The 243180-nt window shown below is 35.3% G+C and overlaps 1 protein-coding gene across 2 annotated transcripts; it reads left to right on the top strand.

Moving 5' to 3' along the window:
• Window positions 1-49191: 49191 nt before the first annotated feature.
• On the top strand, window positions 49192-236651 carry NIPBL (NIPBL cohesin loading factor). Of its 2 annotated transcripts, none has more exons than XM_029218162.1 (47): window positions 49192-49608; window positions 119817-119959; window positions 121923-122088; window positions 123872-123999; window positions 129643-129742; window positions 130259-130410; window positions 135248-135408; window positions 136313-136409; window positions 139127-139753; window positions 145659-147284; window positions 164256-164438; window positions 168800-168994; window positions 169231-169302; window positions 169399-169488; window positions 171055-171158; window positions 174500-174586; window positions 176856-177087; window positions 177894-178045; window positions 178610-178690; window positions 179152-179252; window positions 180690-180828; window positions 182394-182476; window positions 183070-183202; window positions 184328-184471; window positions 186618-186707; window positions 187804-188018; window positions 188130-188232; window positions 188851-188949; window positions 189051-189197; window positions 191456-191590; window positions 192346-192444; window positions 193261-193314; window positions 206483-206591; window positions 208079-208215; window positions 212613-212753; window positions 212876-212969; window positions 213406-213560; window positions 214022-214112; window positions 216075-216248; window positions 216629-216819; window positions 218767-218874; window positions 219359-219559; window positions 222607-222753; window positions 224926-225200; window positions 227284-227458; window positions 235058-235246; window positions 235808-236651. In XM_029218162.1, the coding sequence occupies exons 2-47, from the start codon at window positions 119896-119898 to the stop codon at window positions 236171-236173; spliced, it is 8412 nt and encodes a 2803-aa protein (XP_029073995.1). In that variant the 5' UTR covers window positions 49192-49608; window positions 119817-119895; the 3' UTR covers window positions 236174-236651. The 2 variants fall into 2 exon arrangements, with proteins under 2 accessions (XP_029073995.1, XP_029073996.1); XM_029218163.1 differs by having other exon boundaries at window positions 49304-49608; window positions 235058-235287.
• Window positions 236652-243180: the final 6529 nt, after the last annotated feature.

Here is a 243180-nt window from a genome sequence, read left to right on the forward strand (position 1 = left end):
TGTGGGGTTGCAGGCACTCAGCAGCAATGGCTAGATTAATCAGGGTTGTGGTTTTGCTATGGCAGTGATGAGGTAAGAGAGAAGGGCAAGGGATTTTAGGATGAATGAAAGTAAGTGATTATAGTGCTTATATAGTGATTTACATAGTGATTATATAGGATCAATGGACTGAGGTTCTGGTTAGATCCAAAGCTTGTTAAAGTTACTGTACAGAGAGATGAGTTACAAAAGAGGTTGTCAGGGCTTCCCTGGTGGCGCAGTGGTTGGGAGTCCGCCTGCCGATGCAGGGGACGCGGGTTCGTGCCCCGGTCTGGGAGGATCCCACATGCCGCGGAGCGGCTGGGCCCGTGGGCCATGGCCGCTGGGCCCGCGCGTCCGGAGCCTGTGCTCCGCAACGGGAGAGGCCACAGCAGTGAGAGGCCCGCGTACCGAAAAAAAAAAAAAAAGAAAAGAGGTTGTCAGAGAATAGCATGCAGCAAATTGAGATTATGAAGCCATTGCAATTATTGGTAATGAAAAAGTCTAGGCTATAATTATGGGATGAGGAGCTAAGGGAGGGTCAAGATTATTAGAAGAGAGATGTGAAGGAACTAAGTGACCAGAGTGTTGGAAGGATCACCCACATGTTTATTGGCATTACCAAGAATTAAGATAGGAGTAGTGTACAGTGGGTCAGGAGATAAAACTAAGAAATGATGAGCTGTGACCCAGGGGGCCAGAAGACGGAAGTAATAAGGGAGGTAGTAGGGATAGTCTGATGACATGAGACTCATCTCTGAGTATTTTTTAGGGAAGAGGGAGAGTGAGAATGTTCTAAAAGTGGTGATAAAGAATAGACCACATACTCCCCCCACCTTAACCCCAATCCTATGGAAGAAAAACATCTTATCACTTGATAGTGTAGAAGTAGACTCAGGAGGGAGTCAGGTTTCGATTAGAGCAAGGAAGTAAGGGGAACCTTCAGAGAAGGTTGAGGATATAGAACAATTTGTTGATGATGGATCCATAAGTTCCAAAGGACATAGTGTTAAAGGTTTCAGAAGTCAGGGAGAAGTGGGAGAAAGGAATTAAATAGAGGGTGTGAACAGTGTATGAATTCAAGTAGGAAATGATTAGGAAGGGGAGTCTGGGGCTACTTGCAGTTTTAATATGAAATTAATTTTTGTGGGTTCACAGCAGATATTGGTGGCAAAGCTGTGATTAGGGAGTAATGTTTTTAGGGCTTCCTCTTTTCCGTACAGATGAAAGCAAAGACATCTAGGAAGGGATAGTCTTACGGCAAACACTAAGAGTGCCCTCTTGGCCTCTGACAACAGAGATTAGATTCCTTGGAATTGCATTATATCTATCTATACAGTGGCTTGGAGAAAATACTAGGTGCTCAATAAATGCTCACTGAAGGAATGAATGAAACATGAATGAATGAAAACTTCCTTTTCGATCTCTCAGAGGTGTTAGCATGTTTACACCTGCAGATATTTCAGTGCATTTCCCAAAGCTACTCCTCAGTCCTTAACACCCATGGGATCTCTTTCTCTTTCCTTCTTGGAATTGGAAATTTGAGAGTAGCTGAACGATGCTTAATTTTATCAAACAAATTTCTCCTTTAAGTAAACACAACCCTAGGTGAGGAGGAGGGGAAGTTTTGTGACTTCCCAGTTCCTTTTCTTGAGAAAGTTAGATATTAAGTAACTTCCTGAACCATTCAGTCTCCCGTCACTGCCCCACCCTCCTTCCTCTCCACCACCTCCCATCCCCTTGATCCACCTCCGCTAACCCTAGCCCAATCTTGTAAGATGGATAATAATTCATATATCCATTTTTGTGATCCCTATGTCACTATTGTTGCCTAAAGATCAGGTAGCATAGTACAATTATGACTATCATCACATATATATCAGATGAACTTTGAAATAAGATTAACGTGATTATAATACTTTTAGTATTACTAGCCTTTGCAATACACATGATTCAACCATGCCAAACATTATTAGATAGAAGAATAAAAACTACTACTTCTGACATTCTGGGAAAATCCCTCTTCAACAATTATATAATATCTCTTTCTGTTTCCCAAGTGTTCCTCTTCATTTCCTTAAAGTATGGCATTGTCAAATAACTGTAATAAAGTGGCTGCCCTGTGGTAATAGTGATATTACTATCATTAATAATGTTTAAGGAGTTTATTCATAAATAAGAAGAACTGAATCTGCATATAGCTCTGCTGCCCAAATTAACCCATCATATTCATTCATTTCCAGTAAGTATTTATTGAGCGCCTACTATGTATCAGTCACATGATATTTTTACCCTAGGTGTATTTACCTAAGAACCATGTTAGATAGTGAATTTTCCAACCCCTTTTTATCCTTTTCCAAAATATAACTTCTTATAAAATAGTTATATTTCAATAGCATTACTAAGTGAAATGATAAATATCATGCACAGTAAATTTTGAAGAAAAAAGTATATAGACACTTTAGTGCATTTCTCATTAACATTTAACTCTCAAGAGTCAGTGCTTAATCTAACCATTTGCCCAGACTTGGTTAGAATGCTCTTTTTTTAACTCAACCTCCATAGGTTAACTTTTTATGCTACTTGATTTATGTGCTTTGGTTTTGTCAGTCATTAGCCTAAATAATTTTAAAAGCTCTTGAATAAGTGAGAATTAATCAAATAGTTATTTCAATTAATTCACTTTTCAGTTCTTCAAAATCATATTTCAAATGATTATGAAAAGTTTCTCAGATCTCTCTCTCTCTCTCTCTCTCACACACACACACACACACACACACACACACATACACACAGACTCATATACATACACACATTAAAACACTGTAATTTAGATTTAACTTGTTTTTCATTCTAAAGTCCAGTATTAAGAATTTGATAGTCTAACCATTTCAAAATGCTTAACGTTAAAATTTTAAAACCATTAACACAGATGGCATGTTTTTCATTCCTGAGGGAAGGGAGATTAAAATTTTTACCGCTGTTTAATTGAAAAAATTTCAAGAGAATCCCTATTATTGGGCCATTTTCCCGGATTTATTTTCCAAAGGCAAGGTTTTAGCTTAAAATGACTATATTACACACTGTTGTCTGTTTCTTTCATATTTCAAGAATATTGTTTCAATATATTTCAAGATATTGTTAAAACAGTTATTAAAGTTAAAGCGTATTGCATTGCACCACGTTGATGCAACAGTAATTTCCAGTTTACTTAAGTGAAATTTAACTTCCTCATAAAATGTTAAAATATATCTATTAAGATATTACAATGTCAGATAAACCAATACCTATTTTTTCAATATTGTTCATATCAATAGAGACTTTAAGTATTTTAAATGTCAACAGTTATTAAATATACTATTTCTGAAATAGAAATTAAATTTTTATAAAGTAAAAATTCCAATAACCATTAAGTGTATTGACACGAATATTAATGTTCATGTTTATTATTCTAAAATTGTTACAAAAGAAATAAAGTCCTTTGTTTAAAACAACTCTAATGAGAACAAAGTTGAAAGCAGACTTCCCAATTACAATTTACATTTTAATTTTGAAATAATGTCCTTGAAAGTCTAACATTAGTTAGACTAAATTCATTTTTTAAAGATTAAATGCATTTTTTATCATTTTACATTATATATAATTTAAAAATAGTAACCTTCTCCTACTTTGGTGATAGGCTGACATTTCTACTTATTATTATCCGTATTAGGTGCATTCTTTTAAGCCGCTTCAAGTATTTTCGGAACAAGGCAAAGCATAAAATAAACAAATGCATTACATATATGGCTGACATTTTTTCTCCAACATGTCTAAATGCCTCGTGAGATCTCAAGAGCTGAAGATAAAAGCAAACACTACACAGTTCTATTTACCACAGTCTTTCATGGGAGTTGTAAGAAGCTGAAACAATACTTTGTCTTATATCCAAGTAGAAGGTGGTAAGATACTAAATTATTGCAATAAGCAATCTTACAGATAGGGTTTGAACATAACCAAAGATTATTAGCTTACAGAAGAGTTACAAGTTTGCTGTCACTTTTATTTTATCATTCTTTATGACAATACAAGCTTTACAAACACTTCTAGTTCTTACCAAGGCATCCTCAACCAAGGCATGACTGATCAAAATATCAAAAAAGAAAGCCAACTGTTTCTCCCACTCCCATCCCACTCCACCCTCTCACCATCCTCAGAAGCAATTCTGACCACAATCTCTCCCTCCCACTCTACCAACCCATTCTCAATGCATTCCTAGGATTCTGCAAGCACTAAAATCCTAAGGCTAATTAAAAATCAAGGCAGGTATGATTAGTTGCCTATCTATTGTTATTTCACCAATTCTTTACAGTTTATATATCAATATAAGAGACCTTGAGTTTTTTCTAGCAGCAGCATTTTCATAGAAGGTGGACTCTCCTTCCGGGCCAGGACATGGACCATAATTGGCATAAGCCAAGAATGTAAACTCATTCTCCTCTGTTAATGTTTGGTATGAGTCAGTTCTGGCTAGTTCTGAACAATGAGATGAGGGGAAATCTGTTGGGTGCACTTTGGGGAAGAATTTTGCTCAAAGAAAGATGAACTATTTTTCTTCCTTGAAAGTTTGAAGATGAAGCCATCTTGCGACCATGAGGTGATAAGTCTGGAATAATAGGCCAACATTCTGAGGATGACAGAGAGGAGTGAGCCTGGATCATTGAGCTCCACATCTGGAACACCCTATTGGCAGGTTCCTTGTTTTCTGAGATAATTGAATGTCTTTATGGATTATGGATTATAGATTTAATGGCTGGGTAATCTGTTACTTGCAGCAGAAATCTTCTTAACTGATTTTTTGAAAATTAAAAGATGACACCTTGCCTGTTCCTCCTAACTTCAAGCATTATCTAAAGCCTTTTAATGACACCCCCTTTGAGGAGAAATGTTTTCACCTCCCATTCTTTTTCCTCTCTTATGCTGTGCACCTATTCTTGTTTCTAGCAAGATTTTGTTACTTGAAAGGAAGCTTTATGAAATTGTAAAGAATTAAGTACATGCAAAGTCCCCATTGTAAGTACCCTTCCCCTACCATTGTGATACGCCAAGTTTTAAAGTATTCAGTCTCCTCCCAAACCCCACCACCAACATTAGAATGTGTTTTCAGAAAGGAATATTAGATAGTTATAACCTTAGTATGATCTTAAAATCAAGATGCTGGATTCCCTTATGCAGTGATTTTTCAACGTGTATACACAGATCATCTGCATCAGCATCACCTGCAGGGCTCGTTGAAACAGAGTACTCAGTCCCATCCTAGAACTGGTGAAACTGAAGTCTCTAAAGGTGGGACCCAGGAATATGCATTTTAACAAGCTCCCCCATTAAAGATTGAGAACCACAGGCTTAAGGTGACTTATTTTGAATAGAGTTAGGTTAGAGGTAAAGGAGACTTTGAGATGGGATGCCTGAGACCCTTAAATAATCCTGAAGTGGGCCAGCTGGGGGTTTTCTTGGCCATTTGCCAAGTTCCTTGCCAGTGAACATACGAACTTCTAAACTTTCATCAGGAAAGTACAGCACAGTAAGTCTTCCCCCTTCTAATGAAGTTATTTATATAAATGATAGCAAGGAAATAACATAGTTCATGGAACACTAATTTTTCTTTTAACTTACATTGGGTCACCTCTGATAGAAACTGCCTTTCAGTGCTCCATATGAGAAAGTAAAACTATCAATCAACGATTGTTAGGAAGGAAGCAACAACCAGTTTGTGGATATGGCTTTGTACCTAGACAAATCTCTTTTCTTTATGCCTCCCCTAAGATAAGTGGTTGGGGTGGGATAGAGGGCAGGGGATCTCTAATTTCTGGCGTTTTAAACTAGTTCAACCCTTAAGAAAAGAGACTTCATCACCAGAGGGTTGAGTAACTAGTATGAGTAATATTGCATATTCATTAATATTACATTGAGCAGACAATAAAGAGACTTTGCTTAAAAATAATTATGACTGACATCTGAAACTTTCACTCACTAGCTTACAAAATGACCAATTATTTCCAGGGATCTAGCAAGGAAAAGGAATTTCCCCAGATCATTGGCCAAAAAGTCCCCTAAAACACATGGCAATCAAGGAATTTGGTTGAGTTGCACCTGAGACTTAGATACCCGAATAACTTCATCAGTTTATCTCCATTGTTCTGAACCCTCTGGATCTTCAGAAGACTCAGGAGCTAAAAAGGCGGCCTCTCAAAAACGGAAGACGGGGACTTCCCTGGTGGCGTAGTGGTTAAGAATCCACCTGCCAGGCTTCAAGGAAGATGGCGGAAGAGTAAGACGCGGAGATCACCTTCCTCCCCACAGATACACCAGAAATACATCTACACATGGAACAACTCCTACAGAACACCTACTGAACGCTGGCAGAAGACCTCAGACCTCCCAAAAGGCAAGAAACCCCCCCACGTACCTGGGTAGGGCAAAAGAATAAACAGAGACCAAAGTATAGGGACGGGACCTGCACCAGTGGGAGGGAGCTGTGAAGGAGGAAAGGTTTCTACACAGGAGGAAGGCCCTTCTCGGGCGGAGACTGCGGGTGGCGGAGGGGGAAAGCTTTGGAGCCGCGGAGGAGAGCGCAGACACAGGGGTGCGGAGGGCAAAGCGCAGAGATTCCCGCACAGAGGATCAGGGCCGACCGGCACTCACCAGCCCGAGAGGCTTGTCTGCTCACCCGCCGGGGCGGGCAGGGCTGGGAGTTGAGGCTCGGCTTCGGTCGGAGCGCTGGGAGAGGACTGGGGTTGGTGGCGTGAACACAGCCTGCCGGTGGTTAGTGCGCCACGGCTAGCCGGGAGGGAGTCCGGGGAAAAGTCTGGACCTGCCGAAGAGGCAAGAGACTTTTTCTTACCTCTTTGTTTCCTGGTGCGCGAGGAGAGGGGATTAAGAGTGCTGCTTAAAAGAAGCTCCAGAGACGGGCGCGAGCCGCGGCTAAAAGCGTAGACCCCAGAGACGGGCATGAGACGCTAAGGCTGCTGTTGCCGCCACCAAGAAGCCTGTGTGCGAGCACAGGTCACTGTCCACACCCCCCTTCCGGGGAGCCTGTGCAGCCTGCCACTGCCAAGGTCCCGGGATCCAGGGACAACTTCCCACGGGAGAACGCACGGCGCGCCTCAGGCTGGTGCAACGTCTCGCCGGCCTCTGCCGCAGCAGGCTCGCCCCGCACTCCGTACCCCACCCTCCCCTCCGGCCTGCGTGAGCCAGAGACCCCGAATCAGCTGCTCCTTTAACCCCGTGCGAAGGACAGACGCCCTCCGGCGACCTACACGCAGAGGCGGGGCCAAATCCAAAGCTGAGCCCCTGGGAGCTGTGAGAACAAAGAAGAGAAAGGGAAATCTCTCCCAGCAGCCTCAGAAGCAGCAGATTAAAGCTCCACAATCAACTTGATGTACTTGCATCTGTGGAATACATGAACAGACAACCAATCATCCCAAATTAAGGAGGTGGACTTTGAGAGCAAGATTTATTATTTTTTCCCCTTTTCCTCTTTTTGTGAGTGTGTATGTGTATGCTTCTGTGTGAGATTTTGTCTGTATAGCTTTGCTTCCACCATTTGTCCTAGGGTTCTGTCCATTTTTTAAAAAATTTTTTTCTTAATAATTATTTTTTATTTTAATAACTTTATTTTACTTTATCTTCTTTCTTTCTTTCCTTCCTTCCCTCCTTTAGACAACGAATCATCCCAAATTGAGGAGGTGGACTTTGAGAGCAAGATTTATGATTTTTTTCCCCTTTTCCTCTTTTTGTGAGTGTGTATGTGTATGCTTCTGTGTGAGATTTTGTCTGTATAGCTTTGCTTCCACCATTTGTCCTAGGGTTTTATCCGTCCATTTTATTTTTGCTTTTTTAATTTTTTTCTCTTAATAATTATTTTTTTATTTTAATAACTTTATTATATTTTATCTTACTTTATTTTACTTTATCTCCTTTCTTTTTTTCCTTCCTTCCCTCCTTCCTTTCTTCCTCCCTCCCTCCCTCCTTTCTTTCTTTCTTTCTTTCTCTCTCTCTTTCTACTTCTACTAATTCTTTCTTTCTACTTTTTCTCCCTTTTATTCTGAGCCGTATGGATGAAAGGCTCTTGGTGCAGCAGCCAGGAGTCAGTGCTGTGCCTCTGAGGAGGGAGAGCCAACTTCAGGACACTGGTCCACAAGAGACCTCCCAGCTCCACATAATATCAAACGGTGAAAATCTCACAGACATCTCCATCTCAACACCAGCACCCAGCTTCACTCAACGACCAGCAAGCTACAGTGCTAGACAACCTATGCCAAACAACTAGCAAAACAGGAACACAACCCCACCCATTAGCAGAGAGGCTGCCTAAAATCATAATAAGTCCACAGACACCCCAAAACACACCACCAGACGTGGACCTGCCCACCAGAAAGACAAGATCCAGCCTCATCCACCAGAACACAGACACTAGTGCCCTCCACCAGGAAGCTTACACAACACACTGAACCAACCTTAGCCACTGGGGACAGACACCAAAAACAACAGGAACTACGAACCTGCAGCCTGCAAAAAGGAGACCCCAAACACAGTAAGATAAGCAAAATGGGAAGACAGAAAAACACACAGCAGATGAAGGAGCAAGATAAAAATCCACCAGACATAACAAATGAAGAGGAAATAGGCAGTCTACCTGAAAAAGAATTCAGAATAATGATAGTAAAGATGATCCAAAATCTTGGAAATAGAATAGACAAAATGCAAGAAACATTTAACAAGGACCTAGAAGAACTAAAGATGAAACAAACAATGATGAACAACACAATAAATGAAATTAAAAATACTCTAGATGGGATCAATAGCAGAATAACTGAGGCAGAAGAACGGATAAGTGACCTGGAAGATAAAATAGTGGAAATAACTACTGCAGAGCAGAATAAAGAAAAAAGAATGAAAAGAACTGAGGACAGTCTCAGAGACCTCTGGGACAACATCAAATGCACCAACATTCGAATTATAGGGGTTCCAGAAGAAGAGAAAAATAAAGGGACTGAGAAAATATTTGAAGAGATTATAGTTGAAAACTTCCCTAATATGGGAAAAGAAATAGTTAATCAAGTCCAGGAACCACAGAGAGTCCCATACAGGATAAATCCAAGGAGAAATATGCCAAGACACATATTAATCAAACTGTCAAAAATTAAATACAAAGAAAACATATTAAAAGCAGCAAGGGAAAAACACACAAGGGAATCCCTATAAGGTTAACAGCTGATCTTTCAGCAGAAGCTCTGCAAGCCAGAAGGGACTGGCAGGACATATTTAAAGTGATGAAGGAGAAAAACCTGCAACCAAGATTACTCTACCCAGTAAGGATCTCATTCAGATTTGATGGAAAAATTAAAACCTTTACAGACAAGCAAAAGCTGAGAGAGTTCAGCACCACCAAACCAGCTTTACAACAAATGCTAAAGGAACTTCTCTAGGCAAGAAACACAAGAGAAGGAAAAGGCCTACAATAACAAACCCAAAACAATTAAGAAAATGGGAATAGGAGCATACATATCGATAATTACCTTAAATGTAAATGGACTAAATGCTCCCACCAAAAGACACAGATTGGCTGAATGGATACAAAAACAAGACTCATATATTTGCTGTCTACAAGAGACCCACTTCAGACCTAGAGACACATACAGACTGAAAGTGAGGTGATGGAATAAGATATTTCATGCAAATGGAAACTAAAAGAAAGCTGGAGTAGCAATTCTCATATCAGACAAAATAGACTTCAGTGCAATCCCTATCAAACTACCAATGGCATTTTTCACAGAACTAGAACAAAAACTTTCACAATTTGTATGGAAACACAAAAGACCCCAAATAGCCACAGCAATCTTGAGAACGAAAAATGGAGCTGGAGGAATCAGGCTCCCTGACTTCAGACTATAGTACAAAGCTACAGTAATCAAGACAGTATGGTACTGGCACAAAAACAGAAAGCTCAGTGGAACAGGATAGAAAGCCCAGAGATAAACCCACGCACATATGGTCACCTTAACTTTGATAAAGGAGGCAGGAATGTACAGTGTAGAAAGGACAGCCTCTTCAATAAGTGGTGCTGGGAAAACTGGACAGGTACATGTAAATGTATGAGATTAGATCACTCTGTAACGCCGTACACAAAAATAAGCTCAAAATGGATTAAACACCTAAATGTAAGGCCAGAAACTATCAAACTCTTAGAGGAAAACATAGGCAGAACACTCTATGACATAAATCACAGCAAGATCCTTTTTGACCCACCTCCTAGAGAAATGGAAATAAAAAGAAATATAAACAAATGGGACGTAATGAAACTTCAAAACTTTTGCACAGCAAAGGAAACCATAAACAAGACCAAAAGACAACCCTCAGAATGGGAGAAAATATTTGCAAATGAAGCAACTGACAAAGGATTAATTTCTAAAATTTATAAGCAGCTCATGCAGCTCAATAACAAAAAACCAAACAACCCAATCCAAAAATGGGCAGAAGACCTAAATAGACATTTCTCCAAAGAAGACATACAGACTGCCAACAAACACATGAAAGAATGCTCAACATCATTAATCATTAGAGAAATGCGAATCAAAACTACAATGAGATATCATCTCACACCAGTCAGAATGGCCATCATCAAAATATCTACAAACAATAAATGCTGGAGAGGGTGTGGAGAAAAGGGAACCCTCTTGCACTGCTGGTGGGAATGTAAATTGATACAGCCACTGTGGAGAACAGTATGGAGGTTCCTTAAAAAACTACAAATAGAACTACCATATGACCCAGCAATCCCGCTACTGGGCGTATACCCTGAGAAAACCATAATTCAAAAAGAGTCATGTACCAAAATATTCATTGCAGCTCTTTTTACAATAGCCCGGAGATGGAAACAACCTAAGTGTCCATCATCAGATGAATGGATAAAGAAGATGTGGCACATATATACAATGGAATATTACTCAGCCATAAAAAGAAACGAAATTAAGCTATTTGTAATGAGGTGGATAGACCTAGAGTCTGTCATACAGAGTGAAGTAAGTCAGAAGAGAAAGACAAATACCGTATGCTAACACATGTATATGGAATTTAAGGGAAAAAAATGTAATGAAGAACCTAGGGGTAAGACAGGAATAAAGACACAGACCTACTAGAGAATGGACTTGAGGATATGGGGAGGGGGAAGGGTAAGCTGTGACAAAGCGAGAGAGAGGCATGGACATATATACACTACCAAACGTAAGGTAGATAGCTAGTGGGAAGCAGCCGCATAGCACAGGGAGATCAACTCGGTGCTTTGTGACCGCCTGGAGGGGTGGGATAGGGAGGGTGGGAGGGAGGGAGATGCAAGAGGGAAGAGATATGGGAACATATGTATACGTATAACTGATTCACTTTGTTATAAAGCAGAAACTAACACACCATTGTAGAGCAATTATACTCCAATAAAGATGTAAAAAAAAAAAAAAGAATCCACCTGCCAATGCAGGGGACATGGGTTCGATCCCTGGTCTGGGAAGATCTCACATGCTGTGGAGCAACCAAGCCCGTGTGCCACAACTACTGAGCCTGCGCTCTAGAGCCTGCGAGCCAAAACTACTGAGCCCGTGTGCCACAACTACTGAAGCCCGTGCGCCACAACTACTGAAGTCCGTGCGCCTAGCGCCTGAGCTCCACAACAAGAGAAGCCCCCATAATGAGAAGCCCGAGCACTGCAACGAAGAGTAGCCTCAGCTTGCTGCAACTAGAGAAAGCCTGCACACAGCAACGAAGACCCAGCGCAGCCATAAATTAATTAATTAATTAATTAACTTTTTTTTTAAAAAGCAGAAGACAGCCTGGACCCTAGAGAATAGTGGAAGACAAAGGGCAGACAGGTGTGATGAGTTATGGAGGTTGCCAACTCAAGGGCTCAGATGAGGACAAATCTATCTATTATATAGAAGAAATGAGCCAGAGGTAATTGACCATATCAAAATAGAAAGAGCATAGAGCCTCTCAAATCTAGCCCAGCCAAAAGGCACCATGCGAGAAGATGGCTCAATGTGGATGAGTCTTCAAAATTTTTAAGGGAAGCTAGAAAACTGAATGTTTATGTGAAAGCTCCTCATTTCTAAACAGTGGCTCAAAAGAATTTTAAACACTGTGTGTGCCAACAAAACACATTTTCAGGGTTGAATTTCATTTATGAACATACAGTTGCAACCACAGGGTTTGCCTTCAAAGGTAAAATAGCAGAGTAAAAGACTATTGAGATTTCCAACTTAACCGGGAAGGGTCGAGTTAGGTATATTTTGGAAATTATTGTGTTATTTTTGTTTTTGTTTTTTTCTGCCTTTCTGAGCACATGACATTGGCCCTAATTTACCTGAAAGTTTGAATCATCCATTGGCCTGGGGTAAAGATTAGTAATTTTCACAGAAAAAATTCAAAGATAAAGACCAAGGTAATATTCAGCTTCTGATATTCAAAAATGGTTTTCCTCTGTCTACAATGCCAGCAAGCAGTAAGCAGCCACAGGTGGATGTGATAACCAGATGATAGTTTTATGTTCTAAGTAGTTAATCTCCCCACAGATTAATTTAAGTGAGCCACAGAGAATTCAGCATGATTTTCCATTCAATGATACTTCTATAAAATAGAACTCTCTTCTAATGCAGAAAAGTCTAGGTAATTACTTATGTTGCATCTAGTAGGCAGCAGCAGGGCAATGTTAGTCCCAGGGAGCAGGTAGTAAGAGAGTCAGGCAAAGGAGCCATTTCTGGTATCAGCAATTCAGGGGTTCAAGGTGAACAGAAATCTAGAAACAGGAAGTCACGTCAGAGCCAAGACAAGAGGCCCAGTCACCACAGGACAAAGTAGATTGGAATCACCAAGCCTCAAAAGTCAATGGAAGTAAGATCTAGAACTACCCTATCCAACATAGTAGCCTCTAGCCACATGTGGCTAGTGAGAATTTAAATGTGTCTGGTCTGAATTGAAATGGGCTATAAACCTAAAACATACACTGGAGTTAGAAGGTGTTATGAAAGAGAATGTAAAATGTCTCCTTAATAATTTTTTTATTTTAATTACTTGTTGAAATGATAGTATTGAATATTTTAGGTATATTGGGTTAAATAAAATATAGTTAAAACTCATTGCACCTGTTTTGGGGTTTTGGGTTTTTTGTTTTAGTTTTTTTACTTTTTTAGTGTGTCTACTAGAAAAATTTAAAGTAACATATGTATCTCATATTGTATTTCTGTTAGTCCAAAAGTCAGAACCCCAGAGTCACCCTGCTGGCAAGCATGCAGTCCACACTCTTCTACACTTCCTGATGAAGTATGGAAGGAGGCTTTGCCCTGTGGCAAAGCTGGAGGGCCACTTTAGGTCTTCACACACAGAAAGGGAAGTTAGAGAAATAGAGAACGCTAGTGAAAACTATACCTGATTATGGTTACTAGAATGATAGAAGAGCTGAGATAATAAGAAAGGTTTATAAAATTTAAAAAAGAAAATTTAAAGCAAAATTAAAAGAAATATAAACACTGAAGTATAAGATATATTTATTAGTATTTGATAGGCTTTATTTTTTAGAGCAGTTTTAGATTCACAGCAATATGGAACAGAAGGTACAGAAATTTCCCATATACACCCTGCCTGCACACATGCATAGCCTCCCTCATTATCAACATCCCACACCAGAGGGTACATTTGTTACAAATGATGTGCCTACATTGACACATCATAATCCTCCAACTTCCATAGTTTATATTAGGGTTCACTCTTGATGTTGTACATTCTGTGGATTGGACAAATTTATAATGGCATGCATCCACCACTATAGTATCATTCAGAGTAGTTTCGCTGCCCCCCAGATACTCTGTGCTCTGCCTATTCATTCCTTCCTTCCCCACCAACTTTTGCCAGCCACTGATCTTTTTACTGTCTATAGTTTTACCTTTCCCAGAATGTCATATAGTTGGAATCATACAGTGTATAGCCTTTTCAGGCTGACTTCTTTCACTTAGCAATATGTATTTAAGTTTCCTCTATGTCTTGTCAGGGTTTGAGAGCTCCTTTGTTTTTCGTGCTGAGTAATATTCTATTGTACCACAGTTAACTTATCCATTTATCTACTGAAGGACATCTTGGTTGCTTCCAGGTGTTGGCCATTATGAATAAATCTTTCCTAAACTCCATGTGCGAGTTTTTGTGTGGACATAAATTTTCAACTCCTTTGGGTAAATACCAAGGAGCATGATTGCTGGATCATGTAAGTGTATGTTTAGTTTTGTAAGCAACCACCAAACTGTCTTGCAAAGTGGCTGTACCATTTATCATTCCCATTGAATGAACTCTCATTTGTTGAATAAATGAAGAAGGTGTGGTATATTTGTTTACAATGGAATAATATTCAGCCATGAGAAAGAATGAAAGTTTGCCATTTACAACAACACAGGTGGACCTAGAAAGTATTATGCTAAGTGAAATAAGTCAGACAGAGAAAGACAAATACTGTACAGCTTCACTTATATGTGGAATCAAAAGACAAAAGAAATGAACAAACATAACAATATAGAAACAGAGTCATAGATCCAGAGCAATGAATGAGAGTTCCTATTGCTCCACATCTTGCCAGGACTTGACTTTATTAATGTTCTGAATGTTGACTATTCTAATGGGTGTGTAGTATTATCTCTTTGTTGTATAGATACCTTTGTCACCAATCTTTTAGACTACTATATCACTAGTCAATGTAACCAAACCTGAGGCTTTCATGGGGTGACCTGGGAATAGCAGTTGGTCCATAGCTTGTTCTTGGTTCTAAGATCTCTAGCCAGGCTGGCTCAATGCCAAAAATCAAAACAAAACAAAACAAACAAGCAAAACCCCCAAAACTATTATATCCATCCTTCTGCTAGAATTTTTGTTCACCAAAATCTTCACCCCAACATGGAGCACCTGACTCTTTCTTATCATATATTATTAAAGATTTAATATTTCTTTTAAAATAAAATCTAGACCTCTTACCATAGTTACATAATTTAGTCCCTGCCGACTGCTACAGCCTTGCTGTCCACCCCTCATTCACTATGTCACTGACATAGTGGAATAAATGGCAAAATCATTCCCATCCAGAAACTTTGCCCTTCCTTTTTCCTCTACCTGGAATAGTCACCTCTCAAATCTTTGTATGGTTGACTCCTTGTCATTCAGGTTTCGACTCAAATGTTACCTCTTTAAAAAGGCTTTTCTTGTGATATTGCTCTCATCACTCTCTATCTCATTACCCTATTTTACTTTCTTCAAAACAATTATCACTGTCTGAAATGCCCTTACTTTTGACATATTTATTGTTAGTTTCCCCACTCTTCCCTCAACTGTAAACTCCACAAAAGCAGGAACCTGTTCACTGCTGTATCTTTATTGCAGGGTTATCACAAACAGTTGTATAGATCGTGTACTGCACAATCAGGTAATAGTCTATATGTGTACATACATGGCACCTTGCTCTCTAGGTGCCTGGCACATAGTAGGTGTTCAATAAACATCCAATAAAGTGAATGAAAAGTTGACTTTATCCTTCAAGATCCCCTACAATTCCTTCAGCTCCCTCTGTTTATTTGTGACCCAGGAGGATAAAATTGAAATATTAATATAGAAAAAAATGATTTCTAGCCTAGAAAATTCTTTCCAAGTCTTTTTCAAATCAACGGATTCCCTGGCATCTAAATTCTAAGTCTGAACCTGTTTATTCTAGTTTGGAAAAGCCTTCAGACATTACCCCCAACCTGACACAGGACGTATGTTATTCTCATTTTATTATCAGAAACTTCATCTTTTCATAATTGCTCTTGTTAGCTGAAAGATCCTGGCAAGTTTGAACTCATAGTACTCACTATTGATATCACTCATTTGGGAATTTTTTCGTGAGTTGCCATGTGAAATTTCTCCTACTTTTGTGTATATTACCATCTAGCCCTTTGGTTTTTCATCTAACTTTTCATAGTGTGCTCCAGTCTGCCTTTCTACATTTTGTTGAGGTAACACACTGATTATTTCACTTTAAATTCTGTAGACTATTAGTCAAATGTCTCACACACAGTAGGTCCTCCATATCAAATGCTAACTTGAGTTGATTTAACTTTTTTATGGCTGAATTTCTGATTCAGAATAAAATCTTTAAAAGAGACCAGGCTCCCTTTCTTGAGATATATCAATAAAAACACTTAAATATATGCCTCCAACTGTTAATAATGTTTATTTAGAGGTCACTGGATTATGGTGGGTATTTTCTTTCTGAAATTTTCCAACTTTTCTCATTGAGTTTAGAAAAATTTTCAGTTGGAAAAATAATGGAAGTACATTATGTTTTTTAAAGGCAATACCATAATTAAACATGTCAGAACTAGGTTTTAAAGACTTAAGTCCCGCTCAGGAGTCAGGAGGTTCTATTCCTGAGTCCAGGCCTTCCCCCTTGTTGCCTATGAATGTGGTTGCAGAGTTTGCCGGAGGGGAAAAAAAGTTGGGAGATGGAGCAATCACTGCAGGTCAGACTGAACTTAAGCAGAGAGAGGCTGGAGAAACAGTTCGAGGCTGGAAATAAGAAGGCCATTTTATTTCATTTAATTCATCTTACTGAGCACTTACTACATGCCAGCCATTTTCAAATTTATGATCTTACTTTAACCCTTATACTACTCTATATAAGGTATTTATACACCCATTTTCAGATGGGGCAAGTAACTTTCTCAGAAATACAAATGATTTGCACTAGGTCACACAGCAAGTAAGTAACAGAGACGAGTCTCAACTTCACAATGGTTCCTCACAAGATTCAAGCAAGAGAAGCTTTTGGTTCAGTACTAAGGTGACAATTGTTAAGTTTCCAGAGTGATGCTGCTTGGAAAAATCTTGGTGCACTTTGCTTAGCTAAGTTCAGGCATTTTAAAGGAGCCCATCAAACCAGATTAAATAGTTACCTATATTATGTTCAAGCACTAGCAAGCAAGTAGGAGATATAAGGATTCCTGGGATTCAGACTCCACAGGCCTTGCTCAGTCATCACATTTATTCATATTTGCCCAAATCACAGGGTGGGGCTGGGAGGATGGGGAGCTCATAGATTTGCAAGCTTCTACTCTGCCAGTCTATGTAAATGTAAAGAACTGGCCAAGAGCCCAGTCTTTGGAGTAAGGCAATCTCAATTAAATTCTCTGTTCTGTTTCTTCCTAGCTGGTTGACCCTTAGTCCAGGTACTTAATCTCTCTGAGGCTTAATTTCCTTCTCTGTGTAAAGGAGAAAACAGTAGTAATTATCTCATAGCTTTTAAGGAGTAAATGAGATAATATATGTATAGCATTTAGTTCAGTACATGACATATTGTAAGTATTAGATTCATGTTAGTCATTATGATCATCTCATTAATTCCTCATTGTGTTCAGCCCTGACTAGTTTCTCTTTCTGGTGATGACAGCCAATTTTAGTGCTCTGCCATCTCCTGAGTCAAGGCCATTGCCCCTCCAGTGCTGGTTCCAGCTCAGATGTGTGAGGTGAAGAAAATTTTACCCTTGTGGTTGGCCTGAGTGCCTCAGTTGCTGCTTCTTTTCTGTTTAGTTATGTCATAGGAGGAGGCAAAGTCCAGGGAAAGTATAGTTCTTTAAGATCTCAGGATTCACAGCCAGATTGCTTGGTTCTGCCACTTACTTAACCTCTGTTCTTCAGTTTCCTCATCTGTAAAATGGTGATAATAAGAGTACCTACCATCTTACTACTAGTTTTAGTTTGGGAGGGTTAAATGATTAATTCAGAAAACATGCTTAGGACAGTGCTGAGTGCATAGAATGCTCAATAAATGATAGGTTCTGCTATTACTTACAATTTGCATATGAACAAATTGAGATTCAGAATTATATATCTGGTAAGTGTCAGAGCTGTGATTTGAATCCAAGTCAGTACAGTGCTAAAGTCTAAGCCCCTGTTACTAATCATAACCACTTTTTCAGGGAAACAAAATATGTACTTATTATTTTAAATTGTGTAATGTTTGTTCAAATAAAATGTTTATAAATAAATACATGTATGAATAGATATTGTATATACATATATTGGGTTGGCAAAAACATTCATTCAGTTTTTTACGTAAGATGGCTCTACAGTGCTTAGGTGTCTTTAACTTCATTCGAAACAATTTTGTTAGATTGTATTGTGACAGCTGTTATATCAGCGTGCATTTAAAAAAAAAAACTTATCAGAATTGGTGAATTTTTGTGTAGCCGTTTGAATATTGAAGATGGAAGGAGAAAAGCAACATTTTCAGCATATTATGCTTTATTATTTCAAGAAAGGTAAAAACGCAACTGAAATGCAAAAAAAGATTTGTGCAGTGTATGGGGAAGGTGCTATGACTGATCGAACGTGTCACAAATGGTTTGCGAAGTTTTGTGCTGGAGATTTCTCACTGGACAATGCTCCACAGTCCGGTAGAACAGTTGAAGTTGATAGCAATCAAATTGAGATAATAATTGAGAACAATCAATGTTAGACCATGCTGGAGATAGCCTCATACTCAAAATATCCAAATCAAGTGTTGAAAATCATTTGCACCACCTTAGTTATGTTAATCGCTTTGATGTGAGGGTTTCACATATGTTAAGTGAAAAAAACCTTCTTGACCATATTTCAGCAAGCGATTCTCTACTTAAACATAAGGAAAACGTTCCATTTTTAAAACAAATTGTGACGGGCAATGAAAAGTGGATACTGTACAAAAATGTGGAACAGAAGAGATCGTGGGGCAAGTGAAATCAACCACCACCAACCACACCAAAGCCCAGTCTTCATCCAAAGAAGGTGATATTGTGTATATGGTGGGATTGGAAGGGAGTCCTCTATTATGAGCTCCTTCCATTAAACCAAACAATTAATTCCAAGAAGTACTGCTCCCAATTAGACCAACTAAAAGCAGCACTTGACGAAAAGTGTCCAGAATCAGTCAAGAGAAAACGCATGATCTTCCATCAGGATAACGCAAGACCACATATTTCTTTGATGACCAGGCAAAAACTGTTACAGCTTGGCTGGGAAGTTCTGATTCATCCGCTGTATCCACCAGACATTGCACCTTCGGATTTCCATTTATTTCAGTCTTTACAAAATACTCTTAAATGGAAACAATTTCAATTCCCTGGAAGACTGTAAATGGGACCTGGAACAGTTCTTTGCTCAAAAAGATAAAAAGTTTTGGGAAGATGGAATTATGAAGTTGCCTGAAAATGGCAGAAGGTAGTGGAACAAAATGGTGAATACATTGTTTAATAAAGTTCTTGGTGAAAATGAAAAATGTGTCTTTTATTTTTACCTAAAAACCGAAGGAACCTTCTGGCCAACCCAATATATATATTTATATTGTGTTAATTTTAAACAGTAGGTTTTTTCCCCCAGAATAAATCTCACGTTGAATTCCAATAACATTATGAAGCAGATAAGATGTGGTTGAAGGGACAAGTAGAGGCAAGCAGAAAATGGGAAGATCATGGGTGGGTCTGTGGCCTTCCCCAGGCCTTTCATCATGATCAGAAGTCCCTTCTCCAAGCTGGGTTTGAGAAACAGCATTAGTTTTCTATTGCTGCCACAACAAATCACCACAAATTTAGTGACTTAAAGCAACACAAACTTATCATCTTAAAGTTCTGTAGGTCAGAAGTCTGGCACGGGTCAAAATCAAGATGTCAGAAGAACTGCATTCCTTTTTGGAGGCTCTAGGGGAGAATCTGTTTCCTTTCTTCTTCCAAATTCTAGTGGCTGTCTGCATTCCTTGGTTCATGGCTCACTTCTTCCATTGCCAAAGCCAGCAACAGGGGGTGGAGTTCTTCTCACATCACGTCTCTCTGACCCTTCTCCTGTTGTGAACTTTCTCTCCAATTTTAAGGATTCACATGATTACATTGGGCCTACCGGGATAACCCAGGATCATCTTCTCATCTTAAAGTTTATAGATTTGATCACATCTGCAAAGTGTGGGATTAGGGCATGAACATCTTTGGTAGGCTAGGGGCAGTATTCTGCCTACCACAGCTCCACAGAACACAGCATTTTGAAAGCCACAGTATTAAGGTAAACATTACTAACTTTTTTTCTAGTTACTGAAAGTTGATGACGTTTTAGTGGATTACAGAAAAGTGAATCATACACAAACTGATTTTTTCACATTAATATATATTTTTAAAAGATGTCACATAGTAAAAGGGGGGGGGAAGGAAGGCAGTACAGTCCAGGTTTTAAGCTAAGTACAGAAATATTTATTTTGGGCTTCCCTGGTGGCGCAGTGGTTGAGAATCTGCCTGCCAATGCAGGGGACACGGGTTCAAGCCCTGATCTGGGAAGATCCCACATGCCGCGGAGCAACTGGGCCCGTGAGCCACAACTACTGAGCCTGCGCGCCTGGAGCCTGTGCTCCCAACAAGAGAGGCCACGACAGTAAGAGGCCCGCACACCACGATGAAAAGTGGCCCCCGCACAACGATGAAGAGTGGCCCCCACTTGCCACAACTAGAGAAAGCCCTCGCACAGAAACGAAGACCCAACACAGCCAAAAATAAATAAATAAATAAATAAATTAAAAAAAATTATTTTGGCTGGCTAATTACAAAAGTTATGAAGCTAGTTACAAAGGATACAAATTATATTTAGCATGATTTTATTTATTTGTATTTATTTATACCCTGTCTTATTCTACAAATATTATTTAAGGCAGATAGGCTTTAAAAGTTTGCCATTTACGCACACTGCATTTAGCCAATAGGAGAGAAAATTGTTTTATTTATGGTTAGTAGTTCTACAAAAAAGGAAGACATTTACAGGTGCTTTCTTTCACCAAAAATGCATGGCATATATAATTATTTGTGAAATATTAAACTGTGTATTACTTGATATTTCTCATCAACTGAACAACAACAGAAAAAAGCATGGCTCTCATTCATATTAGCTTGAAAGAAATTTACTACATCTTACAGATATACAATATGTGCCTTTAGAAAGGTTATGCCTCTACTGCATGATATCACTTACATGTGGAATCTAAAAAAATAATACAAATGAATGTATATGCAAAACAGAAACAGACTTGCAGATACAGAAAACAAAATATATATATAGTTTACAAACTACACAATGATAACCAAAGGGGAGAAGGAAGGGGGGAGGGGAAAATTAGGGGAATGGGATTAAGAACTACTATGTATAAAATAGATAAGCAGCAAGGATATACTGTATAGCACACGGAATCATAGCCATTATCTTGTAATAACTTTCAATGGAGCATTATCTGTAGAAAAACTGAATCTCTATGCTGTACACCTGAAACCAATATAATATTGTTAATCAACTATACTTCAATTTTAAAAAAAACAAAGAAAGGTTATGCCTACATGGCAATTCTTCTCTCCTGCGAACAGTCCATGAAGGAAATATCGTATGCTTTCAAGAGCTCCAGGGAAGGTGACCTGCAGAGTTGACTAATCTCTGTTCACTCATTAAGGGCTCTCTGTTGCCACCCATGCCCACAGCTTCTTCTCATCATTTCTGCCCTTTCTAACCTCTGCCACTTCTGCAGTTACTACCTTTACTCTCCCATCTTCTTTCTTCTCTAACTCCCTCCACTAATCCCCTGCTTCATGGATTTAACAAGCAAAAGTTAGCAAAATTGCTTTTATGGGCAGGATTAATCAATCAGAGTACTCTGGTGGTTTTTTGTTTTGTTTGTTTGCTGGTTGGTGTGGTCAATCCAACCATCATGATGCAGAAGGCATAAACATAAGCTCTGATTTGACACTTTCTCTGCAATGTTTACTTTAATTATGGGCTAAGAGTTGTACCTGAAGATTCAGAGTTGTTGAAGGATGGATGTTGGATAGGCAAGGATTTACAGTAACTATATCAGAATAACAAACCAGTTCCAGATAAATTATTATGCTAAAAAAAGAACAGCACAAGTGCTAAAGAAAAACTTAATGATTTGAACACTTTCCCAATATTAATTGGCCCTAAAATATGTATAAAAACAATGCACAAAGTATCAATTAGAAGCATGACAGGCATACATTATAAGCCTAAACCCATCTTTTTCTCTCTAAATCATTCATCAAAAAACAATTCTTCATTGATTAGTACAGACAGACAACAAAAATAAAGGGCCGATTAATTTTTTAAAGAAATCTATCTATTAAAAATATATGCTACCTTATCTTTGTAATTTGGCAAAATAAGCTAAAATTGGACTTAAGTTTACCATAACAATTAGTTAAGTGGCACTAACAGAAGCATTCACTGAGATAGCATACCATTGTTAGAAAAAGAGAGCCTGCAATGATACTATAGACACTATTTTTTTTAAAAAGGTGAGGAAATATTTCTTTAAAAATACTGTGGTGTTAAAGAGATGTGGTTCTAAAAGGTAGCGCGATATTCACAGGATGAATTAAGAATGTTACCAAAATAACTAGATAGCAATTTTGGCTAGGTATGAAAAGTTATATAGTAATGGATTACTTTCACATAGGATTCCTATCTGGTCACTGTAGAAGAAACCTAAATCAGGCATAATTAACTTGAATCAAATGTACACAAAAACTTCTTTGTCATGTGGTTCATTATTACCTTATATGGATTTTAAAAAATAAATTTATTTATTTTTTGGCTGCATTGGGCCTTCATTGCTGCACGCGGGCTTTCTCTAGTTGTGGTGCGTGGGCTCTAGGCGCGTGGGCTTCAGTAGTTGTGGCACGAGGGCTCAGTAGTTGTGGCTTGTGGGCTCTAGAGCACAGGCTCAGTAGTTGTGGCGCACGGGCTTAGTTGCTCTGCGGCATGTGGGATCTTCCCAGACCAGGGCTCAAACCTGTGTCTCCTGCATTTGCAGGCAATCTGCTGTGCCACCAGCGAAGTCCCCTTACATGGATTTTAAATCAAACTCTCTTACCAAGGAAATTAAAGCAATTTACAAATAAAGGCCAGAATAACTAAGTCAGCCTATGAGGTAGTCCTATTTCTCATCAGCATTATAATAGGAAACATTTTTATTTTTTAAAAGTATACTGTGGTGTTATATAATACTATGTCAGAGACACTAGCATGGATATTAATGTCAGAGTATTTACCTAAAAAAATAGTAATTCTGAAGATTAAATATGAATCCAGATTGGTACCTTATGGATCATGTGTCCTTAGTTCTCGGTACAGCGTCAACCAAGCTCAACAAGTATTTGGTGAATTTGTCACCAAGTGGTTTAACTTTCAGTGTTACTCCTATGGACAGATGCTAAATAAAAGCCAAAGCCAGAGAATTGTTTTTCACATTTTAATCAAAGCTTCACATTTAGAGGAACTTAGATGAATGGATTCGTCAAATCTATACTTGTGTTATTAACAACATCTTTGAATAATTAAAATGTAACCATTTCAAACTGAATTACATTTATAAATACATAATTCTACCTGGATTTTTTCAAGCGACTTCCAACTGGTACTTATTTTCTTACACTCCACAGCTAATCCATTCTTCAATCCTGTCAGCTCTATCTTCAAAATATATCCAGACTCTGACGCCTTTCCTCCACCTCCAATAATCCAATCACCTTTGCCTCCCATCTAGAGTACCCAAGTGACTTCCTGACTGGTCTCCCTGCTTCCACCCTTATCCCCTAAACACAGCAGACAGCGTGATCCTTTTAAAATATGTCATATCATGTTACTCCTCTGCTTATTTTTTGGCTGCATTGGGCCTTCGTTGCTGCTTATAACTATTCACTGGCACCCCATCTCACTGAGAATGAACCCAACGACCTACAAGCACCAAACAATTCTGACCCTGGCTACGAATCCAACCTCATCTCCTACCATTTCATTCCTTGCAAACTCTCCTTCACACTCCTTGCTTTTCTCTAAGCATCTCAGGGCCTTTGCACTCACTGGTCTCCTGCCTGTTTCACTCTTCCCTAGATATCTGCGTGGTTCGCTTCCCCTCTTCATTGAAGCTTCTGTTATCTCCTCTAAGGAGCCTTCTCTCCCCACCCTATCTAAGACAGCACTCATTTTCTTCTCCTCCTCCTTCACCTGATCTGCTCTTTCTTTCATAGCACTTATCACCACCTAACATATACTTATGTGATGGTTTGTTCATTTTATTTGTCTTTCTTCCCCTGGTATGGTGTAAGTTCCAGGAGAACAGCGATTTGTCATTTGGTTCACTCTTTCAGAAACACCACTCTTTCAGAAACAAAATGGCTTTTTTACTGTTGCTGAAACATGCCAAGTTCTTACTCATCTTTCCTCTTGTTTCTTCTTGTGGCTGACTTGTGCACAGTACAGACAGGTCAACATCTCCTAAAGACGAGAGTGGTCCATAAACTAAACGAACAAATGATAATTAGCTTTGTTTGTCAACATAGGTAAAATCTGTCGATTTATTGAGATTAAATGTTCGTTATTGTGTTGTCCATATAAAAAGAAAAATATTAAGAAAAGTGATAACTGCTTTAAACTGAATAATTTAAATTTCATTTTGTACCCAGATATGCTATCTTTTTGATCCCAATGACCCTGTAATAAAGGTAAAGCAGGTATTAATACCCAGAGGTGGATTTACTGTGACGATTAAATTTCAGGACCCTTTATTTGCATGAGGCTTCTTGGGAGAGGTGCAAGGTTTATGTTTCTGTATTATTTTTCTTAATGTGATCTCCATGTTTTTTAGAGATCCTTCCTTGACCATCTTCACCAAACTAAACAATATTCCAAGAGCCCTCTGAAGAATGAGGATCTGTTTGGTGAAAAGGATGTGGGAAAAGCTTTCAAGCAGAAGGAATAGTCTATGGGGTACTAACAACAAGAGATTTCCTGAACTAACATAACAGAAGGCAAGGATTGACAGTGAAACTGGAAGAACAGACAGAGGTCAGATCATGGTGAGGCTAAACAGCAATGCTTAGGATTTAAGACTTTTATTTAATGGTCTTAAGCTAATATTTCTAAAAGATCATTCTAGCTGCACTGTGGAAATTTGTGGAAAATTTTAGACCCAATTCTAAATTTGATTACACATGTAAAATGCCTGCAAAGATTAATGGAAAAAGAATCCAGGGATTGAGACTAGAATGTATTGTTTTGTATTTTTATTATTTTTCTGCTCAAAAAGGTACATTTTCTTTATTTGTTAAAATGGGATTATTCCAGTTTTTTCCTGCCTAGTTTAAATCTCTAGAGATGCCAAGCAAATTTTATCATGATTTTAAAAAACTCATATAAAATATACACAGAAGAAAATAGAAAGCTAAGGCATGTGGGAAAATCAAAGTAATATGAATGTAAAACTATAATCACTTCTTTTACACTTAGTAAACTAACTAAAATAATTATTAATAATACTCAAAACTATTAAAGTTGAAATGAAATCACAAACAATTTTAGTAGTATTGTCCATTTGGGGAAAAATATAGTACTAGATAACAAGAGCTAAAAAAATGTTTATATCCTTGGATCCAACAATCCCACCTTTGTGATTTTTTCCAAAGACAACTTAAAAGAAGGAAAAAGTTTTTCATAAAACAATGTTCAGGTGGCAGTTGATAGTGACTATTAATGTCCTAAGGCAATGAGACACAGACCTGGTGATGTTTTTCAGGATATAAAAGGTTGAGAGGTTCTACAGCTTGGTATGCTTTTCTGGGGCTGGAGGCTTCAGGGTAGGATGCTTTCCTTGGCCAGACTAGAGTCCTTGTGAAGGTACTGAGTATCTGGTAAAGATGAAATAATGTGAAAATGAATTGTCTCTTATTGTATGTAAGCCATCCCTCAGATTAGGGTTACTTTATGGTTATATTATTGTTAGGTTGTACATTGTAATGAAATTTTAATGGGAAGACTTTTGTAAAAATACTTTTAGGAGGGCAAAGGATAAATCAATCAAACGAATCACCATGACATACCTCAGAAAATGGTGGTGCTGACAACCCAAGGAAAGGTATCTACTTCATAATCCATGTATTCTCGTTCTTTAAAATACAACTCTATAATCAAGTAGTAAGGGTAGTAAAAATATACAGATTTGATCACTTTAAATAAATATATGTCAAAAGTACATCATAGGCAAAAGTATAATGTAAATAACTTAGAAAAGCATGTTTATATTTGTTAATATAAACAAAAGGTTAAAGTTCATAATATACAAAGAGTTCTTATAAATAATTGAGATAGATGGCTGCTATAATAGAAAAATATGTAAATGACATGAAAAATGTCAGAAGATGAAATGCAAATGGACAATAAATATAAGAAAAGATATTCAGCTTAAGTAATAATAAAAGAAATGGAAGGAAAGAAAGACAGACAGACTTGATGGATTGTTAAAGTTTAAGAGGATTTATAATATTCAGCGACATTGAGAGTGTTGAGAAATGGATATTCTCTTGTGCTTGGTGGGATTGTAAACTGATATATTTCTGGAGGAATGATTGAAAATATGTACCAAATTTTTTTTTTTTTTTTAAAGAAGATGTTGGGGGTAGGAGTTTATTAATTAATTTATTTATTTTTGCTGTGTTGAGTCTTCATTTTTGTGTGAGGGCTTTCTCTAGTTGTGGCAAACGGGGGCCACTCTTCATCACGGTGCGCGGGCCTCTCACTATCGCAGCCTCTCTTGTTGCAGAGCACAGGCTCCAGACACGCAGGCTCAGTAGTTGTGGCTCACGGGCCTAGTTGCTCCGCGGCAAGTGGGATCCTCCCAGACCAGGGCTCGAACCCGTGTCCCCTGCATTAGCAGGCAGATTCTCAACCACAGCGCCACCAGGGAAGCCCCCCAAATTTTTAAATGGATATAATTTTTTGCTCCCAGCAATTTCACTTCTAGAAATTTATCCTAAGGAGATAACCCAACAAGTACTCAAAGATTATACATAAGGATATTCTCTACAGTATTATCTACTATAAAAAAATTGGGAACAATCTAATTATCCTTTAACAAGGTTGATTAAACAACTTATTGTTCAACCATACTACCCAGTTATGAAAAATAATGGTGTAAGAAGATATACACAACATACTATTTCATTAGAAAGCTGTGTACAAAGCAGTATGCATATAGAATGTCCAGTTATGTAAAATTATATGTGTTTGTGTGTGTGTGTGTGTGTGTGTGTATTATAAGATGACTAGAAAATTGTTTAACAAAGTTTTAGCAGTGCTTATCACTGGGTGGTGAGATTTCAGGTGATTTTACTTTCTTCTCTTATGCTTTTGTGTTTTGATTTTTTTAAACTATGATCATGTATTATAATTATAGTCAGAAAAATATAAAGCCATTCTCATTTGAAAAAATATACTTCACGTTTTATTTTTCACAAACTTTAAACTCTATATGCTTCATAGTATGAAATGTATGCTTTATGTTTATATTTAGAAATGCTTTATATTTAGAAAACTATTCATGAAAATCCACTTAATTCATATTATTGTCAATTATGTAAAAAAGTAAAAATTAAACTAGGTCATTGTAGTTTGAGTAGCGTAATGCCGGTATGATTTCTTTTTAAATATTTTCCTCCTTTTTTTTCATTATTTACGTTTTTAAAAAATCTCTATTAGAATGAGCTACCTCTTTAAATAAGAAAACTGTCTTTGCTTTAGCATAATTTACAGCCTCTTGCCCTCCTGCTCCCCAGTTCACACACAGAGCCACCCGCCCCACCTCACACGTAGCCAAATACAGGCCAATTTACAGCCGGCGAGCCACACGTGGGACTACTCGCCCAGCGCAGCGTGGACCTGCAAGCACAGCTCGTGGACGCTTCCATTTTCCCCGAGCGGTGGGGGGAGATTTTCTTAGAAATATAACTTATTTATCCCCATATTTCATAAAATAACTTCACTAGCAACAACGAAATCAATAGAATAAATTGCACCAAACCAAGCTGTGCAATAAAATAAGTAAATCTGAGGTAAAAAATTGAAGTTGGTGTTCTCTTTCTCTAATACAGGAACTCGCTAGGAAGAATGGTTTAATCCGAAGCGTCCCGCTCAGGTAAGCGACTTCACAGTTTTTTCCTCCTTATTACTAATTAGATAATTCTCTAATAACACCAAGGTCCTGCTAGTGTGTCTGCTTCCAGAAATACAAGCACTTCTGTGACCCTCTTCATGAATTTGCCCCAAACAATCAACAGCTAACAGAAATGCTGAGTTCTGGACCTCGTCCCTCAGGTGTGCAGGTCAGGGCTGGGAGGGCACGTGGGATGTGCTCCCATACTGTAAATAGAACCTGAATTTAAACTTTACACTTGAAATGTTTTAGACTCCTGACGAGGTGGCTGTGTACTATGGGAGGGGGAAAACCATACGTCTTGGATTTATCAGGATAGACCTGGTTTCACGTAAATGTATTATTTTCAACGAAGGTTACCTGTTAAATGTGTAAATAAATGTAATGTAATTTGATTTTTATGTCTTTAAATGTCGAAAATAAATAGAAAAGTATCCACGTGCCCAGACTTTTGGTTATTAGCTGAAGCCAGACCCCGCACCACCCCCAAATTTGCGGTTTCTACAAGGAAAGACAGAAATGTAGGTTTGACAGGGAGATATTAAGTTTTATTCAAGTAGCTACCTGGGCACCTACCTGGGACGTTACATGCTTTATCTCATTTACTGTTCACTGAAAAATTTCATTTGGGGAAGTTAATTTGCTGGAAGATACAGAACTAGTAGAAATTATAGCATAAGGATGGGAGCCCAGATCGGACTCCTAAATCCATGCTTTTTCCACAATATCTGCTGCCTCTAAGTAAAGGACTGCAGCAGTCACTTAGGTTATCTACCTGGCTTTAAGTTGAAACAATTTAACCAGAAAGACCAATTTTAAATGGTCGGATTACTAGTTGATCGTAGAACCAAAATGAAATATAGACGTTGAGATTCAGGATGCTTTCCCATCACAGCATATACTAATTACACCATTTTGTCATTTGCTTTTAACCAAAGCAGAATTGAAGACGTGAAAAGCATTTTAAAATCCTTTCCTTTGAACCAATTAAGTCAAGAACATTAGTAATCTTTTTTTTTCTCTAGACCATATAATAAGCAATAACCAAGAATGCTGTAGTACATATACTATTTCTATGAGAACTTGGATATAAGTAGCTGTATATAGCCTGGGCTTTTATTTCATGTGATGATGAGTTGAGTATCAGGACTTGCACAGCTTCTTTTTGCCTTTTCCTTAAATTCTCTGTGACTTGGGCCGATCATTTTCAAACAGTTTATTCATCAGTGAAATTGGTACGATCTTATGTAGTTTAGTCACAGCATATTCTTTTTTTTTTTTTTTTTTGCATTTTCATTTCTTAGTAAAGCCAAGGATGTTTCTTGGTTTATAATTTCAGGAACGTGGAATGATTCAGAAAAATCTGTGCAAAGTTAATTCCTAATCTTTATTTTTGGAGGAGGGGAGAAATCAAAGAGGGAAAGCAGTTTTTAAATTCTCAAGTGGTATCTAATAATTTTTTAAATATTGTTTTTTCATTGCAAAATATTTACATCAGTCCTATGAGCTAGATAGTATTTTAAAAATATAAACACTGAGGGGACTTCCCTGGCAGTCCAGTGGTTAAGACTAAACCTTCCAATGCAGGGGGTGCAGGTTCCATCCCTGGTTAGGGAGTAAGATCCCACATGCCTCGCAGCCAAAAAAACAAAACATAAAAAAAAAAGAAGCAATATTGTAACAAATCAATAAAGACTTTAAAAAATGGTCCACATCAAAACAAATATGAACACTGGTTTATTTTGGGTAATTTGCCTAATATCAGAGTTAGAATTAAAACTTGAGATAGTCCAATAATCACATTTATTTAGAATTATGTGCCAGGCATTGTGCTAAAACTTTACAAGTATTATGTCCTTTAATTTGTACCCTTAGCCGTATGAGTTAGCCACAACTATAATTTCTAATTTATAGATGAGGAAACAAAGGTTTAGAGTTAAATGACTTATCGATAAGAGTTAAGTGATTATCCCAAGTCCTATCAATTACTTATTTAAATCTAAATTTTTACGGTGTGTGCTTGATGAAATTCTCTATTAGAAATGAAATTTCAATAATAAAGATTAGACTAAAATATAACATTTGCTTCTATTTTATTAAAATAGGCTAAAAATTGACCCATTCTTGCAATATTGTATTTCTCCTTCCATATAAATCCTGCCACCTCAGAGTTTTAAAAATATCTTATTGATTTTACCTGAATAAATTACTTACATTTGCACAACTTACTTTTTTAAAATTAATTAATTAATTTATTATTTTTGGCTGCATTGGGTCTTTGTTGCTGCACGCGGGCTTTCTCTAGTTGCAGCGAGAGGGGGCCGCTCTTTGTTGCAGTGCACAGGCTTCTCATTGCAGTGGCTTCTCTTGTTGTGGATCATGGGCTCTAGGCACGCAGGCTTCAGTAGTTGTGGCACACGGGCTCAGTAGTTGTGGCGCAAGGGCTTAGTTGCTCTGCGGCATGTGGAATCTTCCCAGACCAGGTCTCGAATCTGTGTCACCTGCATTGGCAGGTGGACACTTAACCACTGCTCCACAAAGGAAGTCCACAACTTACTTTTAAAACTGAAGGTTTAATTTGTTAAAAGTATTGAAAAAATAACAGTAAATGTTAATATGTGTTGACTTTAAATAACAGCTTATTTATATAGCAAAACTCCATATGCTCTAACAATATGTAGTTGACAATTCTGTTTTAACAATGTGGGCCTATTTGGTTTATTTAAAAAAACACATTTTGAACAATGTTTATTCACTCCATGTGGTTTTCCACAGAAAAGTACTTTAATGTTAAAGATATTAAGAGCAGTTATATGACAAAAACTTTTCATGACCAAAAATGTTGTGTCAAACAAAATTTAACAACAGGCTTCTTTACCGAGGAACTTTTCAGAACATTCAATATGTTGATATGCATGATAAATCTTCAAGATGGAAATATGGCTAAAAAGTCTGTTTTTGGGGGGGGGGCCTGCCGCATGTGGGATCTTAGCTCCCTGACTAAGGTTTGAACCCACACGCCCTGCATCGGAAGCATGGCATCTTAACCACTGGACCACCAGGGAAGTCCTAAGAATCCTTTATTTCTGGATCATTTTGCAGGACTAATGTTCTGTGAATTAATTTGGGAAATAGTGGTATAGTGACTCAGTGTAGTTAATTCATGTTAAAATTGATTAGGCACAGGCAATATCATATTTGTCAACCTGTCCACAAAAAAAGTTAGTGATTTGCCAAAATGTGTAATTTAGTAAGCCTTATCCCAATTTACAGTCCTTGATTTTTCTCCCTAGTTTTTATGCCAAGCTATGGAATATTTTTTGCCCTGATAGTATATGAGAAGGGAGAAAAAACCAGAAACTCTTAATTTTTTATTGAAATGTGGTTATTTGGGGGTCATTCATTCAAAACACATTTATTGAGTGCCTAGCCAAGCACTGTGTTGCTACTGAAACTACAAGAGTAGCTGGGGGAAAAGATATATTTTTTTTAAAAGAGTAGGTATATTAAGAACATATTGATATGTATGTATTAAGTCCTGCACAAACTACCAAGGAACAAATGAAGAAAGTCTCTGATTTATCACTTACTGTAAAAGTCTGCTTAGCTTATACCACAAGGACAAATTTTCTACTTAGAATTTAGATTATATTTGATCATTAATCCCAAAAATGTTGGATTCTTTCACCTATGATTATGAATATTATAATTTAATTTATCCATATTTTCTCTTTTAAAAATATTTCATACTTTTTTTTTAGTTTTGAAATCCTTCCTCATTAAAATATTTGGAATAAAACCTTTATATTTTCTTCAAGATTCGTACTGCTTGTTTTTTTTTTTTTTTTTATTGAAGTATGCTTGATTTACAATGTTGTGTTAGTTTCTGGTGTACAGCAAAGTGATTCAGTTATACGTAAATATATATATTCTTTTTCATATTCTTTTCCCTTATGGTTTATTATGGGACATTGAATATAGTTCTTGGTGCTATACAGTAAGACCTTGTTGTTCATCTGTTTATATATAGTAGTTTGTATTTGCTAATTCAAACTCCTAATTTTCCCCTCTCCCACCCCCTTTCCATTTTGGTAACCATAAGTTTGTTTTCTATGTTTGTTAGTCTTTTTCTGTTTTGTAAATAAGTTCATTTGTATCATATTTTAGATTCCACATAAATGATATCATATGATATTTGTCTTTGTCTGATTTACTTCAACTAGTAGGATAATCTCTAGGTCTATCCATGTTCCTGCAAATGGCATTATTTCATTCTTTTTTATGGCTGAGTAGTATTCCATTGTGTATATGTACCACATCTTCTTTATCCATTCATCTGTCAATGGACATTTAGGTTTCCATGTCTTGGTTATTGTAAATAGTGCTGCTGTGAACATAGGGGTGCATGTATCTTTTTGAATAATAGTTTTGTCAGGTATATGCCCAGGAGTGGGATTGCTGGATTATATGGTAGTTCTATTTTTGGTTTTTTGAGGAACCTCCATACTGTTTTCCATAGTGGCTGCACCAATTTACATTCCCACCAACAGTGTAAGAGGGTTCCATTTTCTCCACACCTTCTCCAGCATATGTTATTTGTAGACTTTTTAATGATGGCCATTCTGACTGGTGTGAAGTGGTATCTCATTGTAGTTTTGATCTGCATTTCTATAATGATTAGCAATGATGAACATCTTTTCATGTGCCTGTTGGCCATCTGTAAGTCTTCTTTGGAGAAATGTCTAGTTGGATCTTCTGCCCATTTTTCAATTGGGTTGTTTGTTTTTTTTTGTTATTGATTTGTATGAAATGTTTGTATATTTTGGAAGTTAAGCCCTCATCAGTCACATCATTTGCAAGTATTTTCTCCCAGTCCGTAGGTTGTCTTTTTGTTTTGTTTATGGTTTCCTTTGCTGTGCAAAAGCTTATAAGCTTGATTACGTCCCATTTGTTTATTTTTGCTTTTGTTTATATTGCTGTGGGAGACTGATCTAAGAAAACATCTGTACGATTTATGTCAGAGAATGTTTTACCTATGTTCTCTTCTAGGAGTTTTATGGTGTCCTTATATTTAAGTCTGTAAGCCATTTGGAGTTTATTTTTGTGTATGGTATGAGGGAGTGTTCTAACTTCATTGATGTGGCTGTCCAGCTTTACCAATACCACTTGCTGAAGATACTTTCTTTTCTTTTCTCTATTGGATATTCTTGCGTCCTTTGTCAAAGATTAATTGACTGTAGGTGTGTGGACTGTATTTCTGGGTTCTCTCTTCTGTTCCATTAATCCATATTGTACTGCTTGATTTTCAACTCTACCTGTTTGAAATAGGTAGAATTTGGTATGTGGAAATGAGTGAGACACTGAATAGATTTTTTCAGATGTCCAGTCAGTTTTCATAGCACCATTTATTGAATAATTTCTCATCCCTGCTGTCTTGCTTTCAAAGTGATTGTACATGTGATGGATGATGAATACTGATTTGGGCATGTTGAGATGATCCTGTATATTTTCTGATTTAATTGCTTGATATGATGTATTATATTTTATATTAATAAGTTCACATCTTTGCAATTCTGTTATGAGCATAATTATTATGGTGAATTCTTTAAATAACTATTGAATTGAGATTTTTAGTATTTAATTGAGGATTTTCTTTAGTCTCCATTTAAAAAAATTTTGGTCATATTTTAGTCTCAGAATTCTATTAGTCTAAGAAAAGTAAACAGGGTAATTTAAATCACTTTTAAGTTCTGAATTAATTATAAACATAGAAATCCTTCATTCCATAGAAGTTAAGATGATCTGTCAAGACTCAGTAATATTTCAGTATAATTTTTAAATAACATTAGAAGTATGTATCTTTGGTTGGTTGTTCTTGGTCAATGATAAAAAGTTTGTATTTAAAAAAAAGTATGGGAAAGAAAATTACTTTTAAGCCTACCTCTCAGAGAGAACATTTGGTGTATTTCTCTTAACCAATTTTTAACTTATAAAGTTGGAATTATAATATTTATGCGTATATATATGTATACTCTGATTTTTATACTCTATTATGTGCTTATTCTCTTAGAATCTAATTTTTTAAAAAAATATATATACTTTTTATAACATTCAATTGATAGACATTTAAGTTTTTACATCTTTGATATTATAAGCAGTGCTTTGTTTTTTCATGATTTCTTCCAAAATACTTGTTTATATATATATATATATATATTTTTTTTTTTGTACGCGGGCCTCTCACTGTTGTGGCCTCTCCCGTTGCGGAGCACAGGCTCCGGACGCGCAGGCTCAGCGGCCATGGCTCACGGGTCCAGCCGTTCCACGGCATGTGGGATCTTCCCGGACCGGGGCACGAACCCGTGTCCCCTGCATCGGCAGGCGGACTCTCAACCACTGCTCCACCAGGGAAGCCCCAAAATACTTGCTTAAAAAGTCTGTTCACATCCTGAGTTCTGTTAATTTACCCAAGTAATCTATAATTTTTAAGTGGATCTATTTTGTTTTTACATTTAAAATTTAGAATTTTATCTGTAACTTATTTTAGTGAATATGATCATCTAGTTTTTTTTCATTCATTTATTTTTCAGTTATTCATTCAGTGAATGTTTATCAAGTATATATTCTGTTAGGTGCTGGTAAACCAGCCATGGTCCCTGCTGTAGTGGAATTCACAGTTTAGGTGGTAAAGGCAGACATAAATCAAATAATCATACCAGTAAATGTATAAATGCAAACTGATATTAGTGCCCTAAAGGAAAGGAATTGTGGGGTCCTTGGCAGCAGGGAGCACGGTATCGTTCAAAGCACTGGGAAGAGAGCCAGGGTGCCTAAAGCACAGATTGCAAGGTAGAGATTAATGTGAGATGAGGCTGGAAAGGTAGGCAAGGGCACACTATGCAGAGCCTTGCTCCACATTAAGAATTTTAATCTTTATCTTAAGAGTAATGAGAACCATTTAAAGATTTTTAAGCAGGAGGCTTACATGATCAAATTTATGTTTTCAAAAGATTGCTGTGGCGGCAGGAGAAAGAGTTGGAGCGGGGTCATTGTGGATGCCAGAAGCCCAGAAAGTAAGCTGTTGCAGTAACAGGTGAGAAAAGATGGCAATCACTTCTGGCTACCAATGATAACTAGTGACTAAGACTGGAGACAGAGAAGTGACAGCTTCAGCAGGTACTTTGAAGACAAAGTGAAGATTTGGTGGTTGACTGAATTGGTGGGGTGCCTGGGAGATGAAAGGGAGGGGTGTTATGGGCACTAATCTCATAATAGGGGCTGTATCCTCACGCCCTCATCTAATCCTAATTACCTCTCAAAAGCCCTATCTCCTAATACCATCATATTGAGAGTCAGGGCTACAACATATGAATTTTGGTGAAGGACACAAACATTCAGTGCATAATAGAGCCCAAATAGCTAACATGATTATATTTTGTTTGGTATTGCAAGCAGGGTAACTGAATATACTGAACTTGAGACTGCAGAGAAAAAAATAAAAGAACTGATGAGTTGGTGAAAGAACTATACTTATTAATATTCAAACCAGAACATGGGGAGTGGGTAGATGTTACTTGGAGTGTGCATTCATGTCCCATATCAGAACTGCCTTGTGCTAAATGGAATCACAAAATTTGTAGAACTGCTGAGCTATTTAGTAGAAATAAAATCAAGATTTCTAAAGAAATTCACAAATTTTCATTAGCATGAATTATGCGTTGTTTCTGCAGCTGACTTTAGAGTGACGTATTTGAATTTTTTAAGCCTCTGCCTTGTAACATCGCTGTACTTAAAGAAGTACTGATTATGCTGAAAGCAAACTATGTCCACGAAGAACCCTTAGAATCTCTAGGATATTGAGGATGAATATATACATCATAAGTAACTCTTATGAAATTTCTGGCTCTGTGGCCAAATTCTTGGAATATACAAGTCTTGCACCTCTGTTAATGTGTATTATATTCCCTTTCCTGAAACCATGGAAATCAAATCTGAGGGCCCCTTTCAGTAATATAAACCTGGAGTGAAAATTGAGATGTGTCCTCTCTGTATAGAGTCCTTGTTTTGTTTTTTATAATTTTTAGCATCTTTATTGAGATAGAATTCATATGCCATACAATTCATGCACTTGAAGTGTTCAATTAAATGGTTTTTAGTATATTCACAGATATGTTCAATCATTTCCACAGTTAATTTTAGAATATTTTCTTCTCCACAAAAAAGAAACCCTATGCCCTTTAACTATCACCCTTCCCATTCACTCATTCCTGACACCCACATCTCTTAAGCAACTACTAATTTACTTTATGCCCCTTTATAGATTTCCCTATAATACACCATTGTATGGATATAGTACATCTTTTTTACACATTTGCCAGTTGGTGGACATTTAGGTTGTTTCCACCATTTGGTGATTCTGAATAATGCTACTATAAACATTTGTGTGCAAATTTCTGGGCGGACATATGTTTTCATTTCTCCTGGGTATACCTAAGAGTAGAATTGCTAGGTTATATGGTAACTAGAGGCCTAATCATTTGAGGAATTGCCAGACTGTTTCCCAAAGCAGCGGCACTTTTTTACATTCCCACCAGCAGTGTATAAGCGTTCCAATATTTCCACATCTTTGCCAATGCTTGTTATCTGACTTTTTTTTTAAAGATTTTTTTTTTGATGTGGACCATTTTTAAAGTCTTTATTGAATTTGTTACAATATTGCTTCTGTTTTATGTTTTGGTTTTTTTGGCCATAAGGCAAGTGGGATTTTAGCTCCCCGACCAGGGATCGAACCTGCAACCCCTGCATTGGAAGGAAGGTGTAGTCTTAACCACTGGACCACCAGGGAAGTCCGATTATCTGACTTTTTTATTCTAGCAATTCTAGTGGGTTTGAAGTAGTATCTCATTGTGGTTTTGATTTGCATTTCTCTGGTGACTAATGATGTTGAGCATCTTTTTATGTGCTAAGTGGCCATTTGTTTTTCTTCTTTGGAGAAATATCTACTCAGATCTTTTACCCACTTTAAAAGCAAGTTATTCGTTATTTTATTATTGAGTTGTAAGGGTTCTTTATATATTCTAGATACAGATCCATTATCAGATATATGATTTGCAAGTACTTTTTCCCATTCTATGGGTTTTTTCCCCCATCTTCTTTCTTGATTGTGTCTTTTGAAGCACAAGAGTTTTTAATTTTGAAATCCAAGTTATCTTTTTTTGGGGGGAGGGGTTGCTTGTGCTTTTTTCTCATATCTAAGAATCTTTTGCCAAATCCAAGGTCATAAAGATTGCCCTCTGTGTTTTCTCTTAAGAGTTTTATACGTTTTGCTCTTACATTTAGGTCATTGATGCATTTTGGGTTAATTTTTGCATACGGTATGAAGTAAGGGTCCAACTCCATTCTTTTGCATGTGGCTATCTCAGTGTCCCAGTACCATTTCTTGAACAGCCCTTTGTTCTTGAGAGCACAGTTTGATCTGATGTATAATAATATTCTCATTGACTTTTTAAAATTGATTGAAGACTAGTAAATGGCCCATAATTGGACTATTATATGAAGAAAGCTGAGTAAACTATTTGGACACTATAAAGCTAAATACTTTTGAAAAGTTAATAGATTATAATTCCATTATTGTTATGATTTAAAATGTATGTGGCCCAGAGATATATGGATTTCTTCTTTTTTAAGATTAAAAAAAAATTTTATTTATCATTATTTATTTTTGGCTACGTTGGGTCTTCGTTGCTGTGCGCGGGTTTTCTCTAGTTGCAGCAAGCGGGGGCTACTCTTCGTTGTGGTGCACTTGCTTCTCATTGCGGTGGCTTCTCTTATTGCAGAGCACAGGCTCTTGGCGCACGGGCTTCAGTAGTTGTGGAGCCGGGCTCAGTAGTTGTGGCTCATGGGCTCTAGAGCGCAGGCTCAGTAGTTGTGGCACACGAGCTTAGGTGCTCCACAGCATGTGGGATCTTCCCAGACTGGGCCTCGAACCTGTGTCCCCTGCATTGGTAGGCGGATTCTTAACAACTGTGCCACCAGGGAAGCCCTATGGATTTCTGATTGTTGTGTTTCACTACTGAAAAAATGGATATCTCTAGACTATGCTATGTTTGCATAATCTTCATTTCAACCCTGTTATGCTAGTTTTCTGTCTTACTAAATTAGGTGGCAGGAACAACGAAGACTGTGATATTACCCTTGACTAAAAGAATCAAAATGTATGGAGACAGTGGAAACCGATGATGACTAGATAGATATTATGAGAGGGTTAGTCGTAAGAGAAACAGGGGTTAAGAAGGAATGATCTAAGTGAAAACAGCAAGAATAGTCAGGTAGATAGGTTTGCAGATTGGACTGGAGTGGCACCTTGGGGCTAGTATAGCAGAAACTCCTTGGAAAGTTTGGACGCTGTTACTAAACTTTCTAGATCTGAGTTGTAAATATTATATAATGTTAAGAAGAATTTGCTTCTTAGAAATAAAATGTCATTAACCTTTTCTATTATTCTCTTTTAAGAAAGCAACCTCTGTTCTCTTACTCTCCCATTTCCAAGTAAAATGTAAGAGAAAGAGACAGTAATTGAATACTTCCAAGATTAGGTAATATTTTATAGGTTATTGATTTTAAAGCCAAGCATCTGTTATAATATTTAACTAAGTGTGTTATAAATAAAAAGGGTTCTTTTCAAATATTTTAGGGGAAAGTGGTGGATTATTAAACCATAGCAGACTTTGGTAGCTTGCTTTTTCCTTCATAGTCCTTATAATTCTTTGGCTCTTATTTTATAAACTCTCCCTGGGTTCAACTCTGTGGCTTCAACTATCATCTATATGAAGATGACTCTCACGTCTTTATCCCTAGCTCCCAAATATCCACACATATTTTCAGCTGCCTATTGGATATTTCTTACTGGGAGTCTAATAGGCAACTCAGATTTAATTTAACCCAAATTTATTCTTACTCCTCTCTGCTCTCAGCCTGCACTTTCTCTTGTATGTATTATCTCATTTATTGACACCAGAGCCCTTTTAAAGAACTAAATCTGAATTGTCAGTAATCCTTGAGACCTCCCTTCCCCACTTTATCTTACTTTACACATTCATTGGTTCAAGGAGTCCTCAATTCTAGTTTATCTTTCAAATCTACCTCCGTCTAGCCATGCTCCCATAACCCAGCCTTCATTGTCTCACTTGAACAATTACATTAGCTTTCTTATTCACGTTTCTCCAGCCTCCCTCACATAGCATCTTTCCTTCATTCAGTTTCCTAAGTTTCTTTCTGCTTTAATTGAAATTTAAAAAGCCACATCAAGAGTCCAAGTGAGAAAGCTCTGTGTCAAAGAGTATGAGTACAAAGAGTATGAATACTCAGAATATATTTCTAAATAGTATGAAACTTGCAGGTTCATACTTTTATTTTTTTTCTAATGCAACAGGTACTTTTTAATGTTAATTTGCAGAGTGATTCTGAAATGCAAATTTTATCATATTATCTTGGGTGTAATTTTTTAATGTTTACCTGTTGAGTGTGGGATAAAATCCAAACACTTTATACTGGAGTAAGCAGATCCCAGACTCCTTACCTAACCTGCATTCTAACCAAACCAATTTTCAGATTATGAAATACAAGGAACTTTCTTATGCATCTATACCTTTTTATTTTTAAAAAAATTTTTATTGGAGTATAGTTAATTTACAATGTTGCGTTACTTTCTGCTGTACAGCAAAGTGAATCAGTTATGCATATACATATATCAACTCTTTTTAAGATTCTTTTCCCATATAGGTCATTACAGAGTATTGAGTAGAGTTCCCTGTGCTATACAGTAGGTCCTTATTAGTTATCTATTTTATATATAGTAGTGTGTATGTGTCAATCCCAATCTCCCAATTTTATACCTTTTTATATGTTCGTCTCCCTCTTTAGAATGGTTGATTTCCTTTCTTCCTGTCTTTCTTTGCCTGGAAAATTACTTCTCCTCCACTAATGTTCAAATTTTACCTCTCCTGTGAAGCTTTTCTCAAAACCTCCAGGTATCTTTAGTACTTTCATAGCACTTTTGATACAACTCATAGTCATTTATTTCACTGTTTTAAGGGTATTTGATCTAGTCTTCCTTTTGGCTGTGAGCTGTATGAAGAAACAGACAAGGTTATTCATTTGGATTTACTGTTTCCAGTAGATAGGTGCTGGGTACATGCTTGTCAAATGAAGGCTCTACAGTAAAAATGTTGTAAATGTAAGTAAAAAACACTTATCTCTTAACTTTGGATATACAAATTCAAAATTTCTTTAAGAAGCACCTTGTCTTCTGATACTCAGAATTAAAAACACATTTATTCAGAGGTCACACTTAACTCTTGCCATACTGAATATAATAGTTACATTGTAATCAGAATAATTTCAAACCAGTTTTCCGATGAGCATTTCTTAAACCGAGATTTCACAACCATGATGTTTTTACAGGAATATTATAGGGAGAATTAAAGCCCAAAATATTTAATGTAAACACAAGATTAAACATTAAATCATTATTAATTCTAAACTAAAACAAAAGACATTAAAATTTTTTACATAACGCCTACAAGATGTGCAGTAAGTTCTTCAAATTAAAAATACTTTTGCATATATAAAGTATTGTCAAGTACTACTATAGCTCTTCTAAATTCATAATAAGCTATTTCTCCTTACATAAAGCAAAAGTAACATAGTTTGTCTGGATATGATCATGAGAAATCAGCTGAATATATTGGAGAAAGCTAATGAATGTTGATGACTGAATTAGGAAGAAGGCAATAGCGAGAAGGCTACACCAGAGAGGTGCTTTAGAAGAGATGCAGAATTCAACAGTGTAAGACCAAAAGAAGATGATAAACTATAAACATGACTACTAAAGCAATTTGGATTTTGGTGTTGTTTTTTCAAAGAGAAAAAAAAATATTTCAAATGTCTCAAGTGCAGCGTTAAAAACAGTATTCATGTGTGGGTATAAATTCCTGACTAAAATGTTGTATTTAATTTTTTTTAGGGAAAGCAAAATTCTTTACTCAGACCTCATTTTGTTCACTGGAAGTCACTGTTTGGGTGCTTTTCTTAATCTGTCACCATTCCCTACTCTGGAATAAGATAAGGTATGAGCTATTTTCTTTCCTTCCTTTGGTTTTATCTTTACAGAGCTTTAGATATTAAATAAAAACTAGATAAAGCAGAAAAACATACTACGTATTATAGACTCTGAAATGTTGACTTTGGTGACAAAGTTAATAGTTTTTATTGAATTTTGATGAATTAACCCATTATTATGCTTATCAATAAAAAATGGTTCATGGCAAAGCTACTGCCACTTTATTAATGAAATTTTTAAAAGATCAGTATAGCATTTCCCATGGGTGAAAACACTAACAAAATTTAAAATATAATTAAAAGGTCAGGCTGTTTATGCATTTTTTAAAAATTAATTTATTTATTTTTGGTTGTGTTGGGTCTTCATTGCTGCGCGCAGGCTTTCTCTAGTTGTGGCGAGTGGGGGCTACTCTTCATTGCAGTGCGCGGGCTTCTCATTGCAGTGGCTTCTCTTGTTGCGGAGCACGGGCTTCACTAGATGTGGCTCACGGGCTTAGTTGCTCTGCAGCATGTGTGATCTTCCCAGACCAGGGATAGAACCCGTATCCCCTGCATTGGCAGTTGGATTCTTAACCACTGCTCCACCACGGAAGTCAGTTTATGCAATTCTAATAGCCCAAATTTATAGCAACTTATGTGTAAAAGAAGCACATAATTCGCAGTAATACTGGTTGAATTCTTTTTTGGCACTAAAATGTCTCTACAGCTGCTATTAGATGAATTTTACTTATTGGATATTATTGCTGTGATTAACTGATTTGACACCAGATGACAATATATAATGTCAGTATAATGTAGTATTATAAAAGAACTTACGGAGGTTTACAGTCTACCTTCTAGTACTCAATATTAAATGATTTTCTTCTAAGTGCCATCTCCTTGGATTCAATGGGCTGCATATTGAATTTCTATGACTATTCACATAATATTAATGAAATTAAATCTTTCAACAAGATGTAAGAATGAATACATGCTCCATGTCCTGTGGAGATAGTACGTGTTCAAGAAGTATATTTTTAGAATGAACAAACACATAAGTAAATATACCTATAGCTAAAATCTCCCTGAATCCATTGTCCTTCTATGCTTTGGACAGTATGTTTCCACAAACCTTACAATGAGTAAGCAGTTAGACTACCATTATTTAGTTTATTAAACTAAAATTGTTTGGACCTTTAAATTTTTAAATTTTAATACAGTTAGCTAACACCCAGCTCTTACAAATTTATTTCGAATAATCATTCTATCGGAGATTTTGAGGTACTTAGAATATATTAAATAAGCTGACAGTACAACTGTCATTTAGCTACTATATTCCTCCAAACATGTCACAAATCAAGGTATTACTTTTTGTTTTGTTTATAAAGGGTAATGGAAACAATTCTATTTTTTATTTTTAAAGTGAAAAATCACCTCATATTAATTCACTGTAATCATTCTTTATTAAAATTTATCCTTTGTTTTTTAGATTATCAAAGTACATACAATTTTAATGTAAGATCAATCTATTTCTGCCAACTTGATCATTTTATAATGTGCCTATTAGAGACTAATTTCAGCTTTCAATAAAAATGGAATTATTAAGAAATGGTTTACTGTTATATCTAGTGAGTAATTCATCATGGCCCTAGGTACTATTTTCTTTGGTTTTCCATCTTAGGTTATAATACCGAGACATTTCCACTTTTATATTTCTACTTGAATTGCTTCTGCTTAATGGTTAATAAGCTTTGCTTTGTTCTGATCCACCTAAGTTTCACTACCTATAGTAGAAAGAAAACCAATGTTAGTTTGCGTATTTTACTCATTTAGTTTTTAACATGTTTTTAAAGAATTCTCTTTTATGCTACACATTCTTCGCAAGGCTGCCCTTAACTTAAGCATAAGTGTTTCCTTTCAGTTTGCTTCCTGCAACGTAATTTTGACAGAATTGTCACCCTATCCACATCTGATACATTGGTAGCCTTCTTAGCCTTCTACTTGGCTTTTTGGTAGACTAAACTGAACAGCTGCCACAACAAACTCACAACAGGAAGTCATGTGGTCTTTCTTTACACTCCTATCTTTCAGGACTGACTTGGCTCCCTCTGCTGGTTAGTAATATAATTCCTTTCTTAGTTCAATAGGGTACATATTTGTATTGGTGAAATATTTGGGGTGAATAAGCTTTGGTTCAATAATTGAGTTTGAGATTCTCATGTCAGTTCTCTAGAAAATTTTGTGTTTGGCTAAGGTTTTAATCAAACTAGGCCTTAAACATCTATAATCAAAAGGGAGCTGGTATCATATGTCTGGAAAAAAACCTTTCATTAACGCTCACCAACATTACAATACTGAAATCTATACTGAAATAAGGTGAAATGGTAATGAAAGGTTTAAATTTTTCAAAATGCCTAAATTTTATTAAAACATTTCAGTATAACATAATTCTCATTTTGTTTGGTAGGTAGTTTTCATCCCACTGATCACAGTATATTGCCTCCCTTTTAATTCTATACACAATTCTCTCATTTTAAAATTTCCCTTTTAAATTCTGTACACAGTTTTAAGTACATTTATTTAAATACATAGATGAGCTAGATGGCAAATGAAAGTTAACTATTTACTTAAAGTTAAGAAATTATTATTTACTTTGGCCAGAGAGAAAAACCTTATTGAAAGTTTGTTATTTTTCAGGAGTTTCATTTTCAGGGAATAACTTGTTCGTATGATAATCACTTTGTGAAGGTAGCAGTTTGCTTTGCACTCCTATGACTAGTTAATATCTGTTTTGAGATTGAAGGTTAGGTGGGAAGAAACAGAAAAACATTTTTTGCCTTTTATTTATTATTCTGCTGTATTGGGCATCTGAGATTAGAAAATGCGCTACAACAAATCAGTAAGAAAATAGTTGTGGACCTAAACACACCAAATTTAGCTCCACTAGGAAAATAATTCCTTCTCACAACTTCAACCAAATTTGATGTTTCCATTGATAGTTTTATTACCTACCTCTTACCTTAAGATCACCTTTCTGTAACCAATATCAAACTTCTCTAAAATACCCTAGTGCCTCCTCTAAAATTCCTCACTATTTCATAGGCAATCAGAACTTTCTAGCATTTTTCTTTTTCATTTTCTAGGGGGGGGAAGTAAAGGAAAATCTGAACGGTAGATAAATCGCTACTTTTTCTGGCCTATACCCAGAATAAAAAATATATTTTACAAGGTAACCCAGCACATGCACACACATAAATGGAATGAATGTTTATAAATACAGACTTTACCATGTGTGATGTACTCTTAGATTTTCTATTCTTTCCTCTATTTCAAATAAAAAACGCTAGTCTCAACCCATTGAATTTATTTCATGACCCATAATGGTACATGACCCAGTTTTAAAACACTGGTCTAGAGGAGGTGCTTTGAAATGTGCATCATAAGCACTTCCTTCATACCTATTTTAGACGTTAAGTTTTTAATGGATTTTGTATTTTTCCTTCATTGATAAAATCTTTTTTAAACAGTGTTGTTCCAGATTAGTTTAGTATTAAAATGCGTGTAGAGTTTAATTCTCTGGTTCACATTCAGCATATGCATAGGTTCCATTAAGAAGAGGCTTTCATGATGATTTAATGACCCTAAATAATTTTATATTGAATTTATATTTCAGAAGTGCACTTTTTGAGGGCCCTACAGTAATGCAATGCACAGTGAAACTTGCAATGTAGTATAACACAGAACTAGTCACTTTGATCCAGGAACATAAGGCATAGCTACACAAAAATATAAACAACAATATAGGAAAGTCACAGGATTATAAATGGATAGCATGAATAATAAAATCTATGAATTTAGAGAAAATCCTTAATTAGAGGTGAGAAGGATTCATGAAAAGACAAAGCCTGTTCTCCAAGGCCAACATGAACTAAGTCATTCAGGGGAAAAACAATTCATTTCTATCATCTTAACAAAAATCGATAAGATATGCTGAATAACCTTCATAAACACTATCACAAATTTGATAAAGGTATTTACTTTGAGAACTTGAAATAGAAACATTTACAGACTATTTGATATTTTTGTAGCTCACCCTCAAATGAACATCTATAATTAATACTTTGTCAAAGTTTAAGATAAAAACATTCCTAAAAGTAACTTTAATTATCCGATATGTGAAATAATTTTGGTAGTTTGAAATAATCTATGAAACGTATATACACTATATGTCTATTTTTTCAAAATCTGTTCCTGTAAGTTAATTTTATCACAAATGATAAAAATGGTAGAAAAAATGAGAAGAAAATTATTTTCTAAAATTTTTTATTCCTATCATTTTATGGCAAATTGTATTTATCTTAAAGAAAAATATTTTCAATAAAAATAATTCATAATTTGCCAATTGTACCAATTCCTGTTGATGACAAATAAAATCCATTTTAAAATATTTTATTAAATCTTTTGCCATTTATTGATCAAGAATACATACGGGAATATCCAGGAATCTCCTTGGCAAATAAAATGAGTAGTGCAACCCAGTACTTAAAGCAAGGAGGCAATATTAGGTCAGATTAAAGGTTTACTGGGTTACCCTACAAACTAAGAATTGATACATCAATGATCTAACAATGAAACATAAGACCACCATAAATCAACTGATTTTGGACATAAAGGTTTTAACATGTAAGAGCAAAATAAATAGATGGTGGTGAGGAAGATAATTATTAAGCAAAAAGACCCCCAAAAAACAAACACCAAGAAACAATGAAATAGAGAAAACACTAAGATTATATTAATAGTCTACACAAGATCTCAACTTGGATACTTAAATTTAGGCAAGCAGAACACTTGATTTAATGGATAAATATCCTGATATGCATTGAAACAATTTCATTAATTCTATGATTTGGAAAAAAATTGGTATAAACTATATACAAGTTAAAACACTTAAAGGCAGGGACCCTGTCTATTTTTAATTCACTAATGTTTAGGAGGTGCCTACTGTAAAGCTAATTATAGCACCTAGTTAAGTCCTTAATAAATAAGTGAGAGAAGAAACTAAAAAATATCTAAAATTTTAAATTAAATGCTACAATAATGCCAAGAATTTCGTTACCTGGACATGCAAAATTATCAGCTTACCAGTAACATTTAAGGAAGTATATAAGAAGATAATGGTGCTTCTCTAAGCAAACTGAAATATTAGTATTTTGAAAATGAACAAAAAACATATTCTAAACCATCTATATATTAAAGCTATTCTTTAAGATTAAAAGGTACACTTATAATGAACAAGCGGATTTACTAAACAGTGTCTAATTAATTGTATTAATGGTTATAAAATACCTTTTCTTGTCCAAAAATTCCATACATGAAATATGATTATTTGTAATATCACTGCCAAAGGCTTATAGCATAGTTGTTAGTTTCCTGGCATCTGTATTTTAATTTAAAAGCCCTGTTTATCCAACCACTAGAAAATAAAAATTCTCAATTTGTTTCAGTTTTCAAAAATCATTTATCAATTAATTTATTGGTATACCTGGTGCTTATCATAAAGTAAGTAAATGTAAATGAACAGCAAACTAAGAGGTGGATTAAAATATCCACACTAAGCCTGACCTCAGCATTCACTGAACCTTTTCTTCAGAAGGAAACTGTAAAAATAAATCTCACTAGCGTTGGCTTTGCTTGACAGCATAATTGAGTAGTAACCAAAGTAGCCATATGTGGTCCTTTAAGCCTCAGAAACACAGCACCTTTTGAATCTTTGTGCCGGGCACACATTTTGTGCCCGATAGATACTTGCTGAATGAACTTTTACAGTAGTGCTGGGTTTGGGCTAAACCAACCAAATTTTCAGACTTTAATTTAGTGATTAAATGATTAAACGATTTTGCAAGAAAGAGGACAGACTGGATGAAGAACGCAGGTTGTCATTCAGGAAGAGAGCAAAGCTAACTGCCCCAGTATGCATACGATCATATAATCCAATAATGCACTGTCCTCTAGCAAGCCCATTTACAGAAACCCCAAAACAAATAATTATCACAGTTTGTGGGCTTCTGGTGTTGTTGTGGACGGCTTTCAATGTCTACAAGTAGTACCGTTTCCTAGAACTTTGTAATAAACTTGCATTTTTTTCCCTAGGGTTTTTTTTTTTTTCCCACAAATCTTTCATAAAGTTCTCTGTAGTGTGTAAGTATATACATATGTAAGGGACAGAGTTCAGAAACTGGTGTATTGTGTGGGTGGGGTCAGGGCCCTTACAATCGTCATTCATTCATTAACCAAATATTAAGCATCTACTGTGTGTCAGGAATTATTTTCTCCACAAAACAACAGTGGAGGAAAGAAAAAAAAAACCTCGCCTCCTAGAGCTTACGTTATTCTATTGGTTAAAACAGATAACGAGATAAACATGTAAGATATGTAGAACGCCTGAAGGATAAAAATGGGGAAAAGGTACCGGGAACTTGCAGTTTAAAGAGTGGCCACGGAGCCCCGAGGACACAGTTGCGCAAAATCCTGAAGGTGAGGCAGCAAACTCTGTGGTCCTTGGGGAAAGACCCTGGCCGAAGGAAAAGCCAGGACAGACGTCCTGCGTGCAAGGCGGCCGAGGAAGCCTGCCCCGGCCCCACCGAGCGCACCGCCTTTAGGCCGCGGTCAAGGCTTTGGCTTTTACTCCCAGCTAAACAATGGCAGGGTCTAGAGTCAAGGAGTGACAAGATCTGATTTAGTCCTTCGAGTGATGTGAGGCAAAAGGAATAACCTGTGGGGAAAATTTTCCTATTTAAGCGTACCGGTACATATGCATATATAATTAACATACCATTTAAATAAACTCATGAAAATATAACACAAATTTCGTCCCGTTTGAGTAAAATTAGCTTACCTATGCACTTTTTACCTGAAGAATAGCCCCCTTTTAATGTACAGAAGTAAACTTAATAGTGACCTGTACGGTAAAGTTATTTCACGTGTTTCAGTCAGAGACTACAGGAGGCTTGGAACTGTACACACAAGCACATTTGTACTCCAGCCTTGGCCAGTTACCTCACTGTTTCGAACGTAAAGGAAAACGAAGTCTGAAATCGTCTGGCCCCAGGCCCCCCCGCGGCCCGCACTCCGCCGGCTCTCCCCGCGTGCTCGGCTCCACCCACACCTAGAGGGGGGCACGGACTGGCTCCTCGCTCGAACAGCGTCGCCTATAGGCCCTTCTCCCGACTGCTAGGCAAGAGCCAAAACCACACGCAACAAAATGCAAGACCAGAAAAGACCACATATTTCCAGAAATATATGCATCACAAACATGGTTCCATTTCAATCCAGCTGAGAATCTTCGTCTCCTCCACGCGTTGCGTTCTCACTCCTCAGAAATAATGCAGAGACTGGCGTAAAGTCTGGCCTCTCAAAAGGAGAGAAAGGTGTACAATACGATACATCCATCCACCCGGCTGCAAGGACACCATTTAAAAAATTTTCGGTCGCCGTCGGATCGCGGGCGTCCTCTACGTGGCCGCCCCGAGCTCGGCTCCCGAGAGCTAAAGACGAACAGCTGGGGCGGCGTGCGCGGGCTGCGAGACGGTCCGGGCCTGAGCGCCCCCCACGCACGCTACCACCACCGAACTCGGGCCCCGCTCCGGTCGGCCTCCAGGAAAATAAAGAGCGGGAAGACCCGGCCCGCCCGTGCCGCAGCGAAAACGCCGCTCCGCAGGATCGACACTAAAAGGCAACATCCACAGCCGCCCTGAGGAGAAAGGCGCAGAGGAGAGCCGCCGCCGCCTTGCTGCTGGCCGCCGCCCGGCCCCGGGTGCGGTGCGGAGCGGAGCGGGCCGTGCGGTGCAGCGCAGCCGAAGACGCGAACCGAAGTGGCGGCGGCGGCGCGGCGGTGGCGGAAGTGGAGTGGGGAAGAGGGGGTGGTTGTTAGTGTTTGGCGCCGGCGGAGGGAGTCATTCCTGCAGCTGCACTTCCGGTCGGCATTTTGTTCTGAGAGGGAGAGACGAAACGAGAGAGACACACACACAGGGCTCCTTCCCCCCCCGCCCTCCCCCCCCCTCCCTCCGTCGGTACCGACTCACCCGACACCACCAAGCCGCAGGGAGGGACGCCCCCGCCGACTGGAGGATTGGTTCCCGGGCCGGCGGCGATGCCCCCCCGGTAGCTCGGGCCCCCGGTCGGGTGTTTGTGAGTGTTTCTATGTGGGAGAAGGAGGAGGAGGAGGAAGAAGAAGCAGCGATTTGTCTTCTCGGCTGGTCTCCCCCCGGCTCTACATGTTCCCCGCACTGAGGAGACGGAAGAGGAGCCGTAGCCACCCCCCCTCCCGGCCCGGATTATAGTCTCTCGCCACAGCGGCCTCGGCCTCCCTTGGATTCAGACGCCGATTCGCCCAGGTAAATTCCTGCTCTTTATTTCGGCGGCGGCGGCGGCGCCAGGTCCTCAGCGTCTCTCCTCCTCGCTCCCCTCCCCGCCGTTTCCTTAGCGGCCCCAGGTCTCCTCCACGGGCGAGTCTAGAGTTCGCTCCTCTCTGGTGGCAGCCGCCCTGGGTGGCGGTGGTTTGGTACCCTCTCCCGGCCGGCTCCGGTGGCGGGGACTGGGCTCCTGCCGGGCGGCCGGGGAGGCGTAGGCCCGGCGGAGAGTGCAGGCCGCGGGCCAGCGGAATCTACTTGAGCTCGGGGATTAGGAGAGCTTCGGGCTGAGCGGAGCTACTGCTGGTCGGTGACAGGCCTTGCCCGGGAGAAGAGCCGTAGCTAGTGAGGAGGCGGAAACAATACAACTAACAGCAAATGTGCCTTGACCGTCCCCATATTTACAACTTTCCTGGTCCGGGAGTGGGGAACGTCCCAGTGAAACAAACAACCCCCCTTCTTCCCCCTGTGACCCCATGAAGGGAGGAAGTAGTTTCAGTTAGTGAGACAAATGTAAATACTCAGACACGGATCCAGTGGTAATTCTTTTCCTGTGTAAAACTTGTTTGGACGTTGGAAAGTTAATAAAGACTCATTTTCTTTTTAAAAAGAATTAAGTCGTCCACATGAATATTTCATATAGGAACCCGTAATGTGGTAGACAACTGCATATGACCCCCACCCACGCAAAGAGCTTTTATGTTGCTGTTTGACAGTGTGTTGCACATGGACTTTTTATTCAAAGACAAGTATAAAGTACTTGACAGGTTTACCCTGCCACTTTATATTTGTGTGCGTTGTATAAGGACAGTTTTAAACGACTATACATAACACACTTAGGTACTTCCTGATCTAAACGTGTAGAAGCTTAAAAAAGATTTTTTAAATGTTCTGAGAATTGTGCTGAGATACAGGTACAACCAATTTTCTTTAGAAGGATGGAAATTAAGTTATGCTTAAAATCCCTGGGAGGTTAAAAAAAAATGTAGAAGGTGCCATCCTTTCATGTCAGGGCAGATCTTCTTGAGGTCCCAGGATTGTCATTGGCTGTTTGTGCCCATGATGTTTGACTGTGTAATGAGAGAGGTGTCATTTTAATAGGTCAAATGTATCTGTAAATGCTGGAGAAAAAGATCAGTTCTATCTTAAATTCTAGTTCACAAATAAGTTAAGTGTTTAGGTCTTGCTTATGGAGGCGTTGGTAATGTAGGTTGGCATAAAGGAAAAACCAGTTTAAAAGTCCTCAGCCATACAAGTTGCACAGAAAAATAAATGTACCTGGGTTAGACTGTTTTGATACTTTGTCTCATAGTCACTGAAGGAAACCTTTCATTGCTTAAAATGAAGCAACACTGATCAAAAAAGTCCCTTGTTTTATTAGTGGGTGTTAACATTGGTTCGAATTTTTTGTGTCTCATTGAATTATTATTGTCATTGTAGAAGTAACTTTTCTGAAGGTTGTTCTTGAGTTTGGCCCTCTGCTTAAAATAAATTGTTCCACATTTCCTGCAAACGTATGGATAAATGTTAAAAAGAGTGAAGTTAATATAGCTGTCACGTACGAGGCATGTTTTTAATGCTATAAATCCGTGTAGTAGTCAGTAGCGTGTCCGTGATTTGTATTGGTCAGGGAGCAGTTTGAATTTTAAAAAGCCTGAAGCTCCTGCTGAGCCCCAATCCCGGCCTCCCTCCCTCCCACTAATCTCCCATTCCTGTCTTTGTGCTGCCTGCTCCTGTTAGACACTGTTTGCTACAGGGCCTCAGGCCTACACTGGGTGGGGGGCACGCTAATGGGGGCTGGGGAAGGGGGGGGGAGAATACAGAAGGTAGGAACAGTTCACTTCTTAAGCGGAGGATTTGGGGGTGGGAGGCGGGGTTAGGGCTTCAATGTAAATGTTTAAAAGGCCCTTATATGAACCTGCGATTGTCTTTACAACTTAAAATACTGAGACCTATGTCAAGGGATGAACATACTTCTACTAAAGGTAATGGAAAGAGGAGTTCTGCTTGCTTAGTTTTCATTAGCAGGAACAACTTATCTTTAGCATTTTATATAGTTAAAGGGAGTTTTCTTACACAGATGTTTAAATCAGTATATTAGATATCTATTTATGTGGCTGATTTTTTATTGTGACTTTGGAATTAAAGTGAATTAGTTCTTATCAGACCCTATTTTCCTAATTCTACATATTTAGTAATCTGTAAGTAATATAGGTTGTGTGATAGTTTTCGTTCAGATACCATAAATATTTCTTTAAATTACATTGAAAATATTTTTTGTTTAGTCCAAACCGATTAAGTAGATTATTTTTAAAGGAGACATTGTGAAACTTGAGTAAAACCTAAACTTGAACTTTACATTTTTGATAACTTAGTTGGAAGGAATAATTTGTGTTTCCCTAGAGATTAGGAATAGTCTGCTCTACCTCCCCTGTATTGGTCGGGATAGTCACCAGTGGCTAATCTTGTATTTCCATTTTTTTTTTTTTAATTCAGCGAAAGGAAACAACTATAAGTGTTCCAGAAATCTTATAATGCTGGTTATATTATAGGATAAATATTTCATAATATACTTAGAAGAAATTTCAACAGTATGGTTTATTGTTTCTTTTGAGTCTGCAGAGTTACCAGTAACTTATAATAATTACTTGAAAAGAAAGTAGTTTTAAAGTATATCGTGAAAGTCTAGTAAATCAAATTAAAGTTGAATAGTAAATAATTACTTCTAGTGTTTTGAGATGAGTATATTGGATGCTTCCTTTTGAAAGCCATTCAACAAATTTGTTTACTAAAGTTATTCGAAAGCCTTTTGAACCTGTGCTATGGATCATTATTAATACCGTCTACCTTTAAGAAGAAAAGAGTTATCTTCGAAGAAAGACTATTTCAGATTCTCTTTGGGGATGAAAAGTGAAAGTTTTCAGTATGGTAGTAAGCCTAGTTTTGGTTTTCTGCATAATGATCATTATTAAATTTCAAAAATATTATGAGCAAAGCTGTACCAATTCAAACATGAAGTTTTCTTTATTTGGAGCCAGGCTACCCAACTCAAACATGTATTTTCTAAGGCTTCCTAAACTAATTTCATATTTAATTTTTTGGTACCAATTCATCATCAGACTGCTATAGAAACATTTGAACCCATCTGTGTTATATTTTGACATACTCTACTATGGTATTTTTCCTCTCCCAAAATAAGGTGTAAAAATTAATAATAAAGAGTAAATAAAAACTAAAGAGTTTGTGTTTTACACAGTTTCATTTAACTTTCCGCACTCTGTTGCTTATTAGGAAAAGCATAATTTGTAAGTAATTGTGAAATTTTTTAAATAATGTAAGATTTCAGTTTTATATAAAGTGACTGGGAAGACTGAGGTAAATAAAAATTCTTTTCATAGAAATGTAACTTCAATTCCGTTTATCACATTTATTTGCCATAAAACGAATAGGAAATTACTGACTAGGAACTTTATAGAAGCCTGGTAATTGTTTAGTTGACATCTTTAATATCCTGAGCATACTAAGTTGGCTTTGGTGGTAATGTATGGTCTTACGTAGCTTTTAAAAATCATTTAAAAATATACTTTTTGAACAAAGTTTTTTTCTGTTTTTAGCAGATGTCAATAATTATTCTCTGTATTTTTAAGTCAGTCCTTTTTCAGGGTGACCTGAGTTCATTCATAAACATTCTCATTTCCCTGCAAGGTAAATGACCAGCGTGATTTCCATTTTTTGATGAAAAACTCAGAGGCCACATGATTTGTAGAGATTCATGTAGTGACTCAGTGGGAGATTAGGTATTCTCTGACTCTTAGTAGTTTCTTATTAGATTATGTTGCTGTAAGAAACCTGTGAGCTTTGGTCATGAAGCTAGGTATTGCTCAGTGCTGACACTGATACCATTTGTGATTTTTTTCAATTATCTGAGTCCAAGGTGCTTTTCTCATCTCCATAGAGAGATATGATACTTGTCTTTTGGTTGTATTTTCCTGGTATGAAAATAGTACTTATACATTAGAAATCTTGACCTTGTGTGTATATATTTGGGGTTCAGGTGATTAAGTTTATTTACATATGTCCCTCTTCAGGAGTGTAAGTGAATTAACTGTATGTGTAGTAAATAATGACTCCTTAAAGTTTTATTCTTATTCTGTTTTTTAACTACTAAGAGTGGCATTTTAGTGTTTCTAATTGATTTAAATGCGATTTTAAACACCAAGTCTGCAGTCAGTTTTAATGAATTGAGTTTTGTCAGATTGCATTATGTTATAAGGCAGGTTTCTTTCTATTCCCAAAGTGATATTACTAGGAGAGATCATTTCTTGATACAGCATTGCCAGCTAGGTAAGATTTTGAGGGGTTATTATTTGCCAGGAATTGTGTTAACGTGTGTATGCCCCCCCAATATTATCTCATTTAATTCTTCTAACAGGCTCCTGAAAGAGAAACAATTATCATCCACAATTTACAGATGAAGAAACTGAGGCTGAAAATGTCAGAAAACTGTCTATTGTCTTATTAGTATGATCAGTCTGATTTGTATTTGTTCTTAAGGACTTAGGATTCCACATTTCTAGTTTTAGTAAATTCTTAATTATTATCCTTTAGTTGCTCAGTTGAATCAATACTTAAAAGTCATGTAGTCAAGGAAATTATGTACTTTAGGCAAAGAACTAAAATAGAATCTAGACTATATATGCTATATATATTAATAATAATTTCAGTAATTTTGAAGTCAGCACATCTTTACTGTCTTACATTTTAATTTTGAGTTTGTTAATCTGAATTTTTTACTTCTTTTAAGTTTTTTATATTGAGTTGAAACTGTCAAAGCATCTTTTTAGAAAGGGAAAATTGAGCTTTATAGTGATTTTATTCATAGAAATGTATATGACCAATTTGTATTGTAGTAGATGAATCTATAAATTAGTATGACTGGTACTTTTTAAAAATTCCAGTATTTATATAGCCAAAGAATGTGGATTGTTTTGAAGTTCTCAGCTTGGGAAGTTGTGCACTTATTCCAGAGCTGTTGCCATTACATACACTCTTATGGGGACTCTTTTAGTGAATACCTTTATAGACCTTGAGCTAGTATTTTTTTCTCATTCTTAATGGCATACGTTTATCTTCAGGGGTGAATTTGAATTTAGAGACAGTAAAAAAGTAATTTAGAACTTAGTTTAGGAAAGCTAAGATTTAAGATCTTTTTTGTGTCAGGCATTGTGTTGAGTGCCTTACATTTGTAATATGTAATATTATTGAGTGATTCCCATGTGCCAAAAACTGTGCCAGGAGCTTTATATGGATTTTCTCAATTCTTCAAGGTATAGTATGAGTTTGAGTTTGGTTATATTTATTACTGTAAGATATTTGAGAAAACTGAGATATAGAATGATTAAGTGACTAAGGTCACACAGCTAACAAGTGGAAGAAAGTGGAGAAAGGACTCTGGAGTTGATGCTTCACCCACCAACCTTAACCACTACACTGTTTATCGTGATTACCTCCCAACTATCCAATGAGGTTAGTGATAATGTTCTCGTTTTACAGACAAGGAAGTTGAAGCTCATCATGTTTAATAACCTGTGCAAGGTGGCAATTCTAGCAAGTGTTAGAGATAGGATCCCAACTCAAATATGTCTAATTCTAAAACTTCTATTCTTTCCATTCTGCCACTCTGTCTCTTCAAGATTTATAATACTTTTGTTTGTTTGTTTGTTTTGATAAAAAGAGTAGGCTTGATTATAAAGTAGTGAGACTTGTTTTTCTTGTGTGGGTTATAAAGCTATCCTATGGCTTAAAAAGAGGAATTCTAAAGTTTTTTGGTCAGTTATAGCTGATACATTATCTGATTACAGTCTTTTAAAACATACCTTGTTAACTTTACACTATACAAAATATACAAAATGTTCCTATGTACAGATGTGCATTTAAATAGAATGTTGATGTTAAATATAATGCATGCTGTATTTTTTGAAAGTGTGGAAAAGCCACTTTATTTTCATAATATTGTGATTGAATTATTTTTTATAAAAACATTAAGCATTAAAAATATTCTCAAGAATACACTAAATTTTTAACATAATTAATGTAGGTAAATTTTTTTGCCATCTTACGTTTGTGTAACATTTAACATGATATAGCAAACTCTTAAAAATTTTCTTTTGTATGTATTTGCCTTTTGGCAGAAAGGAAAAACTTTAACAGGATGGAAAAACATGGAATTAGCAACATTGATTAATTTATTTATTTAAATAATTTTGTATACTTTTACCTCTCCTGAGAAATTCAGAAGCTGTGACATAATTTTGAAATACTGGATTCCTTTTCGTTAGAATGAACACGTTTGGGTCACTTATACTCTCAATTCTTTAGTCTTGTGCCAATAAAATGCATGTGTACTTCATAAGTACTGTTTTTTAAAAATAGTCATTGATTCTAGATACCTTAAAAAGTAACAGTGCTTGAAACACTAATGAATTATTAAAATTCAAACTATAGATTACTGTAAAAATATTAATATTTATGGTGGTATATTTAATTTCTTTATTTACAAACAAACAAGTCCTTGAAATTAGTCCTAGTAAGGAAATAGGAGTTTTTTCAACACTCAGTTTTCTCAACACTGCTACATGGCAACCCGTTTGGGATTTTATTTTATTTGTTGTTTTGCTTGGTTTTTTCCTATATTTGCTATGTTTTATTTTATTTGGTTTTTTTTTTAATTGAAGTATAGTTGATTTACAATATTATATTAGTTTTAGGTGTACACTATATTGATTCAGTATTTTTGCAGATTATATTCCATTATAGGTTATTATAAGATAATGGGTATAATTCCCTGTGCTATCCTGTATATCCTTGTTGCTTATCTATTTTAACCCTTTCAGGATTTTAAAATCTGCTTTTAGCTTTCTTTGTCTGATAGGATTGCCAGTTTCTACGTAAAGAAATTGATGATCTGAGTATAGGCTATACATAATTTAGTTTTTCTTTGGTAATGACCAAATTGAAAATTTACATGGGTATATATTGGCCCTAACTCCCATTAAAAAAAAGTACTGTTCTTAAAAAATTGTTGCACATAACATAATCTTTTTCCCAGAGTTCTGCCTATGTCTCAGAAAACTCTTAAGGTTGAAAGTTGAAATGTAATGGCCTAAAAGCTACTGCTATCATTTTTTTCCCTTTGAGAAAAGAATTAAGAATCCAGTATTCATGCTGTAACCTACTCCAGGTTATCTTGAAAGACATATATGGAATATGCTTTTTATTTAACTCTACTAATATTCTGTTTCCCTTTTCTTATGTATCTCTTTCTCTGTCAGTGTCCAATCTTTACCTCCCCCCCAAGCAAATTTTTACACAGCTTGGTGAATATAGGTGGTATTTTTAATGTTAATGAAACCTAGAGCAGTTTAAAAGGCCTCAGATTCTGAGATCTTCATAAGTTCAAAATATTGCTGGTGAAAAAGCATTGACACTAACTGTGAAAATGTATACTAGGGTAGCATTCTTACTTTGTTCTGGAGGTGTGTTACCTTCTCAAAACGTCAGCTCAAGGACCAGAAATTTTTTTTTAAGGAGAAAGAAAGCATGGCCTTTTTTGTTTAAGTTTCCCTGGCCATTTAATTTCATAGCATTTGTCAGTTTATTGCTTATACCTCTTGATAAAATAATTTGTTCCTATGTTTTTCAGACATACTAAACCACCAGCTCTATGAGAGCAAGGAGACATTTTCATGTTTATGTCTGTAACACCATCGCAGTGCTTGTCCTGTGCTATAGGTATTCATTACATTTTTGTTGAACTGATTAATTAGAATTAAACTATATGATAGTATTTACATATATCCCAATCAATACATATATCACATAACTTATGTATTAAAAGAATCAAAGAAAAACTTAAAACAGTTATTTTTTAGCTGTTAAGATTGTAAAGCATAGGAAGGAGCTTTTGTTTTGCTCACTTGGGCAGTAGAATTGAGAGTAAGATACTGGGATTTATTGTAAGAGGGAAAGTATCTAAATACTTTGTTCTAAGCTTAAGATTGATTTATTGTAGTTTTTGTTTTCTTTGCTAATTTAAGTATTATATATAATAACAATTTAGATAATCAGAAATACATTACAGCACATTAAAAATGCTGTTTAAATATAATAGTGATATGGTGACTGAATTTTTTTTAAGTAAGGCTTATTGAGGTATAATTTACACTGTAAAATTCACTATTGCCATTGTACAGTTTGATGAGTTTTGACAAACATTATCTTGCAACTGCTGCCTTAATCAAGACATATAATATTTCCATCACCCCCCAAAGTTCCCTTATATCCTTTTGTAATCAGTTTCCTACCCCTAGTCTAGCCCCTGGCAGCCAGATCTAATTTCTGTCCCTGTAGTTGTGTATTTTCTAGAATGTCACATAAATGGAATCATACTTATATAGGCTTCTGGGTCTGGTTTCTTTCACTTAGCATAAGGCTTTTGAGATCCATCCATGTTGTTGCCTGTATTAGTAGTTTGTTGGTATCTGAATTTTGAAATTGAATTTGATATACTCTTTAACTTTGGTACTACCCTGTCAAAAAATACTTTGAATAGTTTTAGATATTTGTCTCAGATTTTGCAGCTGCTTTATTATTGGACATAATTTTACTTGCCCATGTTTACCCCTCAACTCCAAAAATCTTGTAATTTACATTACTGTTGAGTGGCATGCATTTATACTAGTCAATTCTGTTAGGTTAGATGCTCTACCAAGTAGGTAAAATAGACATTGCCCTCTTTTTCATCATAATTAAAATAGGTAGCATCGTGTATTTTGAACATACAGCACATAGAAACTGGAACAATGGTGCAGTGATAACTTATCCAGAAATTGAGTTTACACTTTAGTATAAAACTGCTGTTTATACTAAAAATAGAGCATAGGTTATAGTGAAGAACAGTCATCGCTTCTCCTCTAATCCTTAAAGTTAGAGAAGTAGTGCTATTTCCTGAAAGTTGGGGCAGATAATGATGAAAGTTATTTTGTTTGACCACCTATTTTGTTCCCCCTCCCTCCTCCCTTTTTGAAACCGCTTTCTCTCTTGGGTGCAAGGATATCAGTCTCATTTGTAGACTCTTTTTGCTAGCTCTTCCATCTCTGCGCACTCCTTAAATATTGGTATTCCCAAGGTGGTTCTTCAACCTTCATTCTGTTCTCTCTTCCTATTGATTTAATCTATTCATTTGACTTATTTTACATGCTGATGACTCACATATCTATCTCCAGAATATAATTTTCTTCTGAGACAGATCCAGCTGTCTTACCAGGCACCTCCTGATGTCCCATAAATACTATAAATTCAAAAGTAGTGTAGAAGTCTGAACTCATGTGTCAGTTCTTCCCTAACCTTATCCCCTCCCACTCAAAAAGAAAAAGTATTCTTAGAACTATGTGAAGTAGGTTAATGTTCCCATCATTAACTCGAGTTGCCTAAACTAGAAACTTGGTGATAATGCTTGACCCTTCTTTAGTGTATCTCCAAACAAGTTGTTTACCCAGTTGTTTACCCATTCATAGCACCTCCCTGAATATCACTTGAATCCATCCCTCCTTTACAGTTTGATTCTGAGAGTGGGCGTGTACGTACAGCTTGTTGGATGGAATAACTTATAGCATTTTAGGAAAGATTTAGAGGTAATTGTGAAAGATGTATTTAGTGTTAGGATACTTTTTGCTCATATGCTTGGGCTCTGATATTTAAAATTAAGGTGTAACTTTCAGTACCTTTCATGTTTTATAGCTTAAATGTCAATGTTTTCTGTACCCATTTCCATATCTAAAATCCAGAACTTCTTACTTTAGAACCCAGTGTATCAAGTAGAACAGTTTGAACTCAGTCTTCTTTCCATACCTTACTTTTAGAGCACTACATTTCATGGATGTGTACGTTCATTTAAATGCTGCATGTTTATGTGTTAAGGGTTAGAGTCTGAATTGAGAAGAAAATGAGAATGTAGGAGCAAAGGAAGGCTTTTTAATTGACTTTCCTGTACTGTGGAAGCAAGTTTACTTGAATAACATTTTCATTTTTATTACAGGTAACAAAACTAAAGAAGCAAATGCAGTGGGGATATGATACTGTTCAGTTGCTAGGCATGCAAACATTTTTAATGGCAAGAGTCACATATACTGTAGCTGTATTACATGTTTGTGAGTTTGGAGGTTGTTGCTCATGGTTTTGTATAACCTTGCAATGTTTCTTCCTTAGAATAAGAAGTTAGCTCCTTATTCCCCAGTTTGAACAGAAGGGTATGCTTAGAGTCACTGATTTAAATAACCCTAAGTATCTCTTGTGAAGGGCATCTTAAAATGTGATGCTACCTTGAAAAATGAAGTAAACATTTTCTTCACTGTATCTAGAATTTATAATTAAAGAAATAATAGGTGCTGTATTTTGTTCTAGTGCTAATTGCCATGTTTTTGAGAAAATGGGATCAATCCAAAGGCTGTTCACAAAGACTGACCAAGAACCTTGCCTAGTTATTGAGTTGTGGTGGCTTGCACATAGTAAGCATTCAACGAACAATTGTTGAATACATGAATTTGAATTATATTTTAGTTTTGAGATATAGGACTGATTGGAGTGACAGCAGATAGGTGGGGCTTGCTAAATATTAAGCAAATTTGATAGAGGAAAGAGAACACTGAGCCCGTAAAAGGTAGGACAGCCTTTAAAGCAAAGAATTGTGTAATTTAACTACTTGTATTTGGATAATTAGTTTTGTTTAGCTGTATAAGAGGAAGATCTATGTACAGAAGTGTTTTTGAATGCTTTCTAGTTTTTTATTCCTACTCCAGTTTTGCTTCTGATTTCAAGTATTAGCTCTGGACTTCCATCTTCAGTGGTAAGGGACGATGTAATAGGCTCAGGGATAAAATGACCTGCATAATCCAGATATGCATATTAGGACATGGGAGGTGTTGGTGGGAAAGGGAGAGAGATATTATAGTTCTTCAGTCGTTTCCAATTATTCATGGTTTTTAGCTTATGTCAAAGTGCCATTGTCCTCAGTATTGAGATGAGGGGGCCTAAACACTAGAATTTAAAACGACTTAGAGATTACAACATGCTTGTTACTATGCTACCTCGATGTTGAGCCATGTTGCCACCTATGCTAATTATCATATGGTTTTAGTGATTCTGTTTTCAACTAGACGACAGCCACCAAAATTTTAATGTTCTTTATAAAAATTTCATACTTCAGCAACTCTCCATTCCCTTAGTTTTCTTGGGAACCAAAACTACTTATAGTTTGCTGGTATGTTAGGTAAGGCTAAATTGTGGGATTTAGAGCTTAAAAAATTTTAAGAATCTCAAAGCGAAAGCTTTTCCCTCTCTTTTTTCCTTTAATTATAGAAGCAGTATGGAAAAAAACTACATGCTATTGGGAAAATAGGAAAAAAAATATAATCTCATATTTTATGTTTTTCCCTACTATGTTTTTAATAAAAATATTTATATGAATATAATTATGGTTAAATATGTATTTACGGTATAAATATATGTACCTAGTCCTGTTTTCTCTTAAGGTTTTATCATAAAGATATTCCTAATTTTTTATATAGTGTTCATAAATACTTAAAATGTTACCCAACATTCTGTCAGTGGATGAACCGTAATTTTCTTAGTATTCTACTTTGGACATTTTACTTGCTGTCACTTCTTTCTGTACGAAAATGAGGCAGTGGAACATCTTTACAGTTTTTTTCCCCCTTTGGGGACTTTATTCATTTAGAGTAGAATTCCGTTAGTGGTAGTTAGGCCAAAAGGTTTGAACCTTTCTGTGGCGCCTAATATATATTTCCAAAAATAGTTTTACCCTTCCATAATCTTTATTTTCATTCACGTCTTAATTCATTCAGTGAATTCATTTCTTTCATATGATGCACCTTTCCTATTAAGATTATCGTTAGGTCATTTAAATGCTCATCTCCTCCACTGTTTTGGCTGTGGTCTCTTTTCAATATATTTTTGAACTTCTTCATAATAAAAATAATGGTTTTTTCAAACTGGGTATATCATTTGGAGGTATTATATAGTGAAATTAGCATAGAATCTTGTCTGAACTAGCTACTAGCCAAGTGACATTTAGACCAGTCATTAAGCCCATTTCTTCAGCTGTAAACTGAAGGAGTCCTCAGCTTTTACGATTTTTGTGGACTAATAAAAACACAAAGCAAAGGGGGAAAAAAGGAATTTAGATAAATGAAAGAAGAGAGTAGGTAGGTCCTAGAGATACAGTTATAGTTAAGGGATCGTCAGTCTTTTATCTGCAGAAAAGTAGTAGGTAGATTTTAGATTGGAACGTATGAAAAAGAAAAATCAGTTTTTTGGTAGGTCCTATTACTTAGACTTAATATTTGAGATATGAAACATCTAGTGTGATGTGGACTTGGCTTTGATCTCACATTCATTCTCTTGTTCATCAAACATCAAGTGTTTCCTCTGTCTCAGGAACTATAAGGCATGACAAGTGGTGAAATAAAATATTTCACTCTTGCCTTCAAGGATCTTACAGTCTAATAATAGATATTTTGTTACAATATCAAGATTAACAAAGAGGATACAGTAGGAACACTGAGGGGGATCACCTAATTTAGGCTAGAGATGATGTATAAAGTAAGTTTAGAAGGCCATTAATTAGACTTGGGAGTCTGGGGCAACAGTTTGATTTTGGAAACTGCAGATGCTTTGATTATTGGAGCATAGGGCTGGAAAAGGAGCGTGCCAAAAAGATTCGAAGCTACAGAGAGGGGCAGGGTCCAGATTATGAAGGAATGTATGTGCCTTTAAGAATTCTGCATTGGCTTCTGAGTTGAGGATTGATTCTCAAGTTTCTTGTTTCTGGGCCTTGAAGTATGAAAGTTCCATTCACTAAAGATCAGGAATATAAGAGGAGAAGGTTATAAGAATTGGAAGATGGGGTTGTAGAGGAAGGGAAGGAGATGATATTACAGTTTTAGGCATGTCAGTGGGACATTCAGGTTTGTGGTAGATATGAGAGTCTCTACTTCAGAGCTGAGAAGACATTAGGCTTTTCTTTGGCAAAGTCATAATTATGAATTAGTCTATTAGAGAATTATTTTTATGAGGACATTTCTAAATCTATGTAGACTTTTAAAAAGGATATGTAAAATTTAAGTTTAAAACCATGTTGAAATCCTAGAATTTCTTTTATTACCTTAACTGAGAATATCCAAGGCAATATTCAATTTATTATTATAGTTCTCGTATAGATATACAAATTAGAATTAGCATATAGCTTTTATTTATTTAATTTATTTTTTTAACATCTTTATTGGAGTATAATTGCTTTACAATGGTGTGTTAGTTTCTGCTTTATAACAAAGTGAATCAGCTATACATATACATATATCCCCATATCTCTTCCCTCTTGTGTCTCCCTCCCTCCCACCCTCCCTATCCCACCCCTCTAGGTGGTCACAAAGCACCAAGCTGATCTCCCTGTGCTATGCGCCTGCATCCCACTAGCTATCAGTTTTACATTTGGTAGTGTATACATGTCCATGCCACTCTCTCACTTCATCCCAGCTTACCCTTCCCCCTCCCCGTGCCCTTAAGTCCATTGTCTAATAGGTCTGCGTCTTTATTCCCATCCTGCCCCAAGGTTCTTCATGACCTTTTTTTTTTTTTTTTTAGATTCCATATATGTGTGTTAGCATACGGTATTTGTTTTTCTCTTTCTGACTTACTAGCATATAGCTTTTTGCTTTTTTTTTTTTTTTTTTTTTTTTTTTTTGCGGTACGCAGACCTGTCTCTGTTGTGGCCTCTCCCGTTACGGAGCACAGGCTCCGAACGCGCAGGCTCAGCAGCCATGGCTCACGGCCCCAGCCGCTCCGCAGCATGTGGGATCTTCCCGGACCGGGGCATGAACCCGTGTCCCCTGCATCAGCAGGCGGACTCTCAACCACTGCGTCACTAGGGAAGCCCACTAGCATATAGCTTTTGAAGCCAACATAAAATGAATAACTTTTGTCTGGTTAATAAGAATATAGTCTACCAAACACTGTATCACTTTTCACATTTTGGATGGAATGGATATTAAAAAATTTAGTGACTTGGTCAAATTGTTGTAGATACTAATAGTTATTTGAAAATTTCTTTCAAGGCTGACCTAGAAGATCTCTCCAAACAGTCTTAAGTCAGGGTTAAAAGTAGTATTTAAAAAAAAAATCTTACTTGGTTTATATTACCAGAAGATAATAATACCATTTCTTCTTATGGCTTTGTTTTCCAGTGTACTGACTATTACTATGAACTTAGGATAACAAAATGAATGTTCTTGTATGACTATTTTCTATTGTATAAGGCTGTTCTTAGGGCCTTCCTGGTGTATTTGTCTATCCAACATAATCTGAAGACTGCTTCTTTAGTTGGTTTTATACTAAATGCATACATATTATGAGATCTTTAGTGAGAACTATGTTGCTTTGCTCATGAGGGGATTGTCTTTACAGGTATAATTTAAGGCCTGCTTTTAGAATAATTAAATAAAAAATGAAAAGCAGTAGCTTTTCAAAAGTATTATATGCAGGAATAATTATGAAGGAATCAAACTGATTTGTCAAAAATAATTTACCAGGTCAATATCAAAATGAAAATGAGTGCTTTCCTAGTATTTAAGTACATTTAAGTGAATGTACTGTTTGTTTTTTGTTTTTGTTTTGGATTAAAGAGTTGGCGTGTCAGAATCACCTAGGGAACTTTTTCAAATTATAACCCTTTTATGGAGATGTAAGGTAAATTTTATAAGTTTCTCTATTAGCTAGTTCCTTAGTAATCATTCCACAAGAATTAATTGAATAACTATTGTGCTCTCAGCAATGAATTCTAGGCATTTGATGCTAGGAATTTTTTTCAGCCTCCCTCTCAAAGTTTACATGGCTGCCTAAGAGATGCCTCTATTTTATTTATTTTTTCTATTTCTATTTTATTTTTTTCTATTCTATAAAAACATCATCTGCGAGGCATAAAGGAGCAAAGAACCATGGTGAGCAGAGTTATTAATGCCTTAAAATTAAAAATAGAGGTAGAATGGAGTGGAGTTTCTGGATACGAGAAAGATTGTAGTAGAATCAAGGAAAGAAGAGTAGCAGATACTACAAATGAATTTGGCAAAAGAATTAGTGAGAAAAATTTAAGTTAAAAACTCAAATACAGGGCTTCCCTGGTGACGCAGTGGTTGGGAGTCAGCCTGCTGATGCAGGGGACATGGGTTCGTGCCCCGGTCCGGGAGGATCCCACATTCCGCGGAGCGGCTGGGCCCGTGAGCCATGGCCGCTGAGCCTGCGCGTCCGGAGCCTGTGCTCCGCAACGGGAGAGACCACGGTAGTGAGAGGCCCGCGTAATGCAAAAAAACCCCTCAAATACAAGTTAGCAACAGTACTTAGAATAAAATAAAAAATGATGAACTGACTGATCTCTTTGTAAGGGTGGCTTATGTTTAGAAAGTTTACTTAAAAGTCAAAGTGCCTTATTTAGTATATGTTGGATATACACTTTTACAAAGTGATGTGTAAAATGCTTGGAACCGTGCTGTGCACTTACAATAAGTCCTCAGCAAATATTTATTCTTCCCAAACCCGTGTACCCCGCATCGGCAGGCGGACTCTCAACCACTGTGCCACCAGGGAAGCCCATATTTATTCTTTTTATTTGTTGACAGCTACCTTTCTAATTGGTGATTTGATGAAAAACATACTTGTCAAGTATATTTTTAAATAAAAGTCTGCTAGTTTGTGACATAATAACTTATTATTAGGAAGGTATTGGATAAGAAACAGAAAGTTATCAAATCAACTCAAGTTCATCTGGTATTGAAATGTGATAAGTACTCCTTCACAACACAGCTTGGCTATATACCCCAAATCAAGTGAAGTATCCCAAATAATAACTCTACTTATACAAGGAACTTGATTTAACTCATTCTGTTATCTAAAGTTAATTATGCCTCTATAGTTATTGTACTATACTGCTGTGTATGGCAATATACATATATATACAAATATATCCACTATATTTTGATAGCTCATTTTGTATTTTCCAGCTTCACACCTTTTAGTCAAAACATTTCCCTCCTTTTCTCTCCATCTATCCAAATCCTACCTTCTTTCTATCAAGATCTTAGGGGTTTTGGGTAGTAATGGAGGTAGGTAGCATATTAGAGTCACCTGGGGTTTTTGTGGGTTTTTTGTTTTTTTTTTCCCAAGCTTACATTTTCTCTCTTTGCTCTTGCCCCAATTCATGTGATCTCTTCCTTTTCTAATACATACTTGAGTGTAGGAGTTAGTAATGTAAGTTATATGCTGACTTATCACATTTTCATATTGTATATCAGGCTATGGCTTATTTTGTTTCATTTTCACGTTAGTTATATTATCAATCAGATTATAAACTCTTTGAGGGCAGGATCTGCCTGTGGTACCTTAAAAAGTGTCTTGCCTGGAGCAGGCTTTTAGCAAGCGTTTGCTGATTAAGTGGCTCATCTGAACTAGTTTGAAAAGGTTTGGAAACTATTTCACATTCTTAAAAACCATAAAATTCACTCTTTTAAAGTGTACAGTGGTAAAAATTCAGTGGTTTTTAGTATATTTACAAAGTTGTACAACCATCATCACTGTCTAGTTCCAGAACATTTTCATTCCCCTGAAAAGAAACCCCATACCCATTAGCAGTCACACTCCATTCTTCCCACAGCCCGCGGCAACCACTATCTACCTTCTGTTGCTATGGATTTCCTTATTCATATAAGTGAAATCATACAATGTGGCTTTTTTGTACCTGGCTGCTTTCACTTGGTCATCCATGTTGTAGCATGCATCAGTAGTTAACTGCTTTTTATAGCCAAATAATATTCTATTGTGTGGGTATACCACATTTTACTTAACCTTTTGTCAGTTGATGGACATTTGGGTTGTTTTCACCTTTTGGCTATTATGAATAAAGCCTCTTCTGTGTTTTCAGTTCCCCTGAGCAGATACATAGGAATGGAATTTCTTGGTCATATGCTAACCGTATGTTTAACTCTTTGAGGAACTGCTAGACTGTTTTCCAAAGAAGCTACAGGGTTTTTACATTTCCATTAACACTGAGGTTTACACTTTCTCAACATCGTCTCTAATACTTGCTATTGTCTGTTTGAGTATAGCCATCCTAGTGGGTGTGCAGTGGTATCTCATTGTGGCTATGATTTTATTTTGGGCATCTTTTCATGTGCTTATTGGTCATTTATCTCTGGAGAAATGTTTATTCTAATCGTTTGCCCATTTTTAAGTTGGATTATCTATCTTTTTATTCTTAAATTATTAAAATTTTAATATATTCCGGATATGTGTCCCTTATCACATGTATGATTTGCAAATATTTTCTCCCATTCTGTGGATTATCTTTTCACTTTACTTTCTTGATAGTATCCTTTGAAGTGCAAAAGCTTTTCATTTTGTTGATGTCTGATTTATCTGTTTTATTCCTTTGGTTGCTTGTGCTTTTGATACCATGTTTAAGAAACCATTGCCTAATCCAAGATCATGAAGATTTACACCTATATTTAGTTTGAGCTCTTTAAGTCTGATCCATTTTGAGTTAATTTTTTGCATATGGTATGAGGTAGGGATCCAACTTCATTCTTCTACATGTGACTATCCAGTTGTGCCATTACAATATGTTGAAAAGACTGTTCTTTTCCCATTGAATGGTCTTGGCACCCTTGCCAAAAATTAATTTAATGTAAATATAAGAGTTTATTTCTGGACTCTCAATTTTATTCCATCAATCTGTGTGTCTCGCCTTTTGCCAATATCATGCTATTTTGATTACTGTAGCTTTGTAGTAAGGTTTGAAAATGAGAAGTATGAGTCCTCCAACTTTGTTCTTCCAGATTGTTTTAGTATTGTGGACAGTGTACAAGTGTTGCACTTCTTTTGTTAAATGTGTTCCTAAGCATTTTATTCGTTTTGATGATACTGTAAATGGTATTATTTTCTTAACTTCATTTTTCAGATTGTTCATTGCTAGTGTATGGAAGTACAATTGATTTTTATATATTGATCTTGTATCTTGCAACCTTGCTGAACTCCTTTATTAGCTCTAACTTATACTCCTTTCTCTAGGGACAATTTACGTTTGTTCAGTATGGTTCATTCTGTTCTCCATTCTTCCAGACACTACATGCCAACAGTAGTTACAAGACAGAATTTTTCCTGTTGTCCAATTCTGCTGCTTTGTGGGCTGGAAAAAAACCAAACAAACTTGTACATATATGGAAAGTAAGATTAGATAGCTCAGAAGAAAAATTATGGTCACATTATGTCAAAATTTTCATTTAGTGCTATCTGGCTATAGCATAAGATTAAAAATTGAGGAATTGTGGTCTAGAACTTAAAGCAGTGTGCTTTACCTGTAGTAAGGGCCATCTCAAATGTTTGTTGCGGGAATAAATAAGTGCTTATGATAACGATGTGTATATATGGATGCAGAATAAATTCTGTTGGTTAGTAATTTCTAAAGTCTTTGTCTTCCACTGGTCAATAAGTGATTTTCATTAGTGCATCTGGAGAGCTTGAACCATACGGGATGTGGGGTGGGGGGATAAAAAGAATGACTAGGCAAAGAGGGTAGAGTATTAGGGAAGAGGAAAAGAAGGTAAGAGAGAAGAGAGGCAAGGAGGCAAGATTAATAAGTTGACTTTTGTTAATACAAGCAATATAATGATATAAAAAATATATCTGCTGATTAGAAACAAAAGAAGAGAAACAGTGATAGTGCATTATTATTCCTCAAATTCAAACTTCTATTTTCTTTTTAAATTTATTTATTTATTTATTTATTTTGCGGTACGCGGGCCTCTCACTGTTGTGGCCTCTCCCGATGCGGAGCACAGGCTCTGGACGCGCAGGCTCAGCGGCCATGGCTCACAGGCCCAGCCGCTCCGCGGCATGTGGGATCTTCCCGGACCGGGGCGTGAACCCGTGCCTGCTGCATTGGCAGGCGGACTCTCAACCACTGCGCCACCAGGGAAGCCCTAAAAAAAATTTTTTTTTATTGGAGTATAGTTGCTTTACAGTGTTTCAATATTTTTTTCTTTAAGGAAATCTTTTTTTTTTAAAAAATAAATTTATTTATTTAGGCTATGTTGGGTCTTCGTTGCTGCACACAGGCTTTCTCTAGTTGCGGCGAGCAGGGGCTACTCTTGGTTGCGGTGAGCAGGGGCTACTCTTGGTTGTGGTGCGTGGGCTTCTCATGGCAGTGGCTTCTCTTTTTGCACAGCACGGGCTCTAGGCACGCGGGCTTCAGTAGTTGTGCTGCATGGGCTTAGTTGCTCCGCAGCATGTGGGATCTTCCCAGACCAGAGCTCAAACCCATGTCCCCTGCATTAGCAGGTAGATTCTTAACCACTGCACCACCAGGGAAGTCCAGTATTACTTCTTAAGTACACTTATACACAGAGTTTAAGGTCCTGCTACTAATAGAATCAATCCCAGATTGTATCATCAGAGACTATGTCTGCGGATAGATTAGGTGTTATTTTTAGTACTCTTTTGGGGGGACATTGTGACAGACTAGGGGTACTTAGTGCCTTGGTTGATGACATTATTGCTTCCTATACTTTGTAGAACCTAGAAGGAGCGAAACAGAAAAGTCTCCTTTTCAGTTCCTTAATGATTTAGAAAACAGAAGAATTCTTTACTAAAACCTTTAACTGCCTTATTCTTAGCAATGAGGATAATAACAGTAAAAGCAATAATGGCTAATATTTATTGAGCTCGCTGTTTTGAATATTTTACTTGCATTATTTAATTCTCACTACAATCCTTTGAAGTATACATATAATATTATCCCCAGTTTACATATTAGGAAACTGATGCTTACAAAGAATGTGACTTGCCCAAAGGGTAAGAGAGGGAAGGAAATCTCATGAGCAATTCGGAGTTGGCATAATTAAAATGAAAATGTGCTCTCCGAAGTTGAATTAGACTCTAAGCTCCCTGAGGTCGAGAACTTAATATCATGTTTATTGCTTTGTTTGTATTACCTAACGGGATTTGAGTTTTGCACAAGTGCCAGGCGTATGGTATATACTTAGTGTTTTAAAATGAATAAATGAGGTTGTGAGAGGATGGTTCATTAGCCTTAGCCATGAGTCTTCTGGATGGAATCCATACGAATCTCATTTGCATTGCATACTTGTTCTTTTTCTTTAGACTACCATTTTCCCTGTATCTGGCAGTGTACCTGGCACGTTTCTGTTCATTTTTCAAGTTCCAACTAATTCCACCTTTTCTGTTACCCCTTCTTGTCTCTTTTAGGCAAGATTTGTTGTTCCATTCTTTATCTGCCCATTTTTTTCCCTTTAGCCTTTATTATAATACCTATTATATCATATTGTAATTATCTTCTTCCCCTATCCTGGGAATCCTTATAGGTCAGGAGAAGGGTGGTGGTAGACTGTGTCTTATTCATCACAATTAAATTCAACAATGAGTATAGTTTCGGGCACTTTAGGTGCTCACTAAATGTTTGGGGCTGAATGATTTCATACAAACAAGCTAAAAGTAGACTTGTGGGTGAATGTTGAGGGACTTTATTTCAATGCTGTCCTGTCTGAATTACTGTCATTTGCTTTGTGACTTTAGATTAAGAAAAATCATTCTTCTAAACTGCTTGCTTTCAGAAATAATAATTGAGGAGATACTGTAGTATCTCAGGATTGTTACTAGGGCTTTCTAAGAAGTTCTTTGACATCCTTACCCTTTGGGGAAAAAGATTTAAGAAAGGAGGAAAAAACTTAATAAAAGATGTGATCATAGATAAGCCAGACATCTGGGAATGAACAAGTTATTTAACAATTTGATTAATATTAGATTAAATTTTAGGATCCTTAAATACAGGGCATAAGTCAGAATTACATTTGTTCTTACACATACCACATTGCACATGGAATTGTTTATGAGGTTCAGTAGAGATAATAAGAATAGAAGTGCTTATAAATAGGATAGTGCTATATGTTAGTTTCTGCAAAAGGAATTTTATTAAACTATTAGGGCGTGTAAATTAAATGATTCTTAGGAATTTTGTCAAAAACCATGTTAGTTACCTATTGCTATATAACAAGTCACTCCAAAATTGCACAACTTAAAACAGTAAACACTTATTATCTCCCAATTCCTGGTTTAGCTGGGTGCCATGTAAACTCTGGGTGTCTCCCAAAGCTACACTCCTCCTACAGTCAAGGCATCACTGGGGGCTGCCGTCATCACAAGACTCGACTAGCAGAGGATGTGCTTCCAAGCTTACTCACTTGGCTCTTGGTGGACTCAAGTTCCTCACTGGTTATGGGCTAGAGACTTCTGTTCCTTGTCATATGGACCTTTCTGTAGAGCAGCTCACAATACAGCAGCTGACCTCCCTTAGAGTAAGAGAGGGTTCTCCTAGCAGAAGCAGTAGTCTCTTTATAATGTAACCTCAGAAGGACATGTCACTTTTTCTGTTATTGATTTGTTAGAAGCAAATCACTAGGTTTAGCCCACACTCAAGACGAGGGGGGTTACACAAGGGCATAAGTACTGGGACGATGGCATCATTGGGGGCCATCTTGGAGACTTCCTACCGCAGTGCCCTATGGGATTAGAGTAAGGATTTGAGTATTGCAGAAGTTCAAAAATGCAACAAAAATAAGAACAGGTCAGGAATTCCCTGGTGGTGCAAGTGGTTAGGACTCGGGGCTTTCACTGCTGGGGCCTGGATTCAGTCCCTGGTTGGGGAACTAAGATCCTGCAAGACACATGGTGTGGCCAAGAAAAAAAAAAAAAAGGAACAAGTTGAGTTTTTTAAACATACTTTTAATGCATAAAGGATAAATTGCCTAAAATTATTAGTCAAGATAAAAAATATGTAGTTTGTCAGGAATCAGTTGGAAGAGGTAATAAGGAGTGAATTTGAATAATCTAACTTTAAAGATAGTATTACTACAAAGTGTGCCTTCGTGGAATAGGGTTCTCTCTTGGTATACATTTCTCGTTTCTGTGTTGGTTCTGATATAGAAATCTTTTCCTGGTTGAAGGAGATCCACTAATGGAGGATTCTTATTTGAAGATATGAGACTTAATAGTGGGTGATTGAGCAGAAAAGCCTACAGTTTGCTTATAAGATCAGGGTTAGACTTGACTATGGAATACTTTCTTAAATTTAGTTTTTCATGTACGAAAAGGGCAGTTTCTCTTGTGCTTTTTTTTCCTCTTTCCTAAATTAGTCTTAATGAGGCACGTATGTGACATATAAAGAAAACTAAAACTTTGAGAAAGGCAAATAGAGAAAATATTTTGAAGATACCTATTTCTGAATCATTTTTTGGTTTAATATATTTTCAATCAAAATTCAGTGAGGTGTTGTGGAAACTTGAAATAACATTTATGTAATTTATCTAAAAATAAATAAGAAAAATTTGAAAACTATGAGTTAATAGGGAGGGGAAAACAGACATGCTTTACCATATGTTAAAGCATATTATCAAGTGACAATAGCTAAAACATCACTATACAATAAATCATAATAGGTAAGTCAGTGAAACAGAGCAACCCTAAAATAAATCCTACTATCAACTTATGTCTGCAAATTAAATATATAATCAGTATAATATGTAATATATAGTATATAATAAATATACATAAAATATGTAAAGGAATTGTGTATTTTTAGCTCTCCCAGAACAATTTTACATAGTGATACTAATAATATTATATCTTGGGACTGTTTTAAGACTAGTTTTAAAAAGAATAATTTATGTTAAACATAATCTTGGGAGCTCTTTACGTAATTTTTCCCGTTAAAATCATTGTGTTGTCTTTATTAGTCTTTCTATTAAGAATGACTTTTTTTTCTATCAAACTACTAATACAGTGGCTTTTTAAAATTTATTCTGTGTTCATTGAATGTATCAATGAAAATAACAGTCTTGGTGGCTCCGAGTCTTCAGTGCTGTCTACTCTGATTCCATCTCCACTAACCACTTTAAAAGTTATTCAGTAAATAACTTCTTTGGCAAAGTGAGATGTCCAGGAACCAAGGATCTACCTGATGCTGTTCCATTCAGCTCCAGGTCTTGCTCCAGTGGGAAATAGATTTATAATGTTAAAATGATTCAGGTTCTCAAAGTCCCACCCCCCAGCTTACAGCACAGAAAGATGCCCAGTATACATTATAAGCCTGTATAGCTTCATCAGTGGTCTTAAAATGATCTTAGAAGTGGAAGCCAGTAGTCCTCTTAGGTAATCTTTCTTTTACTGTAGCCTCAGACTCAAGGTTTTCTCCTTTCCTTTATTTATTTGTTTGTTTGTTTATATGAAACATACCACTGTAACCTGAACAGATTTTGTTTTATTTATTGTTAGCTTAAAATTGTTCTCTGCAGAAGGAAGTGAGGTGAAAATTTGATTACAATATATGGACTTTTCCTCTCTCCCTAATAATTTTCCTTAAATTAACTACCTACATTGATCAAAAAAAAATTAATTGACTTTGTTGCAACCTGACTTTTTATTTTGTCAGTATGTAGTTATCTTTCTCACTAAGTCTTAAATAGAAAGTATAGTTAATACTTAGTGATTTCTGAGTTTGGAGAAAAGGGCACAAAATTGAAGAGTGCTAGATTTTGAATATTTTCTAGAACTTTAACCTTTATGTTCTTTGAGGGAATGATAGCTTATTAAACACTGTATTGCTATGGGAAAACTGATCCACAAGAAATACAAATGAGTTTCAGAGTAGTGCTAAAATGCTGTGGCGTGTTTCTTTGCACAGGTAATGACTGTAGTAAACTATGGATTCCACCTGTCTTGGTGAGCCATTTCAGGTGTCTGCATCCTGAAACAGTGGTTTTCAAACTTTGCTACATATTACAGTCACCAGGAGGGTGACTTAAAATCCTGGTTTTCCCAGCCCATACTCCTAACAGTGAAATCAATATATACAGGGGTGGTACCCAAGGCATAAGTACCTGTTTAGAGTTTTCCAAGTGACTCAAGTATGTAGCCAAGTTTAAGAAACACTCTTAAGAGATGCTCACTGAGCATCTCTTTTTTTTTTGCGGTACGCGGGCCTCTCACTGTTGTGGCCTCTCCTGTTGCGGAGCACAGGCTCAGCGGCCATGGCTCACGGGCCCAGCCGCTCCGCGGCATGTGGGACCTTCCCGGACCGGGGCACGAACCCGTGTCCCCTGCATCAGCAGGCGGACTCTCAACCACTGCGCCACCAGGGAACCCCTACTGAGCATCTTTTAAAATGCAGATTATGATTCAGTAAATCTGGAGTAGGGTCCGAGAGTCTGCGTTTCTAACAAACTACCAGCTGGTATGATACTTCTGGTCTGTATTCCACACGTAGAGTAGCAAGGTTCCAGAGTACTAAATTGCCTAGGTAGACTTTAGTTGTTTTGATGTCTTTATTCAAAAAATACTTCATTCTGTTCTTGGTCTCATAATTGCAAGATATTTTGTTAAGTGAGTCCCATATGCTTTTTCTGTTTTAAACTTCACAACACACCTGCAAGAGTGTAGTACATGTTCATTATGAAAAATTCAGATAAGTGATGAGAAGAAGAATAAAATTAGGTAGCTACCAGAAATTAAAATCATACTTTTTTATAGCTTTGTCTAAGACTCCAGGTAAAAGAATTTTAAGAAGCGTTTCATTATGTTGTCCCCTTAGGTAAAGAAAACAAAATACTGTGGGAGCAATATGGCTAAAACTGAAATGCATTTGCTCATAAAAGACCAGAAAAAAATATGTCAAAATATAATGCAGTTACAATACATTAGGGTGACAGAATTATAGGTACTTTCTCCTTTTATCTTTAGTCTAAAATATTTATAACGTGCATATATTACCTTCACAATAAAAAGAAAAAAACCTTAGACTTCTCAAAAATGCCTCTGAAGAACAGGCTTGACTAAATAATTGACAATTCATATGAAAATCACCAAGATTTCAATAGATGAGCAAAGAATAGGTACATACTTTCTCCTAAAAGAAGTGCTTTAGAGCTGATTTCCAGTGCTGACAAGGTACAGTAAAACTAATATATTCATTTATTTCTGGTGGCACTCTGCAGCCTTTTGAAAGGCAATATGGTTGATGCAAAGAAAGATTATATTTAATATAATGGCAATAAAATACAGAAGTACTGTACACACTCCAGCTGCCACTATGCAGAATGTTTACACGCTGAAAGACAGTTTTTTGAAGTAAAAGCCCTGATTTGAGTGTAAAGAGATGAGACTGCAAAATGCTTTAATATTTACCAAAAAAATTATTTAATCTTGCAAACTGTCTCTTCAACTTAAAAAAGTCAAGCATGTCTAAGTTAATTTTACATATGATAGTCTTCTGACTATAGGGTGAACAAACCACATTTTATATATTATGGATGCTTAGTTTTTATTTGTTTTTATGTTTTTGGCCCTCTTCAGTCTATGTCCTGTAGAAGTTTCCTAAATAATAAACCAATTTTCATCGAGATTTGTTTGTAAATTTCCTAGTATTAAAGAGCCAACCTTTTATCGAAGGTTTTGTGTATGTATGTATGTATGTATTTATTTATTTATGGCTGCATTGGGTCTTCGTTGCTGCGTGAGGGCTCTCTCTAGTTGCGGCGAGCAGGGGCTACTCCTGGTTGTGGTGCGTGGGCTACTCCTGGTTGTGGTGCGTGGGCTTCTCATTACAGTGGCTTCTCTTGTGGAGCACGGGCTCTAGGTGCGCAGGCTTCAGCAGTTGTGTCTTGCAGGCTCTAGTAGTGTGGCGCACGGGCCCAGCTGCTCTGTGGCATGTGGGATCTTCCTGGACCAGGGCTCAAACCCCTGTCCCCTGCATTGGCAGGCGGACTCACAACCACTGCGCCTCCAGGGAATCCCCTAGTGAAGGTTTTTTGAGCTGACTTTGTATGTGGTACAGGTACTGTGTAGGGAACACAGAATTGGGACCACAAAGAAATTAAGATTTTAAGAATAAAAAGGTATTAAAGATGTTGCTTCAGAAATGACTGAAGGACTTTGGGCATCTTTAAAAAATAATCTCTAAGTTCTGTTTTCAGTTTCTTCTTTCCAGTATCCAAGGTTGCATCCAAAATAGTGCAGCCACTGACAAACATATACCTTAAATCTTGGAGAGCAAAGAGAGAAATAATCTATGCCAGTAAGCCACAACAGTCAAAAGTTGAAGCAGGGAATTTCAGAAGTAATAAGTCAAATGCAGTTTCTTTAGAAACTTGAAGCCTTACCTAAGGAACTAGGTAAAGGAAAAGAAACTTATAATATTGCAGATAGTTCACAAAGCTCAAATTGTTACTGTGTCCCCACTTGAACCTCTTTGACTGTCTTTCCAGGCTTCTTAAACCTGAAATTGAGCAGCATACCCCAACTGTATATTTCCCGAACACAGGTTGGGTGAGTTCTGTTGGCATTTTGGGCAAGACATTCATCGTGCTGGACTGCTCTGTGGTTCAGTGTCTCACTCACTATTGTCAGATGCATCCCTCAGGTATTATGAATACCAAAAATGCTCTCATAGTTTTCTGTCGGTTGATGAGTGAGTACCACCTTCCATTGAGAATTTATCAGTCTAGTCTCTAGAAGAATGCCAGTTAGCTCTTTTAAAAATAGATTAACTTAATGTTGTCGAGTTTAGATTGAAACTTCACATTGGACATGAGTGAAAAGGATTAGAGTTCAGTGTATTGGGAGGGATTTGGGTCTTTTTTCATTCCAACAATTGATGGTTTAGAAATGCAGGAGAGGACTTGTTACAATCTTTTTGGAGGGTGATTTTGCACTACTGTGTCAGTCTAAATTTTAAATGTCCATTACTCACTAACACCACTTCGAGGAATCTGGCCAATAGAAATCTTGGAGGGCATAAAAATTCATGTTTTAGGATGTGCATTTGCAGTATTGGTAATAGTGCAGTACAAATACACGGAAGTTGAAAAAAACAATTAACCAACAACAAAAAACCCCACCCAACTAAGTGGATATAAATAGCAGTTAAATAGTTGATAGTATATACTGTACATCTACTTTTTTTTTTTTTTAAAGGAAGTAGGACTCTATATACTGGATAAATTGTTAACAAATAATATACCATTAAAGGAAAAAAAAACAAGTTCAAACAGTATGATTATTGCAGTCCCCGTTTTGCAATAAAATTGTGTGTGCATTCAAGTATATGTGAGGCCTGGAAGGTGATTTTTGATACTGTTTAAATGAATAAATTAAAAAGTAGAACCAACCAATTGTAAAATAGATAGCTAGTGAGAAGCAGCTGCATAGCACAGGGAGATCAGCTCGGTGCTTTGTGACCACCTAGAGGGGTGGGATAGGGAGGGTGGGAGGGAGATGCAAGAGGGAAGGGGATATGGGGATATGTGTATACATATAGCTGATTCACTTTGTTATACAGCAGAAACTAACACACCATTGTAAAGCAGTTATACTCCAATAAAGGTATTAAAAAAAAAAGTAGAACCAAGACTTTCAACGGTTGAGAAAGAGACAGTGTAATACTTTCTTTGTTCTAGCATACAGTTAGTTCCCCTGTCATTTAACCTTCATTTCATCCTTTTCCTCCTTTAGAGAACCCAATTACATTCAACAGAAAAGCTTGCTTCTTGAATCTCTACATCAAAAGGCTTGAAAAAGATCTAGTAGCTAATGGGTCAGCACTTTCTTCATGGGCACCCTAGGCTCAAAATTATTTTTTGACTATTTCTATCTTTCCTTGTACCTCTTCTTCACTTCAGTTGTTGGGTCCAACCTGCAAAACATTGTTCTCATATGTACCTTTGTTCTTATTGCTTTTACCCTAGTTCATATTCTCATTACTTTGTTTGGACTATTATAGTAACCTATGAAATTGGTTTCCTTTCAGCTTCAGCCCATTCCATTTCCTTGCTAAGCAGTGATTTCTGAGCATATGATAGTCAGGGTTAGTACTGTTATCTTAAATGCGCTTGCAGAAGCAGTCTTGTGTTGTGTATTTTCAGCTGTGCACAGGATACCCCAATAAAAAATGTTGCTTTTGCAATTTGTACCTCTTTGCTCTGTAAAGAAACAAACTTTTATCTCACCTCTTTTAGTAGTGGGGAGAAAAAGTAAAAGAAAAGGGAGATATAGAAGCTGTTACCACTGTGTTTCAGTACCAGTGTTCTATCCCTAAATAATTATTATATAAGCTTATACACTAATTCAGCTCTTCCAGGAGGAAAGGATGTTATTATAACCAAGATTTAAAGTAGTTTTATTTATGGGAAGAGCTTGCATGGTGAATTGTGTTTTAGGATAGAAATGCTATAGTGAATAAGCATGTCTGCTCTTTTCATATCTTTTAAAGTCTTGGTTTGCTTTATTCTTTTAATGTCATTCATCTTCCCTTTGAGAAATTCTTAGCCAAACTAAGAGGAAAAAAGGATTTTGTTATTGTGATCTGTGTCATGACTAGCATTGTATGAAGACTGTAGAAATCTGGAGAAACTTGCTTAGAAATGGTCAGATGTCCTTTTGAGAGCAGATTCTTATTTAGAGGGCAAAAGAACCCCAAGAGCTTTTCCCCAAATGACACTTAGCAGATTCTGAGATGGCATCCCATTTATTACCATTCTCCCTTTGAGAATCGGTTTTAATGAGCCATTATTACTAAAATAATATGTCATATTCCTCATGCGTGTAGGGGCAGAAAACTGATTTAGAATAGTTGCCTTAGAGAAAGTGAGTTGGCAATAATTATGATTATTTTCTTCACACTCATGCCCAAACCTTTCATATTCTTCAAGGCTGCCAACTGCCACCTCTTCTAGGAAATCTTCCCTGACTTCTTTCCAGCCTTTCTCACTCAGAAATAATTTCTCCCTCCTCTGAACTTACTTGGATCTTATTTATGACCCTGGTAGTTTTCCGCCTACCTGTAATTGTATGTGTACCTTTTTTAAAAATCTGTGTTCTGTACTGGAAACTCTTGCTAGAACAGGGTATATGTCTAACTTTTGTATTTCTCACAGTACTTAATACAATACCTTGCACATACTGTAGAGGCTAAGCAAATATTTCCTGATCAAAGTATTTGTTGTGAAATTTACATAGAATAAAGTTCATGAACTTCAAATGTCATTGTTCTTCTATCTCCGTGAAATGTCTTTTGCCCCAGAGGAAACTTATGGCAAAAATTATAAAGCTGATATCCAGTGACTAAAGTGAAGAGAGCGATGTAACTGAAAAAAGTACCAGTGCAAGTTAAGAAGTGTCTAGAAATGTAGATAGGCAGTCAACTTTGTAAATCTGTGTAGGTGATGTTGAGTTTGAACTCTGTTATGTTCCTCAAAGAGGAACCGTCGAAAGGTTTTAAGAGGTGAGTCATTTGATCAGATTTGTGTTTTGAATACATTAAACTGTTACAGTGAGGAAGGTATATCTTAAGATGGTAGCTGGGACCCAGTTAGGCTATTGTAAGAGGTCTAGTAAAGAAAAAATCCTAAAATTCTAGAACAAAAGCAGTATAGTTCGATAGAAGAGAATGGATTTAAGAAATATAGATTAGGGCTTCCCTGGTGGCGCAGTGGTTGAGAATCTGCCTGCCAGTGCAGGGGACACGGGTTCAAGCCCTGGTCTGGGAGGATCCCACATGCCGCGGAGCAACTAGGCCCGTGAGCCACAACTACTGAGCCTGTGCGTCTGGAGCTTCTGCTCCACAACAAGAGAGGCCGCGATAGTGAGAGGCCCACGCACCGCGATGAAGAGTGCCCCCCGCTTGCTACAACTAGAGAAAGCCCACGCACAGAAACGAAGACCCAACACAGCAAAAATAAATAATTAATAATTTAAAAAAAAGAAATATAGATTAAATTGATAGGTCATCTTGGTGTCTTAGTTGATGTGGGTTAAGGCAGAGAGAAGTGTCTTGACTGGGCTTTAGAGATTAGATGAAGTGCTGATATTTGAGTTAGAGAAGGAATATAGGAGGAAGGAGAGAGTAGCATTAAGTTTTGTGGCTGAGTTGAGTTTTGAACATGCTACTGTAAATTTGAATTGTCTGTAGGACAGCCAGTTGAAAATACCCAACAGTCAGTTGGTTATATAAGCCTCAGGCTTAGGGAGAGTCATCAGCATGCAGTTTCAAAGTAAGAGTGGTTAATGTTTGCCTGGAGAGTATGTATTCTAGAGTTTAAAAACTCAATTCTTCTTCAGTGCTTTCTGTGATGACCCCACTAGCCAAGATTTGTTATGGTTTACTTTCTATATATTTTTATTATAAAAACACAATCTCTTTTAACTTGACTCTAATCATGAGGAAAAAAGCAAAGCAATTGAAATTAAGGAAAACTCTACAAAACAATTGACATTGACTCTTCAAAATATCAGTGTCTTGAAAGATTAAAAATGGGAATTCCCTGGCAGTCCGGTGGTTAGGACTAGGTGCTCTCACTGCCAGGGCCCCAGGTTTGATCCTTGATCCCTGCTCAGGGAATTAAGATCCTGTAAACCACGTGGCACGGCACCCCCCCCCCCAAAAAAAAAGAAAGATTAAAAACACAGGTCGGGAAACGGTTCTGGGTTAAAGAAGACTAAAAGAGACAATGACCACATATAATGTCATCCTTGGTTAATTGATTGAATGATCCTGGATTGCCCCTTTAGGGGACATTATTGAGGTAATTGGGGAAATTTGAATACGGACTATATAGCAGATAATTTTATCAACATTAAATTTAAGTGTGATAATTTATTATTGTGCAGGAGAATGTCCTTTTTCTTAGGGTGAAGTGTCATAGTGAAACTAAATCAAGTGGTTCAGCATACAAAAAAAGAGAGTGTATAGGTAAAGGGAAAGGTGTAAAACAAATTGGGTTTGTATTGTAAGAGTTTTTTACTTATGTGAAAGTGTATTTTCATAAAATTGTCTAGTTTTCCAATTTTCCATTGGCTTTTAAATATTTCAGCCATGAAATGATAAACAGGTCGTTTCTACTTGTAGCCCATTAACCAGAACCAGTTGTATGGCCCTACCCTATTGGTAAGGGTCTGGGACATGTGGACAGCACATGGATACTTGGTGAGCAATAAATGTCTCAAATTTTGTAGTTCACCTCAAGAAGTTTTTAGCGTCGATAGTCTTTAAACCTATGGATAATGGCCATTGTTGCCATAACTCTGCTTATTAAACTGTAGGAAAAGTTTTTATTACTTTTAGTGTCAGGAAGTAGCTTATTACTTTTATATTAACTCTTTCTCACATAACCCATTTTTATTTATTACCTTCAAAACTGTATAGTAAATGTAAACTGAATTTGAGGGAAGTTTAGTAATTTGCCCAGTTACAGAGCATATCATTTGGAGAACTTGTGTTTTGAGATTTTGCTTTGCCATTTTATTATTTTTTTTTAATTAATTTATTTATTTATGGCTGCGTTGGGTCTTCGTTGCTGTGCGCGGGCTTTCTCTAGTTGCGGAGAGCGGGCGCTATGCTTTGCTGTGGTGCGTGGGCTTCTCATTGCGGTGGCTTCTCTTGTTGCGCTCCGCACAGGCTCTAGGCGCGCAGGCTTCAGTAGTTGTGGCACGCGGGCTCAGTAGTTGTGGCTTGCGGCCTTTAGAGCGCAGACTCAGTAGTTGTGGTGCACGGGCTAGTTGCTCCTCGGCATGTGGGATCTTCCCGGACCAGGGCTCGAACCCACGTCCCCTGCATTGGCAGGCAGATTCTTAACCACTGTGCCACCAGGGAAGTCCCTGCCATTTTAATTTTAATGATAGCTACTTTTAAATACTACTTTAACATCAGACTTTTCTTGAGATTTTTAAAAAGGGGGTTTCCTCAGGTTTTATATTTTATTTAAAAATTTGCATTATTTACATTTAAACTAGCATTAGGTACTGTTTTTTCAGTGTCGTCTATCAACCACTTGTATATAACCCTGTATATGATCATTCCTTTATTCTTAGGCATTCAACTTGACATTTCTCAGAGCTAAACATTCTAATGTATTTCTGAACAAATATCCAAAATGTTTATCTTAAATGCATTTGAAAAGGCTACATAGATTAATTAAACCTATATAAACTTTAGTAACATATTTCCGAGGTATGGTTCAAAATTAATTTCTAATATTAAAATTTTGGGTAGAACTACAAATAATAGAAAACTTCATTTTGAATATCTAACCTTAGGATGTTTGTTCTAAATTTATTACAAACAAAATCAGTTAACCAGACTCCTTGGTTGACCAAATTGGGTAAATTATAGGCCAAAGCTCTTGTTAAGTGAAGTTCTGAGGTCAGTATGGGTTCAGTACAGTCTTTTTGCCTCAGTAATTCTTTTTTTTTTTTTTTTTAATTTTTTAAATTTATTTATTTTTGGCTGTGTTGAGTCTTCGTTGCTGTGCGCGGGCTTTGCGGCGAGCGGGGACTACTCTTCGTTCCGGTGCGCGGGTTTCTCGTTGTGGTGGTTTCTCTTGTTGCGGAGCAGAACAAGGCACGTGGGCTTCAGTAGTTGTGGCACACGGGCTCAGTAGTTGTGGCTCGTGGGCTCTAGGGCACAGGCTCAGTAGTTGTGGTGCACGGACTTAGTTACTCCGTGGCATGTGGGATCTTCCTGGACCAGGGCTCGAACCCATGTCCCCTGCATTGGCAGGCAGATTCTTAGCCACGGTGCCACGAGGGAAGCCTTGCCCCAGTAATTCTTGATGGGAGTTTTGTACTCAAAACAATACCCTTATGAAAACACATTGGAGCTGTATCATAACTGTAGAATCAAAAGGAGATAATTATTTTAATATTAAGAATGTATTAAGGTTTATATGCTTGAAACAGTAACTTTCTTTACCTTTTGTTCATTCATAGCCAGAAGAGGATTTTTTAAAAATAGCCACTCCTATTCATCATTCTCATTTAAGTAGTTTCTGACCTTTCTTTTGACATAGAAAGATGGTATAAATCTTATCGCGTGGTAGTATGCGGTAACACATGCCTAAGGCTATCCATGGCACGCCTTCATCTTTTGTGGAAGTGATGCTAACTGAACACATCAGAAATTCCTTGCATTTGTATCAGACTCCCTAAGGAACCAACTGTTAGCTTATAAGTCAGTGAAATCATATTTCATCATTTATTATCATTGGTAGGACACAGACTAAAAAGAAATGCAGCTGGTATCCATTTCTTTACCCAGAGCGTTATCTTCAGTGGAAAATATATGTGAAATGACTGCACAGCTGCAAATGAATTGTCATTTTATTTGTGGCAGTTTTCCTTTCTTTTTCCCCCAAACCATCTATTTCCTGAAGAAAAGGAAAATTAGTGAAATTTCTTCTCTCAGAATACTTTATCCAAGTTTGAAGTTTCCTAATAAAACTAGATAATTGCCTTCTGGAAGGTACAAGTTCATTTTGATGTTTGAATTTGTTTTTCTGGTAAGTTAGACAGATGACCCCTGTTTTCGAAGTTATTTACTAAAGTATTGCTTTAATTGAGAAGAAACTGACAGCTTTCTTTGAAACTTTCAAAAATACAAGTAAGCACCTCGCCAAAGTAAAGCCATCTCTTTATTTTTGTATTGGACATGCCAAGGGTTTTTTTTGTTAAGTTTTAAAAAAATTTTATTTATTTAATTTATTTTTGGCTGTGTTGGGTGCTCATTGCTGCCCATGGGCTTTCTCTAGTTGTGGTGAGCGGGAGCTACTTTTCGTTGCAGTGAACGGGCTTCTCATTGCGGTGGCTTCTCTTGTTGCGGAGCATGGGCTCTAGGTGCGCGGGCTTCAGTAGTTGTGGCATGTGGGCTCAGTAGTTGTGGCTCACAGGCTCTAGAGCACAGGCTCAGTAGTTGTGGCACACGGCTTAGTTGCTCCGCAGCACGTGGGATTTTCCCAGACCAGCGCTCGAACCCGTGTCCCCTGCATTGGCAGGCAGATTCTTAACCACTGAGCCAACAGGGAAGCCCCTGCCAAGGTGTTTAATACCAGTGTTTCACTAGATGAAATTGTGGGACAGAATTGTTAACCTCCCTTCCCCCCAGGAGGGGACACATTTAACACAAAAAGGGTAAAGTAGGAAAGATAAAACTTCAGCATCAAAGACAGTCCTTCCATATGTTAGTTGACAGTATCACATTGATATATTTATGTCTTGCATTTATCTTTATTTCTCTTTTCACCATGTGCTTCTGTGAACTTTATTTTCATCCTTATTTGAAAAGCATGATTTTGAACGTTATCTTGTGATGAACTTTACAGTGCTTATTGCAATAGAAAAGGAGCTTTTGATTTTGTAGGAAAAGTATGTGGCAAGTACATGACTAGTAAAACAAAATATTTTCATTTGAAGTAAATTTGTTTGCATAAGCAGAGAATTCACTACTTTTTTCCTAACACAGCAAATTGATCCATATGCATGATGAAAAATCCTCTGATGACATTGACATACAGATTCTCATTAATTGCAGTGTTCACAGGGATAGAATTTTTTTAAGTACCACACAAACCAGGTGTTTGGTAGCCATCAATACTGGGCTGAATACTCGTTAAGCCAAGTACAGACTTTAACCAAACTATCTTGGTTATCTTCTAAAATTATCCTTTAAAACTTGTTGTCAGATATTCTAATTTATCTTATTAATTCTAAAATGGATTGTGACAGGGAGTCCATATAGTGTAGTCTTTAATGACTTGGACCCTGAAGCCAGGTTTCCTGGGTTTGAATCCCAGCCCTGCCACTTACTAATTATGATGAAACTTTGGATAAAATGGATTGTTATATTTGAAACTCACTAAAATTTCTCTTGCACATTTGATGTTAATATTCTTTTGCCATTTTCAGGATATAGGCTCTCATCATTTTTAGCTGTTACATTAGGTAGCCTTTTTGGAAGGGATAGGGGATGCAAATATCGGAAAAATATAAATATTGCACATTATGTCCCTGATTTCATAGGTAAAAAGGAGTAATTAAAAAAAGAAAAAGCTTCACAAGTGACACAAATGCAAACATTTTCAAAGACTAGGAAGACATAAATAGATGATGGCAGAACTTGAAAGGCATTTAGGTTTGTGTCACTTGAGAAGCACTTGTTGCAAGCATCTTATCGATTTGTGCTGCAAGCATTTCAACAAATAGCCATTTTAAAGAAAAACATTAGGTAAATAATGGTACACAGATGATACTCAGATATGGTGAAGTCATACAGGTAAACCTTGCATTAGAAGTGAACGTTTTAGGACGTATGTGACTCTCAACTTTTGATATTTGACTATGAAAGTTTAGAGTTGATAATTTAATTTTTTAGTAGGGTGAATTTGGGATTTATTGACTGATATTCTTTGGATAACAAAGAACACATTAATGTAGAACAAGAAACAGTGTTCTCAAATGGTAATTACAAGACTTTCATATCTATGTTAAAGCATGGACATAGCACATTATGTTCTTTGGCTATTAAAATAGACTCATTTTATAATTGTTTTCCAGCAAAGAATAACTTTGCTTGTTGCCATGGCCACCACCACCATTGCATTCCTCACCTCAATGGCTTGGCTACCTTATATATTTTCTTTCTCCCCCCCCCCAATTTTTATCTATCTATCTATTTATTTATTTATTTTTGGCTGCATTGGGTCTTTGTTGCTGTGCGCAGGCTTTCTCTAGTTGCAATGAGCAGGGGCTACTCTTCGATGCGGTGTGCAGGTTTCTCTTACTGTGGAGCACGGGCTCTAGGCGCGCGGGCTTCAATAGTTGTGGCATGCGGGCTCAGTAGTTGTGTCTCGCAGGTGCTAGAGTGCAGGCTCAGTAGTTGTGGTGCACAGGCTTAGTTGCTCTGCGGCATGTGGGATCTTCCCAGACCAGGGCTTGAACCCGTGTCCCCTGCATTGGCAGGCGGATTCTTAAGCACTGCGCCACCAGGGAAGTCCCAAGCTACCTTATATATTTTCAGTGGCATCTTTAACCTGTGTCTGGGGTCTTGCATATCTTTTTGTTAGTTTCCTATTTTCTTCAAAGACCACCTGAGCCTTTTCTCTCATCTTCAAGTACTTTGTTGACTAGTTTTACCAACTTTTGAAAAAGCTTAAATCATAATATTTAATCATAAGGTTTAACCATAATGTTTAAATCAAACTTTGAAGATGTTTAAGTCATACCTAGACTCAGAAATAGACATCTGTATTCCCCAGCCTCTTCTCTACATGTGCCATAGGCACTTTACTCTCCATTCCAGTTCTTTGTTTTAACTACTGCAAAGTTATCTTTTGATTTTGTCATTGTGGGCCTATGTAAATTACATTTTACCATGGGTCAGGTAAAATTTCTGTTGCTGCCCATTTCCTACTCTCTTGTTTTTTACATATGACCTTGGATTTTGACCCATTTCTTAAAAATTGTAATTTCTTTATTGTAATTTCTGTACTTGTCTCTTACTGTAAATATGCCTGTTAGTTTGATTTTTGAATAAGGAGAATCATGCTATTCATAGTATAGGTTAAATCTCATTTTGAGGTTACCCAATTTGGGAGTATATTCTTAGAAAGAAATTTTTGAGTCTATTAAGAGCTACATGTGAAAACTGGAGTTCAATTTTCCTTTGGCCGTTAGCGAGTGTTACACTTTTAAACTAGGATGAGCTGTGGGAAGTATCAAGCACACTTCTATCTAATTTCTCTGGGCTCACTCTGGCTTTCTTTCTGTGGTATTTGGGACTACTACACAGTGAAATAAAACTTATATTAGGTTTTATTCTAGAAAGTCCTGGATTTGACTTTCCTGCTTACTCATTTTATGAAGTTGGGCAAGTAACAGTCTCTCTGAGATTAATTTTTTTTTTTTTTGCTTTTCTAATATATCACCTAATTTATCTGAAAGCGTTGTTATGCCTAGAGTTGATAATTTTATGTATCATGGCAATTTTGTTGACAAGATAAATGAAATGTCAAAACGCAGACCCTTGTAAATTGGTTTATCTTCTTCACCCTTCCTTTGATAAAGGGGATTTTAAAGAATGTGAGTGGTGACAGGGTAGGCAGTATGTTTGTAGATTTGAACTACCGCTTTCTTTCCACCACCTTTCAGTACTTTTAGGTACTTCCCAGTAATATTTCTGTAGACAGAGTTAAAGAAAAATACATTTGAAATAAAATATTTGTTATAACTGAACTGATTAAAGTTGGCCTCTGTGGGCCAGTGATGCTGTTCTCTAAGTTGAGGGTATTATCTTTATTGATATCTCTTAATTTGGTAACTGGGTTATTTTTACATTTTTAAAAAAGTTTTTATTAAAAACTACTTATCAGGGTCATCTGCAGAAATTGACCGTATCTCTCTTGTATAGTTCTTTTTTCTGTGACCTGAAACATACAGTATTTGGTTATATTACTTTACAACTTAGGTGTATTCTTATAAATACTCATCTTGTGAAAACTCATATCCAGGAGAAATCCTTTTCTGCAGGCACAGAAGTTACTTATAACTTAGCTCAGTCTTTTAACCTCTTTTGGCTTTCTGTGTAAAGTCTGTGTTATATACCAGCTGTTTGGCTTGAATATGAGACTAAGGGGATATTTATTAATAAGTGATAAAACCCAGCTAACACTGGTAGGTGTCAGAGTGTTCACTACTATTTGTAGAAACTTGAAATATAGTAGTATATGAGAATTACAAATAGAGTCTTTTCAGTGTTTAGTCTTATAAGGTGTAAGGTGAGATCCAATTTCGAGAGTGTTTTATTGATGACTAATTTCCATTCTAGAAGTTCCTAATGAAGGTGGTTAAGAATTTTGTTTGCAAGTTCCAAGTTAGTTGTCTGCATTCTAATAATTGTCCTATAGATGGCATTGTTATAATTTGTTTGCTCATGCCTTTGCTTTCCACAAAGATCCCTTATTTTCATCTTTAGGACTTTCTGATTTATTAATGTTTGCTTAAGTGATTAATCAAACTAGACCAGATAATACAAAATTCTATGAATATAGCTGTTAACTTTGGATAACAGCTATTTTTCTCCTGAACTAATATCTGAATTTTTAATCTTTTAAGTGTTAAAACAAGTTAGCACAGAATATTATTGAATTAAAATTAAATAAAATTATTTTATTATAAATTATTAATAAAACATTTGAATAATGTGATTGCTTTTTATGTTTCTTAAGGAAGTTTTATATAAGTTCATATAGTTTCATAGTTGGTCAGCATTATAGAAGTTTTTTAAAAATTGTGTTAAGGGCAGGGACACGGGTTCGTGCCCCGGTCCGGGAAGATCCCACATGCCGCGGAGCAGCTAGGCCCGTGAGCCATGGCCACTGAACCTGCGCGTCCGGAGCCTGTGCTCCGCAACAGGAGAGGCCACAACAGTGAGAGGCCCGCACACCGCAAAAAAAAAAAAAAAAAGAGATCATGGTTCTTTTGCTGTTTACAAAAACCTTAGAATATTTTATTACATACTGAAATTTGCTGTCATAATAGCAGAAAGTTAAAAGTTAAAGTAGTTATATGTTGTCATTTAAGTTTTAAGGAGTAAAGTGGGAAATAAGTTAGAAATAGTACATATGTTTGGTTTCCAGAAAAAAGGAAAAGAAAATATAGGTTTATTAAATTTCTTTGTTGCTGATTTAATAAAAATGTTACTATTTCAGTTATCTCTTGCTGTGTAACCAAATACCCTAGAATTAAATGTGGCTTAAATTAACAATCATTTCCTTATGTCTCAAGATTTTGTGGGTCAAGAATTCAGGTAGGGCTCAGCATTGTTCATGTGGTGTTGATGGAGATTACTTGGGAGATGTTCAACTGACTGGTTTGTATGGTCCAAGATGGGCTCACCCAATGAGCCCATGGAGATGGCCAGAAAGCTAAGCTCAGCTGGGACATCAACCAGAGTACAGGATCACAGACATAGAATCACCAGCATGACTGATTCATGGTAGTCTGACATTTGACATAGTGGATCAGAGCTCCCAGGGAGTATAATAAAATGCTTGTGTGGAAGCTGTAAGGTTTCTTCTAACTTAGCCTTGGGAGTCCCAGGTCATTTTTTGCCATATTTTATTTGTCGTGAAAGTCACTAAGGTCAGGCCAGATTTAAAGGGAGGGATATTAGACTTCACCTCAATATGAGGTCTAGCAAAGAATCTATGGCCATTTTTAATCTGCTACAGTGAATCACACCAGTTACCTGCGATTGTGCAAATTCAAGTGAAAAATGAATTGGTGGTAGAGAGGGCAAATGATTTCATGTATTTTCTACCATGAACAGATTTAAACAATTATTGTTAGAGCAGCTGTAACTGAAGTTGATCTTTTCCTGGAACTCAAGAAAAATATTTATTGGTTTGATTTGAAAGGAGATGGTTTTTTAACATTAGAACTATAAATCCTTTTCCCTATAAATGTGTGTATTCTCCCTGTAATATTTGTTTTAATTAACAGTATAAAGCCATATACTTTTATCTCACATGTCTTGAGTTCAAGAAGTTAGCTGTATGGGATGTGAAGAAAGACAAAGAATCCCCTGCTCCATTTCTTAGCTTCTGAGCCAACATTATATCTTTTTCACCAATTTATATAACACTTAAATATTATAAATAATGTTTCCTAAAATAAGATGCAGGCTAGTATTTTACTGAGCGAAGAAAAGAGTATTAAAGCACATTTCTGGTTAAGAAATATTATAATTCCTATTCAAAACTTGTATATCATTTTAAAGATTCTGGTTTTTATCCTGACTGAGAAAGGAAGTTATTGAAGGATTTTGATCAGAGAGGAGTGACATGATCTGACCTATATTTTAACAGAATATCTGGCTGCTGTGTCAACTTGACAAGGAGTGGCTGGGTTAGAAAAGACCAATTAGAAGCCTATGAGGGAGGAAGGCGGCTTGGAAATGGTTGAATTCCAGATATATTTTGAAGGTAGAGGCTCATGATCCAAAAGTGGGGTGAGAAAGATAGAAGTCAAGAATAATAACAAGGGGCTTCCCTGGTGGCGCAGTGGTTGAGAGTCCACCTGCCGATGCAGGGGACGCGGATTCGTGCCCGGGTCCGGGAAGATGCCACATGCTGCGGAGGGCTGGGCCTGTGAGCCATGGCCACTGAGCCTGCGCGTCCGGAGCCTGTGCTCCGCAACGGGAGAGGCTGCAACAGGGAGAGGCCCGCGTACCGCAAAAAAAAAAGTCTTATAGCATACTTCTAATGAAGCATATTGTAGAGTCATTGAATTCTAATGAAGCATATACTGCAACCTGATTGCCACCTTCTTCCTTTCTTCACATTCGTTTAAAAACTTTGATTTTTAAGTAAGAATATCCAGCTTTATTGATGGAGCTATTTGAGCTTTTAGGTGGATATAATCCCAATTCAAGAGCCTAGGCAAAAAATAAGAATAGAAAAACACAAGTTTAATAGAGGAAGTAATTGAATTAGAAGTACAGGAATTAAAGCTTTTAAATGAGGGTAAGGTTTCAAGAATAGAAGAAAATTTCAAAGGAGGATGGTATTCAGTTCTGGAATAACACAATAATATCTAGAATAGTGGTTTCCAAAGTGGTGAATGTGTACAGGAAAAGGTGTAGTATGGTGGGACTAGGGATATGCAAAATAATTTAAGCTTATTGTGCAAAGGAAATTAGAACCTGTAGACATTTAAAAAATCTTATCCTTTTAAAATGTCTATATTGTGGCTTTTCTAATAAGCATAATTTTTGTATATTGGAGATGTAAGCACAAACAATATTTATTGAAAGGAATTGTTTGGAGATCACTGCTGTGAAGTGTCTGAAAGAAGTGTGGAAAAATGGGCATGGGCTTTAAAATCAGATAAATTTAGTTCTTTTAAATTTTGGCTTTATTATTTATAAGATTTCTAGCAACTATGGCAATTTAATTATTATCATTTTTTTAAATGTTAGGGTTTTTTTTTTTTTTTTTTTAATTTGGCTGCACCAGGTCTTAGTTGCAGCACACGGGATCATCGTTGAGGTGTGTGGGATCTTCACTGTGGTGTGCGGGATCTTTAGTTGCAACATGCAGGATCTAGTTCCCTGACCAGGGATCGAACCTGGGTCCCCTGCATTGGGAGTGCCGAGTCTTAACCACTGGACGGACCACCAGGGAAGTCCCTATTTTGAATTTCAGTTTCTCTGATTATTAAATAAGGTAATTCTCGGGCTTCCCTGGTGGCACAGTGGTTGGGAGTCCACCTGCCGATGCAGGGGATGCGGGTTCGTGCCCCAGTCCGGGAGGATCCCGCGTGCCACGGAGCGGCTGGGCCTGTGGGCCATGGCCACTGGGCCTGCGCGTCCGGAGCCTGTGCTCCGCAGCGGGAGAGGCCACAGCGGTGAGAGGCCCGCGTACCACCAAAAAAAAAAAAAAAAAAAAAAAAGGTAATTCTCTTCATGAGGATGTTTTGAGTACTAAATGAGATAATAAATATGTAGAAGGCTCTCTAAAATTTCCTTCCTTGTTTGTAGAATACAAAAGGAACCAACAATTGGGGTTACAAGAGATTTGTTCATAGGGTGAAAAATTAATCATTTGCTTAGCTGTTGCCTAGATATTTCCCTGTGATTACTTTTTATAATCTTCTACCATTTTCTTCTTTCAATAAAACCATAGTCAGTGCACAGAAAGAGCAGGAAAGTTAGGAAGACCGGAAAAGATTGGGAAGCTTTACAATTAACTTTCAAAAGTGTGCTCTTGAATGTGTCATTTTATCTCTTTGCTCATATGTAAAACAAAGGGATTGGACTAAGTTATTTATAAAGATGCCTTCCTTCTCTTAAGTGTCAGTGATTCTATTCAAAGTAAGGTAATTGTATTGAATGTAACTGCCATCATAGGGTAAGTGAAATAGTCTTTACATGCACGTGACAGTGAACTTTCTTAAATAACATGATTGCTTTCCTTATTCCTCACTAGAAGTTTTAGTCAAGTGCAGGTTAGAGCTAGTTAATGCCACCAAATCAGTGTCTGTATTTGAATTCCCAGAAGTTGTTAGTATATGACTAATATGTACAATGTTTTAAAAAAATTAGGTATCATTATCTTTTTAACCAGTCTTTTTTTTTTTTTTTTTTTTTTTGCGGTACGCGGGCCTCTCACTGTTGTGGCCTCTCCCGTTGTGGAGCACAGGCTCTGGACGTGCAGGCTCAGCGGCCATGGCTCACAGGCCCATGGGATCCTGGCACGTGGCACGTGGGATCCTCCCGGACCGGGGCACGAACCCGTGTCCCCTGCATCGGCAGGCGGACTCTCAACCACTGCGCCACCAGGGAAGCCCCTTCTATTTTTTAAAAAGGCCAGATGGGATTTTGAAAAGGGTTGTGTTGAATCTATAGATCAATTTGAGGAAAATTGCCATATTAACAATATTGAGTCTGTTGGTCCATAAGCATGAAATGTTTCTGTTTATTTAGATCTTTTTCTTTGAGCAGTATTTTGTAACATTGTATAAATCTTATACTTCCTTTTTTTTCACATTTTAAAAATTGAACTTTTAATTTTGTGATAATTGTAGAGTCACGTGCAGTTTTAAGAAATACTACAGGGAGACCCCTTGTACCCTTTACAGTTTCCCCCAGTGGTAACAACTTGCAAAACTATAGTACAGTAAGTATCACAGTCAGGATGTTGAGATTAAAACAGTCAAGGTACAGAACATTTCTGTCATCACAAGGATCCCTTTTATTGCCCTTACCTAACTCCCACTCTTCCCTTCTCCAACCCTGATACTTCTTTTAAAGGTTTTTTTCCTAAATATTCTTTGTGGTGCTATTTTGAATGGAATTGTTTTCTTAATTTCATTCTCACATATTTGCTAGAATATAGAAATGCAGATGATTTTTGTACTGTGATCTTATATCTTGTGACCTTGCTAAGCTTGTTTATTGGTTCTAGTAGTTTTTTAATGGTTTCTTAGGATTTTCCATATGCAGGATAATGTCATCTGGTAATAACAGTTTACTCTCTTTTAATTTTGTAAATTTAATTTTTAAAGTTTCTTATTTTTTGACAACACTGCCCTGGCTATAACCTACAGTACAACATTCAGTAGAAGTTGTAAGAACAGACATCCTTCTGTTATTCGGGGGAAAGCCTTCATCATTAAGTATGATGTTAGCTGTGGACTTTTCATAGGTATCCTTTAATAAATTGAAGAATTTCTCTTCTATTTCTAGTTTTTTGAGCATTTTTTATAATGAATTGATATTGGAATTTGTCATATGCTTTTTCTGCATCTTATTAAAATGATCATTTGGTTTTTGTTCTTTATTCTATGAATATGATGTTTTACATTAATAGATTTTCAGATCATTAAACGTACCTTGCATTCTTAGGATAAATCTCACTGGGTGATAATATATAATCCATTTTAATATGTTGTTGAATTCAATTTGCTAATTTTTTAAGAAGGATTTTTGTATCTTATGAGGGATATTGATCTATAGTTTTCTTGTGTTTATGTCTGGCTTTGGTATAAGGTAATAATGACCTCATAGAACGAGTTATTTCTTAAATATCTCAAAACCTTCATTAGTTAAACCATCTGTTCCTAGGCTTTTCTTCGTGCGAAGATTTTTAATGTATAGTTCAGTGTCCTTGACTGTTATAGATCTATTCAGATTTTCTGTTTCTTGTAGTCAGTTCTGGTAGTTGTGTCTTTCTAGGATTTTCGACTTTTTAATGTAAGTGCTATGATTTGTTGGTTTAAAGTTGTTTATCATATTCCATTGTGATCCTTTTCATTTCTATAGGGTCGGTAGTGGTTTCTTTTCCATTTCTGATTTTGGTCATTTGTATCTGCTGTTCTCTTATTTCATTTTATATCATTCTGAGGGTTTGTCGATTTTCTTGATTTTTTTTTTTTTTAAAGAACCAACTTTTGAATTCATTGATGTTTCTCTTTTGTTTTTCTGGGTTTTGTTTCACTCATTTTTACTGTAATCTTTACTATTTTTTTAAAAAATAAATTTATTTATTTATGGCTGCGTTGGGTCTTTGTTGCTGTGAGCAGGCTTTCTCTAGTTGGGGTGAGCGGGGTCTACTCTTAATTGTGGTGCATGGGCTTCTCATTGCGGTGGCTTCTCTTGCGGAGCACAGGCTCTAGGCATGCAGGCTTCAGTAGTTGTGGCACATAGGCTCAGTAGTTGTGGCTCGCAGGCTCTAGAGCACAGGCTCAGTAGTTGTGGCCCACGGGCTTAGTTGCTCCACAGCACGTGGGATCTTCCTGGACCAGGGCTTTAATAACCCATGTCCCCTGCATTGGCAGTCAGATTCTTAACCACTGCGCCACCAGGGAAGTACTACTATTTCTTCATGCTTTGGATTTAATTTGCTTTTTTCTGGTTTCTTAAGATATAGAAACTTACATTACTGATTTGAGACTGTTCTTTTCTGATATAGGCATTTGAATCTATAAATATTCCAATAAATACTGCTTTAGTTGTATTCTATAAAGTTTGATGTATTGTATTTTCATTTTTATTCAGTTCAAAATATTTAATTTCCCTTCTGCTATCTTCTTTGACCCAGGAGTTTTCCCAGATTTATTTCTGTTACAGATTTTTAATTTTATTCTGTTATTATCAGGAAACATCCTTTTTATGATTCTAAATTTGTTTAGATTTGTTTGTGGCCCAGCATGTGGTCAGTTTTGGAGAATGTTCTATGTGTGCTTAAAAAGAATGTGTATTCTAAAAAAAAAAAAAGAATGTGTATTCTGAACAGTCTTTGGGTGGAGTGTTTTATGAATGTAAATTAGGTTAAACTGGTTGATAGTGTTATTCAAGTCTTTGGCATCCTCGCTGATTTTCTCTCTAGTTCTGTTTGTTCATTCAATTTCATTCTGTCACTTTTTGCCTCACGTGTTGGCAGCTCTGTTATTAGGTATGAGTGAATACATTTGTAAATGTGATATCTTCCTGATGTATTTATTAACTCTTTTATCATTATGAAATACTCCCTCTTTGTCTTTAGTACTGTTTATCTCAAAGTCTATCTCATTTGCTATTATTAATAGCCACTTGAGCTTTCTTATTGTTACTGTTTATATGGAATAAATTTTCCATTCTTTTACTTCCAACCAGTTTGTATCTTTGAATCTAAAATGTGTCTTTTGTGGAAGTAATGTCAGTTGGTCTGGGTAGTTTATCCATTATTTTAATGTCTTGCCTTTTGAATGACATGTTCAGTCTGTTCCCATTTAATGTAATTATTGATATGATTGGACTTATGCCTGCCATTCTTATCTTACTGCCTTCCCCTTTTGTGTTAAATATTATTCTAGGGTACCGTTTAAATTCTTCCTTTTTTTTTTTTGCCACTTTTACGAGTTGTTTTTTTAGAGGTTGCTGTAGGGATTACAATATGCATCTCAACTTATCACAGTCTACCTTTATAGTTGAATTTTTATCCCAATAGAGCAGTGGAAAAGGAAAGTTAAAACTAGATTTGTCTAGAATGGTAGTCGTAAAGTATTTTCTGAATAATCATACATTTTTTAATACAATGATGATTCTGTTTATATTTCTTTTTTTGTTTTATTGTGTTTTTTATTTGTTTTGTGTTTTTGTTTGTTTTAATTGAGGCATAGTTTAAGTTTCAGGTGCACAACATAGTGATTCACAATTTTTAAAGGTTATACTCCATTTATAGTTATTATAAAATATTGGCTATATTCCCTGTGCTGTACAATATATCCTTATAGCTTATTTATTTTATACATAGTACTTTGTACTTCTTAATCCCCACCTCTATCTTGACTCTCCCCCCTTTCCCTCTCCCTACTGGTAACCACTAGTTTGTTCTCTATATCTGTGAATCTGCTTCTTTTTTGTTATATTCACAAGTTTATGTTTTAGATTCCACATATAAGTGATATCATTATAGTATTTGTCTTCCTCTGTCTGACTTATTTCACTAAGCATAATACCCTCCAAGTCCATGCATGTTGTTGCAAATGGCAAAATATCCATTCATCTTTTGATGGACACTTAGGTTGCTTCCATATCTTGGCTGTTGTAAATAATGCTGCTGTGTACATTGGGGTGCCTATATCTTTTCGAATTAATGTTTGTTTGCTTTGGATATATACCCAGAAGTGGAATTGCTTCATCATATGGTAGTTCTAGTTTTAGTTTTTTGAGGACGCTCCATACTGTTTTCCACAGTGGCTCCACCAATTTGCATTTCCACCAACTATAAACAAGAATTCTCTTTTCTCCACATCCTTGCCAGTGTTTGTTACTTATGGTCTTTTTTTTTTTTTTTTTTGGCTGCATTGCATCTTCGTTGCTGTGCGCGGGCTTCCTCTAGTTGTGGCGAGCGGGGGCTACTCTTCTTTGCGGTGCATGGGCTTCTCATTGTGGTGGCTTTTCTTGTTGCAGAGCACAGGCTCTAGGCACGCAGGCTTCAGTAGTTGTGGCACGTGGGCTCTAGAGCACAGGCTCAGTAGTTGTGGTGCATGGGCTTAGTTGCTCCACGGCATGTGGGATCTTCCTAGACCGGGGCTCAAACCCGTGTCCCCTGCATTGGCAGGTGGATTCTTAACCATTGTGCCACCAGGGAAGTCCCCTACTTATGGTCTTTTTGCCGATAGCCATTCTAACAGGTGTGAGGTGATATCTCATTGTGGTTTTGATTCACATTTCTCTGATGATTAGTGATTTTGAGCATCTTTTCACATGCCTGTTGGTCATCTGTATGTCTTCTTTGGAAAATTGTTTATTCAGGTCTTCTCCCTATTTTGTTTATTTTATATTTCTAAGCTATGATATTGTTCTAGTATGTTTTCCATGGTAGTTAACTATGCATGTCAGTATTTTTTTTTTTTTTTTTGGCTGCGCTGGGTCTTAGTTGTGGCATGTGGGGTCTTAGTTGCGGCATACGGGATCTAGTTCCCTGACCAGGGATCAAACCTGGGCCCCCTGCATTGGGAGCACAAAGTCTTAACCACTGACCACCAGGGAAATCCCATGTGTCAGTATTTAATAGAATTTGTATCTAGTTAAAGGTGGTATCAGAAGCTATATTGAGTTCTGTTATTATGTGAGTTTCACAGTTAAAATAAATTACCAGTTTCCCTGTTACAACAGCTGTAGTAATGACATTTCTCCACACTGTTGCTCCCCAAAAGTTTTGTAAATATGCAGCATTCCTGTTTCTTATGTAAAATAAGCAAGTTGGACTAGTAATCCTTAATTTTTCTTCTACCTTGAAAATTTTCTGATTCTATTTAGTCAAAAGATCTGTGGAAATTATAATATTTAATTTGAAACATTTGCATAGTGGTTATTTAAACCTTACCCATTTTTTGGCTGATATCTGATCAGATAGCAGTAGAGACATTTCTGGGCTTTGGTTTTAGAGAACTTCATCTCTTAATTTCAAGAAGAAAAAACAGGCTTGTAAATTTAGGAGCCATCACATGCCGAAAGTAGAAGTTTGTTTTTAATATCAACTTAATGGTAATTTTTGATAAAGAATTTAATTATTTTTAAGGATTTAATTTTTTAATGTAGTAATTAAATCTAAGACTGAGCAGATTTTAGTTGTGGTTTCAGAAGTCAATAGCGAAAATTACCAGAGTCCATTTAATTCAGCACAGATAAGATATCAAGTGGATCTGATTTTTTACCTCTCCTGTTCCCTCATCAGCTGTACAGCATTTATGTTTGATAAGTAAGAAGTTAGTAATATTACTGGCTTCTTATGGAGCTGTTTGGGGCTTTATTCTAGATTTTCCCAAGGATTTTAAATTATCAGTTTGTGTAAAAGTTCAACTCTAACTTTTCTGTTCTCCTTAATAAGGTTATTGAAAGGGGGGAGGAGAATTTTAGAGTTTAACTGATAGGTTTCTCTTAAAATGTGTTTCCCTTTCCAATAAAAACAGATATGAGGCTGCTAATATAAACTTAACGTGAAGATCATTGTGTTAAGGTCATCTGATTATGTTCAGTTATGACTCCCTGCTGTCATCACCTTATATATGAACTTGCTTAGCATCCATATTTCAAATTCTTTTTACCTTGTGTTTGATTCTGCAAGGCCTTGAGTTATTTGCCTAATTCATCTTCTAGCAGTTTCCCACTGTTTTCATTTCTATTTAACCTACTAACCATGTGACCATCATTTTGTTAGGTATTATGGGAAAATGGAAAAAAATTAATGAGACAAGATTTTGCCCTTAAGGAGCCAATGAAATGATTAGAGAGAGTATAGCTATACATGGCTAGATCCTGAGTTGTATGCATGTAACACAGGAGTTAATTAAAGGAAAAGATAATGAAGTACAGTAGTGGAGGAAGATTTCAAGGAAGAGGAGCTTGAAGAATGGGTAGAAATGGTTGGATATAGAAAGGAAAAAGAACAGTATAAGGAAATGTATTGGTGCAAGATTTGAGGATAAGCATGTTTTGGAAATAGTGAAAAGACCAGTCTGGCAAGAATGGACAGTTTATATTGGAATAAAGGAAGATATACTTGAAGAAAAAACTAAATTATGGAAAAGATTAAATGTGAGGATAAAGACTTTGGAATTAAGTTTGTAGATGTTTTTATTATAGTTAATTATGGAAATAAATAATAAAAACAATTGTTTAAAGGCAATTCATTGCATACCTATATGAAGGACAGCCGAAAGTAGAAAAGTACGGAAGTTTAAAAAAAATACTAGCTCGTTGGTAATCAGAATAATCCAGGTGCCTGAGAATGAGATTTTTTAAAAATGCAGGTTAGAGTTTGGGTGGATTTTTTTGTTTGTTTGTTTTCTGTTTTGTCTTGATGCTTATAACCCAAGAGTTTGGATTACTATGAATGGGAACAGTGGTAGAAATCATAAGATACAGGAATTGATTTTCATTTTAGAAGTGTTATTTGAGGTTCTGACACTTTGAGGGAGATGATTGTTGAATGTCAGACATATTGACACATTGGTACTGTAAGAGTTTGAAGTGCCAATGAAGAATCATGAATGAATTCTCATATAATGAAGCCATACAGGTCTTTGAAAATCCCATGAAAGTAAATGAATTTTGGAGGAAGTATACATAGAGTCGAGTAGCTAGACTTGAGAAATGATGAAAGGTAGTAAACCATTGGAGAAAGTGGAATCAGTGAAGAGTTAATCAATAAGGTACAAGAGAGAAGATAGGGTTACAGAAATCAAAGGATTAAATTATTGCAGGATGGAAAGACTTATTCGCAAGCAAAGTCATCCCTTGGTATCCACAGGGTAGATTAGTTCCAGGACCCACCATGGATACTCAAGTCCCATAGTAGGCCCTCTGAGTCCACAGATTTGCATCTGTGGATTCAACCAACTGCAGATCGTGTAGTACTGTATTCACTTTTGAAAAAAAAAAAATCCACTCTGTGAGTGTGCCCCCACAGTTCAAACCAGTGTTGTTCAAGGGTCAACTGTACTGAATGTTTTAGTACTGTTTTTCTTTACCCTGATACCCCTATTTCTCATCTTATACCTTAAATTCAAAGGTCAGTCATAGGAACCCTCTTGCACTGTTGGTGGGAATGTAAATCGATTCAGCCACTATGGAGAACAGTATGGAGGTTCCTTAAAAAACTAAAAATAGAACTACTATACGACCCAGCAATCCCACTACTGGGCATATACCCTGAGAAAAACATAACTCAAAAAGAGTCATGTACCACAGTGTTCATTGCAGCTCTGTTTACAGTAGCCAGGACATGGAAGCAACCTGTACACCGACAGATGAATGGATAAAGAAGATGTGGCACATATATACAATGGAATATTACTCAGCCACAGAATGAAGTGAAATTGAGTTATTTGTAGTGAGGTGGATGGACCTAGAGTCTGTCACACAGAGTGAAGTAAGTCAGAAAGAAAAACAAATACTGTATGCTAATGCGTATATATGGAATCTAAAAAAAAAGAGAAAATCGTTCTGAAGCACCTAGGGGAAGGACAGGAATAAAGATGCAGATGTAGAGAATGGACTTGAGGACACGGGCAGGGGGAAAGGTAAGCTGGGACGAGGTGAGGGGGTGGCATGGACATGTGTACACTACCAGCTGTAGAGTGGAGGGCAGCCGCGTAGCGCAGGGAGATTGGCTTCTTGCTTTGTGACCACCTGGAGGGGTGGGATGGGAGGCTGGTGGGGGAGATGCAGGAGGGAGGAGATGTGTGTGTGTGTATATGTGTGTGTATAGCTGATCCACTTTGTTGTAGAGTGGGGGCTAGCACACCATTGTGGAGCAGTTGTACTCCAATGGAGATGTGAAAAAAAAATTAAAAAATAAATTAAAAATAAATAAAAAAGTCAGTCATACTCGCTCCCTTGCATACATTTTCAGTTCCTTTGGCCTTCTCTGTCTTGGCAAAACTACAACTATGGTTAAATTTCACTCTTAACAGCTGAATAGAACTGGAGAAAAATAGTAGAACCATGATGACTGGTCTTACTCTAAAATAATAACAACAACAGTATACTCTTAATGCTCTCAGCATTTGTACCACACTTATTTGATCCTTTCACTTTCCTAGGTGACTATTTCATAATTTCTCCCCGTCCTTAAAACCTTCAGCATTTTCTCCCTCACTTTAATTTTAGCTGATGAACTTACTTTCTGTAACAGTGAGAATATTGAAGCAATCATAAGAGAGTTTTTATAAGTACCTGGCATCACATTTATTTATCTACTTACCACTCTCTATACTATATATGCTATAGAATACATGTATACTCTATTTTCTCTTCTGTCACTATAGATGAGCTGTCCAGGTTCCTAAATCCAACCCTTCCACTGGGGTCTCACTCCCTCGCGTACTCAAAGATACCACACTCCTGTATTCTCCCCTCTTTCCTGTGTCATTTTTTTCCCTCTTGATCATTCATTTTCATGAGCATACAAACATAATGTTATATCTCTCATTTTAAACAAAAACTTCCTCTTCTCTTGACCCTCCTGCTACTGCTCAAAATCTCAGCTCCCCTTTATAGAAGTTTGTCTGTAATTCACTCTTATTCCTCTCCTCCCATTTTTTCTTAAGCCTATCCTAAACAAGTTGTTGCTGTTACATTCCTTTACCTTCTAAATTGGTCTTCTCAGTGTTACCAGTAATTTCCATGCTGCCAAGTCCAGTGGTCATTTCTCAGACTTCAGTAGTAAGTGACACAGTGGAAGATGTTCTTCACTTGACTTCCAAGACCATATTGTATTTGAATTGCTTTATTAACACCACTGCCAAAATAAAACACACTAGGCAAGTTTCAGGATTTGTCTTCAATCTTTTCTGTCCTTAGAATACATCCCAGTGCATTAGTTTACCAGGGCTGCTATAATAAATTACCACAAATTTGGTGGCTTGAAACAACAGGAATTTATTCTCTGACAGTTCTAGAGGCCAGAAGTCTAAAATCAGGGTGGTAGCAGTCTCATTCTCCCTCCAAAGGCTCTGGGGAAGAATTCTTCCTTGCCTCTCTTCCAGCTTCTGGTGGCTCCAGCCATTGCTTGGTTTGTGACTGCGTAACTCCAATCTCTGCCTTCATCTTCAGGTGGCCTTCTTTACTGTGTGTCAGTGTGTCTCCCAATTCTGTCTTTCATAAGGACACGTTCATCAGAACGTTCTGATGAACGTGTCCTTATCGGCCCTGATTTAGGGCCCACCCTAAATTCAAGATGGTCTTATCTTGAGAGTCTTACATTCTTACATTTGAAAGACACTTTTCCCAAATAAGGTCACATTCATTGGTTCCAGGTGGACATATTTTGGAGGAGGCCGCAATTCAACCCACCACACCCAGTAATGGTTTACAGTAAGAGCACTGTGGTGAGAATTACTTGGATTAAATAATTTTTGTGTGTGTGATGATGTTATTATTTGATAGTATAGTTATGCTGCTTGTGTTTGATTTTAGGGTTTGCTTTTTTATTCAGTTTGATTTAATATTGATTTTTGAATGTAACATTTACATGGTTCAAAAGTCAACACTGTATTAGGAAGGTATACTCAGAAGTCTTGCTACAATCCCATTTCCACCTTCCCTATGGATAATGATTTCATTACTTTCAAGTTTATCTTTCCTGATTTCTTTTTATGATTAAACAATACCTATATATAGTTTCATTTCTTCTTCTTCATTAGAGAAAGATTGTACTCTGTATATACTTATTTGGTACCTTGCTTTTTCCACTTAGTTTATCCTGGGAATTACTCTGTCTTGGTTCATAGTTATTGCTCATTCTTTTTAACTGCTATATAATATTCCATGATGCGGATGTACTATGGTTTATTCAGTCAGTTTCCCATGCTTGGACCTTAGAATGTTTCCAAATATTTATACTGCAAACAGTGCTGTAATGAATAACATTGTGCATATATGTTGTACATAATTGTTGAGGGTCAATTTCTAGAAGTGAGATTACTGAGGCAAAAGTTTTTGTAAATGCCTATGTACTTCTGTTAGATATGCTAAATTCAACTACATTTTGCATTCTTACCAGCAATGTATGAGAGTGCCTGTTTCTCCACAGCCTCCACAATAGTGTCTTAACGTTTCTCATTTATCAGGTTGGCTAGAATTCAAAAACTTGCTTTCTCAGTGTAGTTTTAATTCACATTTCTCATATATTAAGAGTAAGGCTGAACATCTTTTTTTGTGTTTAAGAGCCATTTTATAACTTTTCTATCGAAATGATGACAAATTGATTTTGAATACTGATTCCACATTTTAACTAATTATTATATTTTGGGCTAGTCATTTAAGTTTGTTCTCATCTTTAAAATGAAGATAATGAGACATATTCATTGCGTTATTATGAAGATCAAATGAAAAATAAAAGGAGAAGAAAAGCAACTGGCAAAGTGCCCAGCTCATACTAGCAAGTGGTAGATACAAATTTTTTTCTCTCCTTCTATGCTGCAGAATATAGGCCATATACTGCCTACAATTAAGCAGTCTAGTAAGTGTATGGGGCAGGGGGGACTTTTCTATAATGGAGAATTTGTGATGTGTTAAATACTATAGGCAATATTGCCTAGAGTAAGATGTTTTATTAACTTTCTGGCTTTCAGATTCTGAAAATTGCAATAACATTTTGCATAATTTACAGTTAGTAGAAATTTGGCACCATGATCTGCTCATTCATCCATGTATTAGAGCAGCATCAGAGTTTCTTTTTGAAGAAGAAGATTCTAACCTGCCTGAGGTTTCTATGTAGAAGTGGGACATGTTTTGGGTAAACTTCTTAAACTTTATAATGTTATCTTCTCTTCATTTTCCTTGCCTTGATTGATTGTTTGGTAAAACATATATTGCTGCCCTTAGTAATACTGCATGTTTGTATTCCACCATGTACTCTGGACCATCTCAATTTTTCAAAAGCCCAGTTCTGAGAAAATGTATTAATGGAGGACTGCTTAATGGCGATATTCTGTCCATTCCTCTGAATATTTAAAATTTTACTCTTAGATTAAACCGTACCATTAGAGATCCGTGTACTTGGATAGATTGCATTATTTTGGCCCCTTGTAGATTTGCTTTTACTGAATTGTGCATTTAGGATGTGATTTTTTTTTAAGACATTAAAAAAATTAACTCAAAACAGATTTTTGGTTTTTTTAGGGGTGCTTTCAAAGACTTTCTCCATTATATCATCCAGAATCTTCTTTATGAGGACTCACTGGTGAAATTTCTCTCAGATTACAGTATCTTAGAAAAGCTGGTACTTCTCCTGAGCAACTGATTCACTTTTAACAGGCACTGTGTGTTTTCTTCTTTGCCTTGCTAACTAGGAGGCTTAAGCCACATTTGAAGGCCAACTCTCGGAGTTTTGGAGAGCAATATACTGTGCTTTACTCTGTGCTATTTTTACTTATTTTCTTTCTCTTATTTATTTTCTTTATCCCAGTGTATCCTTTGCCTTGAATCCTTCACCTATTTATTTTTCATCCTATGTATTCTTCTGGTAAACTGCCTCAAATCCTTGTGAAACAACGCAGGATGTGGTGTCTTATGTTTATGAATGAATGGGTATGTGCATATTACACCTTCAGTTGCCCAAGCTAGAAGCTGTAAGTTGTCCTAGATTCCCTCTCACTTACTCTCCACATCCAAGTTGTCACCAGATTTCTCTCTTTTATCTCTGTATATCTATCCCTTCCTTGCTGTTACCTTGCTGTGTCTTGGTTCAGGTCTCATTGCTTCATTACTTTATTTCCTACCTTATTGTTCTGCCTACCTTCTGGCACCTTCCTACAAGTCTGGCACCTTTTCCTCTTCCACAGTGCTGCTGTAGAGCATGTTCTAATATCAGAATCTGTTCATATCATTTTCTTAATACAAAAATCTTCTACGACTGCCTGTATCAGTCCAGTCATATTTGGACTCTTTAATCTAGCACATAAGGCTTTTTAATGATCTGACTTCTGTTTAACCTTTCCTCAGTCCACATACTTGTCATGCAGTTTCACACCTATCTACATTTGCACTTGCTTTTCCCTCTGCCCAGAACACCCTTCCCACTCTTCATCAATTCCTATCAAGCTTTCAAAATTCATTACAGGTGACATCTTCCTCAAAAGGTTTTCCCTGTCTCCTAGCCCAGTAGTTACCAGTGTGGTCCCTGGATCAGTAGCATTTGCATCATCCTGGAAAATTATTAGAAATGCTAAATCCTTGGGTATTGCTCAAGGCTTACTGAATTAGAAACTCTGGGCATGAGGCCCAGCAATCTGTGGTGTCCATTGGTTTTCAGATTTTAGCATGCATCAGAATCACTGGGGGTGGGGGGTGGGGGCTTGTTAAAATATCAGCTTCCATTTCTGAAAAGTCTTGGGTTGGGTGGGTGTGATGCTTTGTATTAATAGCCCCAGTTCTTCACCCCTCCCTGCATCCAAGCCCTTTCCCAAGAGACTGTGTAGTTCCTCCCACTCTTAAAGAAGCAGAGAATATTTCCCTGCCCCTTGACTTTGTATTTGGTCACAGGACATGCTTTGACCATTGGAATTAGTGGGTGTGACATGACCAAAGGCTTGTAAAAACGTTTGCAGGATTGGGCTTGCACTTTTTGTGCCTCTGCCATGTCTGAAGACCAACATGCCCAGCCTGGCCCACTGGTTCTAGGAGGAGATTGAGAGACTGTTGTTTTAAGCCACTGAGTTTTCTGTTGCATATACACCTAGGAGTGAAATTGCAGGACCTAGGGTAATCACCTAGCAGATAATGTCCCTTATCCAAAGTGGTTGTACCCATTTTATATGCTCCCACCAGCATTGTATGAGCATTCCTGTTGTTTACTGTGCTGCTATTCCAACAGTTGATTAGTCTTTTTAATTTTAAGTGAATCTCATTATGGTTGTAATTTGCATTTTCCTAAAGACTAATAAAGTAAAGCACCTTTTCATATGGAAAATTGATCCAGTTTTCCGTATTATGATCTAAGCTCCGTGAGGGCATACAGGGATTGTTGTCTGTTTTGTTCACTGCTGTATCCCTAGCTACAACAGTGCATTGCACATTGTAGGCATTCAATAAATATTTGCTGAATAAACAGTGTAAGAGCAGAACTTGATGAGCATTGAATTGAGAATTTGCTGACTTTGGCTAATAATTTGTTCTGTGACCATATTCAGGATACCTAACATCACTAGGTCTTGGTTTTCTTGCCTGTAAAATACAAGAGTTGGTTATCGCTGAGATATTTTTTGCCTATAAAATTGTATGATTCTGGAATTTATGAATTGCTTTTTCACGTTTATATTATTTTGGGACCCATGCTTTTACATATTTGTTTTCTCTTGATTCTCTGTTTTTCATTTAATGTGCTTGACTTACAAACGATACACCAGTAGCAGAGAGCACAACTAGCACTGTATCTAAATATTATTCTCCACTAAATAGAATCAGAGCGCCTCCCTCAAGAAAAGGCTGGTTTCCACTACCGGGATAGGGAAAGTACGAGATGAAGTTGGAACATCTTCTTGCACTGGAAAGTAAGGAATCTCTTAAAGAATGATAGGGCATAACAGAAGGACAAGGAAGTCAGCTTGAAGGAGCTGCCACTGTCCAAATCTGGGACAATTTGAGCATCAAGATAAATGAATAATAATAGATTGTAACCCATTCAATAAAAAATAAGTTCCCAGTCCATACTGATATGAATGAATGAATGAATGAACAGGGAGGAAAGGATGTTCCATTACAGTAGAATGTCAACAAATAAATATAAAATCATTAATGGTGTTAAAATTCAGGAGTAAAAGTTCAATGGGAATCAGATATTTAATAGCCTCTCTCAAAGTGTCTCTACACAAATTACTTATTAACTAACTGCAAGGGGTAACTTTATAGTGGAGAACATGTCCCACACCACATTAAAGTGACCAAAGTTAACATCACCAAATTAGCAAAACAGACTGGTATCAGGTGCTTCCTGATATAATGCACTAAGAACCTTTGGTATACCTACCAAAAACGCATCACCTGAATCCCAAGTCTACAGATTTCCCTATCTACAGTGATTTGAATTCAAGTTAATAAGGACTAAGTAGAGTCTGTGTGAAAACGGAGAAATGGATTAAAAAATTAAGCAACTGCAGTTGCTGTGTTCAGTAACTAAGATATGTAAATGGCCAGTAGATTACATTTTTTTTTTTAAAGTGGCATGAATCGAAATCAAAAGCCCCTCAACCTGGCCCATCAGGCTAGGTATGATCTAATTTGTATGTACCTTTTCTCCTTAATCTTGTGTCAGTCCATCATTATGTACAGCCACATAATCTTCTTTTCCTCTGTACTAGGTTCTGGCCTTCTGTAGGGACTTTAACTTGCTATTCACCCACCCCCCACCCTGTCCCCATTTCTTCTTCCCCTTTTGCCTATCTAACTCTTACTCATGAGACTTCCTTAATGAGTCATGGTTACTGCCCACCCTCCAATATAAACTTGTTACAGTCTTTTCTTCTCTCAAAGTGTCCAATTCTTTTCATTTAGGAAAAGAGCAAGGACTCCAGAATGTTAAGATCAGGGACTCTGGAATCAGACCCTGGGCAAGTCACTTACCTTTATATGCCTCAGGTCTTATTATCTTAAATGAAATTAATAGTAGTACCTGTTTGATAGGATAAGGATTAACTGAATTAAAATATGTAAATATGAATGAACTAAATATAAATTAATATGAAATTAAATATGTAAATCCCTTAGAACAATTCCAGGCATATATTAGATGCTAAGTGTCACCCATTATTATTGTTGTGAAATGTATTACAATATGTAGTTATATGTTACATGGCGATTATTCATAATATCACTTCTACTGGACTCTCTAAGCTCTATGAGGGTATTAACCGGGTCTGGGGTTTTTTTTGTGTTTTTTTTTACCACATTATACTCAATACCCACCATCTGTCAGATCCTATTCTAGGTGTTAGGTGCTAAGTGCATAACAGTGAATACATAAAGACTTAATGTTTTAAAAATCAAGAAATCAGGTCATCAAGAAAAAGGAAATGAGTCACTTACAAATTTCATCATCCACTGATAGGCATACTTAATATTATCAGGTACTGGTAAAGAGAAGCTAAACTACTTCCTCAAGTCCAGGCAATTCAGTATTCTGATTGAAATTGAAAGTGTTTATTTCCATTTTAAGTTTAGTTTGCTTTCGTGTTTATGTGTAATAGTGACTTGTATCAAAATATTATTTGAGAAACCAATCTTTTTATTTTTTTAAAAAACTTTTTAAAATTTTTATTTATTTATTTATTTTGGCTGAGTTGTGGCATGTATGCGGACTTCTTAGTTGCGGCATGTATGCAGGATCTAGTTCCCCGACCAGGGATCGAACCCAGGCCCCCTGCATTGGGAGCATGGAGTCTTACCCACTGGACCACTAGGGAAGTCCCCAAACCTATCTTTTTACATCCCTCTTTTCTGCACACCTTCCTCCTCCCCACCAATTTTACCTAGATTTCTTAAACAACTATAGAAGTCCTCTGTAACACACAAAGTCATTTTATTCTGTATTTCCGTTAACCTTCTACCTTAGGATATAGTTGATGTTACATTTTCTTTTTAAGTAAACTTTCATAGAAAGTTTACTTTTGTGTAACTCATCATTATATAAATCAGAAACTCCACTTAAAATTTAAAAATCCATTTTTCCTAATGAAACATTAGTCAGACTGATAATGAGAGAATTTAAATAACCAAAAATTGTTTTAATTTTATATACAGAAAGGATATGGCATTTGATGTTATAAACATCTGCATTTTATGATTAGTTCATTTTTCAAAAATATACATCCTTAATTTATATACTTATGTCCTATAAAGTGACATAGTGGGAGGGACCTAGTGGAAATTATTTAAAAGGTTCCTGTAGGTAATGTGGATGATAAATTGCTTTTTCCATTTATTGTTTCTTTTCCTATAAATTGAACTATTTAAAATAATTTTGATATTGAGCTTCTTAATAAGGAGTTGTTTGTTATTGGTTTTAATTGACTTTTTACAAGGTTATCTTCCCTGAAAAGTTACCCCAGTATCTTTTCCACATTCATTAGTTATATAATAATTATATTTGGGTCTCTTGAATTCTTTTACTGGTTTTTTAAAAATACCAATTACAGAAATAGAGTCTGAGGGAAACATGGTGTCTTAGTCCATTTAGGCTGTTATAACAGAATACCATAGACTGGGTGGCTTATAAACAACAGAAATTTATTTCTTACAATTCTGGAGGCTGGGCAGTCCAAGGTCAAGTTCCCAGCAGATTCATTGTCTTGTGAGAGAACCCACTTCCTGGTTCATAGATGGCCGTGTTCTTGCTGTGTCCTCATATGGCGGAAGGGACAGAGTAGCTCTCTGAAGTCTCTTTCATGATGGCATTAATCCCATTTGTGAGAATTTGACCCTCATGACCTAATCACCTCCCATGGGCCCCACTTCCAAATACCATCACGCTGGGGATTAGGGTTCAATATACGAATTGGTGGCGGGGGGGGGGCGACACAGCACAGACATTTACTTCATGGCACATGGTTTAGCAGTAATAGGTCTGATAAAGAAAAGGCTTTACTTAATTCTGACTTAAATATGAGACAATGATATTTTGTACCCAACAAAAAATTTCCCTTAATTAAAAAAAATTTTTGAAACTTAACACAACATTTTAAATCAACTATATTCCAGTAAAAAAGAAAAAAAAAGAAAAAGCAAGATACATATGAAAAAAAAGCTGTTTATTATGGAAAACTTTGTATGTGCAAGGTAAACAGAAGAGTGTAATGAATGCCCAGTGTCTATCACTCAGCTTCCATAGTAATCAACATGCTATCATTTTAATTTCATCTATACCATCACCCATTCTCTAACCATTGCTAAATTATTATCATTATTACTTTTGCAGTATTTTGGAATTTGGTAATATTTAGATATATTGAAAAATAGAAATCTTGGATATACTCATGTAACCAATATCTCTCCGTGATATAGAACATTTTGATCACACCAGAAAGATTCTGTATGCCTCTTTGTAATCAAATCTCACCACCACCATCATAAAAGCATATATTTATAAGTTGGACTTCATCAGAATTCCAAAAGATATTAAGAGGATGAAAAGGCAAAGCAAAAGATGATAAAATATTTTCAAATAGTATCTAATAAAACTTTTATCTAAAGCATATAAATCATGCTCTCAGAAGTCAGCAATAAGATTGCCAACCTCTACTCTAGACCTGTACTTACTGGACATCAAAGCAGAGATGTTGAGTAGGTAGTTGGATATATGAATGTAGTGTACGGGGGAGAAGTCAAAGTAGGAGACATAAATTTTAGAGTCATCAGCATACAGGTGCTATTTTAAAATCATGAGATCAGGGACTTCCCTCGTGGTGCAGTGGTTAAGAATCCACCTGCCAATGCAGGGGACATGGGTTTGATCCCTGGGCCGGGAAGATCCCACATGCCGTGGAGGAACCAAGCCCGTGCGCCAAAACTAATGAGCCCACCTGCCACAACTACTGAAGCCTGCGCGCCTAGAGCCCATGCTTTGCAACAAGAGAAGCCGCCGCAATGAGGAGCCTGCGCATCGCAATGAAGAGTAGCCTCCGCTCACTGCAACTAGAGAAAGCCTGCAGGCAGCAACAGAGACCCAACGCAGCCAAAAATAAATAAATAAAACTTTTAAAAATGAATGAAAAAAATCATGAGATCAGATGAGATCAACAGCAGAGGTAGGACAGGAAGATGAGAAGGAACCAAAATAGGATTCAGGAGTGGCCTGTGTCCTATGAGGAAAAACCAGAAGAATATGTTGTTCTGGAAAACAGAAGATTGATCAACTCTGTTGAATGCTAAGTGAAATCAGATGAGATATGAGGTTTGTCCATCACGCTTAGCCATGTAGATGCATGCCATTACTAACTGTGGCAAGACTTCTGGTGGAATGATAAGAAAAACACATACAGTGTGGTTTCAAGAGAAAGAAGAATTAGAGATGAATATGGACAACTGAAGGAATTTTGCTGTGAAAGGAAACAGAAAATTAAGTAGTTGTTTGATGGAGGGTATAGGAGTCAAGGGTTTTGTGTTTTTTTTGGGGGGGGAGTAGTAGGAGTTATCAACATATAGATGTTCATATGCTGATGGGAGTGATCCAGTAAGAGGGAAAATTGATACAGGAGAGAGAAGAAAGTTGCTGGAAGTGACATCTTTGAATGGGCTAGGGCAGAAGAGGGATCATTAATGCACATTATGCATGAATGATGATGATTTTTTTGCATATCTTCTGTGTATACCCTTTCTCAATTGTTCTTTTAGGTACTTTAAGTAATGATCTTTAACTCTTGAATTGGAAGAATTTCCTAAAGTACTTGAAACATATCCATTTATTCTCCTACTGAGTGTCTTAAAGAATTTATTGTTCCTAGGGAATATGTCACGTAATGAGGATCAAAATAACCAGAGGACCTGGATAGGCATTTTCCCAACGAAGACTTATAGATGGCCAACAGGCATGTGAAAAGATGTTTGACATCACTAATCATCAGGGAAATGCAAATCAAAGCCACAGTGAGATATCACCTCACAGCTGTCAAAATGGCTACTTATCAGAAAGTCAACAAATAAGGGAACTGTCATGCACTATTGGTGGGAATGTGCAGCCACTGTGGAAAACAGTACAGAGGTTCCTCAAAAAATTAAAAATAGAAGTACCATACAATCCAACAATTCCACTTCTGGGTATTTTTCTGAAGAAAACAAAAATACTAATTTGAAAAGGTACATGCACCCTATGTTCATCACATTATTTACAGTGTATGGAAGCAACCTAAGTGCCCATCGATAAGTGAATGGATAAAGAAGATGTGGTTGTGTGTGTGTGTGTATATACACACACACACACATTTTTTATGGCTGATGTCATTTGCGACAACATGGATGGACCTAGAGGGTATTATGCTAAGTGAAACAAGTCAGACAGACACCGTATGATTTCATTTATATGTGGAATCTAAAAAATAAAACATATGAACAAACATAAGAAAACAAAAACAGAGATACAGATACAGAGAACAAACAGGTAGTTGCCAGAGGGGAGAGAGGTGAGGGGATGAGTGAAATAGATGAGGAAGATTAAGAGGTACAAACTTCCAGTTACCAAATAGATGAGTCACAGTGATGAAATGTACAGTGTGGGGAATATAGTGAATAATAATGTAAGATCTTTGTATGGTGACAGATGGTAACTAGATTTCCTGTGGTGGTCATTTGAAATGTATAGAAATATCAAATCATTATGTTGTGTACCAGGAACTAATAACATAGTGTTATGGGTCAATTATACTTCAAAAACAAACAAACTCGTAGAGAAAGAGATCAGATTTGTGGTTATCAGAGGCTGGGGTTGGGAGGTAGGAAACTAAATGAAGGTGGTCAAAAGGTACAAACTTCCAGTTGCAAGATAAATAAGTACTAAAGATGTAACGTGCAACACAATAAACATGATTAACACTGCTGTATGTTATATATGAAAGTTGTTAAGCGAGTAGATCCTAAGAGTTTTCATCACAGGGAAAATTTTTTCTTTCTTTTTCTTTGTATCTGTATGAGATGATAGATGTTCACTAAACTTATTGCAGTAATAAAAAAAAAAAATTTTCCAAGTAGCCAGAGTTTTTTTGAAAAGATTCTTAGGGCAGCCAAATTCCAAATAGCTAACAGGACCAAGATGGCTAATAAGACTATTACATACTTTTATCATTTAATATTAATGTAGAAGTCTTCATGTATTCAGGCTTTTCTTATATTTTATATGCATCCAGAAAATTTGCTTGTGTGTGTTTAAACAAAAAGAATTACAGACTTCAGGATCTCTTGCTTTCTAGTGGTGTTGAATGATCAATTCAGAAGAATCTGGCCAATATATTTGATGCACTAGAAAAAAAAAGTGAATTAAAAATTTTTACAGTAGTTGAAAGTGTGCCCTCTTGTGGACTCTTCAGTAATTTTACATAAAAGCATTTTCTCTCGTAATTTAGATTAATTGTGTATCATCAAGTGTGTAATGGTCAAAAGTTGTAGGTTAGACCTACATCCAAATGTTACAGTTCTTTAAGACCTCAGCCTCATTTAGAAAGAAATAAAATGACCATTGTTTGATTTTTGCATTTCTAATACCATTGTATAGGAAATCATCTTGTGATATAAGAATCTGTCTTAAACTATATTGAGATAGGCACTTTCTTTTGCAGTGGAAAAGAATAAGAAATAAAATTTTTGATGTGAAGGTGTACTAGTAACCCAAATAACTTGTAGTAGCACTTGGAAATTTCCTCTATGGCCTCTGTGTTTAAAAAAAACAAACAAAAAAAACAAACAAATTCCAGGGCTCAGGACTATTTTTCTCCTGATGAAGCTTGCAGTTTTGTGTATTTTGTTATCAGTAGACATCATGTTACTACTCTGCACCTCTGTAAGTCAGTTTAACTGTCATAATCAAGGGGGACCTTTTAAAGTAATATGAACTTCTGTTAAAGTCAGTTCAAATAAAAATGCATGTGAAATAAATTGCTAAGAACAAGGAACAAGACTGATTAGAGAAATATATAAAGTTATACTAATTGTTTTACTTCTCAGTGAACATACACATATTCTATAAAGTGCTTTTGAGACACCCTAAATCTCAACCAGATTTACTTCTTAGTGACTTCTCTTTCTCTTTTTTTTTTTTTTGCGGTACGTGGGCCTCTCACTGCTGTGGCCTCTCCCGTTGCGGAGCACAGGCTCCGGACGCGCAGGCTCAGTGGCCATGGCTCACGGGTCCAGCCGCTCCGCGGCACGTGGGATCTTCCCAGACCGGGGCACGAACTCATGTCCCCTGCATCGGCAGGCGGACTCTCAACCACTGCGCCACCAGGGAAGCCCTCTTTCTCTTCATAATAGTACTCAATAATGTAAATATATCTTCCTATTACATATTAAATATATTAAGATATAACAACATTACTGAATACGCGTTATTGGTATCCAGCATGGTGGCTGCAGAGAGCTCAGGATTCCAAAAGCAAAGCATGTGTTTAGAGAGAGCTTTAGAGCTTTGTTTTATTTTGCATTTTTCTTATTTAATGGAAATAATTTAGAACTATAGAAAGGGAGAAATGTTTTAAAGAAGTGAAAATTTTTACAGACAGCTGATTGGGAACTGTTTTTGAGCTAGGATTTGAAGAAGGTCTTTTGGAAGTGTCTTTAAACAGAATGTGAAAAATTCATTCTTAAATAGTAGGCAGCAAAAAGGAATCTGGAGGTAGCTTGATAAAGTGAAAGGATTCTGCTGGAGAGGTGCCACTCTAGGAGGTCGCTGTTAACCTATTTAAAATAGTAAATAGTACAACATGTATTTATTTATTTACTTATCTAGCTACGTAGGATTTACATGCCACCTATTTCCCAAAAGAATTTGAGACAGCTTATTCTATTAAATGTAATATAAACTGAGACAATAAAAATGTACTAGTTTTAAGCCCTCCCTCCCTCCTTCCTCACCAAAGAAAAAAGAAGGAAAAAAAGAAATTAACATTACTAAGGAAGAAAAGTGCTAATTAGCTAAATAGTCCACACATATAAAATGTTGGTTTATTCAAAATAATGTTATAATCATGTAAGACAACGTAGTATAAAGAATACTGAACTAGAAATCCAAACATTTGTAGTCTTGACTAGGCCACTTACAAGCTGTGAGACCTTCAACAAACATTTAGCTTCTCTGAGGAACATTTCCTTTACCTTTTATTGGTTTGTCTTTTCTGTCATAGCAATGTAGATATTTCCCAGTTTTATGCCCTTCAGATATGCTTGAGAATGTAAGGTTTGGTTAGAAACACCTGAGTTCACATATCAGCTCTGCTGTGTGCTGTGTGGCCACAGGCAAAACATTTAGGCTTTTAGCCTTATTTTTGCACCTCTGAGATAGAGATCATCTTCACAATCCTCTGACTTTGGTAATTAAGGAAATGTATGTGTTAATGTCTGGCATGTAAGAAGTGCTAAAAAAATTTCCACTACAAAAGTTACCTGGTCCCTTGCCTGTCTCATCTGTTATTATAATTTAACTGTTATCAGTCTTCTATGGATCACTTCCATATTTATAACTGTAGTTCTGACCTCTTTTGTCGATTCCAGAATTTCCAAGTTCCTACTTTAGACATCTCCTACAACTGGATGTTACTTTGGCATTTTAATCTGAATGAATCCAAAATCAGACCATCATTATATTTCAATATTGGCAGTATTCTTCCAACAACTTTATGCCTCTCTTTTCATTCTCTACCACCCCATCTTCCTTATCACTCTTAGTCTTACTAAGTTCATTTATATCAAGGGTATTAAAAAAAAATCAGGGCTTCCCTGGTGGCGCAGTGGTTGAGAGTCTGCCTGTCGATGCGGGGGACACGGGTTCGTGCCCCAGTCCAGGAGGATCCCACATGCCGCGGAGCGGCTGGGCCTGTGAGCCATGGCCGCTGAGCCTGCGCATCCGGAGCCTGTGCGCCGCAACGGGAGAGGCCACAGCAGTGAGAGGCCCTCATACCACAAAAAAAAAAAAAAAATCAACATTTCATAACAAATACTTTTGCAGGGTCTAATTCATCTTTCTGGCCTTATGCTCTGGCCAAAGTGCTTATTAATGTACCCTGCATATTATATTAGTCTTTAACACCTAGCACCGGGTCTTCATACAGTAGATTCTTAACATAGGTTTCATAGATGATTATACAAATATACCAGAGAAATCTGTGTACATATAGCAGCACCTATTAGAAGGCTCATTTAATGTTTTTCATTTTAATACATATTCTATATCATTGTTGTTCTGATTTATAAAATAATTGTCTAATAGTTTTTTTTTAAATCCAAGCAACACAGATATAAATATTACAAAAATAGGAATTCCCCAAAATACCAGAATACATCCTAACCATTGCTAATGGTTAAAAAATATATTCTTAAAGAACCTTTTTTCATGCCTATCATTTGTATAAACATGTATTTTAAGCAAAAATGGGCTTGAACTGTACACATTGATATTATTTTCGGTTTGCAGTATCTATATGAGAAGCTAACATCCGTCTTCTCATATAGATACAATTTAAAAACAGGAAGAAAAAAGGGAAAAAATTTTTTTCTCCTTGTACCTCTAAGGATTTAGATTTATTCTCTTAACAACTTTCCTATATATCATACAACAGTATTAGCTATAGTCATCATGTTGTACATTACATCCCTGCTAATTATAACTGTAAATGTGAACCTTTTGACCACCTTCATCCAATCTCACGAGCCACTCCCCCACCCCCGTGTCTGTTTACTACAACTCTTAGCTCTTTTTCTGAGTTTTGTTGTGTGTTTGCGCACGCACGCATGCGTGTGTGTGTTTAGATTCCACATATAAGTGAGATCATACAGTATTTGTCTTTCTCTGACTGATTTCATTTACCATAATGCCTTCAAGGTCCATGTTGTCACAGATGGTTCAGATTTTAATTCAATTATTGTTTTTCCTTTTCTCCTCCTGGAAGATACACTCCCTTTATAACATTCCCATAGCCAGACTCAAATTTCGAACGGTAGAGACTGTTGCCATCTTGTTAACCATTGTACTTTGCTTGGCTAGCATAGTGTCTGACACAGTGACACAGAATGCGTATTTTGGATGCATCGTCATGAAGGGCTCAATACTATAAAGGCACAGTGTGTTCTTTTGGCTACCATTTATAACTCAAGGAGTAGCTAGCTGTGTGGGTTTGGATGAGCTATTGATCTAACCTAGTATGACATTTTGAGACTATTTTAACTATCAGGTAAAAGGAAAATGCTTTAGTTAGGTCCAAAAAAAGGTGACACATATTTTCTGGAGAACAATACAAAGTACAATTTAATGGAATTTCACTTATTAATTTAAGGCAGACTGAATGGCTATTATGGGAAAAGTTACCAAATTGATATCTTATATTTAGCATACATTTATCTCATCGATGATATGCTCAGAAATGGAGGAAATAAGGGGTTTGTGCTTGACAATATTTAATAAAATGTTATTATATTATGCCAATTTTTAGAAGTTATTAACTCAGCATAAAAAGTATGAGGGTGTTAACTTATTCTTTATAATCTTTTATCAAAGACTGATTTTCTTCAACGTGAGTTTTGCTTACTGCTCTATAGTCCGATCAAGAAGAAAGTAAGAGTACTTGAAGTACCATAAAATGTGAACCAAGTTCAAAATAGACATGGTTATAAATTATCAAGTAAGGAATCTGATTCCATGAAGCCATAGTCGCCTTACTTTATATTTACATGATATAGTTTACTGAATAATATTCATTTAAATTTGATACTTCAGTCAAGCTATAAAATAATATTAGAAAAAGAAGGAGACATATCTGCATTTATGAAAGATTTCTGAGATAATGTGACAAATCAAGAAGTTTCCTCATTAAATAAAACTGGAATATTAGTACCTCAGGTTTATATAAGAATTGAATGAGAGTACATTTTATGTGTTTATTACCAGTTTTTATTATATAGTAGGTCCTCAATAAATGTTATCATTTCTACCAGTTTTTCACTACTAAAAAAGTGCAATTATTGAGACAGATTATACACATTTTGGGGCTGTGGGGTACAAAGTGGCTGTCCAGGAAAGTTTATCTACCATCAGATTATGAGATTGCCTTTTATTCCAAATCCATTTCAATTTGAATATTATTATTATAACTTTTACCAATACTGTTTTATTTTCATTTCTATCATTTACATTAGGAAATCATAAATTTTGAAGTGAAATTAAATGAGTGAAGGACTAGGGTCTTTAAAAATCTTGGCAAGTGCTTAGAAGTTCCCTTCAGACTCATTATAATGGGCTGAAATGGAAATTTACCAAAATGTCTTCCACTAATTAATGATTAGTAATTGTAGGTGTCTTGTATTGAAAGACCCCTTTCCCCTTATGCACCTGTGTTTCCCCTCTGCTCCTCCGGAAGTGTTTTTCCAGTTAGCAGTAACATTGTTAACTTTCTGGATCACTTACTATGTGCCAGGTAGTATGTCAAGTGATTTACATGCATTATTTTATTTCATTCTCATTACCACTTACGCAGTGGGCTACTTTCTTTACTCTTCCATTTCTTTAAATCAGCAACTTTCAAACTGCTTTGATTTGGTGACCCATCATTAGAAAGACATGTTACCTAGACTCTCAAAGCAATGTGCAGTGTAGCCTTACAGTTCTATTCTCTCCATCTCTCTCAGTATTGCTCTCAACCCACTAAATTTATCTTACAATCTACTAATCAGTCACCATTCACAGATTTTAAATAAAGCACTGCCTTAAGCGACAGTTCTAAAGCACTCATTATAACCTTTACCATTTGGTTACCATTTCATTCTGGACACATTCTTCCCCAGAGATAATGACTTTCAGCTTCAGTTTTGGTAGTTTCATGAAAGACAGTGTACTTTCACAGAGGCAGGTGAACCAAACACTACCCAATCCAGAGCCAGAAATGCCATGTCTAATTAGGAGTGTGTATATTCACTTTTAGAGTTCTAGGAATGTTGTTTCTTGATGGTCTTTGGCCACCTTCTAGCATAAGGCAGCAACATTTCTATAGATTACTCATATTCATTAAGATCTATGACCTTAGCTACAATTATAAGTCTGTTTCTACCAAAGTCTTCTGTTCTTCAAAATCTTCGATTACATGAAATTGTCACAGTTCAGCAGTATGGTGTAAATATTTGTCAGTAGCCAAATACTTAATTCATAGTTAAAGCACCAGGCAAGCACTGTTGCTCCCTGCTATTTCCCCCGCTTACTCCCAGTTTTGAGTTGACATCAAAGTGTTTAGATGCCTTTATTATATCAACTGAGAAAAATATTATGGTTAGATTTATTAATCTTCTAATTCACACGTGGTAACTTAATATGTAAATCTTTTTAGGCTAAAAAACCCTCCAGCCTAGGGTTGGGTCTACTTTACATGTTACTCATCTGAAATTTAGGAAAATAGAATAAAGTCAAATAGCCCACAATAGAATCCCCTAGCATATTGTTCTTTATGGGTTCCTATCCTCTGAATTAAATACTTAAACATGGTCACTTGTTACTTAATCTGCTTGAATGAATATGGCAATTTACATGTTCAATAGTAAGTCATGTATGAATAACAGGAGGTTTTGTGCTGTTCCATACATAATTTGCATTCAGTGATTTTTTTTTTCCCCCATCAATTACTAATCATAAAATGGAACTTTCTTATTAACCTAAACTTAGAAAAACTGTACTGTGTTTTGATGACTCTGTCAGCTTTTAAATTCTGACTGATTTTTTAAAGTGCTTGATGCAACTGTTAAATATGCAGTGCTTCTTTAAACTTCTTTAGTGATTATTAAATAATCAAATTAATTACTTCAAAGTGTAAAGTCCATCGTGTAGCAAAAGGAAAAATAGAGGATAGCCAGTAGTAATTGTATCTTTCCTATACTATTTCCTGTGCCTTTTCCCTATAGTGGGTTTCTACTAGCAAGTTTTGTGTCAGTCATTCATCAAAGGAAAACAGTGTTTTTTTCCTTAGCCAGCTACTAAAAAAGAATGTACATATAAAAGTCATTAAAGGAATAAAAAGAAAAGGAAATGATTACTGTTGATAAAAAGACAGGATAGTTGTTATCTTTAGAAGGAGCTAGATTGCTAGAGTGGTTCCATGGATGCTTTTTAACTGTTAAACCATACATATATGTTTAAGGAAGTTTCTCAGTATATCTCATTTATAATAAAAGTGAGGAAGAAGAAAGTTCTTAATTTTAACTACTTATATACTACTTTTTTAATGAAAACAACTTAAATTGTAAAGTTGCATTAAGATGTAGGAGTAAGGGGAGTTATTATTATATCATTACACTGTTTTGAAGTTTTTAATTCAAAAAACTTAGAGGTTCTCTTAAAAGTTAATGACTAGCAGGTATAACCTCAAAAAACAAAAACATTTAAACTGTTTAAACTAAAAATTACAATTCAGTTTTCTATTTTAGCAGTATGTCTTAGATAATTGATGTAGAGCAGACTTCTTTTGTTTGCCATTTATTTTATGAAGCTATTTAATAAGACAAATCTTTTAATAATGTGCACATTATTTACTAGAAAGGCAAGTTGAAGCTAAATTTTTATGTATTTATGATGTGGAAAAGAAAATAGTGCTTGTCAAAATTGAGTATCCCTGTCTGGAAATATACCCTACTAGTTACACAGACTCTTGAGCCAGATTGCTTGGGTTCTAATCTTTGCTCCACAAATTACTTGAAACTTCATGTAAATTAATTTCCTCATCAGTAAAATGCAGAAAATAATAGTACCTACTTTAGTTGGTTGTTGTGAGGACTAAATGAGTTATTGTATACAAAGCACTTTGCAGCGTGTAACATACAGTAAGTAGTATATGCATGATGGCTATTATTGTTATATAGCTTGAGCAAACAAGAAAAGCAGAAAATTTTATTTTTTAAGCACTTCCCTAGTAGTAATATATTTGACATATTGTTACAAATAATTGTCTGTTTTTTGTTGCAGTGTTTGGGAAATGGGAAGTAATGACAGCTGGCACCTGAACTAAGTACTTTCATAGGCAACACCATTCCAGAACTTCAGGATGAATGGGGATATGCCCCATGTCCCCATCACTACTCTTGCGGGGATTGCTAGTCTCACAGACCGTAAGTTTGGTTATTTTATCTAATTTATGTTCTACTCTGACATTGATTTTTAAAGAGGCTATAACATTAATTATTTGCAGCGTCATAAATAACAAAATGTGTAAAGATTTTAGATTTTGAATGACACACAACATTATTTTCTTTGGTTTATTGGCATAAATGTGAAAGTAATAGAATTAGTGTAGTCAACTAATAATAGATAAGACCTTAATTTCTGTTTCATGCTAAGGACCCATTAAGAAATGGTAGTGTGTGTTTGTTTAAAGGTCTTATATGATAAAGGGATAAATGCAAAAGTAAGGATCAAAGAAGATGAAACAAAGCATTAAGAAAAATCAAAACCAAAGAAGCATGGGTTTGCATATAGGAACTATTACAGACTTTTAAAAAAGCGTTTATGGAAATGGTAAGTGAAACTGCCCTTCAAAGAAGAAAATTTGATAGCCCAACATAATCTGATTTCTTAGTGACGTTTATTTTGAATGTCATGTTTAGTAATCTTTTGGAGTTTGTCATAGACGTCAAGAGCCTATTTTACCTGAACACTTAAGTTTAAGAACATCTTCATTCTCTTGAGATTTAATTAGTGTAGCATAATATTTTAGGGACTCATTCTTTTGGTAGGCAACTCTAATTCTTAGTCCCTGGGTAATGGTGCAAAAAGCTCCTCACAATGTTAGTCTTTATCCTACCTGAATAAAGGGATAAAGAGATATGAGAGGGGAGGGTAGACCGTGAGGAGAAGACATACTTTTCTTTGTATAGCAAGCATTATGCAAGATATGGGGCTTCATAAAAGGAGCTATAAGAAAATAACTTCAAGAAATGTTTTCATCTGTTTTCCCCAAAATACTATTTTTTTCTGTTATTAATTTCCAGCTAGTTTAAGCGGGGGTAAAATAGATACAGCCTACAGCTTTGCAGCAGGGCTAGTTTATAAAATCTGACATAACAAGAAAGTAGCCAGTAGGGTTAGAATAACTCAGGTAAGAAAGCTTTTGAAACAGTCTTTAGTTTTGGTTATCACTTTGTTATAGGTAAGGCATAAATTCATATGTAGGAGTACAGAATCAAATATACTACCAGGAATTTCTTTGCTAGGGGGCGGGGGCGGTGTCTGCCCATTATCTCAGCTGTACCTCATTTTAAAAATTTGCCCAATAAGCCCTACTTATTAAGTAATAATTTGTTTCCAGTGTTTTTATTAATAGAAACCCTGTTATTACCCATTGTGGCTGAGTGGCATGATAGTTATACTATATAGGTGATTAGAAATTAAACCAAAAACAAAGACACTGTAGTTAACTTTCTTAACTATTAGTTTAGACAAATGAACAAATTTCATTTATATGAAGATATTAAATAACTGAATTTAAACTACTGTAAAACATTTATGCCCTTTTGTTTGCTGTCAGAATAAAATGAAGAGAGACTATTTAGTAATTTATAACTTAAAGCAAAATTCCTTAGATATTTTTCTCCCTTCAGAATCCTATTCTGTGGACATTGTTCTGCTACCAAAGTGAACTCTTTATTTTTGTATTTATTTAAGCTTTTAAAAACACACATTACTTGTCTATCTGGTGAAGAGTCAGGTATTGTTAATTGGTTTATTTATTTGATTCTGATAAATCTTATAACAGAAATAATACAGTCTCAATTCTTGGAAATTACTTAGTTTTTAACCCTACTTTTTTTACTCACTTATTAAATTAATAAAGATTTAAGACATGAAAAGTTAGCACAGAGTTTTATTCTTAGAGAGTAGTATAATCTATTATGGTCCAAGGGATGTTTGGGGAATTTTAATAGAGTTGTTTGGGGTTTGTTGGGGGAGAGACGGAATGCCTTTTAATAAATTTGTCACATTTATAACTTATTTTTAATCCCCAAATACATTTAAACACTAAAGAGATTTCTTTCTGTCACTCAGTTTCTAATAATATGATTTTATTCCCAATAGTCCTGAACCAGCTGCCTCTTCCATCCCCTTTACCTGCTACAACTACAAAGAGCCTTCTCTTTAATGCACGAATAGCAGAAGAGGTGAACTGCCTTTTGGCCTGTAGGGATGATAATTTGGTTTCACAGCTTGTCCATAGCCTCAACCAGGTATCAACAGATCACATGTAAGTACAATCTGAAATAAAATGAAAAGTTTTGGTCTTACTAAGAGAATCAGTATTCCTGGTTTTACTTTTATTTCAAAAAAATTTTAATACATAGTTTATTTTAAATTATTTGAATATCCAAGTGAGAATATAGCCTTACTGTGATGAGATATTAATGAGATTTAAATAGGCCATAGTTATTTTGAGACAGTAGTTCTGACCATGTGATTCTATGAGGATCTTTTCGATTCTTATAATAATCTTGGAATTCATCAAGACAGATGTGTGCAGAGGTCTAATGTTGCTCACGAAGTTAGCTCCCTTTTTCCTGGAATTGCTGGAGTAGTTAGAATTCCCAGGCACTGGGGACTTTAATGCTGGCTTTATTTGGAGTAGGCTTATATGCTTTTCATGTAAAGTATAACAAGAACTCAAAGATTAACTTCAAGGCTACTACAGAATTTGGGACTAATTTTTTTCCAGGATTTATCATACAATCTGAACATAGGTGTGTATTTTCACACAATAGACTTTTAAAATAATATGCACTTAAATTACATAGCTTATTTACAGAACTTTTGCACGAGTATACTTTTTAAAATTTACTTTTTACTACAAAAGCAGTATATACTTGTAATATCTCAACACAAAAATGTAAAAAAGTTCACAACCCACTACTCAGCGGTACTCATGTGTCCTTCCATTCTTTTACTGTTGTTTAACTTAAAGTTCATTATTTAGGGGAATGAGGATAAACCACATTATAATGGAGAGGTCTCTGCCATTAGCTGTAGCACATACTTTAGGGCCATTTTTAAAGCTGATGAATTTAGGTGAAATACTAAATGTGAATTTTCTGATGGAGAAACTGAGAAATGATTGGTTATGTCACTCCAGAAATTCAACAGTGCCTAAATATTATATCACTTCTTATACATGTACATCCTTAATCAAAAGTTTTCACCACATATTTAAAGAGATAAGGGAAATAGCACATGTATAGTTATGATTTATTATATGGAGAGCTGCTTTAAGATTGCCCCCAGAAATTAATTTTATCAGTGGATACCATCTTTATGAATCTTAACTAGATTTAATGAGTGGAACAGTGACGTGTAGAATATAAGATTTAAAATACTGCCTATATTTAATTTTTTTATCATTTACCTTCCATACTTGTGAACTTAATTTGCTACTTCCTAATTGCAGCTATTCTTAACCACTTGCTTAGGTTTTTTCCCCTGATGGCTTTATTTGAGAAGAGAATAAAGAGGGGAAAATTATGTAACCTTGGGTCTTGTCTTAACCAATGTGCCAACATTATTTCATTCAGAGGACATGCTCAAAAAGACAGATCCACTCACATTCAGATGTAAGGGAGAAAATATATTCCAAGCCCAAATATCAACTTCTGTGCATAATTATCACTTCTACCCTTCCATTATTTTGAATAGTTTAGAATAGACACTATTTTCTCCTTTGAAACTAATATGAACATTCTTAAATAAACTTAAAATTCCATAAAATAACGTTTGGGGTTTTTTTTTTTTCTGTTTAAAATAAAATGGGGGGGGAAAAGAAGTCCGTAGAAGAACTCCCCTCTACCATTTTTTTGATAATTCTATTTCTTCTAGGATTAGCGTCTTCAAAAATCCACAAAACTGTTAGACATGCTTGTGTAATTTATTTTTATACCATAAGTCTTCTTGATTTTCTGCCTCAGCATTTTCTGAATTTCACTGGTGAATTCTTAATCATCCATCACTGTTTTAATGTTTTGTATTTATTTTTTCAATGCCAGAGAGTTGAAAGATAACCTTGGCAGTGATGATCCAGAAGGCGACATACCAGTCTTGTTGCAGGCCATCCTGGCGAGGAGTCCTAACGTTTTCAGGGAGAAAAGTATGCAGAACAGATATGTACAAAGTGGTGAGGTTTTTAATAATTGAATTTCATAGTATATATATTTTTAATGTGTCCCATATTAGAACTTGTTTCACATGTAATTAAAGTCAGGTGTGTCCTTTAACAAGCTAGCTTGTCATCTGTTAATGCTGTGTTGATACCTTGAATGAAGCCAAGAACGAAAAGGAAACTAAACGGATGTTAACATTCTTGCAATTTAATATGTAACTAAATTCCTTGGGAATTAGGCAAAGCTTAATATGTGGTTTGCTAGATATTTCAGACTTTATTAGTTCATTCAATGAAAAAGCTTTAGGAATTTTTTTTATTTAAAAAAATCATAGAATAGATATGAAAGGAGTCTTCATTAATCAAATAATAAATAAAAATATCTGCAGAGCTTCTCAACATGTAGTACATGTATAAATAATTATACCAGGTATTAGTTTTAGAATCGATGGTGACTATATTCATGGTTATGTAGTAATTGGTTTAACACTTCTGTTGCCTTAGCAATAGAAAAAGGTTTATAATAAGTATTACTATTAAGGAAAATTCTATTTATAGTAAGCATTAGAAAACCCATAAAAATGTGATGTCCAACACAGATATGATTTTTCTGTAGTCAAGAAGAACCTTTAAGTTAGGAGCATTGTTCTGGTCTGAAGCTTACTGAATCAGGCAAGCCCAAGTACTTGCTTCCCTCTCAAGATTAAAACAGTCAGAAGGGAATAGTTTAGAGAACCCAGGAAGGTCTAGTTTATTTAATTGGTTACTTGTATTCAAGAATATTGCCACATTTATTGACAGTACCTCCATGAAGCTTGCCATTCCATTTCTTAGTTTTATTTTTTAATAGTATTACTTTGTTGATTCTTTATATTTGTGTGTAAGTTGTGTTTTTAAAGCAATTGCATAGTTACTACCCATTTCCCAAAGTGAATCCAGGGAAATTTCCTTTTAGGAAATCAAAGGTAGGTATGCAGGGCAAGACTGTATCTTCATCAGAACTAATAAGCTAGATGGCAGTAGTAGGAGACAGATAGGAATGGTGAAAGGAAAGCTAGAATTACACATACTCTCGAAGAGTGTTGGAATGAAAGAAAATATGGAGAGATTGTTGATTGGAAGAAAGGCTATAGGCATACCTCGTTTTATTGCACCTCGCTTTATTGCGCTTCTCAGATATTGCCTGTTTTACAAATTGAATGTGTGGCAACCGCACATTGAACAAGTCTGTCAGTGCCATTTTTCCAGCAGCGTTTTACTTTGTGTCTCTGTCACATTTTGTTAATTATCACAATATTTGAAACTTTTTTATTATTATTGTATGTGTTCTGGTGATCTCTGATTGGTGATTTTTGAAGTTACTATTGTAATTGTTTGAGGGCACTAGGAACCGCGCCCATGTAAGACAGTGTAATCAATAAATGTATGTTTTGGCAGGACTGGCAGTTCCCCTCCTTGGGCCTCCCTATTTTCTGAGACACAACAATATTGAAATGAGGCCAGTTAATAACTCTACAATGGCCTCTTAAGTGTTCAAGTGAAAAGAACAGTCACATGTCTTTCACTTTAATCAAAAGCTAGAAATGCAGGCTTCCTTGATGGCGCAGTGGTTGAGAGTCCGCCTGCCGATGCAGGGGACACGGGTTCATGCCCCGGTCTGGGAAGATCCCACATGCCGCGGAGCGGCTAGGCCCGTGAGCCATGGCCGCTGAGCCTGCACGTCCGGAGCCTGTGCTCCGCAACGGGAGAGGCCACAGCAGTGAGAGGCCCACGTACTGCAAAAAAAAAAAAAAAAAAAAAAAAGCTAGAAATGCTTAAGCTTAGTGAGGAAGCCATGTCAAAAGCTAGGATAGGCCAAAAGCTAGGCTTCTTGTCCCATATAGCCACCTAGCAAAGGAAAAGTTCTTGAAGGAAATGAAAAGTGCTATACCCCAGTGAACACTTGAATGTTAAGAAAGCTAAATAACCTTATTGCTGAGATGGAGAAAGTTTTAATGGTCTGGGTAGAGGATCAAACCAGTCAGAGCATTCCCTTAAGCCAAAGCCTAATCCAGAGCAAGGCCCTAACTCTCTTCAATTCTCCGAAGGCTGAGAGAGGTGAGAAAGCTGCACAAGAAAAATTTGAAGCTAGCAGAGATTGGTTTATGAGATTTAAGGAAAGAAGCCATCTCCATAACATAAAAGTACAAGGCAAAGCTGCAAGTGCTGATGTAGAAACTGCAGCAAGTTATCCAGAAGATCTAACTAAAATAAAAAATGAAGGTGGCTGTGCTAAACAAAAGATGTTCAGTGTAGACAAAACAGTCTTGTATTGGAAGAAGATGCCACCTAGGACTTTCATGGCTGGAGAGGAGAGTCAATGCCTGGCTTCAAAGCTTCAAAGGACAGGCTGGCTCTCTTGCTAGGAACTAATACAGGTGGTGAATTTAGGTTGAAACCAGTGCTCATTGACCATTCTGAAAATCCTAGGGCCTTTAAGAGTTATGCAAAATCAACTCTGCCTGTGCTCTATAAATGGAATAACAAACCTGGATGACAAACATGTTTGTTTATAACATGGTTTATTGAATACTTTAAGCCCACTGTTGAGATCTGCTTCTCAGAAAAAGATTCCTTTCAAAATATTACTGCTCATTGACAGCACATCTGGTCATCCAGGAGCTCTGATGGAGATGTACAACAAAACTAATATTGTTTTCATGCCTGCTAGCACAACATCCATTCTGCAGCCCATGGATCAAGGAGTCATCTCAGCATTCGAGTCTTATTAATTTAAGAAATACATTTCATGAGACTCTAGCTTCCATAGATAGTAACTCCTCTGATGGATCTGGACAAAGCAAATTGAAAACTTTCTGAAATGTTTCACCATTCTAGATGCCATTAAGAACATTCATGGTTCATGGGAAGAGGTCAAAATATCAACATTCACAAAAGTTGGAAGAAGTTGATTCCAGTTCTCATGGATGACTTGTGAGGGGTACAAGACTCCAGTGGAGGAAGTAACTGCAGATGTGGTAGAAATAGCAAGAGAGCTAGAATTAGAAGTAAAGCCTGAAGATGTGACTTAATTGCTGAAATCTCATGATTAAAGTTTAATGGATGAGGAGTTGCTTCTTGTGGATGAGCAAAGAAAGTGGTTTCTTGAAGTGGAATCTACTTGTGGCTGAGATGCTATGAAGATTGTTAAAATGGCAACAAAGGATTTAGAATATTACATAAGCTTTAGTTGACAAAGTAGCAGCAGAGTTTGCGAGAATTGACTCCCAATTTTGAAAGAAGTTTTACTGTGAGTAAAATGGTGTCAAATGGCATTGCGTCCCACAGAGATGTCATTCATGAAAGGAAAGAGTCAAATCAATGCAGCAAACTTCATTGTTGTGTTATTTTAAGAAAGTGCCAGAGCCACCTCAACCTTCAGCAACCACCATTCTGATCAGTCATCAGCCACCAACATTGAGCAAGACCCTCCACCAGGAAAAAGATTACAACCTCACTGAGGGCTCAAACAATGGTTAGCATTTTTTAGCAATAAAGTATTTTTAAATTAAGGTATGTACATTGTTTTTTTTAGACATAATGCTATTGTACATTTAATGGACTACAGTATAGTGTAAACATAACTTTTATATGCACTGGGAAACCACAGGAAATTCATGTAACTCCCTTTATTGCAATATTTGTTTTACTGCGGTGTTCTGGAACCGTATCTGCAATATCTCCGAGGTATGCCTGTAATAGGAAATAGGATAAGGGCATTGAGTATAGGATGACGTAAATAAATGTAAGATTGAATAAAGGAAGTCTTCCGAGGCTATTTATACTACATTTTTATAACTTATATCTCTAATAAGAAACTTTGAGTATTCACCTTTCAGTCACATATTTTGTGGTTTTTACTATATATGCTTATTTTTTAGTCTGAAACATTGTTTCATTTCTCCATATCCTACTTTGTAAAAACAAACTAGCATTTAAAAACTGATTCATTGCATGTTGTGATTTTTTTTTTTCTAAGCATTTTCCATTTGGCTTTAAAATTTTAAAAGGTGATTTTTGGTTGTTAAATATAAATGTGAGTCACACATTTGGAAAAAATTTAATAATGTGCAAATCACTTCGTTCATAGTTCTTTGGATCTCTGAGAGAATCAGAAAGGACTACTAGTATTTCATTTGCCCCTTTTATTTATAAAGCCACTGCCTCCAAACTAGTAATTCCAGCTTGTCACAGTGATGACTGTTAATTCAGGAGAAAATACTTTTTAATTCCCATCTCATGGAGTCTTGCCCCCTTTCTCTCAAAAAAAAAAAAAAAAAATTCAGCAACAGTAGTTATAGTAATTAAATTATTAAGCCATGGAATATATGATTTAGTACTGAATTTGAGTTGGAAGAGAAAATTCATAAATTGAAATTTAGACTACATAGAAAATACGCTATTAGTGTTAGACTTTGAGGTGCTCTCATCTCATTCAGCCACTGTGGTAGAGCTACAATCCTTTCTGTAGTTCCTGGCAAATGAACATGTAACTTCTGTTTGAATGTTTCTGGTGAAAGGCACTTTTCATAGCAGCAGCAGGAAATGAAATTTGGGGAAATAATGTGATACTTGAAACTCCCAGAAAGATTGGCTATACATACCATAGAAAGGTCAGAGTTAATCATAGATTTTTATCTTTGATTTTAGAGTGTCTAAATAGCTGAATTTTTCTGCATCTCCTATATAACAAAATGCCACTTATGCAACAGTTGAAGGAACAATGTCTAACTTGAAAAGAAATGTGAGAATCTGAAAGCTCTTTTCACACTTTCATTCATTAAACATATATTCACTTAATCCTATTTTATGGCAAGAATTACTGTGGAAGAAAGAACAGGAGCATTCTGTTGTTTGTTAACAGACTTTCAGATGGTAATTTCAGTACTTCAGACTTTGGGCCCCTAAGTAAAGTACTTTTTAAAACTTAGGTCCGGGGCTTCCCTGGTGACGCAGTGGTTGAGAGTCCGCCTGCCAATGCAGGGGACACGGGTTCCTGCCCCAGTCTGGGAAGATCCCACATGCCGCGGAGCGGCTGGGCCCGTGAGCCATGGCCACTGAGCCTGTGCGTCCGGAGCCTGTGCTCCGCAACAGGAGAGGCCACAACAGTGAGAGGCCCGCGTACCGCAAAAAAAAAAAAAAAACGAAAAAAAAACTTACGTCCGAATCACAATGAAATAGAGTTGTAAAATTAAGCTCCTAAGGTGGGAGATGTATATAATAAAGTATTCCATGTAATAGAAAAACCATCCAAAAGCCTGTTGTAGACAGAAGTGTGTAGTATTTGGAAAGAGGTTAGATAGAGCAACTTCTGAAAGTTCTTTTCAATTCTAAGGCTAAATGATAGGACAATAAGTAAGCAAGTAACTTTAAAAACAAAAAATTATGTCTCTGTCCCTGGATTAGTTATATGCTAAAAGGATGTTTTGGTAAAATTGGTTGTACTTGAAATTTATAGTTTCTATATTTTGCTCTACAAACTTAACATGTTGGTCAAAAAGAAAAGAACAGAAAGAACTTTTGAATGTTTGTGAAAGAATGATTGATTTAAATCACTTAAAGAATGCTTTACCATTGGAAGAAAATAACATGTTTTTACCATTTTTGTATGTTGTGTAGGAATGATGATGTCTCAGTATAAACTTTCTCAGAATTCCATGCACAGTAGTCCTGCATCTTCCAATTATCAACAAACCACTATCTCACATAGCCCCTCCAGGTAATGTATATATCATTTTATTAAGTACTGTTTTCTGTAGTAAATATGCTTGGGAATATATAGTGTATACATATATTTAGGTAATGGTGAATTACGTGTAGTTAAAAAGTTTAGATGCTTAGCCTTAAATAGTAACCCACATGAATATTTGCCTTAAAATGTTATATGTGGAAATGCTCTAATATACTAATTTAAATAAATAGTAACTTAATTTCATACAAACAAAAGAATGTGTTAAAATAACAAGCGTGTTTGAGATAAATAAGAAAATTCATTGAGTAGAATTTAGGGAGCATGTAAAATAAATGAATTACTCCAGTTTTTACAAACTGCTTAATATAACTCTTAGATTATGAATTGTGAATGATTTTTGTATGTTATTTATTTTTCAGAATTTTTCTGTGTACATATATTTTATACAAATTAGAGTTTGGAGAATTTTATGACAGTGAAATATCAAGGAATATCATATTTATTTCATTTCCTGATATTGTTTATTTGGATTTTGGGTTTTAGCCGGTTTGTGCCACCACAGACAAGCTCTGGGAACAGATTTATGCCACAACAAAACAGCCCAGTGCCTAGTCCATATGCCCCACAAAGCCCTGCAGGATACATGCCATATTCCCATCCTTCAAGTTATACAACACATCCACAAATGCAGCAAGGTAAGAAAGTTGCTTGTTTATTTAAAGGGAATGCCTCTAGTTCCCAGCAAATTCATTTTTTTCTTTTTATAAATTTTAAAACACAGATACTAAACTGTATACTTTTTTGTCAATGAACATTTCTTTTAAGCTGTGGCTTATATTATTAAAAATATGTTACATTTATTACTTGGGAAGTCATCTGGGAGATAAAAAGATCAGTGTAATTTGACTCTTTGGATTACCTTATTATATTATACAACTGAGTATATCTGGTTATGAAATTAGGAACTGCTTTATTTAATTGGGCTTCTTACAGTAGCACTAAGTCAAAGAAGAATTACGTTTTAATTAGTAAAGTATATGTTGTGTGAAAATTTTAATATCAAGTAGATACAGTACTGGTAGAGGAAAATTAATAATCTTGGATTCAAAATTTTCTGGGATTAGATTATTAGTTCTCATTTGAAGTCAATTGTTGATAATATGATGTCTTTTTAAGATCATACTGCGTTGGGCTCTATGTCATGGCTATTAAATAATGTATTTACTAGTATATTGTACTTTTTTAAAGAAATTTTGAAAAGTACAAAAGATAATATAACAGATATCTGTGTTTTTATCCCTCATAATTAACAGCAGATTTTTAACATTCACAGTCAGTCATTAGTACCTGTTTGTATTCTTGGTTTTTTATTATGCATGAATCAAAACATGCTTCATTTATAAACTTTTATCTTACAAACTTTTAACTTAGTGTCATCTATTAAAACAGCCAATTTCTGGTTTTCCAAAGCTAGATAATGAAATGGTAGGTTGAGCCTATTTTATATAGTAAGTCAAGGAAAAACTTGGAGACCAATCACACCTTTGGAATAGAAACCTCCAAAGTTATAGAATTTAGTGTGAGTACTGAACAGAAGTATGCGTGTATATGGGCTCTTGATACTTGTGAAATATTACTCTGGTATGCCAAAGTTATGTGAAACATTTTAAATGTAATTAATAAGAGGGAAAATATTGAAAGGACACATTTGCTTCATATGGAAATATCCACATAAATATGTGTAGAAAACATAAATTTTTACTCTAAACACTGTTGTTGTTTTATAACAAGATAAACCCAGCTTTTTCAAAAGAATACATTGAAATCACAAAATCAAAAGAAAAATGTAGTTTGAGGGCCTATTCAGTAATGAGTCATTTCTTAGAAATTCTTGGATACTTGAGAGACCAAAGATAATACAAGGGATTAGCCCCACACAGATACCAAAATTATTATAAATAAGAAAATTTAATGTGGTAAGGAACAAATAGATTGGTAAATGGGACAGAAATGGGTCCAGAAATAAGGCAGATGTCTGTGGGAATATAGAGTTTGTGAAAGGTAATATTTAAAAAACACTTTATAAAAAATACAAAAAACAAAAAAAACACTTTATATTATAAAAATTTTAACAATGCAGAAAAGTTGAAAGAATAGCACAGTGAAACATTTCACCAACAGGCATTCTGCCTCTCTGTCCTTAAATACATCTGCTAGGAAGTCAGTTCTCCTTTATAAACACCAAGTGTAATAATTTACCCCTAAAAAAATTAAGAACATTTCTGTAGTATCATCTGATGCCATCTACATTGTTTTCACCAGTTGACCTCAAATATGTCTTTTATAACCTTTTTTTCCCCACATATGATCTAATCTAGTTTCTCACACATTGCATTTGGTTTTTACATCTCTTTTGACTCTTTTAATCTAAACAGTCCCATACCCTTTCCCCATGACAGTAATTTTTGGTTTTTTGAGGAGTCTGTGCTACTTTTGTTGTAGAATATCCCATATTCTAGACTTCACTGTTTCCTCATTGTGTTGTTTAATTTGCTTATATACTTCTTATATTTCCTACCAACTGGAAGTTATCTTTAAAGGCTCTGTTAGTTTCTAGTTGTATATTTTTGGCAAGGGTACTAAATAAGTAATGTTGTACACTTGATATTGCATCACATCAGAGGGCATATAATGGCAAGTGGCTTCATTATTAGTGACATTTAGGTAATGACTACTCCATGTCTTCTTTTATAAGGAACATAATATTTCTTTGCAATCAGTGAGCAATCTGTCAGGTGATATTTTGAGATCATGTAACTGTCCTATTTCCTATTAATCTTTATCCTAAAGGGTTTACCATCCAATAATGATTCTCTTTTCATCAGTTTTTACACTGGTCATTGGAAAATGGTGATTTTCCAATTTTGTCATTCTAAAGATGGTATTTTGAATCAGTATGTAATAATGGATTGTTTAATAAATCATGTTGGATTGGTTGGCTAGGCATTTTGAAATTTTATTTGGATTCCTAGATCATCTAGAGCAAAAGTGTTCTAGATGGATGAACTATTTACGTTTGTATTTTAAGTCATAAAATTATAAGAAGAAGGGGCTTCCCTGGCGGCGCAGTGGTTAAGAATCTGCCTGCCAATGCAGGGGACACGGGTTCGAGCCCTGGTCCGGGAAGATCCCACATGCCGCGGAGCAACTGAGCCTGAGTGCCACAACTACTGAGCCTGCACTCCACAGCCCGCGAGCCACAACTACTGAGCCCATGTGCCACAGCTACTGAGCCTGCACTCTAGAGCCCACGCTCTGCAACAAGAGAAGCCACTGCAATGAGAAGCCCGCACACCACAACGAAGAGTAGCCCCCGCTCTCCACAGCTAGAGAAAGCCCTCACACAGCAAGGAAGACCCAGTGCAGCCAAAAATAAATTAATTAATTTAAAAAGAAATTATAAGAAGAAAACATGGGGTGAATTTTGGGTACCTTAGGGTTGAGAAGGCCTTGTTTCTAAGCAGGACTGGATTCTAGAAATGGAAAAAAACCCCAGATTAATTCTAAATTTCTGTGTAATAGGAGAGAACAAATAAGGACAAGTAAATTTAGGGAAACAACTTTTTCAATATTTATTACAAAGTATTAATTTTAAATACAGCAAGATCTTATGCAGGTTGATAAGAATAAGACAAAAATAGACTAAAGAATTAAACAATTTACTGAAAAAGAAAAGCAAAGTGGATATGGAAAGATTTAATACATATACGAAAGTATGGTCAACCTGGCTCACAATTAAAGAGATGCAAATCAAAATTAAATTGAAATAAAATTTTATAGCTATCAGATTAGTAACATTTTATAGTGTGCAGGGAAATTTGAACTTCATACATTCTTCATAGGGACATAAATTGATACAACCATTTTAGAGAGCAGTTTGACAATATCTGTTCCAGTTTAAAATACATACCTCCTTCAGTTGTTAAAAATCTATCTCCCTGGGCTTCCCTGGTGGCACAGTGGTTGAGAGTCCGCCTGCCCATGCAGGGGACGCGGATTCGTGCCCTGGTCCGGGAAGATCCCACATGCCGCCGAACGGCTGGGCCCGTGAGCCATGGCTGCTGAGCCTGTGCGTCCGGAGCCTGTGCTCCGCAATGGGAGAGGCGACAACAGTGAGAGGCCCGTGTACCGCAAAAAAAATCTATCTCCCTTACAAGTAGGAGTGGGGCTAAAAATGCTCAGGCAGTTTTATCTCAAGTTCTAGCAAGCATTCATGGAAAAGATATTCTATTCTTACATGGATTAAAGACTAAGTGTGAAAAAACAAAACTATGAAACTTTTGAAAGAAAATATCAGAGAGTAATTTTTATGCTTTTGTGTTAAGTAGGGAATCTGAATGTCCAATACACATGAAAGATGCTTGCCTTCACTGTTAATTAAGGAAGGAAATGCTAATTAAAGTGGCTATCAGAGACATTTCCCATCTTCAAATTGATGAAAATCATTGGCAAGGATATAGAGCAGTATGAACACTTATCTACTACCAGTAGAGTGGACATAAATAATTTGGAAAGCTATTCGTTAATATTTAGTAAGGTTTAAAAACAGGAATATCCAGCAATTTCACTCCTAAGAAACATTTGTAAAAAAGTCATATACAAGAATACACATTACAGCATTGTTTATGATGACAAAAATACTCAAGCAATCTAAACTACTAACAAGGGACTTCCCTGGTGGCACAGTGGTTAGGACTACACGCTTCCAATGCCGGGGGCCCAGGTTCAATCCCTGGTCCAGGAACTAGATCCCACATGCATGCCACAACTAAGAGTTTGCGTGCTACAACTAAGAGTTTGCATGCCACAACTAAGGAGCCAGCAAGCCTCAACTAAGAATCCCGCCTGCCGCAGCTAAGACCTGGCACAAACAAACAAATAAATATTTTTTAAAAATAAAAAAATAAACTAGTAACACAAGGATGGATAAAGTATGTACATTATGCAGCAGAATATACGTATTTATTCAAAGTAAATGAATTTAAAACTACATATATAAAAATGGATACATTTCAACACAATATTGAATTTAAAAAGCAAGTTATAGAAGGATATATACAATACATATACCATTTATACAAAGTTATAATGTGCAAAACAGTGCTATGTGTTATTTAAGAATATATTCATTTATAGCAAAGCTAAAAAGGTATTCATAGGTAGAGTGAACTCTAAATTCAGTATAGTGATTACTTTTAGGGAATAAGGGGAAGGAAATAGAGGAGAGGAATATGCAGATATATGGAGAGCTTCAGCCATATCTAATGTCTTATTTCTTTTCAAAAATCAATCTGAATGACTTGTGGCAAAGTGTTAAGATTTGATCAAGCTCTGGATAGTCAGCCAGCTCATTATATTAGTCTTTGTAATTTATGTATGCTAAAATATTACTTGTGAACAATTATTATTGTCCTGTAAGAATTTTAACAGTTTATTTTTATAAAGCTTTTTTAAAATTCTTATTAATTTCAGCATCGGTATCAAGTCCCATTGTTGCAGGTGGTTTGAGAAACCTACATGATAATAAAGTTTCTGGTTCGTTGTCTGGCAATTCTGCTAATCATCATGCTGATAATCCTAGACATGGCTCAAGTGACGACTACCTACACATGGTGCACAGGCTAAGTAGTGACGTATGTAATATATTAGTTGTCATTAAGGTAATAAAATAGTTCTAATATTTGTCTTATAACCTAGTATTTCAGTTCTGTAATTTGAAGGATATCTACCTTTTATTGAGGATTATACTGGGTCTGAGAATCTAGCTGTACCTGTAGAGCAGGGTTGATAAACTGGCCAATAGTCTGACCCATAAACTAAGACTGATTTTCACAGTTATAATAAAGAGTTTAAAAGAACAACAACAAAGAATGTTATGTGACAAACTGTATATGATCCATAAAGCCTGAAATACATACTATCTGTCGCATTACAGAAAAAGTTTGCCAACCTCTGGTCTAGAGGTTTAGGTCCGTAATGAAATATACTTCATTTTTAAATGTTTGCTCACACAGATGTCCTCTTAAATAATGAGCCTTTATTTATTAGTGCTTAGCTCTTTTTCCCTCTAAGACTTGTACAGAAATTTTTTCCCTGAAATTTAATGTTGCTTTAATGTTACTGAAATATTCCACATACTGGAAATCTGTCTTGTCATTGGTTTGGTGGTATTATCGCATAAGTTACATGTATTTAAGTTTAACAAAGATGACATTGGACTCTGCCCTCAAGACATTTACATTTACAGCCTGGTGGGATGTTCAGAGCTCCTTTGGTAGAAAATAGCAAACAAAAATGGAGCATACTAGTAATACCAGTTTTCTTATTCATTGCTATGCTTAGGCTGTTGATTCTTTTGGATACAATTTCAATTCTTCTAAGATATACCACGAAGAAAACAGGAAAGTGCAGAAGAATAATGCTTTTGAATACCAACACTTTACCTGTCAGTAATTTATGTCTTTTATTGGTTCTCTTTAAGATTTCTATAAAGCCTCTTCTATCATTCAAGATATAAATGTTATACTCTATTCCTAGGATGGAGATTCTTCAACAATGAGGAATGCTGCATCTTTTCCCTTGAGGTCTCCACAGCCAGTATGTTCCCCTGCTGGAAGTGATGGAACTCCAAAAGGTATCATTGTAACTAAAATTTCCTTAAATTTTTCACATTTCAAGTTGAGTAAAGAATTCAGACTTCTTAATGCAGTTACCAAAAATTATTCTCTATTGTTTTTCACTTATTGTAGGAAAAAATGAACCTGTACTTACTGATACTGTTTTCAGATATATACAGTATCATTCTTACTAATAATCCAGTGGTCTTTTCAAACCACAGTCTTTTTCATCTTTCTTAAATATTTGAAATTATTGATCAGCTTTCCCCAATCTTCACCCTCCCCCCCAAACTTATTTTGTATTGAATCCACCTATTTTCCTCATCCTTTTTTCATTGATTTTTTTTCTTCATTAGCTCTTTTCTCTGCTCTATCATTTCTCAAGATTTCTATCATTAGATTTTTAATCTTCCATTGTACTTTTTTCCTTGGCTATTTTACTCAGTTTTGGTAATAGCGTTTGTTACTTTTATGAACAGGGCCCCCAAATCAATGTCTTTTGCTTCCAGTCCTGTCTCCCAAGTTGTAATTTTTCATTTCCGGACAAAACCTCCTCATATCTAGCTGGTATTTCAAATTCATGTTCAAAATTGTACTCACTGTTCTTTCTGCCATTCCTGTTTCTCTTAATGCTATTCCAAATCCTGAATTATCTTTAAAGTCTTCTCTTACTTCTTCGGTAGTCATTTATCAAAATCTGGCCTGTTCTATGTTAATTACTTCACTAGATCTCTTACACCTACTTTCATTTCTGCTTATTAAAATCGTATTAATTCTTCAAATTCTAAGTTAAATGGGTGATCTTCTATTGACCCTTCCCTGGTTTCCCCAAGCCGTTAATTTCTGTTTTTTCTAATAACTTACCCTGTACTATCTTATGGACGTGAATTTTATTTATCTTCAAATTCCCAAAGAACCTTGTGTGGTCTTCTGTGTATAATAGAGTCACAAAATTCTGAGTCCATGTTTGAACTATTTTTTAAAATACTTAAAACTAAGGTCTAATAATTGGAGTCATCCAAGTTTGTTGGAAGAGAATATTGTATCCACTTTAAAGAAGTAGCTTTTAATTAATTGCAATATAGCTGATAATAAATTTTATCTATCTGTGACAAATTCTAATTATAGCCGTCTAAAACATGGACTGGTCTGCCTCATTGTAAAGATTTTTTTTTCAGAGATTATGTTCCAACTCTTTGATCAGGGATATTCTTCATGAGGTGAAAGTTGAACTTTTATGAGCCATTCTAATTCAATAATTAGAATTATGAGCCATTCTAATTCTATAATTCTGTGAATTTCCAGACATAGAAGTAACCCAGCTTCTGAAAGAGAGAACAACTTCCAGAGTAACTCTATTTGTACTTTAGGTGTCAAAGTTAGGTACATATCTCACAAGTATTTTCAGAGTAAGAAATAATCAGAGTGCCAGGGAGGAATAACAGTGGGATAGCTGGTTGCTCTAGATAACCAGACCATTTTTCCTCTAACTGTTGAGGATGGATAGATGAGTGAATGGATGAATGGATTGTTAGGTGGATAGATAACTTTAGATAGAAAGAGAAGAAAACTTTAGGACAGTTAACCTCACGAACACATTAGTCATCAGAAGCCTCTATTTCTGTTCGTGAGGGTTTTTTCCAACTAGTTTTGAAGGTTGAATGCATCTTCAATTAGCCTAGTTTAATTTTTAGATAAATTGTTGGAATTTAAAGTTCTAAAATATATATAATGTGACACGTAAACTTTAAATAAAAAGGCAATATGACGTGTTATAACGTGTAAGATGTTATGGAAAACCCGAACGAACATTTTTTGGCCAACCATATATAAAGCACTTTTAGCTTGACTGATTTTTATAATTTCCTATGGGTTTTTAAAATTTTTATAATTAATTCAAAGAAATGTATATATTATTCAGATACAATTATACTTTTATTTCTGAAGCATATTGATGCAGTTCTTCCTCATTGACAACTTGTTAACTAGGAAAAATTTTCCCATTCGATTAGCTTACTTTTAACACTTCCTTATATCGTATAGTGTTTAATTTAATGGGATCTGGGCTGAAGATATTTTATTTGCTGGACCTGCATATTTTTCTAATAAAAGGAGGATTAGCAAGCTGAAGAGAGTATGTGAATGATGTTAAGTGGAGGGAGAAAGAGAAGACCACATAAAGGTATAAATTAATACTTTACCACCAATTTTTTAAGTAAGTGAAGACTGATCATTGTAATTTTTCCCACTTCCTTTTTCTTATACCATTAAATATTCCTGTGAGTGTACACCCTAGGATTAATTTTTTTATTTTTTTGTAATTTGACAGACTTATTTTTACTTTATACACATCAGTTTTCTTAGATAATAAGTGAGAGAATAGAGATTATCATACCCAAAATATTTGTGTTGCATCTTTAGAAATAGTGAAGTCTTTGCCATTTTCAAGCTAAGTATTTATATTTTTTACGTGAAAAAATAGAAATAATACTGGTCTGGAAGATGGAATACTCATATTTTAATTCAAACCTGGATCATCTACCAGCAAGCAAAAAGACCATGGGGGACACATCTTTAGGCTTTCTTTTCATATTCTGTAAATAAGTAGCTTGGATGAGATAATTTAACATTTTTTCTAGTGGTACTGTATTGTCACTTATTTAATATGTCTATCACATTGTCTGAAAATGTAAAACTAGCACAACTGTTCGTTCCTGTTGAATTGTTTTTGTAGGATCAAGACCACCTTTAATCCTACAGTCTCAGTCTCTGCCTTGCTCATCACCTCGAGATGTTCCACCAGACATCTTGTTAGATTCTCCAGAAAGAAAACAAAAGAAGCAGAAGAAGATGAAATTAGGCAAGGATGAAAAAGACCAGAGTGAGAAAGCTGCAATGTATGATATCATTAGCTCTCCATCCAAGGACTCTACTAAACTTACATTAAGACTTTCTCGAGTAAGGTCTTCAGACATGGACCAGCAAGAGGATATGCTTTCTGGTATGGAAAATAGCAATGTTTCAGAAAATGATATTCCTTTTAATGTGCAGTACCCAGGACAGACTTCAAAAACACCCATTACTCCACAGGATGTAAACCGCCCACTAAATGCTGCTCAGTGTTTGTCGCAGCAAGAACAAACAGCATTCCTTCCAGCAAATCAAGTGCCTGTTTTACAGCAGAACACTTCAGTTGCTACAAAACAGCCCCAGACTTCTGTGGTACAGAATCAGCAACAGGTATCACAACAGGGACCTATATATGATGAAGTGGAATTGGATGCATTGGCTGAAATTGAGCGAATAGAGAGAGAATCGGCTATTGAAAGGGAGCGCTTTTCAAAAGAAGTTCAAGATAAAGGTAAAATAGTCTCATTACTACCACTTCATGCTCTTGGCAAATATTTAACTATAATGTCAAAAAAGTTTTTTAAAGTAACTCTTCTTTTTCTCATTATATTTTATAATTTTTAATGTTTCTCCTCAATTATGGTTTTATTACTAAAATGCTCGTCCCTCAGAAGTTAAAGCTTAATTTCATTTTTTATCTAAAACCACTATCTGAGATATGGTAATTCTATATGACACATCTGTCACCTATTATATACCAAGTGATTTTATCTGTGTTTGTCTACTAAAATGAACATAAGCATTTCTATATTACATGTGTTTTCCACAAGTTATGTTAATAGAATTTTGCATCTTCACCTTTTTTCTACCAAAACAAGGTTAACCACTATAGAATTATTTTGAATCATTACATTTAAGAAAAGTTTGTATGTTTATTATGCGATTAGATTTTTCACTTAGTTTCTAATTCTGTCACCTCTTAATAAATGTGAAGTTTTTTTTAAGTAAAAAAATTAGGAAAGAATTTTAATATGAAATAGCCAACTTTAAGAATCAGGGATCTTTTGTTGGTGACTATGGTTAAGTGTTCTCTTTTGTCTGACTACTGTATTAGGATGGGTTTTCAAGACACCTGTTCTATGAGTTTATGGGCTTTCTTTTTGTGCTTTATAAAAATTATAATCAAAGTAAGTTTTGTTAATTTCTTGATTATTTGGTGAACATTATGTATAAAATCTCTTAAATTTTTAGAGAGACTAATGAATCAGTGGTTGAAATTAGTAATTTATGAATTTGATGTCTCTACAGTAGACGCATATACATATTTGAACATTCAAACCAAAGAATACTTTAATATTTAATTTTATAGTTAACTATTCTAGATTGATTTATAGTTCTTAGAGTTTCTATTTGGTCATTATAAAGCAAAACTTCTTGATGTTGACTAGAGCTCATTTTTTCTATGATCTTGTTCATTATGTGACAGGATCATTTCTAGATAATTGTGTTCCTCTGCTGAGAAACATGCTGAAGATTCATATTATGTTTCCTGTCTATCATTTGTCTCTTTTTAATGTTACTGGAAAAACAGACTGTATTTGGTAATTGTTGTACTACAGTGTTTGCTAAGTGCGTAAATCACGGGTAGATGCAAATAAAGAGATTGCTAGAAATCTTCATTTTATTGGCTAGGGAACTGGTGTTGTTTTTTTGTTTTGTTTTTAACTAGCAAATTATGGACGTTAAAGATGAAATAAAGTGTTGCTTGCCCTTTTTCTCTTTGCTTAGTAGTGTGGGATTTAGGAAATAACTCTATGTGTTCCAATATATATCTCTTCCTCTAACCTCTTATAAAAGTATATGCATGTCAAATGAAGAGAGCAATATTATTCAGCTGCTCTCAATAATATTAGCCTTTCCAAAATTCCTGAGTCCTGTGACAGTTTTGCAGAAAACATACACAATTGTAATTTCTTGACCAAGAAATATTAGTTGCCTTGAGAACTGAACTTTTGCATGACGTTTTAATCTGTGTTTTGGAAAATTATATTCTTTAAAAGGAGTATAATCTTTTTTTAATGACCTGATTGTTGGTAGGAATGAAAGCAGAGGAAATGGTGAACATTTTTTCTTACTTTTTTGAACTTTTACTGTATCATATTTGTTAAAACCAAAGATTTTACTTTTAAAAACTGAATGGAAATAAGGATAGTAAATAATGCTAATTGCATGTTAGCAAACTTATTTTAGACTACTAACTTTTCTTTGGGAGATTAAAACAAAATCGACAAACAGCATCATACTGTTCTTCCTGACACTTGTTATGTATATTTTAATTTTAATTATCAGTTTTCTCTGTAATCTCTGATGGTGTGACTATAACAAAGATAATTGAAAAGTTGAGTGAGCAAAGTTGACTTACAATTTTGAAACAATGTAATTTGACTTACAGAGGTATCTGGTTCTATGAAGATTTAAGGGAAAAGATGAACTATCTGATTTTCAGTTTGATTTAGATGGTTTTTCCAAATTGGTTATGCTGATTTGGCCGACCTCATATTAGTGCTGTCATCTCTAAATTGCCTTCTGACAGCTTTATTTGAAAACCTTTGGAATTTTAGGTACCAGCTAACATTTGTATCTTGTCATTTTATATTCAACTTCTGCATTGTATGATGAGATAGTGTTTTATATATAAGCAGTTATCTTGAGATTTTGGAAAGATTAAAGGGTTGGTGTGTTGCTCTAAGTTTGTAGGTGAGGTCATAAATAAAAGTAAAGTTTCCTGAAGTGGTAGTCTTACAGTCGGCCCTTGAGAAATGAAATACTTCTTTGAAATGAATTTATCACTAGTTACCACTACATTTTAGAACTACTGTATATTGTAAAATTGATATTTACTGTATTCTAAAGTTTGGCACTGAGTACTTTTTTATAACTATTTTATTGCTGGTAGCAAGGAGCAAACAAGACTACTTGTGTGGTATACATGGTTTTACTGAGTGCTCTGCTCTAGTTTCTGAGCTTGTTTCCCATTATATTCATTTGTTACGAATGAATGAAGCGTTCCCCTCAATAGACCATAAATCAAAAACGTGTACCTTGTAAATAGATTAGAAAGTTTGGCAAACATGGTTGTTTGATAACTATGGAATTCAGGAAAAGAGATAGAATACTCTTAGAAATATTTTACACAGGCTGTGGTATAACCTAATACACCTCTGTTCCACACACAGAAGACACTCTTCTGGCTGCTAGATATTTATGTTCCTTTGGCCTGTTCTCTCTTCTTTGGAGAGATTTATATACACTGATAGGTTAATTCTGTGCAACCTAATATTTTATAATATTCCTGAAGGACCTTCTTCTCAGTCTTTTGCTCAAACTTCTAACATCTGTAATTACATAAATTAATTTCAAAAGGCTCTTTTTCTTTGCTTCTGGGATGAGCTGTCATAGACATTAATATCTCCATGTGCTGAAAATTCCTGCTTTCTCTTGTTTAAGAGGGGGTTTCTTTGTTCATCTTTGCCTGTTTCATCTTTTCCCAAGGTCCACTTTCCATGTTAGCAAGTATAAGGAATGGTCTAGCTTCACTAATGTTTTTTATGATGTTAAAATATTCTTGCACTGTAACCCTGATTAGAAGTAAATTATTATCTATTGTCATTTGGAATAAGAGACTGGGATTTGGGACAGGAATAGGACAATTAGTCACTTAGCCTGTACTGTGGTTTAGGGATGGGACTTTTTCATTTTTTATAATTGGCTATTGTGTGTACAGTTGTTCTGCTTTTTGCTTTAAGTGTTTTCATTTATCACTTGTAGATTTAGGCAAGTGATATAGTTTGTTTCGTACAAGCACAATTGAGTTCACAATTTCTTTAAGGGCCAGATATTATTTTCAAAATACCAGTATCAAGATGACAAGTGCTGTTCGTCTTAAAATTATATCTTTTTGTATGCGTTTTCTTCAGGAACACCTGTATTTTGATAGCTAATTTTATGGCTCCCAGTGCTTTAGAGGGCTTACAGGTAATAGTGTCCCAAATATTAAAATTATTCTTCATAGAGATGGCTTTCCATCATTAGGTGAAGATTATTATATAATGAAGACTGATAACAAAAGTGAATAGACAAAAGTGGCCTGTGCAGATTCAGAGCCACTTTACAGGAATAAGTTCGTGGTGGAACTGAATCAGATGAAGTGAATCAGAACCTGCATGCTCTTAACGTATCCAAGAGTTCTTGCAGCAGTAATGGAATTTTTCCAGGTTTTACAGAAGAGGTGTAGTACGTTTCAATAATTGAAAAATTTAAACTTTGTATTTAGCAATATTTTATGCATAGTAGAGAAAATTATAAGGTCTTCCCCAATCTTCATACACCACTCATGTGCAAATGCTTTTCATGTTTTTATTATAAATAATCATAGTATCTATAAAGATAACTAAATCAAACATGATAATTTCTTTGAAGTTAAACACTTTGCTAAATTTCCATTTTAATAATGAAAGATAAATTAGAATGAGGTTAATGATCTATTAATTATTAAGTATTTTGTAATCTTTTAAAATTTAGCCTTCAAGTTATTTTAATGTTCTTCTGAAAGACAGATTGTTCATATTAATAGGATGAGCCACATATCTCTTAAGAGAGATCTTCAGATGCCTGAGATCTATGTTATCAATAGTTCTTAAGTATGCTTAGCTTACCATTTTAATGACTTTCATGCAGCATATTTCATTGAAAAATATAAAAATCTTAGATTAGATTATACTATTTAAATTTCTAGATCCTTAAAATTTTTTTCTAAATGCTTATCATAGAAGTTTAAGGGATAAGTATAAGGTTACAAGCATCCTGTTTTTGAGGTAATAATTATTTGGTGTGCCCATTGGCAAGATATAAAGATGATTTTGTGTGGCAGAACATTCAAAAGCAAAATTCTATAAATTAGTATTCTGAGTGCTTTTTTCTTAGGTATTGATGCAGAAAGCTTCATATAAGTTCTTACCAGGTTAGTTTTAACTAGGGAAAACAGTTTAATGATAATATACTTTATTATTATCATCGTGTAGTTATTTCGCAAGTGGAGTATATGTGATGATAGATTTGACTTCTGAATTACTGAAAAAGCAGAATGGCTTAGTTCTTCAAAAAATTACTGGCCAATATCTGAAGTAAATTTTAGTAATATTTAATTAGATTGTAAGCTGTAAGGGACTGCTACTTCTCACTTTCAAAACAAAATGATGAAACTTTGGTGTATAAAAGCATCATTACTATTAAAAACATTTTTTTCAGAACTTGGTTCCCTAATATTAAGGGGCTGTTTTTAGTGGTCATTTTGACTTTTCACCTTGTGATCTTTTCCTTAAGTGATACTGTATCACATTAATGAATAGTATAAGAGAATCTAAAGATTCTCCTGAATAATAAAAAAGATTAAAAATAACTTTTAAAACAGCCAGGCAATTCAGCAAGTATCATTAAAGCAGGCAAAGTCTCAGGGTGCTATAATGTTATAGTTATATATCATGTTATGATTCCCAAGACCTAATTGGAAATTCACTTTATAGAACTGGAAATTCAGTTTATAGAAAATGACCTAGGAGCCTCTTGAGTCAAGTGGAATCATGCACAGAAATACATAGCTGTTAAAAATACCATGACATTTTATTATAGTGGTAGATTTGTGTTTGTGTGTATTTTTGTTTTTAAATTGCACATAAATACTGTAAATAATTTCTTCTTAAGCCAGTATATAGACCCCTAGGACTTTATGTTGAAGAGCTGAAGCATTTTTCTTCAGTTGAAGTTGCTTAAGAAAGATAGCATTTACCTAAAAAGTTCTTATTATATGCTTCTCATTTTTATAATTATGTTTCCTTGTGTAAAGATACGTCTAACTGTGTGTTAGCTTTTAAATTCCATTTGTGCTGTTGACACCTTGAAGAATTTGAATCCTGGATCAAAGGTTAATAACAAACTATTAAATTCTTTTTTTTTTTCTTACTCTCCTCATTTACCTATTTTCCAGTGGCATGATTTCTATTTTCTTTTGAGTTTTATTCTTTTCCATACTTCTCTTACATGTGACAAAAGCACCCTGTTTTGTATGTTGGCAGATTTGGGGCTCTTTGTAGTTTTTATTCAGTTAGCAGTTTAAATGATCTTTATACTATACTCGCTAATATTTATTGAGGTACAGCAAGCATGAATATTTCCTCAAACATTGGTTTAAAAGTATTATGCCATTCGTGCCTACTATTTTATATATGTGTATTGACATTTGCATTCACCACATTTTTTAAAAATGTGACTTTAAAAAAGAGTCAAAGTCCATATGGTTTTTAATAAGATAAGAATATATGTCTTATTACTGATACTGAATATTTATCTTTGAATTTCAGATAAGCCTTTGAAAAAAAGAAAACAAGATTCTTACCCACAGGAGGCTGGGGGTGCTACAGGAGGTAATAGACCAGCTTCTCAGGAGACGGGTTCTACGGGAAATGGGTCAAGGCCAGCATTAATGGTTAGCATTGATCTTCATCAGGCAGGAAGAGTGGACTCTCAGGCCTCTGTAACTCAGGATTCAGACTCCATAAAAAAGCCTGAAGAAATCAAACAATGTAATGATGCACCTATTTCTGTTCTTCAGGAAGATATTATTGGAAATCTTAAATCTACACCAGAAAACCATCCTGAGACTCCTAAAAAAAAGTCTGATCCTGAGCTTTTAAAGAGTGAAGTGAAACAAAATGAAAGTAGATTGGCAGAGTCTAAACCAAATGAAAACAGATTGGTAGAGACAAAATCTAGTGAAAGTAAGATAGAAACTAAAATTGAGGTACAAACAGAAGAACCTAAGCAGAATGAGAACAGAATGATCGAATCCAGACAAAATGAGAGCACCACAGCCGAGCCTAAACAGAATGAAAACAGAGTGTCTGACACAAAGTTAAATGACAACAAACAAAATAATGGCAGATCAGAAACAACAAAGTCAAGACCCGAAACCCCAAAGCAAAAGGGTGAAAGCCGACCTGAAACTCCAAAACAAAAGAGTGATGGGCATCCTGAAACCCCAAAACAAAAGGGTGATGGACGGCCTGAAACTCCAAAGCAGAAAGGTGAGGGCCGACCTGAAACTCCAAAGCAAAAAACTGAAGGTCGGCCTGAAACACCAAAACATAGGCATGAAAATAGGAGGGATTCTGGAAAGCCATCAACAGAGAAAAAACCTGAAGTGTCTAAACATAAACAGGACATTAAATCTGATTCACCTCGGTTAAAATCAGAAAGAGCTGAAGCCTTAAAGCAGAGACCTGATGGGCGATCTATTTCTGAGTCACTAAGACGTGACCATGATAGTAAACAAAAGTCAGATGACAGGAGTGAATCTGAACGACATCGGGGGGATCAATCTAGGGTTCGAAGACCAGAAACATTGAGATCCTCTAGTAGAAATGAACATGGCATTAAATCTGATGGTTCAAAACCTGATAAAATAGAAAGAAAACACAGACATGAATCAGGGGACTCACGGGAAAGACCATCTTCTGGGGAGCAGAAAGCAAGACCTGACAGTCCTCGTGTTAAACAAGGAGATTCTAATAAATCAAGACCTGATAAGCCTGGTTTTAAATCACCAAATAGTAAAGATGATAAAAGGACAGAGGGTAACAAGAGTAAAGTAGACAGTAATAAAACACACCCTGACAATAAGGCAGAATTTCCAAGTTATTTGTTGGGGGGCAGGTCTGGTGCATTGAAAAATTTTGTCATTCCAAAAATCAAGAGGGATAAAGATGGCAATATTACTCAGGAGACAAAGAAAATGGAAATGAAAGGAGAGCAGAAAGACAAAGTAGAAAAAATGGGATTAGTTGAAGATCTAAATAAAGGAGCTAAGCCTGTAGTAGTCCTGCAAAAACTGTCTTTGGATGATGTTCAGAAACTTATTAAAGATAGAGAGGATAAATCAAGAAGTTCCCTTAAACCTATCAAGAATAAACCATCAAAGTCAAATAAAGGTAAGAATACTTACTCTGATGTCATCTGTGTTCTAGTGAGTTTTCTTTTAAGTTTTAGGGTTACTATGGATAAAAAAAATGGAAATTTACAAAAATTGAAACACTACTGCATGGAAAGAACAATATAAAACAACAGTGAAATTATTTGCAGTAATAATAGATAAAAAGTTCTCATTGAAAATTCTTTTTCTCCCACCCCTACTACTCACCGTAGTCGTGATTTTTACTGTTGGTTCACAGAGAAGAGTTCCTTTTGCTGTTTAATTATTTCAGTATTTTTGAAAGTTGCTTGCTAATCAAGTGAATGATTCGAATGGATGACTGAAATAGATGTATTTAACAACTTTTTTAAAAGTTATTTTGACTGTAGAGAGAATCCATTCTCTATAATTAGGTAATAAATTGACTGAGTTTTAATTTCTAAAGTCTCAGTAAGCTATGTGGTATAAAAAACTAACATTATAAATTCTTTTAAGAATATTAAGTGTCTCTTAATATTGTTTTCTCACAGATCTGTCTCTGAGTTAATTACTGATGAATAGTTTGAATGTATATAGTTTAGAAAGTTATATAAAAGGTTATTTCATCTTTTTGTGGAGGAGGTGATTAGTTATGAATGTTTTATCTTTTAAAATATGTAGTTTTACCCTTTTCTATGGAAGAGTAATAGGGAATGGTAGTTACCTCTTAAATTGGGTTAAATCATCAGTTTTAAAGGTTCTTTGGTATTTTTATTTGTTTGGGTTTTTTTTGTTTTGGGGGTTTTTTGTAATTTTTTTCTCATGGTTCTGAGTTAAATTCTCTGGTTACATAAATAGTATTGTTTCCAGGAGGAAAAAAAAGTCTTAAGTGCTGAGAATACAGTGGCAGTTTGTATAGAAAATATAATTTTGTGTTCTTTTGTATACTATTTTTTTATATATGTATATATAAAATTTAATGATGCTGTGTGGTAAGACCTGTTTAGCCCATGCAATATAAATAGATTGGGATATAGTTTTTAAGGCAACAGAGGTGATAGTTTATTTGATTTTTAAATTCACATTCTGTGAAAGAAGTTCATTAAGAACTTAGATTTATACTTATTAACAAATACATGAAACTCTAGAGTTGTGATGTCCAATATGACAGTCACTAGCCTCTTTAGGCTATTAAGTTTAAACTATATACAATTTAAAATTTATATTTTCAGTAGCAACATGTGACAAGTGTTTACCTTATTAACGCAGAGAGAGAACATTTGCATCATCACAGAAAGTTGTGTAACTGCACTTAATGTATTAGGAGATACAGAAGGTGTATTGGTTATTAGTTTTGTAAAATGCCGTTGTACCTTCTCTATCAAAAAAAGCTCGTTGAAAACAGTATTACTACTAAGAACTGTATTCGAATAAATAATGTGTCATGACTAATCTGTTTTTATTCTTGTCTTCTCAAACGTTTACTTTCTCACTGTTAATTTATTTGGTTTTGTCTTTCAAAAATGAAAAAAGATTGCCTCTGAATCACTAATATTTGTACTATTTTAGTGAAGCTTTCAGATTTTAAATTACGGCTGTCAGATCTATAAAAATTAATTAAGATTTTAGCTTTAATTAATAGTCTTTAGTATTTAACTTGAATGCATCTTTTCAGAATCGTTTAGGTAAAAGAGCTTGTTAGAATGTAGTGGCTTGCACTAGAATTGTTGTCTTTTAGATAAAGATTGTCTTTATTAATTTTCACTGAAAGTTTGGAAGTGGCTTATATATATAAACTAAAGAGTATAAGTTATACAGAAGAGTCAGATGGAAAGATGGAAAGTGGTACCCTCTTGTCCCCTTGATCTAGACCATCTTTTTCTCCCCTGCCCTCTGTCAGCTTATTTATGCCAGCCTTGCTTTTCTAAGCTCTGTTCTAACAAAGAATCCTTATAGCTGAATATCAAGAAATGAATATAGCTCCTAATTAGTAACTGCTGTATTATTTCTCCTGGTTTTTTCCACATGTAATTTCATTGCTTGTGAATACGAAGTTTTTAGTACTAATCCAGTGCTTTTCCTAAATATACTTTTTAACACAGATGTATATACTTGATATGTTGATGTTAGTGAGTAACTAATCTGGGTGTGTCTGCCTGTTAGAGTATGGTGTTTGTGTGTATGCATGTGCATGTATGTATATACACACACATATATCAATATATATGCAACTATATTAAGTGAACCTTTTCATCAATGCTTAGGTTCATTTCGGGATCCCATGTAGATATCTTTTTGGCTTTATTTATACCATAGAATTAATATCTGCTTTTCAGCAATGTACTAATTTTGCTTTTATTTTAGATCTCTGCTACTAAGTTAACAATAGCAGAGGTATATAATTGTGGACTTTTTAAGTTACATGCATAGGAAGGCCAGTTGTGGATTACTGACCCTTTGTAGTACACATTACTTGGTATTTTCTTCAGAGAGTCACAGAAAATCACATATTCTGACATATTGGTGTTTGCTAAGTAAAAACTGAATATTGCTGGGATACTTTTTTGTTGATCCTTAGGGCCAGAATTCTTGGTAGGTTTTCCTTTCTTGGAAGAGCCATAAAGTTTCATCTGATACCCATATTTAAAATAGCCATCCTTTAGGGTAATTTTAAATTCCTTGAATATGCTTTAAGCTGGTAAATTTTGAATGGTAGGGGTATAGGTTTATGACTCCCAGTATAGGTTACTTACTTTTGTCTGTTGTGTGAACTTATTAAATGTAAAGTGACATTGTTACATTTAATTTTATTTCTGTGGGGATCTGTGTATGCCCTAGTACCTAGTATAATACCTAGGACATAAAAAGAGCATATTGGGCTTCCCTGGTGGCACAGTGGTTGAGAGTCTGCCTGCCGATGCAGGGGACATGGGTTCGTTCCCCAGTCCGGGAAGATCCCACATGCCGCGGAGCGGCTGGGCCTGTGAGCCATGGCCGCTGAGCCTGCGCGTCCGGAGCCTGTGCTCCGCAATGGGAAAGGCCACAACAGTGAGAGGCCCGCATACCGCAAAAAAAAAAAGAGCATATTAAATGCCTGTTGAATGAATAGACTGTATTGCTACCATGTTAGAAAAGGCTTTTGTGTGCAGATTAAAATTGTATATTTATCTTTTATGTTCCCACCTGTAGATCCTAGCTCAAAAGCTACATAATTTTCAGCTGTTCCCTGAACTTTGTAATACCTCTTTCCACCCTGTCAACTACTAGTTTTTGTTAAGCTCCAAAGGAGACCTACTCATATTCATGTCTGTTTAATTTATTCTTTACCTTTATTTTGCTCTATAGCTGTTAGAAGATTGGCTCAGAATCCATTCTGTTCTGATTTCCTGGGGCTGTTATCTTCCCAGTCTTTTTACCATCACCTTGTTTCTTCCTTGCCAAGGGGAGATGGGAGTGGAGAACCAACATAACCTTTGTAAAAACTTTAAATTAAAAAAAAATCTTCTATCTATTAAAATATACTTCAAGCAGTATATTAAATGCAAAAATAATGTCTTTATGGTTAAAATATTTTTACTTAAAATATTATCCTAATATACCCTAATGTACAGTATGTCTCCAAATTAAAATATAAACTTATACCATCTTTAAGTCTGGGCATGATCATTAACTAATTTGCAGTATGTGTTGCTAACAGTGTATTATTTGTAATTACACACCATAACAATTTGATTTTGGTTTTTTACAATTCCTGAGTGTCTCAAAATACCTAAGCTTTATATCCAAGGAAATCACTTTTTCTTCTTCCTCCCCTTACTTCCTTCTTAATAGTGTATTGTTTTCCATCATTTGCACTTACTGCTTTCAAGAATATAACATACCATCTGTTATTTGAGATCATGGCCTTTAAACTAAAAAGTTATCTAACAGCTCTAATAGTCAATAGTGTTTAAAATATAGTGCTCATTTGATTAGTTAATGATTGCAGTCATTATTAGAGGCAGTTATTTCACCTCAGTTACTACTGTAGTAAAATGTTGGTCACTAAAATTAGTTTTTGCGTTTTATGTAGCATTCATATTTTATGTAGTATTGGATTGTGTTTACGACTCTAGGCTTCGTAAGTCTGAGAGAAAGTACTGTTTCTGAGAATGAATTTTTGGCATAGTTTATGAATTCCTAAATTGAGAAATCCTCAGTAAAGTAGTTATGATTATAATATTCAAAATCCTTAATTATGCTACAGTAGAAATTTACTTTGGCTCATTTGAACAATATATAAAATACTTTTCTAAAAAAATAAAACTTTTAGTTTCCGTAAAGACTTTATCATTAGTTATATCTTTAGGAAGTTTTTGGAGAGTATTTATTACAGAAGTTGGCATAATACACACTTGACTTGTGATTTTAGAGCAATACTTTGAAAACTTTTGTCCATGATTTCTATTTATAGAATTTCTCTGGTTCAAATATTACTTAGTAGATAATTGATATAACTATTGATTTAAAGAGATTCATTAAGTAGAATTTTTTCATAAAAATTAAATGTATTGAAGTTTGCTAGCAGTGTTCTCTTTCCTTCCCATTCATTATCTCAGGCCAGCTAAGGTCATAGCTTCTATAAGGTTTTCTTATCTGTAGAAATAGATATATGGTTGAAGGGTGAGAGAAAACAAATGATTAATTCTAAGAGAACCCTCTACTGTTTATGAAGAAATACACATTACTCCAACATACTGAATTCTCTCATTCTAAAAAATGTTTTTGAAACCCACCCCTACAAGAGCGTGATACAGATATTAAGATAATGAATACCTACTTGATAACTGTAATATTGTATGTATATCATAGTATTAAATAGTTAATATATTTTAATATTATTGTATATAGTATAATATAGTATGTTATAATACATATTATAATGTATTATAGTATATCAAGTAGGTATTCATTATCTTAATATCTGTATCAAGTTCTCATATGAGGATGTTTTCAGTAGTTTTTTAAGAATTCAGTATGTTAGAGTAATATATATTAGTTAACAGTATATGCTGTACTATACTATGATATAATATGATACAATATAATATGAATTTTTAAATATGGATCCTCTTCTGCACCTACAAAAAAATAGCATTCTTTGACTACTGACATGCTAACTTTTGACAATTCCGTTAAGACCATTATACATTGTAGTTCAAAGAGCACTGGAATCAGAGCCTTCAACAAATCATAGCCTTTCAAAGCTCTGATTCAGAGTTCATTCACTTTTAAAATAGAGGAACCAATTTTTTTCCTACTTTGTGCAGTTATGAAGACCAAAGTGAATCTTATAGTCAGAGCTAAAATTGGTCTAGTTTTTTTATATAAAGAAATGCAGTCATCCTTTTTTTTTTTTTTTTTTTTGCATTACGCAGTCCTCTCACTGTTGTGGCCTCTCTTGTTGCGGAGCACAGGCTCTGGACGCGCAGGCTCAGCGGCCATGGCTCACGGGCCCAGCCACTCTGCGGCATGTGGGATCTTCCCGGACCGGGGCACGAACCCATGTCCCCTGCATCGGCAGGCGGACTCTCAACCACTGCACCACCAGGGAAGCCCCAGTTGTCCCATTTTTAATTGAATTTATCTAATGAAGTAATTTTTTAAGATAAGTCTCACTTGTGTATACATACTTTATATTCAGTGTATATCTGAAAGCATTGCTGCCATCATTTATTTCATTCCAGTTTTATTGAGATAAAATTAACATATAACGTTGTTTTAGTTTAAGGTATATAAAATAATGATTTGATATACAGTCATCTCTTGGTATCCACAAGGAGTTGGTTCCAGGACCCCTCACAGATGCTTTCAGGTCCCTATATAAAATGGTATCATACAGTCAACTCTTTGTATCCGCAGGTTCCCCATCCGCAGATATGAAGGGCTGACTATACGTATTTATTGTGAAATGATTACCACAGTAAGTTTAGTTAACATCCATCATCTCATGCTGTACATTGCATTCCCAGAACTTATTTATCTTATAACTGGAAGTTTTTACCTTTTGACTGCCTTTACCCATTTCATCCACCTCCTACAGATTGCAAAGATCAATCTGTTCTTTGCTTCTGTGAATTCTGTTTTTGTTAGATTCTGCGTATAAGTGAGATCATACAGTATTTGTCTTTCTCTCTCTAACTTATTTATCTATCTTAGCATAATGCCATCAGAGTCCATCCATGTTGTTGCAAATGGCAGGATTAACTTCTTTTTTTGGTTGAGTAATATCCCATTGTGTCTATATGCCACATTTTCTTTATTCACCCATCAATGAGCTAAACAACTTAGGTTTTTTTCCCATGTCTTGGCTATTATAAATACTGCTACAGTGAAAATGGAAGTGCAGATATCTTTGAGATAATGGTTCCATTTCCTTCAGATATATAACCAAAAGTAGAATTGCCCAATCATATGGTAGTTCTATTTTTAATTTTTTAAGGCACCTCCATACTGTTTTCCATAATAGCTGTACCCATTTACATTCCCACCAGCAGTACATAAGGGTTCCCTTTTGTCCACATTCTCATCAACACTTATCTGTTGTCATTTTCATAATAACCATTCTAACAGGTGTGAGGTGATATCTCATGGTTTTGATTTTCATTTCCCTCATGATTAGTGATATTGAGCACCTTTTCATATACTTGTTGGCCATCTGTATGTCTTCTTTGGAAAAATGTCTGTTCACATCCTCTGCCCATTTTTTAATTGGATTGTTTGGTTACTTTATGTATTGAGTTGTATGAGTTCTTCGTATGTTTTAGATATTAGCCCCTTATCAGACATTGGATTTGCAAATGTTTTCTCCTATTCAGTAGGTTGCCTTCTTGTTTTGTTGATGGTTTCCTTTGCTATGCAAAAGCTTTTTAGTTTGATGTAGTCCCATTTGTTTATTTTTGCTTTTGTTGTCTTGCTTTTGGTAAAAATCATTGCCAGGACCAATGTCAAGGAGCTTACCGCCTGTTTTCTTCTAGGAATTTCATTGTTTTGGGTCTTACATTCAAGTCTTTATTCAATTTTGAGTTGATTTTTGTGTATGGTGTAAGATAGCTGTCCAGTTTCATTTTTTTGCATGTGGCTGTCCAGTTTTTCCAACACGATTTAATGAAGTGACTATCGTTTTCCCATTGAATATTCTTGGTGCCTTTTTGGTAAATTAATTGACCATATATGCATGAGTTTATTTCTGGACTCTCTGTTCTCTTCCATTGATCTATGTCTCTGTTTTTATGCCAACACCATACCACTTAAATTGCTGTATCTTTGTAATATAGTTTGAAATCAGTAAGTGTGGTGCCCCCAGCTTTGTTCTTCTTTCTCAAGATTGCTTTACTCTTTGTCTGTTTTGTGGTTCTACACAAATTTTAGGATTGTTTGTTCTATTTCTCTGAAAAATGCTATTGGAATTTTGATAGGGATTGCATTGCATTGAATCTGTAGATTGCTTTGGGTGGTATGGACATTTTAACAATATTAATTCTTCCAGTCCATGAGGATGGAATATTTTTCCATTTATTTGTGTCTTCTTCAGTTTCTTTCATCAACTATGCCTTACAGTTTTCAGTATACAGATCTTTCACCTCCTTGGTTAAGTTTATTCCTAGATATTTTATTCTTTTTGATGAAGTTATAAATGGAATTATCTCAATTTCTCTTCCTGGAAGTTTATTGTTAGTGTATCAAAAAAGAACTGAATTTTGTATATTGAATTTGTATCCTGCAAATTTACTGAATTTGTTTATTAGTTCTATCAGTTGTGGTGCAGTCTTTAGGGTTTTCTGTGTATAATAACATGTCATCTGCAAATAGTGACAGTTTTACTTCTTCCTTTCTGATTTGGATGCCTTTTATTTCTTTTTCTTGCCTAGTTGCTCTGTCTAGGACTTTCAGTACTATGTTGAATAAAAGTGGCAAGAGTGGCCATCCTTATCTTGTTCCTGATCTTAGAGTGAAAACTTTCATCTTTTCACCATTGAGTATAATGTTAGCTGTGGGCTTGTCATATGTGGCCTTTATAATGTTGATGTACATTCCCTCTGTACCCATTTTGTTGAGAGTTTTTATTGTGAATGGATGTTGAATTTTGTCAAATGTTTTTTTCTGCGTCTATTGAGATAATCATGATTTTTATCCTCACTTTGTTAACGTGGTGTATCATTGATTGATTTGTGGATGTTGAACCTTCCTTGCATCCCTGCAATAAATCACATTTGATCATGGTATGTGATCTTTTTATTGCTAATATTTTGTTGAGGACTTCTGGATCTCTGTTCATCGGGGATATTGCCCTGTAATTTTTCTTTTCTTGTAGTGCCCTTGTCTGATTTTGGTATAGGGGAATGCTGGCTTTGTAAAATGAGCTTGGAGCTGTTTCCTCCTCTTCTATTTTTAGGAGAGTTTGAGAAGAATTGGTTATTAATTCTTCTTTAAATGTGTGGTAGAATTCACCAGTAAAGTCATATGTCCTGGGGTTTTCTTTGTTGGGAGGTTTTTGGGACCAGTCACCTAGTAATTGGTCTGTTCAGATTTTCTATATCTTCATGATTTAATCTTGGTAGATTATATGTTTGTAGGAATTTATTCATTCTTCTAGGTTGTCCAATTTGTTGTATAATTGTTCATAGTAGTCTCTTACAGTCCTTTGTATTTGTGTGGTATCAGTTGTAATGTCTCCCCTTTCATTTTTAATTTTATTTATTTGAGTCTTTTTTTTTTTCTTGGTAAGCATAGTTAAAGGCTTGTCTACTTTGTTTATCTTTTCAAAAATCCAAGTCTTACTTTCATTGATCTTTGCTATTCTCTTTTTAGTCTCATTTTTGTTTATTTCTGCCATGGTGTTTGTTATTTCCTTCCTTCTTCTACTAACTTTGGGCTGAGTTTATTCTTCTTTTTCTACTTTATTCTTCTTTTTCTCGTTCCTTGAAGCAAGTTAGGTTGTGCTTCTATCATTTCTTTTTCTCACTGTGTATATATATTAAGGAAAGGATGTTATGATCCCTGCTCCTAGTTTCTATATTAGGTAGTAGTAAATTGTCATTTACATAAAAAACTTCTAAAATAAAATGTAGATACCTTTTGTAGTTCTTCCGCATGGTAATTTGACAACTGCACAATATCAAAACCATGATGCTTAAAACAAGAGTTTTCTTAAAATCTTTTCTTGTGCATTCTTCATTTGTAACAGTGTTCTTTCAGTTGCTTTAAACCAACTCCTTGGTATTTTGTCTTCATTAAATAAACCAATTTGCAGTGGCCTAAACTGTGCAGAATATACCTATATAGTGACTGCACTTGCAGGGTGGGTGGCACTTTGTTTCATATTGAATAAAGTATAACAGGATATAAATTGGGGGTAGGCAAACTTCTTGTGTAAAGGCCCAGATAGTAAAATATGTTACGCTTTGTAGGCCACTTATCTCTAACATTGTAGTACGAAAGCAGGGATAGACAATATGTAAATGATTGTGTGTCACTGTATTCTAATGAAATTTTATATACAAAAATAGGTGACGGGGCAAATTTGACTCACAGGCTTTAGTTTGCTGAACATAATATAAATATAAAATTGAAATTTTATATAGGTGCATCTGATAACTAGATTCCTTATTCTGTAGCAAATGAGACTCAAAATCTGTATTTCACACTATCATTTGAGTATTAAAAAGACTGATCTAGATAGAGTTTTGAATTATTTTCCTATTTTTTATCCAATATTTATAAATGTAGTATGAAATTAGCCAAATATAATATTTTTGCCAGGATATTTAATATTTGTGAGCACTTAGTTTTATGTAGTAGAATTATATATGTTATTCATATATTAATATATAATTGATATATTAAATATAAACATATAACAAGTGTATACAGGCTGAAGTTACCTTTAAATATTTTATACCTGTTGCATGTCAATTATGAAATCTTCTCTCCCATCTTTTCATTTTGTGGATAATTTCTCTGTAATTGTCAATATAGAACAACTAAGAACTGCTTTCAGGGTTTAAAAAAGAATTTTCAATTGGAAAAATTTCTTGAAAAATCTCACAGATTTATTCAAATGATTACACTAATCATTCAATAAATATTTATGGCCATCTTCAACATCCCATGCGCTCTGCCAGATGATGCAAACTGGAACACAAGTCTGTGACTTTATCAAGCTTATGATCTCATGGAGAATATGGGTAACTAAAGATACAGTGATAGTGTAATATTCTTAAGAAAAAAGGTGTGTATGAATCCAGAGGAATAAGGAATCACATGTGTTTTAGCACAAGGGCAGAAGGAAAAAGCACTACAAGTTTAGAGAAGTTAAACATTTGGCTAATTTAGAGTACAATGTGGCAGAAGTAAGGTAAGAGTAGATTAGTTAAAATTAAACATTGTTTTACAGCCATTAGTAGTAAAAACATAATCAGGAAATATGCCATTCCTAGTGTTAGAAAATGTTTTTCTAGCATATTATAAAATAAATGTTGCTAAAATTCCCTACGTATTCAACCTAATTTAATAGTAGTTAGTTGAATAGCTAATAAACATAGTTTAATACTTGATCAAATTGATTAAAATATTTAAATAACAGATGTCAACAGTGAATTTTGTTGTCCTTGATTTCATATTTTCTGGTTTCTTCGTGATCTTAAACATGTTAAATAGTTAATATTATTTTGAGCTAAATATTCCTTTCTAAAGTTTGGCATGATAAGTATATAATAGTAACATTACCACTTTTCGAAAATGGTTAAATTCGTGGCATCTACTTACTTTTCTCCCGAGACATATTGAATATCTCTTAGAAGGTTTCCTTTCTAATGTCTTTCCCCTTCCAGTCCATCCGACAAATTACTGCTAGGGTAACATTTCTAAAGTACATTCTGATTCTGTCCCTCCTCAAAAAGACTGTAACATCTAAACCCTACCTACTTTTATGGGCTTACCTACTTTTTCTCCCTATTGAATATCATGCTCTGTCCAGAGCAGACAGAGCTGGAATGCTGTAAAAGGGCTACCAGTTCCTAGTGCTTGTCCCCTGTTCTCCATCCTCTACCTCACTCCACCTCATCTCTGTTGAAAACCCACTGTGTTCATGAAATATCTCCTAATCCCTCACAAATAATCATTGACCTTTTTCTTGTTTCCATAAAATATAACTTTTATTTCTTTAGGAAAATTCATCTCAAGTTGGTATAATATTAGCATTCATTTCCTTCAACTCCTGTTACAAATATCTTTTACAAAGGTGCAATGTAGTATACCTATCATTTTGCGTTCTGTTTTCTTTACATTTACTATCTCTGTACTAACATTGTTCATAATTATACTTAATATGATTTACTCTTCCACTGTGTTCCCCTGTTGTTGGACATTTTGATATTACAATAGATAAAACTGATCTAAACATCTTTCTTCATAGAACCTTTTGTTATACAAATTTCCTTGGAATAAATTTCCAAGGATGGTATAAATGGGTTGAAAGATTTGAACACCATTTGCTGTGTGTTATATATTCTACACTGTTAGCAGAATCTGAGTGTACACATTTCAGCAAATTGCAAGCAGACCTACAGAACTCAGAAGGAAAGCATAGATCATTTTATATCATTTTGAACAGTCTTATGCATAGCAGTTAACTCCTAAAGGCATTGCCATGTAAAGCAAAGTGGAAAACTTGATCTTTTCAATGATGATCATGAGTCAAGAAACTTGTCTTGTTAAAAAAAGATGCATAAAGTGCTTTTTTAGAAAGGTTTACATAAAAAATAATTAAAAGAGTAATTTCTGAGTAATCCAAGGTTTTATTGTAACAGGGCTTCAAAAGTGTAGTATTGGCAACTTTTATATCAGACTTAAAAATGTAGATAATTAAGTTCTCTGATACAAGGTAGTGAATATTCTATCAACATAAGGTAGTGAATATTCTATCACCTTAAGGTAGTGAATATGCTGTCAACTTATAATGAGTAGAATCAATTTGATTTGAGTATATTATTTAAATTATAGTTTATTTTTCACTGAACCTGTAGTTTAAGAAACAATGGGCTGGGAATTCCCTGGCGGTCTTGTGGTTAGGGCTCCACGCTTCTGTTGCAGGGGGCATGGGTTCAATCCCTGGTCAGGGAACTAAAATCCCCCAAGCTGCCTGGCATGGCCAAAAAAAGAAAAAAAGAAACATTGGGTAGATTAAGTTAGAAGGACCTTTTCAATTTGAATTGATTCCTGTTTTGAGAAACATGGCAACCATAAAGTTTGATTGTGACCTAAGACAAATAAGATGCATGTTGTGACCTAATATGCACATACAAACACATAATAACAACACCTACCTTTACTACAGGCATAATACTAACATCTTCTCTTTCATTTTAAACATATTGCTAGTCAACACCTACAAAACTGATTCCACAACTTGCTTATGGGTCACAATCTGCAACTTGAAAAATTGCTGGCTAAAATTTAAAGGGAGACTTGCCAGTTCTTAGGTTACAGCATTCTTTATATAGCGATTATATAATGATGATTTACATTAGTTTCAGGAGTATTTCTCAAAGACCATCAGGAAGAGAATAGCTTCAAATTTGACCCTGATGACTGCTCCATAGCCACAAATGAATAACTAGTCTTTCTTTTTAAATTAAAAAAATAATAATAATCCTGAACAAGCTTCTAGCTAATGCTTAGGATTTCTGCCTCTTTACCAAAATTATGACAACTTTAAACCTGATTATCTCATTATACATCATTTCTTTTTATCCTGAACCATCACAAAAAAACATACCTTTCAGTTATTTCTTGATCCTTTTCTTCCAGAGGGTGTAGTCTACCTGATCCCCTCTTTCCTTAAATTAAGACCTCCTCTTCAGTTATAAACAGATCCCACCCCCTTATTATCCTGATGACTGTTAACATCTACTGTAGAAGTTGTGAATTTCACTCCCCTCATTTTCACTCAACCAAGGAGCCTTAGCACCAAAAAGTAATATCTCCTTTTTCCTAGTTTGCTATTGCTCTTTCCAAATAATTGATAAAATACATGTCAGAGTTCTTTGTCTAAGGTCAGTGTTTTGTGACCTCAACACTTTTATTCATCAATATTCAATGTCCCTACGTTCACTTTGGATTTTGGCTGTTAGTGCACAGTCTTCCTCTTCACCCCTTGTTCTGCATCAGATTAGGTAACGTTGGGGGTGCCTGTGGAAGGAACATTCAGTGTTCTGGTCTCATAGTTAAACCCCACGTTTTTTTGGCTTCTCCTCACGTTGCCTCCCTTTGTTTCTGCCTCCCAAATGTTAACTTTTTTCAAGGCTGTGTCATCAGCATTTCATACTCTTTGGATGCTCTTCCTATTAGTGGCTTCAAATAAAGAAGTTGACTTGCATTTAGAAACCATTTGCACCAAAAAATATATGTCTTCAAACCATATTAACTTAGGATTCCAAGAGGGGCAGATTGACAACCTGCACTTCTGAACTTTTTTTTTTCTTTTTGACCCTGATTGAAGTAAAAGATCCATTTGTGCTAGGTTATTAGAAGGATTGTCACTGAACTACATTATGCCTACTTAAGGTTTTTTTATGACTTACCAAATTTGGAGGTTTATGTGAGTTTCTTGGTTTGTTTCTGAACACAACTGGCTTCCATTGTCTGAAGCTTCAGTGCTAAAGAGTTCATTGATTGAAGTGATTTATTTTAATCTCAGGGTTGTTTCTGCATTTAAAGAAACAGACAGAACACAATGTTAGTTATCAAATCAGTGACTCTTTGGGACTTTTAAGTCTTTTGATGACTTCTGGTTTTAATAATCTGGTAAATGTGCTAGCTAGTATGAGTCATTTATACTGGAAAACCAAGGTTGCTAAAATGTAGCACATCTAGAATTAAATGTATTCTTTAGTTTTATTAGAGCCAGAAAACAGAGATACACTGTATCTAATGGAATATATATCTACAAAAGTGTGGTGCCAAACAAAATTGTGACTAAATGGCATTATCCCTCAAGCCAGTAAGTTAAAATTTTGTGGTATTTCAAACAACCTGATGTAAAGCATAAAGTAGCTGGGATGAGAGAAATGAGGTGAGAAAGATAATCATAAAGTATTAGCAGTCTGAAGGTTTTAAGAACAAATAGCTCAGCAAACAACAATAATCTCTAAAATCATCAACATATTAAGAGGTAGCCAGTTAAACACTGTATTTGCATTATTTAAAGGACTGTTTCCTACCTAATTCAGGGAAAAGAACGTAACCAGATATGTTCTAGGGATCATTTGCAGTACTCACGTTTTTTCATTTCTCTTGAAGCTGAGTCAGTTATCCAAACTTTCATGTATTAAAGATCCTGAGTGTGAGTATGGGAATGTCAAGCATTTTATTGCTTACCCTTTATAATCAAGGGACCTGGCTGAGTCAATTTATAAAGTGTTTTATGAAAAGGAAGAAATACAGAAAATACATAAAACTGTGGAAGAGATATCTCTATTCAAAATGAGGCAGTCCACTTTTGGAGGACAGTATACTGAGAGACATTAACCATTGCTGGATTTTTTTTTTTTTTTAAGTTGGTCATCTTTAGAAGTGGAACAGTTGGTCTTTGAAATATACTGCCGTAACTTTCAGCATTGTACAGAGGTTAAAATGATGTACAGAATAGTAGAGCTCTTAAATCTGATAGTATTATTTTTAATTTAGGGAATAAGAAATGGTAAACTATAATGAATAAACTTTGTTACCTGCTTTATCAGATATAAGACATAAATTTTCTGTATTTGGCTATTGTGCTGATTTTTTTTTTTTTTTAAAGAGAACGAAGAGAGCAGAGTCCTTGTTCTTGGGATATAATAAACCATTGTAAAGAGAGTGCAAGTACCCATACATATCTTAACCCTTGATTATTTATTGTATATTTATCTGCAGAATAATTCTATGATATTTTATCAAGTCAGCATATCTTTGTGAATGGAAATTTAAGCAGAACATAACAATTAGGTAAACTGCTTCTTAAAGAAAAATCTCATGGTGAACTAAAAGCCAAATACTTTGGGTTATCCATATTTATAGACTCCAAAAGGTTATGTTTCATGTAGTACAAAAAAGAATTTCCATTAAAAAGAATTTGGAACTGTCTTCATTTGTATAAAATATAGCAATTCTGAAATTATACAGGAAGTACATCTGTAAGTGAACATAAGAAATTGTGAACCAAAGAGTCAGAAATCACTTATTGACCATCTATATATACATACTTAATATTATAGGTCATGTGGAAAGGGGAAGATACATACTAGAAGACATGATCCTTCCATCAAAAAACCACATATTTAGTTAGAGGTGCTCAGAGCATTAAGGACTTCTAAATGAGATGAAGAGTGTGTTTACCTTGGGGGGTTGAAGATACTGACGATCCAAAGCTAAAGTTGATTTTTTACCTCTAGTAATACTCTAAAAAGTGGAGCTCACTGATAAGATACAGTTAAATTAAGAAAGAAAGAACAAAGAAATGTAACATGATTTGAAAATGACACAGATAAGTTAAACTCAACATGAATATGTCACAATTCTAAGCAATGAAGTCTTTGGAATATTACTAGTCACGAGTGTTACGTCTTTGTTGGGTAAAATTGTTGCTATGCGTGTCCTTAGAAGAATAGAGGTTAACAGTTACTGAAATAAGTCCATGATGTTGAATAAAAGTTTCATGATGAACAAAAAAAGGATTATTCTTCATTTGAGATTAATAATGTATGTTTCATATTCTTAAATTATTAGTATTGTATATTCTTGAGGCTTTTAAATTGTCTTAATACCCATTTATTTTTGGAATTATTTATTTTTATTCTTTATTATCATTTGAATGTTATAGTCTTAATGTTGATTACAGTTACTAATACTTCCTGCTGTAAATCACTAAGGTACTCTTTGCTCCCAGTTCTTAAAATTTAGCAGGTAAGACATCATTTTTATACTTCCACTCAAAGATTTGCATGGTTAAGTTTAAATTGTCATCTTTAGTCATCAAGGACAAATTATCCTGAATAAATAACTTTTTCTAGTTCTGCTTTATTTTTAAGCTCTCAACAGGATGTTATGGATTTATTTCTTCATAGCAGCTGTTTGTGTGTTTGTGTATATGTGTGTAGGATTAAATAGTTAATATTATGTTAATAGTTCTAATTATATTTTGTTGATATATGTTTATCCTGTCTTTACTCTGGAAAAATATGAATTTATTTCATAACAGGCTTGAATTTACTCTTTTCAGTTATTGAAATTTATATATTATTGTTTTCCATTTATCTTGCCTTTCATGTTCCTGTTATGTTCAGTTAAATGCATATTTTGGTTTATCTGTTTGAGGAAATTTTCCGTAACAGTAAAGGCATTACCGTGCCTCTCAAATAGACAGTGATGGGTAAAAGCATATAAAACTCTTGTCACCGCCCCCGCACAGGGCCACCAGGATGATAGCGGATAAGAAGCAAGTGTTAAGTAGAAGAGAATGAGGTGATAAGTGTCTTCCAACTCTTCTCATCTGTACTGATGGATAGCATTGCTTTCAAACTAACTGCTCCAGACCTCTATAAAACAAATTTGGGTGCTACCAAGAATGTGAGATGTACCCCCGACTACAAATACACCTGATAATGCAAGTGGATCTCTAGTTTCAGAAAGTTTTTAGTCAATGCAGACAATTGAAGGCACTAATTGTAATAAAAATTGATGATATAACTACCCTCCGTTGCTATGATAATAAGTATGTATTTTAAAAGTTGCTATATGATGATATATGTATTAAAAGCTGCGTTATCAGTTTAGGGTTAAGACTGTTAGAGTTGTAAATATGAACGTGTCTTATTAAAATACAAAAGTGATTTAGAAAACTTACATAAATATTAATATTTCATTTTCATTGTGCTTTAGTTAAAATTTCCCTTTTATCTTCAGATTTATATTTTTTCTTACCTTTTATTAATAGGTAGTATAGATCAATCAGTGTTAAAAGAATTACCCCCCGAACTCCTGGCAGAAATTGAATCCACCATGCCACTTTGTGAACGTGTGAAAATGAATAAACGCAAGCGTAGCACAGTTAATGAGAAACCAAAATATGCTGAAATCAGTTCAGATGAAGATAATGATAGTGATGAAGCTTTTGAATGTAAGTATATAACTTTATTATTACTTTAGAATTAAAAAGCAGATTGATATGTTTGTTTCATTTATAATTTTGGGGGGTTAGCAAGAGTACCGTGATCATAATATAGTATAGCAAGTTTTTTCTTTATACTTAAAAATGTGTGAAAGATGAGATCAGTTGGCACCAAGAAAAAAATTTTTAATGAGTTATAATTAGTGTCAGATAACACAAGTATGCCTCTATATGCATTTAGCAAACATTTATTGAGCTCCTACTATCTGCTAGGCAGTGAGAATAAAAATATAACAAATAGGATGTGGCCCCTATCTTTGAAGAGCCTTCAGTCTAATGGGGGAAATATGTAAACAATTGTAGTACAGTGAGAAGAGTGCAATGATAATAGTAAATCCAGGGTGCTGTGGGAGCACATTGGATTGGCATCAAAATTATACTGGGGTTCAGAGAACGCTTACTGGAAGAGGTGACACTTGAGTTGAGTCTTGAAGGACACGTAGGAGATAGCCAGATGAAGAAATATTTTAAACCATACTATCACTAAATTATGAATGGATTAGCCACATTGCCAATTATCTGTGTGGTTTGGACCTGGCTTCTCCTTTTTGCCCAGCTGTGTCCTGGAATTCCTCCCTTGTTTCACTGTTTTCCAGAGCTGGCTTCTTCACTACACAGCTACCTCTCTACAACACTGTGATCACCTGTCTTTGCACTAGACTTGCTATACCTCGCCTGTCTTCCTACTGGTCCACTGAAAAAGTTCTTCTCTTTTATCCCTATCTTCCTTCTACTGGAGCAAGAGAATTGAGCCTAGCCAAGAGGGGTCAGCAACCTTGTTTGACTTAAACGGCATTCAGTGGAAACAGACTATGGGAGATCTTCACTTGTGTGCCAACTGACTTAGTCATTATGACCAAAAGAAGTGGGAAGACTACCAGTGTGTTCTACCTTTTCCACCTAGTTTCTGTAGATTGAGGTGTGACAAGCAAGGGCAGGAAGGACAGATGCATGCTGCCATTTTAAAATGTATATCGCTGATGGAAGCCCTTCACCTCCAGAGTTTTTAATCTATGTTCGTTTAATCTTCTCAAAATTGTGAGCTCTTGAGCTATGAGCAGTAGATATGAATACTGAACAAATCTGAACAAAGTTTTAAAATTGAAATAAAATATGGCAAAATTAATCTGACATTTAATTATATGTATAAGTGTTATAATTTGTATTATCATGAGATGTATTTACATGCAGTATATTTCAATGGCTAAAGCTAATATTTTTATTATAATCAAACATTTTGTTCATACGGGAACATACGATCTGGAAAGAGAGAAGAGTAAGGAGATCTGGTGTCCTAGAAACTCACTCCCCTTTATATACATGCCTCTGCTTCACTTTCCTTCCTTTCCCCTGATACCTCACCCATTTCTAAAAGGAATAACTAAAAAGGAGTTCCTTAATTGCAGACTGATTTCAAATCACACTTCAACTCCAGTTAATTGAGAGTGGCTGCCTGCATTGCTAAGCTGATGAGAATTTTGTAGCTACCTCACAGTTAAGTAAAAAGGGTAGCATAATCAGAAAAGCCCACCAAATGTAAAATAGAGGAGAGAGCCACACATGCCTCATGTTTGCCCTCATTGCAACCTCTGTTCTTTGCTTTCTATGATGAGAGATATTGTCTCATCTTACGGGAGCACATAATTACATCTTAAAAGCCATGGATCTATGCCCCAAAATATTGAAAGCTAATATTAGTTAGGGAACCTTAGCTTCAGCCCCTGCTAGGAAAAAGGGAAGTTTCTCTGGGTTTTTCAAGAGACCTTAGAATATAGTTCCCTGGTTTGGGGGGGTTTATTTCTGTACAAGTAACTATAGAAAAGTTGACTCTGAGGCCACTGAAATGAGTGATGAAAGAAGCTGACATAACCAAATAGCCATTATACCACACCAAAAATAATGTAATAAAAATAGAGTACAATACAAAATGTAAAAATATTATGAGAACATAAGTAGCAAGCATTATCCTGATTTGAGAGAGAGAGACCTTTTTGAAACAAAATTTTATTGCAGTTTAATCAAACTGGTTTCCCTAAAAATCTAAAACTACGGAAAGAAAGGGGGAAAGATGGGGGAACTAGTGAGGGTTAGCTTTGAAAGTTCGGCCACAAAGATTTGGATAGTCATAGCACAATTACAAAGTCTCTGGGTTGCTGGGGAAGGAGGAGGGGAGATAGAAGAAGCTAAAGAGACATACAGGTGAAATTTGGAAAGGGTTAGGGTGGAAAACACCTAAGTCATATTTTACATCCCTCTCTGTTGAATTCTTCCCCTGCTTCTTCCAGGGTAACAAGACATGTAGAGAATGAACAGACGAGTCATAATGAATGGGATCCTGATAGAACCTTATTGCAGCATACAGTGTATCATAGACGTTGTGTTTCTTTTTTTCCTTAATTTGCCATTCCTTTTTTTTTCAAATTGCTTAGTTTAATGAATGTGAAAAAAAAATCTCCAAGACCTATAAAAATTACCACCGATACAGCATATTGTATGTACTTGCTAACCATAAGGTTTTTCAAGCATTTTCTACTCATAGAATTAAAGGATTGAAATAAATTTCTTATGAAATTAATTAAAATTCAAAAAGACTAACTAGGTCATATTTGAGGTCATAGAATACTACTTTCTGAACAAGTTTGCTTGTTAGTTGTCATTCCTCAAAGTAGGTATTTCGGTACTTGTTGAAAAAACGTTTAGTGAATGCTATACATAAACGACCTGTTTCTCTGACACATGCATACACACCTACTTTTATTAGTATATGAGACAACCCCTCACTAAGAGAATGTTCCAGGGCACACTAATCATAAAAGGGGGGAAATCCTGCCTCTCCTTCATATATTTCATAGTCAGGTTTTTGCCTAATTATGAAGAAAATCACTGAAGATTTAAATACATCCATTTACATTCGTCCTCTTGCTATGCCAAACCTATGACCACAAAGAAGAGGAAACAAAATTATCTTTGCCATGCTGTCAGTAGATTCTTGAATAGGAATAACTAGGGCAGCATATAAAGGTAAGATTAGCCAAGGTATAGACATTGATTACCCACACAGAAGGACATCGGCATAAGCATAGAGTGCATGGGCCAAAGGTTGGCATCCTTAAATCTAAGCCAAATAGGGGACTACGGACTCAAGCAAGAGTTTTGTCTTAAATACTTGGGTATTTGTCATAGTTAAGGATTCAGAATAGAAGCGAGTCACAAGAAAGCAAGGGAGTCAGATTCAGATTAACAGACTAGAAAGTAATTCACTGTCAGCAACAAGTGGTCACTCCAACAACCAGTGTATGATCCCAAGATGTAGAACATATCAGTTCTCTATCCTGGTTTTAACGTGGTAGTGCTTATACTCTAGAGCAGGTATAGTAAATATTTTTCACTTGTATTCCCTCCATTTCTCACTGGACAGGCATTTCTAATCAGTCTTTCTTGCTGAAATATAGTGCTTTGTCTCAGGGCTCAGAATTATTCTCAACATTATGCTTTAGGCAGCTACTACCAGTTGATCAGAGTTGATGTGTCAGATGAGCTCTGTTTGCCAGTTCTGCCTAGAGGCTCCTGTCAGTACTGATGATTTTAGCAGAATGCTTATACCTCTGGAAGAATGGGGAAGGGATTGAAGGTAACATACATAAATATGCTTACCTAGCATGCATAAGCTCACAAGTTGTCTCCTTGGGTTTAAGCAAGTATATTGTTGGAGAACTGAATTCAATATGTGAGTATTTACAACTATACAGGTTTATTCTGTCTTTGTAGTTTGTGATGTTAGGTTATCAGAGTTTGTTGAATTTATAGCTGAGTTGTGGGCTTAACTTGGCTGTTAATTGACAGTATGCGTGGTTACCCACATTCTGTAACACTTTCTCAAAAGTTTACTTTTCCTCCAAACCCCACTCCCCATTAACAATCCAAATGCTTAAAGGTGTTTGTGGTTTTTATCCAAACTCTAGATAAAGTTTGTTTTATATGTCTTAATTAACCCTGAAGTTTAGATATTATTTTTACTGACTCACTGAATACCTCTTTGAAATGAGCACTGTGGTTTAATTCCCAGAACATTCCTATCTACATTTATTAGCAAACCCATTTCATGTAAAATTTTCTAAATCTAGATAAATGCTAAAATAAGTGATACCATTTCTGTACCACAATTTATATTTCTGCTTAAACAGAATGATTCAGAATTTCCTAGACCCACACAATGAAGATTTTTTTCTTCCATGTAATTCATTTTAAAGTACAAGTTTTAATAGTCTTTTAAATGAGGTAAATTATTTGTCATGGGGATTTGCTTCTAGCCTCTAGGAAACGACATAAAAAAGATGATGATAAAGCTTGGGAATATGAAGAGCGTGACAGAAGAAGCTCTGGGGATCATAGGAGAAGTGGCCATTCTCATGAAGGAAGAAGGAGTTCAGGTGGTCGTTATCGAAACCGAAGCCCGTCAGATTCTGACATGGAAGATTATTCTCCTCCTCCCAGCCTTAGTGAGGGTAATTCATCAGTGTCAACGGATTTCTTACATAAGCTGGTTTTAAATTTAGGGCTTTAACTTTGAAGAATTTTTATACCTTTTTTATGGACTAATAACTAATTTTTAATCAAGACAAAAGTTTGGATTGGCAATGATTATTGTTAAAGTATTTAATGTTCAGGAAGAAAGTGAAACAAATACATATATTTTAAGTTGTAATTACTGCATTTCAGTATTTCTTTTTGTTCATTTTAGTTGCTAGAAAAATGAAGAAAAAAGAAAAACAGAAGAAGCGGAAAGCTTATGAACCAAAATTAACACCTGAAGGTAACATTTTAGTTCGTCTTTATTCATAGTCTTCAACTTCAGTTTTCTACTTGGAATGTGGATAATAAGTTTTGGGTTTCTTTTCCTCTGTTCCAGAAATGATGGATTCTTCAACTTTTAAGAGATTCACAGCCTCAATAGAGAATATTTTGGATAATTTAGAAGATATGGATTTTACTGCATTTGGTAAAATCATTTTAAAATATATTTGTTTACCTCTAAATATAAACTGAATTTAAGATATGATTTACCTATGTGTTAAGCTTTCTGCCAGTTACTCTAGTGGATACAGAGTACAGAGGCATGGTCTGTGCTCTTAAGAAACTTGAAACCTAGCTGTGGAGTCAAGTCTAGCCTGTGTTATCAAGTAACTGAAAACTTTGGTATAAAAATCAAGTATTAAATTAGTTAAGTGTTGATAGTGTTTTTTTAAGAGTCCTGAGAGTGCAGCTACCACAGTAGGTTAGAGTAATTAGTAAAGCCTTTATGCAGATGAAACTTGAATGGGCCCTAGATAAGATGGGTACTAATATGAGTAAAGATGTAGAAATAGGAACATATTTAATTTATTCTAAAAGCCAATATTTATTAAATAATTGCTGTTTGTCAGTAGTATGTTAAGTGCAAGAGGTGCAGAGATAAATACCCCAACCTCTGGCTTTAAGTAATACAGAATCTAATATGGAAAACAAAATAGAAAAGCAATCAATACAGTAGGATTAATGTCATATTACATTTACGGTAATATGTAAAGTTCATATCTATAGATCTAAAGGCGTTAGGCTTATAAAAAACACTGCTTACAGTGTTTAGAGCTACTCTCAACAATTTTATGCCACTTTCAGTAGATACAAACACTAATTTATACAAAAGCTAGATGACGTACAATAATTCTGATATTAGCACATCTATTTGAAAATGCATTAAAAGGTATATTACCCTTTATTTTAAAAGTATTTGTTTTTGTGACAGTTACTTGCCTAAGTATCATTAATGCATTTCCCCATTATTTGAAGTATCTATCTCATCATTTCTAAAACTTTCCAATTCTGTGCTGGGAAAACTGTCTTACATGTCATTTAAGATCCCAACAGGAAGTCATATGGCACTCTCAAATTAGGATAATTTGAGAAGGAGTTATTTACAAAGAGACTGATCACAAAGATTGGGGCAGAATACAGCCAAAACCCAGACTTTGAACTTTTACCATCCCTACACCCAAAGGAACGAGGGTAAAGTGAAATCAACAGAACTCAGTCAATAGGAAAAGGAAAAAAAGTTGTAGAATAGGTTGCCGTGAAAAAAGAAGTAATCTTTTGGTCAGAGGACATAGGCAGCTTGAGCAGACCTTGCAAGGAAGGAGTCAGGGATATAAATACCCTGACCTCACTCTCCTTCTCTTTGATCTTCTGACAGGGCAACCCACTGGCTGAACCCAAACAGAAGCCAGAGGGCATGGGAGACTGTTGATGTAGTCCATACAGGTCAGCCTCCTGGGGCAGAGAGTTTGGTTGAGAAGGGTCATAAAGTAGTAAAGATAAGATATCTCATCTTCCCATCTTAGTCAGAGCTCTAATTTTAACCTCTGTCCCCTTTCATTCAGGGTTTGCTTGAGGTTTACAGAGGCGTCCTAGGATGTTATTTTAGTTTGTTTATATCTGTTTGTATATCCAGAAATTATTAAGAAATAAAGCTTACTATTTTGAGCTGTTTCTTTTACCTAAACTGTGTGTGTTTGGATTGGTTTTTCAGGTGATGATGATGAAATTCCTCAGGAACTGCTGTTAGGAAAACATCAACTTAACGAACTTGGCAGTGAATCTGCTAAAATTAAAGCAATGGGTATAATGGATAAGGTATCTACTAAAGTAAAATTTATAACTTTACTTAATTGAAATTAAAGTTTTAAAGGTAAATTGCAAAGTTTACATAAAGTAAGTAATGATGAAAAGAAAATTCATGGTTGCCTTCTGAGAGTGTAACAGAATTATTATTTATTTTTTAAAAATATATTTATTTATTGTATTTATTTATTTTTGGCTGCATTGGGTCTTCCTTGTGGTGCACAGGCTTCTCATTGCACTGGCTTCTCTTGTTGAGGAGCGCGGGCTCTAGGTGCATGGGCTTCAGTAGTTGTGGCTCTCGAGCTCTAGAGCGCAGGCTCAGTAGTTGTGGCACACAGCTTAGTTGCTCCACAGCATGTGGGATCTTCCCAGACCAGAGATCGAACCTGTGTCCCCTGCATTGGCAGGCGGATTCTTAACCACTGTGCCACCAGGGAAGTCCCCAGAATTATTTCTTAGAAAAAAGAAAAAACAACAACAACAACAACAAAGCTTGAATCCAAGAAATATTCTGCAATCATTCTAAAGAAAATCATTTTTGCATTGAAAGAGGCACAGTCCTGGATTTTTGTCACTGTTTGTTTTTTCATTGTCTCACATATTTAGATTATTTAAATGCAGAAATACACTAAATTTTTCTTTGACATTTCCTTTAGCCATTTACATTGGTGAAAGAGTAAAGCCACGGTTTTAACACATTAATTGTCGGGGTTTTTTTTAGTTTATTTATTGACGTATAGTTGATTTACAATGTGTTAATTTCTGCTGTACAGCAAAGTGATTCAGTTATACATCTATATATATTCTTTTTCAGATTCTTTTCCATTATAGTTTATCACAGGATATTGAATATAGTTCCCCGTGCTATGTACCTTGTTGTTTATCCATCCTATATATAATAGCTTGCATCTGCTAATCCCAAACTCCCAGTCCTTCCCTTCCCCACTCCCCCACCCCCTTGGCAACCACAAGTCTGTTCTCTGTGTCTGTTAACACATTAATTGTTAATAAGTACAGAACCTCATTGCTGTAGGCTTTATAATGACTTTCGTGAGTTGTCTTTCCTCTGAGCTCTCTGTTGCTGAGTAGTCTCATTACACTAATGGAATAGTAGAATATTTTTTCATTAATAATAACTTTAAACAATAGTGACAGCATCAAGGGCTAGCTTCCCATAATCTTTATGAGCTACCAGTCACCCCCTAAACCACTGCATGATTGCTATGCAAATATAATTTCAAGACAAATCCTCTCTCCTCATCTTCTAATCAGTCTCCTCTTATACACAATTATCTACTCTTAAGTCTTAAGTTTCTTAGTCTATAATGTAGAGATAATGATTTGTTCTCCAGGAATAGTAAAAGAATTAATAGAAGACTATATTTACCTGAAGAATTTATCCTCTCAACAAATTAAACTTATTTATTGAGTTTTAAAGTAGACTGGGAAATATTTTAATGTTTTTTTCCAAAGTTAAGATATAATCACTTACTCATTTTGTATTCATTTATATTAGTTTCAGGTGTACAAGGTAACAATTCAATATTTGTATGTATTGCAAAATGATACAACGGTAAATCTAGTTAACATCATCACCACACATAGTTACAGATTTTTTCTTATGATGAGACCTTTAAGTTCTATTCTCTTAGCAACTTGCAAATATAAACTGCAGTATTATTACCTATAGTCACTGTGCTGTACATCATATTCCCAGGACGTACTTATCTCATAACTGGAAATTTGTACCTTTTGACCACCTTCACCAACTTCACCCACCTCCACTTCCCACCTTTAGCAACCACCAATGTGTTCTTTATATCTATGAATTCTTTTTTTTTAGATTCCACATATAGGTGAGATCATAATGGCATTTATCTTTCTCTGTCTGACTTCTCTTAGCATAATGCCATCAAGTTCCATCCATGTTGTTGCAAATGGCAAGATTTCCTTCTTTTTCATGGCTGAATACACACATACGCACACACACACCACATTTTCTTTATCCATTCATCTATCAGTGGAGTGGACACTTTGGTTGCTTCCATGTCTTAGCTATCGTAAATAATGCTCTACTGAACATGGGGGTGCATATAGCTTATGAAGTTAGTGTTTTTGTTTTCTTCAGATATGTACCCAGAAGTGGAATTGTTTGATTATATGGTAGTTCTATTTTTATTTTTTTGCGGAGCCTCCATACCGGTTTTCCATAGTGGCAGCACCAATTTACATTCCTACCAACAGTGCACAAAGGTTCCTTGAGTTTGGTTTTTAAAGCTATACAGACATATCACATAATTAACCAAGAATTAATGTACTATTAGTTTACATTGCTATTACTGTGTGCAATGAGGAATGTGTTGATTTCTTTTGTATACAGGAATATGGCTTCAGTTTTCTGAAGTGCCAGTGCCAATCTTAGGTTTTATTTCATAAGTTCTATAGTTACATGTAGCTAATATTTCTATTTCAAAAGGTGAATTTGCTGAATATTTTCAAAGCATGGACGGTTTACCAAAAGTCTCAGTAGTTTAATCTGTTGTGAAATTATCTAAAGCAATATTTGGAGGAAATTTTTTCTGTAAGCCAGCATACGAATAATCAAAATGTACTTAATGTCAGGTTATTCTGTTGATGCTCCCATTTGACCCTTCTGGCTGATTCCAGTAAGTGTCCTAGCTGCATGATAAGAGTCTAAAAGGAGACCTGTTCAGTCAAGGGAATGAGTAACAGTTGCTTCCTCGCAGAACCTCTAAATCAACTATTAAGTTTTTAAATATAGGAAACATTATTTGTAAGAAATGAAACAGTTATTTTAAAAATAAGAAAAATTTCTACCAAATAGAGCAGTGTTATCACATTTGTAACTTTTATCATTCTCAGATTCAGGCTTCTGTTATTCAAAATATTACCTGGGATTTTAAGACACCTGCTAAATAACACTGTAGTGTGGAAACCATGTTATAATTAATTCAACAGATGAAATGTTTAGAGAGTGTGTGTTTGTGCCTGTGTGTTTGTATGCATGTTCAGTGTCACTTTCATAAGAGCAAGGGGCCAGACATCAGAACAAATTCAGTCTTAACTAGCTATGTGGTAAGATTTGAGTTAGTAACATACATATGTGCCCATTCTGTGTTTGCTATCTGTCTTTCAAAAACAAGTAATTAAGTTCTCTACATAATCAGATTTTAGTAGAGGATCTAAGTAGGAGAGTTTTATTTTTCCACTCTTTAAGAGGGTGTTAATGCTGTATATTCCATTGGCCAAAGGGAATAATTGTACAGAATAGTTCTTGAATAATTTATTACATTTACCAATGATTGATGAAAGAATTTATGCTTCAATTTTAGCTTTCCACTGACAAAACTGTGAAAGTCCTAAATATCTTGGAGAAGAATATTCAAGATGGGTCAAAGCTCTCCACTTTGTTAAATCATGTAAGTTTAAGATCCATGTTGTTAATTTTACCCTTTCTATTGTTAAGATGTAACATTTTTCATATGGAACTTTGATTTATAGGGAAAATTCCAAATTTCAGTAATTTGAGCTTGTTACCACATTTACTAGTTCACATTTAGCCTTGCAGTTAGAATTGGATTTTTAGCTGTTTAAAATTAATGTTACACATTATCAATTCACAGCTTTGATATAAATATGAATAGTAACAGATGTAAATTCATTCAATTCAAAAGACCATTCTTTAATATTACATTATGCTCTTCCTTTTGTAAGTGGATGAGTGTTTAAAATGTCTTTTCATTTATAAAATGTTAGTAGGTAGTAATTCTTTTCCTTGAACTTCCCTGGAGAAATAAATAGTTGGAAACCTTATGGTGATTTCCTAATGTATCCTAAAATGTTAATCCTTATGTATTGTTTTTATATCTAGCTCAAATGGTTGTTGAAAGGATATTAAATAAATTAATCCATGTAACCTACTTAACAATGTCTGGCACATTATGAGTTCTCAATAAATGTTAACCACAGCTGTCGTTACATTTTAGTGTGTTTTATCAAAAGCAGTGGCAACGTGGTATAATGATTTATGAACTGGGATCTACCTTCCTAGCATTATAGCAGACTTTCAAAATCATATGTGCATTTGAATTGATCTTGGTGTCTAACATTAATGAATTCAAACACTAATTCTTATAGGAATTTAATGTAAGAGATAAGGATCTGGGAATGTTTTGAGTTAATGAAATTTCTTTATTTTTAAATGACTGATTACAAAAGTAGTGTATTATAGAAAATTTTCAAAACACAAAGAACAGAAAGGTTCCATTTTCATCCAGCAGTAACCACTGTTAACAGTTTTGGTAGATAATACTTCCATTCTCATATGTACATATATACTATATGTATTTAGCATATGCACTGGATTATATCTCGTGAGGGAAATGTTCTTGATGTTTGCAGAAGCCACAGGAGTGCTAAGTGATCTACATGGAATTTAAAAATGTAGAGAAATAATGTCAGGTGGTATTTCTGTGCTTTATTAAATATAATCCATATTTTTCCAATGCCCTTTTTAAATTAGTTTTTGAATCATAGAAACTAAGGGATTAGAGGACCTGTGTGGCAATATACTACATTTTTAGTCTACACGTTTTATTTAAAACACTTTGGCAAGAAATTGTGGTAAATATCAAGAATCTACAGTTCTGGAGAACTGGCTGACTCAGTTTTAATGAAATTATTTTCATTCCTGAAAACCTTAGCACTATTTAGTGTGTTGCATTTAAGCCTTAATGTTTGATATGAGTGATGAGCCTCCTAAACTGACTCTTCGAAACAGCAATTTCAATATCAAAGAAAAGTTACTTTATTTTTTTAAGTAGGTATGTAAGTAGTAAAATGAAAGAAAGAGATAGAGTTTTTAGGCATGAGTGATTTAGAAAGCCCTTCTGTGTTTTACAAATGTTATATTTTTATTTATTCCTTTTCCCAATGTTATAAGCTTTGAATAGCATGCATACACGAGTATTCCTAGAACATAGAGTTGATATTTCATAACTAAGGATGTGATAGAAGAATTTTCACTTTAAAAGTAAGATTTAAAGCACTTTTTCCCAATTGTAATGCAGGTTGCTGATGTGTAAATTAAAATATAGTCTGTCAGTTGTTGAATTATCTATTTTAGAAAATAAATTATGTTTTCAGTAGTCTACATAATCACCACTTTTTAATCTCAGTTTCAAAAATACAGTATTGTTGAAAAACAGTTATTAGGAGTGATTTGAGTCGATAACATTTTACTACTTTTAAATAAGGGTCTATCCTTTGTTGTTAGTTTTTGTTTTGCTCTCACAAGAGCAAGCAGAACTAAAAAGCTTTAATATTATCATAATGTTTTTAACCCCAAACACAAAATGATTTATGTATAATTATGATCTTTAACTAAAATCATAGATTTGAATAAATTACACAGAAGATAAACATAACTATAAGTTTGTTATTGGAATGTCATTTAGTGGTGAAATTAGGAGATAAGAGTACATTATGTTTGAAAACATTGAAACAAATCATACTTAATGTAATGTAAGTATTTGTACTTCATTCCTGATATTCTTTAAATATACATACACACACCATAACTCTCACCAAGTTTTCAACCGTGAAAATCAAATATATTATAATTTTTTTAAAATATTTAACCTATAAATGTGTTTATTTCCATTTCATTAACAATGTACTGTTTTATAGAATAATGATACTGAAGAAGAAGAAAGGTTATGGAGAGACCTTATTATGGAGAGAGTGACAAAATCAGCAGATGCCTGTCTTACAACTATCAACATTATGACATCCCCTAACATGCCAAAAGCTGTATATATTGAGGATGTAATCGAAAGAGTTATACAGTACACTAAATTTCATTTGCAGAATACACTTTATCCTCAGTATGATCCTGTTTACAGATTAGATCCTCATGGAGGTTAGTTTGCCCTTTTATACTGATAGCTTTTTAGTATAATATCAAAATTACCTGTTATATAATTTTACCACGTCGGATGGGTCAGAATGCAGTGACTTAAAATGGCACCGAAATTGTTTGATTATATAAATTGTAATAAACACTGGCTTACATTTGACTAGAATATAGAACTTGTTTTAATCCAGTACTTGTTCAGTAATAATTTCTTTAGCAACTATTTACATATAATAAGAAGTAATTTCTACTGGTCTGAGATTTTCCTAGGTAATAGTAGCTTCTGGTTCCATTTATCACTTCCCCCAAATTTTACCCAAAATACTATCTACAAAATGGATTGATTAAAGATATATGATTCTTTCTCTTATTTATAATCTTTATAAATGAGTCATGTATGTTAACATGTATACATTTAAAGAGGAGGGCAAACTTGGATCACGAATACCTACCGTTAATTACCTGTTGTTTAATTATTGCAAGTTGATTGCAAGGGAAATATAATCTTAATATCCTGCTCCAGTCAGTGGAAAAAAATAGAAATAAAGTAATCCTTAAGATACAAGAATTTAATAGCCACTGAAATGTACCATGAATTATCTGTTACAAGAATGTTGACTTTCTAACTGAATATTCCCTAAAGAATAATTTTCTCTTTTAATATATAGACAGCTTTATTTGCCAGGTTGTATTTTTATATAGGGGGGAAACAAAGGTGTGTTCTTCTAATTCAGAAAGCAGTTTTATTATTTTTTAATAAACATTATTAAAAGTTGATATATTCCTTGTTTTGATTTTTTTTTTCATTTTAGGAGGTTTGTTAAGTTCAAAGGCAAAACGGGCTAAATGTTCTACCCATAAGCAAAGAGTAATAGTAATGCTTTATAATAAAGTTTGTGACATTGTTAGCAGCTTATCAGAACTACTAGAAATACAGCTTCTTACAGACACAACAATTCTTCAGGTAAGTTTTTTTCAAGCATTTTCCATATTTCTAGACCAAAAAAATAAAGGAGAATAAGGGACCTAATTGAGTTCAGTATAACCTCGCTCACTCAATAATAATACCAGCACTATGTTAATTTTTTCCATTCAGAGTATTTTATATCTAAATGGAAGAAATAAGAGTCTAGGGAAGTTTTAAAAAGAAACGTTTGGGGCAGAAGACAGGTGAATATAGTATAAATTCTAAACTGTAAATTATTTGAAAGATAAATGATCATTTCCTTTAAAATGTGTCAGGATACTTCTTCCAGAACAGTGAACTATTTTTTGTTTTTTACATTCCTGTGACATTTATCAATCCAGAAGTTAGAAATCAGAGGAATGGCAGCTATGAAGGAAGGTCTGTGCTAATTTGCTTGAGGGTGAAAGGGAACAAAAGGAAAAACTAGGTGCTGATTGATGAGGGAAAAGAAAATGCTCTCGTTGTTTTCCAGAAGTTTATGAATGCTTTGGGATTTAGTAAGGCAGAATGTTACTGAAATCTCTTACAAATGTGTACTGATTACTGTCTGTGTCTGTGCAGGTATCATCAATGGGAATAACACCATTTTTTGTGGAAAATGTCAGTGAATTACAATTGTGTGCCATTAAGTTAGTCACTGCAGTAAGTATAATCAGTTCACATTTTTAGTTATCTCTCAGAAAAATAACAGTGGTATCCTTCAATCCAAATGTGCAAAAACTAATGCAGATTTGAGTTTTCTGTGAGGACTATTTTAGTATGCCTTAGATTTCAAACACTTCTAAATATTTAAAAATATTTCAGTTAATTCCTTAATATTTACTATAAAATCAATTATTTTAAATCATTTAAATCTTGGCTTACGTTTCATACCCAAGATATCATATTCCTCTAGATGAAACTAGCATACTATGACTTCTACAAGAATGTCATAATTAATGATAGAAAAGTTGAGCAAATTAAGTCATTGCCATCGAAGATGATGAAAACATTTTCATTCTAAATGGCAGATAATATTTTTTATCACATGGTATAGTATCATTTTTGTTTATTTTCAAATAATTATAACAAACTAAATTTGGAATCTTATAATTACTAAATAGGTATTCTCAAGATACGAAAAACATAGGCAGTTAATTTTGGAAGAAATTTTTACTTCACTTGCAAGATTACCTACCAGCAAGAGGAGCTTAAGGAACTTCAGGTAACTAACTATAGCAAAGTCCGAGTATAATGAAGAACTCCATTGTACTGTGGCCATCATATTTTAATTTTTTATCATTTCTGTCTGATTTTTATTTTGATGATCAAATAAAAGAGAGGCAATTCAGTCTCAGAACAGCGTGAAGAATACCGTAGGTGTGAGAAATAACAATGCACATTTTAGAGACTTAAAAGTTCAGTGATTCTCAAGTGTAAAGATCTGTGGCAAGGATTTTCAGTCTTGGCGTTATTGACATTTGGGGCCAGATAATACTTTTTTGCAGTGCTGTCCTGTACATAGTAAGATGCTTAGCAGCATCCTTGACCTCTACCTAATAGGTACCAAAAGAAATACACCTCTTCAAATTACAATTACCAGAATTTTCACTAGACACTGGCAAATGTCCTCTGAAGGGCAAAATCATCCCTGGTTAAGAACTATTGGCCTGTGAGAAGAGCAATAGGAAATATGGCTCCAGAGTCAGAGGCAGTTCAAGGATTTTTATAAGCCTTACGAAGGAACTTGAACTTAATCCTTTATACAGTAGTAAGTCATTACATTATATTTTTAAAAGAGAGCTGAAAAATTACTCTAACAGAAGTATAGAAAATAGACATGACAATTAAATGCTCTTAATCACTAAGCATAGAGTAACTAAGGAATGTTATCCACTGCTGTGGTCAGCATTATTGCCTTTGTTGGCATAGGTAATCATCATCATTTTCATAACGATCATTATAATATTCCTGGCTGATTAAATGTGTTGACCTAGCATATAGGGTTATATTTAGATTGCTTTGAAAGCTGTCTTCTGTAAAATAATTGTTTTTATCTTAATTTTTTAGACTGTGTATTGATAAACATCTATTGTCCATTAAAACCTGAAGAAAAGCTATCAACATCTAAAGGAATTCTTACGTTTTTAACTATCTTTTAAACAAAAAGATTTAAAATTTGATTTTTTATATTCTATGTCATAAAATATTCTATAACATAGATTATTTTATATTCTGTGTCACTCATACTCTAACGTATGATCAGGAGCTGACTATGTAGCAGATTTTAATAAGAAAATGAATACCAGAATGCCTGGGCATTGGGAAATCCTGAAGACTTCTCATTTTAAAAATCATTTTGAAAAATATTGATATTTTTTGTTATAATTGTTCAATCTGCAGTACGTATATAAAGTATAGAATTTTATATTAAATACTGCATTTTTCCTTTGACTATTTTAATTATCTATGCATAGGCATTTAGTTGGTATTTTGAGAAGTTAGAAATAATTAGACTTAAGGACACTGTTATAAGCAGTAAAGACAATGCCTAGAAATATTGGTAAAGAAAGCATCCTGAAACTTTCAGATCATAGATGACATGTAAAATGAAATTCTCTTCATACTCTGTAAGATTTAAATATTTTCTTCTCCATTAAAGGTTAAACAGTAGTGATATGGATGGAGAGCCTATGTATATTCAGATGGTTACAGCACTGGTTTTACAACTAATTCAGTGTGTGGTGCACTTACCATCATCAGAGAAGGACTCTAATTCAGAAGAGGACTCAAATAAAAAAGTAAGGAATCATTTGTAAGTTTTATAACTGTGTATTTTTGTAGGAGGAAGCAACTATATTCTCTGCCATTCTTATAAAACTGAAGTTCTTAATTAGGGCTTCATGACTGGGCTTACAGATCCTTGTAGAGCATTAAACTAAGTTTTAGGAGACTTGAGTTCTTGTCCTGACTATTATATCCACCAGTCATGAAACATACAAATCACTTTAATCTGAGTTTGTTTCTTCAGCTATAAAATGGGGATGATAATACCTAACAAGCCTACTATTACAAGTTGTAAGACTCAAGTGAGATATTGAATGTGAAAGTGAATAATATTATAATTATAATATGTAGTATCTATAATCACATACAGTAAATAATCGTTAATATAATTAATGTTAAATTCATGCAGAAAATGAGTTTATGCCCTCACTATTGAATAACTCATAGCTAAGATTTGCTTTTGGTTTTGTAGCTCTTACCCATCAACACTTAAAATTTTTCCAAGTTTTATAGTTTTACCGCAAAGAAGTTCAAAAGAAAGAGGGATAATTTTATTTCCTAATTCTGTTATAGTCGTGGCTGTGTGTATAGTAATAAATAATAAAGTGACTGGTTAATAAAGTATAAAATGAATATCAAAAATGTTGAGGTCCCTATTGTTCTCCCCTTCTCCTAATCTCACTGTTCTCTTTTTAGTTTTTTCCTTACCATTGGTGAATGTTTATCTTCGTCCATTTATTTATTTATTTATCTGTATAAATTTGATACAGAATTTTTTAATTTACATAAATGATATAGTGACATATTTACAGCTAATTTTTTCACTCACCATTGTTTTTAATACATGTAACTAATGCTAGATTCTTTTTGATTTAGGTTAAACACATCATATATGACATACAACAACTTGAAGCAAAAGTTTCTCTAGATAGAAATAGAATATTAAATCATAGTGTACATGCACTTTTAACTTCACTGGAACTTGTCAGTTTTCTCACTAAAGTGGTGTTCTAGTTTACATTCTTACATTTTGATTTTGCCTAGTCTGGTTAGTATGAAATGATACCAGGTTTTATTTTGCATTTTTCTGGTTACTAGTGAACTTTTTCATGTATTTATTCACTTGTCGGGTTTCCACAACTTTGAATTAACTATTTATATCCTGGTCTTTAAATTTCTAATGAAGGAGTTGACTTTTTTTAGTATTATATTCTAGCATTCCATAAACTTTGAGCTTGGAATTTTTTTTGAAATTCTTTTTGTGTTGATATTTTCAATCAGAACTGTTCTGATCATGATAAACAACTGTTGATATTTCATTTGTTAAACACATTTGTCACTCTTAACATATTTTAATAAATAAAAATGAACTCTATCAATATTTTTATTTAGTTTTTATGAAGTATTGAAATACATTTAGTATGCTAATTGTAGCTTCTCTTTTTATATCTAATAGTTAAGATTTTTAGTATTTAAATGTATTGCCCCTATATTCAGTAATAACATGGCAATAGCAACTGAAATAACTTGTATGTTGGTTATTTCTTATATCTGTATAAATTCATTTTTCTCAATCTAGGTTGACCAAGATGTTGTCATTACCAATTCTTATGAAACAGCCATGCGAACAGCCCAAAACTTCCTTTCCATCTTCCTTAAAAAGTGAGTAAAATTAACATAATCTGATTTTTATTTTCGCCATACAGAGAATAGTTCATTTATTTTATGTAAAAGATTAATCCAACTTCCTGCCATAATCTGAACCTTGACTATATCTCCCTGACCCCTGATTTCCTTATCTTTAAAATGAGGAAATTAGAATATTAAAAATCTAAAATTTTATAAACTTGCTCATATGTTGAACTTCCAAAGTTCAAGTTCTAGATTGAAATTCTATAATTTTTTTTCTGTGAATTTTGGAACTTTCTAATTGAATAGGAAAGTTTGGGGAGAGAGGTTTCCTTAGCTTTCATAAGAATTTATAGTAATCTCATAGAAAAACAGTGGTCATTATTTAAAATGTGTTACACTTACCAGAAAATTATGTTAATGTCAATAAATGAATTCCCTGTAGTAGGGGGAAAAAAATGAAGATTGAGAAACAGATTCATTTTAAACCATATTTTATTTAAGGTACTCTCTTATACCATGTTTAGATGTGAGAGAAGAGGAAAACTTAGTTAACAAAAGTTTTAGTCATATTGGTGAACATGTCACCTAAATTCACAGCCTTTCCATTATTTATCTTTGAACAGATGTGGTAGTAAGCAAGGTGAAGAAGATTACAGACCACTATTTGAAAATTTTGTTCAAGACCTTCTTTCAACAGTCAATAAGCCTGAATGGCCAGCTGCTGAACTACTCCTTAGTTTGTTAGGGAGACTGTTGGTAAGAGTATAGCATTTAAAGATTATTAGATTACTAGAAGACAACATAATGAGGATGTACTCTGATTCACAGATGATGAATTCTTTAAAAATGTGTAAGGAAATATGACCATTGCATCTCTATTTCTGCATGTGCATAACTGTACACAATACTGTCAGTACCTCGTAGAAACTTTGAAATGTTGTGACTTTCGGTGCTTTCATTTCATTACATAAGATAACAGTGCTTTAAAAAACTTTTTTTTGTTGTTGTTTTTTGTTTTGTTTTGTTTTGTTTGGAGGTATTGTTAGTTAAAAGCATCTCAACACTGAGTCATAAGTTATTGTAGTTAATTCATTTCAAAGCATGAAACTGATTAATGTGAACTCTGTCATCTTTAAGAGTATTTCTAAAAACATGACACGTTTTAGTCCTAATGTAATATTGTATTAGGGAAATGCAAAGAAATACTATTGTGATTTTTCTTTTTATCTTTAGACTACATTTGGACTTGTGCAATTGTTACCAAGTTTTGGGGACCTTACTTTTTGTCAGCTGGAAAACTTAATACTATTCTGAAACCAAGATAATTTTTCATAGGCATCAGAATTCCAGCCTAACAAATTCTTACTCAGTAATAATCCCATTTTATAGAGTTTAGCCTACATTTAAAGAAAGTGACTGTGTTCTTAGGAAGGTTTAATTTTATATATACGTGTATATATATATGTATATATACACGTATATATATATATATATATACGTGTATATATATATGTATATGTATATATACACGTATATATATATATATATATTTTTTAATGAAAATGTTAAAAATTCCAGAAACTCAAAAGGCAATTACTGGGAGTTCCCTGGTGGCCTAGTGGTTAGGATCCTGGGCTTTCACTGCCGTGGCCTGGGTTCAGTCCCTGGTCAGGGAACTAAGATCCCATACGCTCTGGGGTGAAACCAAAAAAATAAAATAGAATAAAATTTTTTAAAAAGTCAATTACTTTGTGGAAAAATATGACAGGGGAAAAAAGTGTTTAACTTTCAAATAATACAACATAGATTTGGTATTTATAAGTTGCTATTAAAAATAGTATAAATCGGTTAAATTAAAACAAAATTATTTTTCATGTGTAGGTTCATCAATTCAGTAACAAGTCAACAGAGATGGCTTTAAGAGTGGCATCTCTTGATTACCTTGGAACTGTTGCTGCACGACTGAGGAAAGATGCCGTTACAAGCAAAATGGATCAAGGGTCTATAGAACGAATTTTAAAACAGGTATTGAGATAAAGAATTTGAATTTGGGGGATAAGTAATAGTTAAGTACTTTTTTTAGATATTCTTCTGTTAGTGTTGCATTTTATTTTGTAGATTCAGAATAAAATCTTACTCCTAAAGATGGGCTTTTTCAAAAGCTCCGCTGAGAAAATTTATACTGTAGGGTGAATTATGTGTAACAGGAACTTTCAGATGATTTATATAATCCTTAATTTACTTTCTTTTTGTGAACTACTGTTATGAATGTATGATGGTATTTTTCTATTTGGTTTAACAATACCTTTTTTTTTTTTAAACTATGGACGAGATGGTAGTAATACTAAAAGTTACTTAAGAAAATTGATAGGTAAATAATCTCCAATCCTACCATGCACAATGTTTTCATTTTCTTTCTGCTCTTTTTTCTTTTTTTTAATGTCCATAACCATATCCATTGCTGGCCATGACAAATGCCTCTAATTTTTTTTCTTGTTACTATACTTTGTATTTTGAAATAATTTTAAACTTACAGAAAAGTTTTAAGAATAGTACAAAAAGTTCCCATTAATCTTTCACCCAGATCCCTTAGTGGTTGACATTTGCTTTATCATTCTTTTTCAAAATATACACGCATGTGTATCTGTATATGCATTTTTATTTTCTTCTGAACCATTTTGAGCAGACAGGATGCCCCCATGACCCCTGAATTTCAAAGTGTGATTCCCTGGACAAGCAGCACCAACTTTTACATCACCTAGGAACTTGTTAGAAATGCAAATTCTCAGGACTCTCTCTGGAACTACTGAATCAGAAGCTCTGGTGGTGGGGACAAGCAGTCTGATTTAACAGACCCTCCAGGTGATTCTGTTGAATGCTGAAGCTTGAGAACCACTGCTTTGTGTATGTTTTCTACAAACAAGAACTCTCACTTAAATATCCACAGTACAGCTATGAAAAGCAAGAAATTACCATTAATATAATACTACCATTTAATGGAATATTACCATTCCTGTTGTATTTGATAGATTATCATTTGTTGCTGTCATTATTGTAACACTCAAATTGAACTAGATTTGACCAGTGGGAGCCCCTTTAAAGTGCCTTTTGTATCTTTTTGATATCTTCCCATCTTTCCTTGAGGATTTTGTGGCCCAAGATGTTTCAGACTCATCTTTTACTTTCCTTGTGCCAGCCCTGGAATCAGCCATTTCTCCAAGTATTGCTGATTCCTTTAATTGAAGAATGGTAACTAGGTGATTTTCAGTATTTCTGAGAGTAGACCTAGGACCTCTTATTTGCCACATACGACCATGTACTGTACACTGTAAAACTTGAGGGGAGTGATCCTTGGTAAATATTTTTATGACTCTTGACAGACTTCCGAAAAGCTTTTGGAACTTTACAGTGTACTAGTTTACAGTTCTATGACTAATTTCTGAATGTATCCATTTCACTATACTCCAAGAACATAGGTTATTCTAATCTTTGTTTTCTACTTAGATATATTCTTAACCATATATTTGGCATTTCACTTGGTAAACCAGAAAATAAGCTATAGACATTAATGTCAACTCAGAGTTAATTTCTGCTTCTGTATTGTTCTTGACAGAACCAAAGACTCAGTCCCTTTCTGATTCTAGATCAAATGCACAGCTCAAATATACCTACTGTATATTTAATATCCTACATGAAATAAAGTACTATTTTATGTTAATTGCAAATAAAAATATTTCTCTTTCAGAATGTTTTTTTAAAATAATATCCCAAAGACACCTGTAACACATAATAATTCAGACAATAATTCGTTTCCATTTACTAGATTAAAAGTTTGGAATTATCTCTTACCAAACAGAAAACCAGTGCTAGGACCTTCCTACCTCTGAAGATTTACATACATGTTGTTCTAATAATTATTATGTCAGCTACTTACGAGCTTCTTTAAAGAAAGTTAACATGTAGTTCATAAAAATAAAGGTTAACCTCAGCTATTAGTACACTTCAGCTATCAATATATAATGTTTTTCAAAAATAGTATTCTTCTGTTTCTTCCTATACTTATATTTTTATCATTTATCAGATTTTTCCCTCAGATTTGTATGTGCAACTGGATGATTTGTTAAAAAACATTAGTAGTATCTTTTTCGTTACTACTTGGTTTATTTTGTAGGTTTCAGGAGGAGAAGATGAAATCCAACAGTTGCAAAAAGCATTGCTTGATTACTTGGATGAAAACACTGAGACTGATCCTTCACTAGTGGTAAGATTCTATTCTCCCTTTTTATTGGAGAATTTACATGTTTGTTTCAAACTTGGTCTGTAAGAAAATTGAGAAGTGTTGTGAAGAAGAAAGTTGTATTGGAATCTTGATTTATAAAACGGGTACATGATAGTCTAAACGAAAAAGAATGATTATGGAATGATTTGTCTTAAATGGAATTCTGGTACAGATATTGTAGTTTACTAACATTGTGTGACATGGGAAATATTTGGAAATCTTTCCATAGGTTATCTTTGAGACCAAGTGAGGTCATTTGTCCAGGTGGTGCATGAGATGATCTGTTAGCATATAAAAAGAATATTAGAATTTTATATCTATATTTATTTTTAACTATAATCCTTAATTCTGTTTTTTTATATATTAGGTATCCAGAATATTAGTAAAAGAAGTTTATATGTAAAATTTATACACTATATTGGGGCACTTTTTAATTTTTTTTTTAATTGATGTGATATGCATCTAAAGTGGTTGGAGATAACTAAGCTGTTCAGCCAACTACTGCAGGTTTTCAGTCTTTGTGGAAAGGAACAGATTATACAGTGATGTACGTCAATTATTTCTCAATAAAAGTGAAAAAATAAACAGGAACAGATTAAAAGGAACAGATTATAGGTGTACCTTAGTGTTAATATATTTCAATAATAATTGGCTATGTATTTCTTGAAGAAGTAAGGTGAAATTTTGAAAATAACTATAGAGTCTTCTACCTTCAGCATTTTATCCATGTGTTCTAAACTTTTCTAGTTGACCCATCATCTCTAATTTTACTGACTCGTTGTGTGATACCGTCCTTAGTTAAGTAGTTATAGTAGTATTGTAGACTTAATACAGTTGTGTTTATAAAATTATCTTTTGACGTCATTGATATAACTGTTAAGACAAAGTAAAATAATAAGTTTTCTATCATTTAGATATTCTAAATGTTCTAGCTTTCTTAAAATCTGTCTTTATCTGATGGAAGTTTTTTTAAATTAAACCTTGATATTTGTATTCCTGATTGTGAACACTTTATCAGTAGGTTGGAAATTTTGTTACTAATTTCATCAAACTCAAATCTCACCAAATTTCTTTCCAGTTTTCTCGTAAATTCTATATAGCCCAGTGGTTCCGTGATACAACTCTGGAAACAGAAAAAGCGATGAAATCACAAAAAGATGAAGAATCATCTGAAGGAACACATCACGCAAAGGAAGTTGAGACAACTGGTCAAATTATGCATCGAGCTGAAAATCGGAAAAAGTTTCTTAGAAGCATTATCAAAACCACACCTTCTCAGTTCAGCACATTAAAGTAAGATCCAAAGAGAAACCATCTTTACTTTTTCAGTTATCTCTTTGATATCTATTTACCTACTTTACAAAAAAATTAAATAAATTAAAATTTAATGACTTTTTGTTGCAGGATGAACTCTGATACTGTGGACTATGATGATGCTTGTTTGATTGTTCGATACTTGGCCTCTATGAGGCCGTTTGCCCAGAGCTTTGATATTTATTTGACACAGGTAAACTGCACCAGAATTCCTTATACAATGAAATTGATTTTTCTAATTCTGGTTACTTGCGTTTGAGTATGATGTCTATTTATTGTTGAGAACAGATATTTTAAAAAATCATGAAAGTAACATTTGTTTCTGTGTTCCATATTTGTTAAAATATCTTTGTTCTGCATGCCTTTTACCTATTGATTCTTGTTTTACAGATAAATGGATATGTATCTGTATGGTACAGGTAGAGTGATGGTATATAGGTAGAGTGATTGATGTTATAAAAATATTCAATTCCAAGTTATTATTTAAATGATACTAAATATCCTTGATTAAAGTTACAGATAGGAAGGTTTCAGTGGGGCTACAGGTTCTTGCAGATGAAGCATAGCAATAAAAAACAGGTTTAATTGAGAATGCCAGGATAAAGGAAAGTCCCTAAAGCATAGAATGCCTTACCATGTTTTAAGTTAAAGCTTTGGATCAGTAAGATAACAGATCTTTTACTCACTTATATAAAAATTAAAGGAAAGTGAGTATGATATTTATTTTAATTTTTTTGCATGTTTTCTTTCTATATTTTGTTAAATGTTATGTGTTCTAAAATTGATGAAAATGTCAATATTTGCTTGGCAGATCCTTCGAGTTCTTGGTGAAAATGCAATTGCCGTTCGAACAAAAGCCATGAAGTGTTTATCTGAGGTTGTTGCTGTAGACCCCAGTATTCTAGCAAGGGTAAAGAGGAGCACAGATGATTCTTTTTATTTGAGTTTTCTATTCAAATTAAAATATTAGTTCTACTTAGTATAAATTACGTTTTCTTTATTTTTCTTTAGCTGGATATGCAGCGAGGAGTTCATGGACGATTGATGGATAACTCCACTAGTGTCAGAGAAGCAGCAGTAGAATTACTAGGTCGATTTGTCCTTTGCCGACCTCAGCTTGCTGAGCAGTATTATGATATGCTGATTGAAAGAATATTGGTATGTTTGTTATGTCATTTTTATTGTAATTTATGAGTATAATTTTGCCTTCCTAATGTCACTTTTTAAAAATGTTAAGCTAGAAATGTAGATATCAATTATGTATTTATATTACCTAATCTGTAAACTATAGCAGCTTTCTAAAGAAGGACATATTTCAAGAGGAGGGCTGCTCAATATTGTAAAACAAATCATTGGCAAAAATTGGATTCCTTTTTACAGTTACTCTTGCCTTTTGATTATGCCAGTTTACAATGAGTAAATGATAGGAGCTACATGGCATAGTTAAATATTTTGGACAGGAATCTAGAGTAATTATATATGTACATATATAAACAGGAAGAATTGTTTCAGTGAGAACTAGGTATAGAACTTTGGTGTCTGACAGTATTTTTGGCCATTATGTATATTCGCATGTTTCCTGAAAGCTGAATTATGACAAGCTCAGATACCTGCAAGTTAAACAAGAAAGTCATTTGAGTCTTAAGACCAAACTTAAGAAACACTATTCTAAGATATTCTTTTCTTCTATGTCATTGAATTCTCTGGCCCTGAAGTATTTCCCTGGAAAATGAAAGAATGAAAAAATGAAACACTGGCATTACAAAATACCTGTAGAATTTTCATACCACCCACTGCAGACATATTGATTTCTTCTGTAACTCAACAGAGATGCATTAGGTACAGGATTAGGTACTTCTGAAATGATAAGAGTTTATTTTATCACCTTTAGCCCAGCATTAGAATACAGTGTGACTGAGAGTTACAGATAATTTCATCTTCAGCTAGCATAAAATCTTGATGGAAACAAAGAATTTTAAGGAAAGAGTGGAAGAATTCTTTCCATTTTAGTGCCTCACTCTTTTCAAGAGTGAAAGACAAGCTCCTCAGGATTTTCAGATATAATGAACTCTGACAGTGTCTACCTTAGTAATGTATCCTAAAATATTTTCACAATTGCTAAATTGCATAATGGAAATAATTTTACACAATAACTGTTCGATGCTTTTTATTTTAAAAATGCTTTAATTATGAAAACTTGTAAAGTTAAAGAAAAATATTACAATGAACACCCAAGTATCCACCACAATATTTCACCTCTATTTTTTTTTTAATATATAAATTTATTTATTTATTTTTGGCTGCGTTGGGTCTTCGTTGCTACACACAGGCTTTTTCTAGTTGTGGCAAGCAGGGGCTACTTTTCATTGCAGTGCGCGGGCTTCTCATTGCAGTGGCTTCTCTTGTTGCAGAGCATGGGCTCTAGGCACACGGGCTTTAGTAGTTGTGGCATGCAGGCTCGGTAGTTGTGGCTCGCGGGCTCTAGAGCACAGGTTCAGTAGTTGTGGCACATGGGCTTAGTTGCTCCACAGCATGTGGGATCTTACTGGACCAGTGCTTGAACCTGTGTCCCTTGCTTTGGCAAGCGGATTCTTAACCAGTGCACCACAAGGGAAGTCCCTCATCCCTATTTTATTTAGAGTATTCTCTAGCTCTTTTTTACACACATCCACCATGACATTGACTAATTTAAAAAGGCCAAGCCAGAGACTTCCCTGGCAGTCCAGTGGTTAAGACTTTGCCTTCCAATGCAGGGGTGCAAGTTCCATCCCTGTTCAGGGAGCTAAGATCCCACATGCCTTGGGGCCAAAAAACCAAAAGATAAAACAGAAACAATATTGTAACAAATTCAATAAGGAATTTAAAAATGCTCCACATCAAAAAACCTTTTAAAAAAAGGAAAATATCATTAAAAAATAAATAAATAAAAATAAAATAAAATGGCCAAGCCAGTATTGTTATTTCCTCATGGTTTTGTTTCATTTAATCTGTTCCTTTGTTTCTTATATTTACTATAAATCATAACATAGTGACAGTGGTTTGAAAGAGTTAGGTTAAACATTTTTGTTAAATATACTTCATATGCTGTTTAAGCGCCAGACACTGTCCTAAAAGTTACATGTTTGTTATCCCATTTAATTTTGGCAAGCTCATACTCTAGTCTTGTGTTCAGTGCTATTTCGTATTTTTCCATGTATTAGATATATTTTAAAAGCAAAGACAACATAATAAAATAACTTAAATTTATAGTAACATTAATAAAAGAGCATATAAAAAGGAAATATATAGACCATGTTTATCATGTTAATAAATAGTGTATATACTGCTTGTTGGTATTTTCTGATTTCATTTTACCAAATTTCACACACCTAAGCATCTCAATTTTTCTGATATTTAAAATACCTTTCTATTCCTAGGATACTGGTATCAGTGTCAGAAAAAGGGTAATAAAGATTCTAAGAGACATCTGTATTGAGCAACCAACATTTCCAAAAATTACAGAAATGTGTGTAAAAATGATTCGCAGAGTGAATGATGAAGAGGGTATTAAGGTGAGATAAAAATGTTGACTACTTTAAATTTCATTTTTTAATTAATATTTTAAATAATTTAAATGTTTATTTTATATAAATTTTGTTAGTTTACATACATATACTTTACAAGTGAATCATCATTTTAGATTATAAATTCAAGAAAAAGACATACTTAGATATTTTTATTTCTAGATCTTGCATTAATTAATAAAATCTGATCTTAACCAATTTAGCAATTATAATATTTAATATCATTGTAGAGATTGCATTGTATATAGGTAGTTTATTATCAAGTTAAATTTATTTTGATTTTCAAATGGTATGTGCTTGGTTTTCTAAATTAGTAAATACTTTGTTGAAAGTTTAATCCTGAGTTCATTAGTGAATTTACGTATATATGATTGTCCCTATATTTCTTTTGGGGGTTTTTTCTTTTGTTTTTTAACAACTTCTCCCCCAAAAGTAGAAAAAATGTGTTCTTAGTTTGATTAAAAGCATTTGAATGTGTACTCTCCAGTTCTATACTAGGTATCGTATTACCCATTTAAAATCATTGCCAAGTTGAAAAATATTATAATTTTTGTAAGTTAATTGCTGATTTAAAAAAAAAACTGAGGATGTCATACCAGTAGTTTCTGGTAATTTGTGTTTTGTTATTTATAGGTTTGTTTTTCTTTTTAATAGTTCTGTTTTGGGCTTTAATGAGAATTGGGGGTTAAGAATTTTGCCACATTCGTTGTAGTTACTTAGTTTGAAATTTTTCTTTCTTCTAGAAATTAGTAAATGAAACATTCCAAAAACTCTGGTTTACTCCAACTCCACACAATGACAAAGAAGCAATGACAAGGAAAATTTTAAATATCACTGATGTGGTAAGAAGGACTGGAACAAGGGTGGTCCCTGTGGATGCAAACCTCATTGAGGTCTGCCTTGTCTTACAAAAGGAGAGACAATGACAAGATATTTGGTTATTCTCTACTGCATCCCTTCCTTTATATTTCTGGATGTACTCAAGGGATGCAAGTAAGATGAGAGTGTTGTTTTCACCTAGCCCCACTTGTTGGCATCCACTGAGTTAAGCGCTGATATTAAAATTCTCCAGATTCTTCCAGTGATTGAAAACTGAAAGGGAAAGGAGAAGTGGGTAAAAAGATAACAATAACCCATGGATGGCAACCTGAAACGAGATAGTAATTTCTACCTTTTTCAGAAAACATGAATTAAGATTAGTTTCATTATGTTTAATTATACACATAAGCCTCAATTTTTCTTGACCCAGAATACTGTTCATGTTTTGAACATAAGAAATTTTATATTATGGATTACATGATCAACTCTGTTTCACTAATGTCTTTAAATCTTCTATCTAGAAGGAAAATAAGAAGCAAACATTTCCTTTTTTAGACCTTACAGATTTTTCTGATAGTATGTGATTCAATAATACTGTTCAGAATGTATACCATTTTTAAAATTTCAATACATTAATTTCTTGAATGTCTTCTAAGATATTTTTAGAATAAAGTTCTTTAACATGGTGAATAATTGGCTCACTGAAAAAATAGTTTACTCTAAAAATAATTTTTTTAATTTAGAACTTTGGATATTTATATACTTGAGGCTACAGCATAGCAAAAGTATATTTTAAAGTAAATTTCTAACTTTGATAGTTTCACCATTTCTCCCCTTAGGTTGCAGCATGCAGAGATACTGGCTATGACTGGTTTGAGCAACTTCTTCAAAACGTGAGTTTTTGTAGACTTTATGATTTAAAAGAAGTTTTTCAGTTATTTTTTAAGTATATACTTCGTGGTAGGGAAAATTTATTTCAATATATTAAGCTGAATGTTTTGGTTAATATCCCTGTTTAATGAATTGTTCAATTGCTTGCTACAAGTAAGTTTTCTAAATCACTAATATTGATATTCTGTCTTCCCATCCTTCTAGATAATTTTTTTATCCCTTTAATCTAGATGATAGACATGAGATCTATAAATAGGTGTATAGATTACATTAAATATATATTTACATTATTTGACATGTTATAAAATATGTAGAATTTCCTATAGTAGTGCAGGATTAAACCACAATTAGTGTTCTTTAAAAATTTTGTAAATTGAAATGTGAATTTTTTTTATTTAAGAATTTTCAAATAGATAGAAGTACCCATCACCCAGCTTCAAAAATTGTTAGCACTTTCCTAATATCTTATTTATCTCTATCCCTCCCCCATCTTTTTTTTTTTAATTTTTTTTTTTTTTGGCTGTAATACCTTTAAAGAAAATCCCATACTTTGTATCATTTCACCCATAAATACTTTAGTATTGATCTCTAACAGAAATGACTTTTTAAAAAATAACCAGAATATCTTTATCATCTATATCAAAATAAATATTAATAAAATTATTTCCTAATATTTAATACCTTGTCGATGTTCACATTTCCCTGATTGTCTCAAAAATGTATTTTTATAGTTGGTTTGCAGTCGCTTTGGTTGACATGGCTGTTAAGTCTTAGTCTATAATAGTCAACCCTTCACTCCTTTTTTCATGCCACTTACATGTTTTCCTGTAGAGTGTCCCACATTCTGGATTTCATAGACCTCTTCTTTCTGGTGTCATTTAAGTTGTTCCTCTGTCCACCGTTTTTTTCTGTAAACTCTTAAGTTAGATCTAGAGGTTTACTAATACTGAAGTTCAGTTTTAGGAGTATAGACAGAAATACTTCACAGGCAATGCTAAATATTATTGCCTCACATCAAGAGGCACATAATGTTTGGTTGTTACATTTTCAGTGATTTTGATTGCCTGGTACATCTGTTATACAGTCTTTCAGGACTGGTTTTAAATGATCATTACCTAGGTTCATTATTTTCAGTAGAAGTTGCAAAATACTGATTTTTTTCTAGTTATTTTATTTATTCCATATTAATTAGCAAGGATTCTTCTTTAAAGAGGAATTTTGTCCTAATATTTGGCTACTGTAATATATAGTTTGTACAGGAAGGGCAGGGGAAATACTTTATTCTTTTCCATTACTTAATCAAGTTTCAGGATAATGAGTTTTCCTGTCAATATCAGTGTGAACTAAAAGATTTTTGTATCTCTGTTTTTTAATTTATTGCAATCATAATTCTTTTTGAAGCTCAAATTGTCCCATCTTTGCCCAGTGGTAGTTCCTTCAAATGGATCTTGTATCTTTTTGGTATAAACTCATTATTCTTCTGTAGCCTGATTACTTTCTGCCTCTAAAAGATGCCCCAGACTCAACTTATACATTTTCTGTCCCAAACCTGAAATCAACCATTTTTCCAAAGAGCCATGAATCCCTTTGGTGGGAATAATCTGGGTGCTGTGGATGTTCATTGCTAACAGGTTGTCATAGCTTTGGGCCTTTTCAGAGGATAGAGCTAAAAGATATATATTTCTTAGAAAGAAAAACAAATCAAGAATTTATATTGATTTTTTTTTTTTTTTTTTTTTTTTGCGGTGTGCGGGCCTCTCACTGTTGTGGCCTCTCCCGTTGCGGAGCACAGGCTCCGGATGCGCAGGCTCAGCGGCCATGGCTCATGGGCCCAGCCGCTCCGCGGCATGTGGGATCTTCCCGGACCGGGGCACAAACCCGTGTCCCCTGCATCGGCAGGCGGACTCTCAACCACTGTGCCACCAGGGAAGCCCTGTATTGATATTTTTAATTCAAATTTAAGATTATGAGATTCTGCTTCTTTGATTTTATTATTTCCTTTAGGCTAAACATCTTATTTCCAAGGAAATGGACATAATTTCCTATTTGCTTTGCCCTACTATATTGACAGTAAGATTACTGGATACAGTTTAAGATTTTTTTTGCATTTCTTTTTATCTGTAGCTCACTAAACATATACCATTAAAAATCTATCATGAAGTAATTTTTTCTGTTCGATTATGTCAACAATTTACTATCTGTTAAGTCTGTTTACTTTTTTATTTTTAATAATACTTTTAGTAATAAAACTGTATTTAGCAATACTTTTAACAATCAATCAAAATTATTTTATTGAGGCATAATTTACATGCAAAAATATTCACCAATTTTAGGGGTACATTTTGATTAACTTTAGGAATTATTTACAGTGATGTAAAGAATATCACTCTTAAAAGCTTCCTTGTGTCTCTTTGTAGTTGATCCTCTCCCCTTGGTCCTTGGAAAACATTGATTCACTTTTTGTCACTACAGTTGTCCCTCTTGTAGAATTTCATATCAGTAGAACCATACAACATGTAGTCTTTTGTGTTTGACTTCTTTTAACTAGCAGAATGTTGCTGGTGTATTAATGTTTTATTCCTTTTTATTGCTGAGTAGTGTCAATAGTATGGATGTATCGTAATTTCTTTATTCACAAATTTATGGACTTTTGGGTTGTTTTCAGTTTGGACTATTATGAATAATCCTGCTATGAATATTGGTGTGCAAGTTTTTGTGGGGATAGGTGATTTCATTTCTTTTGGGTAAATTCCTGTGATCGTAATTGTTGGGTCATGTGGTGAGTGAGAAACTGCCAAGCTGTTTTTCCAAAATGGCTGAACCATTTTGCATTTCCACCAGCAATGTTCCAGTTGCTCCACATCCTCACCAGTACTTGGTATTGTCATTCTTTTTAACTTTAGCCCTCTGGTAGTATGTAGTAATATGTTGCTTTTAAAAAATTTTTAAGATGTCTTTTTTAAGCATATTCATGGTGTTTGCCTCTGTTATCCAGTCTGTAATATCTTGGACTCTCTTCATCAGTCATCTTCCATATTATAATTTTACATGATATATTTGACATCCTTTCCCTCCTAAGTCAAATAATTAGCTCTATATTATAGAGCCTTATGACCGTCTTAGTTATATTTATGTCAGCCATTCCAAAGGGGGCATAATAATTCCTAGAAAACTCTACAGCAATGTTTCATGTGATAATTGTAATAAAAGTTAAAGTAAGAATTAAGTATAGCTATCAGAAATGTCATTAGTTAGTATTAATAAAAAGAATCTAAGATAATATCCCTATGTGTTATTAGCAAGTTGAAAGTAGAAAAGAGAACACTAGATTTATAATCTCTTAGTAGTTTTATATTCTTTATACCTTTACTCTCTAGTCCTCTTTTAGTTCATTGCTTTCTGTTGCACCCTATTCATTGCTTTCCTCCTTTTCCTCTGCCAACAATTTAGTTTACCAAAATGACATTGTGACTTTCTGATACAGTCATTGGACTAGCAGAGCTTAGTTTAATGAAATAAAGAAAACTAAAAAATATTTATATAAATACATCTGATGGAGATATAACCACTCTTAGCAGTTGTAACAGCACTGTGCATAAATTTTAAGAGAAGCTGGGAAGGATACATAGAAGGGACTACTGGAATTGTTTGAAATTCTTGAATCAAAAATAATTAGCACTCTTACTGTTTCCACATGGATTCATGTACACACATTCCATTCTGTCCAATTTCAGATATTTCTCATTATTATTTTTATGTTGGGTCGGCTTCGTATAGATCAGTGATTCCCAATTCATGGAATATGATTTCCTAGGGAAACTTGAAGTACTACATGAAATAGCTTCATATTTACACAGGCATCAAACTCTGTCCACTAACTACATATACACATTTTGTAAATGTATGGAAATTCAATTCCCTTATAACTTAATGAATTCATAGCTTTTTTGTGATTTTTTTTTCAGTAGTGTGTGAAAGAAAAAGTTCTATCATGAAAGTCCTTACATTTTTTTTATTTCTAAAAAGTGGTTCAATTAATTTAAACCACTGTCATAGCCTGTGGTGGGTACACAAAATTAATTTTACAGAGCCACTCATTGTCATCGTTTATGATCTAAGACGACAGCCTTTTTTTAGTTTACAAGAAAATGCAGGTAATGAAAAAACTTGAATAAACTATATTTCATCTGTTCCTGGCCTTTGTAGTCCAAAACAAGATCTCCTTCTTGAAGTTTACAATCAAATACTCTTATTGCCATCAATCAGTGAATGAATAGAGAAACCGATATATCCATACAATTTGATAGTGCTCCACATCATAAAGGAACAGACTGCTGATACATACAGCAACATAGACGGTTAATGAAAACACTGCAGAATGAAGGAAGCCTTACACAGAGGAGTACATACTCTGATTCCATTTATATGAAGTTCGAGGAGAAGCAAAACTAATCTGTATTGGAAAAAATCAGAGGAGTGATTGCAGGGGGCCAGGGATTGACTCAGAAGGGACATGTATTAGTCATGTTTCTCCAGAGAAACAGAACCAACAAGATACTGAGAAAGGGAGACAGAGAGATTTATTATAAGGAATTGGCTTATGTGATTATGGAGGTTCTTAAATCCCACATCTGCTGTCTGTAAACTGGAGACCCAGAAAAGCCCCTAGTATGTAGTTTAGTCTGTGTCCTAAGGCCCGAACCACGGAAGCTGATAGCGTAAATCCCAGTCCAAATGTGGGAGGAGACCAATGTCCCAGCTCAAGTACTCAGAAAATGGTTGGATTCTCCCTTCCTCTACCTTCTGTTCTATTCAGCCCCACCCACATTGGAGAGGGCAGTCTCCTTTGCTGAGTTCACGAATTCAAATGCTAATCTCATTTAGAACCACCTTTACTCACCAACACGTCCAGTAATAATGTGTAACCAGATAACTGGACACCCTTGGCCCAGTCAAGTTAACACTTAGAATTAACCATCACAGCTCTACCCTTTGTTAACTTGGTACCCATATACATCTACTTAAACCATACTAAATCCCCAAATAAAGACAATAACAAGGTCATGATTCTACCTAACATGATACAACTATCATGCATGTAACCAAAAATGCACCAACCCCTTCCCCAGAAGAAGTCCTTGAGTGATGTTTACTCTTCTGATATCCCATAATTTAAGTACTGTGATGTCAGATTAACAACATTTAAATACTATGATATGAAGTCAGTACACTTTATGTTATGTGATAAAGGAATAGGCGGGGGGGGGGGAAGAAAGATATTTTCTCACTTTCCCTCTCCCCCACCTCTGTACACACAACACACACACACACACACAAATGTATTCATGACAAAATAAGTAGGAAATACTCATGGCAATTGAAGTCCTTATTTCTATAACTGGTAATGTGATCACAGCTGGTATAATACTAAGAGATGGCCTAAGGGATCTCTTGTATTCCAGACATACTCTTCCGTACCTCCATTATAGAGTAGTACTCCAGTTTCTTCTTGGTAGGCAGGATCAGTCACTCCATCCAGAACCCTAACTCCCTTCTTTGTTGTTGATTCAGAAGCATGAGGAGCACACAGTAGTTGGGTGACAGTACTAACTTTCAGTTCAGTGGGATTATGGTTGTGTCTCCTGGTAGAAACATTCCCTCTCTAGAACCTCTCTCTAAGCCAGCAGAGCATAAAGTAGATGGAACAGAAGCAAAAATTTTGCTAATGGGTCACTAGGGGTAATAGTGAGTGATGCCCCTCAGATTTCCACCTCTTGATTCCTGGACTAATCCTGGCTGTGGACTAAACAGCACCATATATCGGTGCTGATTCAGAGCATAAGAGCCTGCTGGAGAATCTTGCCTGAGCCATTGCAGGATATTGCCACCTATCTGGTGCTGTAACTGAATCTTTAAAGGGACATTCCACATTCTATCAAGTCAGCTGTTTCAGAATAGTCGGGAACATGAGCATGGGCTCGTTGCTGCACTTCTTCTGCTGTGAAGTGAGTTTCTTAATCAAAAGCAATGCTGTTGGGAGTACCATTATGATAGATAAGGTATTCTGTAAGTCTGCAGGAGATAGTTTTGGTAGAAGCATTGCCTGCAGGAAAGGCAAATCTGTATCCAGAGTGTCTATTCCAGTAAGAACAAAATGCTGCCTCTTCCATGATGGAGGCAGTCCAGTGTAATCAACCTGCCACCAGGTAGCTGGCTGATCACCACAGGGAATCATTCCATATGAGGGACTCAGTGTTGGTCTGTACTGCTGGCAGGTTGGGCACTCAGTGGTAGCCATAGCCAGTGTGGCCTTGGTGAGTAGAAGTCCATGTTGCTGAGCCTATACATGGCCAGTCTCTGCCACCATGGATAGTTTGTTCATGAGCCCATTGGGTGATGACAGGAGTGGCTGGGGAAAGAGGCTGATATCCTCAGAGAAGGTATCTGCAGAACAGGTCATCCTATCCACTTGATTTTTAAAATCCTCTTCTGTTAAGGTCACCCTTTGGTGAACATTCATGTGGGATATAAATATTTTCATGGATTTTGCCCATTCAGAGATGTCTCCACGTGCTTCTTCCCCAGATTTCCTTATCAACAACTTTTCAATCATGTTCCTTCCAAGTCCCTGACCATCCAGCCAAACCATTGGCCATGACCCATGAATCAGTATATAATCACACATCTGGTCATTTCTCCTTCCAAGCAAAGTGAACAACCAGATGCACAGCTTCAAGTTCTGCCCAGTGGGAAAATTTCTCTTCACCACTGTCCTTCAGGAATGTCCCAGAAAGGAGTTGTATTGCTACAACTGTCCACTTTTGGGTGGTACCTGCATATTGTGCAGACCCATCTATAAACCAGGCCCAAGTCTTCTCTTCCTCTGTCATCTGACCCTAGGGTCTTGCCCATGGTCAGCTGAGGCCATAGGTGCAAGCTGGGAGAGAGAAGGTAGTGTAGCAGAAGTGGGAACCACAGGCATTTAGGCCATTTTTTCAAGTGCCCTTTAGCCTGCTCTGACATAATCATGTATATACCACTTATATTTGATAATAGAGTACTGCTTTTCACACCCAACTTTATGGCTTGGTGAGTCAGAAAACACCCAGTTCATGACAGATCGGAATGCATGATAATTTGGTGGCCCATGGCTAGGCATTCAGTATCTACTGAGGCCCAGTAGCACGCCAAGAGCTATTTCTATGGAGGATGGCAAGGCTTTGCTCCGAAATCCTAAGGGCCTGTACTGTAGTTCACCTGTGGGGGCTTGCCAAAGACTCCAAACAGCATCCCTGTCTTCCATTAACACTTCAAGCACCACTGGATCTGCTAGATCATATGGCCCAAGTGGCAAAGCAACTTGCACAGCAGCCTGGACCTATTCCAGAGCCTTTTCTTTTGTTCTGGGCCCCACTCAACACTGACAGCTTCTTAGATCACTCAGTAAATGGGCCAGAATAATATACCCAAATGAGGAATTTGTTGCCTCCAAAATTCAAAGAAACCCACTAGGTTTTGAGTCTCCTTTTTGGTTATAGGAGGGATCAGATGCAACATCTTATTCTTTACTTTACAGTGAATATCTCAACATACCCCACACCACTAAGCCCCCAGGAATTTCTTTGAAGTAAAAGACCTCTAAATTTTTGTTGGATTTATTTCCCACACTTTGACACGCGCATCTTACCAGTAAGTCTAGTGTAGTTGCTACTTTTTGCTTACTACATACAGTCAACATAATGTCATCAGTGTAATGGGCCAGTGTGATACCTTGTTGAAGGGAAAGATAATCAAGAACATGCAAACTAAATTATAATGTATGGCTGGAGAGTTAATATACCTCTGAGACAGGGCAGTGTAGTGTATTGCCGGCCTTGCCAGCTAAAAGCAAGCTGCTTCTGGTGGGCCTTTGACAGGGATGAGAAAAAGGCATCTGCCAGATCAGTAGCTGCACACCAGATCCCAGAGGATGTGTTAATTTGCTCAAGCACTGATACGTCATCTGGTGCAGCAGCTACAATGGAGTCCCGACCTGGTTAAGCTTATGCTGATTCACTGTCATTCTCCAGGATCCATCTGTCTTCTCAGGCCAAATAGGCAAGTTGAATAAGGATGTGGTCGGAATCACAACCCCTGCATCCTTCAAGTCTTTGGTGGTAGCACTAATCTCAGCAGTCCCTCCAGTGATACAGTATTGTTTTTGATTTACTATTTTCCTAGGTAGAAGCAGTCCTAGTGGCTTCCAGTTGGCCTTTCCCACCACAATAGCCCTCACTCCATTGATCAAAGAACCAACGTGGGAATTCTGTCAGCCTGTGAATAAATCTATTCTAATTTTGCATTGTGGAACTGGTGAAATAACCAGAGGATGGTTTTAGGGACCCACTGGACTCACTGTGAAACAGACCTGAGCTATACCTTCATTGATCATCTGACCTCCATAAGCTCCTACTCTGATTGGTGGGCCACAGTGATGTTTTGGGTCTCCTAGAATTCGTGTCAGTTCAGAGCCAGTGTCTGGTAATCCCTAAAAGGTCTGATAATTTTTTTCCCCCAATGCACAGTTAACCTGGTAAAAGACTATAGGCTCCTTTGGGGAAGGTTGGAGACAGGATTAACAGTATAAATTTTCAGTAGTGCATGGAACTCCTTCCTCAAGAGGATTCTTCAAAGAATGCTGTGGATTGAATATTTGTTGAATCTTCAACATAATGTTGAAGCTTAATCCCCGGTGTGATGGTATTAGGAGATAGGGCCTTTGGAAGATAATTAGGTCATGAGGGTGGGGCCCTCATGAATCAGATTAGTGTCCTTCTAAGAAGAGACATGAGAGAAATTACCTGTCTGCTCTCTGCTGTGTGAGGATACAACAAGAAGACAGCCATCTTCAGGCTAGGAAGAGGATCTTCACCAGAAACCAACCATACGTTGATCTTGCACTTCCCAACCTTCAGAACTATGAGAAATAAATTCTGTTGTTTAATCCATATAGTCTATGGTATTTGTTAAAGCAGCCCATACTAAGAAATTGGTATCAACAAGTGAGGTGCTGCTGAAATAAATACCTAAAAATGTGGAAGTGACTTTGGAATTGGGTAGTTGGTAGACACCAGAAGATTTTTGAGGTGCATACTAGAGAAAAACTGATATTGCTGTGAAGACATTTAAAGGCAATTCTGATGAGGGCTCAGAAAGAAAAGAGAAGAACTATAGGGAAAGCTTCCTTCTCTTTAAAGCATATATATAATCATGTACAGAATGTTGGTAGAAATATGGATGGTTAAAAGCCATTCTGATGAGATCTCAGATGCAAATGAGGAACATGTTGACATTCTCAGTCAACAGAGAAAAGTGAGTCTTTGTTATAACGTGACAAAGAACTTGGCTAAATTGTGTTTCTGTTCTAGTGTTTTGTGAAAGGTAGACCTTCAAGTGATGAAATTGAATGTTTAGCTGAGGAGATTTCTAAGCAAAGTGTTGAAGGTGCAGCTTGATTTCTCCTGCCTGAGTTTACAATCAAATACTGTCTGTCTCCATCAACCAGTGAATGGGTTAAAAAAAACCTGATGTATCCATACAACTTACTAGTACACCATATCATAAAGGAACAAACTATTGATACATACAGCAACATAGGTAAATAATAAAAACATGCAGAATGAAAGAAGCCTTACACAGAAGAGTACATATTATGATTTCACTTATATGAAGCTCTAGGAGAGGCTAAACTAATCTATATTGGAAAAAAGTCAGAAGAGTGGTTGCAGGGGGCCAGGGATTGACTGGAGAGGAACATGAGGGGACTTTCAGGGGTGATGGTAATAATCTATATCAGTGGTTCTAAAAGTTATCAAGATTACCTGTGACTTGTTAGAAGTGAAGTTCTAAGGCTTTACCCCAGACTTAATCCATAACTCTGAAGTAGGGGCCCACCTAAACAAAGTCTCCAGATGATTCTGATACAAATTAAAGATGGAGAAAGACTGTCCTTTATCTTGATAGGGAGTTTGACTTATATGGGTGAATACACTTAACAAAACCGGGCGAGTACACACTGAAGATTTGTACATATTTCATGTAAATTTTATCTCAAAAGGAAAAAAGAGGGCTTCCCTGGTGGCGCAGTGGTTGAGAGTCCGCCTGCCGATGCAGGGGACACGGGTTCGTGCCCCGGTCCGGGAAGATCCCACATGCCGCAGAGCGACTAGGCCTGTGAGCCATGGCCGCTAAGCCTGTGCGTCCGGAGCCTGTGCTCCGCAACGGGAGAGGCCACAACAGTGAGAGGCCCGCGTACCGCAAAAAAAAAGGAAAAAAGGGGAAATACACTGATGTCTGCAGCTTACTTTGAAATGCATCAAAAAGATGGATAGAGATGTGTATATGTTTACATATACATATGCACACATATATCTATGCATGCATATCATGGGTCTGGTTTAACATCACACGTGTGTATGATTTAACATTAAACAAAAAATAATCATGTCAGGATACAGGAGAAATCGTTGATAAAATTTAATACCCTTGAATGATAACTCCTAGTAAACTAGGAATAAAATCTGACAAAGAATAAACTATAAAACCTAAAATGAAAATCGTGCAAAATGGAAAGATATTAAAAGATCTCATCAAGAACAAAAAGTATTCATCAACCTGTCAAAGTGATTAAAAAATGTATATGGAAAAGTAAAGAGCTGAAAATAATTGTCACTTCTGAAAATGCAGGGACACTGATGTGCCTTAACACACATATCAGGACTTATTTTTAGAGATACAGTAATTAAGGTAGCATGGATTTTTCAATAAATGAGACTGGGCCAAGTGGCTATCCATAAAGATTTTTTTTTTTTTTAATTCTTCAACTCAGCAGTCAATTCCATATAGATTAAAGGAAATCTTTAAAACTTACAGAAGAAAGTATATGTGTGAATATATTTTTGACCTTTCTTAGGGAAGAATTTCTTAAGTCACAAAAGCCATTAACCTGGAAAGATTGATAAATTTCACTGCCTTAAAATGAGGAACATTTATGAATCAAGAAAGCACAAGTCACAAACTGGGAAAGATATCTGATACACATATCTAACAAAGGATCATTGTTAAAAGTATGTAAAGAACTCCTGTCCTGCAAACCAGTATAAGGCAGGAGTCCTGGCAGGAAAACAGGAGAAAGTCATGAATAGGCAGTTCATAGAGGAGATAGCACACATGGCCTATAAGGTATTCAGCCTCATAAGTAATATAGGAAATACAAATCAAGACCACATTTTACACCCATTTGATTGGCAAAAGTTGAAGTTCGGTGATAACAAATGACGGAGAAAAGATGGATTAAATAGCATCTCTTAAACACTGGTGCTGAGAAAATATTACAACAAAAGTTTTTAAATTTAGTATTATTTCATAAAGTTGAACTTTCATATATCCTATGACCCAGTAGTTCCACGCCAAGGTATATACCCAAGAGAATCTTGCATATGTGCACCAGGAGACAAGAATGTTCATTATGCCACTAAAATTTTAATTAACCTATCTTCAGAAGAATGGATAAATGAATTGCAGTATGGACATAAAACGGCCTGTCGTATAGCAGTGAAAATGAATAAAGTTGTTTCATGCAACAACCTGGATTACAGTTAGTGACATGTTAAGTGAAAAAGGCACATCCCAGGAGACTACATCCAGTATGATACCTTTCAGAAAGTTGAAAATCCAGCAAAACTATAAACAGTATTTAGCTTAGACAATTTTTTTAAAGCAAAGAAATGGTAAAATTCCTGATAAGTGGTACCTTGAAAGTTAAAGAGGAAGATGGGATAAAGGAAGGAGCACATTGGGAAATATAAGTTAGTGGAAATATTCTTGAGTTAGGTTCATAGTGCATCATTATATTTATAAGTAAGTAAATTAAAAGGGCACATAACCAGTATTGGCAATGCCATGAACTAAAATTTATGACTAATACTTTTATGTAAAGTTGATGTCTTGGAGAGCAGAAAGAAAAAACAGGCAAGGAGGTTGTTTTCTACTCCTGCCTGAAAAAGACCAGACTAGCATATAATTTTAATAGCTGCTTAAGGTTGAGTTACAGAGCAGGACAAGGAGAATTTGCTGTTCAGAGTTGTAACTGGGTAAATTGAAGTTCTCTTGCTTACATTTATTTCTTTAAATTGGAGGGAGCAGGGGAAACGTGTGTGATATGTTATTCTGATTGCTATCAGTTTTAATCATCCACGCATATTGTAGTGAAAGTTTAAACTTGTGCTGTCCCATACTAGCCACACGTGTTTTTTCATTTAAATTAACTTGAATTTTTATTTACTTTTAATTCCTCAGTTATACTATCCACATTTCAAGTGTTTTGTAGCTGCATGTGGCTTGTAGCAGCAATAATGGGCAGCATAGATATAGAACATATCCATCATTGTAGAAAGTTACATTGGACAGCACTGGAACTCTTTTCAGAAATTAAACATTTCAGTTTCTTTAATAGCCCCAGAATTGTATTAGCTATTCTTTATTAACAAAACAGATATACCTTAGATGACTTTACCATTGACCTCTGATTATTATGAAAGATTGGATTGGTTTTATTTTTGGGCTATAGTTAAACTGATCTCTTTTCCTCATATCATTATTCGTAACACTTTTCTAACATTGTTTATTAATAACTTGGTAAAAGATAACACAGGGAAGAAATCCAGCCTTGTGTTTTATAATTGCGAATTATAAGGTGCAATTCAGATGTAGTTACAATTATTTTTAAAATGTACTTAACCCATAATATACTTTTTTGAGACATCAAAGAACTTGAAATAATAAGGAATGGAATTCTCATTCTTTAAAATCATTCAACTAACATTGAGTGGTACTCTTAAGGGAAGGTCACCGTTCTCATTTCTCTCATATTCTACCTTAGGTCCTACACATAGCAATTTAAATAACTTCATACTAAAATTGTTTGAAAGTATCTATAAATTACTGGTTTATAAGATATTTTTAAATATTTGTTACATATTTTTGTTTATTAATTTGCATTTTCAGTATTAAATTGTTAATAACCAATTGAAAAGCTTATTACTTATGGACACATTTAATGCGTTTATATTATTATTGTCTAATGAATAATTATACTGGGATTTTTTTTTTTTTATATATATACATATATAGTTGTTGAAGTCCGAAGAGGATTCCTCATATAAACCTGTGAAGAAAGCTTGTACTCAACTTGTTGATAACCTAGTTGAGCACATTCTTAAATATGAGGAATCTCTAGCTGGTAAGACATTTTATATATTGGTCGTTAAGTTGATTTTATAAGATATTTTAAAATACTTTGGGCACATTTCTCATTTTTGCCTCTAGCTCTGCTTAGCCTAATAATTAACTACTTCACTTTTAAATGAAATCTGTTTTTTGTTTGGTGTTGAATCCTAGGTTATATTGTTATGGTTGAGTAATATTATCTAGAGCAGTACAATAAAAGCATAGGACTTGTCTCTTCCACATACCTTTCAATAGCACATAATTTTAGATGTCATAATGAACAGGAATTAAAGTAAGTCCAGGGGCTAATATGTATTTAGCTAAATGCACTCATCCAAAAACTGTTCAATATCTTTTAAATTATATAAAATTTTCTATCAAAATGAAATTGTTTTAATTATTATAAAAATGTTTTTAAAAGATTTGTAGTATATACCTAATATCATTTATAATTATATAACATGTGCTTAATCTTGACCTAGAAAGCTCTTAATATTTTTTAATTGAGAAATTCCTTAAATATTTAATATTTTATATTATCACACTGTCAGTCACAAAATTGAAGTTAATGAAAATATAAATAATTACATAAAACTTATAAAAGTCATAATGGATATCTATTGCTTAAAAGCACACAAGACTAACATTATTTCCCATCCCCTAATGCACGTTAATGAGGAACAATAGTCAGCCTCAGTCAGTTTTCAGAATTGGGGGCCAGTTGCCTCTATACAGAGGTATCATTTATGGTAAAATTGTTGATATTCTTTATATTTTTATTGCAGTTTTTTTTCTTTAATTTTTTTTTCATTTTCCATGTTTACCTCTTTTTCTTTGTATATTTTGTTGTTTCCCCTACTTTTCCCTATCCTAGATTTTAAGGGTGATACTGTTGTCACTTAAAAAGTTTCTAATCTCCTCTAAAAACTCCTGAGAACCAAGAAACATTTTATCTCCTAACTAGCAACATTTTCCTCTCACCTGAACAGCATTTTGTTTACTTTTCTAATATAGCACTGGTCCACCTTCTTATCATTCCTGTCTTCTAACATTCTTCTACCACAGCAGCATCTCTTTTTCTCCCCAGTACCCTTAAACACAGTATCACCTCAGCTAAATTGTCTTTGTCCTCCTTTGCTAATTTTCTTTCCCATACTCATTTCCATCCAGTTTTAGATATAATCAATACCATGTTTATTCTGAAAATTCCATCTCTAAACTTCCCAACTTTCATTCTACTTTTTAACTTCAGTCTTACTCCCCTCAGTGTAAAACTTGCCTTCCCTAGTGCAGCCTCCTCGTCCTTTATCCTTTATATATGTAATATAACAAAGAAAAAATGAAATGCAGGAAGTCTAGCATCATAAGAAATGCTAATCTGTTGTATTCAGGCATGCACTGAATCTATTCAGGGGATAGTATTGAGTAATTTAAATAATCTGTATAATTTCCATTGCCTTGTCATATTTTAGTGTCTTATTTCTCTGTTTGTTTTTCCAGACTCTGACAATAAAGGTGTGAATTCTGGACGATTGGTAGCTTGCATAACCACTTTGTTCTTATTCAGCAAAATAAGACCCCAGCTCATGGTTAAACATGCCATGACTATGCAACCATATCTTACCACTAAATGTAGTGTAAGTATTAGAGCTGTCCTATTTTTCTCTTATATAAACCATGTAGTAAATATTTTAAATTTAAAATTCACATTGTGTCATCCACATTTTCACTGACAGATGACAGTCATTTTCACTGACAGATCAACTGGGTTATGTACTCAAATGTATGTTCTAATATTTGTGGCAAGTTATCTACAAACATCTTTTTTCTGATGTATTATAAATAAAGTTCAAGTCCCATTTCTTTGTGAACTCCTCAAGCTAAATCCTCAGTAATGCTTAATAAACGTTGTAATTATCGTTAGGACTTAAAAGGTGAATGAGACAGAGTTCCTGTCACTGAGAAATTTACTGTCTTTCGGATTCTGATTTTGCTTTTCATTTGTCATTTTTGATATATTTTATTTATTTTTATAACGTATCAGTATATTGAATATGGAAGACCTAGGATCATCAGAGATGCTAGGCTGTTATTTTAAGTTAATATTACACATACTATATTTTCCTAAAATCAAATGTGAAGATTAAATATTACTTGAGTAAGATAATCTAACAACTTAACATGACAGCTTGGTGAGTTAAGTGGCTTATTATAACACTAAATTTTAAAATACTCTAAAAACCTATAAATGTAAATAGTTTTTTACTTACTATGTTCCCAGTGTTCCTAAGGAGCTAATTTGAACTGTTTACTAAATTTGTTTTGTTGCCACAGTCCGGTTTTTTTGGCGATCTAAATTAACAAATTCTAGGTGAAAATCTTCAGGATGTCCTGAGAAATTTTAAAGACAGAGGAAAGTACCAGAAGATAAATGCATTAAAAACAATATATAAAACAATATGTAGGGCTTCCCTGGTGGCGCAGTGGTTAAGAATCCACCTGCCAGTGCAGGGGACATGGGTTCGAGCCCTGGTCCGGGAAGATCCCACATGCCGCGGAGCAACTAAGCCCGTGTGCCACAACTACTGACCCTGCGTGCCTAGAGCCCGTGCTTCGCAACAAGAGAAGCCACCGCAATGAGAAGCCCACACATCGCAACGAAGAGTAGCCCCTGCTAGCCACAACTAAAGAAAGCTCGTGCGCAGCAGCGAAGACCCAATGCAGTCAAAAATAAAGTAAATAAATTTATTTTTAAAAAACAAAAACAATATATAGTACTTCTGAAAACAACATTTAAGACAACATTTAATTCTGTCTTTAGGACTTAGATCTTGGTGTTAGATCCAGAAATAAATTGATTAATATGTAATCTGTGGCTAATAATAATAGATAATATTTATTGAGCGCAGTGCCAAACACTGTGAAGAATTTTACATACATTATCTCATTTACACTGTGAAGTCGGTACTGTTATTATCTCAGTTTTACAGATAAGGAACGAAAGCTTAGAGAATATAACTAACTTGCCTAGTGTCACACAGCTAACAAGTCCCAAAACTAGAATTCAACACCATGGCTTGCCTCTAGAATCTGAACTATAATGGAACCTTTATAAATTGTCCTCTTTTCAGTCAATATTTTTTTAAAGCAAGGTTACTTTGAAAACGTTTTGTATAATTTGTTATGCATATATACATATTTTTATATATACACCAATATAGAGTTTTATATAAATAAGGCCATCTCATAAATACAATAGACACATTTTAAAATTGTTTTTGTTTTTTATATCCTACCCCCATCTTTATTCCTCCTCTTCTCAAGATAAGCAATCTGGAATATCCTTGCCACTTTATCCATGTTTCTATAATTGTAGGCACACATAGACACGTAAACAAATGGTTGACCAGATTTTTTAAAAATCAGGTCATGTTATATACATATCTGTTAGGCATTTTTACTAATCTCAAAACAACTGATATATGCTTAATTCATCCTTTTGAATGGCTACATATTATTCATCTTATGGACGTCCTGTGATTTATTTAACCATTTCCCATCTTGGCAGGTACTTATTTACATTGTTTCCTATTGATAGCCACTACAAACGATTCCTTAATAATCATTCCTATTCATATACTTCTAAATACTGGTGCTTTTTTCCTTTGGGGATAGATTCTGAAGAATTAACTTCCCAGATTGAAGGAATTTTTTTTTTAGTTTTGGTTTTGGTTTTGAATAGATCTTTCCAGATTGCTGGTGGACATGTTTCATAGCCTCTTTGGAAACCAGTAAATGACAATCTGTGTCATTTTTGTACTCTTTGCCAGTCTAACAGGTGTAAAAGAGTATAGTTCATTGTTGCTTCAGTTTCCTTTCCCTGATTTCTAAGAAGGTTGAGCATCTTTTTTATGATATTAACCAATTGGACTTGATTTTCTGTGATTTGACTGTTGTTATCATTTGCCCATTTTACCTTTGAATTGTGAACCTTTTTTTGAAAACTCTTTAAATGTTTGAGATACTGAACTATCTTATGTATATTCATTTCAAATATTTCTTATGTTCTACAGCTCTTTTCCTTCATGATTTACGTCTTCATTTAAATTTTCCTTCTAGAATTTAAGATACTTCATTTACTTGATTTTTCAAGCCAGTTATGTTTCAAAAATTTTTTACTACATATTTTTAAGTAAAATTTCGGCAGTGATTCTCAAATGAATTTATCTTACTTGACAAAAACTAATTTATCCCTATACCCACTTTAACTCATCCCCTGTTACTTAAAGGAGGTGGGAGTGGGAGATGGCAGGGAACAATAGGATATCTGTGTTACTTAGAAAGAAAACATTTATCTTAGCCTATTTTTTTATTTAATCCTCTGTGTATCCTGAAAGGAAGGATGAATGTAAGGTCAGAAAGTTTTTAACCAGTGAGGTAATAATAAGCTCAAAGAGTTCAAAATGAGTGTCAAAAACCTGTTGCTAAGAATAAGGAATGAGGGACTTCCCTGGTGGTCCAGTGGTAAAGAATCTGCCTTACAATGCAGGGGATGCAGGTTCAATCCCTGGTCAGGGAACTAATATCCCACGTTGCCACAGGGCAACTAAGCCCATGTGTCACAACTACTGAGCCTGCGTGCTGCAAACTATAGAGCCCACACGCCACAACTACAGAGCCCACGCACCCTGGAATCTGCACACCACAACTAGAGAAGAGAAAACCTGCACACTACAACTAGAGAGAAGCCTGTGCACCACAATGAAAGATCCCGCCTGCCTCAACGAAGACCCCGCATGTCACAACTAAGACCTGACACAGCCAAAAATAAATAAATAAAACAAATAAATAATAAATCTTTAAAAAAGAAAAAAGAATAAGGAATGATAACTTGGCTAGATAAAAAAACATATGTTAAAACCTTAGTCAAGAAAGAAAGAGAAAGGAAGGAAGGGAGAGAAGAGGAAAGGAAAGGAAAGAAAGAACTAGTAGCTTTATTTGCCTATGGGCAGGGACACCCCTGGGTGACTGGAGGACAGGGGTAGGAAAGAGACTTTTTACTGTAAATCCTTTAATATCTTTTTTTTTTAAATCACTGGCTTTTACTTTATTTTTAAGATGTTTTATTTGGCTGTGCCGCCTGGCATGTGGGATCTTAGTTCCCCAACTAGGGATCAAACCCGCGCCCCCTGCAGTGAAGTGCAGCGTCTTAACCACTGGACCGCTAGGGAAGTCCCCTTTGTTTCTTGGTTTTTTCGTTTCTTAATGTTCTACCTATTTTTTAAACCGCTTAGTTTTTAATCAGCTTTAAAACTTTTAAAATTAAAAAATAATTTTAATAGAATATTTTAAATTTTAAAGGAGACTTATACCTAGTTCTGGGATTCCACATTTTCATCTATCATAAGAAGGGTTAACACAGGGCTTCTCAACCTCAGCACTGTTAACATTTAGGGCCGGATTATTCTTTGTTGTCAAGAGCTATTCTGAGCATTGTAGGATTTTTGGCAGTATCCTTGGCCTCTATCCACCAGATGCCAGTAGCACCCCCGTGCCCCTGTTGTGACAACCAAAAGTGTCTCCATATATTGCCAAATATCCATTGGGGGGCAAAGTCACCCTCAGTTGAGAACTACCGAGTTAACATACCCTAGTTTGAAAAATACTAATCTTGAAAACGATACCAGTCTTGGTAAAATACTCTGTTAGTTAAACCCCATTGTTCAGAATTGACTGTTAGTGCATTTTAGGAAGAAAAAGAGTAATTGTAGCATTGTGATTAAGTGACCCAAAGATCACATGGTAAGTTAGTGACAGAGCTAGAATCCAGGTTCCTGTCACTGTCTGCTGCTCTTCCCTTCATTCTTTAAAGAAGTTCTTTTCTACTGATGTTTTTGTTTTGAAAAAAAGCTTTATATAAATATACATATATATATATATATATAAATAATACCAAACCTCCCAACTACGTAAAGCTGTATATAGTTTGTTTTCAGATTTTGTTTTTCATAAAGCACTAATTTTATCCTTATAGACACAAAATGATTTCATGGTTATCTGCAATGTTGCAAAAATCCTAGAGCTGGTTGTACCACTGATGGAGCATCCAAGTGAAACTTTCCTTGCCACTATTGAAGAAGACCTAATGAAGCTTATCATCAAATATGGCATGACTGTAAGCATTCACTTTACCATCTCTCTGTTGATCAGTATATAATTCACAAATGATAACTTAATCATGTGTTTTTACCTTTGTCTTTAACTTTTGTCTAAACAGTAACATTTTCTCTCTTTTAGGTAGTGCAACATTGTGTAAGCTGTCTTGGGGCAGTTGTAAATAAAGTGACACAAAATTTTAAATTTGTGTGGGCCTGTTTCAATAGATACTATGGTAAGTTCAGTGCCTGGGCTTTAAAATCATTCTGTTAGATCCTGCAGTGTATACAGTTCCTTTTTAACACACCTGATAAGAGGTAGTGTCAAGGGAATTATAAGAGGTGTGATGATTGTCCTCTCCGGTCCACTCTCAGAAGCAATATTTTCTGGTGTCTTTTATATTCCCTTAATAACCCAGTATGATTACTTCAGAAATTTATCTCTTCATAAGTAAATGTAAGTTTTTTGCCTACCGTGTAAAATAAAATTTAAATATCATTTTTTTCTTACATTAATTCTTTTAGGCTCAATGGAATGCCCTTATATTTCTAGACGTTTAATACTTAGAACCGTTAGTAAAATTTAATTTTAATTTATTAGCAGTAATTATTTGAACATAACAATTTAAGGATAGAGGGTTTGTTATAAATAAATATTACTTATTTTATTAGGTGCCATTTCAAAACTAAAAAGTCAGCACCAAGAGGACCCAAATAACACTTCACTTCTAACAAACAAACCGGCACTTCTTAGATCCCTTTTCACTGTTGGAGCACTATGTCGGCATTTTGATTTTGATCTGGAAGATTTTAAAGGCAACAGTAAGGTAAAGATCCTAATATTAATTATTTAGTATGCTTTAAAAACAGAACTGTGTGACCCTGGGCATTGAAAATGACTATAATGACTCAGGATGAAGGCAGCATTAGGGTAGTCTGGTTTAGTTCTGAAACAGTGCTACTCAAAGCATGGTCCTCAGACTGGCTTCTGATCCATGAACTGTTTGTTACCGGTCCATAATAAGATAAGTTTACGCAAGTTATATCAGCTTTGTGTTAGTAGGCACACTGCTTATGTCAGCAGCAGTTCATTTTTTTAACATTCTCAATGAATGTCACTGTTCTAAAATTCATGGATTTATAAATGTATTGGTGAATTATTCCTTAGTAAAGTTCACATGTGGAAGTTCTCATTGTTTGCTTTTAGGTATTTTTTTCCTTTATAGGTGAAAACCGATCTAAATTAACTCTTCCTTATACACTTTAACATGGTTTTTTTCCCCCTTAGGTTAACATAAAGGATAAGGTACTTGAACTATTGATGTATTTTACAAAGCATTCAGATGAAGAAGTACAAACAAAAGCTATCATTGGTCTAGGTAAGATAAGTCTAAATTTCTGCATATTCTTTAGTTGTTTGAGAGGTTGAGCAAATTTTAAAATGTTGTGAATTTAAATTGTTGAGTTATTTAAGTATGTTTTTGTTTAAAGTAGGATCTGGTATCTCAAATATAAGTCTGGGGATTAAAACAACTGGGTTCCATTATTGGTTCATCCAGTGACTTCCTGGGTGACTTTGAGCAAGTTGTGTAACTTCTGTTTGTCAGTTTCCTCATTAGTAAAATAGAGATGACAATACATTCTTCTACCCCTAATTCATAGGGTTTCATAAAAACATTCATTAAAATACTTTAATAAAGAAAGGTGATATAGAAGAATTTGTGCTGTTGCATATTTTTTAAATTGTTCTTTTTCTTTGCAAAGTTTTGTCATTATATGTGTCTGCCTCTTCTAAGGTGAAAACAATGGGCAGTCTACCCAAACATTTATTTATATAGAAGCACAGGGTAAACAACCCCACAGGAACAATTTGGATGTATGCTTTTCCTGTATTATTGTTCAGGGATCATTGATGTAATAAATACATGTCTTTGCAGAAAATTAGGTCTTTGTGGCTTATCTGGAAAGATATTGGTATATGGGAGAAATATGAGAAGGGTAGAATTAAAGTACCTGAAATGAATGCACTGTAAAAAAAATTAGAAGAGCACTCTCTCCAGGTTTTTGTGTTGTTGTTGTTGTTTGTTCTGTTTTTTACAAATACATGTAAAGCTACTCAGTAAGGTTAACAACTTATTTAGAAATTTTATTTTGGCAGCATTAGCAAGGTTTATAATTTAATATGCATGGACAGTTGCTAATATTTCTAAGTCACCCAAACTTCATTAAATGTTTACTGATTTCTTTAAATAAATTTAAATCTTAATATCTTATTACTTCTTCATCTCTTTCAGAAAATTACATATAGCAAATATAGTAAAAATTCAGATATCACTTACTAGAGAGTTATATTGATAGAGTATTATCTTTTAAGTCACATGTATACCTTTGAATATTCAATCTGGACATACATTCTGTAAAGTGGCAAAAACTAATAGTGTTACATCTAATTCAGAGAACAAAGAGTGTAAATTTTAACTTGCAGCACTATCCAGAAAATAGTGCCTTTAGACTAGTTAATAAAAGACATCTTGCCTGGGCCATAGTTATCCTGTGTCACCTTGGGCTAGTTATCTGATCACTCTATGCTTTGAATTTAGTTTGTTATTTGGCATCCATAATACTTGCTTTCATCAAGGATCTTCATTTTATCTCACATAAATAAGCATTTTGTACAAATAAACATGGACAATATTATTTTGCTGCTTATTAGCTTGTGGTTGTAGAATTCAGCATTGTGGCTTCAATTATAATGACATATGAGAAACAAATAGAAGATTTTAAGCTTTATTTTAGAATTATTCCATTTCATCAAATGAATATATTTCAATATATATATTTTTAGTAGCTCCAAAGTAGTACCTTCTGCTAGGAATCTAAAAAATGTTTACAGACATTACCTCTTAAATCCTGAAATTATCCCATTGAGGTAGGTGGGTGGTAAATATTATTGTCCCCATTTTACAGATGGAGAATTGAGGCACAGAGATATTATGTGACTCACCTAAGGTCACACTACAAGTCAGTGGTGGAGCCAGGAATAGAACCCAAGACTCCTGACTCCTAATCCACTCCCCTAGCCACTAGGCCCTGCTCCCTCCTCAAGGTTTCCTCTTGTGTGAAATTCTCCTTTGAAATGCAATTTCTTGTTTTTAATTCATGGGGAAAGAAGTACCTGCTGTAATACTTCTCTAGGTAAGGCCACCAGCATATTCTTCCAGTCATTTTAAGTTTTAATTTTTGAAATAAGGAGCCGTTTATATAATTTTATCAACATTAAATGTTATATTTAATTTTAATATGAATATATCAAGAGAATTTTTGTTTTCTCTCTTCTTTAGGATTTGCCTTTATTCAACATCCAAGTCTAATGTTTGAGCAAGAGGTGAAAAATCTATACAATAATATTTTATCTGATAAAAACTCCTCAGTAAATTTAAAAATACAGGTGTTAAAAAACCTCCAGACCTACCTACAAGAAGAAGATACACGTATGCAGCAGGCAGATAGAGACTGTAAGTAAAAACATACTTTCAAAAATGCAGAGTGTAGCTGCAGTTAGCATACCCTATGACTCTTTTTTAATCCAGATATCTAATAGATAAGGAATTTTAGGTAAAGGAGTTCAGTTAAAGAAGAATCCTTCATAAACTCCCTGAAGTAGTTTATAAAATTTAATATATGTGCAGACGAAAACATTTTGATGGAGGGAGAGAGATTATAGTTCTCATCAGGTTCTCAAAGGAGTCTCTAACAGACCCTCCTCCCCCCCCAAAAAAAAAAATTGAGAACCATTGGGCCAGCTATAACATTTTGTGCTTTTGGTTGTGGCCTAATTTAGAGTATTTAGTAAAGTTAATGTACATGTTCTTAGTATGTTTACTTCCTTTTGTAGGGAAGAAGGTTGCAAAACAGGAAGATTTAAAAGAAATGGGTGATGTTTCCTCAGGGATGAGTAGTTCCATCATGCAGCTTTACCTCAAACAGGTGCTCGAGGCGTTTTTTCACACCCAATCAAGTGTACGCCACTTTGCCCTAAATGTCATTGCATTGACTCTAAACCAAGGTCTTATTCATCCAGTTCAGGTAAGTATGTTTTATAGCAGCAGCACTTAGCAAAAGAGCCAGATTTGTTGCCATTTGAAGACATGGTGATTAGAAAATAAGTAGTTCTTTATTCCTCTTAGTTGTTGATTTTTTTTTGTCCCAAACTGTTAAGAATCCAAGTTTTAGTCCATCTTTTAGGTTGTCTTTACTGCAAAATACCCATATATTCATAACATCTCTATTAAACAAACTTCCAATTTATATTTGTAGAATACGTACTCCGAATTATTTCTTCTGAAATGATAGATATGTTTTAATTGACATTGACTCTTATCTCTAAGAACCAACCATATGTAATGTCAAATATGTAATGTAACTGGGGTTAAGAGTATAATCTGTCTTAAACAGGGTGGATTTTAGTCCACAGAAAAATAACCTATATAATCTGAACTCAGTTCCTTCATCTTTAATTGGAAGTAATATCAAGTACCCAACACCTCAAAACACCGATGTGTAGACTAGATGATGTACTCAAGACATATTAGTACTACAAGGGATTGGCCGCTAATTCTGATGTTGTAGTATTCACCATCTGACATGTTCAGGAGAGTGCCATAGGGGCAGAAGTAAATTTGTTAGATAACCAAAGCCTATACCCTCAAGATTTTTATTTTGGCTATGTTTTGTGGAACTTTTCTAAAATATGCTCTATGTTGTTATGCTGTGTTCTTCCCTGTGTCCTGAAACAAAACACAGTAATGCGTATTTAGCCTGTTCTTCATGATTCAGGGCAAGATTACTTAATTAAGTATACAGTACTATGTTGATACTCCTGAATTTTTTAGATACTTAGGGCTCTTTGCTGGTATTCTAAATGGTCTCAGGTGGTTGTGCTTTTATTATATCTTCTCTTTTTAAGCTTTTCTTTTAAATTTTACAATTATAAAAAAAATTGCAAGAGTGGTACAATAAACTTCTTTATACTCTTCACCTATATTTCACCATTTGTTAACATTTTGCCACATTTGCTTTCTCTCTCTCTCTTCATACGTACACTTTTTTCCAAATCATTTGATAGTAGTACACTTTTTTCCAAATCATTTGATAGTAAGTTTCAGATATCATGATTCTTTACCTCCAAACACTTCAGCGTATATTTTTTTAAGAAAAAGGACATTCTCTTACAAAATCATAATGCAGTCAAATTCAGGAAATTTAACATTGATACAATATTATCTAATATATAGTTCATTTTCATATTTTGTAAGTTAAGCTAGTAATATTCTTTGTGGACTTCTCCCCCCCCACCCCACCCCAGTTCAGGATTTAATTCGTGATGACCCATTTCAGTTAGTGCTGTGTCTACTTTTTTTAAGTTGTTTTTTGTTTGTTGTTTTTCTCACCTCCTCACCTCTATCTAATTCAGATTCACTTAACATAGTAGTGGTGTTTCCTGACTTTTATAAGTGTACAGTGAGTATGGCTGTTACCAAATTACTAGCTGTCCAACTGTCTGACCATTGAAGCCATATTTAAAATCAACTTTGTGAGAAAAAATTTATATTTTTCTAGTTTTGAGTATGGAAGACAAATTACTTTTTCCCCTCTATTATCTTTACATAGAAAATTCAGTCAGGCTTGAAAAATTATTGAATTATACATTTGTAGTATATATCATAATCTTAAATGGATATTCTTAGTCTGGGAGCCCTTTAGTTTTAAAGAACCTTAAAATCACACTGAAATTGCTTAAATTTCACCACATTATTTTCTTGCTGATACTCCAGTGCCTTTTTGCTTTAAGGGAAAGATTTAAGGGAAGGTTAATAGTTTTTTAAAAAAAACACTAAACCATGGCATTTATAGGAAGGCCTATAAAGCTAAATTCATATGTCCCAGATATATAGCAAGTTTTAACATATATCAAGATACATATAGAGCTTTTACTACGGTGATGTCTTATGAATTCTTTATTTTTATTTCCAGTGTGTACCATATTTAATTGCTATGGGCACAGACCCAGAACCAGCTATGCGGAACAAGGCTGATCAGCAGCTTGTGGAAATAGACAAAAAATATGCTGGATTTATTCATGTATGTATTTTTAAATTGTGCAGTCTAAATTTAAACATCGTTCTTTGGTAAACCATTTCTTTAGCAAATGTTGTGCTCAGATTCATATTAGAATAAAATATTTTGCTTAGTAGTTACTTTTAAACATGCAACTAAGTTTGTCCCCCAGGGTGTTTACTCTAGTTTAAAATTAACTCTTAAGATTGAGCTAGAGGTAACAGTACAGCATGCACGCAGGATAAAAATCAGGATGCATGGGTTCTGGTCCCTACTTTGTATCTTGGCAGTGATGGCTCTTCTGAGTCTCCATTTGTTTCTTCTATAAAATGAGCAGATTGCAGTAGATGATCTGCAGTATTCCTTCCAGCACTTGCATTCTATGATTTTTATTATTTTAAAGAAAACCAAATAATGAAGTTTGCCTTGAACTATAATACTCAAAATTATATTTTTAATTTGACTCTTCTAATTTCTGTGACAAAAATAAGGCTTTTATTGATTTCAGATGAAAGCGGTGGCTGGTATGAAGATGTCTTACCAGGTACAACAGGCAATCAATACATGCCTAAAAGATCCTGTAAGAGGTTTCAGACAAGATGAGTCCTCTAGTGCTTTGTGTTCACACCTTTACTCCATGATCCGTGGAAACCGCCAACACAGACGAGCCTTTCTAATTTCTTTACTCAACCTGTTTGACGACACAGCAGTAAGTATTAAAAACTTACTATTTTAAGAAAATAAGTGTTCTATAAATTTTATGCCTAAAGTAGTCAACATTTTAAAAATATTACCATTTTAGTAAATAATAGAGGCTATCTTAAATGTGTTTATTTAGGTCTATGTTAATTGCAAGGTATACAGTCAAAATTGAAGGGGAAATTTTGCATGAGAATAAACACAATGAGGGATAAAGTATAATTGTGTTTCCATACTGAGTGTCTTATAAACTTTGATAGCAGTTCCTTTAAGCACACCTTTAAATAAGCTACGTTACTAAACTGTCACTTCCAGGGATAGATTACATTAGATAGATAGATAGATAGATAGATGGATAGATGGATAGATGGATAGATGAAGTGAAATTTTGCTTGTTTCTGTCAGACTTGAATGCTGTTAGAGTAACTATTCTAATACGGTTTTGGCTGCTGAGATCCCTGGTTGTTCAACCTGACCTCCTTTAATGAAGAGCCCACTTTTGTGTAATTACAATTTTGACCCTTTAGGGGGCTATTGCACAAGTTGTATTGGCCACGACCATAAGGCAAGAAAATAAAACATCCTGTTCTTTAAGCTTATCTCTTAATTTTTTCATTCATCTTATATCAATATTTATTCAGCATCTATTTGCATTATGGTAGCATTGTGCTAGGAGATGAAGATAAAATAGTAAATGGGACAGATGTGGTATCTTTCCACATAGAGCTTACCAATTAGTGTATTGTGTAAAGCTTTAAAAAGAAAAAAAATATTTTTTTCTTATTTTAATCACTTGATAGCTTGACTTTGTTGCTGTTCCAACACCAGATTTTTTCAATAAAGTAAAATTAAAGTTACCAGAATGTAGATGTCTTATTAGACCTCTTCTTTTTAAGTACAACATGAAATTTTTGGATATATTATCTAACAAATAAATATAACAAACTTCTATTTTAGAACTACTTGGACTATAATTTTAGTCATCATCAGGGCTGTCATCAGTATTAAGCTTTCACTGTGTGTAAGATATTTAGATAGGAGTACAAAATGCTATGATATAGTGCTCTTTTCCTCATTGGATCTTACCTCCAGTCGGAGGGATAGGACACTAAGTAAAGGAACTAACAGTTAAGATTAGCATAATCTGAGTCCCGGGTGGTTTGTATCGATACTGCCCTAGTCTTTATCTCCTTTCTGAGCTTAATTCCTACGTGGTTTCATTGCCTGCTGTATATCATTAGCTGGATGCTCTGTCACCTCAGCATGTGAAATGCTAAACTGGAAATCCAGCTATCATAATACGGTGGATGTCAGAGGAGGAACAAATCTCTGAAGGCCTAGGGGATAAGATGGATCTACTTTTAAGGCAGGGCAGGTGTAAAAACATGAATAAAGGTACAAAGATAAGAATGTGTGGGAGGGACTTCCCTGGTGGTCCAGTGGGTGGGACTCCATGCTCCCTATGCCAGGGGCCTGGGTTCAATCCCTGGTGGGGGAACTGGATCCTGCATGCATGCTGCAACTAAGGATCCCACATGCTGCAACTAAGGATCCCTCATGCCGCAGCGAAGATCCCGCATGCCACAACTAAGACTGGTGCAGCCAAAATAAATAAATAATAAATAAATAAATATTTTTTTTAAAAAAAAGAATGTGTGGGAAATAATGAATAGATGTTATTTAACTGGAGCAGCAAGATCATAATGAGGCATGGTTAATGGAGGATCTTGTAGACAGTGGAAAACTGTTGAAAGTGTTAAATTCAGTGATGAGGACAGGTGACAGAGAGCATTTTAGGAACACAGATTTTTTAGCATTGTGTTCACATTGAAGGTAATACGGGATTGACCTGTTATGATGAAAGCTGGAAAGAAAACAATGACAGTAGGAAAGGAAAGAAGAAACGTTGTGAGGAAGGAATAAATTAAATGAGAGTCTGTGAGAATAGTCAAAGGATAACTGAAATATTTTTGTCCTAAGCACCTAAAAGAACAGAATGTTGCTAAAAGCAGTTTGAAAAGGAGTTGGTTTGAGGAGATAGAAGAAGAATAGTCAAAGAGCTAGGAAGAGAAAACTAAGGAAGAAGGTTTCAGGAAGGAAAGGCTTGTCTGTATTTTTCCAACTTTAACATGTAGGTATTGATACATATTTAAAAATAAAAACGTGGGGGTTTCATGAGTACTAATAGCAAGTTCATTCCATCTGTCCTATGGGATTTTTGTTATTACTACTGCTGATACTGTATTTTATGTTGTTTGGACAGCAGGATAAGGGAGATGGTAGGAAGGAGTGTTTTTTAATTGCCTATTTTTTCTTTTTTTTAAGCTATAAATGTTTTAAAGGAATTTAAATATTAACATGTCTTTCTGTTTATATTCTGTATCATCATGTAAATGCTGAAAATCTCAGTTTGTTACTTCTTTTAAAGCAAACAACTAGTAGTAACCATAATTTGCCAGCATTAGTTTTTTGGTGTGAAACTGGTAACACCGTCAGAATGACTCTGATATTCTAAATTATGTACACATAGGAAACTGACAATTGTTTTATGAGTACATGAACTTTGATTTTTTTTTTTAACCCACATATTAGTACTATAATTACCACTTACTTTTGAAGGCAGAATAGTAACTGTGTGTAACTGATCTCCATATGGGTTAAACTTTTAGAGGCACAATGACAAATAATTATGGATTCATATGTATACTTTCTGATGTGGTATGGATTTATCTTAAAGATTCTATATACTCTATAAGAAAACTTCAGGGACTCCCACTTGGGTGCACTAAAAAAGTTCACCCCTTCCCTTCTTAAGGTACCATGGTTTAAGTCATTATGAAATCTCTTAAAATGGGTTTAAGATTATTCTGTAAAATCCGTTTTTGTTCCACCTCCTCCCTTCTTCTTCCTTCCCTCTTCCGCTCCCCAACTCTCTCTCTCGTTCTGAAACATTAACTGAGGTGAAAGTGCCCTGTAATATTTTCTCTAAAAAGGCTTTTGTGATGGATTTCTAGATTATCCACTAAACATGTGTACCTTTTTTTCTAAAATTTACAGAAAACAGAAGTGAATATGCTCTTGTATATAGCAGACAATCTAGCCTGTTTTCCATACCAGACACAGGAAGAGCCGTTGTTTATAATGCATCATATAGACATTACACTCTCAGTTTCTGGTAGTAACCTACTGCAGTCGTTCAAGGAGGTAAGTTACACACATTACTATTCTTAATCTTTCAAAGTACAGGCATGCTATTTTCACTGTTTTGTTTCTCATTGTTCTTTTTATTCTTTTCATAGGTATATATAAAATCTTTCTAAATAAACTTAACTGAAATCTGGGCAGTGCTTGAATTGGGGAGAGGAAGTGGGTTGCCATTTCATTTCCATTAAGAAAGACCTTAAAACCATTTCATTCCAGATCATTTAGGTGGAATTTATACACACACACGTGCACGTGTGCATGCACACACACACACACACACACACACACACACACACTCTTGGGTTGTTCTCTTGATAAGCCATCCCGCTTTATTTATCTCACTTCAAGCATTGACCTTAAGTGTTTGGTGTTCATTCATATATTTGTTTAAACCCCATTTTAAAACACTTTGCTATTTTATAAATCTGGTAATGCTGTAGATAATAGTAGTATACTTGAAGAAATACAGAATAAATATAAGTAGCTTACTTACAAGTAAACACAGAAAATTTATACTATTGATTTGCTTATTATCCCTGAACACCAGCATCATAATGGAGTTGGCATATTGTATGCCCAAAATCTTTACTAACTTTTTTGTTGTAAACTTTGTATCTTTTCTTTCATGGTTTTTAAGAAGGAAATATAATTGGTTTCATTGTAAAAGCACCTGGTATAGCCCTGGGTACATAGTAGGTGCACTCAGTAATTTCCATTCTTTGTAAATTAATTGGAGTATTTTCATGTACCTGATGATATAAGTATATATCTCATTTTACAATATCGTAGTGCTCAAAACTCAGCCTGGTCAAACTCGTAAATCAGGGAGATCTTTTTTTGTTTTTGGTTTTGGTTTTTTGTTCTTTTGGGGGTTTTTTGCTGTATGCGGGCCTCTCACTGTTGTGGCCTCTCCCATTGCGGAGCACAGGCTCCGGACGCGCAGGCTCAGCGGCCATGGCTCACGGGCCCAGCCGCTCCACGGCATGTGGGATCTTCCCGGACCGGGGCACGAACCCGTGTCCCCTGCATCAGCAGGCGGACTGTCAACCACTGCGCCACCAGGGAAGCCCAGGGAGATCTTTTTAATACCTAAGGGTTGGAATTACAGAAGTATCTAAACCCTTGCTACTTGAAGTGCGGACCGAGACCAGTAGCACTGGCCTCACCTGAGAGCTTGTTAGACCTGCAGAACCTCAGGCCCCACCCTAGACCTGTTGAAACAGAGTTTGCATTTTTAACAAAATCTCTAGTTGTTTAATATGCACATTAAAGTTTGAGAGGTTAATAATTTCCCAGGAACTTGATCCATCATGTTATCTTATTTTACTTCACTTACTGTTGTACATATACTTGTATCTGTTTCTCCTGTTTTATTTCTTAGCAGTTACATTTTGAATATTGCTTTGTAATCTGGTCTTTTCCACCTTGAAACCAGCTGACTTTGTTTCTTTTTAAAAGCTAACAGTTTCATAAAGTACAAAAAACCAGAATTTAAGTATTTAAAGAAAGTTGCACATTATCTTGCTGAAAAGTTCTTAAAAGGGAGAGTTTGATAGAAGCTGGGGAAATCAAGCCTATTATATTTTCCCCAGTTAAATTATAATTACTGGCTTCCCTGGTGGCGCAGTGGTTGAGAAGTCCGCCTGCCGATGCAGGGAACACGGGTTCGTGCCCCGGTCCGGGAAGATCTCACATGCCGCAGAGCGGCTCGGCCCGTGAGCCATGGCCGCTGAGCCTGCGTGTCCGGAGCCTCTGCTCTGCAACGGGAGAGGCCACAACAGTGAGAGGCCCGCGTACCGCAAAAAAAAAAAAAAAAAATTATAATTACTTCTTTTCCTCTATAATGGCTTACCTGTATATCAAATTGTTACTTCTATAATTAATTTATCTTTCATTACTATAAGAAAATTCTCTCCCTTTGAATGATATTTCAGAATGGTTTAGGGAGGGTGGAACAGTGGTTGAAGGAGTGGATTTTATTTAGTCTTGGAACATAATTTTTTCCCCCAAGGGTTGCATCCCCAGTTGTTTATGGAAAATCAGAGGGTTTCAATATATAAAATATTAATATAAGGATGCTTTTGAAGCTGTTAAATGGAGCATATGTATAGTTGTAGTGGTACTTTTGTTTTATTATTTTTTCAGACAGAATAATTTCCTCTTTTTTTTCAGTCTATGGTAAAAGACAAAAGGAAAGAGAGAAAACCATCTCCTGGTAAGGAAAATGAGTCAAGCGAGAGTGAAGAAGAAGTCTCCAGGCCTCGGAAGTCACGGAAACGTGTAGATTCAGATTCAGATTCAGATTCAGAAGATGATATAAATTCAGTGATGAAATGTTTGCCAGAAAATTCAGCTCCTTTAATTGAGTTTGCAAATGTCTCCCAGGGTATTTTATTGCTTCTGATGTTAAAACAACATTTGAAGAATCTCTGTGGATTTTCTGATAGGTAAGGTTGCATAAGCAGTGAGAGAAAAAACTTGCTGTGTTCAAATAATGAACAAATATGAAACCCAGTTTTGATTGCATGCTGAATATTAAAAATGCTCTTTTTAAAAAAGGAATTTGTTCCTTTTAATTGGTGTATACTATTTGGTTGTATAATCTACCATAATTTGTCCATTCTGTTATTGAAGAGAGGAAAACTATTCCTCTAATTGGAGATAATGCATTATAAATTATAAATTAGAGGACTTAAATCCTTAATATCCTTAAAAAGATACTAGAGAATTAGACTAACCTTAAAAATAGATAACAAATTCAAGTTTTTAAAGAGCTGTGGGGACTTCCCTGGTGGTGCAGTGGTTAAGAGTCTGCCTGCCAATGCAGGGGACATGGGTTCGAGCCCTGGTCTAGGAAGATCCCACACGCCGCGTAGCAAGTAAGTGCGTGCAGTACAACTACTGAGCCTGCACTCTAGAGCCCGCGAGCCACCACTGCTGAGCCCGCATGCCACAACTACTGAAGCCGGCGTGCCTGGAGCCTGTGCTCTGCAACAAAAGAAGCCACCACAGTGATAAGCACGCGCACTGCAACGAAGAGTAGCCCCCGCTCGCTCGCAGCTAGAGAAAGCCTGCGCGCAGCAATGAATACCTAACGCAGCCAAAAATAAATAAATTTTATTTTAAAAAGAAGAGCTATGAATGAAGAATAGATGCAGACCAACTAGGCTAAGTTCTAACAGTCTAGCAGCCTTTAATGTACACTATCAAGTAAGAGATAGAAAAGTACTAATAACTTAGAGTGCCCTATAATTTTACCCGTTGTCAATCACGATAGGTATCTCTTTTCTGCCTGTACCCATGGAATTCTGGACATTTTTCACATTCATTGAAACCCTATGAAGTCACATGTTCGTAGGGACAGATAATGAAATGAGTAAAGTAGACCTGGTAGGTCAGTGGCAAAATGAACATGTTTCTTCTAAAGGGTTAAGATATTACTCAGATGTTCATCAGCTTGTTGCCATGGAAGAGAGTGGGAACAATGTGGCCAGAGCTTCCACCTTTTCAAGAGAAGCTAGATAATCCAGATTTTAATGAGAACTATCTTGATGTTAAATATTGGCAGCCACAGGCATACCTTGTTTTATTGCACTTCACAGATACTGCATTTTTTGCAAATTGAAGGTTTGTGGCAACCCTGCATCAAGCAAGTCTGTCGGCTCCATTTTTCCAACAGCATTTGTTCACTTTGTGTCTCTGTGTCACATTTTGGTAATTCTTACAGTATTTAAATTTTTTTATTATTGTATTTTGTAGTGACCTTTGATGTTGCTATTACAAAAAGATTACGATTCACTGAAGGCTCAGATGATAGTTAGCACTTTTTTAGCAATAAAATATTTTTAAATTAAGATATGTATGTTGTTTTTAGACATAATGCTGTCACACACTTAATAGACTATAATATAGTGTAAACGTAACTTTTATACACATGGGGAAACAAAAAAATTCATGTGGTTTGCTTTATTGCAATATTTGCTTTATCATGATGGTCTGGAACCAAACCCGCAACGTCTCCAAGATACGCCTGTAATTCAGAATAATTTAAAACCTTGTAAAGTCTTGGGCCAGTGCTAAGGTGTTGGAAAAATTTTGAAACAGAGTTGTTAATAATGTGAAACAAGTTTGTAAGCAATAATTCTGGTCACTGTGTAGAGAATGAATAGTTGGGGCACAAAACAGTAGAAGGAGGTAAACCAGTTAGGTAGTATTGAGTAGTTATATTAAAACTGTCCTACAGTCACAATCATGGTGCTAAGAAATAGACATGAGAAACTACTTTCATTTAAATGATACCTCTATTCAAGACAAATACTGACAGAAACAAGAGAGTATTCTTTTTAATCTTTGATTTTGTGTCTTTACTTCCCTTTTTAAAATTATATTTATTTTGTATACAATTTCACTGGTTAAAATCTATATAACAAAAAGTTTAATTATAACTAAATAAAATTTAACTAGAATCAATTTAAATGTAAATGCCTAAAAAATTTGTTTTAAGTTAACGGTTTTGCTTTCCCAAAACAGTAAAATTCAGAAATACTCTCCATCTGAATCTGCAAAAGTGTATGATAAAGCGATAAACCGAAAAACAGGAGTTCATTTTCATCCCAAACAAACACTGGACTTCCTGCGGAGTGATATGGCTAATTCCAGAATCACTGAAGATGTGAAGAGGAGTATAGTAAAACAGTATCTAGATGTGAGTAGTAAAACCAAAATATATTTAATTTTGATAATGACTTTTTTATAAAGTAAATTCTTTTGAGACAGATAGCTACCTCCTTTCATTGAAGGTATGCTTCGCGACCCATCACTCATTATTTTTGTCTATGTAGTTTTAATGAGTTACTTTAAGCTTGTCTTTCCCACTTCACCCACTGCACTACAATTGTTTTTTCCTAGGAAATACCAGCTGACCACTAACTTTATTTTAGTGAAAAGCAAAGTTTTTAGGCAAGTTTTAGAGAAAAGCTGTGACCATATATGTATTTTTTTAATTCAGTGGATTACATGGTTTATATTTCATCAAAGGAAAAACCATGAAAAGTCATCCTCCTGCCCTCTTCAGCCATTCTATTCCTCTTCCTTCTGGCAACCAATATTACTACTTTTTCATGTATTCTTACAGAAGCAGTACGTGTGTGTGTGTGTGTGTGTGTGTGTGTGTGTGTGTGTATATATATTTGTATATCTGTTACATATAGACCCACCTAAGAAGTATGTGAGTGAGTATGTGAGTGTAAAAATTGTGCTTTTAAAGTGTCTTTAAGAATAGGCAAATTCAGGGAATTCCCTGGCAGTCCAGTGGTTAGGACTCCGTGCTTTCACTGCCGAGGGCCCAGGTTCAATCCCAGGTCAGGGAACTAAGATCCCTCAAGCTGCGGTGTAGCCCAAAAAAAGAAAAAGGCAAATTCAGAGAGTCAGAAAATAGAACAGAAGTTACGGGGGGAGGGGGGGCAGGAATGGGAAGGAATGGGGAATTGGGTGGGGTTTTTTAGATTTTTTTTAAACTTTTTATTTTGTATTGGAGTATAGCCAATTAACAATGTTGTGATAGTTTCAGGTGCACAGCCAAGCAACTCAACCATACATATACATGTATCCATTCTCCCCCAGATTCCCCTCCCATCCAGGCTGCCACATAACATTGAGCAGAGTTCCATGTGCTATACAGTAGGTCCTCGTTGGTTATCCTTTTTAAATATAGCAGTGTGTACTTGTCAGTGCCTAACTATCCATTCCCTCTACCCTTCCCCCGCAGTAGCCATAAGTTCATTCTCTAAGTCTGTGAGTCCATTTCTGTTTGGTAAATAAGCTCATTTGTACCATTTTTTTTAGATTCTGCATAAAGCAACATCATATGATATTTCTCTTTCTCTGTCCGACTTCACTCAGTATGACAATCTCTAGGTCCATCCATGTTGCTGCAAATGGCATTATTTCATTCTTTCTTATGGCTGAGTAATATTCCATTGTATATATGTACCACATCTTGTTTATCCATTCCTCTGTTGATGGACATTTAGGTTGCTTCCATGTCTTGGCTATTGTAAACAGTGCTGCAGTGAACATTGGGGTGCATGTATCCTTTCGGACCATGTTTTTTTCTGGGTATATGCCCAGGAGTGGGATTGCAGGGTCACATGGTAGCTCTATTTTTAGTTTTTTAAGGAACCTCCATACTGTTCTACATAGTGGTTGTACCAATTTACATTCCCACCAACAGTGTAGGAGGGTTCCCTTCTCTCCACACCGTCTCCTGCATTTATTGTTTGTAGATTTTTTGATGATAACCGTTTTGACTGGTGTGAGGTGATATCTCATTGTAGTTTTGATTTGCATTTCTCTAATCATTAGCAGTGTTGAACACCCTTTCATGTGCCTCTTGGCCATCCATATGTCTTCCTTGGAAAAATGTCTAGGTCTTCTGCCCATTTTTTGATTGGGTTATTTGTTTTGATTATATTAAGCCACATGAGCTGTTTGTAAATTTTGGAGACTATCCCTTGTCAATCACATCATTTGCAAATATTTTCTCCCAATATGTGGGTTGTCTTTTCATTTTGTTTATGGTCTCCTTTGCTGTGCAAGAGCTTTTGAGTTTAATTAGGTCCCATTTGTTTATTTTTGGTTTTTTTTCCATTACTCTGGGAGATGGATCAGAAAAGACATTGTTGCGATTTATGTCAGAGAGTGTTCTGCCTGTGTTTTCCTCTAGGAGGATTTATAATGTCCAGTCTCACATGTAGATCTTTAATCCATTTTGAGCGTATTTTTGTGTATGGTGTTAAAGAATGATGTAATTTCTTTTTTTTACATGTAGCTGTCCAGTTTTCCCAGCACCATTTGTTGAAGAGACTGTCTTTCCACCATTGTATAATCTTACCTTCTTTGTCATAGATTAATAGACCATAGGTGGGTAGGTTTATTTCTGGGCTTTCTGTCCTGTTCCATTGATCTGTAGTTCTGTTTTTGTGCCAGTACCATACTGTTTTGATGACTAAAGTTTTGTAGTATAGTCTGAAGTCAGGGACCCTGATTCCTCCAGCTCCATTTTTCTTTCTCAAGATTACTTTGGCTATTTGGGGGTCTTTTGTGTCTCCATACAAAGTTTAAGATATTTTGTTCCAGTTCTATGAAAAATGCCATTGGTAATTTGATAGGGATTGCATTGAATCTGTAGATTGCCTTGGGTAGTACAGTCATTTTGACAATATTTATTCTTTCAATCAAAGAACATGATATATCTTTCCATCTGTTTGTGTCTTCTTTGATTTCTTTCATCAGCATGTTATAGTTTACGGAGTACAGGTCTTTTGCCTCCTTAGGTAGGTTTATTCCTAGGTATTTTATTCTCTTTCATGCAGTGGTAAATGGGATTGTTTCTTGAATTTCTCTTTCTGATCTTTCATTGTTAGTGTGTAGAAATGCAACACATTTCTGTGTATTAATTTTGTATTGTGCAACTTTACCAAATTCATTGATGAGCTCTAGTAATTTTCTGATAGCATCTTTAGGATTTTATATGTATAGTATCATGTCATCTGCAAACAGTGACAGTTTAACGTCTTCTTTTCCTATTTGGATTCCTTTTATTTCTTTTTCTTCTCTGATTTCCGTAGCTAGGATTTCCAAAACTATGTTGAATAAAAGTGGTGAGAGTGGGCATCCTTGTCTTGTTCCTGATCTTAGAGGAAATGCTTTCAGCTTTTCACCATTGAGTATGATGCTAGCTGTAGGTTTGTCTTATATGGCTTTTATTATGTTGAGATAGGTTCCCTCTGTGCCCACTTCCTGGAGAGTTTTATCATAAATAGGTGTTGAATTTTGTCAAAAGCTTTTTCTGCATCTACTGAGATGATCATTTGGGGGTTTCTTAATATATAGATTTATTTATTTTTGGCTGCATTGGGTCTTTGTTGCTGCGTGTGGGCTTTCTCTAGTTGCAGCAAGCAGGAGCTGCTCTTCATTGCAGTGCACGGGCTTCTCATTCCTGTGGCTTCTCTTGTGGCGAAGCATGGGCTCTAGGCGTGGGGGCTCCAGTAGTTGTGGCACGTGGGCTTAGTTGCTCCACGGCATGTGGGATCTTCCCAGACCAGGGCTCAAACCGGTGTCCCCTGCATTGGCAGGCAGATTTTTAACCACTGCGCCACCAGGGAAGTCCTGATCATATGGTTTTTGTCAGTTTGTTGATGTGGTGTATCACACTGATTGATAATGTGGATATTGAAAACTCCTTGCATCCCTAGGATAAATCCCACTTGATCATGATGTATGATCCTTTTAATGTATTGTTGAATTCGAATTGCTAGTATTTTGTTGAGGATTTTTGCATGTACGTTCATCAGTGATAGTGGCCTGTAATTTTCTTTTTTAGTGGTATCTTTGGTTTTGGTATCAGGGTAATGGTGACCTCACAGAATGAGTTTGGGAGTTTTCCTTCCTCTGCACTTTTTGGGAACAGTTTCAGAAGGATAGGTGTTAGCTCTTCTCTAAATGTTTGATAGAATTTGCCTGTGAAGCCATCAGGGCCGGAACTTCCGTTTTGGGGGAGTTTCTTTTTGTTTGTTTGTTGTTTGGCTGCGTTGGGTCTTTGTTGCTGCACGCGGACTTTCTCCAGTAGCAAGGGGGGCTACTCTTCGCTGCAGTGCACAGGCCTCTCACTGCAGTGGCCTCTCTTGTTGCAGAGCACGGACGGGCTCTAGGCATGCAGGCTTCAGTAGTTGTGGCATGTGGGCTCAGTAGTTGTAGCTTGCAGGCTCTAGAGCGCAGGCTCAGCAGTTGTGGCTCATGGGCCCAGCCGCTCCATGGCATGTGGGATCTTCCCAGACCAGGGCTGGAACCCATGTCACCTGCATTGGCAGGCGGATTCTCAACCACTGGGCCACCAGGGAAGCTCGGGAGTTTTTAAATTACAGTTTCAATTTCAGTGCTTGTAATTGGTTCATATTTTCTAATTATTCCTGGTTCAGTCTGGGGAGACTGTACCTTTGTAAGAATTTGTCCGTTTCTTCCAGGTTGTCTATTTTATTGGCATACAGTTGCATATAGTAGTCTCTTATGATCCTTTATATTTCTGTGGTGTCAGCTGTAACTTCTCCTTTTTCATTTTATTGATTTGAGTCCTCTCCCTTTTCTTCTTGATGAGTCTGGCTAAAGGTTTATCAGTTTTGTTTATCTTTTCAAAGAACCAGCTTTTAGTTTCATTGACCTTTGCTCTTGTCTTCTTTGTCTCTATTTCATTTGTCTCTGCTCTGATCTTTATGATTTCTTTCCTTCTACTAACTTTCAGTTTTGTTTGTTCTTCTTTCTCTAGTTGCTTTATGTGTATGGTTAAGTTGTTTATTTGAGATTTTTCTTGTTTCCCAAAAGTAAGGTTATATTGCTATAAACTTTCCTCTTTGAACTGCTTTTACTGTATCCCATAGGTTTTGGATCGTTATGCTCTCATTTTCATTTGTCTCTAGATATTTTTTTTATTTCCTCTTTGATTTCTTCAGTGATCCATTGGTTGTTTAGTAGCATATTGTTTAGCCTCCATGTATTTGTGTTTTTATAGTCTTTTTATTGGAGTTTATTTTTAATCTCACAGTGTTGTGGTCAGAAAAGATGCTTGATATGATTTCAGTTTTCTTAAATTTACCAAGGCTCACTTTATGGCCCAGGATGTGGTCAGTCCTGGAGAATATTCCATGTGCACTTCAGAAAAATGTGTATTCTTCTGCTTTTGGATGGAGTGCTCTATAAATATCAGTTAAGTCCATCTGATCTAATGTGTCATTTAAGGACTGTGTTTCCTTACTGATTTTATGTCTGGCTGATCTGTCCATTGATGAAAGTGGAGTGTTAAAGTCCCCCACTATTATTGTGTTACTGTAAATTTCTCCCTTTATGGCTGTTAGTATTTGCCTTATATATTGTGGTGCTCCTAAGTTGGGTGCATATATGTTTACAATTGTTATACCTTCTTCTTGGATTGATTCCTTGATTGTTATGTAGTGTCCTTCTTTGTCTCTTGTAACAGTCTTTATTTTAAAGCCTATTTTGTCCTATATGAGTATTGCTACTGCAGCTTTCTTTTGATTTCCATTTGCATGGAATACCTTCTTCCATCCCCTCACTTTCAATCTGTATGTGTCCCTAGGTCTGAAGTGGGTCTCTTGTAGACAGCATATATATGGGTCTTGTTTTGGTATCCATTCAGTGAGCCTGTGTCTTTTGGTTGGCACATTTAATCCATTTACATTTAAAGTAATTATCGGTATGTGTGTTCCTTTTGCCATTTTCTTAATTGTTTTCGGTTTGTTTCTGTAGGTCTTCTTTCTTTCCTCTTTTGTTCTCTTGTGGTTTGATGACCATCTTTAGTGTTATGTTTGGGTTGCTTTTTCTTTTTTGTGTGTGTATGTATTGTAGCTTTGGGGTTTGCTGTTCCCATGAGGTTTTGATATAGCAGTCTGTATATGTACAAGATTGTTTGAAGTTGCTAGTCTCCTTCCCACCTAGAGGAGTTCCTTTAGCATTTGTTGCAAAGCTGGTCTGGTGTTGCTGAATTCTCTTAGCTTTTGCTTGTCTGTAAAGCTTTTGATTTCTCTGTGGAATCTGAATGAGAGCCTTGCTGGGTAGAGTATTCTTGGTTGTAGGTTCTTCCCTTTCATCACTTTAAATATATCATGCCACTCCCTTCTGGCTTGCAGCGTTTCTGCTGAGAAATCAGCTGTTAACCTTATGGGAGTTCCCTTCTATGTTATTTGTCATTCTTTCCTTGTTGCTTTTAATAATTTTTCTTTGTCTTTAATTTTTGTAAATTTGATTACTGTGTATCTTGGAATATTTGTCCTTGGGTTTATCCTGCCTGCGACTCTGCACTTCCTGGACTTGGGTGGCTATTTCCTTTGCCATGTTAGGGAAGTTTTCAACTATAATCTCTTCAAATATTTTCTCTGGTCCTTTCTCTCTCTCTTCTCCTTGTGGCACCCCTATAATGCGAATGTTGGTGCATTTAATGTTGTCCCATAGATCTCTTAGGCTGTCTTCATTTCTTTACATTCTTTTTTCTTTATTCTGTTCCGTGGCAGTGATTTCCACCATTCTGTCTTCCAGGTCATTTATCTGTTCTTCTGCCTCTTATCCTGCTATTGATTACGTCTAGCATATTTTTCATTTCAGTTATTGTATTCATCTCAATTTGTTCATTAATTCTTCTAGGTCTTTGTTAAACATTTCTTTCATCTTCTCAATCCTTGCCTCCATTCTTTTTCCAAGGTCCTGGATCATCTTCACTGTCATTATTCTGAATACTTTTTCTGGAAGGTTGCCTATCTCCACTTCATTTAGTTGTTTTTCTCGGTTTTATCTCGTTCCTTCATCTGGGACATAATTCTCTGCCTTTTCATTTTGTCTCTCTGTGGTTGTGGTTTTCACTCCACAGGCTGCAGGATTGTAGTTCTTCTTGCATCCACTGTCTCAGGAATGGGGGGAGTATTGAATGGGTACAGATTGATTTTCTTTGGGGGATGATGAAAAAGTTTTTGAAGTGACTGTGGTGATGATTGTACAACAGTGTGAATATACTTACTGTCAATGAATTAAACACTTTAAAATGGTAAATTTTATGTTATGTATATTTTACCAGAATAAAAAGTTTTTAACGTTTTAAAAAAATTTTCGAGATTGTCCTAAAAAGTAAAAATAAAGTCTTTAATTTTAATCTACTTAAAGCTGGTAGTTGAACACAACTAATAATGATTTTTTTTTGACCAAGAATGTAATGTACACAATGGTTTTCATATTATTCATAGACTGCAAACCTTGTACTCTAAATTTGACATTTATTTTAGTTCTTTAAAATTCTTCAACATTTTTTGTTTCCTGTTGTATCCTCTTATCTTGGTGGAGAGCAGAAAATGGGGGCAGAAATGTTTAAAAGTCTGTCAATAATTAGTAATCACTTGGCTGCTTGATAACTTGGGTCAGGGTCCGCAACATCTGGCTTATGGGCCAAATCTGGCCAACTGCCTGTTTGTGTAAAATAAAGTTTTATTGAAACAGCCATGCCCATTCATTTTTGTATTGCATTTTGGCCTGCAAAGCCAAAAATAGTTACTATCTGGCTCTTTACAGAAAATGTTTGCCAGCCCCCAGCTTGGACAATAGCTAAAGTCTGTTTCACCCACACCAAACCACTACCATGGAAAACATTTAGGAAAAAAATTTTAAATAAAGGAAAACATTTAGGAATTTGGCAGTCTTATTTGAAAAAATTTACTTAAAATTCTAAATTAATATCTAATTTTTGTAGTTCAAACTTCTCATGGAACATCTGGACCCTGATGAAGAGGAAGAAGAAGGGGAGGTGTCAGCTAGCACAAATGCTCGGAACAAAGCAATTACCTCGCTGCTTGGAGGAGGCAGCCCTAAAAATAATGCAGCAGCAGAGACAGAAGATGATGAAAGTGATGGGGAGGATAGAGGAGGAGGCACTTCAGGGGTGAGGCGGAGGAGGAGTCAACGTATTTCGCAGCGTATTACGTAAAATGATTTTTATGTGCTTATATATGTCAGTCTATTAAATGTACACCAAGTAATGTAATACTTATGAGAGAAAACATTTTGTAGATAGAAATTCTCTACTTATCCATTTATACATCCTTTTGTAGAAAGTTTAACATAAAAGACAATAAAAAAGAAAAAACAGAAATGAGATTTATCCAGCATAAAGGGTTATTAATTTTTCTTTGGATTGTATTAATGTGTGTTATCCTTTTTTATTGTTGATAAGTTTTATGTAGCTTTATGGTTCATATGTATATATAATTTTATATATCAATAAGAGTAAAGACACGGGTACAAATTAAGAGTTACATGGTTTTACAAGTATATGTTAACCCCTTGGCGCTGGCGGTCACGGTGCGTCTCATTGCCGGCAATGGAAGTGTGCTGGGAAATCCCAACTCCCGGCGTCAAGGGATTAAAAGCAATAAAAACAATAATTTCACTAAAATTATTTTGTGTAACACTTGGTCTTTTTTCCCCCCTCCCAATGTTTTAGTCATTGAGAAGGTCAAAACGAAATTCAGACTCTACGGAGTTGGCAGCACAGATGAATGAAAGTGTTGACGTCATGGATGTCATCGCTATTTGCTGTCCAAAGTACAAAGATCGACCACAAATTGCAAGAGTAGTACAGAAAACCAGCAATGGCTTCAGTGTTCAGTGGATGGCAGGCTCCTACAGTGGCTCCTGGACTGAGGCTAAGCGCCGTGATGGCCGCAAACTGGTGCCTTGGGTAGACACTATTAAAGAGTCAGACATTATTTACAAAAAAATTGCTCTAACGAGTGCTAATAAGCTGACTAATAAAGTTGTTCAGACTTTACGATCCCTGTATGCCGCCAAGGACGGGACTTCCAGCTAATGAATTTGTACATGCAGCCAAATTTACAGGAGTTTTTTTTTAAAGGCAGAGAAACTTGAAATATCAACATTCTGGCAAAAAAAAAAAAAAATCAGTTTTATGAAGAGTAAGAATGGAACCTGGGATGCAGGAACAAAAGAAGGAAATGTTGGGCAAAACATTTTTGTGGGAGCTCCCTTCGCTGTTGTGCAGCAGAAACAGATTCTCAGTTCATTTTTACTCCCACTGTATTATAGTTTAACAAAAATTGTTTATATCTTGGAAAAAAACTTTCTGTTTAAAAAATAAACAAGTGAATGTTGGAAATTAGTCTGTTAATGTTCTTAATAAAGTGTTCTTGGAGTTTAACCTAGCAGCGGATGGCTTTCTTTAGCTTAGCCCAGTTTCCAGGGAAGCATTGTTTTTTCCAGGCTGTAAAATGGCAGAATCTCCTGGATATATAATTTATTCTGTTGGAAAAAAAAAAAAAAAAAAAAAAGCATGCAGTATCTATGACCTATCTGCAGAAGGAGTTTTTGTAAATGTAGATTTTGATGTATTAGGTCACCCTGAAAACAATACAAGAAAAGGGATCCCCAGGCAATCTGGTGGAGCGAATACTGCAATAAATTTTTTTACTTCTCTTTGTTACTTGTCTGTTTCCATTTGAATTTCTTATTGTAAAGATCTGTTTAAATCCATTTATATTATTTTGCAGTCTTTTATGTAAAATTTATTATATCACTGGTTTTCAAAACAAAATATTGTTTATACAGTTTGTATAGGCTGACTTCTGAATAATTGGTATCTATTATTTTCATTCCCATAAGAGGGTGTAAACAATTAATTCCAGGGTTTTATTGTATCCTGCAATATTTAGTATTAACTATATATGATTTAGCACTGTGCCAAACACATTTTCAAGAGTACATTTTGATATAAAAAGAAACTATAGTTTATTCCTTGTATGCTTCAATTTCTTTCTAGTAATGTCATGATGGTAATATTTATTTTTTAAACCTTGGGAAAAGATAACAGTCTTGGGGAAAGGTAACAGTCATGCTATTTTGGAAAACTAGCATTTCTCTTAGTTAAAATTATGCCATGTGTTATTTTCAAAATAGAATTGAGATGACTATGACACTTCATAATAACATTACATTTTTCACAAGTTAGTTTTTAATGCTGAAAAAGGAATAATTTTACTAGTTGAGATGTTTACTCATTTTCTATTCTAAATGTTTTATACATCTTTTGGGAGCAGTTGTCATTTATCTGTTACTACAGATGGGGAGGTGGGTATTTAATTAGTTGATTTGCATAGTTGATGCTCAGAAATAGTAATGCCTAAAATTTACAGGGGATGAGGTCTGTTTCAAAGTTAAGTCTTTTTAAAAATATGTACTATTTTTAAGTCAGCTTTTTAAATCTGACCTCTAGAATGTTAAGTTTTATGAAATTGGCCAATAAATGAAGACACTCAATTTGTGAGGAAGAGTGACATTGCCATAAAATACCTTTTTGTGAACACCTATTAAACCACTATGAAAATACCTTTACAGGATCCATTTCCTATGTGGAATTATTTCAGAACATTTTCTTGAAGGAAATGTTTTCTCATTCTTCTTTTTCTTCCAGTTAATTGCATGTTTCCTCTTCCTTTTTACCATGAACTACGTGGGACAAAAGTATTATAGATTGGGTTTTTTCGCCTCTGGAGTTTTATCAGCAAAAGATTTGAGGTGGCTTTTGAAAACAACAATGATATATCAATAAGAGTAAAATACCAGTTAGGAAAAGTAGAATGTAAAACCCAGCCTCTAGAATTTTAAAGAATAGAGATATGGGTAAAAAAAAAAGCCAGTTTTGAATGCTGACATTCAGTGATGCATGGTGTTTTTTTTTTTAAAGGAATATTTATTTATTTGTTTGTTTTTGGCTGCGTTGGGTCTTTGTTGCTGCATGCGGGCTTTCTCTAGTTGCGGCGAGTGGGGGCTACTGTGCAGTGCGTGGACTTCTCATCGAGGTGGCTTCTCGTTGCGGAGCATGGGCTCTAGGCACGTGCGCTTCAGTTGTGGCACGCGGGGTCTAGAAACACAGGCTCAGTAGTTGTGGCACACGGGCTTAGTTGCTCTGCGGCATGTGGGATCTTCCCGGACCAGGGCTCGAACCTGTCTCCTGCATTGGCAGGTGGATTCTTAACCACTTCACCACCGGGGAAGTCCCCATGGTGTCTTTTAATTTTTACAAAAACTCTGCTAGTTAAATCTTTTTTCCCCATTTTGTAGATAAGGAAAACTGAGGCTCAGCAGGATTCAGTAATCTACTTTTAAATGTTATAATAGGGATTTAAATTTGGAGTTGGAGTAATTGCATCTCACTACTCTAAGTTAATTGAGCATCAAGCATTAAAGGAGAGGATCGTTTTTGAAAGTAAACAGTTCTTAAAGGATCCTTGGAGTATCTATACTTGGGGATCCTATTTAGAGTAATGCTTCTGTTAGCTTGGTTGGTCATAGATGAATTGCTGTCTTCAGGAATTTTCCGTCTACCCTAAGCTCCAATATTTTAGCTATTAATATATTAATATTGGTATAATTGATGAAACCCTTAAATATACAAACCAAGGTTTTCAAATAGTAGATTTCTCAAATGTGATTTTAGGTCTTAACACTAAAATAAGTTAAGGCCTTGGCAGTCAATTGTACAAAATCAAAATTTTGAAGTGTATTGGGAATTTACAAATTTCAATCTATAGTTTGTTGATAAGTAGTAAGCTGTACCATGTTTTATTGATTTGTATTGCAAAGAGGTTATATTTGAAATGAACATTTCTAAGTATGCCTTCACTTTTTATATTAATATGAAATTTAATATTTTCTTATTTAAATTATTTGTTGTTATTTTGACGAATGGGTCATTTTTTTAAAAATCCGTACCAAGATACAAATTCAGGAAATAGAATTTAGTAACCTCTAGGAGAAGAAATTCTGAACTTTTAGGGGAAAGTAGTATATGGCTTATTCTGTTAATATATTGAGTATTTGAATTGTTAGCAGGTAAACTGAAGGACATGGCAATTTGTAACAACTGTAGTCTGTTTCATGAAGACAGGTAAGTCTTTTTTGGCCAACCCAATAGATTTCATGACCAGCAAGCAAATTTATCATACCTTCATTTAGAAAGTGAATTTAACCAGGAAGGTGTATGGTTCTCCCACACACCATTTTTAGTTGCATAAAGCACTCATCCTGGTCCCTATCTTAATGTCCAGGTAGTCTGCATCTTTAGAAATATTGATATCAACTGGAATAAGATTACTTTTGCAAATATAAAATGCATCAGATTACCCATTAAAAATAATAATTTGAAACATTCGATAGTAATGTTTGCTCTACAAAAGTTCTGCTTGTGTGAACCTTTTGCCTTGCTCATTTTAAAACTATTTATGAAGTTTAACCCTTAGCTAATTTTTGTCATAGGAGATACTTATTACACAAATTGATTTTTATTTATGTGAAGGTTTTTTTAATTCACTTGTCCTATTGGTCCCATCTGAGAAACATTTGTGTGTAAATTTGGTATGATAGAAAGGTCACTGACCAAATTCCAGTTTGTATAGTATATTGACCAAGTGGTCATAAAATCCTCATACGTTTTGCATGACAACCAAGAGAAAACCACCAACCCACCCTTCCTTTTTAAGACTCCCGTTGTGTATGGCTTCGTTGCTCATAGTGATGCCATATGCACACAATTTTTTTTTCTCATCGGAATTTAACTTTTAACTTTTTGTTATGGAACCACCATGTAGTTACCACTCAGTTTCAATCAATTCTGAATTTCTGATCAAGCTTGTTTGCATTATACCTTATACACTCCTCTCCCTCATTTTTCTGAAACAAATCCGAGGCATCATATTATTTCATCTATAAAAATATCTTTAAATGTTAAATACTCCTTGACCTCAAGTATCCAGTAAGTGTTCATATTTTCACTTTCCTCAAAATATGTCCTTTTTTAGTTTTTATATGTATCTTCATCTGCCTTTTATTTGCAAATTTTTCATGAATAAAGTCTTCGGATTCTTAAGAAAATAGTTAATTCTAAATAGAGGGATAACAGTTATTTTCTGGTTTGTAATCATTTTTCTTACCTGAATTTATTGTACATTTAAGAGTCGTCTCTCATCCAAACTCATGTATTTATTCTTGAGCGTGGATAATTAGAACAGAGGTACCATTACAGAGATAATGAAGTAAGGAGATAGGTCTAGTTTTCAGACAGATGGTGATAAACATCCTTTGAATTCTACTTGGCAAATGCCAAGCAAGCAATTGGAGATAAAGAACTGAAGTAAGGAAACAGAGGTTTAAATAGGTAACAGAGGATACCCTAGGATTATAGTCCCTCTGTTAGAAACTTTTGTGTTAATTATTGTTTGAAATAAGTGGACTACAAACTGATTATTTTTTACTCTATAGTTCATAGGCATTACAGTTTTTGCTGAATGGAATTTTGCCTCTGTGTTTGTATTTGTTATTTTTTTCAGTCATTGTTTAATCTCAGTCACTTAGACCCTTAGAAATGAAAAGTTATTTTGTGTTACTTTGTCAAGTAGTTCTAGGGTCTTCACCTTTGACATTAGCCTTTCTTCTGCTAAGACATGCCTGTAAGTTTGGCTTGATCATAACTTGCCTAGAATTATAATTTAGGCTTACCCTTATTAGATTTAGATTCTGAAATGAAAGGGAAAAGTAATTATAATCTAGGTTTGTCATAAAAGCTAAACCAACAGTGGATCTGCACATTCCATAGTTTTAAAAATACAGAATTACACAATATGAGGAATCTGAGAAATCCTTTAATCCAGATGTTCTTAACCACTTTGTAATTCATGAACTTCTTTGAGAACCTAATGAAAACCATGAACTCTCTCTCCTTAGAAAACTGAACAAATTTATATCCAGAATTGTGCATACAATTTCAAGGGATTTATGGTTACCCCACCCAGGTCTATGTATGAATGACCTGACTTGAAAATCTATGGATTACAAGTTAAGAGATCCTTTCTAATACAAACCCTTCTTTTTAAGGTGAAGTTGAAGCTCAAAGAGGTGACTTGTTACCTATAAGCTAAGCTACATACTTACTTAGAGCCAAGAGTGAGCCAAGAGCAACCCTCCAGATGTGCTTAATAAGGAAGATTTCGTCAGGTCATTCTTCAGGCACACGTTGAGATCTGAATGAAGGCTACTTGATGGCTAAATGTAACTTTTAAGATGCCTACCATCCTGTTAGATAAATGGATGTGGTAAAATGTAGTAGGTATATATATATATTTTTTTTTAATTTATTTTTTGGCTGCGTTGGGTCTTCGTTGCTGTGCCCGGGCTTTCTCTAGTTGCGGTGAGTGGGGGCTAGTCTTTGTTGCTATGCGCAGGCTTCTCATTGCAGTGGCTTCTCTTGTTGCAGAGCACGGGCTCTAGGTGCACAGGCTTCAGTAGTTGTGGCTTGTGGGCTCTAGAGCGCAGGCTCAGTAGTTGTGGCGCATGGGCTTAGTTGCTCCGCGGCATGGGGGATCTTTCTGGACCAGGGCTCAAACCCGTGTCCCCTGCATTGGCAGGCGGATTCTTAACCACTGCGCCACCAGGGAAGCCCAAAATTTAATATTTTATGTGTTCTATTTTTAATTATCTTTTACATTACCTGGCTTAATATAGAAGACTAAAACTTGGATTGATGAGAAGTCAGAAGACATAGTCTGAAGCCATTGTTTCAGAAATAAGTGTTACATGAAGTTTGGTAAATAAAATCATTTAGCCATGCTAAGTGGGAACTTGAAGTGTGAGCAGCACAGGGTGTGAGTAGTAAAGTATCGAATAATGAAGTTACAGAACTAGGGAGAGGTAAGTATAGAATTACGAGAATGTAAATGTGTAGGGAGTGGAAGGACCTTAAGCAAGGGATTACTGAAAGCTCACTCCGGCTGCTACTAGAGGATAGATTTAAGGGTGTCAAGAAGAGGATATTAGTGCAATATAGTCTCAGGGATGGTTAGAGCCTGAACTAGGATAATGACGAGAGTAGGGATAAAGAAGAATGGAGAGATTGCAGATGTATTTAGGAACTAAAAACAGCAAGACTTGACAGTTGACTGATAAGGTAAAAGAAGACAGTTGTCTAGAATATCTATCGGGTTTCTCTACTTTAGATGACTAGGTTCAATTTTAAATCTGTTGAAAGTGAGTGCCTATGGGATGTTCAGGTGATGTGCAGAAGGTGGGAACATGACACTTTCGGGGGGACGTTTGGTCAAGGGCTACATTTGGGACTCATCAGCCACGTAAGCTGTAGTTACAGCAAGCAGAGCAGAGCCAAAGAACAACCTTGGAGGCTACTAACATTTAAGGTGCAGCAAGAAAATATGCATTTGTGATGGAGGCAGGTGAAATGATTAGAAGTCTGGGAAGAATCCAGAACTAAGGGATTAGAGAGTTTCAAGAAGGTAGAGAGCAGCACGTGAAATGCCACAGTAAGACTGAGACTGAAAAATGCTTGATCCCGCCATTCAGGATGTAAATGGTAAATTTTAGGGAGAGTTGTTTCAGGGAGGATGAGAGCAAAGCCAGATTGTGGTTGAGTTGAGAAATAAATGAGAATCAGGGAGAGTGGCAAGGGCGGGAAGAGAGACAACAGAGTACTGAAATGCTGACAAGTGAAGCTAGAGAAAAAAGCAGATAATAAAGGGCCTAAAAAGCGTATTTAAGAGTTTGGAAGGGCTTTAAACAGTAATATCCCCAGGGTTGTGGTTCAGAAAAAGCACTCACTGGCTACAATGTGGGGGATTGTGAAGATGCCAAACTGCATTATTTTTCCCAGCAGCACTCAGCTGCACAGCAGGAGTGACTCACCAGTGAGCCGGGGGCGGGAGTTTGTTGGGGGCATAGTTGAAGAGCTGGATTGAGAGAAAATGGAAGGATCAAAGTTCAAAGGTCTCCATGAAGTGGGAGAGCAAGTAGAATGAG

This window comes from Monodon monoceros, unplaced genomic scaffold (genome assembly GCF_005190385.1).
Source record: "Monodon monoceros isolate NGI ecotype Baffin Bay Population unplaced genomic scaffold, NGI_Narwhal_1 Super_Scaffold_12, whole genome shotgun sequence".
Lineage (NCBI taxonomy): Eukaryota > Metazoa > Chordata > Mammalia > Artiodactyla > Monodontidae > Monodon > Monodon monoceros.

What these genes read in the sequence shown, in the direction of transcription:
- NIPBL (XM_029218162.1), top strand. Translation starts at nt 119,896, where the DNA reads ATGAATGGGGATATGCCCCATGTCCCCATCACTACTCTTGCGGGGATT. An exon ending in CAATGGGTATAATGGATAAG is followed by an intron (nt 171,159 to 174,499) that starts GTATCTACTAAA and finishes CTTCAATTTTAG; the next exon opens with CTTTCCACTGACAAAACTGT. An exon ending in TTTTAAATATCACTGATGTG is followed by an intron (nt 192,445 to 193,260) that starts GTAAGAAGGACT and finishes TTCTCCCCTTAG; the next exon opens with GTTGCAGCATGCAGAGATAC.